Source organism: Tenrec ecaudatus, chromosome 6, assembly GCF_050624435.1.
Source record: "Tenrec ecaudatus isolate mTenEca1 chromosome 6, mTenEca1.hap1, whole genome shotgun sequence".
In the NCBI taxonomy this organism is placed as follows: Eukaryota; Metazoa; Chordata; class Mammalia; order Afrosoricida; family Tenrecidae; genus Tenrec; species Tenrec ecaudatus.
The window spans coordinates 88,987,585-89,259,640 of NC_134535.1; the positions used below are offsets into that span (position 1 = coordinate 88,987,585).

Below are 272,056 nucleotides of genomic sequence, written 5' to 3' on the forward strand. Positions count from 1 at the left end.
GATGCTCACCCTCCCGACATAACTGCTGAAGACAAAGCGGGTGAACAAGCAAATGTGGTGAAGAAAGCTGATGGTGCCCGGTTATCAAAAGATATAGCATCTGGGGTCTTAAAGGCTTGAAGGTAAACAAGCGGCCACCTAGCTCAGAAGCAACAAAGCCCACATGGAAGAACACACCAGCCTGTGTGATCACGTGGTGGTGAAGGGATCAGGCATAAGGCATCATCAGAACAAAAAAAAAATCCTACCATAGTGAATGAAGGGGGAAGTGCAGAGTGGAGACCCAAAGCCCATTTGTCGGCCACTGGAGATTCCCTTGCAGAGGCGTCTAGGGGAGGAGATGCGTCAGGCAGGGTGCGATGTAGCACCCATGAAGAATACAGCTTTCCGCCAGTTCCTAAATGCTTCCTCCCTCCGCCCCCTCCCCAACTACCATGATCCGAATTCTACGTTGCAATTCTGGATAGAGCAGAGGATATACACTGGTGCAAATAGGAGCTGGAGGCTCAGGGAATCCAGGGCGGATGATACCTTCAGGACCTGGGGTGTGAGTGGCTATACTGGGAGGGTAGAGGGTGAGTGGGATTGGAAAGAGGGAACCAATTACAAGGATCTACATGCGACCTCCTCCCTGGGGGACAGACAACAGAAAAGGGGGTGAAGGGAGACATCGGATAGGGCAAGATATGACAAAATAACGATTTATAAATTACCAAGGGCTCATGAGGGAGGGGAGAGTGGGGAGGGGAAAAAATAGGACTTGATGCAAAGGGCTTAAGTGGAGAGCAAATGCTTTGAAAATGATGAGGGCAAAGAATGTACAGATGTGCTTTACACAATTGATGTATGTATGGATTGTGATGAGTTGTATGAGCTCCTAATAAAATGTTTTAAAAAAAGAAATGTATAAAGGTACCGTGATCAAAACACTGTGCTATTAATAAGGATAGATATAGAGATTCCTGGAATCAAATTTGGGCTCTTCGGGGTCAGACCCTCTGAGTTCTTCTCCCACTTCTCCCCATCCATCCCCACGGAAAATAAACAAGAAATCATGGGATTTGGCTTAAAAACAAACAACTCCCCACCCCATCCCATTCGAAGAGTAATCATGTATTTCAAAAAATGCGCTCATAAACTTTAAAAAATATAGTGCAAAGTGATAATGATTTTTTAAGTGGATTTGTTTAAGACCTGAAACATCATAAATCAGCAATATACAAGTACCTAATATGTACAGGATAGTAAAATTGTGCATCAGTTCAAATTTATCCTTTAGGTATTAGGTTGTGTCAGCCTTCAGGATCATTCGTGCCAGTTTTCATGTAAAAATAAGAAGCAATTTCATTTTGAAAGGCTACCCAATTCAGAAAATTCCCCATTACTAGGCAACTACTGCCTTGGAAGAATGTATTTGTTGAAAGGATTAACCTGAAAACTAGTGTTATCTGTCTGTTTACCTGTAAACAAGGTATCTTATTTGCAGCTTTATTGGATGATCACAGTAATTTATTGCTCTCTAAATGGCTAAATGTTTTCCCATCAGTTGAGGGAATCTGACTGTGCAAACAAGCATTCTGGACTTTCTCACTTATTGTGCTTGATGTCCAGATGTTTCAGTCCCCCTTCCTCTGGTGTACTGGGCCATTCCTGGCCCTCATCTGCTCCTTAGCTTTATGCTGGTGCATTTTCCTGCGTGTTCTTAGCTTGAACCTTTTACTCATTCTTGGCACTGGTTAATCTATAACCTCTCCCCAGGTTTTCCCTGAACAAGGCTCCTCTAAACCCATTCTTTAATTTCTGTGCCAAATTTGTATCTACCTTAAAGTCCCTATTCAAAGACAAGTTTCCTTTTCCACAAAGCCTCCTGCCTCTGCTCCCCGCCCACCCCCATAAGTCAAATAAAGTCTCACACATTACTGCCTCCCAAATCCAATGTTTATCATTCTCTCACAGCACTTCTGTTACATTTTATCAAACTAGCCTGCACTTGAGCTTTTGCCCTAACCTCAAAGCAGGGCTATTTCTCCTTATCCTTTGTGTGCAATATCAAAACTCAGTAGGACAAGATCTAGGAAGATATAAACAGGGGGAAATAATCCTAGTAACATCCTAAACATGTCTAGGATGAATGGCTCCTTTTTCCAAACAGGCAGCTAACGATTGTTAGAACTAGAGCTGACTGGGTATATGTTGATTTTAAGCTGCGGTTTCAGATGATTATAACTATTTTAGAGTTGTCCTTTTGTTAAAGGAAACTTCCAGAACGTACTTCTGGCTCTAAAAAGGTTAATTTAAGTAAGTGATGATAAACTAATAAAATATTTAGAAAGTAAACCTGAGGAATTATGAAAAAGCTCTGAAGGGATTTATAGGAAAAATACTAGATAACAACAGTAAATAATGTAGCAAAGAAAGTTTTTTAAATGCTGCATAAAAAGTAAGTCTGTGTTGATGACTGCCATACCATGGGTAGAGAATTGACAGTCATCAGACTTTGGCCAAAATGTCTTGGGTACCCAATGAATGGTGGCCCAGCACTGTTATCTACTTAATATTTTAACGCCTTCCTTGCTGCATTATGATATGTATTGTTTAATCTGTCATTATGACATGTATTATTTAATCATGTATTATTTAACCTGGTTCTGCCATTGTCAATTAATATTATTGAAAGTTTTACCCCATCACCAACCCCCATTGTTTGTGTAAATAGTATCTGGTCACTTCTGAGTTTAACCCGCACAAGTCACTAATTCATGTGTTGCGGTGCACAGCTAGCTTATACTTGTATAACCTCCTTTCCTCAGCCATGTTGTAAATTCTATACCATTGGCTAAATTAACGACGGTATTAATAGAATTTTGTTATGCTCCAGGGAGATTGATAATGTCCTCTAATATAAAATGACAATATGTCTCTAAATTGAACCATAGACATATAAAACAGGCATATAAATGGATTTTGGGCTCACACTTAATTCTAGCCCCAATTAAGCTTGACACTCACCCTTAAGAAGAGATTACTGAAGATATAGGTGCAATGGCAAAGTGCAGGGAAGAAACTAGATGGTGCCCACCTATCAGAAAGAATATCATGTGGGGTGTTAGAGGCCTGTCTTCAAACAAGAAGCCAGTGAGGGATCTACTAAATTCACACGGAAGAAGCACACAAGCCTGAGTGATCCAAGGACTATATTGCATATATCCAAGGATTATCCAAAAATATAATCTGAAGGAGGGAATGGTATTAGAGTTTAAATTGCCAACACTTGGTTTGCAAAAGGTTATGGCTGACGGTGTAAGCCCCAAATTTATGTGCAGCGTCCACACATAGATTACTCCTCCAGTGGATTCCCATATGACTAACCTCGTTGTCAGAGCACTGTGGGGGCAATTATAGTAGATACAGTTAGGTTAGTATGTAATATCTCATTTGATCTCCCTTTTGACCCACATAAAATTTATTTCAGTTAAAAAAAGAGTGAAGGGGAAATGCATACAAATGAAGACTCACATGAATATGAATAGTCATGCTATCATGCAGAGCACACAATAGTGGATTATAGCAGATGTAGCTAGGTTAACATTTAACACGCACATCAATTTATCTCCCTTTTGATTTTAAAGATATTCTATTTTGTTTTAGCATTTTATGCTTTCTTTTCAATTGATGTTTTATTTCTATTTTGTTATTTTTTTCTTTGTTTTTGTATGTTTTTTTGTACAGTAGAACTCTGGACCTTGACGCTAACCCATGTTGAGATGCGATACAGCTGAGTTCTTAATTAATTTTCCCATAGGGCATAACTGAAAATTGATTAATCCGTTCTTACCCTAACCTTGCCACTTTATACAAAACATTAAACAGAAATTTCAAAGTAAATAAGTTCAGAGTTAAATAACATTTTAAATAAGAAACAACACAACATTCAAAAAGTTTTTAACAAATACAGTATGGTCCATACCTTGAGACTGATGAGGATCTGGATCTGTGGACGTGGTGGAGGAGAGGAGGTATGAAGAGAGAGTCCTTGTTTGGAAGGGGAATCCCCTTCCATAAAAATCAACTGGTAGCTACTTTTCAGTAGTTTTTCTCTCCCCTTTTTTCCCTTTTTTTTACCAGGACCTGGCTCACTAGCTCTTAAAAAAAAAAAAAAATCGAATGTGGTCTGCTGTTGGCGTTTCCTTAACTGTTTTCTAAAAAGGGTTTACTAGATTATCATGAATATCAGTAACATAATTAACCAGTTCCTTAAAAACATAAAAGAGTCCTTATGATTCTTTTCAAAAAACTCTTAGGACAGAACAAAAAGGTACAAAAACTAAGACAATTCTAGCAAAACACTTGCATCATAGCCGCAAAAGATTTAAACAACACGTATTAACGCCAACTGACGCCAACTGACCGAAACACCAACGGCTTTTGTTAACAAAAATCACGTGTGGAAAAAAATCACGTGGTGTCGGGTCAGATTTCTGATGTTTTGTTCGATCTCCGATGCAAAATGTTCTCCATTATTTCATGTCAAAATCCGATTCTGTTGAGTAGGGGGGGGGGTGTTCTGCTGTATATAAAATTAGGATGGGTGTGTCTACAGAGCAGGAACTGCTCGAAGGTTTTATGGGATATGGCAGGGGAGGTTGGGCGAAATGGGGAGCTAATAACAAGAACAAGGAAGACGTGTTCTAAAATTGATTGCGGTAATAATTTTATAACTCTTGATACGATTAAACTATTAAATTCTACGATGTGTGTAGATTATGTCCCAATAAAACTGGTTTAAAGAAATAAAATAGCTCGTTATAAGAAGCCTGTTTTTGTGTATAGGAAACCTCCAAGCTAATTAATGTCAGATTTACAGCCAAATAACTCGCCCTTTACTCTCAAGTAAATTTGCCCTCACTTTAGAATAATTAAGGAGTCCAGGTGGCGTAGTGGTTGCACCTTGGGCTACAATCCACAAGGTCAACTGTTTGAAAACACCAGCTGCTCCTGGGACAATGACAGGGCTTTCTGCTCCAGGAAAGAATCCGTTTTAGAAACTCACAGGGGCAGATCTACCCTGTTTTATAGGATTGCTTTAAGATTCCTGTGAGTCAGCATAGATTAGATGAGTCTGGTTTTGGTTTGGCCCAGAATGACTCTGGTAGCCCTAGTGGTGTAATGGTTATTATGCATCTGGCTGTTAACCCTTAGGTCAGTAGTCTGAGCCCACCAGTTGCTCCTCGGGAGAACGATGGGCCTTGCTGCTCTCATAAAGAGTTAAGAGTCTCGGACACACTCAGGAGCAGTTCTAGCTTGTCCTCTAAAGTTGCCATGATTTGGCACGGGCTCAATGGCATTGAGTTTGATATGAACCAATCAAATCTTTCTGCTAACAGCAATTCTTCAGCACGGTCATTTTCACTTGCTGCACATGCAACTTTTCAATAATTGAAAAGACTTGTGAGTTTACAATGAACTTCAGATGTAAGGACACATTAAGAACTGATCTCCCTCAACACAAAAACACGTTGTTCTAATAATCCGGCATTCTGTGATGGTCACCTTCCTGACACAATCATTGAAGACAAAATGGGTGCATAAGCAAATGTGGTGAAGAAAAGGCTTGAAGATAAACAAGTGGCCATCTAGCTGAGAAGCAACCAAGTCCACATGGAAGAAGCACACCAGCCTGTGTGATCATGAGGTGTTGATGGGATCAGGTGTCAGGCATCTGAGACCCAGAACAGAAAATCATGTCCAATGTGAATGGATGTGTGCATGGGGGCAGGGCATGAAGACCCAAAGTCCATCTGTAGACAATTGGACATACCCTCACAGAAGGGTCACAAAGAAGAGATGAGCCAGTCAGGGTACAGTATAGCACCAATGAAACACGCAACCTTGCTCTAGTTCTTTAAGGCTTCCTTCCTCCCCGCCCTCCCCCCATCCCCCGCTATCATGACCTCAATTCTATCTTATAAATCGCTTTAGACCAGGACATGCACACTGCCACAGATAAGAGCCCACAACCCAGGGACTCCAGGATAGATAAACCCCTCAAGGCCAACAATGAGAATAGAGATACCAGGAGGATAAGAGAAAGGTGAGGGTGAAAGGGGGACTGGATCACAAGGATCAACATACACCCCCCTCCCAGGGGGATTAACAACAGAAGGGTGGCAGAGGACAATGTAAGATATTAAAATAATCTATAACTTATCAACGGTTCATGAGGGAGGGTGGGGGGAAAACAAGTTGATATCAAGGGCTCAAAGACAAAGAAAATACTTTAATAATGATGGCAGCATATGTACAAATGTGCTTGACACAATGGATGAATGTATGGATTGTGATGAGAGGTTAAGAGCCCCCAATAAAAGTATTTAAAAACAAAACTGATCTCTTTTGTAACCTGGGATCGCCCTGGTAAGTCTTGGTCTTGAGACCGACTCCATTTGAAAAGAATTCTACTAAAACTCTCTAGTTAGGCTATGTGAATAAATTATTTAACTTATGAATTTGGTCAATGTATGTAACTATCCAAAAATGGGGATAGCATTAGCACTTCCTTTTTTTTTTTTTGGTGAAGACTGAAGCAATTATTGTAAAATGCTCACTGTGCTAAGAGAAAGCCCTCCACGCGAAGCAGTATACTAAAGTCTGGATACGAATGTCCCATCAATAGAATATGACAGCACAGCGCTACAAGAAAGGATGAGCAAGTTCTCCACATGCGGTCATGGGACGACCTGAAGACAGGCAATTCAAGTGACGCACAGCAGTGGGGTGTAGAATGCTGTGTGTAAAGGAGAACAGAGGGTACGAACTTGTTTGGATGTAGTAAACACGGGAGGTGTACTCAGCAAACTGGAATAGCTGCAAACCAACTGGTAGTGGGGATGGGGAAGAGACGTCTCATGGGATATTTAAAACTATTAATTCTTGAATTGACTATTCACAAAAAAAACTTTAAAAAAGGCACTGTGTCTTTTGAATGCAGGTATCTAATTATATTTCAGACTGAAATTCAGTAGTAGTTCAACTTATCAAAGGAAACAGGGTTATGCGTGTTAGCTATTCTCATTCAGACATAACCCATTTCAATTTTCACCAACACTGGTTTTTATCCCAGAAGCATTTGCTCCCTTTCTTCATGAATGAGGCTATATAATAGAACTACAGCTCCACAGGAACCAACGTGGCAGAGGAAGTTAGTGAGTACTGGCTGTGGTGTCATTAAAGTGGTTCTGCCTTTGCCTGCAGCCTCAGAAGAGCAAGCTAAGTCTACTTGCTCACTTGATTGATTCCGAGAGTTGATTCCGACTCATAGCCACCTTGTAAGGGAGTACAATTGGCCTGGCAAGTGTCTGAAGCTGTAAATCTTTACAGGGTCAGAAAGCCTCATCTCTCTCCCAAGGAGCAGTTGGTGAGTTCAAACTGCTGTCCTTGCCCACTATACCATCATGGCTCCTCGTGCAGTGAAAATTCTAAGTGACTCAGCAGGTGTTTTATGTACACTCAGAAAAGCTAAGCCCGCTGACAGCGGTAAGCAAAACCCTCCCTTAGATACCAGGTATTTCTGTAACCTTACTGTTTGGTAAATCAACCCACAGGCAAAATGCTTGCTGCCCTGCCTGGTAGCCGCATCCCTGATTCTCACCAGTTCTCTCTCGGTGTGAAGGGCCATCATGTTTTCACGTGAAGGGGCAATGTCGTTTTGATGTTTATTAAAGTGTGCTGTAGTTAAGCTTGTGTGTCAACTTGGTTGGCTGTCCAAGGTTCTTGGTGGCTTTGCAGTTAACGTCGTGACTGAATTCTAATATAATCATCTCAGCAGGAAATTTGCAGGGAGTAGCCAGTCAATTGACAGGCAGTTTCTTCAGGGGTATGATCTGTTTCCAATAAATGTGGATATTCTCGAAATGCTTGCTTGCTTTTTGCTGGGACTGCATCTCGAATCTGGCTTGTCACCTGACCTCTGGTTCTTTGGCCTTCTTATTGCCCGTTGGTCCTGGGAGACAACAGTCACCTGTCATCTTACCTGCCAACGTTGGATTCATTTCCTTCTGCAGCCTAAAGCCTATACATGGTCTGATCTGTGAATCTGCCAATCTTGAGTTCGCTGCCCCTGCCATCTGACCCAGAGACTCAGAACTTTGTCACCTCTCCAACAGAGTGAGCCGTGTGCTTGAGCCGGACCTCTCTGTACATAGACAGCTATCAGTCTTACAGGGCTTCTGTCTCCACAGAACCCAGCCCAAGACACACAGTGATTAAGATCAGGACAGAAGTCACTTATCCAAAACATTCTCATTTTAAAAATCATTTTATTGTCATTTTATGGTTAAAAAAACATACATGGCATGACTATAAAGTAATGAGACAAATTTTCGTGTGTGGCTGTATTACCGAGTCTCATTAGTATATAGTCACATCCTGTCTCAAGCTTGGAAGAAAAATATGCCTTGGCTATATGATTATCAATTTTGTTACTTAAAATCTGAGTGCCAACAGAGCACTAGGCACAGATAAAACACAGAATTGTACAGTCTCTATGCTTTAGACTATATTATTTACATAGATTTCTCAAAGATAACATTAAAGCATGTATTTACAGAACTTTAGACAAAAATAACAATACTGGAAATCAGCACGTTTCTGTCTAGCAAGGAGCACCTTTTCATGAATGAGAGGGTTATGCAGAACGTATTGTGCTGTGAGCACTTTGATCCCGTTACCCAGCAAGTCCATGTTATTTCATTACATACTTCTATAAAGCTACAAGAGGAAAGACCTAAGTGGGAGTAGGTCAAATACATTTAGAGAACTCTGCTGAGACCAGTGCTCGAGGGCACCGCAGACATATTTACATGTTGTAGCACAGGAGCTAGGGCTAGCATGCAGTGCCATGACGTGAAGAGTGGTGACTATGGAAATCCGTTTTTCTAAACCTGAAGTTTCGTCTCTTTTCTAACAATATAATTATCATCGCAGTTTATTTTGAAATGAAACAGGCACCTTTAAAACAAGCATTGATGTCACACCAAGGCTATTTTAGGAAAAGTCACGAGATTTTTTTTATATAACAGATAGAAAAGTCTCCAAGCGATGCCAACTACCATAAGTCCTCTACACGTGGGAAGCTTGCAGGTCAGAGTGGAGGCATCTGCTCTCTTTGGGGGGGGGTCTGGTCGACAACCCCAGTCTTGGGATTAAACTGCACCACCCCACGAAGTAAATATGACTAAAGCCGGGAGAAGTCTCTCAGCGGCCGCGTAGTGCCAGGGACCCCCTTTAGGGCGATGTTACAATTCCTTTCCCTTTGGGGAGATATTAGAATTTTCTGTGATGCTACTTGAATCGAAAATATTAAGTGAGCCCCTTCTCCTCTAAGAATTCATGCCAAACTCCTGGCTACATTGTGGTTCTGAGAAAAAGTCAAAGAAACACAATGCCCATCAGTCCGAGCTCTCAATTCAATGAGAAAATGTGACTGAGGTCTTCAAGCGACCAATAGTAAAAGGTATTCTGAGATTTAAATGTACAGATCATATGCTATATCTGGGTTTACTCTGCGGTATAACAAATTGAAAATACATACTAGCCAGTCATCTCATACAAATTTGTCAAGTAAAGAAGACCTCTCTTAGCTATCCTCTAATGCTTTATCAATCAACATATAATAAATTGATAGGTGACCGTTGACCTTGCCTTCAGCTGAATTTATGGTTCTATTTTTTTAAAGAATGTCTTAAGCATACTCAGAAACGAAGGACTCAAGAAAATGTTCAGTCTTTTATTTAAAAACTATAAACAGTCACCAAAGTAAATAAAGCCATTCTATAACAGAAACTGTTATGTCTATATTTTTTTACTGCACATCCTAAGGACACAGCAGAAATGGTGGTTGGGAGGCCTTCCACATTTTTGGATGCTAATAGAACAGGCAATAGGCAGTTATAAATGGATACATTTCACACTGGGGAGAAAAGACAATTTAAGGAAGTGAGCAGTTTCTGAGCAGGAATGTGGTACAGTATTAAGAATGGAAGAATAATACAATAAAATTCCACACTATATTAAGATAGAAAAAGTAGTGAAGAAAATATCATACCTGCACATAATGCATATATAACACAGGAGAAAACCTGTATAAAATTCCATGTATTTAAACCAATTTACAAATACAAAAAATTCTGTCCAAGCTCTGAGCTTGCACATGACAAACGTTTACAGTGGATACATGTTAGGGAAAACCAAAAAATACCTTCAAATAGTTTTTCTTCTACAAAAATGACATGAGATATATTATTCCATACTCTTTCAGCCAGCAAAATGAGTTCTACAAGATGTATAATACAAAAAATAAGGGAGGAGAGGGAAACCAAACAAAAACCCAAATAAAAGAAAAAAAGAAAAATCACAGTTCCACAAAACTGTTTTGACTTTACAGCATCAGTACCTTTGCAGAAGTATTTACACAAATTTAAAGAACATTCACCCACTGCGTAGAATATATCACAATTACTTACAATTGACAGGAAAGTCTAGAAAACTTGAGAACCTACCAATAATGCTTCTCGGACACCACAGAATGTACTTCCAGTGGCTGCAGTGGCGTGAAAGGTGTTCAATCTATTCACAAATATTTACAAGATCTATTCAGACTGGTAAATTTTTATGATAATAAATAAGTGAAAATATATTGGCTCAAGTAAGAAAACCAAGCTACTGATTTCTAAACAAAACACACAATCCATAGCTAGATATTGGTAGCCCCCTCTGAGATTAGGGGGTATAGGTGTGCTGAAACTTTTTTTTTTAATTATTCAAACCAGCTTAAACGGTTTTGTAAATATAAAAATGTGCTCCTTTTTGGATATAGATAAAAATATTTAATGCTTCTATTTCATCTGCTCATGTAGGTTTTACAATATTCCATGTATATTCCAATGTGGATGGTACAGAATTCTGATCCTACCAGTCTCCATCAGGACTCATCAGATCTCAGATACATCCTGCAGATACGCTGGTTGACAATCCCACAGCAGTTCCTTTTCTTAAAAAAAATTTTTAAACAGAGAACAAAGGGATTCACTCAGAGATCAGAATACGAAGCTTCCTCTCAGCATCACGGGAGGAGATAAAATAATTCATTCTATGGTCTCTGTTCCATTAAGACTTGGTGCTTGCTTCAGTAACAGTCTGTGAAATGTGTCTGACTTTCTTTGAGTCCCCACTGTGGAAGTGGAATTATTTTTCACTGCAGCATTTCTGAGTCTTTTTCTTGTTCTTTACTCTGAACTGTAAAATTAAGTTCATAAAGGCATTTGGCAAGGGTGGAGGAAGCTTCCATGTTACTAATGGCTAGCACTGATAAGTTGTTTTCGTGTCTCTTTAGCAACCTGGAAAAACAGACAAAACACATACATAAGAAGCTGACCAGTTATGGCCCCAGGTTCTCCAAGGTGGGCGTGACGACTCTTTATTATATATTGTACAAGTTAAAAGCAAAGTAGAAACAATACATGGTTCCACATCGACTGTACCATGACATCTCACTCTGAGAAGAGGAGCAGGGACCTGGGGGGGAAAAATCAGTTTAACCTGTTCAATTTACAAACGAGAAAACCGAGGCACAGGAAGAAGAACAAACTTTCTAAGTAGTGTGACAGTGGGCTGTGTCTTTTCTCCATGGAGCCTGACACTGAGAGTTTGTAGCTCACTCCGACACCTGCTTTCCATCATGTCTCTAGAATATCTACAATGACTCACAAGTGCACAGGACCAAGCAGCTGGAGAAGAACCAAATGGTAGCTTTTATTAAAACATGGCTTGGAACTGACCATCACATTACTCGTTACAAGAAAATTTTTAAATTTTATAAATTATAATTTATAAATTTATAATTTATTTACAATTTTATTTTTATATATAATTTTATTTTATAAATTTATAAATTATAAAATTTTAATTTATAATTTTATAAAATTTTAATTTATAATTTTAAAAGGAAAATATCTACCCCCAAATGAAAATACAGATGTGGTTGTATTTACAAAGATTAGAGATTACACAGGTGAACATCTTCTAAGCAAATAAGTGAACAATGCTGAGGGGTGAGAAGACTCGTGACCATCTGTCAGGTATGGAGGGAGGGACGCAAACAGAGAGATGAGATAAAACAAGTGCAGTGAAATGTTAGATGCTAAAAGCTAGGTTGGTTGGTATATTGGTGTTTATTGCAAACTGACCTGAAGTTTATTGTGTATTTAAAAATTTTGATGTTAAATCATTAGGAGAAAAACAAAACAAACAGCTAGTGTAAGTTTACCCACAGTGACTTAAAAAATTGAGATCTTGGGGGCAGGACGGGGGAGGAAGGGGAGCTAATAATGAAAGTAGAAAAATAAAGAAATGTTCTCAAACAGACTGCGGTGATGACCGTATAACTCTTCTTGATGTGCGTGAACTATTGTGTGATGTGTGAAGTGTATGCCAATGGGGGCTGTTAAAAAAAACCCTGAGATGGATGGGTAGGAGTTTGGGCATCTTTTCATGGTTTTGGCCATCTGGGTCTCATCTTTTATGTAGCTCTCATGTGGAGACATCAGTTTACATATCCCCCCAAATGGCTAAAATACATTAACATGTACTGGCATGTGTTTAGTAGTTAGTACAGTAGTTCTCAACGTGTGGGTCATGACCCATTTGGGGGTTGCCTGATTCATAACAGCAGCAAAATTACAGTTATGAAGTAGCAATGAAAATAACATTATAGGTGGGAGCTGTCACCACAACATGAGGAGCTGTATTAAAGGGAAGGTTGAGAACCATTGGTTTAGTACAACTGAGATTATCACTTAGTGCTTGGGGGTGCATGGTTTTGCATTATACACTAAAGTTACAAAATCCTATGGAACCACAAGTTCTTTTGAAAAGCACAATACAAATATCTACTTATGAGGCCAAAAAACCACGTGTAGCGGGTTCATATGTATTGTGCATAGCCTTAATGCTCATCACAACTAGAAGGGAAAAGTCCAATCGAGTACCCACAACAGAATTCCACACTGCAATGTGAACAACGTTCTGCTACAGGGAACAACATGGATGGATTGCTCACACACAACCATGAACTATAAAACAACCACCCAAGCACAGCAGAATACATACATGTAACTCCACTAATATCAAATTCAAAATCAGGAAAAACTTCCATATAGTGTGACCAGATGGGGACAGCAGAGTCCTGTGGGAAGCTGACTGGGGTGGCCGTTCGAGAGGCACCGGGCCTCCAGGCTCATTGCTGCTGCACCGGGATGGTTAGCTATGTGGTGGTTCGATGTCTGCTAATCCATTGAGCTTTACCTTTTTACTCTGTATACTTTTAATACACGATTGATTAACATGACTTTTATTTTAAAGGTGTAAAAGTAAACTAACATTTCTGTGATTTTATTTCTTGAGAAGTGAAGAGACATTTGAACTTTCAATAAACCTGCCCACAAGCCTTCAGTTTAAAAAAAAACCTAAAAAATATAGTATTTTCTAGACATATAAAGTCAATTTATTCTTTTTTTTCATTTGAATATCATGGAAAGAATTAAACATACTAAACGGAAATCACCTGGATGACTTTAAACTAAGAAACTTTAAAAATATAAATTAATATTCTTTATTTGAAAGTTTAAAAATAAGTACTGTATTACTCACTAGCTAGCAAATGAAATATGCCTGTCAAAATTCCACCTCAAATTTAAAATGTTCCTTATTTTTTTTGACAACTTAAGAAATAAACACTATGCCCCTTTAATGTTCTTAAAGCATAATCATAAATAATGATGTTAAGATGTAAATCAGCTTCAGGCAAACACAGCCATCTGAATTGTAAATTTGTCTCCATTCAAACCACAGACAAATAAAACCCCCAAACCACAAACAATACAGAAAGAAATAAGTTTACTCTTCTGGAGAAATGAAACCAGAAAGGCTTAGGATTTAGAAACATTGACATTTTGTCAGTTAGGGGTAAGAAATCAGGTATTAGGTGAAAGCCTATATACTGGACCAGTGAGATCTTCCCAAGTCCTCCCCACTGGGGGCTCTGGGTGACCTCCTCCACATCCACAGCCCAGCCTCAAAGGGGAAGAATCCAGAATTCTTCTCTAGAAGAACCCAGTTGAAGTCTACAAGAACTGGCATTTGGTATGTTTTTCAGGAGTAACAATAATCACCAATGACAGATCTCGACCAGACACAGTTGGCTTGTACTTATTTAATTCTTAAAATCAAGGATGAAGTCAAAGCCCTAAACATGCTAAGAGAGAACTCATTGAGGGAACTGCAGACCACCTCTAGAACCCCAGCAGCCCTTTCATCAGAGGGACGAGACGGCACTGCCAACCACACCTGAAAATGAAGCCAGAGCTCTTCGAGACCGAAGTAGGGCATCTATAGCGCACACTCACATAGGATTTGAAGACAAAGTGAGGATTTCCATAAAATAGACTTTAAAGGAAAAAAAAAAATTGGTGAGAGAAAAGACTAAAAAAAATTAAAGGGTCAATAGGAGGGACAACATGCAAATAAGACAGATTCAGAAAGCATGGAATAGAGAATGATGGCAGGGAATTAAAAAAGAAATATAACTTAAATAAAGAGAAATCTATCTCCAAATAGAACGGACATCAAATGAAATGAAATGCCCACACAGATGAAAAATAATTAGCAAGGCATGTCCATCATGAAACTTCAAACCCCAAGCCCCTACTACCTCAGAGTACGGACACATACTCCCCTGACACAGAGTTGACTCAGATTCATGGTGTCGCTAAGTGCTGGTGACTAGTAGCAGCCCTAAGCACGAGAGAACGAAGCACAGCGGTTCTTAGGCTTGAGCCCACTGTTGCAGCCACCGTGCCAACCCATCTTGTTGAGGGCCTTCTTCCTTTTCGCTGCCGCTCCACATTACCAAGCATGAAGTCCTTCTCTAAGGACCGGACTCCCTTGGTGACATGCCCAAAGTAAGCTGAGATGGCCCCTTGCCATCCTTGTTTCTAAAGAGCATCCAGGCTGTACTTTGTCCAAGATAAATCTGTTCTTTTGGCAGTCCATGATACTTTTGATATTCTTCGTCAGCCCCATTATTCAAATGCACTGATTCTCCTTAGGTCTTCTTATTCAACGGCCTACTTTCACATGCATATAAAGTAAATGAAAATACCAGGGCTTGCCTTTGGACAGGAACACTTTAAGTCTCAAAGTATCACCCTTGCTTTTCAACACTTTAAAGAGGACTTGTGCCTATTTATCCACTGCAATGCATTGTTTGATCTCTTGAGTCCTGCTTTCGTGAGCACTGAATGGATCCCAGCCAGATGAAATCCTTAACAACTTCAACCCCCCCCCCCACTCCCCCGTTTATCATGTTACCTATTGGTCCAGTAGTGAGGATTCTGGTTTACTTTACATTGAGTCTTAAACCACACTGAGAACTGCAATCCTTGATCTTCATCAGCAAGGGCTTTGAGTCTGCTTCCTGGTCAGCAAGCAAAGCTGCATCATCTGCATAAAAAGCCTTCATCCAATCCTGATGCTGCATTCTTCTCCATATAACCCAACTTGTCTGTTTGCTGATTTTTTATTGTAACTCACAGCATCCCTCCAAGAGTTTCAGAGACTGTAAATCACTATGTGAACAGACAGCCTTTCTCCTGTGGAGGGCTGATCGGTTTGAACTGCTGACTTTGCAGTCAGCAGTTAACACTTAGGCCAGGCAGACTCCTTATTAACAACGATGTCAGGCACATGAAACCTCCCTAAGTTTAAGGCTATAATGTTTTTACAAAGACTGCCAGATCACCCCTGACTTTTTGGTTAACAACTGAGCTTTAAATACTACAATATCATAAGATCCTAAGAGCTTGGGGGTAGGACTGGAAATCACATACTAAGGTATGATAAGAAGTACGGACTTTGGAATGGCCCAACACCAAACGGATGATAGAAAACACTGAAGCAATGCTGACAGGTTTTTAAAGGAAAATTATTTTCCAACCTAGAATACTATATTCAGGTAAACTATCAAGAGCCTAGATAGACTAAAATCATGTTCAGATGTGCAGGGTCTTAGTTAAGAAGCAAATGGGACTCAAGAAAGCATATTCAAAAAACAAGGAGCTGATGCCAGGGGCTTAAGTGGAGAGCAAATGTTTTGAGAATGATGAGGGCAATAAAAAAAAAAAAAGGAGCTGATACCAAGAGCTCAAATAGAAAGAAAATGTTTTTAAAAGGATGATGGCAACATATGTACAAATGTGCTTGATACAATGGATATATGGTTTGTTATAAGAGCTGTAGGAGTCTCCAATAAAATGATTATATATATATATATAGCAAATTCAACATAGAAAGAATTCCTAACAAAATACCAATACATCTGACTTAGAGCAAATAGTCTAGACTGAAACAGGAAGACAAAAAGCTGAAGAAGGGGACTTCAAAGGGGAAGAAAACTAAGAAAAATGAAAAACAAAAACAAACTATATATTATACAGAAAAAAGAACATATACCACTTGGCTCAGTATCTCACAATCTGATAAAACCTGATTTGGAATTTAACCTAAAACTGTAACAACAATAATATAAGGGAAAAAAAAGAGATTTAAGGATATTCAATTCTTTTAAAAATATAATTTGTTATGCTTGACACAATGGATTGTGATGAGTTGTATGAAATGATTTATTTAAAATAAATAAATAAACACCACCATATAATTTGTAAAAAAAAATACTAGGTAAATGATAGTAAAAAAAATACTAGCATGCAGAAATACTAAGGCAAATACCAGAGGAACTCAATTTTTGAAAGGTTCTCTTTGGGGGGTGGATATTCTATTTGGTTATAAACTTGTTAGTACTACATGATTTTTAAAATACCATGTGCAAGGGGGGTTCAAGAGTTCATGGAAAATTCCCTTATTTTTCAATTCCATTTTCCACAGACATGTTGAAGCCCTCATGCATTACAGTGATAAAAGATACTTAACTCAAAAGAAGGCAAAAGGGCAATAATCAGACTGTGAATTTCAAGATAAAAAAAGAAAATCGGTTAACACTCGTGCCGTTTAGGACACGACATTAAAAATAGTAAGAAAATAGGGAAATTTCTACATATGTTCCTATTACCTCGACAGAGTAATGAAAGACAGCTAGATTAGGGATCTAAATGAAAATCAGCTGGCCAAGCCATAACAAAGGGGTTGCAAAGAAACCAGGCACACATCAGACACCTATGGGGACAATCCAAAGCTGTGCATGTGCAGACTATGGTCACCTACGTGCAGGTGAAGGTCAACCTTAACCTTCACAGGGCAACATCACAGGTGTCCCTGACCTTAGGCCAGTGGTTCTTAACCTTCCTAATGCTGCAACCCTTTCATACAGTTCCTCATGTTGTGGTGACCCCCAACCATCAAATTATTTGTTGTTGCTACTTCATAACTGTGATTTTGCTACTGTTATGATATGGGCAACACCTATGAAATGGTTGTTCGACCCCCAAAGGGGTCACGACCCACAGTTTTATCATTGGGAATGGCAATACCCTCAACCACGCCCCTTCAAGCAATGGAGGAGGGAATAAAAGCAGGGCCCAAGGGCAGGCACTCTCTTAGCTCTGCACTCTGGTTCCCAGCTCTCCTCCAGTACTCTTTTCACATGGCTTTTCCCCTGCAGTGGCCATTTTCAGTCGCAAACTTTCCCACAGCCCCAGTCACGCGGCCTTGCTTGCTTTCCAGAGATAGCATGTACTACCTGAGACTGTACTACCCCAAACTTCCCTTTCCCTCATAACAGTTACTTGGATTTACAAAAGTGCTTCCGCCATGTGAATTCTTTCAGCGTTGAGAAGCAAGAACCGAGGTAAACCATCTCAGAAATCCATGTTTGCTTTCCTTATTGCAAATAGAAATTTGTTTTATTAAGCAAAACACACACTAAGGATGAGAAGTATCAGCAGAACTATCTTTTGCAGCTCCAGTTCCTTACCTTTCACACATGTAGGTTTTGTCAGATTTTCTACCAGCATACTTGCTCAAGCTAAAATCCCTACAACTGGAGAGGCTTGTCTTATGGTTTCTGTCTCACCATTGCTGCTCAAACTGAAAAGTTATGAGTCAGCATTTTAATATATATTAAATAAGATAGACATATATATAAATAAGATAGATATATAGACACACACACACAGACACATATGTATACATGAGGGGGTACCCCCACAATGGAAAAAAGCCCAGCTGGAGGGAGCTCTCATAGTAAGCTTTTTTCTCACTACTAGAGGATAGGGCAACTTGCTCTGAGTTGGTGCACCCAGTGGCGTCACCTATGAAGGTTCTCTCTGGTTAAAGTGAATTTTTTGGAAAAGCAGTTTCGCTTGAACCTTGTTTTTTGTGATGGCCAATTTAAGAGAACAGCATGTGGCTGTGAAATTTTGTTTCCTCTTCAGGAAAAAATGCCGAAGAAACTGTTGTCACATTAACATAGTTTACAAGGACAGAGCTATGGGAAAAATTCAAGTGTATGAGTGGTTTTCTCATTTCCAAAAGATGAAATGTCAATTGATGACACACCTCATTTTGAACATCTGCTAACTTCCTGAATGGACGAAAATGTTGACAAAATTCATGCACTGGTGCTCAAAGATTTACAAGGGATCACTGAAGAGATGGGGGAGTTATTTGAACTACCTTGCTGCTCATTTAACAGAAGATTTTGGAATGAGAAGAGATGCTGTGAAATTTGTGCCTCAGGTTCTGACTGATCAGGAAAAAGTGTCGAGCAGAAACATGCTAGGCTTTCACAGAACAGCTCCGAAGTGATCCAAACGTTGTTTCCAAGGTCATTACTGGTGATGAGACATGAAGCTATTAAGACCCCAAAGCAAACATTAACCAAGCCAGTGGAAGACGCCTTCATCACCTTGCCCCTCCTAAAGCTCATCAAGTGAAATCAAAGATCAAGATGATGCTCATTTGTTTTTGTTTTTTTGATGTGAGGGGGATAGTGCGTTTGGAGTTGGTTCCACCAGGTCTGACTGTTAATCAAGCTTTCTATTTAAAACATGTGAAAAGGCTGCACAACAGTGTGCGACAAGGCCTGATTTGTGGCAGACAGGGGACTGGTTTCGCCACCACAACAATGCACCTACTTACACAGCCATCTCAGTGCCCCAGTTTTTGGCAAAAAACAGCATGCCTCTCTTGCCCCAAGCACCTGACTTCGCTCCTTACAGCTTCTTTTTGTTTCCAGGCATGAAGTGGGGCATGAAAGGACAGCAATTTGACAACATAAAAGAGGTGAAGAAAAAAACATGGGAGGTGCTGTCAGCCATGCAAACAGATTAACTTGATAAATGTTTCCAAGAATGGAATCGCAGATTTGACAAGTGTATTAAGTGTAATGAATACTTTGTCGATAGATTGTTTTGTAAAAATATTTAAGTACATAACTTTGAAAAAATATCTGCTGTTTTTTGGGTAGCCCCTCATATTTTTACATATAGAAATCACTCTATTTTAATTTATTAGACCTAGCCAGTTGGTTTAACTGTATATCCCTAAGAAGTTATAAGATTTTCAGAATTCTGACTGTTTTCATTGATTCCAGATCAGAATTTTGGAGAAAATTAATTTGTGCGCCTTTCTTTCCATTTGTTTATTCATCAATTGCTTACTGAGTACCTACTTCATCCCCAACACTATACTAAATAAGCACCGAAGATACCGAGACAAGAAAAATGTATGCAACCCCTCTCTTCACTGAGCTCACAGCTAAGGTGATAGGTAATGTGCAGTCATGGGGTGACAGGGACCTCTTGCACCCTTGGACATGCGCAGGCAGTGAGGATGATGGCAGGAAAAGTTAGCTGGGACACTGGATCCTAGGGTAGAGTACAAAAGTGCAAACAGGAGGTGAGGATTATCTATTAAAAACACTGAGGCTGAAAATAATAACATAATTTATCAAGGGGCCCTATGTGGGTAGACTGGGGAAAGGAGCTGACACCAAGGGCTCAATAGAAAGTAAATGTCGGGGAGGGAGGGGAGAAAAAAAAAGAGGACCTGATGCGGAGGGCTTAAGTGGAGAGCAAATGCTTTGAAAGTGATTAGGGAAAAGAATGTACAGATGTGCTTTATACAATTGATGTATTTATATGTATGGATTGTGATAAGAGTTGTATGAGCCCCTAATAAAATGTTTAAAAAAGAAAGAAAGTAAATGTCTAGAAAATAATGATGGCAACATATGTACAAATGTATATGATACAAACAACTGATGTATGGGTTGTTACAAGAGCTGTAGATCCCTCGATAAAATGTCCAAACAAACCAAGAAGCACTATGGCTACAAGATTAATCAGAAACAGGCTCTGTATATATAAAAATTATTGATTAACAATGCAATCAACTAAGACACACATGTTCTTGGAAGGGAAGAAGATCACAGCATAAGGTAGGCTGTACAAAGAATCTAGAGTGAATCATGGAGGGGAAGCAGGTTTGTAACAGGCAAGAAAGGCTTAGAGTTGTGGATTCTTAGCAGTAGAAGCAGGGACAAAGTTATGGAGGTGTGGCATGAAAGCGCTTAGCAAGAGGGGAAGCTGGATGTGGTTTGTTTGGGTTGACACAGGCTACGGCAGAAAGCGGGGCAAGGAAGGGGAATCCAGCAGGAAGGGCTAGAAGAGACCATGTTAGGAAGGAAGCAGGAAGAAATTAATATCATATTTGGTTACTAAGCCTTTGTATTTCTTTTTTCTCTGCAAAAGTTTGCTTAATTTCTGAGTGGTAAAGTTTTCCATCCGTAAGAAATACTTTTTATACATTAAATATAGTAACTTGCCATAGCAAATCAGTTTGGAAAACCCAATTTTAAGCTTTATTCATGATTAAAGAACAGGAGTTTTAAAACTCAAACACCGCTTAGTTGATACTACTGTTTCCATCCTGGAAAATGAGGTTGGAAGGTCATTGCAATATTATAATTACAAGAATAAAACAAGATAAAATTGTGGGGAAGAGTTAGATTCCAGATAATCAGGAGAGGAGACTTGACAGGAGACCTGCTGACTGTGAGGGTCAGTGAGTGACCAGGCAAAGAAGGCTAAGGCCACATTCCCAAGAGCAGGAGCCTGAGCTGAGTTAGCTCATGATGGAGGAGGACCCAGAAATGCAGACTGTGAAGCAAGGCACTACAATACATCCACACAGCCCTCCCACTGTGTTAACAAAGATCAACAAGCTAGAAACCCTACCACCCAGGAGAGCTACAAAATCTTGTATTTTCTCCCGCTTGATTAAATCCAGTAGAAAGTAACTTAAAATATATCTATTTTAACTTGTTAGTTGAGAGTTAGTATATATATCATTTCATTCCATAGTTCAATCGCATCAAGCAGTACCACACAATCAGCCTCCAAACATTCCCTCTTCTTCCTGGACTCCCCTCCCCCACCATACCCATATTCTACCTGCTATCACTACAGGCTCATCAACCCTGGGTTTCATATGTGGAAAGACATCACACAATAGAAAGTAACTTTAAGACTCCAGGAATTATAACTAATTTAACATATCTATGACTTTGATAGGTAAATAAATGTCAATTAGCAAACTGAATTCCATTTTGATCCTACAAGACTCAAATTAATTTAACACCCTTTCCCCTCCTAGTAAACTCCTTAACTTCTCTCTTTAGCAGAGTCACTTTGTCCTCTGATTTCTGTGGGCAACAAACAAAGTTAACCGAATGTAGCAAGTTTAATGAACATCTTTAGTTGTTTCAACTTCTATTTATTTTTGGCTTTTAAGAGATTACAATGGTTTGATGTTGGCATGAGATATTTACAAAGCTCATGAGAAAACCAATGTGAATAAAATTCAGACATCTAATCTTCTTAACCTGTATGTGAAAACAACACAAAACAAAAATCTAAATCCACATTGGGTCTGGAAAACACAGTACTCACCTGCGACCACATTCTGAATATTTACCAATATTTTTTAATATTAAGGCAGCTGTTAGTCGGATGTGTTTAGTTATTGGTCCCTCTTTTTCATCCTTAAAAAGAGAAGGAAATAAAAGAAAAAGAATAAAGATCTAAGCCATACAGTGCTCAGAACACTACAGAGAAAGCTCTTAAGGCTGGCTTACTGTGAAATCTCGAAAGACAAGGTTTCTTGAACCTCTCCTAAGAGCCATCAGTGCCGCACTGGGATGGTTCACAATGGCCTTTTGTGCTCTCGGAGTTGAGCTGGTACCCCCTACAGTTGGCTGCCTAAAGTGATCAGAGAGAAGATGAGATTGTTAAATGCTGCTGCAGACAGACTTACATTGGGTGCAAAGCGACTAAAAGCCCTCAAAATTTAGTATTAATGTTTGTGCTGTATGTCAGCCTAGGCTAAAGGGCTCTGTGGATATAGCTTAAGCTTGATACCTTTTATTCCCAATGCATGAATTTTAAAGCAAGCCACAGATGCCCCAGTGTGGTCCATCATTAAAGTACTTTGCTGGGTAAATACACAATCAAAATAAATATGACACAATGACAATAAAACATAATGAATTTTCCAACTCTGACTGTAACATGAAGATGGCAAGAAAAAAGAAAAATAATAGCACCTAAGAATGTGTTGGTTGGTATAGATCACCTTGGCAAGGATACCCTATCATAATAGTGACTTTGCTACACAATCTTATTTTTCATTATTTAATTTCAATCAATCCTTTCAATAGAGTCTACACTCATGTACAAAAATGGAGAAAGGAGGGGCTGTAGAAATAAGTTTTATATAAAATCAGATTTCAAACTCGTCCTACCGTCTCTATTTCTGACACTATAGTGTTCAGTATGACTTAGAATATTTTACTTTCCTTTGCTTTTAGAGTAAAATCCAAACTCAGTAACATAAGTACTCTTGTTAAGTTTTTCCTTATTCTTTGGGTCTCAGCTCAGGTATGTCTTCTAGTAAATAGCTTTCATTGTTCTCCTTGATTAGCTTAGATCGGCTCACAACACCTTGTATCTATCATTTTACTACTCATTATGGAGCCTTAAGAATGGTAACAAGAGGCAAGGAGGTGCAGTGGTGAAGTACATACATAGCTGCTAATCAGAAGGTGGGTGGTTCGAACCTCCCAGCCACTCCAAGAAAGCAAAATGTCAACCTGCTTCCATAAAGACTGCAACTCAACTCACTGCCATTGAGTCCTTTTTGACTCTCAACTCAGTGACCCTGTTAGACAGGGTAGAACTGCTCTGGGAGTTTCCAAGACTGTAACTCTTTATGGCAGTAGCAAGCTTTGTCTTTTTCTCAAGGAGTGAGTGGTGGTTTCAAACTGCAGACCTTCCAGTTATCAGCCCCACTCAGAAAATTCTATGCCATCAGGGCTCCTCCATAAAGATTCACCGTCTTGTAAAACTTACTAGCCCAGATGGTGCTGTGGATTAGCAATGGGCTACTGACTCAACATTAATAGGTTTGATGAATCCTGGCTTTAAGAATGGAAAAATGTATCTTGGTTACTGTTATAATTTAATGCCTAGCATGACTGCACATTTTCACTAAATAGTAACAGAACAAAGTATCTAAGTAGCTTCTATGTTTCCATGCTTTTCCTTCTAGAATTTCAGTTGTAGGAGGTTATAGTGTCACCTTGCTTTAGAACTGACTGTGCATGATGGTAGCCTCTCAATAAATGGTGCCAAATTAATTCACTATCAGGATAGTTAAAAGTACTTAGGTTCAGTTAAAATATGAGATCCTATTTAAGTATAATAAAGATCCCTAGGAATCTCCTCCGATCAACTCAAAACCAATTAAATGTATTATAAAAGTATGTCCAGGAAATCATAGGCAAAGGAATAACTAGACTGTAAATGACACTTATGCTCTCATATAGGTCCCTCACGTAACCCTCACAGCCGTAGCTATAAAAACAAATCTCTTTGCCATTCTTCAATACACATTAAGTTAATCTCTCAAAGGGCGAAGCTTTTAGTTTACATACTTATATCATCTGTCATTATTTCCAATGACTTGTCCACAAAGCAGAACCATCAAATGCTAAAGGTACAGGGCATCTTATGTACCCAGCCAATGTGAGAAATGGTGTGGAGAAGTTAAGCAATTTGAAAGGGCTCCCCAGCTGGACTAGGACCTGAGACGCTTCTGTTTCCTGGGGTGCTAATAAGCTCCCGTGTTTTGTGTGTACAACAGGAAGAACACAGATTTTCCTTACTTGGTAGAGGATTTTTGGCTTCCTGCGTGTCCTGGTTCGTCCTGTTTTAACCCCGCCAGCAGGGCATCCTTTGAACAGTGCTTATCCTTTTTGAGAGTCAGAAAAGAACACTCATCAAGCTCTTCACTCCAACCAGAGGACTGACTACGTAAATACTATTAAGAAGTAGTACCTGTAAGTGGGTAATAAACGAGAACCTTTGTCGCTGAAAAGGCTCACAACCTTCCCAAAGACACTGCCCTGGATAGACATCTTTTCCTCCATGTTCAGTTGCTGCGTGGTAGAAAACCTGCGAGGGTGTCTGAAACCACCTGCAGAAACATACACATGGTAAAACATTATCCGACACTTGAATGTATTCCGCCCCACCCCCCCAGTTTTACTGGCACATAATCCACATCATACAATTCGATCTGAACATATTCTTTATAATAGGAAACATGTTCTTCTTAATACAAACTCCAGGCAAATCAATATATATATAAATATAAAACAAAACATTTTCCATTTCAATGACTTTTGCATGTACAAATCCATGGCATCAATGTCCTTCACCACATTGAGCAGTCATCAACAGTATCTGTTTCCAAATTTATTTTATTTATTCTTAATAGAAACTCAGGAGCCCTGGTGGTTACAAGTTGGGCTGCTAACTGCAAGGTCAGCAGTTTGAAACCACCAGCCACTGCTTAGAAGAAAGCTGAGGCTATCTACTTCGGTAAAGACTTACAGTATTAGAAATTCACTCAACCGAGATATTAAGATGTATAAATAGGGAAAATCTTTAGTTGACCTAATTTCAAGCTAAGATTATTTCTAAAATTTTCTCTCTATATATCTAAGTTTAATTATTTAACAGTAAACTTTCGGTTGATGTAAATAAAAAATAAATTTATTTTTGGCTTAATATTCTTCTCTCATAATTCCTTAATTTCAGAGAGTTTGGCTAAGAATATCTTGAAAGTAAATGAAATTCTATCTTAAAGTAAAACATTTCCTTATAAACAAATGCCATAATTTATTGTACTTTAGAAGTTTCTCAAGCGTTATTTAGATTCCTCATTGCCTACAGTCAGACCTTACAGATCCAGTCTAATAATCTAAATGGCTATAAAAGGTAGTGGTGGTTGTTAGCTGCTATCTGGTTGGCCTGACACATACAGAGCCCACACACAACCAAATGGAATTTAAAGCTGCCTAGTTCTGGGCCAATGCCCCATCAAGTTAGTTGCAGATTGAACCACTGTGACCTACAGAGTTCTCAAGGGCTGTTTTTCAACACCAGACTGTCCAGTCTTTCTTCCTAGATTGTCTTAGTATGGACATTTAACCAAAATGAATCCAGTCAGCATCACAGCAATACACAAGCCTCAATCATCTGGACACAGGCTTGTCCCACATAGAGGCGAAGAATTCTACTACTAAATCACTAGTACATCCCATATACTTTGGTAAGCCTGACTTTAGAATCCAGGTAGCAGACTACACTAAACATTCATTCAATAGTTCAAGCACTTGGACAAACAGTATCTTTAAGATTTATTACACAGAACTTGTAAACATATCATTAAAAATATTTTTATTTGGCTGTCATATAAACAAGTCTACACTAAACCAATTTTTAATGTACAGTATATATCCAATATGTAAAAAAATTAATATTTCTTCTGGAGATAATAAACACTCGTTATGTATAATAAAGAATTCATTATAAAAGATAGTGTCTAAAATAATTGTTATGCATTTCATTCACATTCATCCGTATAAGTGCTTACCAAAAAGTTCACTGAGAAACTATGATCATTAAACATATTTTTAGTATTGGAATTTCTAATCATTTTTAGTACTCATGAGGCTGTCATTAATACCAAATATAACCAGAGCTCCATAAATATACACTACTGATTGTCTAAATATACACGGAGGAATTTCTTAGTATGCTTTTAAGACTTTACCAAAATACAATTAAATCATTCATTGAAATTTACATCTTCTATATATACATTGACACACTCAATTCAAATATATTACTTTCTGTCACTAGTAAAAATTATTTCTATTTCTAAACTATTTTGTAATTCATAAATATTATCTATCAACTTATTTGTAATAAAGATAATGGATGATTTACCAACCACAGTGGGGAAAGGCTGCAATTTTTCTTTAAATAAGTATGATTATTTATGTGGTACTGTGTGTGTATATATATATATATATATATATATATATATATATATATATATATATATATATATATATATGAGAGAGTCAGAGATTTTAAGATGACAGAAATTTATAAAAGTACTCCTCACTCTCTCTGCCTATAGACAGACAGCACTAAGCACAGCGTCGTTTGGTCATCCCAAGACTATTTCCCTCTAAAGAAGTAACATTGAGGGTCAGATAAGTCATTCCTCATTTGTGTCACTTCAGTATAAAGTTCTAATATAACTCTGCAGGAAGCTAGTTGTAATGGCTATTTAAAGATAAAAAGCAGTTAAGGTTCCACAATCCATTTAAATTCAGCATGTTATTTTAAAAGTTCAAATAAAATTATAAAGAAATGCAATAAAAGGCAGACACTGAGTTTTCAGAACCTTATTAGAAATATTCCCTGCCTCCCCACTGCAGAACTAATAAACAAATAACTCATTTTAGGAAACAGGTAATATTCAAAAAAGTAACTAAAAATAAAAATCCCCATGTGATTCAGTTACCCAGACCACAAACATTTTGGTATTCCTTTCAGCATTCTCTCTGTGCTTATGTGTTTTAAAATGAAACAGACCGACACATTTTACACACTGCTGCCACTGCTGGCCAATATAACGCTTTTGCACAAACTAAAAGAACACTCTTTCTTATGATAGTTTACTGCCATCTGCTGAAAAAGTGTTAATAAGTTTGCAATTGAAGACCTGTGCAATGTGAACGCACCACCTCTGATGTGCGCGGCCATCCACAGCAGCACCATGCAAACAGCATTTCTCTGAAACTCCCTTTGACCTGCACAAAATCTCCCTTTGACCTGCACAAAACCTGCAGTTGGAGAGTCGATTCTAACCCTTGGTAACCCCACCAGATGGAGTAGAACTGCTTGCTCTATGAGACACTGACAGGAGTAAGGGTTCCTAGAGGGTATGGGAAGTGAGGAGGGCAAGGGCAGGAAGCGGGAAAGGGGAGTTGACAGCACTGATGATCGTCCTAGTGGGTCTCAACCTGTGGGTCGTGACTGCGACCCCTTTGGGGGTCGAACAACCCTTTCGCAAGGGTCGCCTGATTCGTAACAGTAGCAAAATGATAGTTATGAAGTAGCAACGGAAATAATTTTATGGTTGGGGGGATCATACAACATGAGGAACTATATGAAAGGGTCACAGCATTAGGAAGGTTGAGAACCACTGGTCTAGACCTGTCCAATGGGAGTGAAGAACACAATTGTATGGGAAGGGATATATTAGAATGAGTAAGATATGGCAATAAAAATGGTATTCAACAATTTTTTAAAGTTGATTTTAGTCACACACATACAGAAAATTTATTCTATTAGTGCGTCCTTACCTTCCTTTTTCTACTTATATCTTCTATTGTTATTCAAACTTTCCTTCAACTGGATTTCAAAAAGCAACATAGTCACCACTTCCATGGTTAAGTCCTTCACTTATGTACTAGATCCTATTTCTTCGTCGATTATACTCTCTATTTTCCCCTCCTGAATCTTACTTTCAGTGTTCACGGTTGGTCCCCTGCTCATGGCTGCTAAAATAACTGCAGCTAAAGTGCCATGGTTTTTACGACTATAAGTACAGGGCTCTGGTACATGAAGCACCGCTGCTCCCATCTACAGGAATGACTTCTTCCTCTCAGCCTCTCTGCCACCGGCAGTCCAGAGTAGGAGCAACAACAGGCTGGTTTAGCTGGCAAAAGCAGTGGGTAAGAACCAAGTTTGTTTTTTTTTTTAATCTCCAATTTTAAATCTCACATGAGGAACTAGAAGCAAGTTTCCAGATCCTAGCTACTCAAAGTGGATTAAAATACTTTTATCAGACGTGCTTGATGCAATTGATGTATGGATTGTTATAAGAGCTGTAGGAGCCCCAATAAAATGATCTTAAAAAACCAACCAACCAACCAAACAAAAACTTTTATCTGACCTAAAATAAAGCCAAGAACCATTACTTTATTGGGGTAACTTATACTAATATTATTAGTGTATTCTCTTCTATCAAGCAGACCGTCTTAGACTTTATTTATTTATTTTATTTATTTATTTTTTTTAGCCGTCTTAGACTTTATAAGTGCATAAATAAGTGAAGTAAATTAGGCACACTCCTTCGAACACTTCAATAGTTTATTCTTTAAAAAGCTGCGACCTGCTCATAGAGTGTTTTAATACTTTACCATTTAAAAGAATAATTTAAAAATAGGCACATTACAAAAAATAGACACATAACTACAAACTAAATCTGTTCATAAGAGGGCTGAAAATAGCCCTTTGGGGCATAAAAGTTAATTTGGCGTTTTCTTAGTTGCTCAAGTTTTAGATGTTACTTTCTTTTTTTTCACCTAAAAAATGGTACATAATTCACACAGAATATAATTCAATAGTTCAATCCTATGAAGATGCGTTATGCAATCACTACAATCAAGTTGAGAACATTTTCCTCTTTCTTGTATTTACTGTTGTCAGCACCCCATATGCTCTCCACCTCCTCTGCCATGTCCCTAGGTAATGATTAACCCAGTTATTTATTGTCTCTGTAGCTTTACTTGTACTGAATTTCTTGTACAGAAAGTCATACAAAACTAAATCAAGAAAAACAACAAACAAAAATCCCAACAGTAACAAAAGTGGAAAATAATCTCTGTAAAAAAAGAAAGAAAACATTAAAAACTGGAGCAAACTTAAAATGGGCCAAAACAACTACTCCCTCAATGCAAGAACACTTTGTTCTATTAAACTGGCATTCCATGATGCTCACCTTCCCGACACGATCACTGAAAACAAAACAGATACATAAGCAAATGTACTGAAGAAAGCTAATGGTGCCTGGCTATCAAAAAATATAGCATCTGGGGTCTTAAAGGCTTGAAGATTATCAAGCGGCCATCTAGCTGAGAAGCAATAAAGACCACATGGAAGAAGCACACCAGCCTGTGTGATCACAAAGTGTTGATGGGATTAGGTATCAGGCATCAAAGAACAAAACATCATATCATTGTGAATGAGGGGGGAACAGACAACAGAAAAGTGGGTGAAGGGAGACATTGGGCAGTGTAAGACATGACAAAATAATAATAATTTATCAATTATCAAGGTTCCATGGGGGGAAGGGGTGCAGAGAGAGGGAAAAAAAATTAGGAGCTGATACTAAGGGCTTAAGTAGAAAGCAAATGTTTAGAGAATGATGATAGCAACAAATGTACAAATGCGCCTGACACATGGATAGATGTATGGACTGAGCGAAGAGTTGTACGAACACTCAATAAAATGATTTTAAAAAATGGATCAAAAGGGAGATCAAATGATTTAGTGTTACACTTTAAGCTAACCGCACCTGCCACAATCCACTTTACAATACTCTCTGATAGCAAGACTATCCCCATCCCTGGATTATGGTCGGAGGGAACTCACTGGAGGTTTCATCCACGTGGGGACACTGCAAACGGAATCTGGGCTCCCACTGTCACCCACAGCCTTCCTAGGTGCTCAGAATTTAACCTCTGATACGGTTCCTTCCTCTGGATTTGGAGTTGATTATTTATAATGCTTGGGTCACACAGGCTGGTGTGCTTTTTCTGGGTGGACCTGGTTGACACATTATTTTTCTCGAGTGACCAAAAAACATTCCACATTTCTGTTTTACCCCACATCTCTCTTAATAGCCCTCCACCTTCAAAAACTTTTTAACTTACAATACATATCTACTGTCACCAGAAATATTCTCTAGTTTAAGAATAAAACAGTTACTTAAATGTTAATTCTATTCGTTAAAACAAAACAAACAGCACCACACATTTATTTTAGTAGAAAAGGAATTATGGCTGGCTGTACAATAATCTTTAGTTCAATCCTTGACCTGTAATTACTTTATACAGACAATATTCTATAGGAAAAGATATATCAAAGCTATGCACTACTTTAAAATCAAGAGAAAGTTAACAACAAAAATGCTCACATGATGGTAGCAGATTAACCAACTTTTTTGGGGTAGTGGTGGTAGGGAACAAACTCACTTCTAACATTATATACAGATTTAAGAGTCACACACAAAAAAGTGGAGGTGGAACTAACCTTACCATTGTTTGTATATGCCACTGGGTTGATTCAGAGTCATAGTGACATCACCTGACAGAGCAGAGCTATCTTTAGAGGGTTTCTCCACGGGGGTGAATTTTACAGGAGGAGGTCACTAGGTTTGTCCCTTCTCGGAACTGCGGGGTGGGCTAAGGCAGTAAGAGAGTACTTGACCATTGCACCACCACCACTTCTTCATTTTACTGTTAAAAGCAATTGATGTATGGCCTCGATTAGGCCTGAAAATTATAAATGCCAACTCAGAAACAAACTAAAGCAAATAAAATGAAACCCAAATTCACTGCCATCAAGTCAGTTTTTGATTCCCAGTGAGGCTATAGGACACAGCGTTGACAGTGCCATTGCTGACCTTGTGATTATCAGCCCAACTCATAAGCCGTTACTTTATCAGGGCTCCTTGGTAAGTGGGTATACAAAATCAGTACTAGTGTTCTTGGAAGCTAAAACGTGCTGTGGCTATACAGGAATGAGTTCTCCACACTCAGCTTCTCTGCTACTGTCAATCCAGATTCAAAATCACAGGCTAACAGTAAGTCGTTCATTCCTGAATATAGTATATCTATACTTTCCTCTCCTAGAGAGGTGGAGTCAGTTTTGTGTTGAGTTGTTATCTGTAAGGTCAGCAGTTTGAACCCAACAACCACTCTGCAGGAGAAAGATGAGGCTTTCTGTTGCTGTAAAGATGTATAGCCTAAGACACCCACAAGAGCAGTTCTAGCTGCCCAGTAGGGTTGTTATGCTAACTGATTTAATGCCAGTGAATAAAAGGTTTATGGAGCCTCTTCTCCCATGTTTAGTACACACTGGCATCCTATGGGAGGCTGTTGAACTGCACCGGGATCGGAATATCTCATCTCACTCACCCCCCCACCCGCCAGGACCACTTGTAACAAAACCTGTATTATCACCAAAAATATTTCCCCTTCCCATTTTATTAAACATGCCTTCCATATATTGAAACACATGGTTTCAACAAAAAAATTCAAGGCAAAAAATAATTCAGTCTTGAAAGAGTTAATTAGCTTAGTATCTCAGGCAAGAAGGAGTTAACAAATACATAGCCTTTTGTAGAGAATGGCCCATCCTACCTCTTAAAAATTTTCAAATCATGGGAAACACCACACGTTAGAAGGGGGTTTGGGGTGTTTCAGTTGTAGGGCAGCGAAAATTTACCACTGCAAGGATCTTTTTCACTTTCTTCTGTTCTCCTTCCTTTTCTTTAGTTGCAATGATAGAGGACACAACTTCTGTATTTGCTCTTTGACCCTCTAGTATCAACCTCGTTCTTCCAATCTTACTGATTTGTAAAAGAGCATCTATCTATCTATCTATCTATCTATCTATCTATCTATCTATCTATCTATCTATCTATCTGTCATCAAACTCACAGTTGACCCTATAGGACCGGTAGAATTGTCCCTTTGAGTTTCCGGGACTTTAAATCTTTATGGTGACCCACAGCCTCATCTTTCTCCCAAGGAGCAACTGTTAGGCTCAATCCACTGACCTTGAGGTTAGCAGGTCACTGTATAATCCACTATGCCACCAGGGCTTCTATTACACACAGTAAACCATATAAACATATTCTGAGGAAGCCTGTTCAACATGTTCCCCCACTAGGAACAACAGTGTGGATGGCACAAGCTTTGGGCAATGTTTTCATTATCTTGTGCATAGGGTTGCTATGGGTTGGAACTGACTCGATGGCATCAAAGAACACCATATCCCATTAAAATATTAATATTGGACTGTAATCACAGGTATTGATTTGTACAAGATAAGCAGTAACATAACGTTACAATTAATAATAAGGTTTGGGGATAAATTAAGCATATGAATGAATTTGAGACTTCCAATTCTTACTTGGACTCTTTGGACACTACATCATCCTCAACAAAGCTGCCTGTAACTTACAGCACTTCCCTGTTAGGACCTCCGTACTTTCTATGTATCAGGCACATTCACATACACTCTGTTATTTGATTCCCACAGCTTCTCTTGAAGAAGGTAGCGTTATCTCGGTCTTGTTGCCAGTGTCCCACAGTTAGTGTCGGAACTGGGATTTGAAAACAGGAATTTTAACACAGAGCCCCACAGGGGGCCCAAATGGTAACTTGCTTGGTTGGTACTGAAAGGTGGGAAGTTTTGAGTCTACAAGGAGGCACCCCTGAAGAAACTCTTGGCAATCTTCTTTATAAACCTCAGCCCCTGAAAGCTCTACAGAGTACAGTTCTACTCTGACCATGAATCGGAACGGACTTGATGATAATGGTGTAACACTGGAATCTTTTTCCCTCTACTAGATCATATCATATGATTGTTAACTTAGAGAACAAGCACAACATGCTTACATTTATTATGAGGTAAATAATTAGGTAGACCTTTATACACAGCATGCATTCTGTGTAAGTTTTAAACATTATTAATACATATATTTAATGTTGGCAAGTAAATTCCTAAAGCACAGCAAATTTATCACTGGGACATAATTTCTTTTTCTGTGCAGGTTCCAAGGAATAAATAAGGGGAAGTCTGTTCTCAAACATGCTAAATGACACTAAAACAGACGTCACTTGGGCCAGTTCTGGTGGTATTTCAATTTTGACCTTTGATGAGTATCTTTATGTAACTGGAGGCTTTGGTATCCAATGTGCAGAAGAATAGAGGTAAGAGGTTGTGGGGGTGGTAGGGGGAAGCTGCAGCCACCTGAGAATGAAATTAAGACTTATCTTAATAACTTTTTAATTTTTGGCAGTTCAGTAGTTATGGCTCAAGACACATCTCAAACTAATGTGCCAAAAATATGATTACAAATAGTTCCTTGGGTTATGAACAAGATTATGTTCCTAAATGTGTCTTTAAATAGAAATTATAGATAAGGGAGAACAGATGGATGTGGTCCTTACAGAGCCTTTTCAGTGTTTTTAAAGCTGCATGCACAGTGAGTGGAGGTGCTTTCAATGGAAAGTTTGTTGAAAGTAGGGGTAGGGTCCATTGTTTCAAAATGAGGGAAAATCTACACACCACTAAAAGGCAAGGATGGGAGAAAAGGGGGGCTTTCTATTCCCATAAAGTTATAGTCTCAGAAATCCACTGGGGCAGCTCTGTGAGTTGGAATAGACTTGGTGACAATGAGTCTTGAAAGAGTTGTCTATACATTAAATATTTGTAGCTTGGGGGCTGACTGTACATGAAATTAATCCATAGAGTTAAAGACTCTTTATTAAAAATGATAGAATAAATTTAGTAAAATATTAATGCTCAAGAGCATTTACAAAACCTTTTCTAAGTATAAAAACAGAAGATGGTGAAAGTTATTATTTGAGAGTTGAAAATGCAAAATATCAATAAGGTAGATAAGCCAAGAACTGCTGGTGAAAAAATCCAAGGCAGTCAATCTTCATTCAATACACTCAACAAATATTAAGTCTTTTCTGTCCCAGGTATTAATCCTCTCTGATGTGCCAGATAAATATGGAATAACTTTCAGAGAACAAAGTATAAAACCTCTGAATATCTATTCTGATTTGATGATCAAACAAGTTGGACAAAAGAGGCTACAAAATGAAGTTCAATTTTATTTTTCTACGGGCATGTAATCTAAGATGTTGATCAATCTAATTACTTAACAATTTCAATGAACCTATTAATTTATCTAGAAATAAGGAATCACTGCTGAAGGCAATTCATTATAGATTTCCATTCTGATAGCCTAACTCATACATAATACTGGGTTAGTCTTTATAGACACTTCTTTATACACAAATAAAATGTTTTTATGATCAGTTTTTGTTACATATTTGCTCTCCTCATTGAATATTTGAACTACATATTTAACATTTAGGTATTAGAAGAAATTAAGGAATTACCAGGAATCTGGATGATACTTCTGGAGAAAGAAGTAGAAATAGGATATTGAGAATACAAATTCTAGCTACCTAGAATCTTTTATTCATTTGAAATACAAGGGCAATTCAAAAATAGAATGAGAAGATAAAATAATTTTCCCATGAACTTTTTCAAGTCCTTTTGTACATAGTGAGGTTGATGTTTGTCATTTCTTTCTGTTATTTCCCGCTACACAAATTATATTCAAACCTATTTTAATGCAAAAATATTACCCAAGGTTATATGACAGGAAAAATTAAATGTTACAAACCTTTAAAGAAAACTGAAATTGTCTAAGAATCAGTAGGAACTCGGTTGTTTGAACCTCAACATCACTTGCATTTATTTCCAGGTGGCCAAGGGTTATTATTTTTACTAGTACCAAGTAAACATTCCTGGTTCCTGAATAGAACAGATCAGATTACCCACACTGGAAATGTCTGCTTAGAATAAAGTGAGATCCTCATAGTTCCCAGGTTAATCTGTAATGTATAACTCTAAATATAAAAATAATACAGTGTATTTCTTGCAAGTGGAAATGGTTTTCATCTTTTGTGTAGCAGTTTTTAACTAGAGACTTAGGAGGAGTAACGTATCTTAGAACAGTGGCTTTTAAATGCTGGTCAACAGAAGAATCCTATTTTCATAGGTAACACAAAAAGCAGTGATCCTGCAGCTGCTGCCATGGGTCTATTCATAGCAACCCTGCAGGACAGAACAGACACTCCTGAAGGTTTCTGAGAAGCAGACACTCTCATCTTTCCACAGATGAGTGGCTGGTGGGTTTGAACAGCCAAACTTGTGGTTAGCAAGCCCAGTGTTTAACCCATGGTGCCACCAGGACTCCTTTACACTCTATGGTTAAAGGCAAAATGGATGGTATCGTTCAAATTTTGCCACGATCCTAACATCACACATTGTCTGAACACTATAAACACACGAAACATGGTCCCCAAAACACAGGTTAAAGAGGGGATTGGAATTCTTAGTCACCCGTTGTCATGAAGTATTTACCCCAATTACACAAAATAGACTGAAAGCCAATCATGTGATTAATAATGACATAAGGGAAAAGCTAAGAACGATGAGTTCCAGTTTAACATGTCCAACCTTGGAAGGGTCGTATCTGTCCTCACCAAAAAAAGGTGAAGAAATTGAAAATGAACATTTTTTAGCTTCATCTGTAAATGGAGGTCACAGGGCAAATTCAATTAATTGCCCGAAAAAACAAGGAAACAGGCCAATACAAAGGGACAGAAAACCTGGAGCAGATGTAATTGGATCAGGCACCTGTAAGAACACTTACACAGTAGCTGACATATTGCTGTAGGCTGAGCATGGATCTAAACTTCTTTGGGCATACTTTTTACTCTTGTAAAGAGTAACAGTCTTGGACACTCATAGGAACAAAGCTACTCTGTCTAGTGAGTCAGCATCGAATGGATGGCAGTGAGTGTGGTATTGGCTGGGCGTACTGCTGGTGTGCAGGGACATACTTTTCTAAGTTCTATCACCAAGGAGCCCTAACAGGTCATTAAAGTAAACATCAGAAAAACAACAAAAAAATCCTGTATCAGTCAGGAAGGGGAAAAAAAATGACCATTTTGAAATAACCAGAGCTTTCTGTTCTTAAATATGGTTTGCCTCAAGGGAAATTGCATTACCACAACTTTATCAGATTTGGACCCACCCCAAATCCCACTATCATGGAGTTAATTTCAATTCATAATGATCCTATTTTGGACAGAGTAGATCTACCCTCTGTGGGTTACTAAGAACTATGAATCTCTATGGGAGTAGAAAGCCTCTTTCTTTCAAAAAGAAAAAAAAAAGCCCCCCTTTTCCCAAAGTGAATGGTAGGTTCAAAATACTAACTTTCTGTTAGTAGCCCAATGCCCCACCCACCATGCCACCAGAACTCCAAGATGATTAGCCCTGAGTTAGTGCAGAGCCTGGATTTCATCCTGAACTGGAACCACATTCACTTTCTGACTGCCAAGCTGCCAAAGTGAAGTCCTAGGAGACAGGAAAGGACTGGCGTCCTGAATATTGAAAACATAGGTACATAGACAAAGGATAGGTGAAGGACGAACACATAGGGTAGACAAAAGGAAGTTCCCCTCAAGAACAAGATACACAACAGGAGAGAGCCATCTCCTTTGTCCTCCCCAATTCTGGCCTGATGGATAACAAAAGACCCCTCTTGAATGTATTTATCATAAAACATTTGACAAAGGTTTTGAAGAAGTTACTGTTTATGTTCATCTCATCACCAAACCACTACCTACTCAGTATTAAAAGAACAAATTTTGTATGGCTTTTCAGACTCAGTCAGACATAGTCTTGATAATGTGTCAGTCAATTGCCCACCTTTTTCCTGAGAAGCATATGCGAAATAACAACCTCACTATTACAATTTTGTGATGATTTCCCCCAGGACAGCTTTAAGCAAAGGGGAAGTAGGGAACCTGAGTCACCTTTCAGAGCCCTGGTGCACTGTGGAGTAAATGTTAGAATTGCTAATTAATGCACGGTTGACAGTTCAAACCCATCAGTTGTTTCAAAGGAGAAAGTTGAGGCAGAGTACACTCAGCAAAGATTTTAAAGTCTGGAAGACCCTATATAAGGAATCAATGAGTATGAATTGACTTGATGACAACAAGTTTTGGGTCTTTTCACCTCCAAGTTTCATAAGAGGTGGAAGGAAAAAAGGCTAAGAAACTTATGAAAATCATAACCCAAGGAAATCAGGCCCACCCTAACAAGTAAGTGCTATTTAAAATTATGGAAAGCTTTCCCTCACTACCACATCCATCAGGCACTAGTATAAAACTGGGTCACAACTGCGGGAACCACAAAGGAGACTTAATTAACAAGGAGTTTCTAGGGAAGCTCAAAAGCGACAGGAAATCAAAAACGAAAAGGGGCATACACACAAAATACCAAGACACAACACATTCAAATCACATGAGAAGGAACGGGAACCCCTTACCTCTACATACCCACATTGAACACAAAACACAGCGGAACTACTTGACAGTAAACACAAAACCTCACACTTAAAAGTAAACAACATGCAAAAATAATTGGGTAAGATAACCAGAGAGATGGATAGCTAAGAAAGAAACTGCTAAAAATAACAACAAAACACTATAACAAAAATGATCGCCTTTGAGCGGCTCTTCAGAAGACTGGATACAGCTGAGGAAAGAGTGAGTTAGTGGTAAAAGGTATGTCAACAGAATCATTCCAAATGAAAAAGCAAACAGAAACAGAGTGTTAAAGAAGGAAAGAAAACCCAAACCACGGCACAAGGGAAAAGGCAAGACATAAATAATGGAAACAGTGGGAGGAAACAGCTAAATGAGCAGGATAACTATTTAAATTACTAATGGCGGAGAATTTTCTAAATGTAATGGCAGTCACCAAACCACAGATCCAGGAAGCTCAGCGAACACAATGTAGGATAAGTATAAAATAAAAACCTGCATGTAAACCTATCATATTCCAATTGTAGAAAATCAAAAAACAAAGAAATTTAAAGGAGTAGAGGTAGGGGGTGGAGAAAAACAAAATATTATCTCGAATGACTCTTTAGAAACAATGCAATAAAAATGTGGAATGAAATGTTTAGTGTCAAGAGAAAAAAGAACCAGCAATCTAGCTATTTTTACCTAGGAAAATGATTCTTCGAAAGTAAGGGAGCTCTTGCTCTTTGCTTCCTTCTAGCTTGGATTCTGTGTCTGCCTCAAGGGGCAGCTCCACATGGGCCTGAGATCCTGGGAGCACCTTGCTTCGCTCCAACCAACCTTGGACTCACCCGACTCTGTACCCACCGATCTGTGATCTTCCTGTTTTCAGTTTCCCCTTTCTGTGTCATTGGCCTTAAGCTCCATGGGTCTAAAGTGGGCTCTGGCTAGCCTTGACCCATGGATTTGAGATGGACTGGGCTGGGATGCATATATGAGCGTCACTGGCTTTCTTTCTCTGAACCCAATCTGAGGCAATATGGTACTAAAGGAGTGGGGGTCCCCTAAGGATGGAGGGTGGCTGTCATCTGGGAGTTGTATTTTTCTTTTCCTTTGGTTAGCCAGACGAGGTCAGGTAAGTTATCAAGAAAAGGCATGGGAAGTCTTTTGATTCTGAGTTTTCCTTGGTTATTCTGAACTGAAAGGAATATTAAATTGCAGGCTCAGGGACAAAAAGTCTCTTCTGCACTTCCCCAGGGAAAAAGCCAGGATGACAGAGGTGGATACACCCAGCCACGGGCCTAAGGCCATAATATGCGTATGAATGGCATAGTATAAGAGAATTTTGAACTTGAATGTTTTAAAAATAAATTTGCTTAGTATACGGCTCTATTGGGAATACTGATTCTTCTACCTACTGCTATTGACATAAGGTGTGATACAAATGAACACTGGTTGTTTGGAAAAGGGGGTTTTCTTTTGATAATGAAGTCATACCAGGGTAGGGCGAGTCCTAAATTGAATCACTTTTAAGTGGTATCGTATGAAAAGAGAATAGACAAGAAAGACCTACACCATGTGAGCATCTGGCTACAAGCAAAGGAATGTCAAGGATTGCCACCAGTTAACAGAAACTAGAGGGAAGTCATACAAAAAAAAAAAAAAAAAGGAGTAGATCTTAATTTGAACTTTTGCCCTCCAGACCATAAGAAAAAAATACATTTCTGTTCTAGAAAGTCACCCCCACAGCCCCATGTCAAAGGAATGGAAAGGAGCACTACACCAAACTAATACAAAAATAGGCAAAGGACCCGAATAAGCATGTCCCCCACAAAGGGGATATACAAATGACCAATAAGCACAAAGAATGATGCCACCTCATTAGAGAGATGGAGATGAAAATCATAATGAGCTATCACTTCAACCTCAGTCGTACGGCTCACATCAGAAAAACAGAATATGGATAACTTCACTGGTGATGGATTTAAAATGATGCAGGCGCTATGGAAACCAGCTCTGCACTTCCTCACAGAGTTTACCCGAGCTGCCACATGACTCAGCAGTTCTACTGTACGTGTATACCCCGAAAAAACTGACAAGAGGCTCACAAGCAGACAAACACACACCAATGTTAACCGTGACATGAAGCACAATAACCAAAACTAGACACAACCCAAATGTTGAACAGGTACATGGAAAAAGAAAATGTGACACAAAAGGGTAAGTGAAAAGTATGGAAACTAGGGGTCTGATTCATACATTCACATGTGTAATCCAAGCATAATGCATTTAAGCATGCTTCTGCAATCAGTGGGTGGCTGCAGACAAATTCCCTCAGTCTCACACTTGTTTTGGCTTCATTAGGGGATGCCTTCAAATTGTGTGTGTGTGTGTGTGTGTGTGTGTGTGTGTATACCATGGAAAAAAGACTATTTTGAGGTCAGGGCTAATACCAAGTTTTTGAGCAAGATTCAAGTGGATATCTTCACAAATCACTGAAGCTTACTGTTTTTAGAATGGCAGGAAAGGCTATCAACATCAAACAATTGAAGAAATTGGTGATGAAAAAGACCACAGAATTACCACTGATGTGAGAGATATTGAAGTTGGGATCACACGTGGTTTGGTATGTTTCATTTAGGGGAGCATCTAGCCTTGGCGAGGTTTGGGCTGGATAGGTGACAGAAGGATGAACTGTCAGCTAGCTCAAAGACCCAATCTTTCCCCCAGTCTTTTTAGCAGAATTGAAGGCCACGAAGCATGATTTTTGGATCTAGTTATAACTAGGTGAGAGTTCTAGATTTACCACTGCAAGTCAGAGAGCAAGGGCCAATCAAAATAGGGCTTCGGAAAGGAACTGTGGGGTAAGTTCAATTCAAGTCAGAGGTTAGCTTAAAAGGCTATGATGACTGCTTTTGGGTATTCCAAAACGGGTCAGCCTGTTAACTTTTTCAAATTACACAGGAAACACGTGGGCTTGCTATGAAGCAGATTATTTAAAAATGACAAGGGTATTAGTAAGAAAAAAAGCCGGGAAGTTACATCAAGGAATCCCCCCCGCCCCACACACACACAACAATGCACCTGCTCATCTTTTGAGGGTGCACAGAAGTTGTCCTACCATAAATTTAACTGGGAAACCTTACCCAATCCATCCTACAGTTCTCATCTCGTTCATTCAGACTTCTTTTTTAAAAATCATTTTATTGGGGGCTCATACAACTTTTATCATAATCCATACATCCAACCATTGTACCAAGCACATTTGTACATTTGTTGCCATCGTCATTCTCAAAACATTTGCATTCTACTTGAGCCCTTGGTATCAGCTCATTTTCCCCCTCCCTTCCCAACCCCCCTCCCTCATGAACCCTTGATAATTTATAAATTAATATTATTTTGTCATATCTTACACTGTCCAATGTCTCACTTTACCCACTTTTCTATTGTCCATCCTCCCAGGGAGGAGGTTATAAGTAGATCCTTGTAATCGGTTCCCCCTTTCTCACCACTGGTCCTGAAGGGATCTTCTGTCCTGGATTCCTTGTGTTTCCAGTTCCTGTCTGCAAGAGTGTACATCCTCTATTCAGACTTCTTTCCTTCCCCTGAACTCACTTTTTTAAAAGGTAGGAGGATGAGGAGGAACATAGTCATGATGGAAAACATTTCTTTGGTCCAACTTTCCAGGCCTGTTCCTCACTGTCGCAATTGGCAATTTTCTTCAAGCTGTTTCATACCCCCCACCCCCAATGATTACTGTACATTCAAAAAATTTATCAGGATGATCCCTTTGAAATTTCTAAAAACAATGGCCATAATCTGCTGAGCTGACCCCTCTGCCTTGAACTGAACTGGCCCAGCAGGTTCCTCAAAATCCACTGTTTTGATTGACCTTTGCTCTCTGGGTTGCATTGGAAAATAAAAAATTCTTCACCAGTTATAACCAGTTCTAAAAAATGTCAGCTTCATGGGCTTTGATTCTGCTAAAAAGACTGAGGGAAAGAAAGATCAGGTCTTTGAGCTCGCTGACCTTAGTTCATCCTTCTGTCACCTATCCAGTCCAAACCTCGCCAAGGCTAGATGCTCACCTAAAATGAAAGATGCCGAACCACGTGTGATCCCAACTTCAATATCCCTCACATCAGTGTTAATTCTTGGTCTTTTCCAACACCAATTTCTTCATTCTTTGACGCTGACGGCCTTTCCTGCCTTATTCACTTGAGTTCTTCCTGACCTTCCGTAAAATACATGATCCATCTAAAGACTTGTTTTACATGGGGCTACATTCTGGGAAACTTGTTTCAAAGCTTCAATGATTTGAGAAGATATCCACTTGAGTTTTGTTGAAAATTTAGCCCTGACCTAAAAAGGTTTTTTCCATGGCACAAAGTTTTCGGGTTATTTTGGAAGGCATCCTAATGAAGCTAAGACAAGTGTGCTACTGAGGGAACTTGTCTGCAGTCACCACTAATTAAATCCACGTTGGGGGACTAACCTTGTGCCATGTATGAACTAGAGCCATCGTTGTAACACATACACACACACACAAGTAATTATTTTTCACTATCCTCGTTTATGAGCAGTGCACAAATGAAGAATAGCACGTTAAGAGGGCACTGAGAAATCACTTCTCACCTTAAAACTAAATATTTGGTAACACACTATCTTTGTAAGTCTGTGGGTAAACAAACATGCACTTTCAAATATTGTTAGCAGAAATAAAGTGGTTTAACCCCCCCCCCCCAAAAGTACAAAATGGCAAACTCTTGTGGAGAAAATGAGCGGTCTGTAGCAGGGTATAACCCACAATACTTTGATCCATCAGTTCTGCTGCTAGAGATGCATCTCAAAGATCCAATGCAAACCATTTCCATTGGACTGATTTAGCTTCACAGCAACCCTATCTAGGGTTTTTGAGATTACAGATCTCTAGGGGAGCAGACAGCTGCATTTTTTCCTGAGGAACAGCTGGTGGTTTTGAACCACCAACCTTTGGGGTTAGAAGTGCAACACTTATCCTGCAGCACCACCAGAGCTCCTTATCTTAAAGGTACACTGGCAACAATACAAAATGGCTGTCTATTAACAAAGCAATTCAATTCAGCACTATTTTAAAGATGAAACACAAAACAATTTTAATGGCTTTCAATAGAGAAATGGTTGGCTACACAGTATTGTATCTATATCAAGGGTAGGGAACTTCTTTTCTGCCAAGGGACATTTGGATATTCAAACATTATTTTCAGGCCAAGATAGTGCAGCATGTAATTAAGTAACCCTAATGTGTTTGTTGGTGGGAAAAGTTTACCTCTGGTGAGGTGTGAGAGTGGTTATTAATGATTTCCAGGGCTTACAGGCCTGCAGATTAGACATTCCCCACCCTTGGTCTATACTGTTCATTCTTTCTCCCTTGTCAGGAAAAAATAAAATAAAATAAATTACTCAGAGCCACCTGGAAATAAAAAAAACCTTTGTATGTTAGTGCATAAGCCAGGGAAAGGAGTAGTTATCTGCTTTTACAGTCCCCCTGGTCCTGGTGCCCCCACCTCAGCAAACACTGATCTATACAATGGTGAACATGAATGAGAAATGTTGCTATAGAGTACTTGATAGTGCTGCCAGGAACATTATATTGTTAAATTTTAAAAAGCACAGGAGGAAATATCATCTGTATAGCATGTGTATTAGGATCCCATGGCTCTTATACTAAATTACCACAGATTTGGTGGCTAAAAGAGAACTATCTTACAGTTCTGGCGATTAGAAGTATAAAATGTGCTTCACGGGGTCAGAATCATAGTGAGCCTTGGTTCAGGGTCACTATCACAGGAGGTCTTAGGAGAAATGTTTCCTTGCATTTCCAGATTTGTTCCCCTGGCCTCTCCTTCCGTCTTCAAAGCCAGCAGTATAAAATCTCAGATTCCTCTGCTTCCATTATCATATTGCCTTCTTTCTATTTCTAACCTACTGTCTCCCTCTTATGAGGGCCCTGTGGTTTACATCAAGGAACCCTGATGGCACAGTGGGGCTGCTAACCATAAGGTCAAGCTCACTAGTCACTCTGTGGGAGAAAAATGAAGCTTTTTGCCCCTGTAAAAATCCACAGGTTGTCCACTCAAGTACTTCCTCAATGCAAGAACACTTACTTCTATTAACCTGGCACTGGATGATGTTCACCTTCCTGACATGATCGCTGAAGAGAAAATGGGTGGATAAGCAAAAGTGGTGAAGAAAGCAGATGTTTCCCGGCAATCAAAAGATAAAGCATCTCTGGTCTTAAAGGCTTGAAGATAAACAAGTGGTCATCTAGCTATGAAAGAACAAAGCCCATATGGAAGAAGCACAGGAGCCTGTGTGATCATGAGGTGTCTAAGGGATCAGGTATCAGGCATCAAAGAACAAGAAATCAAATCGTTGTGATTGAGGTGGAGTGCAGACTGGGGACCCAAAACCCATCTGTAGGCAAATGGACATACCCTTACAGAAGGGTACTGGGGTGGAGACGAGCCAGTCAGGGTGCAGTGTAGCAATGAAGAAACATACAACTTTCCTCTAGTTACTAAATGCTTGCCCCTCCCTCCCGCTTCCCCTCTCCACCCCCACACACACTATCATGATCCCAATTCTACCTTACAATTCTGGCTAGACCAGAGGATGTACACTGGTACAGATAGGAACTGGAAACACAGGGAATCCAAGACAGATGATCCCTTCTGGACCAATGGTGAGAGTGGCGATACCAGGAGAGTGGAGGGAGGGTAAGGTGTAAAGGAGAAACCAATTACAAGGATCTACATATAACCTCCTCCCTGGGGGATAGACAACAGAAAAGTAGGTGAAGGGAGATGTTGGATAGTGTAAGATATGACATAATAATAATTTATAAATTATCACGGGTTCATGAGGAAGGGAGGAGCGGGGAGGGAAGGGAAAAAATGAGGAGTTGATACCAAAGGCTCAAGTAGAAAGCAAATGTTTTGAGAATGATGATGGCAACAAATGTACAAATGTGCTGAACACAATGGATGGATGGATGAATTGTGATTAAAGTTGTACAAGCCCCCAATAAAATGAATTAAAAAAAAATTCACAGGCTGAGAAAACTGCAGGAACATGTCTACTTTGTTCTATAGGGTAGCTATGAGTTGGCATCAACTCAATGTCAGTGAGTTTTTGGTGTGGATGTTATATCAGGTTCACTCAAACAATCTATGATCATCTTCCCATTTCATAGTATTTGTGAAATCCTGTTTGTCACAAGAGGGGAGCCTCAAAAAGGTAATGGAATTTTTCTACGAACTCTTTGAAGCCCGTGTATGTGTGCAGTGAGTCCAAAATCTATAGGCAGGAAACTGGAGAATTCTGCAGGTTTGCATCCCAAGAACCACAAACACGTAATGGGAAGATGCAAAGTAGAGAGAGAAACTGAGTTCTGTCATAGTACCAATTTATAGTCTGAAAGCAGAACACTCCCCAAGGAAAGGTCCCCTTAAAATGCCATTGTTTACATTGTGAAATGGATTTTATTACATCATGGAAGAGCAATTAATCTGTCCAAACTACTGGGAACCAAGGCAATGACAAATTGACACATACAATTAGCCATTACAGTAATATTCACAGGTTACTGAGATTAGGACATGGGAATTTAGGGACCATTATTCAGTCTACCACAATATACTTTTCTTCTCCTGTTTAAAAAAGTAGAGGACACAATGATGGAGCCCTGGTGGCAGAGTGGGTTATGTACAGGCTGCAGTGAACGAGCCACTCTGACGGAGCATGAGGAGGCTTTCTACTTCTGCAAAGATGAACACTCTTAGAAACCCACAGGGGCAGTTCTACTCCGTCCTATAGGGTCATTCTGACTTAGAACCGACTTAGTGGCAGTGAGTTTCAGAGAATATAAATAGATATACAACTTCCTTATATTTTAAAAAGCAAAATAAATAAAGGTTATTTATAGAAGGCAAAAAGGAAAACAGAGGGACAGTGAGAGAAATAAAATTCTTTTGACTATACCTTGTGTTGCATATGCTAACTTCAGAATTTTGAAATTATTTTATATAATTATAAATTAAAAAGCAATCTGTATAAGGTAAAAGAAAACAAAAGAACTTCTAGTGTGTATCCAATTGATGATATAACCACAGTAACTATTCTAACTGAATTTAGAACACATGATTTGTAACCATACAGCCCTTTGTGGGATAGACCTTAAAAGCAAATGAAGAGCTCAAGGGGCTATGAGAGGTAGGTAGGGTGGGGTAGGAGGGAGGGAAGAAAAGAGGAGCTGATCCCAAGGGCTCAATAGAAAGTAAATGTCTAGAAAAGAACGATGGCAGCATATGTACAAATATGTCCGATGCCATTGATGTATGAATTGTAACAAGCGTGGTAAAAGCCCCCAATAAAATGATCTTAAAAAAAAAAAGCAAAATGAAGAGCACAAACTTTACAACTATTTTAAGTAATCATGCTGTTGGAGACAGGATCATTTTAGCATATCAAATAAGGTCTATGAATACTGATACTAAATCAATGGGAAAAGGGAATTTTGGCATGGAAGAAGATACAGATATGCTACTCATGAAGCAGAGACTTTCTACGTGCTAGGTGGTACTCCGTTGGTTTTAATGCACAGGGATTCCACGGGACAGAGCAGAATTGTTTATAGGATTCTCTAGATTATAATCTTTACGAAAGCAGATTGCCTGATCTTTCTCTGGTGGAGTAGCTGGGTGGGTTGATGTGAACACCTAATCTTTTGGTTAGCTGCTCAGTACTTTATCGTTTGTGCCAACAAGGCTCCTTTGTATGACTTTGTAGAATATTAAAGGTTCATTTATTTTATTTTTATATTTGAATTCAAAGTATCAGCATGAACTAATGATGCACTTTTATCTTTACAACATCCTTTCTTCCAAAGAGAGATTGTTTTCCTAATCTGTCCACTAAAAAGGCCTAGAAACAATAGCCAGCTTAAAAGGAATAGGCATTCCTGGTTCCAAACAAAACACAATTTCCAATGAAAAGAAACCAAGAGTCCTTGGAGAAATAGCTGATACCAAGTGGGGAACAGAAAATGTATAAGATAAAAAAGAAAGAAAACTAAAATATGTAAGATAAGCTCAAAACATTCTGTCATTAGAGAATCAAGGAATGCTAACACAGTTATAAGGACCACAATAAAAAGAATTAGAAAACCAACTTGAATAGGCTTCCACTGGCCAAAGATGGGACAGAGTGGAAATTGTGGGACATGTAATAATAAAATCAATTAAATTACCTAGATGCGTTTAAATTCATAATGATACTCAAAACCAAATCTCACGGTTAGTTACCTTTGGGGAATGTTAGTGAACACTATATTATTTTGGGAAGAACAACATGCATCTATGTTGTCTTTTCTCTACAGACAAATGATTCTTTGGGGGAAACAAATAGTCAATGATGAGGGACATATTTACATGGTAATTTAATGACTTTTTCTGTCCACTTTCCTAAGATGGGGAGGGATTCTCTGTGTTTCTACCACCTACAACATAAAACCGCCTAAAGGAAATACAAAAAGCATTTGCAAAATCAAATAGAATTTATTAGTGAAGTTGTAATCTAAAAATGATGGTTTCAAAAGTGACAAGTCCCAAGAAGCTTTGTTGAATCTAATTCAGAAAAGATTTACAAAAAGAAGGCACAACATCAAATTTTGTAATACTGATTCTACTAGCAAGCTGGGAAAAGGTGTTGTATATTTAGGCTCAGTAACTCAGCAAATAGTTCTCGTGGTATATTCTACACACTTAAAGCTGTCAGGCTCAAATTTTCGAGTTCATGAGCAAGCTTAGTGGACTATCTGTACCGAATTAGGACCTATTTGCTAGTGGAGGAAAAAGAAAAACCAAGCAAACATACTGAAAACAAATGGAAAGAGAAAAATTGGTATCAGCAAAAGCAATGTCAAATAAACTATAATATAAATGACCAAAAAAAAAATCACACCTTGATTAAAAAGAGACATCAAATTAAATGGATGTAGGATATAATGGGATAAGACAACCTAAAGCACTGTTTAAAAAAATATAACTTTCAACTATGATTCAGTAAAGCTGTTCATAGATATAACTGGAAATAATCCAGACTTACTCTGACTAGATATAGTTTGTATATTTGAAAAAAGCAACAAAAAATATTATTTGTCAGGTAAAAATGTGGCCATCTAGCTCAGAAGCAACAAAGCCCACATGAAAGAAGCACACCAGCCTGTGTGATCACGAGGTGTTGAAGGGATCAGGTATCAAAGAACAAGAAATCAAATCCTTGTGATTGAGGGAGAGTGCAGATTGGGGACCCAAGACCATCTGTAGGCAACTGGACATCCCCTTATAGAAGGGTTGGGGGAAGGAGACGATCCAGTCAGGGTGCAGCGTAGCAATGATGAAACAAACATACAACTTTCCTCTAGTTCCTAAATGCTTCCTCCCCACCAACTCCCCACTATCATGATACCAAATCTACCTTATAAACCTGACTAAACCAAAGGATGTACACTGGTACAGATAGGAACTGGAAACACAGGGAATCCAGGGTGGATGAGCTCTTCAGGGCCAGTGGTCAGAGTGGCGATACCAGGAGGGTGGAGTGAAGGTGAGGTGGAAAGGGGGAACTGATTACAAGGATCAACATATAACCTCCTCCCTGGGGGACGGACAACAGAAAAGTGGGTGAAGGGAGACTTGGACAGTGTAAGATATGACAAAATAATAATAATTTATAAATTATCAAACATTCATAAGGGAGGGAGGGGGCAGGGAGGCAGCAGAAAAAAGAGGAGTTGATACCAAGGGCTCAAGTAGAAAGCAAATGTTTTGAGAATGATGATGGCAACAAATGTGCTTAGCACATTTGCCCCCAATAAAATGAGCCCTCAGTAAAATGATTAAAACCCCTCTCCATTATCTGTCAAGATTCAATAAAAATGATTTCATGACCTTTTTACTGGTTAGGAACTTTACATACTATTAACAATCTGTAAACTACATGAATAGCCATAATCCTTATAAAATCTGCATAATAAACTTACATTAGAATATAAAGTTCAAAATATATCTTAAAGGATGTGGTAATTTTTGCTGGTTAAGAAGAGTGAGATGAAATACTTGACTTCTAACATATTGCAGATGGATCCTGAGTTTACTAGTGTTTGGTGTGCCAACTTGTAAGGACGGATCGCTGATTTCTACGTGCTGTCTTCAGACGCCATCTGCTTGGATATATTTTAACTACTTCATCTATTTAGGTGTTTACATCAGTAGTGAAAGTATCAAACTTGATTGTCTTCCTATTCTTTTTGTTTGTTTAGCATTTTAGTGCATTTTGGTTAAATCAAATAGTTACTATTTTCATCTTCAATTTCTGCCTACTTTTAGAGATGGCCTCATTCAGAAAACAGAAGGAAACGAACGAATCTGAAATACTTTGGGAAGTTTTTGACGATGATTATTCAGCTGTTCCTGGTGAAAATGAAGATGCGATGACTGTGTGAGTGAATGTTTTGATGGTTCTGAGGAAGCTTCCAGTGACTGTGACGTTATTAGACCTGTAAAGAACCATACAGTGGCAGTGCCTCTGTTTTTGTGAATGATTCGTTTTGTAATGTTAGTAACGATTGGTGTGAAATTGACATTCCACCACTTTTGGAAGTGTTTGAAGGTCATCCTGGGGTTATTACATTTCCAACTCAACGTGACTCTGTAGCCAGATGTTTGGATTGTTTTGCGACGAGCTGTGCACTTATCACGGTCAGACCTCAGTGAATGTAAATCATCATCTACATCGCTCAGTGGTCTCCCGTTACACAAAAAGACACGAAGAAACTCTTAGCCCTAATTCTTCTAATGGGAAAAACAAGATTGGTCAACAGGTAGCTGGAAAGATTATTGATCAAAATACCCCAATATTTTCGCAGACTATGAGTTGTAATAGATTTGAACAAACACGGACATTCTAGCACTTTAATGATAACACGAAATGGACAATAGCTCTGGAAGGCTCTTTAAAATTCAACCTGTGCTGGATTATTTCCTTAATAAATTCAGGACACTTTACAGACCAAAGCAACAGTTGCCTTTGGGCGAGGGTATGATTCCGTGGAGAGGATGCCTGAGGTTTCGAGCGTACAACCCAGCAGAGATGACAAAGTCTAGTTTACTTGTTAGGATGGTGTGCGAGAGTGACACAGGCTTTATCTGCAATATGGAAATTTATACTGGTGAAGGGAAGAAATTGGAAGAAACCGTTCTCTCAGTTCTTGGCCCTTATGTGGCACCATATCTACCAGGAAAATTACTGTAACAGTACCTCTACTGCATATTTACTACTGAAAAACAAAACTAGAGTCTGTGGTACTATTAAAGTGAACAGAGGTTTACTGCGAACTCTAAAAGCCAAAGCATCAAGAATGAAGAAAGGCGACAGTTTTCTGTAGAAAAGGTGACGTTCTTCTCCTAATATGGAAAGACAAGCGAGATGTCAGAATGATAGCAACAATTCATGACGCTTGTGTCTCAAATACAGGAAAGAACAATAGAAAATTGATATATTGAAACCCGTGTATACATCAATATAATGCCCACATAAAGGGAGTTGATCATGCAGATCAGTACCTCTCACATTATCCTATCTAAGGAAAAAAATGAAATGGACAGAAAAAGTCCTTTACCTCATAAACTGTGGACTTTTCGATTGTTATTGAATTTACAATGCCCCGAATCCAGAGAAAAAAATGAAGTACAAGCAGTTTCTCCTTTCAGTGGCAAAACAATGGTGATGAAAATGAAGGCTCTTCAGAACCAGAGAGAGCTATGTCCAGCCCAGTCCCCAGTAGAGCAGGGAGAGAAGCACTACGTAAAGACCCACCAGAAAGGCTGTCAGGTGACATGAAGCAGCATGAACCTGTGTTCATTTCAAGCAATGGAAAAAAGAAATTTCCTACCAGAGCCTGTAGAGTTTGCGATGCCCACGGAAAAAGAAGTGAAACCAGGTATATTTGCAAATTTTGTAAGGTACTGCTTCACAGAGAAAAATGTTACATAAAGTACCATACATTAAAAAAGTACTAGGAACCCTTGTTTATATATAGGTCCTACACTAACTACAATATATGAAATAATTGTAACTGTGTAGGATAAGGTCTCCACAACTAATCAAACCACAGGGCTAGGAGATCATTTTTGCACAGTGTTTCAGGGATAATAGTTGCACACTGTATTTGTTTCTCAATGTAGTTGTAGAGTATACTTGCAGAGTACAGTAACAATAGTACATTGTATCAGAAAGGAACATATCAACAAATGAACACTGGGGAACAACGAATGTATTTTTTGTTTGATATACTGGATATATTTTTTACTGTTTTTCAAAGTAATATGGATTATGTTGATTATTTTTACAAGAAGTTTATAATTTCATGAAGATTACAGTTCATAAAAGTAATAATGTTCCGCATACGTTGCAAAATATTGTTTCATAATGTGAGACGTTTTATATTAAAAAACTGAAAGTTATAAATAATTATGATAAAAAGTTGATGAGATGTAAACCCCTTTTTATGGATTAATGCAAAAAAACAAACCAAAAAAACCCCCAAAAACCCAACAGCAGAAAAATAACCCGGCCACTTGGGTAAAAAATATCCGGTGTTTAATGTGCTAAGAAATGAGGGGTATGATGTCTAATTAAGATAAGCATCTTAGTGCCCGGCTATCAAAAGAGATAGTGTCTGGGGTCTTAAAGGCTTGAAGGTGAACAAGCGGCCATCTAGCTCAGAAGCAACAAAGCCCACATGGAAGAGGCACACCAGCCTGTGCGATCACGAGATGTCAAAGGGACCAGGTATCAGGCATCATCATCATCCAAAAAAAAAATCTTACCATAGTGAATGAAGGGGTAAGTGCAGAATGGAGACCCAAAGCCCATTTGTTGGCCACTGGAGATCCCCTCACAGAGGGGTCTAGAGGAGAGTCATTCAGGGTGAGACATAGCACCGATGAAGAATACAGCTTTCCTCCAGTTCCTAAAAGCTTCCTTACCCCACCCCACCATGATTCGAATTCTACCTTGCAAGTCTGGATAGAGCAGAGGTTGTACACTGGTGCAGATAGGAGCTGGAGGCACAGGAAATCCAGGGTGGATGATACCTTCAGGATCAGGGGTGTGAGGGGCGATACTGGGAGGGTAGAAGGTGAGTGGGTTGGAAAGAGGAAACCGATTACAAGGATCTACATGTGACCTCCTCCCTGGGGGACGGACAACAGAAAAGGGGGTGAAGGGAGACGCCAGATAGGGCAAGATATGACAAAATAATAATTTATAAATTATCAAGGGCTCATGAGGGAGGGGGGAGCGAGGGGAAAAAAGAGGACTTGATGCAAAGGGCTTAAGTGAATGCTTTGAAAATGATTAGGGCAAAGAATGTACAGATGTGCTTTATACAATTGATGTATGTATATGTATGGGTTGTGATAAGAGTTGTATGAGCCCCTAATAAAATGTTAAAAAAAAAAAAAAAGAAAAATTGAAAAAAATAAGCATCTTACTCCTGGAGCCCTGAAATGTTGATTCAGCAGTCTTAAAAGAGTCTTTAAAGGAACAAAGATTTTTATTTTAAGCAAGATAATTCTAGTTTCCGTACAAGCCTAAGAAAGCCTTGCTTCCATGCAGTTCTAGTCACTATTTATCTTAGTTATTAATGTATGAGATGACATGGCTTTGAAATAATTTTAAAGGAGTATCTACTCCATAACTCCAGTTACGAAAGTCATTTTCTTCCTAAGAGATTGTGACCTCTAACTTTCGACTACAGAATATCCTCTAGCTGCCACCAAGTTTAAGTCATTTTAAAAATGCTACTACACCTTTTTCTCCTTCATAGTCAAATATAAAACGAAATTCTTACACGATTTTCTTATATTAAAAACTATTGCTGTAACACAATTCTAAATCACTTACCATAAAACTATGCTCTACCATTCTTATAAATTTCTTAACGTAAGTGCCAGAGAGTCTATATAAACATCAGTCTTAATATCATTTTCTAAAAGGTAGTGGCTTAATAAAATTTTTCATAAAACTATATGGGTGACAATCATCTCTAAACAAAGAAGCACACCAAAATAAAAGTAACATTTATGTATATAAAATAAAGCTGCCATTTACTTTTTACAAGACTGCCACAGACACATGAAGTTTTGCCCAGGCTTTCTCATGGGATCTCCAAGCTGACTGGATCCACTGAATGGAGAAGGCTGAGAGTTGCTGGGCTGGTGGCCCTGCACTTGCACGGCTGCTGACGGTGCCATAGGAGTGTTCTGTGAAAAAGTATAACGCAGTTTGTGAAATGACACTGAAAAAGTTTTATTTTATAGGACAGTCTTATAATCTGCTTACAAGGATAAATACATATATAATTTACCATTCTGAAGAAAAGTCTATTTCAACTTGATTATCCTTAAAAATTATTTTAAAAGGTAACTCTATTCAAAGATATTTTAATGAGTCTGTTTCTTTTATTAAATGTGAAAAGAACACAATAACATTGCTGTTATTATAAAATATAAATGACCAAAAATTGAGATTTTTGATGATTAATATCAGTAACAAAATTATAGATTAGATGAGAAATATAAATGTACACATTGATTTATGTAAGTGTATTTTCACAAGATCCAAATCAATGACAAATCATTATTTCTTTGTATGTTCCTTTTAAACTTTTAAAGAATATAAAATATGGTAAAAGCTGACAGAATTTCAGCTTATAGTTAAAAATTATACACCTACATATTTATAATATTGCAAATATTAACAAATTTGCCATACAGGATGACTTTAAAATAGTTCACTTATAAGTCTTGGTCGGTAATGCTAATAAAAGTTTTCTAATTATAAGTGTAAATCTTTTAAATATAAGCTAGTTTTCCTTCTATATTAATTTCACCCCATTCTCTCTACACCCCAATAAATAATTATACTATAACTTAAACAAAATTTTAGACAACTCATTTTATTTTTGACATACTACAATGGCAAAAATAATCTTGAATTTCCTACAGACATAGTAGCACAACATTTTCAAACACTCTTTAAAGATGCTATATTATACATAGTCATTTATAAGACAATATTTATTGGAAAAGTGTTTCAGATGAAAAATCAATCACTTCAAAGAAATTCATTCCAAACACCAAAATATAAGGTTATAACATGTAAGTAAAACAAAGAAAAATAAAGTGCTTCCGAGAAAAGGTTCTCATAAAAAAATGTGAAGTCATAAGAAAACCTTAAGTTTTAAGCTTTGGGGGAAAAAGAAATTTCTTTTTGCATATTAGAGAAACTGGTGGCTTGCTAGCTTGATAAATCAGGACCCACATTTTTCTTGTCTTTCAACCAACTTTGTATTTTGGATAATTTATTTAATCTGTCTGATTCTAATTCCTCAGCTATGCCCTAAACCAACTAAAAACCCACTTCCCTCAAGTTGATTCTGACCCACAGCGACACTGTACAGAGAGGCTATGAATCTCTATGGGAGCAGATAGCCATCATTTTCTCCTGTGGAGTGGCTGGTGGGTTTGAACTGTGGGCCTTGAGGCTAGCAGTCCAAAACTTATTCCTCAGTGACAGAGAGTATAATTAATAAAATCTAGCCAGTAAGAGTGGTAAAAAGACCAGGAAACATACACACACTTAACTGTTACTATTACTATGCAAATCAAGACATGCAGAAAGAAAGGCACCACAGTTTGAAAGTAAAACGGTCGATTCAGTGTGGTGACAGAGCTAGACTGCCTTTCAATACAAGCTAATACTGGAAACATAGAGCTGGCAATCACTACCTTTTGTAAAAATTCTGATGCTGAGAAACTAGGTCTGTGTGCATGTGTGGGCGGGAGAAATAGAAAAGGAATGACAGAATCAGGGTATCATAAACATCAGTCAAAAAAAAGCACCAGTCAAAATTTTCTTTAAAATATAAATATTAAATTTAAAAAAATCAGGAAAATTTTAACAACTGGCAATTATCCAAGAGGACCAGCTCCAACCGCAACAAAACTAGGAAGCAAACATCCCAGAGTAAATTTTGTCAGTGGCATCATATTCACTCAGAGTGAACTTCCGGATTCCTTACAGCATCCTAACAAAAGTGGGTATCTTATCTATTATTTTCATTATATATTAAGCTTAAAAAAGTGTTAATAACTTTTATCCCCTTGTTATAGATTTTCTCATTGTAAACTCTTAACTAGTGTCACATAAGATACAATAAGAATATCAACAAATATTTTAAGCCAAATATAATGAAGGATGTGGCACAGATGAACGGTTAACACAAGCTGTTAAATGATATTGCTACTGAGTTTCTAGTTCACACATGCAATTCCAAACATAATGTGCTTAAAGATATCTCTGTGCTACGTTGACAAGTGCAGACAAACTCTCAGTAATACACACACACACACACACACCTCTAATTAAAAGAAATGTCTTTAAGAAGATCTGCGGTCTCAGTTATAGTTACAGTCAAGGTGGAAAGGTCAGCTCAGAAGGTAACTGATTTTGGGGGAAGCCAAAGGAGTAATCTTGATAGATTTTCTCCAAGGACACAGGTCGATCACGGGCTTATTATGAAGTTTGAAGGAAATTGAAAACTACGGTGCTTGAGAAAAATGTCAGGAAAGTTGCTCTGAGGAATTTTCTTCCATCACAACAATGCACTTGCTTATTCTTCAAGAATAACAAGGGCTGTCCTATGAGAATTTTGCTGGAAAGCATTAGCCCCATCAATTCTAGTCTGAATCTTGGTCCCTTCAGCCTTCATTTGGTCATACAAACTCAAAAACAAAACAAAACAAACCTTGAAAAGGAATGTGATTGGAATCCAGGATGCTAAAACTGTTATTTTGACATGCTGTAAATTGAAGAGTACAAAATTCCTTGGGAAAGAATTATAGAAATATTAACACTGCTTTCAGAAGCATTTGCGACCCACAGGCCGAGAACCGTTGATTTATACCTAGAAGGAGGATATGTTGAAAATCAATAGTTTCACATTTTGCTATTTTTGTTTAATGATTTCTATGATTTTATATGAATATGTTTTACTTAACCCATGTGTTTGTGTATATATGTATTCCCTAATTAGAAAAAACATACATACTGAATACCTTATTGGTGAGGTAAAGTAATGTTTGAAATTTGCTTTAAATATTATGGGGAAAAATGGTATTGGGGATTTAGTGACATTAGACAAAATGGTGATTGATTTAAGCTACATGTATAAATGGGGGAAGGGTTATTCTTCTTTTCTGTGTGCTTGAAATTTTCTAAAATGTAAAACAAGCAAACAAACAAAAAAAAAACCCTCAACCAAACAGGAAAAATCCCTCAAAAGTGTAGCAAGTATGAAATTTCTTAGGTATGAAATTTTCGTTGGCTCCTTCCTACATTATTTTTAAAATTATTTCTTTCCCCCAAATAACTTTTATTTACTAGAAAGTCCTCTAACATTAGCCCAAGTTACACCCAAGTACAAGAGTATGCTTCAAAATTATGCATGTTTTAAATAGCTAGGTATATTACTATCCTAATATACCGAGGAAGAAATAATTGTTTACAAAAAAAAGAAATAATTGTTTACATTATACTTTCAAAATACCTCTATCACATAATCAGAAATGTAATACTACACAAATGATGTGATACAAATGCTGTGAGTAAAAAAATAATGTAAACTTAACTAAAATTGCTAATTACCATATCAGTTTCACGTCTAACAAAGGAATAATAATAATAATAAAATTGCAATCCTGCTTTCCTTTATTGTCTCTCAAGAGTTAGCTGTAGTTGAAAATATTCAAAACACTTGACAGTAATTTTTGATATAAGACTTAAGATTTGGCTTTGAAAATAATGAGGGCAAAGAATGTACAGATGTGCTTTACACAACTGATTTATGTATGGATTGTGATAAGAGTCCCTAATAAAATGTTAAAAAAAAGAATAAAGAAGTAAACAACAACAACAACAACAACAACAAGAGACTTAGGATTTGGTGCTTTAACTTTAGAATAAAATATAAATACTTCAATCTGAGGTATAAAAGCTACATACATGATTTATTAGACTAAAATTAAGTACTTTATACTATGTGGTAATGAAAAGCTGCGTTCAATTCTAGTTACACATTTTGAAAAGAACTTAGTACATCAGAACTGAGATGATGAATACACTGGACACTGAAACACCTACAGATGAACTGAAAGAACTGGGAAAAGTGCAGTCTAAAGAGTGAGGAAAGATACCCTCAAACTTTAGTAATGAGTGCAAAAAATGATTAGATTGATGTTAAATGTGACACAAAAGAGATTGCATTTACTCTGCAGGTCTTTAGAGTACAGTTAAGATAGTAATAAAAAAATCAGTGGAAAAGAGATCTTTTTGAGTGTGAACACGCAAAGTCACTTCAACTTAAAAAACAAAACCCCGAAGGTACCTATCTGTAACTCCAATATTGCTTTATTTTTTAAAACTATCAATTTTTCCTTTTATTAAGTACACAACTAATCAATACTTATCAAAACTTGTCTTTTAAGAGACACTGACATATAAACAAACATGGTTGAGAGTAATATCTTTAAAAGTTTATATTATAGGTCTACTTGAGTAGCAGTGCTTAATAAAAAACGCTAACTTGAAAAGTTATTCTTAATGGTGCTACCTAAAATGATTTTGACTGAATACTGCCCCCTTGAGGCTACAATTGTCATCAAGTAAACTCTTGATTCATGACTTGCGCTGTGCTTGCCCACCTTTATACCTGTGTGTGTGTGTGTGTGTGCTTGCGCATGTGTGTGCATATACAACTGTCCTTCAAAAGGTTTCAATGTCAGATTTTTCTGAAGTAGAACGGCAGGCAGACCATTATCCTTAAATGTCTTTGGGTGGACTCACACAGCCAACCTTTTAGTTAATTAGCAGCTAAGTACATTCTCTATATGCACTACTCAGGAACTCCTATATATAAAGACATTTTAAAAACCCAGGCAAAAATGGCAATGGTTTTCACTTAGGTACTTTTAAACACCCAAAAGCTCAGCCTCAAATACAAATTTATGAAGCCATGCTCAAAAAGTTTGCGATGTTTCAATTAACAATTCCATTTTCCCACAAACTTCATGAAGCCCTCTAGTAAACGAGGGCAAAATATACCTGATCTACTAGTTTTGTTTTTTTAAAATCATTTTATTGGGGGCTTGAACAACTCTTAACACAATCCATACATCCATCGTGTCAAGCACATCTGTACCTTTGTTGCCATCATCACTCTTAAAACATGTGCTTTCTACTTGAGCCCTTGGTATCAGCTCAGTTTTTCCCCTCCCTTCCTGCTTCCCACCTCCCTCCTGAACCCTAGATAATTTATAAATTATATTATTTGGTCATACCTTGCACTTTCCGATGTCTCCCTTCACCCACTTTTCTGTTGTCTGTCCTCCTGGGAGGAGGTTACATGTAGATCCTTGTAATCGGTTCCCCCTTTCTACCCCATCTTCCCTCCCACCCCTTCCTGTATCACTAGTCTCACCAATGGTCCTGAAGGGAATCATCTGTCCTGTATTCCCTGTGTTTCCAGTTCTTATCTGTACCAGTATATATCCTCTGGTCTAGCTGGATTTGTAAGGTAGAATTGGGATCATGATAGTGGGGGTGGGTGGGAGGGGTAAACATTGAAGAATTAGAGGAAAGTCATGTTTCATCATTGCTACACTGCACCCTGATTGGCTCATCTCCTCCGCGTGACCCTTCTGTAAGGGGATGTCCAGTTGTCTACAAATGGGCTTTGGCTCCCCAGTCCGCACAGCACCTCATTTTCAATGATATGATTTTTTGTTCTTTGATGCCTGAGCCCTTCAACACTTCGTGATCACATGTGGGCTTTGTTGCTTCTGAGCTAGATGACCGTTTACCTTCATGCCTTTAAGATTCCAGATGCTATATCTTTTGATAGCTGGGCACCATCAGCTTTCTTCACCACATTTGCTTATGCATCCATTTGTCTTCAGCGATCGTGTCGGAAGGTAAGCATCATGGAATGCCAGGTTAATACAACAAAGTGTTCTTGCATTGAGGGAGTACTTGAGTGGAGGCCAATGTTCATCTGCGACCTTAATACTAAACCTATAAATATATGCATAGATCTATTTCCCCATCTTCATAAATATATTTACATATGTACATGCCTGTAATTAGGCCTCTATAAATGCCCTTTGCCTCCTAGCTCTTTCCTCCTGTCCCACTATCATGCTCAGTCTTCATTTGGCTTTCAGTAATTCATCTAGGTTACATTGCCCTTGATCAAGCCCTACCAGGCCTCGTACACTCTCCTCAGCGTTGATTTTGGATCACTTGTTCCCTTATCTTTGGGTTTGTTAACACCATTTCCTTTCCCCAACCTCTCCCTCTCGACGTCCCCCGGGAACCGTTGGTCCTGTGATTTTCTCCTCCAGATTGCTTATCCAGTCATCTTATATAGATAGACCTGTTTTACTAGCTCTTAAACAAGGACATTCAAATCTCTTTAGTAAAAATATGTATGGGATACTTGTTTTTATTTTTTTGGCTATCAGGTTTGCTCATTTATGTTTTAATGGCATCCTTTACGTATAAATGATATGTATGTAAGGCGATGCACTGAAAATATAAAGTGCTATGCCATTACAAATCAAACAATATTTCAAGTCATAAAATGCTAAGGTAACTAAAATTTTCGACAAATTTATGTGTTCATTCATTCATTGATTTAACATATATTCTACTGAATAGTGGCACTAATTTAGGTGCTCAGGTATAATAGTGAACAAACTCCACTTCCACCAAACCAATTCTGACTCCTAACAATCCTATTTAGAATTTCCTAGGTTATAAGTCTTTATGGGAACAGGCAGCTTAATTTCATCTTTTTCCTGCTTAGTAGTTAGTGGGTTTGAACTGTAGACTGGGTGGGAAAATGTTAGTAGTGGGAAAATGGAGAAAAAAAGGTAGTGGCATTTTCTCACAAAATTTTTATACATATTATATATGTATGTTAATGTACTGTCACTCTTACTTGACCTTGAGTTTTCCTATAGGCGAGAGAATGATTTATAAACCTTATGTCCCTTCAACCAAACTCACTGCCACAGACAAGATTCTGAGTTTAGCATAATACCTGGTGTGTAATGGTTGATAAATACTTCTATAATGGAATGAATTACTGAAATACAAAAGATGAAATAAATCAGTTATTTTTCGAAATTGTAAAACAAATTACATTTCCTGTTTCAAGCTTTCTATGACTGGTACTACATATAGTTGCTTCTTATATACTTATAGAAATGATAAAACTATAGTCCATTTCCATAAAATTTAAATACTTATTTTATATATTGCAGTGGCACTAAAGAGAACATATTGTATCAACTGTAAGCTGCTTCTTTTATGTAGCTCTAAATAATGTTAAGATGTGTCTTAATTTTGGAGATGTTAAATGTGTGGGAAACAGACCCATCACAACTTGAGGTATGTGTGGAGCTAATTATATTTTATGAATTAAAAAATTATTTAATTTTGCCATAAAAAATTTTTAATCGAGGTGTTATTTTACCTAAGTGTCAACAAAATTCTAACACTGCAAAGTAGAAAGAGAATTCAGAAACTAAAGACAGGAGGAATGGGGGGTGAGTTCCAGAGGAGAACACACTGGGCCTCGGGATAAGGAAGCTACAATAACACAGGGCAAGAAATGGAAAATAGTTTACTTATGTTTGCATTTCCAGAGAACTTAACTATGTATCAGACACTGATAAGTGCTTTGCATAGCAATTCTGATTCTCATTTCCATGGCTATCACGCATGCTACCTTTTTCATAACAATATCTAATTGAACAAGGATTCATGAGGTTGGGAGGAGGGGATGTTTATACCAAGGGCTCAAGTAGAAAATGTTTTGGAAATGATGATGGCAACATATGTACAGATATGCTGGATAAAATTGATGTATGGCATGTTATAAGAGTCCCAAATAAAATGATTTAAAAAAATAGAGAAGGGAAATGTATGTCAGTAAATACAAATAAATACTGACTGCATAAAAAATTTTTTCCTACCTCCCAATCACATATTAGAAAACAATAATGTGGCTCTTTCAATAAACTACATTATAGGGGAAAATACAAAGATATTTAGTATAGTTTTCAGATTATGAATAAAATATATTCGTTTATGGCTAGATAATGAGTATGTGTCTAATGTGCTCACACGTAAGCAGCTGCTGCATTCATGTCCTAAAATTGTCTAAGTAATACTCACATCCAGTAACAGGAAAGGTAAAATTATATATAGAAGGACTTCCTAGTACTTATTAAAAAATCTTTTAGAATAGTATTGGGGGAAATGTTAAGTGGTTCAAGAGTATGAGGTTTGGTTTCTGACACACCCGTATTTCCAAGCTGGCACTATGTCATTAATTGATGACATTGGACGACGTACTTGGCATATTGAATCATCTTATCTCAAATAGTATAACATTTCTACAAAGCACAGTTGCTACTAAGGATTAAATGAAAAAATGCTTGTAGTGCAACTTCCCCAAACAGATCTTAATGTTAGCACATATTAGGGGGTTCAAAAAGTTCGTGGGAAAATTCCAGTATCCTTTATTTCATTTTCCCATTAACTTTTGGAAGCCCCCTTGTGTTACTCTATTATATACTCTTTGGTACTGAGGTATTAATACTGTATGGAATCTGACAAGGAAACTAAAAATAGAAAAAACTGAGGGCGATGAAACACCACCATACTAACGGAGTCTTTATTTTGGCTTAGCTGATGATAACAAACAGGATTATAAAGGGCTCTAAGATGTCAGAGTCAGGAAAATAAGATGAATTGGGAAGTTATTATATATAAGAAAGCAATCTTAAAATTCACCATACTGAGTACCTAGAATGTGTTAACATTGCATAATGTAAACTTAGATGTGCCCCAAAGAGTTCCCAAGGCTTTATGAAATCGCTACCAAGCTCACAGGCAAACCTTTCTCCCTTGGATTGACTGGTAGGTTTGAACCGCTGATGAGACTGCTGACAGCAGAGCAGGTCTTAACCATTGCACCAAAGGGCTCTTTTCCACAATAATTCAGTATTATTACCACCCAATTTATCAATTAAAATTCTTATTATACCCCACAAAACCTCGCCCCCCAAACCCTTCCTTATAGCCAGACTTTCTCCACTTACAGGAGGAAAGATAAATAGTAACAAAGGAACTATTCTGAAGCTCGGGCCTCTTCTTTTTGTTCTTCCCTCTTTCAAACCCAGCTACCTCCACTCCCCCACTCCCACTCCCATCTGCTGTCATCACTGTAAGAAAGAGAAGCAATCCAGGCCAGAAATGGGTAGCAGTTGGCAATGGTCTCAGAAGGGATATGGGTCGGCTCTGGTGGTAATTAGATTAGAGAGAGGATAAAGAGAAGTGATCCAGAAAATAGGTGAGAGGCTACTAGACAACTGTTCACTGAGTCTCAGTGTAATTGGAAATAACATATTACAATCACCCTTAAATTCTTTATAGACTGATTGTTCCAATTCAGCAGCACTGATCCTAACCTAAGAAGCACTTTCATTTACTAAGGCATGCACAGATAAGATAATAGGAAATAAAAAAGGGAACAGCAAAAACATGCGAATACAAAAGAGAAAAACAGAAATATGAACAGCAGAATGGCTGAAAAACACACAAGTACACACACACACACCAGTACTTTTTAAGAAACGAAATTAATTCATATGTAAATATAACAAGAACACCCTTAGGGGATCCATCCTTTAGATGAAAGTCGTGTTAAAGGGGCCACACAAACATACTCATGTCAAAGGCAAATACAGAGTCAAATACAAAAATCCTCTTTGGGCATATTCTCTAGAACATTCAAAAAGAGACGAGGATATATTTTTAAAGTTTTGAAAGATGTTTGGTTAAAAGAGTAAGTGCTTCTTCATTTTGGGTACAGTGTGTTACTGATATGGGTCTAGGACATTTGAAAGACTCTTTAAATTATGTGCTAAAGTTAAGAACTACAAAAACCAGGGCTGGGGAGTAAAAAAAAAAAAGGGGGGGGGGAGCACAGCATGAGGATATAGACGAGCTGATGGTGAGACAGGGAGAAACATCAGAATTTTTCCAAAAGTGATGGCAGAGCTGACTTACCTGGGGAGCATTCGGTACGTACGTTGGTGGATGGGGATGCTGCTTTTGCTGGACAGCACTTTCTATCGCTACTTTAGCTACAGTGCTTGGATCTGCTCCGGCCGGCACAGCGACCATTGTTGCACTACAGCCAGCGTTGTTGGGGTCGCTGATAGTAACAATTCTCACCCCTACTTTATTTGGAATCCCTGTGACTGTTTCCCTATCAGTGTCCTCTGCTGGCCTCTTCACGGTTCTGCATTCTGCTGTGCCGTTGGTAGACCGAACTTCTGATGACAGGGCAGGAGACTGGGATACTCTTGATCCTGAGTGGGGAACTGCAATGACTTGATGCCCCTGTATAACAGAGGTTGTAGAATGTGGTGAGACAACTACACTTGGGCGTTGCTGAGGCACATCTGAATTCAAACTTGAAGCTAGAGGTCCATTAGGCAAATCAGTACCACTAAATTGCTGTGTTGCCACACTTGAAGCCTCCTGTACACTGCACACAGATGGCGAACCACCCAAAGTTAATATAGGTCCATTAGAAAATCTTTCTAGTTGATCACCTTTGGCAGTATCTTGCTGAGTGGCATCTAAAGTCCCTTGTGGTTCCACTGGAGATATCTCACCATTTCCTACATGATTGGAAGTTTTGTGATTCGGAATGTTTTTGCTTAAGTGAGAACCATCTCCTTTATCAAAATCACAGATTCCATTAACTAGGGATTTTTTCAAATCACTTTTGATGTCCTGCATGTCCATTTGTTCTGAATTTTGTTTTCCAGATGCTCCATTCTCACCTAATTCTAATGATGGCCCATTACTGATGAGCGAGCACTGATTAGCTTCACTTTGAATTTTCCCTGAGTTTGAAGGAGGTAGACTTGAGTCACTGTACTTTCTCCCATTTAAAAGACTTCCCACCTGCATTTCATTTTCTTTTGTGTCCCCATTGCTGGTGTTCATGGCTCCTCGTCGGCAGGACGGGTTCTCCATGACTTCAATTTTCCGTTCATGAACATGTAAACCTGTAGCTTCCTTTGCTTCCTCCTCCTTTTGGCAAATTATTTTATCACCTTTGAATGGGGGAGTAGCAGTAGTACATGGTGATTGTCCAGCTGGAGATGCTTGAGTGGCTGGAAGCGGTTGTACCTGAAGTCCAACTCCTGCCTGTGTTCCGCTCATGGTGATTCCTGCTGGAGCAATGAGCTGCGTTGCATTTCCCTGACTCACAGTTGCAGTTGCAAAACTTGTATTTGGCACAACTGTTATGGTTACCTGGTTGCCAGAAGTTCCTTGGAAAATGGTTGCTGGACTATTTGAGATCAGTGGGCCTGGCAATATCTGTAAGTTCGAGATGGGCATGGTTTGTACTCCTCCTGCCGGTGGCAATGCACTTTGGACCAACTGAACATTTTGCTGTCCAACCAATAGTTGCTGAGCTGGAGTTTGCCCCTGTACTCCAAAGCCTGTGGCTTGGTTATTGGCCACTTGATAGACCACTTGAGGGCTGGGAGCTCTTGCGTTATTAGGGGGAGGAATCTGTGGAGCTGGGAGAATAAGCTTCCCACCCGGTGTTGAAGGACCACGCTTTGGAAGCAGCAATTGTTTTATTAAACTTGATTCACCAGAAGGAGGCTGACTAACTCCTGTGTTCGTTTGCTGTGGCTGTTGAACTTGAACTTTTACCTGTTGTGGTGGGGGTGCTGGTGAATGCTGCTGCTGTTGCTGCCTTTTCACAGATAGCATTTGACTGACTGTAGGGGGTGGCCCTTGTGATTGAGCGGTGGAAGCTGAAGATGACATGACTGTAGGAACTTGGTTATTTGTAGCTGGGATAGGTGATGGCGAGGAGGATGGAGTTATGGTTGGTTGTCCAGTTAGCTGAACCGCCTGACCAGCTGGAAGAGTTGCCGGATTAGCAAGAACAATTTGGTGAATGGCTGGTGCATAAGTCTGACCTTGTTGAGCTGGCTGGCTTACTATGACAACACTTTGTTGGGTTGGCTGCTGTGGTTGCTGAATAGGCTGCTGTACTACCGTCGATGGTACTTGCTGAGAAGGGACAGGTTTTGGTGCAATGTTCTGAAACCCTACCCTTGAGGGCTGAGGACTTGGGACACCAGCAATGGTAACCATTTGTCCTGTCGCTACCTGAAAATTCTGTACTGAAGTTGCTGAAACAATATTGGATGCAGACGTTGTTACATACTGTGGAGGTGCTATGATAACAGTGTCCTGTGGCTGGCTACCAGCTGATGCCTGTTGAGATGAAGTTTGCACAGGTTGGGGTGATGTGGTGATTAACTGCTGACCCTGTGAAACTGAAGAAGTACATGCTGGTATATTCTGTACTCTGCCAAATATATGACTCTGTGGTACAGCTTGTTGAATTACTGTAACAGGAGTGCCTGAAGGTATCTGTCCTGGAACCACGGTGTGTAATGGAGACTGTTGTGGAATTACAGGTGAATGGTGAAGCAATGTCTGAGAATTCACAACAGTAACAGGCTGTGGCCCTGTACTATGATTCTGAACCACAGAGCCTTGAGCAGCTCCTCCTCCAACAGCAATACTAACAGGTACTGTTGACGGGGGTATAGAATTCTGGATTACTGCAGCCTTAACAACTTCACAAGGAATTGGAGCTTTATTTTGAATGACAGTCACTGGAGCACTTTGCTGCTGGTGGGTAAGAACGGAAGGATTTGGTGGAATTCTTGAAACAGTCTGCGCCACAGTATGAACACCCTGTACTGGAAAAGACATTTGTGTTGCAGTCAAATTTGAAGATTGGTTGGTAACCGGAGTCCTCTGGAAAGGATTTCCTACAGTTTGTGGTCCATGAGGGAGTCCTGAAAATATGAAGGAAAAGTCAAAATTTCTAAATGATACACAAGAGCTACAAGTAAAAATTAAGTATTTTATTTAATAAAAGACACAGTAATTTTTGGAAATGAACACTGAGTAGCTCTGAATTATATCAATATTATAAAAAAGAGACCACGTAAGAAAAGGCAACTAGAGACATAAAAATTTATACACTGAAACACATAAAAATAATTTTTTCATTTACTTTTTAATTATTAAATTAGTAATAACCACACACACACACACACACACACACACACACACACACACACACACAAATACCTGCAGGTGAAGGAGCTGGAGAAACCTCAGAAAGAGAATCAAGCCGAACAACAGGAGTAGAAGCTGGCTGCTGCTGATAGTACATTTGAATGGGAAGTGGTATAGCCCTCCGCTTTACCCCTACTACGTGAATATGCGCTTGCCCATTGTTACTGGGATCCTCCACTCTCTTCACCGTGTGATTTGGAAAGACCGTTCTGTTAAGCACACATATGCTCAATTAGTTTTGATAACTAGCATAGTACCAAAATACAATGACTTCTAACACAATGTTTATATGCACAGCAGTAGCATATTATCTGATACTTACCTATGAACCATTATGATTCTTACATTCTTTGAGGCCATAAAGCCAGAAAATACATTATGGATTAATATTCTCATTTAAAAGAAATCTTTACTTATTAACAGTGTTTTATTAGACTTGAGTCATCAAAACAAAACAGCAGTATGTATATAATACACACCCTCTAAACCTTAGAAAATATAAAAAACCTTAATATTTGAATCTACAATGTTAGCATAGCATATTATTCATGACTTAAAAAAATTAATGATTTAAAATGGGGGGGGTCATGTCATGCATAGCAGGTAAGAAAAAAAATTTTATTTATTTTTTTAATCATTTTATTGGGGGCTCATACAACTCTTATCACAATCCATACATACACTAATTGTATAAAGCACATTTGTATATTCATTACCCTCATCATTCTCAAAACATTTGCTTTCCACTTAAGCCCCTGCCATCAGCTCATCATTTTTCCCTCCCTTGCCACTCCCTACTCCCTCATGAACCCTTGAAAATTTATAAAGTATTATTTTGTCATTTTGTCTTACACTGTCTCCTTTCTTTTTTTTATAAACTTCATAAAGTTCAAGTACAAAAGCCAGTTGTAATTTCTGAAATTCTCTTTTATATAAACCTCCTCTACCACTGTACAACCTAACCATATAAAATACCAACTAGTTGGAGATCTTTAAAATGGTAGATAAGTATTTGCTATTTCCCCTAAAGAGCAAGTGTTCCAAGTGATATAAATACATTAAATTCAAATTGAAGAACTATGTACCTTACCTAAGACATTTATAAAATCCAGTTGATGTTAGGATCCCACCACGGGCTAATTTACTACAAGTTGAGAGGTATTCAGAATACATTTCTGCTCGAGAGACAGAACAATCTGGATTTACTTCAAAATGAGCATTGAGCCTAAAATGCAGAGAAAAATAAAAGGCATTAATACCACAAGAGAGAATGTAACTAAAGGTACCAAAACCATTCAAGAAATTGTATTATAAATGGAAAATTATATTTAGTAATCAAATTTCACATTATGAGCAAAAATACATACTAATAGACTTAAAAAGAGGTTAATGACTAAATCTTTCTAATTTTATTTTCATATAAAAACATCATTACAACAAATACAAAACACTTTTCACATCTTAGTGAATGTGAAGTTGGTCTGCTTACAACAACTGTTCTGTAACAAATAGTTTTATTTAGTGATCATCTACTCGGGTTCCTTTCTAGTAATAATCCTGAAATTTTTTGATTACGAGCTACAAAACTCCGAAAAACCAAATTTGCCATCAAGTCAACGCCCACTCATAGTGACTCTATAGGACAGGTAGAACTGTGAGTTTCTGAGACTGTAACTGCTTGTGTGTGTAGATAAGCTCCATCTTTATTCTGAGGAATGGCTAGTGGTTTTGAACTGCTCACCTTGCAGATCAAAGTCCAATGTGGAACCACTATACCACCAGGGCTCCTATGAGCTAAAAGAAGGCTTCAAAAAGTTCTCTGGCTGGCAGAATTGAAAGATAATGGTAGCCTCCAGTGTTTCTACTGCAGATTAGCAAAATGGTGGTAGGGGAGTGGTCAACTAGGTTAAATTTTCATGGCTCTCTCCTTAGAAAAAAAAACTTACCTGACCTTGTCGACCAAAACAATGACATTTATCACGCCACACATTCCCAAGTCCCAACTCAGAACATCTTTACTTTCTAACCCATTATAAGCTAATTCAAACCTGTTATTTATTTTTCTTTTTAAAACATTACAATATTTATTGTTTTTTTTCCCTCCCTTGAGAATTAGCTGTGCCACCACAGGATTATAACGGAGTCAATAAATACGTAGCCTCGTCAACACTAACTTGTCCCTTTTCTTGGTGCTGCTGAGGGACCACTTGTTTCTGCAGAGGTCCGAGGAAAAGGTCTTTGAGAGGTGTGCGAGTTCCTTTTGTATATCGATAAAAGCTCTATTTACTCTCTTAATGTTTTCATCATTCACAATGTTTATCTTCCTAAGATTCGTACTAACTGGCTTTGCTTTGGTTTTAGACTTGAAGCTTTTTTTTTAATGTTTGCATCCAGACTAGGACCAACTCCACAGGAGGAGTCGCTCCACTCTCGAAGGTGCAAAATGCTGCCCAGAGGTTGTGCGACCACAACACTATAACAGTGCGTGGAGCCAGGCCTCACTGGCCAGCGCTTGCTCTTCCAACAGTGTAACACTGTCCCAGGCATTGGGTTAGCCTGGACAGCTGACAACCGCTGGGGGACTTGAAGTTTTTTTGGCTCGCTATGTGAAAGACATTCCTGGCCTTGTGCCCTCTTAGTTTGTTCTTGGCCATTGCCCAAGCTTATTGATCTCTCGTCCGACAGCTCAAAACCCGTGCTGTTATTTTTTTCTTACAGTAACTTCCATGTATAAGTTAGTTTACCCCTACAAGACTACTTCCAGAACTCACTATACATAACAGGCTACTATACATGTTTCTTTTAAAATGAGTCAAATAATAATTATGATAAAATAATTGTAAAGTAACTCTATTTTCACCCTCAGATGAACTAGGTGAAATGTACAACTGAAAATTTTAAGGTCAAATCTGTACCTCAAAATATGTACATTATTTTTAGTGTTTGTGATACATTTCCCAACTTTCATAATCCTTTCTGTAAGATTTTGAAAAAGTCTACATATAAAAACATCATTTTAGTTTCAATGTTTGAGATAAGACACCTTTCAATACTACTGGAAAAGATTCACCAACTCAAGGTGTAAAAAACTGAAGAAAAAACCCACAAATATTAAATGGAACATAAAAACTATTAACCTCACTTAGGCAAAGTAGGAGAGTCCAGAGAAAACTGTCTTAGGAATAAAAGATATGAAAGCACCAAAAACATGGAACACAGGACAACAAGCACATAAAATGGGAGACCAATAATATTCAAGGATGAGAAGAAAGGAACCAAGGGAGGGATTTTAAAACTCGGTGCATTATTGAACAGCGATGTAATACTTATATCTGTTAACGTTTCCATCTTTTCCAAGGGAATTAAAGTTGTACTTAAACAATATTAGGGCAACTATTCATAGGAAAATAAAGCCTAAAAAGTTGATCGGACTAATCAACTTTCTCAAGAATCTAGTTTCAAGTTAGACAAGTAACTGTCCTATCATTCGATTCAATCAGTTTACTACCCATAAAAAGGTAAAACTGACTACCAATGAGCAAGAAGTTTTGGTTTTGGTATGGAAGATGAGATATTTAGTAACAAATGTTAGTTTTCTTTTCTTAAACTCAGTCCAATATAATTCTAACCACATACAACCTTTAGAAAAACAAATTTTATAATCTGATAAATCTTAATGTCTATAGAGTCAAAGGTAACTTTTAACATATAACATAACATTTAATCTGAAAGGTATAATTTGATAAAATTCAAGTCAAAATCTAATTGAACTCTGGTGAGTATTTTTCTGGTTAGTATTTTCCTTTCAAGCTATTGCATCACACAAGTGACGTGATTTAACACTGTCCTTTTGGGTATAAGGAGTAATATTCTACACTAACAAAAAAGAATTCTTCCCAAGGGCAAAGCCTTAATAAAAATAAAGCACTTACCACTGACAAGCAAACTTCTCACTATCTATTTCCACTATTCCTGGAGGTGGACCAACATGCTGTGCTACAACTGCTCTGGAAGCTAAGGAAAAAAATACATTAGCTACATCATTTTAAAAAATGTAGTCACTATCTACCATATTCAATTCCTGGATACTGAACAAATTAATAGTCACCAAGAATACCTTTTAAATAGTTATATAAACTTGAGGAAGAAGACTGGTAAGCAATGAAGCATATAAGGGTAGAAAGCACTGTTTGAGATGCCTTAAATACACTTGTTTTCACATCATTCTAATAATACTGATGACTGTGGTAAAAATAAACGGGAGTCAAGACACCAAATTAAATATTTTAAATACATGATCTTATTACCGATATCTTCTGGAGGTTAGTACAGATGAAGAAACTGATATTTCATATGATTAAAATAATCATTCAGTTCATTCAGCTCAACACATCAACAAAACATCTCAGTATTGTTATAGAATCTCTTAATTACAGAAATTTTGACTTTACTTCTTAATATCAAAATCTAAGTTCATTATTAACTCTCTAAGTGGCATGCACACATATTTGGCATGAACACATGTCTAGGATAAAATAAGCAAAAGTTACAAAATTCCTTAGTCAAGAAAATGTTAAAGAAAAAGAAAATGTTTCAATAGATTATTCTTAATGGGGGAAAGAAACAAGATTTATTGCAATAATAGTCATTAAGTATATATACATATTTTTTGTCCTGGAAGAGGAAAAAAGGTTTGTAAAAAAGTACTTGCTATTAAGCTTACTACATGTATAATTTCAAAACTGTTACTAACATAGCTATTTGATGACATATATAAATGAAGTAAATTACCTATCTCCTAGAAAGTTAAATAGATTTGTAGAAAAATGAATTTATCTTTTCTTTTCTGCTATGCTACACACAGGTATTAATGAAAGTATAAAAGTACAAAATATACAAAACATTCTTGGTCATTTTATAATAAAGAAGAATCATATATTTATAAAAGTATGTTATCTTTCTTTTCACCATTGAATCAGCATTATTTATTAGCTTCAAAACATAGACCTACCTATTTTTCCTTAGATGACATTTTAACAAAATGTCTCAGAACCCTCAGGTAGTAAAAATGCATTTCTGAAATACTGGTAACTCAATGAATGACTGTGATGAAACTAGATGAAACTGTGAATGACTTGAAGCACTCATGATCTTTAATTAGGTACCCAGGCTTTTATCGAACTAGCTAATAACAGCCATTTAATGAACATTTACACTACAGTATGCAGTTTACATTTACATTATTTGTTTTAGTCTTACTTATAAAGTACTGTATATACTGGAGTATAAGCTGACCCAAATATTAGCCGAGGCACCTAATTTTACCACAAAAACTGCATAAAAATGTGTTGAAAAACCCAGCTTATACATGAGTATAAACGGTATAAATTAAATTATCCCCATTTTACAGTTGAGAAAAAAATGTACAGATTAATTTTAAGAGATTAAGTTCCTGATTTGTTCACAGAAGAACATTTGGTGGGGCTAGCAAAGCTGAATGCAACTGAAAAATATTCTTTAAGGGAGAACATAATTATTATAACCAAAGCCGGTTTCTGCTGGCAACTCAGGATTATCTTTTCTTCTCTTTCTAAACATTTACTACATAAAATAAGGCCTTTCTCAGGTCTGACTCTATTTAGAGGCCATGTTCCCTTTTATCATCACTTAGGTTATGAAAACATATTCATGTCAATTAATCAATTTTCTAAAACATTAGAAATTGAGAAAGTATAGAAACTGAATAAAGCAAAATAAGAAAGCAACTGGATTAATACAAACGTGAATCACTAATTTATATAAAAATACAAACTGGGAAGGGTATCTGAAGATATGTTAAAATATACATAGTCAGTTTTAAGAATAAATTCCAACATATTCAAATTTGGTATGTATTAGTTCCTAAAACTTCTTTGCATCAGCACATTATCTCTACTCTCACCCATCCTTTAAAGTATTGCAGAATTATAGCTTGATGTACAATTCAAGAGCCAGACAGGCTGACTCCAGGGTTATAATACCAGAAAACCAAATTCACTGCCATGGAGTCAATTTTGATTCATAGCAACCTCATGAGACATAGAACTGCACGTGTTGAGTTTCCGAGGTGTTGACTCTTTACAGGAGTAGAAAGGCTCATCTTTATCTAGTGGAGGATCTGCTGGTTTTGAACTGCTGACTTTTCAGTTGGCAATCCCAACTCGTAACCCACTATACGCCACCAGGACTCCTAGGGTTACAATGCTTACTATAGCTGTGTAATCAATAGTGAGATACTTAACTTACCATCTGTATATAAAACGGCAAAGAGTAACGGTAACTGACCTCATTTTTATGAGGATGAGGGAAAAAGTTATATGAATCAGTTAAAACAATGGCGCATAGTAAGTACTATACTTATTTTTACTATTACTATTGTTATTTTAAAAATCATTTTATTTGGTGCTCATATAACTCCTATCACAATCCATACATACGTCTATTGTGTTAAGCACATTTGTATATTTGTTGCCCTCATCATTCTCAAAATATTTGTTCTCCACTTAAGTCCTTGGTATCAGCTCCTCATTTCCCCCCTCCCTCCCCACTCGCCCCTCCTTCATGAACCCTTGATAATTTATAAATTATTATTCTGTCATGTCTTACACTGTCCGACGTCTCCCTTTACCCACTTTTCTGTTGTCCATCCCCCAGGGAGGAGGTTATATGTAGATCCTTGTAATCGGTTTCCCCTTTCCATCCCACCTTCCCTCCACCCGCCGGTATCAGCACTGGTCCTGAAGGGGTGTATTTCTCTAGGTTAAAAACCAGAACAAGATGTCAAAGAGGACAAGAAACATTACGGCTCACAAGCATCTTTTAACAAAAATAGTATGGCAAGGCTTCCTATCTATTCCAGTGTTTTATATACTACTATTAAGAAGCCAGAATGGTGGCTTAGTGGTTCCATGTTGGGCTGCTAACTGTAAGGGCAGCAGCTTGAAACCACCAGCCGCTCAGCAGGAGAACAACAAGGCTTCCTAATTCTATACAGTTCCAGCCTCACCAACTCAGGGGCTCATCTAACCTGTCTTTTAGGGGCACTATGAATTGGCATTGATTGATAGTGAGTTTTTTTGTTAAGGGCAAAACATGATATTGAAAATGAAATATTCTTGTCACTTGTGTGTTCTAAATTTAGATATGGTGGTGACTATTTCATTTAAAGTCCAAATCTCCTCTATCACTCAACAACTGTCAAAGAATGCATTACTTTTGAGCAGGACTTCAAACCTGTTCAGTCCAGTTCAATCATGGTCAATGAAATGACACTGGAACAGGAAAAACTAAGGATCAAAGTCTTTATAGAAACTCAGAAAACAAGAGTAACATAGGTCTTATATAGCAACCAATTCTACTGACTTAGCTAAAAAACAGCAATGCCCCAAACAAAAATGGTTCGATTCACACAGCTTTGAATGTGTTTTACAATGTCATGGGTCAGGTTCCTGTTCTTAATATCCCATTCCAGGGCTACAAACTATGATTTTTCACGATCTAGTTAGCACTCCAAACAATAAAAAATTTTAAATTCAGGTGTGTTCTAGTTTTGCTTCATCAGCCATGATTGAACCAATTCAAACCAGATCAGAGCCAAGACCCGGAGGCAGCCTTGGGTTGAGCATATCCGATAAAAATTTCCCTGTTCTTATTAAATGTGGAACATGGCGATATTTTATTGCAGTCACATAGAAATACATGGCAATGTTAACTAGCACTAGTTATGTGCTAGAACTTTACACCAGCACTGAAAGAGGTAATCGCAGTGCCAAGGTTTTGACTAAATGTATTCAAAGTATACGATCAACATACTTCGTCAGAAAGTACTGTAGTGTTCTTAATATGGTCTATATTTCAGTTTTCCTAACTTATGGTCCTCAAGCGTAGTCCTCCGACAAGCAGTGTCAAAATCTTATGGGACCTTTTTTTAACTGCAAATTCTCAGGCCCTTCCTGAATCAGACTCTAGTGATGGAGTAATCAGAATGTATTTTAATAAGCTCACCACAGGTGATTCCAATGCACCTTAATGTTTGAGAATCAATGTGCTAATGCTTTCTGAATTAATTAGGTAAAACAAGGTCCCTACACTTAAAAGAGTAACAAGTGTACTTTATGGTCGTCTTGTTAAATTCTTTTTACATATTTTGCACAAATGAAAATGTCTTTAGTGACTGGTGTCAATTCTTTGATTCCAATTAAAAAAATGAAGAATTTAATCAAGTTGTCAGCTGAACATTAAAAATAACGATGGGACAAAAAACAATGATAGACCCTAATTTTTGGAATAAGTTCCACCATCATCTATTTATGCATACTAGATTTTTAAAAATGTTTCACAAAAAAAGAGCCAAATTAATTCTGTACCAATTTCATTCTAATAATAAATATTCATCCAAAAATACATTAGATGGATAGTTTGCAGAGAACTAGGGGGAAGTGTCCCATCTATCTCATTAAGAGATGCGGTTCTGATAATTTTACTACATACTTAAGATTATTTATAAAATTTTGTAATGTTTTTATTAAAGTTTGTAATGATGTTTTAAGCACTTTGAACTTTACAGAGTAATTGGGAATTGAAAAACATTAAAATGTCTATTTTTTCATAAAAGATAGGGTGATGAGTAAGACTTTCAAGGATAAAATGTATTACATTACAGTAAAGTTCTACAAGAATATCAGAGTTCAAGTTTAAAGAGGGAAACTGTAAAATGTCTAAAGTTAAGAACTTAGGTATCTTTGAAATGGATGAAAACTAGGTAAGTAAAAATAGTACTGCTACAAATTACATCTTTTTTTAAACAAAAACGTCAAAATGTGAAATTACTGTTTCTGGCCACATCCACCATCCACACCTATGCACTCTGAAGGCAATGCTTCCCTCTAAGTCAGAGGTTCTCAACCTGTGGGTCGTGACCCCTTGGGGAGGGGGAGATGGAATGACTCACAGCAGTCGACTAAGACCATGGGAAAACACATAAATATTTCACAATATATAATTACATATTTTTTGTGATTAATCACTATGCTTTAATTATGTTCAATTAAAAAAAACACATCCTGCATATCAGTTATATACATTACAATTCATAACTAGCAAAATCAACAGTTATGAATTAGCAATGAAAATAATGTTATGGTTGGTGGTCACCACAACATGAGGAGCTGTATGAAAGGGTGGGACATTAGGAAGGGTGAGAACCCCTGCTCTAAGTCTTTTCTGAAACATTAGGTGCTCTTGAATTTAATCACATAAAAATGGCACTTTGGGTATCTTTGAGGGGTTTAAATTGTGTCCTTTCAATGTCCTTTGAGTTTGGGAAACAAAAGGCGGTCTGAAGGGGAAAATCAAGGCCGATGTGGTAAAGTTTCCCAACAAAGTTCCCATAGGATAGCCTTTGACAGGACGAATGAGCAAGTTCAGTGCTATGATGGAGAAAATATCCTCAGCACAATTTTTTCTGGTCTTTTCTCAATAATGTAGTCCTCAATTTTTGAAAAAACAAACAAAACAAAACAAAACAAAAACGTCTTCACAAGAATCCACAGAGATCTACTTGTGGTAAACAAATTTATTTTGGAATCCCAAAAACTCGTCCCAAAGGATCTTGTCACAAGCCACTGTTTTGACTACAATTTTTTTTAAGGCACCCACACCATGACTAAGACTGTTACTGAGAACTTATCAGTAGCCATCCACTGATCACAGAGTCGTATTTGAACATATTTTATTTTTACTAAATCCATGCATATATGAAATGGACCCTAGTAGCAATAATTAAAAAAAAACATTTTATTAGGGGCTCATACAACTCTTATCACAATCCATACATACATCAGTTGTGTAAAGCACATCTGTACATTCTTTGCCCTCATCATTTTCAAAGCATTTGCTCTCTAAGCAATAATTTTTTACTTATCCTTATTGAACATCAAGATTCTGTTGTATACAAAAAGGATTATAATGGTTTTATTTTATAATACTAAATTTAATACAAATTTAAAAAGTCCTTAGCAATTATTTAAAGTATGAGTGAATTTGGATCTCAGCCCTCATAAGTATTAATCAGTACATAAATCTTCAGAGTGTAGAGTTAAATGAACCAAAAGTTTGAAGACAATTCTGTAATAAAGCAGCATTAAATTATGGGTGTGGAGGGACAAACTATGTAGGACAATTGATTAAACAAGTAAAATATTTAATCCAGAGTAAGTGATAATGTGTGTATCAGCTCAAATCTGAATTCTTTTTAGTCTTTAAGAAGCCTAACCCCAGTTCTGTAAAACACACGTAAGCCACAATATCTCAATGTTTAATTTTGTTCGTTTGTTAAATGAGGATCACCTCTCGGGCTGGGGTTGTGTGAAGGTCAACATCACTGGAAAGGTCCAGTAACTAATCAAAATCAGTTTAGACTCTATTTTTGAAAATAGCTCAATAAAATCAAGTGCCTTTACTGATAATTTATCAATTACTTACATCTTCTTAATTTCCTTATGGCCCTCCATTAATTTAATTTTCATTTTTTTCTTTGTGACTAGCAATATATCCTCTTCATTACCCATTTAACTGGCAGTATACATGGTTCCATTTCTTGTCAGGATTGAGAAACAACAACATCCAACTGTAGATTCCTCAACATGCATTAAATGCTGTTATCTATTGTCTGTGCATGAATGCTCAGTAAGTAGACTGACAGTCAAAATGACCTATTTCCCCCATGCCTTGTTTGTCCAAGGAGGCCTGGTGGCACAATGGCTACGTGCTGAGCAGCTAACTGAAGGATCAATGGTGTGAATACCCCAGCTACTCTGTGGGAGAAAAGACCTGGATATCTGCTTCTTTAACCAATATTGTCTCGGAGAGTCTCTGTCCAAAGGATCACTTGGAATCAGAACTGACTTTACAGTACACAATTATTTGTCCAGTTTGCTACTTAAATTTATGTAAGAGGAATACACATGACACACTTCTCCTGCATGTTTCAGAAAGACATAATGAAATAAGGGTTAATGTTACATATTTTATATAACTAGAAATCTTAGTACTATAAAGTAGGGTAGAAAAGAGATTGAGACTGTGATAAGACTATGTAGCAAAGAGATGATTAGAGTCTCAACCTAGTCATAAGCACTTTCAATTGAGGCCACTAGAGGATTTAGGAGTAATCAGTATAAACTGGTGATTTGATGGATGTGATAGTTAAAGATAAAGAGAAATTTTGCTTGGACACAATTCAAGAGAATGAGATAGATTTCAATGTATTACTACATTGAAAGGACTTATCAGGTAAAGAGATGTTTGAAATACAGAACCAAGAAGATGGAATAATTAATATTTAGAGAAGATTCAGAAGAAGTAGCATTTCTTCCAAAGGCAGGAGGAAGCTGAGAAAGAAATTAAAATGTACTAAGTTTGTAAGTGAAGGGGTAAGAAGGTGATGCTGTTTATACCAGATGGCCTCCAGACTGCAGAGTGAGAGGGAGGTCAGCTGAAAAAATGAGCATAGTTCATTCAAGGAGCGAGAGGTGTCTTGGGAAGTAGGAGGCAGGACATATACTATAAATGTTGGATTGGGTTTTTCTCAGGACTAAAGAAGGTGAGAAAGCACTCTACAAAGAGTCTGAGAGTGCTAAAATATGAGATGATGACTACAATTAGCCAGGAGAAAAGAGACTCACAGTCTGAAGAGAAAGCTAGTTATTTGACAGCCCTGCATTATAATTAAAGAGATTTGAGTTAACAGAAGAAGTCAGCCAAAGATCCCTAGGAGGATGCACATGCGCAGGTATACATGTTTGCATGTATTTCCATGTGTTCAAGTGTCCCTGCTCCTACTTCACTTTTAAGTCATTAAAAATGGTTTTAAGAGTTAAGTGTATAACCTATAAGGGAGAAGCCCTCCAAAAAACCAAAAACCCTGGCATTTTTTCAAAGCTATGTTATTTATATATATATATATTTAAAAATAACACTGCTATTCTCCATTATACTTACTACCATTTGTCAAATATGTGACTCCGTTTCTGTAAACATTTTTCAAATTCATCTGTTCAGATGGCTGACGGCACCTTCGTTTGTTTTTTCCCCCCACCTCTTCTATGTCATCAAATCGCTGTCCTTTCAAGTTCTTCTTCATTTGCAGAAACAAGAAGAAGTCACACGGTACGAGGTCAGGTGAGTAAGGTGCATGGGTCAAGAGACATGCTATGTTCTGCCACAAACTGGTGCCCTGGGAAGGCTGCGTGAGCAGGTGCACTGGCATAGTTGCAAAACCAGTCCTCTGTCTGCCACAAAGCAGACCTTTTTGTCGCACGCTGTTATGCAATCTTTTCAGAACTTCTAAATAGAAAGCTTCATCAGTCTGACCTGGTGGAACGAGCTCCAAATACACTATCCACCTCACATCAAAAAACCAAATGGGTATCACCTTGATCTTTGATTTCACTTGATGAGAAATTCTTGGGCGGGGTGACAATGACTTCTTCCACTAGCTTGACTGATGTTTGCTTTGGGGGTTGTAAAAATAGCACCATGTCTCCTCACCAGTAACAACCTTGGGAAAAAAGTCTGGGTTGCTTCAGAGCTGTTATTTCAAAGCATGGCCGGTGTTGACTACACGCTCTTTTTCCTGGTCAGTTATTTCACAGTGACCAGGCTCATTCCCAAATTGTCCATTAAATTCGCTGAACCCAGCTCCAAGATAGTCCAGATAACTTCTCCCTCTCTTCAATGGTCATCGGTCTTTGAGCACAAGTGCATGCATTTTGTTGACATCGTCCATCTAGGAAGTTGACAGACGTCCCAAGCAAGGTCTGTCAACAATCGACATTTCACCTTTATTGAAATGAGAAAACCACTTGTACACTAGAGTTTTCCCATAGCGCTGTCCTTGTAAACTGTGTTCAACATCACAGTAGTTTCTGTGGCATTTTTCTGAGCATGAAACAAAATTTCACAGCCACATGCTGTTCTCTTAAATCGGCCATCACAAAAACAGAGACAAACTGCTTTTATGAAAAAAATTCACTGTGACCAGAGAGAACTTTCTCAAGCAAAGTCACGGGGTGCAACAACAGAGCAAGCTGCTCGATGCTTGCATAATGGGGGAAAGTGCATATTATGAAAGTTCTACTCATCGGAGCCTTTTCCCTTTTTTGGGGAGGAGGGGGTACCCCCTTCCTATGTTCTAATGACTACCTGGGAGAATTATAAGGCAATCAATCTATGATTATCCTATTCCTGGTAGGTCAATTTGTTATGACCAAAATCACATATAATGCGCACTGGATATTTCTAATTGCACTTATAATTATGATAGTCCCTAATACTCTTCCTCAAATCATTCTCAACATGATTTTTCAATTACCCCATTCTTCTTCTGTGTTCATCTGAATTGTGCTCCTATAGTGTGCAAATATTAAAGATATTAGAGTACACACCTAAACTCTCCTTTACTTACTGTGTCAACTATTGACACCGTGCCCTATATTGCATCACAGTTTAGTATAGCTATATATATTTAGTACCGAATTTACACACCAATAACCATATTAAAAAAGATTATGTGAAGACACGAACCTGGGGCAGATGCTACATGGGTCTGAGTTTGAACTTGTTCTACAGCTTGTGGCCTAATATCAGATAAAACTTGATGGCTGGAACTTGGATGTTCGACGAGTTTCACTGCAGCCAGGGCATCAGGACCGAACATGTGGATATCCATAGAAACCAGACACACTAACATGTCTAAAATAAGTAAAAAGCCAATATTTACTAGTTAATATTATTATAAAACAATGTCAAATTCATTGTGTTGTACAGACCAGTGGTTCTCAACTGCTAGTCCATAAATCATGCACATTAGAATTATCTGTGGATTTTAAAAATACATTTTAAATGTCAATCTTTAAAAACTGATCTAGCAAATCTGCAGTGGAGACTAGGCATTGGTATATGAATATATATGTGTTTCCCAAGTGATTCTGATGTGTAGTCAGATTTAAGAACAACGGTGTATACGGAAAATGATATTTTAATTTTTCAATAATATTTTTCAAGTTAAATCTTATTAATGTTGACTATAGTTTTACAACTAAGAAAAAAATCATTTTAGTCAACTGAGTAAAATGTTGACATGATATGAGTAATAGCTTTAGAACTGACGACCTACTCCAGAATTAAGTTCACTAATTTTAACATATTAGCACTAGAAACAACTTCCAAGACGAGCAGGAAGGAAGCCTGTTTCACTCAGCTCTAGGTGCTTAGACGCAGATGATCATCGGAAACAGTAAGACCTGCTTCCCAGAAAGGCGGACATAGCAAGTCTGTCGAATTTAAATCTGGAATACAGCAAACTAAAAATAAGGAGAAGGAATAGGGATTACCCAGTCACATAATCCTCTGTAAGACAGTCTCTATCTGATAAACTAATGTGGACTAGTTAATAACTACTCCTCAAAAATAATTGGTAAACTCCAAATATCAACTGTGATTTTAAAAATATCACCATATTAACTATCTTCACCCAATAAAGAAAATAATTTAAATATTTCTGTGAATCAATCTTACCTATGCTCTTTTCTACTTTGGCGATTTTTGTGCAAGCAACATCCCCCATTTCTGTGAGCATATATAGCACCTCGAGTGCTGAGATCACGAGCAGCACATCAGGTAAAGTGAGATGACAAATGATCTCTCTGTATGAGTCTTGATCCACGTATTCACAAATTAGAACACCATTATCTTCTGCTTTGCAAAGATTTCCCAAAATTTCCATTCCTGAAAAGCATATGCACACACATTGCTTTCTAATAAATGACTAAAAGTTTGGACACTTTAGACAATGAGAAGCTAACTGAACACTCACCCCTCATCTTTAAAAACCTATCCCTGGACATTAGGCATTTCGTAACAGTATGGAACATCAGATGAGTAGTTTTGAAATCAACAGGGTCCAATAAAAGCTGGGGAAAAAGAAAGGCAACATTGGTGAGATAGGGTTCTTCTAGTGCTGTACATTCCAAATTTAATGAACATGAACATAAAAAAAATATAAAACTTCAAACCACTTCAGAAAAAACAACTTTTTCTAAATAATGTATCTGTGCTTACAATATGTGAAAATATATAACAAAATGGCAACTATGATAATGCCACAGCCTACCATTTTTAAGTAAACATGCTTACCTCAGCTGCAATATTTCCTAATGTATCAAGGCCCAACTGCCTTAGAGAAATAAAATGACTATGTGCAGAAAGTAACAGGAAACGAAGACAAGTTCGATTAGCTGCCAAGAGCTTAACATTGCCCTCTTCAAACGAAAGATTTCGCAGAATCACAGCAATCTGAAGTACCCGCTGTCCTTCAATATCGTTAATGCCCAGCTTTCGAGGTGGATGAAATAAAGATTCCCAAATCCATTCTCCTGATGTACCTTCTGCATGTAAAAAATATGGTTTACACAATTTAGAATTTGTTACTAATATCGATATTCTAAGATTATTTAGTAATTTTGCACTCAGTGACTTACCATGAGATTTATTTCTATCAGAAATGAGGTCACGTACTTCATTATCATCAACAATGTCTTTCCAAAACTGTAATGATAAATTATTATACTGAATTATGACTTTTTGAAATAATAATATTATTACATTAAAAGTGATCACGCCTAAAAGTGTAACATTTCTGCTTTTTTTTTTTTTACTTCATGTGGGTCTTGTTACATTCCAGGGACTTTTACATAAATGTTCTAATTTTCTCTGGATTGTAACACTTTTTGGGGTTATTAATCATTTTATTGGGGGCCCGTACAACTCTTTTATCAGAATCCATCCATCTATCCATCCATTGTGTCAAGCATATTTGTACATATGTTGCCATCATCATTCTCAAAATATTGGCTTTCTGCTTGAGCCCTTGGTATCAGCTCCTCATTTTTTACCCTCCCCCCCTCCTTCCTGAACCCTTGATAATTTACAAATTATTATTATTTTGTCATATCTTACACTGTCTGACGTCTCTCTTCACCCACTTTTCTGCTGTCCATCCCCCAGGAAGGAGGTTATATGTAGATCCTTGTATAGATTGTAATACTTATATATGAAAGGTGTCTTTTTAGGTTAGGGGTTCTAAACCTGGACTCCTAGAATAATTCTAAACCTGGACTCCTTGAATAATTCTAAACCTGGACTCCTAGAATTTTTGAGTTTGTGAAAGAAATTAGAGCACCTATCTGTGAAAATGTTTAGAAGCTGTTTTTAAATGCCTTTAGGCTCGTTAACCTTAGCATTTCCTTCAACTCTAAATATTTAGGCTGCAAACAACAGCAATGTTAGCATTGTCTATGACATGGCCACCAATAAGAATTACAGATAGTTTTAGATATACCACTTTACAGTACAAATAGATAGAAATGGTGTTTATGCTCACCAGTAGTTAAAAATTTATGAGTCATGAGAAAACTACACGAACACAACAGTATTACTGCTTACAGACACTCCTGCAACATAGATGGTCACCTAGCAAGTAAATCTACATCTAGTAAGCATCCAAACAGCAAGAGGGGAAGCAGTATGCCACCAAATTAATAACCTAGGTAACTGCTTTCCAGTATTCTCTAACTACAAAGTATTTTCATTAATATGTGGGACACGAGTAAATATTTACCCCACTGTTATGTGTAATTTCCCAAGCTAATACATTTATCCAACTATTTCCAAACAATTTATCTATCACTTTATCTTGTGATATCTCACTTTTTATTGCTAAAATTTTTGATACATGTATTTCAAGATTCATCTTAAGAAGCTTTATTTAAAAAAAAAAAAGAACAAGTAACAAGAGGATCATAGAAAAGCGATTATACACGGACATGGGGTTTTTCGACAGTTCCTACATAATCCATGAGGTAGAAAGTACTAATTGATTAAAGTAGTATAGATTCAAATTATACTCTGTAAACAATGAAAGAACAGTGAAAGAGAATTATCAAATTAACGAAAAATCAAAATAGACCCACTGTTGTTGAGTTTCACTCAGTGACCTGAGAGGACGGATTGGAACTGCCTCACGGGGTTTCTAAAGCTGTAAACCTTTACAGAGGCAGACAACCGTCTTTCCTTGACAGAGAGGCTGGTGGGTTGGATTCACCACTCCTGTGGTTAGCAGAAGGGTGCTTTCACCACTACACCAATGGAACTCCAAGGAAATCAGCCGAGGAGAAAAATAATCCAGTGGTAATGCTTGTACAAATCAGTTCAGAAATTGTAAAGAAAATAGAAGAAAAAATAAAGATGAGGATCATATTGAAAACAAATCAAAACATGTGAGACAGAAAAAATGAAAAGTAAATTAAATCGTGTACTAATTAAAAAAACAAGAGTTTGTCTCACTGGGAAAAAAACAAGTCCAAACATACTCTGTTTTAAAAAACTCATAAAAAAGATAAGGATAGAAAGGTTGAAAGTACGGCAGAAACCATACAAAATTTCTCGGCAAATGAAAATGATATGGGACCAAAAAAATAAATTTTAAGACAAAATATGGGACATTTCTATCACAACTCAATGGACTAGACAGATACAATTATATGTTGTATAAATGAACTAACAGTCACAAAATAGGGAAAAGTCAGTGTTATGGAAATATAGTGAGAACTGGTATATAGTCAAGTACAAGCTGATCCGAATATCATCAGCTGAAACACCTAATTTTACTACAAAAACCGCATTAAAAATGTTCTGGGAAACCTTGGCTTATACACGAGTATATATGGTAACTATCAAACGGGGAGATTTTAAATACCTCTGTTATATTAAAAGACCAAGGAAATAACTGTATGAGTAATAATTTATAAAATATGAGCCTCATGATGATTGGTGTTGACCTAAGCAACCAAGGAAAAATATCTGCATCCAATAACCACAATATATGTTCCTTTAAAAACACTTAAGAAGTGATTATAAAAGTGGGCTAGTGCAGGGTTACAAATATATGATCAAACCACTTCAAAAAGTTAAGATTTCAGAGTTTATTCTCTGAAGATAGTAAAATCAATAAAAAGTAAACTAGAAAATCTCCATTCAAGGAGGCATAATTAAAATCTCTTCTAAAATATCGGTCAAGGAGAGAAATCATAATGACAAGTAAGGGTTTTTTAAATGGAGATATAAGAAAAACTTGACTTATTAAAATTGATAGCTAAAATTGTCCTTAGAGGGAATTTCATAAGCTTAAACATAAGACTACATATACTAGAAAAAATTACAATAAAAGTCAGTGGCCTAAACCCCAGCTTAAAAAGATAGAAAAGGTAGAGCTAATTCAAGTCAAAGAATACAGAAATAATGATAAAGAGGTAACAGCAATGGGAGGAAAAAAGCCCACACACAAAAGGGAAGATCATCTCATCCTTTTTAACATGAGATTTCTTCAGGTAATTAGCCATGATACTAAAAAACCTGCTACTCCCATTGTGATTCAATATGTAAAATAAATTTTGTACGATATTTCTTACCATGAATTTTCTAGATTAAAAGAAATTGTCTGTCTAACATTTAATTACAGGATTTGCCATTTAGTGGGTGATAGGAGAACAGGACACAAGATATTAAGTAATTTTAAATTATTAAAAAAAGTAATTTTGTGGAAAATATAAATTATTTGTTTACTCCATCAGCGTGAGAAATTTGAACATCAAATACCTTGAATGAAATATAGAAACAGAAGATTGATAACCTTTGAGATTTGGCTTAAAAAAATTTCTCTTGAATTCTTAACTAATTTCCCCCCCAACCCTTATAAATTTGGTTTTCCTACCTAGAACTGAGGAAATTCTCAATGAAGAGTTCTAGGTACGAAAACCAAATTTATAAGGGTTGGGAAAAGAAATTGTTTAAGAATTATTTGAGGCCAAGTTTCCTTTCAAATGATTAACAAAAACAATGCAGAAATATCTGTTTTATTTTCACAATACTGGTTTTTCCTAATCCAAACTACAAAATTCCCACAGAAGTGTCTGCTGAAATTTGCAATCAACATTATAAATAAAGGGGGATTAGTCGGCCATAAAGGAGGATTAGAGAGTTACAGCACCAACAACTTCAGATAGAGATGATTCAGGTATAAATAAAAATATATTTAAATTAAAACCACAAAAGATCAAATCGGGATAATGTAAAAATAATGAAAAGAACATTTTGAAATTAAAATGGTCACATTTTAAAAATTTAATGAACAGATGAGTAGCATATTAGGCAGAGTAAGCTGAAACTGCTGATAAAGAGATGAAATATATGCAAGGCAAGTTAGGAGAAATGGACATGAAAGTTCAAACTTTGAAATTCCACAAGTAAAGAAAATCTATGCCTGATCACAGGGTGGTGAAGCACCAAAGGCAAATGAAAGATGATAAATCAATTTTATATTACCTAAAAAGGAAGGCGGAAAACAACAAATGACAATTTTTAAAAGTTACAACAGAATTCAATAAATGGAATGAGTGCAAAAACAAAAATAACCCCCAATCTCAGAATTTTTCCCTGAACAAATTTTCACTTAAAGAAAAAGTAAAGAAGAATGTGTTCTACACAAATTAAGAACATAAACCCAGGAAAGCGAATTTTGAGAATGATGATGGCAATAAGGGTGCTTTACATAATTGATCTATGTGTGGATTGTGATAAGAGTTGTATGAGCCCCAATAAAATGATTTAAAAAAAAAAGAACATAAACTCAGAAGGAAGATGGGCTATTTAAAAAAGAATGGGGACATTGGTTTTAAAAATTAAAAGGCAGGCTTGCCTAGATTTTATATTATATGAAGGTACAAAAACAGTGACCATAATTAATACTATTTATTATCAACAAGCTGGGAATAAAAATGAGATAAAAATTAATATTTTCTCAAGCTGAAAAAATACAAGCATAGATTAAAATCTCAGTAAGAAAATTTCCAATTTTTGACTGAAAATCTTGGGCTTTAAAGCCAAACAGGGGAAAATACATGAAATAAAATAGTTTAGAAATAAACCACATCCACATAGTCTATTTCCCAACAGAAATGTATCCATTTTTACCAAAATACACATACAGAAAGCTTCCTAGCAGAATTGTTTTCCTAATTAGTAATTATCAACTCCTTATAATTTTTTGTATTTAAAAATAAAGTGGAAAGATGACGTCTAAGTTCTACATATGTGATAGTCACTAGGAATAGAACTCAGTGGGCCGTAAAAGCCTACAGATACTCATACTTTAACAACACGTCTCATTGGACCAAAGTTCTCCCTGTTCCTGATATGGTGTATTGCCGGCAGTTGTTAACTATAAAGTGACACCTCCTGAGGCTGACTGCTCCCGTAGCCAACATACTGCCTGTTGATGCATACAGAAAGACTTCCAGCGCTGACTGTAAATTCAGAGCTTGTTCTGGGAATGCCCACTCCTCCCTGTCTGTGCACAGCAGAAAGGCTGCAGTATTCCCAGATAAATTCACTAATACCTATGTTTAAGGCTTTAGGATCTCTATATAAAGGGTTAAGTGGGCCCTCTTGGAGTGAGGAAGGTGACCATGAATGGAAGATTACAATCAGTCCTATCTATAAGCTCTGCGGTAGTTATATAATCATTTGTCAATTTGAGAGGATTAAGAATGAAAGGGTAAAGTCTAGCCCAGGGATGCTCACATTTATTCAGCACGTGAGCTACTTAGAAAATGATCAAGTCAAAATGATCTATTAACTACAATAATGCAAAACATAAATTTATTTCATTCATTCATAAGTGCATTGAGAATTCTTTATATGTGCAATGTATGTTTACGTACCTTGCATAACTGCATGAGTCCATATTGCATAACACAACACCATTAACTATGTACATTTTTTGTCATTTACTCTGAGGACTTGCACTGAATGGAATGAGCCAGGGATGCAAAGTCCGGACAGCAGCTGCTGACAGCCAGCCTCAGGCACACTTCCAAATGACCATCCGTCATGGTAGAACGGTATTTGGACTCACTGATCTTTATGTGGGAAAAGGCTGACTCACATAAATCAGTAGAGTCGAATAGTGCAGTCAAGAAGGTCGCACATGTTCTCATGTTTGGGTAATTTCCCTCTGCGAGTAAGTTCCAGAACTGTTCATGCGCTCGGATTGTAGTGTTCAAAATCTCCCATTTCGTATGAAAGTGATATGTTTTTGACCTTATTTGGTTCAGCCCCCCCACTCATTTTAATACCCTTTCTTATGTTTGGGAGAAAAAAACCACGGTATAAAAATTGGCAGTAACTTAGCTTGTCAGGTTTGCTGCACTTAGTGTAGTTGTTTGCACATACGTTTGACACCTAAGATTGCATCTGATTGGCTGCGCTGTATATCAATTAAGTGATGGGATTGATGATAGGTTTACCTCTATTTTTTAAATGCCATGCGACCTACCCACACTACATTTGCAATTGACTAGTAGATTGCGATTGACGTATTGAGCACCCTTGGGCTAGCCTGTTAATCAGGTCAGAGACAACGAGGCCTGTGTGGGCATGGCTTTCTCCTGAGGATTCTGGGAACTTGGGTATTCCTCCTTGGAGGTGGGAGACACCCTCTTCTCTATGCTCCCTACCTGGGAGTCATTGCAGCTGACAAGACCCATGGGGCTACGCTAGTGCCCTGAACTCGATGAGCCACGTGGAGACCCCGGCCAGCGCTGAGATGCGTATAATGGCACTGGATCCACAAGCCTTCCCACCCACTGGCCTGTGATCTTCCTGCATTCGGCATCACTGCATCTGTTTCCTGAGTCTCAAGAGGCCTTTATAGATTGGTATCGGACATATGGGCTAATATTGGGCTTATGGACTTGATCTAGACTGAGCTGGGATGTTTTCTTAATGTACAATCATGCTTTATATAAAGCTCTTTCTTATTCACATGAGTATCTATGAATTTTGTTTCTCTTGTCTACCCAGACTAACACAAGCTCACAAGTAGTTCATTAGTTGTGGGTTCTACAATTGAAAATAAGGTCATGAAAACAGAGTTCACATACAGCAGTAACAGGAGTGATAACCAATGAAAACGACACCTCTTACCACTCCTTAGCCACACATACCTAGTATGTTTTTGTTCTCTTTGGGAGTTACTGAAAGAAACCTCAGTCTAGATTTTAAAAACAGAGGAATGGGTAAGTAAGGCCTTAAAGTCTCTACCTACCTAAGAATTTCTTGCACAAAGAAATATTGCCGCAAACACTGATTAACACCAGGGAAAACTGAGAAAGAAAACACCCTGAAAAATACTAATGCCTACGATTCCACTAAAAAATTACCGGATCCCCATCAAGCAACCAACATCCTCATTATGAAACTTTTTCAAAAGTGGACACACACACTTGCGCGCACTATTTGAAGAATGGCAGAAAATTCCTTAACCTTAATAAAGATCAAGAATTTAAAAATCCAAAATGAACTCTGAACAATGATGAGAAAACTGTGCACACTCCATTTTGTATCATACCCACTAGGACACAGTGGTGAGTGCCTAAAAATAGACTAGCATACAACCATCCATTAACAAATATAACAATACAGTATCTCAAAGACAACAAGCAATTTCAGTTCACATGAAGAAACCACAGTGGCTCAAACAAGTGATCAAAATACAAAACCGTAAAACTTTTCTGATAAAGAACTGACACCAGGAATACCTAATGAGGAATTCCAAATAATGATATTTATGTACTTTCAATAGCTTAAGAGAAATATCAAGAGAGTTGTCAATCACAGTTGCTGAAGGCAAATGGGTGCATAAACAAATGTGGTGAAGAAAGCTGATGGTACCTGGCTATTAGAAGATATAGCATCTGAGATCTTGAAGACTTGAAGTTAAACAAACGGATATCTAGCAGTGAGGAAACAAAGCCCACATGGGAGAAGCACACCAGCATGTGTGATCACGAGGTGTCAACCGGATCAGTTATCAGGCATCAGACCCAGAGCAATCATATCCATGTGAACAAGAGGGGTGGGAACGGAGACCCAAAAACCCATCTGCAGACAACTGGACATCCCCTTACAGGAGGGTCACAAGGAAGGGATGAGTCAGTCAGGATACAGTATAGCACGGAGAAAACACACAACATTCCTCTAGTTCTTTAATGCTTCCTTCCCCCCACTATCATGACCCCAGTTCTACCTTACAGATCCAGCTAGAGCTCTTGGCACGTGGAATCCAGGACAGATAAACCCTTCAAGAACAATAATGGGAGTAGCAATACCATGAGGGTAGGGGTTCAAGAAGGGGGAACTGTTTGCAATGACCGATGTATAACACACACACACCCTTCCCCCGGCGATGAACAACAGAAATGTGGGTGAAGGGAGACAGCGGATGGTGTAAGATATGAAAATAATAATAATTTATAATTTATCAAAGGTTCATAGGGGTGGGAGGGCTGAGGAGGGAGGGGAAAAAAGAGGAGTTGATAACCAAGGCTCAAGTAGAAAGAAAATGTTTTGAATATGATGGCAATATATGTATAAATGTGCTTGATACAATTGATGTATGGACTGCTATAACAGCTTTAAGAACCTCCAATAAAATGATTTAAAAAAAAGATGCTGATGAAGCTAAAACATTAAAAAACAATTTTTAGAATTTATAAAAATAAAAGAAAAACCCAATACATTAAAAAGAAAAGCTGTATAATAATAGCAAATAGAAATCCAGAAGATCAATTTTAAAAGTTAAGGAATAGATAAGGCATAGAAAAGGTAAATGGAAGATTAAGCGAGATCATAGGCAAATTTTAATACTTCTTTGCTAAAGGAACAATCATATATATAAAAGAAAGCATAGGAAATATATATAAGAAAGCCTACTTGTGATTGGAATTCCAGAATGTGAAGAGACCCCAAAAAGTAGAGAAATAACTGCAGATTTGTTGGAATACAACGTCTGAAATACTATGAAAGTCAAGAAATGCATTCAAGAAGGGGAACAAACCCTACATAGTATACTCTTGTGATAGTTAGGTTTTCTGTGCCAACTGGGCAGAATTTAATCAGGTTGCACCTTGATTGGAGGGCTACCAAAATACATACTTTCTATGGTGGCATCCTCTCTTCTTTCCTAGTGATGGGACCAGTGTGCTGCTGCTGCCTGAGCTAGTTCTTTGCCTCAACCATGTGCAACACTACCTGTGGGCTGAGCCAACCCTGTTGATCCTGTCACTAAAGCTCAAAGCTCCTTCAAGACTTGCTTTGCCAAGCTGCATTGCTTGAGCTCGAAGCTGGTGGATCCTGTCTCCATGTATTGCTGAGTTTGAGATCCCATAGGGGCCTGCTTCTCTGTGCTACCATGCTACTGACTATTGCTGCCCCTACCCTGTTGCTTGCTGCCTGTGGGGCTGAACTCTGCCCGCCTTGCCTGAGGGAAGGCTCCGCTGTCTTGCTTCCTTGACCTGATACCTTCAGTCCTCATATGTTGAAGGACCTTCAGTATATTAACTGCTCCATGAAAGTTTGAGTTGAACTGAGCTCTGTGTACTGCTGTGTGGACTAATTAGCCATTATATTCCTTCTCACTTTATAAACCTATCCTTTAATGTGTATATATATATATATATATATATATATATATATATATATATATATATATATATATATATATATATATAAAAGCATAAGTTCCCTGGTTCTGTTTCTCTAGAGAACCCAGGGCCCCCACCCCAAAAATCAGCAAGAAAAATCATAATCACACTTTCCAAAACCAAAGAGAAGGAAAGAATTCTGAAAGTAGCTCAGTGAAAATGAAGTTACCTATAAAGGAGATCAATAAGACTAAGCTCTGAATTCTGGAAAGAAACCAGGTAGGCAAGACAGCAATAGGATGAAGTATAAAAAACTGAAAGAAAAAGAAAAAAAATTACAAACCAAAATCATATACCCAACAAAACTGAGCCACAAATAGGACTGCAAAATCAGGACATTTCCAGATAAACAGAAATTAAAAAGATTTAATTTAAATTAACCAACTTTATAAAAACTACTAAAGAATTTTTTTATGAAGGATCAACAATGGCAGACAACTAAGATGAACAAAATTAGATGTCAGCAAACCTACATGACTGAAACCAAATATGTAAATTTATAGTCATATAAATAAACAGAGGGAAAATGTAGTATACATCTAGAATTTCCAAATGGAGAGGAAGTCAAGTAGACTTCAACATAGACTTTTAAATTTGGGAAGAAAATAAGTGATACGAAAATCAATAAACTTTCTCATAAAAATGAAAAAGATTTATTGAACACTGAAACAATAATGAAGAAAATGATAAGACACACATACAAAATGAGTAAGTACAGAATATTATATCACAACGAAACTATTGTTCCACGTGCAAATATACATGCACACAAAAGTGACAGTAATAAAATCATACCTATCAATAATTGCACTAAATATAAAAGGATTACAATAGCAGAATGGGTAAGAAAATATGACTAACCAGTATGCTGGCTACAAGATATACTCTTTATACCCAAAGAAAAATAGACTAAATATCAAAAGCTGTCAAAAAAAATAACAGATCCACCTTGGTGATATGGGTTAGGCACTCAGCTCTTAACCACAGGGTCCATAGTTCAAACTCATCAGTCACTGAGCACAGAAGGTGATCCTATCTGGTTCCCATAAAGATTTATTATCTCAAAAACCCTATCCACGGTTACTATGAGTTGGAATCAGCTCAATGGTACTGAATTTGATTTGGTTATGACAACTAAGTAAAGTGGAGTGGCAACTTTAATTTTTGATTAAATAGAATCTAGGGCAAAGACAAGCCTAAGAAATAGGGAAGGAAACATATACAATGATTGTAGGGTCAATAGAACAAAAGGCCACAGCCATTGTAAGTATCCATGCACCCAGGGAAAGAGCCACCAAATACATAATTAAAAAACTAAGTAACTCTACAAAGAAAAATTAAAGATTGAAAAAAAATTTAATACGCCACTTACAATGTAAAACAGAAGTCAATATAAATTCAACAAAGACATTGAAGAACAAAGACATTGAAGAACTAAACACAATTTACCAGTTTTATCTCATATACATATACAGAATACTCCACCCCAACAACAGTGCAACATTCATTCCATCAAGCAAATGCACAATACACATTCCTTTCCAGTGCACAGGAACATTTTCCACAATAGAATATTGGTTAGGTGACAAAGCAAGCCTCAATACATCTTTAAACATCTAAACACAACAAAGTCTTTTCTCTCAGCTTACAATACTACAAAAATAAAAATCAATAAAAGATCAAGGGGAAAATAAAATAAATGGAAATAAAATAACACCATCCTAAAAAACTACTGGATATGAGATTTTTAAAAAAGAAAAAAAATCCTTGATTCAACTGAGAATGAAAGCACGATGCACCAAACCTATGAGACCCAGCAAAAACCAGTTCTCATAGGGCAATTTATAGCAATAAATTGCATACAAGAAAAAAAGAACCAAAATTAATATACCTCAATCCAGCATCACTAACAATTCAAACAGGAAGAGCAAAATAGTCTACAGTCACCAGAAGAAAAGAAATAATAAATTTAGAGCAGAAACAAATAAAACAGAAAAAAATTTAAAAATTAGAATCCTCAAAACAAGAAGTTAGTTCTTTGAAAGGATTTATAAAACTAATGAACCACTGGTAATTCTAACAAAGGGAAAGAAAGCAACAGATATAAATAACTTAAATAAAATTGGTAAAATCCTAACAAATTTAACTCATACAAAATAATAAATAATATGAAGAAATATAAATTAAAAAAAATTAACAAATTAAAAAACCTTTAAGAAATAGAAAATTTTCTAGAAACACTACTACCTATTTAACTTGCATAAACTAGGGTAGAAAACTTGAAAAGACCCACAATAAAGGAAATAATAGATCGGGTCATTAAGAAGCTACTAACATTCAGAGAAGAGTTGACACCAATTTTACTCAAACCATTCCCAAAGGTAAGAAAGAATGGAATATCCCCAAATTCATTTTATTAAGTAAATCATTCTCAAACCAAGTAGAGAAACCACTTAAAATTATATAGCAACATCCCACACAAACATAAAAATTCACAACAAAATCCTAGCTAATCCAATAACAACAAAAACAACCCCCCCCCCGCCCACTATGACCAAGCAGGTTTAAACAACATATGCAAGAATGAATGGTTCAACACTGCAAAAACAATCGATGTATCCCACGACATAAATAAAACAAAGAAGGATGTGATTATATCAAGCCACACAGAAATGACACTTATTAAATACAACACGCATTCTTCATAAAAATTCGCAACAAAATGGTAATATATGGGAAATTCCTTAACCTAATATTATATATACATATAAATGTTGGCTACTGTTGGCTCTTGAATATATAATATATACCATATATACTCATGTATAAGCAGAGTTTTCCAGCACTTTATTTTTTGTTGCAGTTTTTGTGGTAAAATTAGGTGCCTTGGCTTATATTCTAGTATATATGGTATAAAATATATACTCAAGAGCCAACATTAGCCCCAATGGGGTAATTCCCCTTTTAAGAGTAGTTAGATGCCTTTATTACCACTTCTATTCAATACTGTGCGAGAAGTTTCAGCGAGAGTTACAAGGCAAGAAACTAAAGGCAACCCCATAGGCAGTGAAAATGATCTGTCTCCAGTTGAAATGATGCTATACACAGAAAATTCTAAAAACTAAGCAAGAAAATTACTGGAACTAATGGAAAGATTCAGCAAAGTGGCAGGACACAAGATCAATATACAAAAATCAGCCAGATTCCTTTACATTAACAGACTTGTAATTTACAAAGAAGAAATACTTGGGAATAAATCTTACCAGAAAAACAAAATATTTATACAAAGAAACTGTAAAACGTAAGGCAAAATGCCCAAAGAGACCTTCATTCATTGAATAATATAACATGTTTTTGAGATAAGATTTAAGTTGCTTTGAAATATGGTAACTCAAGTATTTATTCCTATTGCAAATGTGCATCCTAAGAAATCAATGCATAACAATAAAAACTTTATCTAATTCCATTGGATATTCTAAAAAAAGCTTACTTAACATAATCCAAATTTGTTTTTAGTTAAGCTATAAATACAGATGGCATCATATAAAACAAATAACTATTGCTACTTTAACCCTTGGCTACATGTAACTCAGTGTTTCAAGATTATATGTTCATGTAAATTACCTTAACAAAATCTCTATCAGTCTTCTCCTTCCATTCTTCTCCAAATACAGAAGAAAAGGATCCTAAAGCTTAAAAAATCAATAGTACATTCAGTTAAGTGGAATTTATTTTTTCATTTAGATATCTAATACTTGGCAGGCTTGGAAAAAGAGTAAAATTGTTTTTTAAGATACTTTGTTCACTGACAGTTTTTTGTTTATAATAGTGAATTATAAAAATTCATGGTTAGCTTCTGAAAAATATTTCTAATTACATAAGTTAAAAAGCTTTTATGTCCCAAGGCCACAACTCCTTTTATAATAGTTTTGCAGACAATAAAGAATTCTATCAAATAATTATTTTAGTGGTTGCACTACAAGTTTTCAAGATTTTTTTCATTTAAAATCTTCATATTAATTTCAGACATAATTGTATAATTTGTACCTCAAATTATATACAGCAAGGCATTATTAGGAAAATTTCCATAAAACAAAACCCATAAAAAAGCCCTAGGTTGATACCTTGTTTTGTGTTTCTGTGTGTGTGTTATGTGTAGTGTTGTTTTAAGAGGAAAAGTCAAAGCATACATTTTTAAAAGCTTCTTCTTAATAACACTCTACATTCCCACAGTTGTGGTCTACATCTTCAATAAAACAGGCTGAGGCAGATAGTCAAGCTATTGGCTTCCTCTTTTATGTTGCAAGTTCTCTTATGGGGTAAACAGTATGATACCAATATCCAAACTGTAAATATGTGTCCCATTTCAAAAAATTAATTATTTCATTGTCTATTAAGTTAAAAAATAACAAGTACTGTTCTAGGGAAACATAAAACAATACTGTGGCATTTGTTAACAACAAAGCTAGTTTTTATGAATGTCGATCTTGAATAAAATTATGACTCCTTATTGGGCATGTTAGAGGAGCCCTGTTAGCACCATAGTAGAAGTGCTGGATTACCAACAAAAGGTGGGCCACTCAAATTCACTAGCCATTCTGTGTGGTAGCTTATTTCTGTAAATGTTTATAGCCTTGGAAACCCCATAGGGCAGTTTCACTCAGTGCTTTCAATTAAGTGCTAGGACTGCTAACTACAAGGTGGGCAATTGAAACCAACCAGGCTCCCCTGGGAGAAAGATGAGGCTACCTGCTCCCATAAAGAAACCCTATACAGGGTCACTAAGGGTGGCTATCAGCTCAATGGCAGTGGGGCACAGGGCTGCTATGAGTCACTGACTCCATGGCAGAGGGCAGTGAGATTAGACATGTGACAAACATAACAAATGGATATATCTTCTGTAGCAAAGTTTTTTTGCGTTTTTATGGTCTTAATACCCCTTTTAGTACAGAGCTTTCATTTTTATAATATCAAATAAAAAATTTGTAATTTAGGTTGAAATGAGAAATAGCACTAAAAACGATTTTAAGGATAAAAACAAATATTTATACAAGAATTGCATTATTAATTAATTTCAATATTAAGGTTATGAGGACATTTTATAAAAATAAGTACGAAAATTTTAACAAATAAATTACTATAGTGGCCTAAAGAATCAAAACTACAGGTAAGTAGTAGCTTAGTCAGAAACATGAAACTACATACCACTATAGAAGATATAACGGTTTGTTTCTTTAAATTAGATAAAAAACTTTTTAAGAGAAATTTCATAAGGAAAATATAGATGGGAATATGAAATTTTTGATTACATGGAACTTTTTGTTATACTACAGACGCAAAATGTATGAACATTACAGTTTCAAAAAGAAGTGGCACCTGAATGAACTATTGAATTATATATTAACTATATGCCAATAAAACTTCGGAGTGGGGGGTGGGGGATAAGGGGTACAAAAGGTACCTATGTTTGTCTCTCAAAAGTCAGTGTCCTAAAAATCCATCAAAAATATCAATCAAGTCAAAAATATCTATAACCCTAAAATGATAAGGGAATTATTTCATAATGAAAGACCATTAAGTTCCTATGTGTTCTGGAACTTAATTCTAAGACTGGTGGAATGAAAGAAACATGTCCAAAACAGCCTTTACTTTTTGTTTTAAATTGTTACACTGAATAATTTTGTAGGCTTTTATAAACACATCAAAAACATAAAACTTAGATTATTTCTATTAAAATGCTTAACTTAAATTGTTCATATGTAGTCCTTATTCAATGATTAATTGATCAGATTTCACACAAAAATTACTGTGGGTTAGATAGATACAGCTTCCAAAATTTTAGCTTTATGTTTTTAAAAAAGGTTTCTAACACTGTTATATTAAATTCTGAAAGTTATATTTTAAACATGAAAATAATATACTGGATATAAAAAATACTAAAAATGAGATAAAAATTCACAGTTAAAAAAAATAATAAAATAAAATCTCAAAGTTACAAGAAAAGTCGACAATTGTCTTAGTTCCTCTGCTTATACAAGCAGAAATAATTTCAGACAAGGTTAAGAAACTTAATTTTCACTTTTAACTTCAAAATTAACTTCTGACAAATAAGCATATATCAAATTGTAAGAAATCCTACTTAAAAGAGATCCAAATAAAACAATGTTTTAAAAGCATACTACTTGAACCCAAATCAGAGAAAATGAACCTATATGCCCAAGGGTAAAAATTCATGATTTTTAATGATAAGGAATTCTGCCACTGACTACTGTGCTATCGTTTCTTGTCCTGTAAAATAATACCAAGGTTTTAATATCTTATCCTTTACTAGGATATACTTTTTGGCAAACTACACATATTAAAAAAGATTATCAAATCTCTGATTAGCCTTATTTAATTTATTTGGGGCTACAGTATTTTGTTTTAGTTAAAAAAATACAATTTTACCACATTCTACCAGACATAAACTTTGTAAAAATAATTTCTCCCAGACCATAATTTTTTCAGAATTATCTAACAACCTTTGTTCTAAAATTAAGAAACATAAACATCCCAAGAAAAACCCAAGTTTTAAAAAAATTTAAGACTAATTAAAATATATTATGTAAATAAAGTTAAAAACATCCATTATCTTAAACAATGCATTTCATATTAGAAAAATAAAGAATAATTATTCATTTAATATTAAAACTACTTTTCCTTTTGAAAGCCTATTTTGGAAGCATAATTACAAGTATTAAATGTGTACATCTACTAAATAACACACCACTCATCTTTCAGTGCCTCATACTGTGGTAGCTCTAGTGTTGTCATGATACCTTATCAGAAGGTAGGCTACTGGCATTTCAAATACAAGCAAGATCCTTAATTGTGGACAGGTTCCAACAGAGTTTCTAGACCAAGACAGACTAGGACGAAAGGCTGATGATGTGCTTGTGAAAATGAACCAATTAAAACCCTATGACTCATGACAGAACACTTTCTCATATAATGGTAAACATGATCCCCTTAGGTTGGAGGGTACTTGAAAACACATTGGTCCCAACAACGGACTGCAACTTATCAACAATTTATTCTAGTGTATATGAGATCACCATGAGTTAGAACCAAAGTGCCAACAATGCTTAGGTCATACCACCATCACATAATACAATTACCTTAAGAGAATAAGCATCCAATATATTATACAACTTAAAACTTACTGTCATCAAACACCCCGGCATTAGCAAGTAATAAAGTGATGATTTTAGGGTCTTTTTCAAGTTGCATGACGTGCTTGCTTTCATTTGATAGGAGAGTGCATACATTAATAGCAAAGTCCACTTCATTTGGGAGTCCAGATAACAGTGAAAGCACCAATTTATTGTAATCATTTGGCGAATTGAAGTCCATAGATAGCCCATAACTTTGACGCAGATAATCTAACAAAGATAAAAACAAAAAACCTTAAATATGATCAAGGATTAGATATCATTAGGTATAATAGCTTCAGAATACACTAAACATTTTATTTTCTTTGAAAATATAAAAGGACTAGAAATTGTGAATTCAACTTTTTAAACTTAAAGCTTACTTTTTCTCAATATTAATTTTTTTGTAATACTAAGATACAAAAAAGGATTATATATATTTGTATATAATTATATTATGTAATTATAATGTATAATTATACTATTACTTTAATTTACCTAAGCTTCACATTTTTAGGTGTCCCTTGGTGATAGAAATGCTTAAGCACTTTACTGTACTAACATAAAGGTTGCCGATTCAAACCCACACAGAGGTGCTTTGACAGGAAGGGGTCTTGAAATGCCACAACCTTGAAAACCCATAAAGCACAGTCTGACATACATGGGCCACTATGAGTAGGGACAGGCTTGATGACAACTGGTTCAGTGGTTGGCTGGCTGTTTTGGGGCATATTTTTTCACGCATGTACTTCTGATTTTTATATAAGCCAAGGAGGGGGAGATTCATGAGGCTTTCTACTCCCATAAAGAGTTAGTCTTTGAAACTCACGGGGGCAGTTTTATCCTGTCCTTATAGTGTCACTGTGAGTCGGCCGGCATTGACTCCATGGCAGTGAACTTGGTTTTATGTACAAGCCAAGGAGAATGGTTCACCCAAATGTTTAACTTTTATCATTTTAAAAGACTTGTTATTTATCTTGTGTACCAAATTATAGGATTATTTCTTACTGAGGGACATCTAAATTTTTAATAATTTCCACATACAGATCTGTGTGCAGCAGATATACTTAAATTTATCTCTAGGCTAATTAAATACCTAGACATGAGATTGCTGAGTATATGCTTAACTTTGTAAGAAACTGCCGTTTCTCAAGGTGGCTGGAATATTTTGCATTTCCACCAGCACTGTATGCAATACCTATTGCTCCACAAATGTACCAATTGCTAGTTTTCTTCCTAAAAAACTTTTGCTAACCCAAACAACTAAGATTTTCTGTAGAATTAATTTAAAACACAAAATTTTCAAGGTGGATTTACTGAACAAAGATAATATGTCATCATAACATTCTTATACATCCATATAAGAACATGTTATGATTCTAGAAATACAGTATCTTAATTGGAGCAGTTTAGGTCATGGCAGCTGTGTCCTCTGACAATTACAAGTTCATTTTTTCAAGTAAGAAAAGATATAGCTAGAAAAGAAGCTTAAAAAGCACCTAGATGAAGTATTTAAAAATCTTTCAGAAATGTCTGAATAAATATGATTTTTAAAGACCCACTAAAGGCAATGCAAGTAAAGATCTAGTGCTACAACATGGCACAGCTGAAAGTTACATAAGTCAAGAATGTAATATCCTGAAGATACACAAAAAGACATCTATTCTAAAAAATATTCTATGAATAGTTCCAATAATTGATAAAATGTCACAATGCAGGTATAAATGATATAATTCAGACTTCACAATATATAAGCCTAAACAAGAATATATTGGTAGTTTGAGGTTTTCTATAAATAACAAAGTTTCTCAGAAAAAAAAAAAAGGACTACAGCTTTCAAATCCGAACCAAGTTCACTGCCATAGAGGCTATTCTGACGCCTAGCAGTCCTATGGGACTGAGGAGAACTACCTCTGTGGGTTTCTGAGACTAATGTTTTATGGAAATAGCCCCATTTTTCTCCTGCAGAAACAACTGCTTTCCAACTGCTGACCTTGTGAGTAAGCAGCCCAAACAAGCGTGTAACTCCGACGTTACCAGGGACCCTTAATATCTGTCACTTGATCTTTAGATCTTTACTTGCATTATAATTAGTAGTTTTTTTAAAAACACAGTGTTACCTGAGTGACTTTCTCAAAACAGCTTCAATTCTAAAACAAAATAACCCACATATAAATATAATAACTATGAGAAGCCCTTTTAACTATGTCAGGTTAATAAAGATGACAAAGATAATGAAGGAGAAATGTTTATATGATTGTAAAACCTTCCCCTCTCTAGGAAGAGATGCTCATATAGTGAGTGACAAGCTTATCCTTGGAATTAATTTCAACATCTTTGATTCAAAGTTCAATTTTATTCTCTATCCCTCATGGAATTGTGGTTCTTCTGGGCTGCAATACCCAAGGTCAGCAGTTCAACACCACTAGTGCTCCATGGGTGAAAAGACAGCACTTTCTACTCGTGTAATTGAGTTCCAGTCTCGGAAACTCACAAAGGCAGTTCCACTCTATCCTGTGCGTCAACTTCGACTTCATGGCAGTGCGTTCGGTTTTTTAATCCCCCATGCCCCACGAGGAGCACCATGGGGTGCGGTGGTTTCAAATCGGGTTGCTAACTGCAGACAGTAGTTCGAAATCACCTGATGCTCCGTGGGAAGTTTTCCGTTCCCATTACAAGTTAAAGTTCTATCCTGTCCTGTCAGGTCCCGAGGAGAGGGAATCACTGCGATGGCAGTTCACTTCTAAATCCCCTATACAAGCAGAGCACAGCTGAGAAGCTGGAGGTACCAGTAATTACCTCTTTTTTTTCTGTTTAAGAAGAGGGGTCTTTGTCCCTAGGGTGTTTATTATCATTTATTAATTCATTAACTTCTTTCTTTCCACCGATATTGACAGTGATTATTGTATGTAAGACTATCTTGACTGCAACCACAAATTCTGTGTCTTAATTTCAACGAGTTACCATTTAATGTTGTCTTTCATAACTTTTCTTTTTCAACAGTTTTATCGGCATATAACTCACATATCATATAAATCAGTAGTTTGATAACATCAAGAGAAGCTATACAATCATCAAGCCAAGTGTAGAACATCCTCATTCTTGTTTAATAACTAGCTTCCCATTTTCCACCAACCTCCCCTGCCATACCAACCAACAAACCATTAATCCAGTCCCTGTCTCTATAGATTTACTGATTCTGGATTTCAGAAACAAACAAACAAACAAACAAAAAAACCATTTTAAAACTAATAAGAATAACAAAGTAAAACAGATAATAATTTCAATAGAAGAGAAAGCAGAATTAGAAACTAGAACATATTTAAATGGATTGTAAGGGAGATAAAATGCTAGGGTGCAAAATTTTAACCTAAGGACATCTGCAACAGCCCACTCTCCAATACATTCTGCATGTTGGCAAGGGTAGTCACGTGCATGGCCCATCGTCAGAGGGGATTCCCCAAGGTCCTGATCCCATGTACATTTCCCCTTCATCATAAAAAAAGCCAAAATCTGAAACAGGTTTAAGATGGGTCAAAAGGCAGATCAAACTTTCATAACTTTTCTACCGAAGATGCGGCAAAAAAATATTTTTAATGTAAGAGAAGATGAAAAGGAACGTCCTTAGTAATAATTCTGCATAACTGACTGTATCCATACCAATGCCTAGGGAAATAAAAATGAGAAGAAAACCTAATTCCAAAGGATTAGGTATTTATAGTAAAGAAGAGCAGTAAAAGTCATGCAAAGAAATAACAGAAAACCCACCACATATTAATGCCAATGTTGATTACCGTATATACTCGTGTATAAGCCAAGTTTCTTTAGCACATTTTAAATGCAATTTTTATGGTAAAATTAGGTGCCTTAGCTGATATTCAGGCTGGCTTATATTGAGTATATATGGTCATTCTAAACCTCAAAGTAAAATCTGTTCAATAATTTTTACCATTTAAGTCACTAAGTAAAAGGAGTCAATACCTTCAAATGAAAATTCAGGTCTACATTCTATTATTACAATTACAAATGGAATTGTACTTTATACCCTATTTCCTAACTCTACTGCCAAATGAAATGCATTACTTTAAAAAATAATGCTTTAAAATTGTTTTTCTTAATATCAGTAATATAAGCTTCTCTGAATAAATATATAATACAAGCCTATAAGTGAATAAGGCTATATTAACAAAGACACAATACAATTAAGAAAAACTTACTAGTAGGTAATTCAATTTTGGTGTTTCTTTAATATATACACAACACATTCATACACATACCTACACACAAAACAATGAAATAACCACAGAAAAACACCTCCAAATCAATAAACACTATTTACTGTGGTCTGATGTATCCCCAGAGACCTTAGTTTCTTCCTTACTTTGTCTCCATACTACCCATTAGAAAGGCAATATTATCGAACCAAGTCAAGCACTCTATCATTTCCTTAGCAGGTGTAGTCTTTTCAGTATGTTTACATTCAATTTTTGAAATGTCATAATACTTCATGCCACCTTTCTGAAACTTGGGAGATCAAAAAACAAAAATAAATATTTTAACTCAGTCCAAATATAGTCAGGTTATAGTTTGGGGAGCTGTAGTAACAGGCACCACTCTCCACGGCAAAGGATGAATGAATAGCTGTCACTAATATTGTAACACAGGAATGACATAGTTACAAATGTAAAAATGGTCTTAAAGATACAGTATCAGATTTAATGAGGGATACCGTTAATTAGATGATCATGAGTTCACTTGAAAACAAAAAAGTACTCTACTATGCCACTTCAAGGTATTTTATCACCATTAACTATTAGCAAGCTTTTCTACATGGTAACAATATGGTCTCCTTTAACTTTTACTTTAACTTTTACTTTGCAATAACGACTCCGCATGAGGAATTAAGGTACACTTGTTTTACAGAACACTCGCTCTATCCAAAAAAGCACTAAAAGAAATCTCTTCAAGTAGACATCACAGATTATAAGAGGAAATTGTTTTTTACATTGACTGGAGAATGGAAATTAGGTAATGCTAAAATAAAGCCAATAGAAAATATTGGTAATACTGGCATATAAGCAGCTTAAAAAATAAGTAGAATAATAACTTAAAAAATAATATAACTTACGCAGTCTCTTTTCCCCTTAATTAAGGCCTAATGTTGGTAACTGAAGGCACAGAAATGCTATTCAGAGCTCTCCTCCTAGTCATCACAATCCTCCATCTCCCAGAGGCAGTAAGCACTAGACCCCCAGCGACCATACACTCAAGAACCTTGTGAGCAGACTTTCAATCTCATTATTTCCCATTTCACCCCAGCTTCTCACTGCCATGGAGCCAAGTCTAACTCAGAGTGACAGTATAGGGCAGGGTAGACTGTAACTGTTGTGGGGCTAAGTAGAAAGCTTCATCTTGCTCCTTTGCATCAACTGGTGGTTTTTAACTGCTGACCTTGGGGTTAGCAACCCTATGTGTAATCCACTATTCCACCAGAGCTCCAGCTGCCAATTTAACGCCAACTCATGCCACACAACTCACGTGTCCGAGTAGAACCACTCCACAAGCGTTTCAGGGCTGTGTGACTTTTAGAAAGCAGAAGACCAGGCCTGTCTTCTGAGATTCCTGTTTTCTGGTGGGTTCATGTTGCCAACCTTCTAGCCAGTATTCAAGAGCTTAATCATTTGCTCCACTCAAAGAGTTCATGATAGGAAAACAGCACAGTATTTACAGAGAATTTTAAGGAATTTACATCCTATAAAGTCCAGTACTTCAGACAAGCTATCAGGAGAGACCAGATGCTGCAAAGGGATATCATGTTTGGTAAAACAGAGGGGCAGTGGAAAAGAGGAAGACCCTCAATGAGATGAACTGATTCAGTGGCTGCAACTGCACGGATGGCACAGGATTTGTTCTGTTGTACACAAGGTCACTATGGCTTAGAAGTGACTTGATGTCACTGAACAATAAATTCCAGTACATACAATATGGCTACCCTTATCTTCTTTAATCCTGACAAGATGTACCTATTTCCATTTTAGTGACTATTTCAGTTAAACGGATTCCTAGTTGAAGCAGTAAGGGAAAAAAAACCCCAACTATTTGCAATATAGGGTTATGTAACTGAAAATTCCAGCAACTGAAGGCTTAAGCATCTGTGCTAGACATCTAGGTCCCTACTGCCAACTAAATGTTGACCTTTGACAGTTGCATTACCTCAAAGCCTTCAGTGTTCTTCTTGTACAAAGGAAATGTCTAACTCATTGAATGTTTATTTTCCTAATTCAAACTGTGGACCTACATTTTATTAAGTTCAAACGATATTTACCTGACACACTGTGTTGCTGGTAATTGTAGGAAGATGGAATTGCACCAATAGGAAGCTGGGGCTTAGGATTGCCTGGTGGTACCTCATCATCATCTTCCCCAAAATGATGAACTTTCTCGTACTTTTCTAGATAACTGAAATAGAAAAAACAGCACAGCAAAGGTTTAAAAATAGATTTACTCCTCCTTAGTTTTTTAACTTCATGATACATCTGTTCTTTCTTTAACAGATCCTCTAAATAAAATAACAAACAAAATCTAATAAAATAAAACCCAAAACAGTAATTTCTGGGCTAATACTATAGGTAAACTAAACGTAATTCTTCCCAAAATGTTTTTGTATTTTCAGAAAAGATCATATCACTACTCAAATAAAAATATAAGAAAAGTAGGGAATAGCAAAGGACAACTCCATATAGGTGAATGACAGTGCATCTACTGATTATTTTTTTGAACAATTTCGGCATGATCGTTGTAAATACCAGTTTAAATGAAATGATTCTCTAACCCAGTGGTTCTCAGCCTTCCTAATGCTGTGACCCTTTAATATAGCTCATGTTGTGGTGACCCCCAACCATAAAATTATTTTCGATGCTACTTCATAACTGTAATTTTGCTATAGCTATGAATTGTAATGTAAATATCTGATATGCAGGATGTATTTTCATCATCACAAACTAAACATAATTAAATCATAGTGATTAATCACAAAACAAGATATAATTATATACTGTGATATATTTATGCGTTTTCCATGGTCTTAGGCAACCCCTGTGAAAGGGTCATTCGACTCTCAAAGGGGTTGAGATCTACATGTTGAGAACTGCTGCTCTAACCTCTGGCCTCCCCAATCTCAGTCACCAGAGATAAAGGGCATATTCTATTTTTTATGCATATTTGTAAATAAAAATAGGCTAAAAAGTAAAACCAGATACCGTTCTCTAAGTTGCATGTTTATTCAATAACATATTTAGAAATTTAACCCTGCCATTACTTTCTGCACTCATTTCTCTTTAATAACTGCAATAGTATTTGAGCCTATTGATACCTGGCGATATAATTAGCCAGAGCTCTATAGTGGTATATTCAGGCTGTTTTCTCAGTTATATTTTTTGCTATTACAAATCATGTTGTAAGTAAACTTAATCTGGTTCACATTTGATTATTTTCTCAATAGAGACTTGGAAAAAGTCTGTTCATTTTTAACAGTAAGTAATATGCCCAAAGTCACCATGAATCCAGATGTCACCCAGGAAAGTGTTTCTTGCTCAAACTAAGCTCAGAGGGAGAATTTAGAAAGGCTAGAAAGGGACATTTCAATGATTTTCCAGGCTTATGGATGTGAGTTTTACTGTCTTGTAAAAGTACAGTGGGAACTGAAGAATGATCATGTGATCACATTGTCAGAGTTTTTGTGTCCCTCCAATGTAACACCATTACTGGTGATTGTTTTTTTCTTTTTTACAGGTGATTTTTAAATGGGGAACTAATTTGTCAAATCAGGTTTTAGTTCAACACTGTAATCAAACACATACTTGTTACGGAACTTACAATAAAATAGTTGAACTGACTGATGTGCTGACTTGCAATTCACCTTTTAGGATATTATTCTAGAGAGCTACTGCTCTGTACTTAAGTGGTTACTATGCCCTCTACAAGCTACTTTGGAAACATAATTGCAGCCATGGTTCCATCTCCCTATTCACCAACCCTGCCCACTTTGCTTTTTTAAGTACTGATAGCTGCAACAGGAGGTAGAATGGCCAATGATCATATAAGATAATCCCAGAAGTATTTTATTATTTTAGTAGCAACCTTAACTTTGAAGGTGGAATGAATGGGAGCTATAATTTTACAAATATAAAAACCAATGATATGGAAAATCATTATCATTCTTCATTTTCCCATTGTAGCTTTTTACACGACAAAATAACTCACGTCCTTAAACCTGGGAAATCATTAAATTTTCCTTTTCCATGACCACCAAGTTCTCCCTATGAGCTTAGTTTGAGCAAGAAATGCTTTCCTAGGTGGCACTTTGATAGCTAATGAATTCAACACATTCCTTTACTGTTATAGGCGCATAATACTAAAGCAGAGACATATGCACAGATGTAGCCTTTGAGCATTGAAGAGGGTACACAGCTGCACACATTTCAACCTGATGCTGATGATATTCCCAGATGGAATTTACAGCCAGACAAACATGGTTAAAAAGAAGGCTGTCCCTCTCCAATGCTACATACCGACAATGGACACCAATGGATAAATGAATCCAGTCTGTACTTTTTGATAATTAATAGATATACAATAGAAAACAGAGTATATATAAACTGAGACACAAAAAGCAAGCTAGACAAACAGCTGCTCTAAAATGTTTTGTGACATCTTTTTGCCAACAAAGGATAATATACGTCACTTGTGTTGATTTTAGACAGGGCAGTCTTTCAGAATAAATTAAACTCAATGTGAAATGGTTATAAAAACAGATGAAAGAGAAATAATTTTTAAACAATCTTCTCTAAATAGAATCCAAGTTATCACAATTATAATATCAAGATTCTTATAATTAAACAATATGTTTAACATGTTTCTTTATAAATGTGCTGTCCATAATTGAGCATAGTATGCTTTATATTACAGTTCTGGGAGAAAATGACATTACTAGTAAATAAAGACCATACATAATCTTCCTTTCAGAAGATCCCAAATGGAATATAAGTAGTTATGTGATGAACTGACAACACAAGTAATATAACAATAACAAAAGAACCCACAAACTCACTTCCATGGAGTCAATTGCGACTCAGGATGACACTACAGAATGGAGTAGAACTGCCTCTTTAGGTTTCCAAGGCTGTAAACCTTTATGGAAACCGAAAGCCTCATCTTTTTCCTGAGGAGAAACTGGAGGGTTTGAACTGCTGACCTGTGTTTAGCAGTCCAACACATAACTCATTACACCAGGAGTCCTCAAACATTTTAAACAGGGGCCCAGTTCACTGGAGGGCTGGACTATAGTTTTAAAAAAAACTATGAACAAATTTCTATGCACACTGCACATATCTTATTCTGAAGTAAAAAAACAAACGGGGCAAAAACACCTGGCGGGCTGGATAAATGTCCTTGGCGGGCCACATGTGGCCCGCGGACCGTAGTTTGAGGACCCCTGCATTACACCACCAGGATTCCCATAAGCACTAAAATAAACAGAACATATTTTCACTCCGTTAAAAACCCTGATCATTCTACTTTTAAAAGATTTTTGAAAACAACTTCTGGCTTCTTGTGCTATACTAACTCTGTTTCTCCAAACATTTCCTCTGGACAATTCCAATGCAGAAAAATATATAGTTTAGATTAATTAAGATTTTTGAAATGTTTATTTCCTGCCTGAGGGTCAGTACTAGTTCTCACTGGCATCATTCAATATTTTCAAGGGAGAACTAACCTTCCTTAGTTCAACTAAGGAAGAACCCAATTCTGGTCTCGTCTTTCTCAATAAATCAGCACAAAGTCTCTTTTGGGGAGATGATTAAAGCTGGAAATCTAAGATGTATAAACAGATGGGAGAGGGCACCTAAAATAACAAAGTTACACTTTAGTGTTTTAGTTTGGTGATCTAATTCTCTATCATGACCTTGAGCTAACACACTGAGAGGCTGTTCACTCATAAAACTATAAAAGCACATTTCTTTGTCTTCTTCTCAAAGTCAATGACACTTTGTTAACATATTAACAATTAACATATTAATCAAACAAGTATTTATTGAGCTCTCACTATAGTCTGCTTGCTAAACAACATATGTAATAGAATAATGGCTAAATGTTGGGATTCAGCTGGCAATAGCTCTCATTAGGCAACCAGAGAAAAATAGGTTCCATAATTCAGCACTAGAACCAGATTCAGGAAGTGTGAGTTACATTTTCTTTTTCAATTTAGCATAAATTATTTTATGGTGGACTCTTTTAAGCTATGGGTGCCGATGAGGCAAATATGAAAAATTGACTTAGAATACCATGGGGATACCATTATCTGTTAACTTCATTTTTCTGTGAAGTTTTTGACGCTCTTCATACAGAAACTATATTAAAGTGCATTGTTCTACTGAAAAGCTTAAGTGTAACTAACACAAACATGGAAAAAGACATCAATCAAAAGAAACCCAAAACACCTCACTGTTTTCAAGTCAGTTCCAACTCATGGTCACCCTCTATCTATAGGACAGGGTAGAACCGACCCTGTAGGTTCCTGCAACTGCACTTCCTTCAGGGAGTGGAAGGCCTCATCTGTACACCACCCAATCAAAAAAGTACAACATCATATGAGCACTATAATGAATGCATAAGAATTTAACATATACATGCTATAGTTTTTACAGATTAAGTACACAAAATTCAGTAACGTTACATAAGGCTGGTGAATATCACCAACTGATTTGTTGAACTCATTTTAGAGATCATACAGACCCACTTTTTTGAACCTTAATACAATTCAAAAAAATATTTTTGGGAACTATACTAAACACTAGGAAAATTAAAAGTAACTTTTCAATAAGTAAAACTTCAAATCCATTTGCAAGAGTAGATTAGCAAAATACTATCTATTAATAAATAGCAATAATTGATAAATAGCAACTTGTGGCTATTTGTTTCATGTACACATCAATAGGTCTTCAGAAGCCTCTCATTTTGAGGTAATTCACAGGATATCATATAATTTAATCTATAAATATTTCACATAATACTTGTAAATTTAAAACACCATTAATAATAACTGCTAATCATGAAAACCCTTAATCACTCTTAGATCAAAGACAACATTCAAATACGAATGTCAAAAATCTTTTGAAATGCTACAGGAAAAGATAACAATTCAAAGAGTCATAAGCCCATAGTAAAAATAGAAGGTATCTGAATCAGCTGGAAATTTTCTGAAAGTCTGCATCATTAAAAGCAACTTTAAAAAAATCCACAATTTATGAGGAGAGAAAGGGGGAACTGATCACAATGATCTACATATAATCCCCTCCCTGAGGGACAGAGAACAGAAAAGTGGGTGAAGGGAAACACTGGCCAGTGTAAACATGAAAAAAATAATAACAACTTATAAATTATCAAGGGTTCGTGAGGGAGGGAGGGGGAAAATGAGGAGCTGATTACCAGGGACTCAAGTAGGAAGCAAATGTTCTGAAAATGATGATGGCACCAAATGCACAAATGTGCTGGACAGAATGGATATGTGTATGTATTAAAAGCTGTATAAGCCCTCAATAAAATTATTTAAAAAAATGAATAAACAAAATCAGATTACTATAAAAAATCCATTTGGATTTTGTTAGTCACTAAGGATCTGTACAATTTGAAGGTGTTTCTAATGAGATCTAGACAATGACAACTATTACCAGAGAATATATGAAAAGTTGGGTTGAACTAGGCTGTTTTCCAAGAAAGCAATACATATCCAAGAGAGCTTCAAAACATTTGTGGAAAAATTCCATTATCCTTTAAATCCATTTTCCACACTCTTTTGTGAAGGCCTTTTATACTTCAACTTGTAAATTTTTGCAAAAGGACCCTCCAGACACAACGGCTAAAGTCAACAAAGGGAAGCAATATTTACCGGTTTCATTATGTGATAGGTAGGTCCCACACCTGTATGAAATTTCTTTGCCAAGATTGTACACATGCAAGCAGGGGCACGCATACATACACTTAAAAAGAGTACAAACTGGTATTAAAGGGTTGATTTGACAAAATAGAAGCTGATATCAGTAAAGTGGAGGGCAAAGTTGAGAAATTTGTACATAGATAAGAACTAAGAAAAACAATGCACGAAGGAGTCCTACTGGCTCAATGGTTAAGTGCTTGGTGACCCACAAAAGGTTGGCAGTTCGAACCTAACAAGCTGCTAAATGGGAAAAAGATTCAGACACCTGCACACACAAAGTTGACAATCTAGAAAACTCTGTGGAACAATCCTACTGTTAGCTGAGGTCACTATGAGTTGCAATTGACATTCTGCATACAACACTAACAACATACACAATATCATAACTAGAAAATTGATACGGACACAGTTGGTGCACAAAAATAAAGGATGTATTCTAAACACAGCACAAGCATAGCAAGGAAAAAAAGATAATGTTCCTGAAACCAGAATAAATGCAAGACTTAACAATAGAATATACAGTGGGTTTCAAAATATATGGAAAAATGAAACTTGTCCATAGTTTTTGTATTGCCCCTCGCATTTAGATGAAGAACTAGATATTTATTTAGCTTAAAGTTAAATGTGAACATCAAAAAGCTCCTTGGAGCCGTAGTGTCAGGGAGCAAAATTAACCAGGTAACAATAAGGATGCAGTAGGGAAGCAAGATGGGAGAAGTGGTAGGAGCTGCACACTATCATCCCCCAACAAAAACACCCAAAAGAAAAGAAAAACCCAAAGAAGACTTGCAAAATTATCTTAGTTATAAATATAGAAACCAGTCAAAGGGTCACAACAACTAAACCAACATTGATTTGTGAAAAAGTTGACATGTCAATGGCAGATATTTGATTTTCTACTCATTTGCACGTGACACCTCTGCTGGCTCCATGCGGCAATCACAAAGCAGCAGTGGTCTATACCCCCAAAGAATGGGAGAGCTCGGTCTCCTGGTTCTAGACTAACCACAGATGTTCCTTGCATATTACTCCATGCATCTTTTCTAATCTGTGAGAGTTGCCTGAAAGACTAACCACTGAACCCACTGCCATTGAGTCATTTTCAACTCCGTAATCCTATACACAGTGATTCAAGGCGGCTGCAGAAGTAGATACCTACCTGTACCTTATCCGGAAACGTACGTGTTAGGCCAAATACACTTGGGAGCCTATACTATTCAAGGCTCTCTCAGAGCTTACAAAAGATTAAAGCACTGACACTGAGTCGATTCTGACTCTCATGGCTATGAGAGGCTAAACAACTTTTTGAGGCTATATAACTTCAAGTTTCTCCTGTGGAGCAGCTGGTAGGTTTTAATTGCAAATTTTGTGGTTAGCAGCCCAACCTTTGCCAACACTGCTACAAAGGACTATAGGGCTGTAGAACACAACCTAACGCTGCAAACACCTATAGTTCCCAGAGGCTAATTAGTGTGATTAAGGCATAAAAACAAAAGCTAATGCCAGCGATCTGGTGCCATGGAGACACTCACGTGTTACAGAGGCCTTCTTGCGAGGGTTTTCTTACCTAAGACTCTGCCACTGAGTCGATTCCAATTCATCACAATCCTTTTTCTTGGCTCCCCTTCTGCATCTCTTCCTGCTTGGTCTCCTGCTTTCTAGGCTACACTTTAACCACTGGTGTTGCTTAAGAGTACCAACCATGCCTAACTCCATTCCTGTTTCCTTGTACAACAATCAAGGCAATCCAGTGGACACCAGCTCAATGACCCCTAAGGGCCTAAAACGGCTTCATACTGTTTCGAGACTATAAATATTTATAGGAGCACACAGTTCGCACAGAGCAATTAGTGATTTTGAATCACCAACACTGTGGTTAACAGTTCAATGCCTAATCCACAGTGCCACTGAAGTTTTTAGCCCCACCCAAAGAATATTTAAAAAACTAAAGTTGTTGCCATGGCGTTGACGCTAACTCACACTGACCTTTTTTTTCCTCATCTTTATTAATATAGTATTTATTTGTCTTCCCTCTGTCAAACCCTGAGCCAATTTCTTTCCCCGGGCTGCCTGGGGAGGTGCAGGGAAAGCAGACATATAGGGCAGACGAGGCGCGGGACAGAGAACTCTGGGAGGTGAAGCAGGCTCCTTCACATGGCGAAGAGGATGAGGAAGGCCACCATCAGGCAGAAAAGCCCCATGGCCTCCGAGAGGGCGAAGTCCAGGATGGCGTGAAAGAGCTGCTGCTTCAGAGAAGGGTTCCTGGCATAACCAATGATGAGGCTCCCAAACACAGTCTCAATGCCAGCTCCAGAGCCAGCCATTCCAACTGTGGCAGCCCCGGCCCCAATGAACTTGGCGGCTGTGTCAATGTCCCTGGAGACGGAGCTGGTTTGGAAGCTGTGACTAGGGATGCCTGAGGTCAGGGGACGTGGGGCTGTCCAGCTGCTGAAGCGCTCGTCTGTCAGTGTCTCAGGCGTTTCTGCACCAAAACAGACAGTGGTCGGCTAAGCAGCTGGGAGGTGCTCCTGAGCAGGGAAGGGGTGGAGACGAATTTGGCGCAGGCGTACATTTTTAGGGGGTGAGGCGCAGTAGCAGGTGAGCTGCTCCTAGTGCAGAGAAGACAGAGAGGCCACACTGACCTTTCTGAAACAGCAACATGAGTTGCCCCATAAGAGTTGCAAGGCAGGCTGTCACATCTTCTTCCTGTTAGGTGGCTAATGGGTTCAAACTGCTGATCCTTTAATTAGGAGCCAAATACTTAACTAGTGCACTCACAAATCTTACAAAAAAAAAAAAAATCAATGCCATCAGGTTGGTTCTGACTTATAGTGACCCTTTAAGGCAGGGTAGAACTTCTCTGGGTTTCTGAAACTTTAAATCCTTTATGGTAGTAGACAGGCTTGTCTTTCTACCACAGAGCAGCTGGTGAGTTCAAACTGCTCACCGTGTGGTTAGTTCAGTGCCTAGTCTATTAAGCCACCAGAGCGACCTCAAAGAATCGTAGGCATCTGAATACTAGTAGGGGAGGCCAGGGAGAGTGTTTGTTCAGAAAGGTAAGGTGTTCAAAAGCACTCAAGTGTATCTCACTGTACAATAAGAATGTCACATGCATGCCAAGGGCAAATCTCAGGTACAGAGTGACCTGAAAAGACCCTACATTTCCACGTTAGGGCAGAGTGCTAAGTCGAAGTGTGGAAAGAGGCCTGGCAAAGAGCAGATTAACAAAGACAGATCTTTTAGATTTCTTCTTTTCTTTTGGAGTCCAAGAAAACTTGTGTCAAAATATTATGTGAACACAGAGCTCACAGTCCACACATACAAGAAGACTCAAACAACAACCACCCTCACTGCCATCAAGTCAATTCTAACTCATGGTGATCCTATGTAACTTAAACTTAGTTTTCAAGACATTAAATCTTCGCAGGCATGGAGAGCCTCATCTTTCTTCTGTGGAGCCAGAAGAAAGATTTGAGCCCAGGTGGTGTAATGATTCCGAGTTGGGCTTCTAATGTCAAAGTCAGCAGTTGGAAACCAATAGCCAAGTGTGCAGGAGAGAAAGACTTTCTACTCTCATCAAGAAGAACAGTCTCCATGCTCTGGCTGTTCTGAGCAGGGATATCGTCCTCAAGGCTTGGTGGACAAGGATGTTCTCCACTCTCTCTTCCTCCCCCTTCATTTGTTCCTATGTGTTCGGATCAAACATGTCTCTCTCCTTGAGCTATAGCTTTAGTGCTGTCCTCTGAAGTAAATTCTTGTGGGGGGAGGGGCGGCTGTCCACTTAGTTGGGATTGGGGCAGCCCCTCAGATCTCTCTACTGGTTGGTTCCCTGCTTCATGGAAGTATGCTGCACTCGCATCTTGCAGCACCAGGTTGAAGTCTGGTCCCTCCTCTTTCCCTCTGGAGATATAAACAATACACTCCCCTTGGGTGGGTTAGTGACCTGTTCCCCTGCTACCCTACTAGACACGACATCCTCATTGACCCAAAGTCCTACAGGGGATAACATTGGAGACACAGTGTGGGAATTGCGCCCGATCTGACCCAACCACCCCAAGGAAAACACTAAGGGTGTGCAACAGAACAACAAAGGAAGCAGAGTAAGGAAGTCCCAAGAGAGCACCAAAAATAGACTTTGGGGCCAGGGCATGGCACCCTATCAGATTAGACCAGAAAACACTCCTAAAGGTCAATAAACAGACCTTGAACTATATGCAGGCTTTTCTTTTATTGTCACTGGTTTTTTGTTGTTTTGTTCTGTCTTGTTTTTGTGCATATCATTATCTCTGCAGGTCGATCCATATAGGATAGGCTGGATAAACAATCTGGAGGAGAAAACAACAGGACCGACGGTTCTGGGGGGACATGGGAGAGGGGGAGGTGCGGAAAGGAAATGGTTTTAACAAACCCAGGAACAAGGGAACAACAGTGATCCCAAAATCAGTGGCAAGGAGGGTGTGAGAGACCTGGTAGGGCTTGATCACGTGTAATGCAACTGAGAGGACTTACTGAAACTCAAATCAAGGCTAAGCATGATTGTCAAGAGGAAAGTCAAAGGAAATAGAAGAACTAGGAGGCAAAGGGCATTTGTAGAGGTCTAAATACAGGCATGTGCATATGTAAATATATTTATATATGAGGAAGGGGAAATAGATTTATGTGCATATATTTATAGGTTTAGTATTAAGGTCACAGATGGATATTGGGCCTCCACTCAAGTATCTCTCAATGCAAGAACACTTTGTTCTATTAAAGTGGCATTCCATGATGATCACCTTCCTGACCGGATTGCTGAAGACAAAGTGGGTGCATACGCGAATGTGTTGAAGAAAGCTGAATGGCACCTGGCTATCAAAAGATATAGAATCTGGGATCTTAAAGGCTTGAAGATAAACAAGTGGCCATCTAGTTCAGAAAGCCCACATGGAAGAAGCACATCAGCCTGTGGGATCACAAGGTGTCAAAGGGATCAGGTATCTGGCATCAAAGAATACAAAATCATATCATTGTGAATGAGGGGCAGTACAGAGTAGGGACCCAAAATCCATCTGTAGACAACTAGACATCCCCTTACAGAAGAGCCAGAGGGAGGAAATGAGCCAGTCACAGTGCAGTATAGCAATGATGAAACATATAATTTTCCTCTAGTTCTTAAATGCTTCATCATTCTCTAATATCATGATCTTAATTCTACCTTACAAATTCAGCTAGAGGATGTACACTGGGAACTAGAAACACAGAGAATCCAGGACAGATGAACCCATCAGGACCAGTAGTTTGAGTGGAGATACTAGGAGGGTAGAGGGAGGGTGGGGTAGAAAGGGGGAACCGATTACAAGGATCTACATATAACCCCCTCCCTGGGAGACGAACACCAGAAAAGTAGGTGAAGGGAAACGTTGGACACTGTAAGACATGACAAAAATAATAATAATTGATAAATTATCAAGGGTTCATGAGAGAAAAGGGAGTGGGGAGGGAGGGGGAAAACGAGGAGCTGAAACCAAGGGCTCAAGTAGAAAGCAAATGATTTAAGAGTGATGATGGCAACAAATGTGCAGATGTACATGACACAATGGATGTGTGTATGGATTGCGATGTTGTATGCAGCCCCAATAAAATGATTAAAAAAAAGAATTACAGTCTCAGACACCCACAGGGGCAGTTTTGCTCTGTTCTATAGGGTCACCATGTGTCACAACTGACTTGATGAAAGTGAGTTTGAGTTTCTGTTTTGATGCCATTAGGTCTTATCAAACTGGTGAAAAATTTAGGGAACTAAGTAAACAAACGGATGATTATAGCTGTCAGCACCTCAAAGCCACCCTGCTCTCCTAAAAAAAAAGAAGCAAAAGCACTCAAATAAGTACAGCTATACTTCAGATCTATTACAGGTTGGGTTCCAGACCGCACTAAAATAAAGCAAGTGTCAATGAAGTGAATCACACAAGTATTTTGGCTTCCCAGTTAGCTGCTAGCAACGCACGCAATGGAGTTGCCTGGGAAGGTTCTGTCTGGTCAGTTAGTTTTTTTTCCCCCCCTTAAAAGCACTTTCTCTTGAACCTCATATTTTGGTGATGGCTGATTTAAGAGAACAGCTTGCTGCTGTGAAATTTTGTTTCCTGTTTGGGAAAAATGCTGCAGAAACTGTTGTGATGTTGAATACAGATTACAAGGACAGCTGTATTGGGAAACTCAAGTGTATGAGTGGTTTTCTCATTTCAAAAATATGAAATTTTATTGAGGACAAATCTCATTTGGGACACCTGTCAAGTTCCCTAACAAACTCGTAGTGCATTTGGAGTTCATTCCAGCAGGTCAGACTGCTAATCAAGCTTCCTATTTAGAGGTTCTTAAAAGATTGTATAATTGTGTGCATCAAGAATGGTCTGATTTGTGGTTTTGCCACCACAACAATGTACCTGTTCAGGCAGCCCTATCAGTGCACGAGTTTTTGGCAACCCCCCCCCCCAAAAAAAACAAAACAGCAAGCCTCTCTTGCTCACACACCTGACCTCGGCTCAGTGCGACTTCCTTTTGTTTTCATAAATGAAGAAGGACATGAAAGGGCAACAATTTGATGATGTAGAAGAGGTGAAGCAAAAAACAAGGGAGGTGCTATTAGCCACCCAAACCGATGAGTTTAAAAAAATGTTTCCAAGAATGGAATTGTAGATTTGACAAGTGTACTAAGTGTAATGGAGAGTACTTTGTGAAGGTGATATGGTTGTGTTGTAAAAAAATCTAAATACATAGCTTGAGAAAAAAAATTTCATTTTTTGTGGGGGTACCTACCCCCTTGTAAATATGTTTACATTATTTTGTCATCTACTAAATGTTCAACAGCATTGTGAAGGTGTTTGAAATACTGTGGGAATTACCAAAATGTGACACAGGGACATGAAATGAACACATACTGTTTCAAAAGATGGCAGCAATGAACTTACTAAATGCAGAGTGAACCACAGCAATATGAAGCAGTATAAAATGAACTGTATCTGTACTCTGCTGATAGATGAATCAAATTAACGAACAGCTATGCAGCAATATAGTTAACTAGTGATGTGTACAGAACACAGATTTCCCTCGCCATCCGAAATAAGAGAATAGCTATAAAATGTTCTTTAAGTCATAATGAATAAAAATTTACTATTAAATTACACGGGAAAAGTTTTTTAGCATTCCCAGTTCAAAGAAATGGCTAAAATTATATATAGTAACATAAAGCACAAACTACATGGAATGAAAATGATCGATACTTTAATGAATACTAAATAATACCTTTACTTTTCACCTTTTTTGGGTGGGGAGGGAGCAAAAATTCTCCAGGGAGGGAAGAAGAGAAGGAGGGAAGAAGAGAAGGAGGGAGGCTGTGTGTGTGTGTGTATGTGTGTGTGTGTGTGTGTGTGTGTGTGTGTGTGTCTAGAGCCAGTGTCCTGGCCCCATATGCAGGACCCTCAGGAGAACTGTCTGGAGCTTATCTCAGAGGTAAAAAAACAATCCCATACCCACATCAAACATCCCCAGACTAGGAGCTCTGGTGGTGCAGTGTATTAAACATTGAGCGCTGACCTAAAGTCAAGAGTTTGAGCCTACCAGTTGGTCCAAAGCAGAAAGGTTAAATAGTATGCTTCCTTACAGCCTTTTCTTTCCCCCAACAGCTTTACCACCTTGGAAATCCTATGAAGCATATCCTGTCTTATAGGGTCTTCATAAATAGGAATTAGTTTGATGGCTGGTGGTTTGGTTTGGACGTTAGGACTTTCCTACAAGCAAAGTGTCCTAAAGTGAACTTTTGAAAATCATGATATACCTGTATTAGTCATAATAAAAACAATTATAAGAGAATGTATTAAATCCAAGGTTGCGGCACCAAAAAAAGAGAATTGTAAATGGCGCCTGTTAATTCCAACAGGAAATTTAAAAATATAAAACTATAAAAATAATTTTGAAAAAATATCCCTGTTAAAGTTCAAGAATTTCCCCACAAATATGAGAAAATAACTAAGAAGGATTAACTCTATTCTGTGCATTATCTATGAAGGAAGAGGGAACAAATACAGATTTTCAGTTAATATTACAGGAAATATTTTTGAGTTGTCAAATTTTTTTCAACTGATTAAGAACAAAATTAAAAACAGAATTACCATCGGGAAATAAAAACATTGTTGTACGTTATTTGTAAAGAAAAAGAGAAAAATAAAGATACCCTATGACACAGCAATTCTCATCTCAGGTGTGTACACATAAGAAATAGCTGGAAATAATCCAAATATTTATCAAAGGCAATGTTGATTAAACAATATTGTGGTATACTTTTTTCAATAAAATGTTACATGGTAATACAATGTACAAACTAACATGAATCCATATGAATGTTATCAATAACACAATATCAATTTTTAAAAAATAATATATACATGGTTTTAATTATAAGAAAAAACTTTAAATTATATATTTTAGCATTAGCCAAGTATAACTCAAACCCTAAAGAAAAATGAGTTAATTATCACTTAGAATTTAAATTAGGGACTAGTTAGGGACAAGCAATAAAGAGAAAGACAAGGTACTTCAAATAATATATTAACAATGTTATATATCTGTGTGTGTTGGTGTGGTTAAAGTTAAATATGCTGTTTTTTACTGTGTGTAATGCATTTCATAATTAAGCATATTTTTAATATTAGAGAAACAATAGTATAATTGCAAACTTTCAAAGAACTGATATTTTCATTGCTACCTAAAATGCTTCCAATGAAAGGAAATTAAGGAAGCTCTCTGAAAATTGGTATTTAACAATTTTCATTTTAAAAAATGGAAAAGGAAGCAACTATATATGCATGTACTGGGGGAAAACAGATCATGAAATTTGACTAATTTTTTGAAGCCCCTCATATAAAACACATATCCTAAAACATTTTGAGGATTATATTCTAGAAATCCAAGGGCAGTTAAATTGAGAAAATGCATTAACATTAATATCACCTACAGTTCAAAGAATAAAACCTGTATTATCAAAATAAAGGATGTTGCATTCATACTGCCTTTAAAAACAACAAAGAGAGGAACTTAATGAATAATTCCAGAATACAGCTGCTTTTGGATCTTTGATTTAACCTCCTTTTTGGGAAACTCAGAATCTCCAACCCATGGGGCTTTCTCAGCACATTAGATCCCAAACAGGAGCCATGGCTCTTATACCTGTAAAAGAGGGCCCCTCAAAGTAAAGTGCTCACAGAAGATAGTCCAATAGAGAGAATGGTTAAATTTGCAGATGGACACTGACTTCTGATGACTGTATTTGTATAGTTAAAATGAAATACTATTTTAAACCAACTGAATTATTTCGCAAAAAGATGAGGTTTAAACAACTAAAATCAGTATGAGTAACCCTCTCCCGCCGCAAAAAAGCACACACATCTAAATTGAAACATCTAACTTAAGTTTAGTGTAACCAACTGACATAAAAATAATGGGAATGCCATCAGATAAGAAGGAAATAGGTCAAGAGGCTTCAAAATTCCTAGAAAGATCTAACTATGGACTTTAAATTAATGCTGACGATGAAACCCACAGTAGGCTAAATAACACTATACATTTCATGTTAACTGATAATCTGTATAATGCTTAAAACCAAGTTTCAAGAATATAAAGAAAATCTTTACATTTTTCCAACAATATTTTTGAGTCATGCAATCTTAAAATATTGATAATAAGTATTATTTCTATTAAGTATATTATTAAGCATTCAGAAGTATACTTTTTCAAATGTAATTTCAAGATTGCTGGAGAAATATTTCTTCATTCTTTCAGGTTAAAAATGGCTAAATTAATATGTGGAAATGATGGCAACACAAATACATTGTCCCTATCACCAAATATTGTGGGGAAATCATTATAAAAACACGATTGGAAAGTTGAAGAAACAAAGATTAGGACAAATTATACTGTGTGGGAATTATTCTATATAACTGTATTCAAGTACAGATGTTTCCAACTTGTCTGTGCTTATGGTACTTACTAAATTTTCTTTTCAAAGATTAAATTCATGAAGAACTACTTTTTGGTGAGTCATTAAAGGAAAGCTGTACCAGACAAGATATATTCTCATAAGCAATGACATTTTTAGGAAAACTTCTTTTTTGGTTGGAAAATATGTTAATTTTCACTTACAGCTGCAATAAAGAACAGCTGCATTAACTGAATGAGAAGAGAGGACATGACTGAGAAAAATTATTCACTGGCAAGTTAATACAGCCCCCCAAAATAAAAATAAAAAAGGTTGAAGTCAGAAGTGTCGAAAGTGCTAAAAGTTTACTTAAGTCAACAATTATATTAAAACAAGACCCCTGAATACAATATTCACATATAATTCAGTGGCCATGAAAATTGCTATTTTAGCAAAACAACTTGAAAGTGTGAATAACTGAGAAGATTTACAGATTTTACTTTTCCAAAAGTGCAAGAGTTACAAATATGCTGATTTTTCTTCGATAACATGAGATAACATACATTATTCTCAAAATTAAAATCCATTGCCATAGAACTGATTCCAACTCATTCAGGCCTTATAGGACAAAATAGAACTGCCCCTCTGGGTTTCCAAGGATTAACTCAGCGCTTCACAACCTGTGGGTCATGACCCCTTTGGGAGTCAAATGATTTATAACAGTAGCAAAATTAATTATGAAGTAGCAATGAAAATTTTATGGTTGGGGGAGATGGTCAGCACCACATAAAGAACTGTATTAAAGGGTCATAGTATTAGGAAGGTTGAGAACCACTGGATTAAATTGTTACAGGAGTAGAAAACCTCATCTGTCTACCATGAGCAGCTGGTGGTTTTGAACTGCTGGCCTCTTAGTAGTTCAACACACAACCCAGTACACAAGAAGGCTCACGAGCAGTATCTCAATTAGCAAATAATTTCAAAAACAAAACAAATGCTAGTCTGTCGTTTAAGGCAAAGGTGAAGTTTTAACAGTGAAGGGAATAAAAGGATACAAAAAGGATTTCCGTCAAATATACTTATGTTACAAAAATTAATGTGTGTGCCACACACTCAAATTTTTTTATTTCCACTGATGTAGTAAATAAGTTTTCTAACCAATTAAAAAACTTCAAGTTTCCCTTTAAAATCAAGTTTTATATTGACATGTCTTTTACTTTTGAAAAAAGAATGTTTTGAGAGTGATGATGGCAACAAATGTATAAATGTGCTTGACACAATGGATGTATGTATGGATTGTGATAAGAATTGTATGAGCCCCCCCAAAATGATTTTAAAAAGTCATGTTATTGGGGGATCTTATAACATTCCATATATCAACTATATCAAGCATATTACATGCATTTTCATAATGTTTCATAACATCACATACACAGTCTGGGTATTTTAGACAAATAAATAGACAGAAACTCATGTACAAGAGTTTTATATAAAGGGTAAGTGCACATCAAGAAAGCATCCAAACCCAGTACTGCCCAAGCCCACAAGTCCAACACCAATCAACAAAGTCCTCTTCCATGTCACAAAACACACGCTATGATGCTGACTGTAGTAAGAAAACTGAATCAGTGAACGTGTAAGCATCTCAGCACTGGCAGAGGTCTCCACCACACGACTGCTCCAGCACCCAGGGCTGCATTGGGGTAGGTCCATCTGGCTTCTCCTTGGGGATGTCTTGCAGGAAGTGAGCCTTGCCAGCTGAAGCAGGGAACTGGCTAAGGCAGCTACACCCTAGTCTGACCATCAGAAAGCAAGAGACCCGAGAAGTAGAAAGGCAAGGCTCACTGAGTCATTTATCCCTCTGCCCTTCAATTAACCCTACATGTGTTCATCAGCCAGGTTAGCACAAAAAACTTTAACTATCCCATACACATACACAAAGTGTAAAGTACTCAGTAAAGTACTGTGAAGAACATTTTTCAATTTCGGTTTGTCTGATCTTTCCTCATAATTTGATACAGATAACCCATTTCTGGAAAGAATATCACAAAAGTGAATTTGCATCCTCAGTGTATACACACATAAGTAGGCACTGTGTTATGTCCCATGACTGGTAGTCATAACTGTGACTACTGTTCAGTTGGGTTTATTTGGTTAATCCACTGTAAAGTTACTCTATTCTTTTTTTTGTAATCAATAACTAATTTATGAGGGATAACTAAAGGCTAGATAAATACATTGCTCAAACTTGAACTTTCACTCAGTATTTTTAGCATTGCTGAATCAAGGAACCCTGGTGGCACAGAGTTTTTAAACATTTGGTTTCTAACCAGCCCCTCTATGGGAGAAAGAGGTGGCAATCTGCTACTGTAAGGACTGTAGCTTTGTAAACCCGATGATTTTGCCTGGTTCTAAAGGGTAGACATGGAACGTTGGTGGTGTAGTGGTTATGCCTTGGGCTGCTAACTGCAAGATCACCAGTTCAAAACCAGCAGCGGCTTCCATGGGAGAGAGATAAGGCTTTCTACTGCCATAAACCACAGCCTGGGAAACCCACAAAATGTCAGGCAAACAAAAACGCAGAGAAATGCGGATACAGGTGCTTGTTCGTCTTCAAAAAGTTTTATTGACATATAATTAATTCAAATACACATATTCAGTAGTTCAGTCATATTAAAAAGCTGTACACTCCTCAGTACAATCAATTGTCGGTCATTTTTCCCTCGCACTGATTGTTAGCTCTTCATTCTCCACCCCACTCTCCCAACCTCCCATTGCCATGACCCTAGGAAACTAAAAATAATCCAGTTACTATTCTATAGATTTACCTATCATGGATTTCATATACAGAAAAACATACAAAAGCAACAACACAAACAAAACCAATACAGAAGAAAGCATGCAAACAAACAAAAACAAAACCAGACCCAACAACAAAAACCCTATGGAGCAGGTCTACTCTTCCTTGCATATCACCACACTCTCATAGTAAGGTTATCTGGGGTAAGAGAGTTTTAAATAAAGGAAGAAGAAATGGAGAGGGGGAACCAGGAAGCTCAAGGAATAAGAATAAGAGAATAAGGGAATGAAGAAGAGGAGATGAAGAAGGGAAAGAGCAAGGGGAAGGAAGAAAAGAAAAACTGAGGAGGAAGAAGAGGCAGATACCTACATGTTATACTGGATTATAGGCCAAAACACATGGGATATATTTGAGACCCTAAAGGATCCATATCCCATGGGCTATCTGCTTTTGCTGGATTGTTCCAGTGTCCTGCAGGAAGTGTATTGCCCAAGATGGGAAACAGCTTTAAAAGCTGGCTAGCTGGAAAAGTAGTGACCATATGAAGAGAGAAGTAGATAGGATGTGAATGTACAAGAAGTAGAAATTATCCTTCACAGGATGATGTGATTCTGATAATGGCACATGGCAATACAAGATAGTAGCTTGTCCTATTTTAAAAATAATATCTGCAGTTATTTCTGAATTATTACTAAAACATTCATTTACTCTCGCAAAAGTAATCTTAGAGCTCTTATAGGTTTGTGAATCCAGGGAGGATATAATGGTGCCCCTCCTCCCCCCAAAAGGATGAAGCAAAGATGAAAATAATTTGTTTTAAGAGAAATGGACAGGAAGGAGGAGACATGGAATGTCACTTGTGGTGAATAGTTCAGTTCTCTGGGAAGCAGAAAGAAGAGGGGATAAATATTATACTAAATCATTCAAGCTAAAATAGCTAATTAGGCAGAGTACTAAGGAATATACCTTTTCAAATTCAGTTTTTTCACAAAATGTATACATGAATTTGCTTCTGAATAGCTATACTTCATTTACTAAGCTAAGGCAGTGAAAATGAACATTCTGGACAAATGAGGAAAAAAGATCTTCTAACCTCAGGGGAACTGGGTTTGTTCCAACGCATTAAAATACAGAGGCAATGCCCTCTGCCAGGAGAACGTACATCGATGCCAGGAGCACACACTCAGTGTGCTCTCCCTGGTACTGCAATTCACCTGAATCCTCCCCTAGACCTGAGAAGTGATTTCAAAGTGTTTCTGAGACTGAACAAATGCAAGTCTACCACTTTGAAATCACTTTTTATCTGTATTCTCCCTAGTCTTACTTCACCAACTGATACATTTATCTAAGCCTCCATAAGTGGATTCTTTGAAACAATTTTCAGAAAATGCATGAAATACACAAATAGAGCAAAGGACACTATTTTAGGTAATTTATGAACAATTTCTTCCTAGTTTCAAATTATTTAAAAGTAATTAAATACACTAAAATGAAAGGCATAGCTTTTCCTCAACCTGGTAATTATTTTATTATCTTTGGCTAATATAACTGTTGAAGTATAATTCAAGCTTAAAGAAATTACTAGTGAGGTGACTTTTTTGTTGTTGACCTCAAGCACTTTGCTGTATGTTTATTCCATCTACTTTTGTGTTAAGTATCTTTGTCCATTTATCTTTGAGGAAATTTACTTATTGATTAAAAGATAATTTTATTGGGCTCTTACAACTCTAAACAATCCATACATCAATTGTACTGAGCATTTGTACATATGCTGCCATCATTCTTTTCTAGACATTTACTTTCTATTGAACCCTTGGTCTTCCCCTCCCCTCTCTTCCCCTCCCCCCTCATGACCCCTTGATAAATTATAAATTATTATTTTCATATCTTACAACAACCACTGTCTCCCTTCTGGGGGAATTTATTTTTCTGATCAATTTACATGAGTGAAACACATAGTAATATTAATAAAGTCAAATAAAATCCTCCTCCTATATACATCTGAGAAGCACTAGCTTAATTATGGTTCACTAAGCACGTTTAGGCATTAGTCATTAAAAATAAGAATATCACCTTTGGGCTTATATGGGAATCTACAGTCTATTGTAATGTCAAAGATTTCTGTTAATTTCTCAGTGCATTTACATTTATAAAGTCTATAATTAAGAAATTATATTAGAAATCCTTATAGAATTTAAGCATCTAGAATGATCTGAGAGAGGACAGCCAGAATTTCCTGAATCACACTTAGAAATTACTGAGATTATTCTTTTGAATTTAGAAAATAACTAGTATATATTTTTAGAAGAATATGCCCTGAGGGCCCAGTGATTAAAACACTCAGTTGCTAACTGAAATGTCTGTGGTAGTGGCTTCAGTAAAGGTTACAGCTTTGGAAACTACACGGCAGCTCCACTATATCCAACAGAGTTGATATGGGGTTCAGGGTAAGTCAGAAGAACCTCTCCTGCAACATAAAGAATCTTTTACAACCTAAGAAAAACAGATGGTAGGCTTTTGTTTTGTACTTATTAAAAAATATTCTGAATGACAGCATTCTAACAGACAAGATGGCTTTCATAAAGATCTTTAGATGAAAACAAATAATTATTTTCAAGCATGTTATTTTAGTTCAAATTGACTCCTCTCATAAAGAGCTTACCTAAGAAGCTTAACCTGGCAGTCAATTGCTGGAATGCTACTTGTCTAACATCACTTACATTGATGCTCATTAAGCTACCTAGCAATCTAGAAACTGTAGGACAAAAAGCTTTTGGACCATTTTGATCAAGCCATCCTTCTTATTTTTAATCATTTGTTCCTGTCAGGGCAGAGGAAAGGAAATCAGACAGAAGAATCCTTTCATACCTGAAAACACAGTTTGTAAAAAGTAAACGTAAACCAGTCTAATTTAAGAATTTATCCACTTCTCCCATTCCAACATCATTCCACTGTGTTCTGAGATACCTCTTCAGAACACTTACCAGCTCTACAGAGCAGGTACTCTCTTAAGAACATGAAACAGTTTAACTTTGATTATTAACATAAACAATACTATCGGATAATAAATCAGAACAAATTAGAATAAAAGGAAAATAGGCATCCAGACTAAAAAGCAATGAAAATTAGTCTTAACTTTTCTATAAAAATTATGTTAAGAGGTAATGCAAAATTATAGTAAGAAAGTTGTTCCTTGAATTCAGGGTTCCTAACTGAGGGCAGTCTCTCATCCCTAGTGTAGTTTGGTCATTTGTGTTTACTACAATGTTTGGTGACTAGTAGGAAGGAGTCAGGATATGACACATGCTACAATACCCAAAGAATTACACCATCAGAAATGTCAACAGTGCTTCCACTGAGTTGTACTGCTCTAATTCAATCTTATTTAACTGTGAAAGTAAAAGTAAGAATTACAAATAACTGGAAATTTCCCAGTGAATATCTGACTCTTGAGCACCCTTTTATAAACAAAGAAAATATAGACTCAGAAGTAGAGATTCCACTTCATCCCTTCAGGACCAGTGGTGAGAGGGTGATACTGGAGGGTGGAGGGAAGGTGGGGTAGAAAGGGGGAACCAATTATAAGGATCTACATATAACCTCCTCTCTAGGGGATGGACAACAGAAAAGTGGGTGAAGGGAGGGAGATGTCAGACAGTGTAAGATATGACAAAAAATAATAATTTATAAATTATCATGGGTTTATGAGGGAGGGGGAGTGGGGAGGGAGTGCAAAAATGAGCTGGTACCAAGGGCTTAAGTGGAGAGCAAATGCTTTGAGAATGATGAGGTCAGCGAATGTACAAATGTGCTTTACACAATGGATGTATGTATAGATGTATATATATGGTTGTGATAAGAGTTGCATGAGCCCCGATAAAATGATTTTAAAAATCCTAACAGTCAAATCATATAATCTATAAAAATGATAACTATACATTCTTTTATACAAGATTTAACAAGATATCAGTACCGAGTACCTAGAAGCATCCTTATTCACTCAATTTAACCACCAAACAAACAGAAAAGAAGAGAAAACAAGACAACCCACAAAGAATGAAGGTTAGAAGTGTGCAGTAGCGACTGCAGTTACCCGTCTGGTTATTTCTGATCAAGTCAATGTAACTCATAGCAACCCCAAGGGAGGAGCAGAAATGCTCCACAGAGTTTGCACAGCTCTAACTTTTCAAACGCAAATCTCCAGGCTGCTCTCCCAAGACATGTTAGAAATGCCAACCTTTTGATATATTTGAGTTTTTAACTATTTTATAGCCCTTGGTCCCTAGGTAGCATAAATGGCTTGCACTTTATTACAAAGGTTGGTGAGCTAACCCAACCCCCATTGGAGCTGAGGAAGAGCAGCATGGCCACCGTTCACAAATTATTATAGGCATGATAACCTTATGTAATGCAGAAGATCATCGTGAGTTTGGATTAACTCAACAACAAGCAACTGTTTTGGAAAATAGTAAAGACTATTAAAAGTTGAATTATTTGCGTTAAATTAGCTTTGGTGGTCAGTCTGGCGATTATTATAGAATTTCTGCCATAAATTTCATATTCATTTCCAAACAACTGATTGTAAATAAAGTTATCAAATAAAACTCATTTACAATTCATTGCTACTTGCAATTGTAGAGGTAATTATTCACAATGATGACTAGACATTTCTATGTATAATTCTTGAATGTGAAGGATTAAACTATTTACCATATATTATTTAGCTTACTTAAATTAACACTGTAAACTTTAAGAATATACTACGAATTTTTTTTTGGGGGGGGGATAGCTATGTTCAGTATATGTTACTGTCAACTCCAATTTGACCTTATGTATTACAAAGTAGAACTGCTCCATGGGGTTTTCTTGATTACTGTCCTACAGAGATTCTCAAGACTTTCTTTTTTAACCCCAATGGCTAGATTTTAACTGCAGACCTTTAAGTTACTGTCAAATGTCTGCCAAGGAAGATGAGAACACCAGATCCAGCGCTGTGAGAAAGGCACGAACATGCTGGACTCCGGGCTCTGAGGAAAATGAGATAACATTGTGTCCTGGATTCCTGAATGATGGCACAGGAGACAATAATGGACTTCTATTTCCTCTTCCTAGATTTAAACACCATGGCTCCCAAGAGTATCCTTAGCATACAAGGAAGTCACCAGGTTCTTCCCAACCCACACCTCATCCTTTTCCAACTCATAGCTTATCCCATACCCTTTTCCCTTCTCCCTAGGACTGGTGACTCTGCAGTTCAAAATAAGTCATTCTTGAGGACCAAGAGGCTGCATGCTCCCTAAAGATTTATAGCCTCTGAAACCCTTGCAGTGGTTCCAACCTTCCTAATGCCACGGCCCTTTCATACAGTTCTTCATGTTGTGGTGACCCCCGCAAACATAAATTATTTTCATTGCCACTTCATAACTGTAATTTTGCTACTGTTATGAATCGGGCAACCCCGGTGAAAGGATCATTTAATCCCCAAACGGGTCGTGACGCACAGGTTGAGAACCACTGCTATATAAGGTTACCCTGAGTTAAAATTGACTGCTACCTTGGTGACTACATGCACAACCCAACCAAACAGTTCTGTACCATCTATTATGGATCATACTTGTAATTCTTAGCTTTCACTCGCTGATTTTCAATCACATATCACCAGGCCTTTCTCTCTACTCTTAGTCTTCAAGCTCAGCTGAGAATCCCTCAATGCCATATTAACATAAATGTTTCCACTGAGGGACAGGTGGTAGCTACACTAGTGCATTGGCTGGGAAGCATTCCTACGGCTACTATATAGACTATTCTTGTCTATATGGCCATGGGTTGGGAGATATTTCACTCTTTCCTTTGTACTCTTGTACTTTCTCAGTTCTGAACTGCCTGTCCATTCCTAGAATTTGGTATTTTAGTCCAGCCCCATGGATATTTTCACAACTCCCAAGTCTCTTCTCTTTCCCAAGAAACTGAGTAGGATTTCCATTCTCATTACCCACTCTTATCTTGCTTCCACTTCCTCTCTAAGGAAGATGGATAGACATTCATCCCCGTCCCACCCTGACCCCCCCCCCCAGCCCTGTACATTCTGACCTACCCTGTCTCTCCTCTCTAACACTTATCCTTAGTCATAAGGTTCTTTCCAACACTTATTTAAAACTAGTATATTTATCCCTATCCTTTGATCTCTTAATTTGGGTGAACTTTGGTTCCTTCCTGAGAACTTACAATCTCCAATTTCTATTTTGGATCTGGAGGGTTGGGGGGGAGGGGTAGGCTGAGGAGATGATAGGTTTATTCCCACCTTACATGCCACAAATTAGGTAAATTGGTGGCACTGCTAGGTAAGCTTTGGTTTCCTAATCACCAGGTTGGCTGTTCAAACCCACCCACCCCACGCCATTCTCCAGGAAAAAGATTTATAGCCTTGGAAACTTAGAAAAGGATTATTACTACTAGATGGTATGGGTTTTGGTATGGAATTCTTAAATCATTAGAAAATACTGCACTCTATTGGAAAACTGGGTAATTGCATTGTTAAATTAATAAATCAATTTTTAAAATTAAACTACAGTTTAGTAAAATTACTAAAATACATACATGCTTTGTTGTCATTGCTATTTGTCTATGTATTAGTTTTTTTAAATGTAAGATGATGGAAACAAAAGCCCACTGCTATCAAGTCTATCTGGACTCAGAGTGCCATCAAGTTCAGATCAGAACCACAGCAACCTTTTATGAATAACAGAATGAAACACTGCCTGACCTGTGCCAGTCTAACAATTGTTCCTATGATTGAGCCCATTGATGCAGCCATAATGTCGATCCATCTTGTCGAGGGCTTTACTCTCTTTCACTGCCCCTCTAGCAAACATGACGTCCTTCTCCCTGGACTGGTCTCTCCTGAAAACACGCCCAATGTACTTAAGAGGAAGTCTTGCCATCCGTGCCTCTACGGAGCACTCTGGCCATACACCTTCCATGACAGAAATTACCTATTGGTCCAGTTGTAAAGATTTTGGTCTTCTTAACATTGAGTTGTAATCCACACTAAAGGCTCTAATCTTTGATCTTCACCAGCCTTCAAGTCCCCCTCACTTTCAGAAAGAAATGTTGTGTCCTCTGCATACTGCAGTTGTTAATAAGCCTTCAACCCAATACCGCATTCTTCTTCATATAAGCCAACTTCTCCATTTGCTCAGAATACAGACTGAGTAATTATGGAGAGAGGGTATAACCCTGATGCTCACCTTTCCTGTGTTTAAACCAGGCAGTAATTTTTTTCTGTTCGAGCAAGTGACTCTTGATCCATGTACAAGTGCTGCATGAGCACAATGAAGTGTTCTGGAATTCCCATTCTTCTCAAGGTTATCCATAGTTCATTATGATCCACACAGTCGAATGCCTTTGCATAGTCAAAATAACAGAAGTAGACATCTCTTTTAGGTATTCTCTGCTGTCAGTCAAGAGTCATCTGACATCAGCAATGTTCCATGTCCAATTCTGCCTCTGGCATCTCCCTGTCAATGTATGCCTACAACTGTTGTTGGATGATCTTCAGCAAATTTTATTGGCATGTGAGTGATATTATTCCATAGTTGGTTTTAAAAAAATCATTTTATTTGGGCTTCTTACAGCTCTTATATTCCATATATCAGTTATATCAAGCATATGTATTGCACATATGTTGCCATCATCATTTTACTTTCTATTTGAGTTCTTGGTATCAGCTCCACCCATCCTCGTGATTATTTTATAGTTTGAGCATTCTGTTTGGTCACCTTCTTTGAGAATGGGTACAAATATGGATTTCTCCCACTCAGTTGACAAACTAGCTGTCTTCCAAATTTTCTGTTATAGACTAATAAGTGTGTCCAGTGCTTCTCCAGCTTGCTGAAACATTTCAATTGGTATTCCATCAATTTCTAAGACCTTATTTTTGGATAATGCTTTCACAGTGCATCTTCACCTTCTTGCTTCAGCACCATTTTCTTGCTCATATGCTACCTCCTGAAATAGTAGAATGCCGACTAGTTCCTTTTGGTACAGTGACTCTGCATTCTTTCCATCTTCTTTTGATGTTTCCTGCATCATTCAATATTTTGCCCACAGAATCTTTCAAGATTGTAATTCAAAGCTTGAATTTTTTTCTCAAGTTCTTTCAATTTCAGATATGCTGAATGTGTTCTTCCCTGTTAGTTTTCTAATTCTCGGCCTTTGTATATTTCATTATAATATTTGGCTTTTACTTCTGCAGCTCCCCTTTGAAATATGCTATTCAGCTCTTTGACTTCATCATTTCTCCCATTCGTTATAGCTGATCTACGAGTCTCTTTTGACATCCACTTTGATCTTTCCATTCTTGTTAATGACTTCAGATTTCTTTAGGAATGATGGTCCTCCCACAACTTATCAGGTCTGTCATTAGTGTTCAATACATCAAATCTGTTCTTGAGATGTTCTGGAAATCCAGGTGGGATAGATTCAGGGTCATATTTTGGTTCTGGTTGACTTTATAGCATAAGCAAACTGTCCCATGCAGTTCTTTCAATTGCAAAGTGGCTGGTAGGCTTGAACTGATGATCTTTGGGTTAAAAGCCCAATAACATTTACTACTTCATCAGAAAGTATGTTGTTTAACTGAAGTTTTAAAATGTTTCCAAAGAAATTTTTCTGTCCAAAAAAAAAAAGTTTTGAAATGGTGATCAAGACAAAATAACAATCTGTGGATTATCAAGGGCTCATGAGGGTGGGGGGAGCGGGAAGGGAGGGGGAAAAAGAGAGGACCTGATGCAGAGGGCTTAAGTGGAGAGCAAATGCTTTGAGAGTGATTAGGGCAAAGAATGTACGGATGTGCTTTATAGAACTGATGTATGTATATGTGTGGATTGTGGTAAGAGTTGTATAAGCCCCTAATAAAATGTAAAAAAAGAAAAGGAAAAAAAAGGAAATGATTAGGGCAAAGAATGTACAGATGTGCTTTATACAATTGATGTATGTATATGCATGGATTGTGATAAGAGTTGTATGAGTCCCTAATAAAATGTTTAAAACCAAAAAAAGAAAAAAGAGCAGTTCCTTTAAACCCAAGCTCCTATACAAGTGCCAGTAAAGGAGAAATCCATAAACTTGCATCTCTTATTGCCCCAGAGCATCACAGAGTGAGAGAATAGTAAACACTGATTAGGCTATGAACTGAGAAAAGTAAGAAATCCACAGTGGCATACTCAGTGTTTGGGGCTTTATTTGCCCTAGGAGCACTATAGAAAAGGTGGTAGAGATTGCTTAACAGACTAAAAAGTCTAAGGAGAAAGAAAGAAAATAACAACTGTGGTTTTGATCATGAACCTGAAGAAATTCATTTTAGGAGTTTAAGTGAACCAGAAGTAAAGGAGCTTTGCAGAGACAGCCAGCTAATTCTTCAGTCATCTGGGGAACTCGGAAAATTTTAAACCCTGAAATGGGATTAAGGTGATCCTAAACTGCTAATGCCCCCAGATTTCACAAGCACTCTCCAAAATAAACTCTGGAGGAAATCAGTATGACGTCAGTACTCTGATTATCAATGATTTTCAATTACTATCCAGTACAAGGGGGCTTAAAAAAGTCATAGAAAATTTGAATTGAAAAATACTGAAAGGTTTCTGAAACTTTTGAAACCCCATCATAAACAATTAGGAGCAATTAGTAATATTAGGAGGCAACAGGCATAAGAGTCAACAAAATCTTTTTAAAAATTAGACCTCAAAGTGCTCTAAATACTGAAATTTTCAAGTAAAAGGCTAAGACTAAATGCTTCCTCCCCACCCACTATCATGATCCCAATTCTACCTTACAAATCTGGCTAGCCCAGAGGACACACACTGGTACAGATAGGAACTGGAAACACAGGGAATCCAGGACAGATGATCCCTTCAGGAACAGTGGCGAGAGTGGTAATACGGGAAGGGTGGAGGGAAGATGGGGTAGAGAGGGGGAACCGATTATAAGGGTCTAAATATAACCTCCTCCTAAGGGGATGGACAACAGAAAAGTGGGTGAAGGGAGATGTCAGGGAGTGTATGATATGACAAAATAATAATTTATAAATTATCAAAAGTTCATGAGGGAGTAGGGAGCAGGGAGGGAGGGGTAAATATGAGGAGCTAATGCCAGGGGCTTACGTGGAGAGCAAATGTTTTGAGAATGATGAGGGTAATGACTGTACAAATGTGTTTTATACAATTGATATATGTACAGATTGTGATAAGAGTTGTATGAGCCCCAATAAAATGATTTTTTAAAGGGCTAAATCCCAGGTTGCAATTAAAAAGGGAACCAAACTTCATACCTATTAATAATTTATAATGTCAAAAATTAAAGGAAAAAAGAAATTATTTAAGACAGACAAAAATAGGACTACTTTTCTTCAAAGCATCACAATGTAAAAAATTATTTGAGTCTTCATTAGAAATAATGGAAGCCAGAAACAATACAAGGAGGTTTTTGCTGTGTTGTATGAAAAAATAAGTACAAACTTAAAATTAAACACCCAGAGAAACAAAGCATTAGAAAATGTAAACATTTTCTGATAACTGGAAACTAATTTATTTTTAAAAAGTGGACCTAGGGAACTGATTACAAGGATCTCCATATAACCTCCTCCCTGGGGAACGAACAACAGAAAAGTGGGTGAAGGGAGACGTCGGGCAGTATAAGATATGATAAAATAATAATTTAGAAATTATCAAGGGTTCATGAGGGAGGGGAGGAAGGGGAAGGAGGGAAAAAAATGAGGAGCTGATTCCAAGAGCCCAAGCTGAAAGCAAATGTTTTGAGAATGAGGACAACGAATGTATAAGTGTGCTTTACACAACTGACGTATGTAAGGATTGTGATAAGTTGTATGAGCCCCCAATAAAATGATTTAAAAATAATTATAATAAAATAGTGGACCTAAACTTGAGAAGATATTAAAATGATGTCTCCCACTCCTCCCATAAAAGAGAAATAGTTCAAAATACAAGCATGGAAAAGCTGAAAGAAATGAACCACAGAAATTTTAAATCTATAAATAAATAAAAAATATGGAGCATATAATAGAGTGAGGAGTCCTACTAGCATAATAGATTATAAAGGGTGGGCTCCTAATCCCAAGGTTTGGTGGTCAAAACCACCAGTTCCTCCTCAGGAGAAAGATGATTCTGTTGTTCCTATGAAGACTGATAATCTAGGAAACTTTAAGAATCAGATCTACTCTGTCCTATAGGGTAGCCCTGAATTGGAATCAACTTGCTGGCAGTAGGTTGGGTTCTATAGCATAATGTTTTATCTGATACTTAAATACAGAAATAATAAAATTTACTAAACATATAGCACATGTAGTACATAAGTTAAGAGTTTTACAATTAGATCTCTTCCAAGTCCTTTTGTTTTATGCTTTGAGTTAAATCAGGTAGTGACTGACACACTTTTTATATAAACATTATTTTGCATTTATACAGTTTTATATTAATTTAATAATTACATATTATGATGACAGTTCACTTTTTTGATATACTACTTTTGACTGCTACATATTAGCATTCCTTTTCCTTATTCTTTTGAAATCAAGAAACAAAAAAGATAAAACTACATAGAATCTTAGGTATAGAAACAGAATGACAACATTCTTTCACAACGGAGACAAAAGCAAAATTCTTTCTTCTTCCTTATTATTGCCCAACAATATATCTGCTAAAAGTGTATAATAAAAGAAAATGTACAAGCACATCGTAAGAGAAGAATATTTTAATTTTCAAGTAAAAACAGTGTTCTCAAGAAAAAGTTTATCAACAAAACATAAACTATGTTTCAATATTAAAATTCTTAGGAATTTGTTCAAAAACTTCCCATTTTTAAAACTATAAAAAAAAATTTAAGTTGTTTCATTCTAAAAGGCCTTTTGTATTAACAGAATAGTATGACTCCCTACATCACTGACAGAGATACAAAGGTAAGGAATCACACGTACTCACTCTAGAGCGGAGTTGTGGCAAAACTGAACACCGACTCACATGGTGATAAAACTATTCTATTTTAATACACTTTTAATTCTTACATAAAAAATAAAATCTCAGTTTGATGGTAGTTTTTCTTCGGCATCTCTTAGTAACTTTAATCATAGTAGTACACCAAGTGATTGAGTTCATTGTTAAATTTTCTATTGATGTTTTAAAGTTCCTTTCTTTTTATAGCAGGTATTATTAGTATTTGATGTGGTAATATATTATGCTTACTTTGAATAACTACTGATGTACTAAAAGATCTAACTTAACGGAAAAATATTAAGAAAACAAGAGTAAAAGTGATACACTAAAGCCGAGACCAAATCTTCCACAATAGCAAAAGTCCCATGTTTAACTGGACACGTCACCAGAACAAAGCATACATTTCCCAGGCTACTCATATCTTGGATAACTTACCAACTAAATGAAGTGACCCACAGCAGCTTTCCTTAAAGTCGCCGGCGCGCGCGCGCACACACACACACGTTTCTTTCTGCATGCTTTCCTCTTTCCTGATGTCTACAAAACAGATGGCTGAAACTAAAGCAGCCATATAGGTGTGTAAAGTGACCTTGGCAATGGAGACCATGCCTGCCAGAGTAACAAGATAAAAGGGGCCACTTCTTAAAAAGAACTACTGCGTTAATCCCCACCCTGCCACCCTAGTTTAAGACTTCAAGAGGAAGACGAAATAAATAACCAAAAAAAGAAAACCACAACTGTATGTTTTTTAGGTAACTGTTATTTTAGGGTTCTGCAATTCAAGCCTGTACCTGCAGTTTATTTTTTTTGTCGAAGTGGCAAGTCAATGATGAAGGTTAGAAAATAAGGAAATCAGTAATGCATTTGAGTGCCCAGAATGGATCACAATCAATGCCTGAATTTTACTAAGTGATTAACAAGTCACTAGCAGTTTGGAGAGGGAAAAACTGTTTGGTATATGCCAGGGGTTTTTAAAAGTTGATGGGAAAATTACATTATCTTTTAAATTTCTTTTTTTCCATAATTTCTGAAGCCCCCTCATATCTTCTAAAAATGTAAAAGTGAAATTACTATTATACAGAAAGCCTATTACATTTCATTTCCTTGAAGGTTGAACACATGCAAAAGGACTGCTAGCATTTAGCTGATTTTGACTATAGTAAGAGTTTAAAAATTACTATTTACTTGGCTAAATTATGCATTTTCATTATTTCTATTGTGTTTTATCATATCCCCTATTCACAAAATTAGATGGCTGTCTGAAAATTGGTTCATTGAAGTGTAAAAATGTTGATGAAAACAGTATCAAACCCTACCACTCAGATTAAGATAATTAAAGTTGATAGTGAATAGGATTGCAGTGTGATAAAGAACGTAAATATTGTTGAAATAAGCAAATCTGTGAATGTGAAGATTTCACACATATCAGGCAAGAAATGAAAAAACAGAAGGCACAATCATATTTTATAATGGATCATATTGACTATTATCCATATGTTTCTAGTACTCACTGTGTGGTCAAAATTAAGACTTTAAAAAATGGTGCTGAAAAGTCACTGACTTCTAAGGTGTTTTCAAGAATACACAGTGTGTGCTGTGAAAAGCCACTGAATCTTAGCAGAGTACCCTCTTTCCCCCAAGGCTTTCCAAATGGAAATTGGCAAATTTTATCCCAAAAGTTGAGAAAGAGATCAAGATTAAAAAGGTACTCTTAAGTTATACATCACTAGGAACACACACATTATTTACTCAGCTAAAGTAGTCCCAGGTCAGTAGTATCTCTGAATCTCAGCAGTAAACAACACCTATCTTTCCCTAAAAATTTGTGGGTTTTGTGAATAGTAAGAAAAAATAGCAACAATAAATAACATCATGACCAAACATCACCAAATGTACATGGAAATAAACCACTACAAGTAGTAAACAGCATGGCAACAACTAATACAGATGTCAACATTTTCCCACATAAGAATCATCATTATAAATTACAAAGTAACTATGTATAAAGTATTAAAATAAAATATGGGAACAGAAAAATTGAGCTAGCAACAAAATATATTAGACACTATTGTTTTATGTCTAACACATGCCAGTAGTCTTAAAAGACTAAAATAAATGACCATGAGGTAGTTACATAATCTTTTGTCAACTTGCAAAGGGGGTGGAGTTCAGCGTGTCAATCAAGTTACAGCTTGATGATCTCATTTGGAGGTGTGAAGGAGATAAATAGCTCACTGTAGGCCAGATACACACACAGAGCTGCACTGCTAAGAGCCAGAGCCCTTGAGTTGGAGGAACCACGTGGAGACCCATGCCAGCACTAAGATGCTTCCACCACCACTGGATCCACAAGACTTTCCACCCCCTGGCCTGTGAACCTCCTGCATTTGGCATCATTGCATGGTTGTGTGAGTCTAAGGAAGAATTTATGGACTTGTATCGACATATGGGGTAATATCAGACTTATGGACTTGATCTGGACTGGGGTAGGATGTTTTCTTAATGTATAATTGCTCTTTGACATAAAGTTCTCTCTTACACACGAATGTGTATGAATTTGTTTCTCTTGTCAACCTAGAATAACAAAACCAAAATCATAGTATTTGAAGAGACAATGACTAAAATTTCCAGAACTGGTGAATAAATACAAATTCATTGATACAGGAAGAAAACAAATGCCCAGCAGGCTAAGTAAAAACAAATGTAAGTCAACCACATTATAATGAAACTCTTCAAAACCTTTTAAAAAAGACAACTCTTAAAAGCAGGTTAGTAAAAAGGCAGGTCCCCTACAGAGGAATAGCAATTAAACTGAAGCTGGTATCACCAATAACCGAAGACAGAAGAATAGTATCATAAAAGTTCTGTCAGGGAAAAAGCTGAAATTAGAGAATTGTAGAGCCAGAGTTTGAACCTAAGTTGCTTATTTATAAATGCTAAAAGCTTATCCACATTTTGAACTTATAAAGAGCATGCAAAAGCACTGCTTAAGAGAGCAAATGAACAGAAGAGTCACATATATATATAATATATATATATTTAAAGACACATTTTTGAAGCATGTTTAACAGATTAAGTTTACTGATGAAAAAGGTTTTTTTCTTTTTTTGTCATAACTGGTTACAATAGCTTGCTCAGCTTAGATGATGACAAAAGGAAAATGTTCACCAAAACTACAATGAGATTACCATATTCTCAACATGATGTCTAAGAATACAAACAAACAAAATCTCAAAAACAACAAATGTGAGGATGTGGGAAATTGGAAGCCTTTACTTATTGCCAATAGCAATATTATATTCAACAGTTTGGCAACTGCTCAAAAAAATAAAAACTAACAAATAACCCACCAATTACGTTTCTAGGTATAAAATCAAAAGGTTTTAAAATTTAAGTACAGACTCGAAAGGAGACCAATGTTCATTGCAGCACTACTCACAATAGTCAAAAGGTAAACAACCTAAATGCCAATCACAGATGAATGGATAAGCAAAATGTTGTACCATACATACAATGGAATACTGCCATAGGAGAAATGAAGTCTTTACACACACTATGTATGGATAGAGCTTGAAGATAGTATACTGAACATAAGCCAATCACAAAAAAACCCAAATATTCTATAACCTCACATTTACATAAAAAGACCAGAAAAGGAAAACGTGACTCCAACAGGAATAAGTGGTTTTAGGGGGCAGAAAGGTAGAGGAAAAGGGTGATAGAAAAATTGCACGGAGAGTAGGGTTTCAGAGCCAATTATTTTAATTGCTGTCAGTAAGAATACAATTAGAATAATGAACTGGCACAAGCTACACATTTACAGTAACACTGGAAAGGAAGAGAGTAACTATTAATGGGTATCTGAACACCTGTAGGATTTGGTTCCTTGGCTTGAAGGCTTAGGGTCATACTTTCTTAGGACATCTTGGTTAATTGGCCTATTAACATGTTTAACGCTTTTGTTTTATTTCTTAGTTCAGTTGCATAAAAACATTAGTCATTTATGGCACATTTGGTCTCCTATCAGAGTCAGGAAAAAGAGCAGGATAGAGATTGGCTAATTGCCTCTATGAATAACTACTTTCTTTGCCATGAGACCAGAAGAATTAGAAGGTACCTAGCTATCACTACTGAACACTTCATATATGATGTTAGAGCAGAATTCTGATCAAAAGGTGGGGGAAATACAGAACACAATTTCCAATCTCATGGATCCTTGACTTTCTGAATCAAGGCTGGATGAAGCTCTGAAACATGCCCTGAGATAATCTGTAAATCTTTAAACCACAATAGCCTCTGAAGTCTTCAAGCAGAATAATAGTTTTCCTTAACTAGTATAGAAGGTTTGCCTAGAACATTTTGCTCTTTTACCCTGTATCGACTTGGAATCAAACTGACAATAGAAACTGAAAATATTATACAGAAACCTTGGAGGGTAGTGAGTTTATGTTAATGAGGAAGGAACAGCTCAGAAAAAAATTAAGAATGATTACACAATTAGAAGAACATGCCCAATGTCACTAAATTTTACATGTCAAACTTATTGCCATTGAGTCAATTCCAACTCATTGAGACCTTCTAAGACAGAGTAGAACTTCTGTGGGTTTATGACATGGTATCTCTTTACTGGAGTAGAAAGCCTCATCTTTTTCCCACAAAGAGCCTAGTGGTTTTGAACGCTGCCTTTGTGGTTAGCAGCCTGTGTTAGCTTGGTTGACTAGAGAAACAACTCCAGACACTTATGTGTTTAAGAGCTTTATATATACGAGTAATTTGTATACTGAGAAAATATCCGAGACCAGTCCAGATCAAGTCCGTAAGCCTATATTAGCCCATATGTCCAGTACCAGTCTATAAATTCTTCTTCAGATTCACGCAACACACACACAATGATGTCGAATGCAGAAAGATCACAGGCCAGTGGGTGGAAAGTCTTGTGGATCCAGGGGCAGTGGAAGCATTTCAATGCTGGTACAGTTCTCCAGGTGTCTCCTCCTCCAGCTCTTTGTCTCAACAGCAGCAAAGACAAAACAGAGAGAGAGTATGTCTGGCCTCCAGTGAGCTATTTATCTCCATCACTCCTCCAAATGAGGTCATCAAGCTGCGACCTGATTGACAGGAGATTCCACCCCTTTGCTCAAGGTGACAAGATTATGTAACTGCCACATAGCCCAACTCATAGATACATGTTTTACTGTATTTTCAACCAAAATGAAATAAAATTTAAAGGGAAAAAGAAAATGAAACTGCTTTATTTGCTGTCAATTTGATTCGGACTCCTGGTAACCCCATGTGTGTGGAGAACCATTTAAGGTTTCCAACACTGCCCTCTTAAAAGTTTGCAGTTTAACTTTGTAGTTACAGCAAACTATGATGTAAGAAACAAAACCTGTTGTGGGGAAACCTTCAGCTTGGGGAGGGTCACAAAATGAAAGGACATTCCTTTGGAGTTTTTTTATGGTGTATTATAAACATCCTTATCTTTGAGAGTGAAAAAGAATAAGAGGTCTCCTATTAAATATACATATCACTAAGAGTTTTGTCTGATCTTTTCTGGAAACTTTTATAAAGGTAAGCAACTGTTAGCTGATGGCTTCTAGTATCACAAGAGTAAACCATTTTAACAGAGAGGGGAAAAGAGCTACTTATAAGCAAGAATTTTGGTATTTGTCCAAGAGTAGTATTGTGACAGAAGGAAATTTCTAGGAGATGATATGAAACATGAATCAATAAAATTTTTCTTCTTTCCAGGAATTACTGGAAAGAATTCCGAGCATTAATAAATCTGGTAGAGATTGGATACAGAAAAGTGAAATCAATAATTAGCTAATTTTAGAATATGTTTAGAATTAGTTAATGCTTGATTTCATGAGTGTTACTAATGATACCACTTTTGATAGTAGGTATAGGTATCATATGTCTGTATCAGTGGTTCTCAACCTCCCTAATGTCGTAACCCTTTAATACAGTTCCCTCATTTGGTGACCCCCAATCATAAAATTATTTTTGTTGCTACTTCATAACTGTACTTTTGCTACTGTTATGAATCGTAATGTAAATATGATATGTACAATGTATTTTCATTGTTACAAATTGAACATAAAGCATAGTGATTAATCACAAAACAACAACATGTAGTTATATACTGTGAAATATTTCTTTCTTTTTTTTAAGAATTAAAATTTTTTTTATTAAGCTCGCATCAGCCAGCCGGGTTCATTTCAGTTCCTTCACTGCCAGACCTGGGGGCAGAGATTGCTTCAGCTTCTGGGGTCTTCTCCTTGTTGGTGATGACCATGGTATAGAGGTAGCTGCTGCATCACACTTTGAACTTCACGTTAACCTTGTTCTTCTTGATCTTAACGGACTTGGCGTCCTTTCAGCGGGCCGTGATCTCTTGATCTCTTCAATTTTCTGAGGCATGGTGACGAGGTGCGGACCGGTACTGGCCGGGACTCAAGGCAAGCAGCAAGAAGCGAAGAGGGCAGTAGAGTGAACTATTTATTTCTAATGGCAAATAAATGAAACTCTGTCTTGCAGCATGGTGTAGCATGGGTAACAGCCTTCACGCCGGGTACTCGTATGTGGGCTTATCTGCATGTGCACAGACCTGCCTGGAGATGGAGAGAGAGGAGTGGTGTTTCGGTTCCTAAGACCATGTGTTTTCTGATGGTCTTAGGCGACCGCTGTGAAAGGGTCGTTCGACCCCCAAAGGGGTTGCGATGGGTACCCAGGTTGAGAACTGCTGATCTATATCTTTATATCTGATCAGTTATTCTTTCCTTTTTAATTATACCACCTAGTATCAAAGAATTCTTAAGGAAATTATTGCTACTTTCTAAGGAAATCAGCTGTCACTGAAGCTGAGACTTCCAAAGGAACCAAGGATGCACTACGCATTTTCACAAATGTTGACACTGAAGCCAATGCCGTCTTTTTCCTCATGCCAAATAAGTACAGCTTAAAATCAAATAAAGATGATGATAAAATTAGCTTTGTTAATTTATAAAATGCTGAATAAACTGAAATATTAAAATACAATATAATGTAATATAGTCTATGGACAACAGAATGAAATACCACTTAGTCCTACACCATACTCACAATTGTTCATATGTATAGCCACTGTTGCAGCCACTGTATGTCAATCCAACTTGTTGAGGGCCTTTTTTTCTCCACCCCTTTACCTTACCAGATATGATGTCCTTTCCAGGCTGCTTTCTCCTGATAATACATCCAAGTATGTGAAACAAGTCACGCTAACCTTGCCTCTAAGGAGCATTCTGGCTCTGTATTTCTTCCAAGACAGATTTGTTTGTTTCTTGGGGGCAGTCACAGTAGCTTCAATATTCTTGTCAGTACCACAATTCAAATGCATATTTGTCAATGTCCAAATTTTGCACACATATGTGATGGAAGTACTTAGTAGACTTTGTATTCTATTTTATAGGTCTTAATGAAGAAAAGGAAGTTTGGAGGTGTAACAGTTAAGCACTTGGCTGCTAACTCAAAGGGCAGCAGTTTGAACCCACTCAGCAGCCACACGTTATAAAGACCTGGTGATCTGCTTCCATATGGATTCCAGGCAAAGCAAACCCCAGGAGGGCGATTCTACTTTGGAGCAAGAATTGACTCAGCAACAACCAATATCAGAGAAAGACCAATTTCACATAAAATGATTCTACTATTTCATGATTGTCCCAAATGACAATATTTCATTTTATTCAAACTACAGTTCTTTCCCCGCTGGCACATGTTTTATAAACACAAGAGGGTGTCAAAATGTTCATGGGAAATGGAATGAAAGGATAATAAAATTTTCCACAAACTTTTAAACTTTTTGAAGCCCCATTTTACATGTTAAAAAGTAATCACAATAATTTTCAGCACTGTTAAAAATATTACCAAGAAAACAAAAGGAATAAGTAAAAAAAAATTTTCATACCACTTACATTCTGAAGTTTCACTATTTATTAACATATTTATTAAAGAGTTCCACTATTAAAATATACTGGGGTCATAAGAAAAATACTTAAATATTGTAGATGTGTAGCAATGAAGTCAAGCATACATTTGAATCCCAATTCATATTCAGGATGTATGAATAATTTAATTTCCTTCATCCTGAGTTTCCTGATATGCAAAAAAGAGATACTATCTACCAAACACTGTTGCTGTAAAGGAGACTCTGTGTTGAGTTTGGCAAACGGTTGTGTGTATGTAGTTGCTAACATTATGTAAATCTTTTAGAGCTTAACCCATGGTACCACCAGGGGCTCTTGTATCTATCAATACCAAAAACCAAACCCAGATTCACTTCTATGGAGTCGATGTCAAGTCATAGCGACCCTACAGGACAAGGTAGCGTTGCCGCTATAAGTTTCTGAAACTGTAACTGTTTAAAGGAGTAGAAAGCCCCATATTTCTCCTGCAGAGCTAGCAGGTGGTTTCTAACTGTTGAACTTGCAGTTAGCATCCCAATGTATAATCACTATGCCACCAGGGCTCCTTATCTATATTGCTCCCATAATTCTGGCCTTCCTTCGCAGAACACGCATTCAAAAGTATAACTGTAGGCTACAAATGTGAAAATAAAAGTCTGTTAGTGAAATGTAGCTCCTTCCCAAAACCCAATCAGGATTTCCTTGGTCCAGTGTTTAGTGCCAGAGAAGGAAGAATAATAGCAAAATAAACATACTTGTAACTTTTCCAATCTTAACCAAATTTTACTTACAGAATCTACTCCAATTTTATCCCTGATTCACAGACTCAACCAGGAAACTACTAAGCTCTTAAATGCTATCTGCTCCATGTCCCTTTCCCCTTGTCCCAACTAATAAGCACTTCTATACAAATACCTTCTTTCTCCACACCTGTATGAATTCAATGAGATTTAACAATCTGAGAAGTGCTATCCTTATTAACGATTGTCTAATACTAATTATATCCTTCCAGCTCTTATAGGGTAATATTGGTTTCAAATATCATATTGCCATATACTGTAATATTTTGGTTTAAAAACAATGTTCATCATACGTATAAGGGCAATGCATACAAGTCTTTTGAGATGGTATTTAAATTCAGATGGGATATACTCATGGGATTTGGTTCTCATAAATTTGTTTCAATTTTCTTCAGCTTCAACCTGAACTTGCATGAGTAATTGATGGTCTGTTCTATAGTTGCCTGCTGGCCTTGTATGGGATAGGGAGATTAAGGTTCTCCATCATTTCTTACCAGAGATGGAGTCATTTAAAAACCACATACTGTTTAAAATATATTACAATCTTAACTATGAATTGAATAGCAACAGTGTTTAAGTATTATCCTTATAAAGTCCTCTTACAGTGACTCAGAACTGACAGTATCTTCCACAAAACTAAGCAATATTTGGCACCTAATTATTTTTTTTTCAAGTGCTTTTTATTTTCATGGTCCTCTTTCTCCCAACTACAAGGGGGGTTCAAAAATTTTATGGAAAACTGGGAGAAAATAGTGGAAGTTTTCCATGAACTTTTTAAAAGCTCTCTGTGTCCACGCACTATAGTAGCATATCACATATTATTTTATTTTTGTATTTTAATATTTCTGTCTTAAAGATAGTAAAACACAGTCCTAAGTAATAGGGAAGGCTCCCTGGTAGCACCGTGGGTCAAGCACTGGGTTGCTATTGGCAAGGTCGGCAGTTCAAACCCACCTGCCACTTCATGGGATAAAGATGAAACTATCAGTTTTTATAATGATTCACAATTTCAGAAATCCTATGTAGGGCTCATTATGAGTAGAGCTGATTTGATGGCAGTGAGTTCTCATAGCGACCTAACAGGACAGAGTAGAACTACCCCTGTAGGTTCTGAGGTTCTGAAACTCTATAAGAATAGAAAACCTCATCTTTCTCCCTTGAACAATTGGTAGTACCTGCTGTGAGCAACAGAATGTATTACTGTGTGACAGTAAGTTAAAAAAAAAGTATTGCTACAAAAGCATAGAAACCTTAAAAAACAAAAATGTCAAAATATGAAGCTTCTCAATATATCCTCCACCTAGGTCTATACACTTATATATCCTCTTAGGACTATACACTCCTGAAAGTGATGTTTCCGTTTCTCTAGCCTGGTCCTTAAGAATTGTTTCCTTCAGTTTATACTATGCCAAAACAGCAGTTTCAGCATCCTCCAGGGACTCAAATAATGCTGCTTGAGTTTTGGCAACAGAAACCAAAGGGGCAGGATTAGGGCAGTGGCATCGATAGGTAAGGTTTACCAAATAAATCTTCCTAGGACGGCCCTTGATACCCCTTGAAGGACGAGCAGGTAGGTGTCTTTTGTGATGGAAAAAATTTCTCGGCACAACTATCCTAGCCTTTTTCTCACCAATGCTGGCTTTAGTTTCTGCCTGGTCCCTTTGGGGGGGGGGGGGGGAATCTACCCAGATTACTCCTTTGGGATCCCAGAAAACAATCGCTATCATCTTCTAAACTGACCTCTATGCCTGGAATTTAACAAACCCAGATCTCCTTAGAAGTCACTGTTATGATTGGGATCCTCAATTTTAAAGTAACTAATAAGGCTGGGAAAGTATATGACTGAGAAAATTTGTCTGCAGCCATCAGAGACAGGTTTAAATACCTTTCGCTGGAAAGAAACCTGCACACATTAATCCACAGGAATATTAGTGGCAACTTCGAAAACTTGCCCTTGTACGTATGCTCTCTGAAACATCATTCCTGTTCTTTCATTGCTACATAGATAGGTAAAATAATTTCCCCTTACTCCACCCAAAGAGGCAGATTCCCCTATTATAGGTTATTTTCTGCTAACCAACTTGAACTGAATTCTCTCAGTGGAATTGATGATGACACTACTAGTAAATACCAACCATGCGGTGTATATTACTAAACTCATTAGAAAAGAAGTTAAATAATTTTACCGGGGTCACAGCTGGGTAAGCAATAGAATTAAAATTGGAATTTGTTTAATTTTAGAGCACTGTCTCCACCTCTACTCTAGAAGAAGAAAAAAAATTCATGAAAACCAGAAGGCATGCTTCTTAATAGCCTTAAACACTGGTAAGGTTTTCCTTTCTTAAATCCATTATAAATTAATGATTTGCTCACAACTAGATTAATTTATTATAATGGAAGGCTCAAAGTCAGCTTCTTAAATAGTTTTATGACATTGCAAACCATACCTCGTTTAGTCAGTTTCTCCACCTCAAAAAGTGAATGACATTACTGAGAATACCAAACCAAACACCAACCAAACCCACTGCCACCAAGTTGGTTCCAAATAATAGAAACCTACACAGGGTTTCCAAGGCTGTACAACTGTACAGAGCATGCCGCCTGCTCTCTTCCCCAAGGAATGGCTGCTGAGTTGAAATGGCTAATCTTGTTAGCAGTTCAACTCATAAACTAGGGTTCTTTCATGTGAGAATTAAATGATAAAGGCAGGAATTTCATTACCCTCATTCCCAACAGTTTCTTTCTATATGAGTAGAGAATTCTATCACCAACAAAACTATCAAATATAAATACTCAAATATATGATACATAAATTTATAAAGAATTATTCAAAGCCTAAATGATCCATATGTTAAATGGACTTGTATTCATATATATCAATACAGATTAATCTAGATTATATAAGAGAATGAAAATATGATAGATAAAAATAAAACAAATATGACAGTGACTCAAAATGTAGTGCGTTAAGTAAATATATACAGTGATGACCCACTGCCATGAAGTCCATTCTGACTCAGAGTGACCCTATAGGGCAGTGGAGAAATGCCCCAAAAGAATTTTCAAGGCTGTAAATCTTTATGAGAACATACTACCAAATCTTTGTCCTTGGCAGTGGCTGATACACTGGCATCAACAACCCTTCAGTTAGCACCCTACTGCTTAACCACTGCACCACCAGGGCTCCGGCACTGATCCCACTGCACAATGACTAGATGCTACTCCTCTTAGGAGTTTACAGAGGACAAGCAATTTTTAGAAAATTGTTCATTGTTAACATTATTCAGCATTCATTTTTAGCCTAAGGTTAACCTAATCACTTTACATGTGCTAACTACGGTAATTGACTTTTAACAATACTATAAGTAACTGACTCTATTAAAGTAAGCAAAAACAATAGCTTACTTAAATGCTGATCTTTATTTAAAGCAGAAATATCTTATTACACATCTTCACTGTTGTGTGACAGAATTATATTAATGTCATAAGAGATAGGGATATCAGAGAACAAGGCAGGTACAGTCACAAAACTAAGATGAAGTTTCAACATAAACTTTTAATTTTCTTATTTTAGTTACTTCAAGAATTTTGGCAAATTAAAAAGTAATCAGAATTTGCATGGCATTTTTTTTGTCTATCAGCTGCCTTCACGTTGATTCTCCAACATGACACCACCGTGCCTTTCAGAGTAGAGCTGTGGCTATAAAGGGTTTCCATGACTGGATCGTTCAGAAATGCATTGGCAGGTCTTTTCTTCTGAGGAGCCTCTGAGTGCGGTAAACCCCACCAACCTGTTAGTGGCCAAGTGCTTAACCATTTGTGCCACCTAAGGTCACTTTTTCCTCAAAGTTGCTAATTACCCTTGAGTGAATTCTGATAAGCACCACTACAACTGTTTTTCAAACTTTCCTTACAATGGTCCTTTACCAGTTGTTGAGAAAACATAGATTTTGCACCCCTGTTGCCAGCTTACGCTATCTCTACATCAGTGTCTTAATTTTAATTTCACATTGGAATCACCAGGCTTTTTAAAAAATAGCCAATTCCCAGACTCTCGCCCAGATCAAAGAAATGAGGATATCTGGGGGTGGAACCAGGGCATCCATGCTTCTTTGTTTAAAAATTCCAAGCGTCTCTGATATACAGTTAGTTTTTAAAACACTGTTCCAGCTTTCTTCTTTCTCTCTCTCATACTCACTCAGATTCCTATGTTAAAGTTTCACAGCCTGCGCTTCATCTATAACATAGCATGTCCTTTTCAGCAGCAGCATAATATTCTATCCAATGGGTATATATGTTATTACAACACTCATTTTTTTTAATGGCTATTTAGGTTGTTTCAAGTTTTTTTGGTTTTGATTGTAAACCATTATAAACATAGTGTCAACTATGTGCCAGATATTATTCTAAATAAGACAGCAAAATACCTATGAAACAGAGGTGTTAAGACATTTTAACTGAGTTACTTTAAATTTATAGATTGACTAAAATAATCATAATTTAAAATGAGGCATCTCAAATAGGAATGGGTCATTCAAACATTCATTTATTCACGCTAGCTTGTGTTCTTTAATAGTTTAAGGTTTTCTCATATAGGTTGTACACACTTATTCTGTTTATTCTAAGGCATTAAAATCTATTTTCACCCAAAATTTAATTGAAATTTTAATTAAAATTGTGGGTACCATCTAAACAAAATATTTTAATTTTGCATATTAATTTTTTGCAGGACATTTTATAGAAATCTTTCATTAGCCCCTATGACTTCTCAATTGCCTCTTTGGTTTTCTACTTTACCTATGAGTACTGGTAATTCTCTCTCCCTTTCTTATATTCTCCCACTCCCCAACCCCCAGCTTTCAATCTTATCATTATTTCAATCTTATCTATTAGGCAATATAGTCTAGTAGTTGAGCACATAGACTCTAGCAACTACAATGAATTTTGTTCAAGTCTTAGTTCTGCTACTTGTTAATTTATGCAGAAAGGGCATCAAGAGGTTTATGGGGAAAAAGAATTAAGAGAGAATGGAATAAACCCCCCCCACACACGCCGAAAACAAACACACATACACACACACACAAGAAAGTAGACAACAGATGGTGTAAGAAAAGAAAATAATAATAATTTATCAAGGAGTCACAAGGATGAGAGGCTGGGGGTGGGGGGCAAGATGAGCTGATACCAAAGGTTCAAGTAAAAATAAAATGTTTCTTAAATGATGATGACAACATATGTACAAATATGTCTGATACAATTGATGTTTGAATTGTTAAAAGAGCTGTCAGAGGCCCCAATAAAATGATTTATAAAAAGTAAAGTATTGGGGAACAAGGATGTCACTTTGAGGACTAGGGTTCGCTTGACCCCAGCCATAATATTAAAAAAGGAAAAAAGAGGATGGAGTATTTCCATAAACCTTATGAAGCTCCCTTATATAACAGCAATTTATTTACCCCCAAGTAATTGTCAATTACTTTATATTTAAGTTCAATGTTCCCATTAAAACAGTCGTTTTTATTTTAGTTATTTAGATTTGAAAGTATAAATTTTTACTTTGAAGGCTAATTTTAAAAATTATACCCAAATATATGATTCCTAAATCTGTATAGTTATTTTCTATCTTGCAGTCTAGATTAGATTTTGATGTTTTACTTCTCAAAAGAAGCCTCACCTGGCTGTATCAATTCACTCACAAATGTTTCCTGATCACTTAGCTTCTGAGAGCTCTTTACCAGGTACCTAGTACATTAAAAATATGTATACTAGATAACATTTTCTTACAAAATGGCATGTAAGGTTAAAGTTAACAACCTTATTATTCAGTGTTTACATCCTAGCAATTCATAATGCTCTGCCTTCTTTATAAATTATATTCTATATGAAATAAAATTTTACCCTAATACTTTTATTTATTTTGATATTAGCATATTGAATCTACAGTAGAACCTTGGTACTCTACTGCATAGTAGTTGACGGGAAATATAGAGAAAATTTTGCATCAGGGCTTGAACAAAACATCGGAATCTGACCTGACGCCTGTGATTTTTGTAAACAAAAGCAGCTCGTGACTCATTCACTCCGTTAGTTGGCATTCTTAGTATGTGTTGTTTAAATCTCTCGTGGCTGTGTTCAAAGTGTTTTTGCTACAATTTTCTTAGTTTTGTGGCTTTTGTACTATTTTAGATTAAAAACATGGGTCCTCAAAATTCTTTTTTGAAAAGATTTAATTATCATGATAAGGAACTGGTTAACCGTGTTATCAATATTGATAATAGAGTAAACCTTTTAAGAAAACAGCTAAGGAAATGTCAACAGCAAATCACCTTTAACAGATTTTTTTTAGGTAAAGCCAGCTAGGTCCTAGTGAAAAAAGGCAAAGAAGGGGAAAAAAACTCCTGAAAAGCAGCTACCAGTTGGTTTTATGGAAGGGGATTCCCTTTCTAAACAATGACTCTCTCTCCATCCCTCCTCTCCACATCCCTGTCTACAGATCCAGATCCTCATCAATCTCAAGGTATGGGGCCATACTGTAGCTGTTAAAAAACCTTTTAATGTTGTGTTTCTTATTTAAATTATTATTATTTAACTGTAAACTTACTTTGAAATTTCTGTGTAATGTTTTATATAAAAAAGCAAGGTTAAGGTAAAAACTTGGTGGTCGAGAACGGATTAATCTGTTTTCAGTTATTTCTTATGGGAAAAATTGATTTGGAACTTGACTCCACTGCATCTCAACGCTCCTTCTAGAACGGATTAACGTCAAAGTCCGGGGTTCTACTGTAACTTAATTCCAGGATTAAACCAAATTTACTGCTATCGAGTCAATTATGACTCATAGTATGATCCTATAGGACAAAAACAATGTTTATATAGTTATTTTATACAAAGATATGAATGGTTTCATTTTTAAAGTAAAGCATTTGAAATAATAATCCAACCTAAAATAAGCGATGATTGATTACTTTTGCTTATTAGGTTTTCTTTCTATTACAATTTGCAGGTGGACCACCATTGTTGCTCAAGTGCAGTAGTGTATTAACAAGTTCTGTATGGAGTCCTAGTGGCTCAGTGAGTTTTGCATTGAGCTAACTGCAAGGTCAGTGGTTCAAACACATCAGTGAACAAGAGAAAACTGAGCCTGTCTGCTACCATAAAGATTTAAAGCCTCAGAATCTGGAAGGGGCCATTCTACTAGGCCCTAATGGTTGTTATGAGTTGGAATTGTCTTGAAGACAGTGAATTTAATTTGCGGCAATATTTAACATTTCTCTACAGCACTGGCTCTCAATCAGAGTCAATTTTGCCTTCCTTTTGGCAATATGAAGAGCTTTGTTTGCTTTTACAAGATGGGATGCTACTGGCACCTAGTAGGTGGAGACAAGGGATAATACTATACATCCTAAAATACACGACAACTCTTGCAACGAAGTATTTTTCTGCCCCATATGGGAATAGTGTGACAGTTGAGAAACTACTGTATAGTCGTCATGTGTTCCATTTCCAAAAGGAGTGTTGGTTACAATTAAACACAAAAAAGACCGAGTGTAAAGGTGTTTTACTGTTTCTTTTTGAGGCTATATATTAAAGATTCTAAACAAACTATGAACTTTGGCTACATAATATTGGAAATCAAGCCAAAAGATCTCTGTGAGTTAAAAATTTTCAAAAGAGGGTAAATTCAAAAGACAGTAAATTAAACATTGATCATTCCTTATTGGTGACTATTTTTCCTTTTGAAAGTTTAATTGACATAAAATCCACATACCATACAGTTCCATAGTCAAATCACTTTTAAAGAGTTGTATATACATCATCACAATCAGTTCTAGTATAACCTCCCCTACCCAATAAACCATTCAATCAGTTATTGTCTCTGCATCCACTCCATTTGTGCTTTATAAACTGGGAAACCTAACAGAAACAATAAAAAGACAAAATGCCTCATTTAAATGGCTGCTTTTTTTTAATACAAAGCTTTAAGATCCCAGACACTATACCAATGGCTAGCTAGATACCATCTGCTTTCTTCACCACACTTTGCTGTAGCACCCATAATCTCCAAACCAAGGACCCAAAAAAAACTTCAAACCACAATGAAGAGACAACTAACCAATCACAAAATGAGCAAAGGACTTTGATCAAATCTTAGTATACTTTTTCTAAAGTTCAATGAATCGGTTTTAAAGTATAATAGTACATGACAATATTTGATAATATGCCATTTAATCAATAAATAGTAATAATCTTTAAACAAACTAATAGTATCCAATGTTGACAGGTATCTTATAAACTACTGGTTGATTTAAATTGGATCAATACTTCTGGACTGCAATTTGGCACTACACATTAACAATTTTAAAAACAATTAGATACTTTAACTCAGCCACTCCCCTCTCCAAGGAATCTAAAAGTTAAAAATTAGACATGGATAAAGACTTGCAAATGTATATAGGCATATATTTATAAGCAGGAGATTCACTGCATAATTTATAATAAAAAATAGAAAAAAACATTTCTGTCAAGTCTATCCTACACACAGTAACCCTGCAAGACAGGTAGAACTGCCTCATACAGGTAAGTCTTTATGGAAACAGACACATTTTTCTCCTAAAGAGAAACTAGTGGATTTGAACTAGAAACCTTTAGGTCAGATGTCACCACTGTGCCACTAGTGTTTCTTATACATGTACATAATATTTAAAAAATGGCTTAACATAAATGTTTAACAAATGGACAAAGTTAAATTAAAATATAGCCTACACATATGCAATTAATCAGATTATTCCTACAGGTAAAGAAAAGACATGGGAAATGATTAGGGCAAAAAAAAAAGACATGGGAAGTGCTGCTAGGTTAAAAAAATATTATAAAGCAGGTATGAGTGATTCCAATTTTGAATATATATATATATTTAAAGACTGGGAGAAAGTACACCATATAATGAATCAATCATGTATGGTTTATATTTTTCTAGATACTTTTCAAAAATGCCCAGGTTTTCTATAATTAATAGTTACCTAATAATGAGAGAAGAGGCCAGAGTATATATGATTGAATGTTATTTGAATTTTAATCTTCAAATATAATACACTTACATAAAATGAAGTAATCCAATACATTTAAAAATTAATTTAAATAAGTGTATTAAATAAAAATCCTTACAAGACTGATCTTCTTACTAAATTGAAACAAATACATTATATAGTAAATTATCTATTCTAAAGTACCAAAACTCTATGTGTGTGTATATATAAACACAGACGCATATATAACTACAAAGAACACAAAGATCAATTTAGATCCTGTAAATCTTTTATTACTGCTACTTTCTGTCTTTTTCTTTCTACATACATGCTAGTATAAAAAGTATCACTAATCAGTAACAAATGCTAATTTATTAACATTCTATTTATTTACAAAAGTAAGAATAGCAAATGAACAATGTATCAATTTATCCTTACCAATTTATCTAATTCTGGCATCTACCCATATGGTGAATCTACAAGGTGTAGCTTCTCTGAAAACAACATCAAAACAAGAATAATCTGGGATTTTTTTTAATACTATTTCTTAATCTTTTCATTATTTCCATGAACTTTTTGAAGTGTGTGTGTGGTATGTTACAGTACAGAAATTTAGAATACAACTTAACACTTTTCCCTTTATGTAATCAGTGTTCAGGATACTCCTTGCTTCATAGCCATTACTATCACCCTAATTTCCATTTTGAAAAGTTACTATGGGAGCATGTGCTTTTTAATTCTTTGATTAGATTCCTAAAAAACTCTGATTAGTTCAGCAACTCTTCAGTATCCAACATTCATACTTCCACATTGCAGGATTTTTAATTAAATCTCTTGAAGGGCTTATGTTATGTGATTTATATAAATACATATCTTTATCCCTGGAGATACTATTTCTCAAAACTGCCTTAAGAATCTTTGTTTAAACTCTTGTATGTGTTATTTTATTTTAGTCAATAACATGACAATTTATCTTCTCACAAGTAACGAAAGATTTGAAATATGGTAAGAACAAAAGGACAATACACAAACAAGTGCAATACATGAACTTAAAACCAGCCCGATTCTGGGAAGATAGTTTTCAAACTTTAAGAAGCAGAATCACCTGGCTGTGGTAAAACAGATTCCTAAGCCAGACACCCCTGTGTTTTTGACTCACTCATCCTGGGACGGGCCTGAGAATTTGCATTTATATCAAGTTCCCAGATAGTGCTGTTGCTGCTAGTCCAAGAACCACACATAAGAAAATAACCGCTGAAGACTATCAGAAACACACACACACACTCTCTCTCTCTCTCTCTCTCTATATATATATATATATATATAAATTATAAATATATTTACACATACACTGTGCAAAAAACTAGTCAGTTTTGTCAAAATTTTTCTAATTAGAAGTATAATGCATATCTAAATATATATAAGCATATACTCTTTTGCACTGGAAACACATGAAGTTCAGGGTGGAAGATCCCTTCAGGAACAGTGGTGTGAGTGGCAATACTGGGAGGGCAGAGAGAGGGTGGGTTGGAAAGGGGGAACCAACTACAAGGATCTACATGTGATCTCCTCCCTGGGGGACAGACAACAGAAAAGCGAGTGAAGGGAGATGTCGGACAGGGCGCAAGACATGACAAAATAATAATTTATAAATTATCAAGGGCACATGAGGGAGAGGAGAGCGGGGAGGGAGGGGGGAAAAGAGGAGCTGATGCCAGGGGCTTAAGTGGAGAGCAAATGTTTTGAGAATAATGAGGGCAATGAATGTACAAATGTGCTTTACCCAATTGATGTATGTATGGATTGTGATAAAGAGTTGTATGAACCCCTAATAAAATGATTTAAAAAACCAAAAACATACTCTCTTGCCTACAAATGTCATTAATTTGTTTAAAATACAAAACGAAAAAAACATCCTACACTTCCATTAAGCAAATTCTAACTCAAGGTAACCCTTTAGGATAAAGTGGAACTGTCCCTTTGGGTTTCCGAGACCTTAAATCTGTATGAGAGCAGACAGCATCACTTTCCTCCCTGGAGCAGCTGATGAGTTCAAACTGCTGACCTTTTCGTTAGTGATTCAGTGAGTAGCCCACTACAACACCATTAGCTTGTTACTGGAAGTAAATTTCTAGAGAAAAACAGTACCATTTAGATTATCACCACTGTGTAACAACAGAAGTTTTTAACATTTAAAAGCAATGTATTAAACTTTTTTTCACAAAATAACCTCATCACCTTCAAAGTACTCTCCATTACACGAATACTTTTGTCAAATCTTCAAATTCATTCTTGGAAACATTTTTCAAGCTCATGTGTTTGGATAGCTGATAGCACCCCCTCTCAAGTTTTTCTTCACGTGGTGGCAAAAACAGTCCCCAGTCTGCCCAAGTCAGGCCCTTTTTGGGTCTGTTATGCAATCTTTCAGGATCTCTAACTAGAAAGCTTTATTAACAGCCTGACCTGGAGAAATGCACTATGAGTAGACGTTGTCATCCGTGTGGAAAGTCGATGGAGGTCCAGAAAGAGGTTTGACATCAACTGACATGTCACCTTTTTGAAACAAAAACCACTCGCACACTTGAGTTTTTCCCATAGCGCCGTCCTTGTGAGCAGTGTTCAACATGACAAGTTTCTGCAGCATTTTCCCCCAAGAAACAAAAATTCACAGCTGCACACTGTTCTCTTAAATCAGTCATCACAAAAAACGAGAGTCAAGTGAAAGTTTTACCAAAGAATTCACTGCGACACCACTGAGTGCGCTTACTCAGAGTGCACTGCTTGAAGCTCACCTAGTGGGAAAAATGCGTACTATGAAAGCTCAGCTCCGCTCTGCCCAGAGCCAATTCCTGGTTTTTTGGTGGGATACCCTCTCACAGAGTTCCAATAAGGCAGAGCTTCCTAACGCTTCATAATTCCTCCCTCTTTTCCATGAAACCCTTAATGTTCAGAGGTTGAAGTTAAATGAAAGGAAGCTCCTAAAGAAGTAGTTTACAAAGTTAGCACTCCCTTTTCATATGGATTCGATTCTATTGGATGTAATATGGGTGCCCTAAACCAAAATCCAAGAAAAAGCAATGAAGGCTCTGAGGTAAAACACGTCATCGTCAAGTCTACATTTTGGTAATGGGCCTGGAATGGAGGGTAATATCTTCAAAGGGTTGTTCTGAATTTTCTGAGAGGGAAGACACGCAAAACCTCTTCTGAGCTAGATATTCTGGTAACCCAGTCCAAAAGAGCATCTTAGGTCAACCTAATACTGAAAAAAAGCATCATTTGCCCACCAACCTTCAAGAGTCACTGCTCATGGGGCAGTCACCCTCATGAACCCTTAATAATTTATTAAAAATTTCCCCCCATGTCTTACACTGACTAATATCTTCCTCCACTCACTTTTGTGTAGTCAGTCCCCCTGAGAGGGGGTTATATGTATATCATTGTGATTGGTTTCCCTTTCTCCCACCTTCCCCTTCTCCTCCTGCTGTCCCTAATCTTATTTATTGGCCCTGAGGGGTTTATCTGTCCTGGATTTCCTGTGTTTCCAGCTCTTTATCTGTATCACTGTAAATTCTCTGGTCTAGCCGGACTTGTAAAGTGAAATTGGGGTCATGATAGTTGGGGGGCAGAAGCATGAAAGAACTAGAGGAGAGTTGTATTTCATCAGTGCTATACTGTACCCTAACTAGCTCCTCTCTTCCTTGTGACTCTCCTGTATGGGGATTTCCAATTGTTTACAGATGGGCTTTGGGTCTCCACTTTGTACTCCCCGTCAGTCATATTGATATGATTTTTTGTTCTGGCTCTTTGATGCCTGATACCTAATCCCATCGACACCTTGTAGTCACACAGGCTTGTTTCATGTGGGCTTTGTTGCTTCTAAGCTTGTTTACCTTCAAGACGTTAATACCCCAGACGCTAGCTACATCTTTTAGTAGTCGGGCACCATCAGCTTTCTTCATCATATTTGCTTATTCAGGGATGCATTTGGCCTTCAGAGATGCATCGTGTTGGTAAGGTGAGCATCACAGAATGGCAGATTATTAGTACAAAGTATTCTTGCGTTGAGTGAGTACTTGAGTAGAGGCCCAATGTCTGTCTGCTAGAAAGGCAAAAAATTTAAAGGCTGATCTTATGTTGGTGATTAAGTGAAACGAATACTCATACTTTCCTGACAGAACTGTAAAATGATACAAGCCCCTTGAAAAATTTTACAAATTCTTAAAAAGTTAAACATGTACCAGCCATATATACTATCCAGTCATTTCCTCCTATTAAGAAAAATGAAAGTAAAGGCCCAATTGAAAGATGTGTTTATAAGTGTTCACAGTGTTTTTATTTGTAATTAATGAAAACTAAAAATAATTCAATTATTTATAAAAAGATTAATGGATAATATATGGCAAAGTTGTCAATTTTCACTTTCTACATATTCAGTTTATTGCACAGTGATTATATCTCAAAGCAGTTTTAAAAAGCTTCCTGTAAAAATAATTAAAAACACAAGCTATGACTAATAATGAGAATAACGATACCAGGAGGATAAGGGGAAGGTAGGGGGAGAAAGAGGGAACCAATCACAATGATCTACATATAACACCCTCCCAGGGGGACAAACTACAGAAAAGTGGATGAAGGGTGTCATCGGTAAGTGTAAAACATGGGAAAAAATATTTACAAATTATCAAAGGTTCATGAGAGAGGGGAAAATGAGCTGATACCAAGGACTCGAGTAGGAAAAAAATGTTTTGAAAATGATGATGGCAACAAATTAAAAAATGTGCTTGATACAATCGATGGATTGTGATGAGCTCCCCCCAAAATGATTAAAACACACACAAGCTATAGCTTGTGAAAAAATATTTCTAAACCATGAAGGGATTCAAAAGTTTGCAGAAAGTGAAATTACAAAATAATGAAAATTTTTCACAAATTCAAATATAATGGAATTTCCTGCTGAACTTTTTGAAGGACTAAATAGCCGCTCTTTGTGGTTAAGCTCCAAGAACTAAATTACTAGTTCAGTTTTATGTGAAAATGAAGGATGACTATATCATTATATAAGCGTTGAATTTTATCATTACATAATAGCCAGATAACTGATCATCAGAGCCCAGCCAATTTGAACCCTTTTCTTACCCAGTAGAGCATTACTCTCACCTGGATTTTGTCATTGCCCCAAATGGGTTCGTAATGCGCAAAATTTCATATAGTTATTTCACTACTCTTTTAAATGGGAAGTGTCAGCTAATGAGATAGTTGATAAGTGAAGAAAAGATATAATTAGAAAACAATCAAGTGAAAAACACTCTTAAAAAAAAGTTCTACCTCATTAGTCACTGTTTGCCAGGGAGTCCATTCCAATCCATAGAAACCCTACAGAACAGGGCAGAAATGCTCCATAGGGTTTTCTAGACTATAATCTCCACAGAAACAGACTGATAGGTCTTTTCTCCCACACGGTGGTTGGTAGGTTCAGATGACTGTAGATCTTTTGGTTAGTGGACAATATTGTCTTAATTAGTGTTCACTGTTTTACCTCTCTAATATCCACTGCAATAGCTACATACACCTCCCAGACAAAATTCATGATTGAGGGGTTTAATTAAGGAAATCAACAAGCTTTAGTAATGCCAGTGAAAAATGCTCAGGGTTGAGTTGTTTATTAAGACGTGTTACAAAGTTCTGTCAAGTCTGCTAATAAACACCCAAAGGGCAAAACACTGCTATCAGCCTCAACCTGAGGGCATTCAGCTTAAGCTCCAAGGATCAGCAAACCCAACTCCCTGAATTATGTGCCCAAAGGCACACTCCATAATTAATCCTCAGCTTGAAGGGACTCCGTTCTATCACTCTGTCCTTGCTCTGGCTCCTCGTTCTGCTGGTGCTCCTCTAATGTTGTAGCTGTCTTCTGAATCCACGGAAGGTCACTGAACAGGGATCTTAGGTTCAGAAAGTAGTCTCCATTCCAGGCTCTTGCTGGTAATAAGATCCCTCCTCCTGCATCTTGGAGGGTTCAGTTTATACACAGCAGCATTGCACTCCAGGGAATCCAATTTCAAGTTACTCACAGGTGATTCTCGTGAGTCTCTACCCCACTCTTGCCCCCAGTTTCTTACAGCCCCATGCAGGGAAAAGTCATTGGGTGGGAGTTAGAGACTTTGGCTAAAAGAGCCACATTACATAATCCACTGCCTCGAGAGTCACTGACCTACTAGGGAAATATAAACAACAACAACAAAAGACTAGAGATTGCTATACACCTTTCAGAATGGCTAAAATGAAAACAAAACTGACAGTACCAAGTGTATACAAGAATAAGGGCAACAGGTATGGTAACATCTGGAGCTAAATACAAAAGTACAACATGTTCTAGGAATTCCAGTCCTAGTTACTTACCCAAGTAAAAATTTTCATATAAAAACTTTGTGAGCACTTAACAGTAATTATTTTTTGCTATAACACTGAAATTTATGTCAATGATATTTGAAAGGGTCACCCAAAGTGAACATATTTCAGAGCTTCCAGACTAAGAACAGACTGTGAAAATGGGATGGGCTGTCCACTTCAGAGGCATTAACCACTGAATACTATAGATGGTGCGGTCATTACATAATTTCGTGGTTAACTTGAAGTGTAGGGATGGAGTCTAGCCTGTGAATCAGGTCACAGCCTACTGATGCCTCCTTGTAGGTGTGACCTCCTCATAAGTAGGGTCCTGGGAACCCTCACCCCTCTCTACCTTCACCTTCACGTCGTCTAGCCACACTGAGACCTGCGCCAGTCCTGTGATGCTTCCACTGCCATTTGATCCATAAGACTTTTCACCCACCGGCCAGCCTGTGATCTTCCTACATTTTGCATCATCAATAGTGGCTGCCTAAGTCGAAGAGGGATGTATGGATATTATCGGACTTATGGAGTTGATCTGTACTGGGCTGAAATGTTTTCCTGATAGATAACTACTTCTTAATATTAAGCTCTCTTACACATATCAGTGTCACTGGATTTGTTTCCCTAGCCTAACACAAGATGGCATCAACACACTGTCAGTTACTAAAAGCAAATGAACAGAAGCAGAACACGTAAGAGACGGTGCCAGAAGATGAGCCCCTCGAGTCAGAAGGCACTCAAAATATGACTCGGCATCAACTGCCTTCTCAAAGTAGAGTCAACCACAATGGCATGGACAGAGTAAAACCTACAGGACTTTCCTTTGCTGATAGGGAACAACTCAAAATGAGAAGCAACAGTGGCAGAAATTTATCAATAATTAGAACTTGGAATGTAAGGTGTGACTCTAGGAAAATTAAGTTAAAATGAAATAGAACACATAAAGCTCAATATTCTAGGGGTACTGAGCTGAAATGGACTGGTATTGCCATTTTGAATCAGAAAATCACATGGTGTACTATGCTGAGAATGACACATTCAAGATAAATGGCATTACATTCCTCATCAAAAGGGACATTTCAAGATCTATCATGAAGTACAAAGGTTGTCTGTGAACCAAGCACAAAAGGACAAGTACAACGTGAGTCTGCTGAAGTAAGCTTAAAAATATATATATATCAAAGGGGTATAGGGAAAAAGTTACTGTATACAAACATTCCTGGGGTGAGGACCACATAGTATGGCAGGGGCCAAACTAAAAAAGGAGGGGGGTGGGTGGGAAGGAAAACAAATAAAAAAGAAAAGGGGAGCAGGGGCACAGGGCACTAACCCACTCAAGGGGAAAGTAATGACCAGACTTCAACCCAGTGCTCTAAGATATGAATGCAACATGCCGGCATGGAGTAGGGAACCAGTGGAGTGGTCTGAGGGGCTGGCCCCAATCCCAACTACGTGGACATCTGCCTCCCTCATCCTGAAGAATTTATTTCACAGGACAGCACTGGATCAGCAGCTCTGGGAGAAGGGCATGTCTGATCAGAACACAAGGGAGCAAATACAGGGGTAAGAAGAGAGAGTGGAGCACATCCTGGTCCACCAAGACTTGAGGATGATATTCCCACTCAGAGCAGCAAATCCACAGAAAACAACACATAGCCGGCCCCACTATGAGACACAACCATCTCTCACTGACCCATAGGCCTACAGGGGCAACACTGAAGACACAGTGTGGGAATTCCGCCCAATCTGATCCTACCACACCAGGCAAGACACAAAGGGCATGGACCAGAACAGCAAGGGGAACAGAACAACGAAGTCCCCAAGGAATACCAAAAATATACTTTGGGGCCAGGGCTTGGTGCCCCATCAGACTTGACAAGAAAACATTCCTAAAGGCCAACAAACAGTCCTTGAACTAACCTCAAGCTTTTCTTTTTTGTTGTTGTTGTGTTTTTTGTTGTTGACTGTTTTGTCATTGGCTTTTTGTTGTTGTTGTTTTCTTTTCTATGGTTGCTTGGTTTTGCTCTGTCTTTTTTTGTGCATGTTATTATTTCTGCAGGTCTGTCTAAATAAGATAGGCTGGATGACCAATCTGAAGGAGAAAACAACGGGACCAAAAGTTCTGGGGGGACATGGGAGAGGTGGAGGTGGAGGAAAAGGAAGTGGTGTTAACAAACCCAGGGACAGGGGAACAACAAGTGATCTAAATCGGTGGTGAGGAGGGTACAGAAGGTCTGGTAGGGCATGACCAAGGATTAATGTAACTTAGAGGAATTACTGAAACCCAAATGAAGGCTGAGCATGCTAGTGGGACAGAGGAAAGTAAAAGGAAATAAAGGGAAGGATTAGGAGGCAAAGGACATTTATAGAGGTCTAAATAAAGGCATGTTCATATATTCATATAAGAGGATATGGAAATAGAGCTATGTGCATATATTTATAGGTTTAGTATTAAGGTAGCAGATGGACATTCACTCAAGTACTCCCTCAATGCAAGAACACTTTCTTCTATTAAACTGGCATCCCATGATGCTCACCTTCTCGACAGGATCGCTGAAGGCAAAGCGGGTGCATAATCAAATGTGGTGAAGAAAGCTGATGGTGGCCAGATATCAAAAGATATAGTGTCTGGGGTCTTAAAGGCTAGCCCACAAGGAAGAAGCACACCAGCCTGTGTGATCACGAGGTGTCGAAGGGATCAGGTATCAGATATCAAGGAACAAAAAATCTTATCATTATGAATCAGGAGGAGTGCAGATTGGGGACCCAAAGCCCATCGGTGGGCAACTGGATATCCACTTACAGAAAGGTCGAAAGGAGGAGATGAGCCAGCCAGACGAGTCAGCAATGATGAAACAAACAACTTTCCTCTAGTTCCTAAATGCTTCCTCCCCCTCTACCCCCTCCCCACTATCATGATCCCAACTCTACCTTACAAATCTAGCTGGACCAGATGCAAAGTGGTACAGATAGGAACTGGAAACACAGGGAATCCAGGGCCGATGATCCCTTCAGGACCAGGGGTGGGAGTTGCGATGCCGGGAGGGTGGAGGGAGGGTGAGGTAGAATTAGGGAACCAATTACAAGGATCTACATATAACCTCCTCCCTGGAGGACGCACAACAGAAAAGTGGGTGAAGGGAGACATTGGACAGTGTAAGATATGACAAAATAATTTATAAATTATCAAGGGCTCATGAGGGAGGGGGAAGCGGGGAGGGAGAAGTAAAAATGAGCTGATGCCAGGGGCTTAAATGGAGAGTAAATGTTTTGAGAATGATGAGGGCAATGAATGTATAAAAGTGCTTTACACAACTGACATACGTATGGATTGTGATGAGTTGTATGAGCCCTTAATAATTTTTTTAAAAGTTGTCTGTGAGAGGGTAGTGTCTATCCTCTAAGAGGAAATCAAATCAATACAGCTACTATTCAAGTATATACACTAACCACTATTGCTAGTGGTGAAGAAACGGAAGAATTTCCCAAAATCTTCACTTTGAAATTGATCAAACATTCAACCAAGACTCATTGATAATTGGGGAACTGGAATGAATGCAAAAGCTGAAAACAATGGGGAAGGAACCAAACCCAACCTACTGTAGTTGAGTCCATGCTGACTCACATTGACACCATTGGACCAGTCTTCTAAGTGTAAGTAACTCTTTATGGAGCAGAAAGCCCATCTTTCTCCTGCAGAGCAGCTGGTGGTTTCAAACTGCTAATCTTGAAATTAGTGACACAAGGGTGGCTCCTTAAAAAGAAGGGACCAAAACTCCAAAACCAAACCCACTGCCATCTCAGTTAATGTCAACTCATAGTGACCCTGCAGGGCAGGGTAGAACTGCCAGTGGGACTGTCCAAAACTGTAACGTTTTACTGGAGTAGAAAGCCCCATTTTTCTCCAATAGAATAGCTGGAGGTTTTGAACTGCTAACCTAGAGATTGCAGCCCAACACATAACCACCGTGCCACTGGGAACAGTAGTTGTTAAATATGGTCTAGGTCAGTGGTTCTCAACCTTCTTAATGCTGTAACCCTTTAATGCAGTTCCTCATGTTCTGGTGACCCCCAACCATAAAATTATTTTTGTTGCTACTTCATAACTGTAATTTTGCTACTGTTATGAACCGGGTGACCCCTGTGATAAAGTTGTTCAACCCCCCAAAGAGTTGCGACCCACAGTTTGAGAAACGCTGGTCTAGGTGACATAAAGAGTTGGAGATCTCACAACAGAACTTTGGAAGATCAGCAACTTCTTCAACGCAAATACCTTTTAAACAGCACATCCTACAGACACAAGATACAGAAATCAAAATGAATATATCTGTGGGAAGAGACGATGCAGAAACTTAATTATCAGCAGCTGAAACCAGGCTAGGGGCTGACTATGGAACAGACCATCAATTGCTTATATGGAAGTTCAGGCTGAAGCTGAAGAAAATGAAAACTAGTCCAGGAGTGCCAAAATACGACCTGGACTGTATCCCACCTGCATTTTGAGAACAGCTCAAGAAGAGATTTGACACCTTGGACATTAAAGATAGAAGACCTGGTGAGCTGTTAGACTTCATCAAGAACATTATCCATAAAGCAAGCAAAAGTCATTAAAACGACAGGAAAAAAAGAAAAGATCAAAGCAGATGTCAGAAAAGACTCTGAAATTTGCTCTTAATAGTAGAGCAACTAGGGCAAATGGAAGAAATGATGAAGTTTAAGAGATGAATCAAAAATTTCAAAAAGTAGCTCGAGAAGGAAAGTAAAATGTAACGAAACGTGAAAAGGTCTAGACTTAAAACAGCAAAAAGGAAGATTCTACGGGCAACAGAAATATGCAGGAGGCATCAAAAGAAGAATGCAGCCAACATGCCCAAAGAACTAGTGGACACTCAGCCATCTCAGGAGGTAACATGTAAGCCAGGACCAAAGGCAGCGAATGGAGTGCCCAAGTTGTATGGAAAGAATCAGGCAAAAACAAGACTCTGGGAATTGACGGAATACCAACGGAAATGTCTCAAGAAGTGGATGAAGCAATGGAAGCACTTATTTGTTTATGCCATAAAACTTGGAAGACAACTAGTTTGCCAACTGATTGGAAGAGATTCTTATTTGTACCCATTACAAAGAAAGGTGACCTAACAAAATGCTTTAACTATAGAACAGCATCACTGATATCACACGCAAGTAAAATTTTGCTTAAGATCATCTAACAGTTGCACTAGTACATTGACAGAGAGTTGCCAGAGATTCAAGCCCAATTCAGAAGAGGAAGTCAGATGAATCTTGGCTGAAAGCAGACAGTACCAGAAAAATGTTTACTTGTGTTTTACTGACTATGCAAAGGTGTTTGACTTTGTGGATCATAACAAATTATGGTTAGTCTTGAGGAAAATAGAAATTGAAGAATACTTTATTGTGCTCTTTTGGAACCTGTACATGGATCAAGAAAGAGAATAAGGCAAAACTGCAAGGTTTAAAATCAGAAAAGATGTCTGTTGGGGTTAAATCCTCTCATCATACTTATTCAATCTGTATGCTGAGCAAATCATCAGGGAAGCAGGACTACATGAAAAAAAGTGAGGTCATATGCAGGGAACAAAATGTTGCTTGCTGTAAGTTTGAAAGGCTTGAAGCACGTGCTGATTGAAGATCATGGATTGCAGCATTCACAGTATGGATTACAACTCAATGTAAAGACAACCAAAAGTCTGGATCAATAGGCAACATCATTAAAAAAATGGAGACAAGGTTGAAGTTGTTAAGCATTTCATCCTGCTGGGATCCACAATCAATGATCATGGAAGCAGTAGTCAAGATATCAAAGGACGCATTGTAAATCTGCTGCAGCATGCCTCTTTAATGTGTTGGAAAAGCAAGGTTGGTACTTTGAGAACTAAGTAGTGCATTTTCAATTGCCTCCTGTGTTTGTTGAAGTTGGACAATGAATAAGGTATAATAAAGGAAAATAGCTGCATTGAACTATGGTGTTGGGGAAGAATACTTACAAGTACCACACACTGCCAAAAGAACAAACCAATAGGTACGTCTTGAAAGAAACAGCCCAGAATACTCAAGAGGCAAGGATGGCGAGACTTTGTCTGAAGTACTTTGGACTTATCATCATGAAAGACCAGTCGCTGGAGAAGGAAATTCTACTTGGTAAACTGGAGGGGCAGTTAAAAAGAGGAAGACCCTCGAGGAGATGGATCGACACAGTGACTGCATCAATGGGGTGAAACATAAAAACCACTGTGAGAATGGTGTAGGGCCTAGTGCTATTTCCTTCTGTTGTACGTAGAGTATGTATTAGCTGGAACCAACTAGAAGGAACTTAACAACAATAATAACTATATATCCATACAATAGATTATGATTTGGCAAAAAAAACAATAACAACAAACAAGCCCAAAGAAACAAAAACACTACTGATACAGAAACATGCATGAATCTCAAATGCACTGTTTTAAGTGAAAGGAGCATGGTTGAATGGGCAGCACATTGTATTGTTTCTGTTAAATAATGTTTTAAAAAAGACAAATCTTTAAGACATAAAACAGATAAGTGGTAACCAGAGCAAATGGTTGTGGATATGCTTCCTAAAAGGAAAACAACAGGAGCGACTGTTCCGGGGTAACATGGGAGGGAGGGGAAAGGAAGCGGGTGTTAACACCAGACACAAGGGAACAACAAGTGACCCAAAATCTATGGCAAGGAGCATGTAAGAGGCCTGGTAGGGCTTGATCAAGGGCAATGTAACCGAGAGAAATTACTGAAACCTAAATGAAGGCTGAGCATGCTAGTGGGACAGAGGAAAGTAAAAGGAAATAAAGGGAAAGGGCATTTATAGAAGTCTAAATACAAGCATATACATATGTAAATATATTTATATGTGAGGATGGGGAAATAGATCTATGTGCATATATTTATAGGTTTAGTATTAAGGTAGCAGATGGACATTGGGCTTCAACTCAAGTACTCCAATGCTAGAACACTTTGTTCTATTAAACTGGCATTCCATGATGCTCACTTTCCTGACATGATTGCAGAAGACAAAGCAGTGCATAAGCATATGTGGTGAAGAAAGCTGATGGAGTCTGGATATCAAAAGACATAGCGCCTGGGATCTTACAGGCTTGAAGATACACAAGTGGCCATCTAGCTGAGAAGCAACAAAGCCCACGTGGAAGCAGCACACCAGCTTGTGTGATCACGAGGTGTCGATGGGATCAAGTATCAGCATCAAAGAACAAAAAAAATCATATGATTGTGAATGAAGGGGAGTGCGGAGTGGAGACCCAAAGCCCATCTGTAGACAACTGGACATCCCCTTTACAGAAGGGTCATGGGGAGGAGACGAGCCAGTCAGGGTGCAGTATAGCATTCATGAAATGTATATACAACTTTCCTCTAGTTCTGTAATGCTTTCTCCCCCCCACTATCATGATCTCAATTCTACCTTAAATATCTGGGTAGAGTATAGCCTGCATAGTGGTGCAGATCAGATCAGAGCTGGAAACACAGGGAATCCAGGACAGATGAACCCCTCAGGACCAATAATGAGAGTAGCAATGCCAGGAGAGTAAGGGGAAGGTGGGGAACCGATCACAAGGATCTACATATAACCCCCTCCCTGGGAGACGGACAACTGAAAAGTGGGTGAGGGGAGACATCAGACAGTGTAAGACATGACAAAATAATAATTTATAAATTATCAAAGGTTCATGAGGGAGGGGGCAGAGAGGGAGGGGGAAAATGAGGAGCTGATACCAAGGGCTCAAGTAGAAAGCAAATGTTTAGAGAATGAGGATGGCAACAATTGTACAAATGTGCTTGACACAATGAATGGATGGATGGATGGATTGTGACAAGAGTTGTACGAGCCCCCAATAAAACGATTTTAAAAAGAGAAAAAAGAAAAAAGGAAGCACAGGGATATTTTTGAAGTTTGATGGAATCTTTCTATATCTTCATTGTGATAATTATATACACTGTTTACAGTTTTCACAACTATACAATGAAAAGCATGAACTTTACTGTATATAAATTATAACTGAATGATTTTTCACCTTTTTTTCTATTTTCACATAAGTGCAAATCACACAGTAAACAACTTTTCCTTGAGTCTATTTGTAATTTTATATAAATATTAAATATACAATGGCTGCACCAGTGAATTGAAACACAGTGATTGTAAAAATGGCACAAGGCTAGGCAGTACATGCTCTGATTTACACAGGATCACTATGATTCAGAACTGACTGGATGATACCTAATAAAAACAATAAATATTGAATACTTTTGAGAATTAAATAAATTACATATAGTAATCCCCAAATATATCTTTAAACAAACAACAGGAGCCACAAGTAGGAGAAATGCCAAAAACCGTTTAGCTCAGAGTACACCCAACTAAATTCACCCTCTACATTCACCAGCATCTCAGAATTATAAAGTACACTCAAATACTTATTCACATAGTTTGGTTCCAAAGATGAAGTTATTATGTGAAAACCAGCATTATGCAAAATGGAGGATCATTGCATCATCAGCAATGTTCCTTACAACTGCATTCAAAAGTACTCGTTTGAATAAACCACTAAAAAGTATAGACAACCTGATTTTACTTTGTTTCGTTCTCTCTCTCTCTACACACACACACACACACACGCACACACGCGCACACACACACACCAGCGTGCCTCAAAAATGTGTGGAAAAATTCCATTATCTTTAAATTTAATTTGTAAAGAATTTCTTGAAGCCACTATCTATCATGTATACATCAAAATGTACAAGCATATTCATATATGTGTGTGTTTATATGATACTATCATCTTTGATCAAGATTGAAGTTTCAAAATACTGTGTACGGTGTGATTTCTGTGGAAGCATACTGTAATATCTTGATGGCTTATTATATAATCAGGCTTTATGAATTCTTTGTGAAAGTTCAAAGTCTACATTTCCCAGCCTCCCTTGTATGACCAGGTTCTGTTAAAAAAAAGAAAAGAAAAGGCTGAAAGAGTCTTAGTTCCTAACTACACAGAGCTACTGAGCTGCTGGACTACTGATGTTTGGGCTGCTATCTGAGAGAAAAACAAACTTATTCCATGTTTGACCATGCTCTTTTCATCTTTTAAACGGCAATGAAACCATTGTCCTAATACAGTTTTTATCCTATAGAATATTAGAAAGCATGTGACTAAATCTATCCTGGTTTAATAAAATGTCCTCAATGTTTATCTTCTATGTTAATAATTTTCTAATACAAAAGTTTGTGGAAAATTGCAATAAAAAGGTAATGGAATTTTTCTAAACGTTGTCCCCTATACATGCCCAATTATTTATCTTTTACAGTTTTTTCTCTCAAGAACAGCATATGTAGTATGAAGAAAGACATTATATGTGTTTTCTGTTTACTTGGATTTCAAAGAAAAATCTTTATGCTGCCTCGAAGGGTCATTTTGACAGTTTAAAGTTACTTGTAAGGAATTCATAAATGATAGTAAGAATGACCGTTTTACCTTTGTACATAATAGAATTAATTAAAAAATAGTGCAGACAACTTAAAATATTGGATAGCCTGGCTAATGGATAAAGCTATCCTGGCTATGCCACTGGTTCAAGAATGAAAGATAATCCAACCGTTTTCTGGGCTAATTGAAATGGTTTTTCAAATTGAGGGCACATGACAAAAGTCAGATGAATTTACACTAAAGTGTTAAAGCTAATCCTAATAATTCTCCATATGAAACTTTTGCTAATTCACTAATCAGGGTTCAAAAGAACCTTCAAACTTAAAAGATTCCTCACAAGGAAATTACTCTCTGCCTTAGTAAACATTAAAAATTAGTTTGACTCTCCTACTGCATTTTGTCAAGTCCCTTAAAATTTGGCTTCTTTTTTTTTCTTGGCCAAATCATTCGGGACCTGGAGAACACTTACCTCACTAAGGTAAGCATTTTCAAGACAATCTCAGATGGGCCCATTTTACCTGGCAGCAGTTTGTTTTCTGAGAGCAATGTTTCCTATATTGCTACAGCCCTGTGAATGTATGAGTCATGTAGATTGGGGTTGGTGAGACTAGGGATAACAAAGGATGGAACAATGTGTTGTGTTTTGAAATTTGGAAAGCCAGATGACACATTGTACATATATTAAGTTTGAGATGGGATGGGGGTGAGAAGAGCCATATGCCATTCATGCCGGCAGTGCAGTTGAAAAGAGATTTTGCTATTTCATTAGGAATTAAAACCCCTTTCCCTTGCCATAATGATGTGGAGATAAGAATGGATTGAGTTTTCCTCCTAAATACAGGCTGGTTCATCACTGTATGGTTGAATCTTCTACAAACATATTTCCGAACATGCTTTGAATATCATGGTGAGAGTTCTGTATTTTATCCATTTTCTAACCTTCTCCACCTTTACAGGCAAAAGCAAATCCATGCCTTGGATATTAAGGTAGAGAAGCTTATGAAAAATTAATCACTTTATTCCAAATGCTGATTATCATTTGAGAGAATACCAGTCCTCTCTTTATTTGTAATGGGAAAGATGTTCAGTTATATGTTTCTTCACACATTCATTGGAGTTAGGTGCAGGCAAGCTCTACTAGCCCTAACCTTGATGAGGAACTGGGCAGAGCAAGTGGTTTGCAGTTCACAGAGAATGAAAATGTTGGCGGGGCAGTACATCTTCCTCCTGTGAGTAATACATACAATGGAATACTATGCATCTCTAAATAATAATGAAATTGTCAAACACATCAGGACAAGGATGGGCTTGGAAATTATTCTGAGCAAAATTAGTTAATCACATAAAGACAAATATTTCATCAGACCAGTTATAAAAAAGGTTTTCATACCAAAAGAAACATGGTTGAGGGAGGGGGTTATTTGTTTTGTTTTAAGATTACAGTCAAGAAGTCCCTTATGGTACAATTATAGTCTTTAACACAATGGTTCACCATGAGTCAGGAGCCAATATACCAGCATCTAACAGATATTTGGTGACCACATTTCAAAAAACACAAACTGTAGAGTTGTCCAAATCAAACCAAATCCATTTAATGCCCAAGCAAGCAAGGTTCTAGTCTTATCAGGAAAATAATTTTAACAAGACTTGATGCTGAGCACATCCTACATATCTACAGGTGTGTTTTATACTTCTTTTCCTTAACTGCACCGACTAGTCATACAAACTTACATCCAGGCATACCCAAGGTTATATGCATACATGCATATATGATCAGTTCTGCCTGTTTTATCATGTGTATACATGAGAGGGCTTCAAAGAATCTCGTGGAAAAAAATTGCATTACCTTTCAATTTCATTTTTCCAAACTGTCTGAGCCTATTCAAATAGTCAACCTCTACTAACCTGCCCTAAGGGGCCCTGGTGGTGCTGTGGATTTGGCACTGAGCTGCTAACCACAAAGTTCACCATTGAAACCCACCAGTTGCTCCACATGAGTCAGACGCAGCTGTCTGCTTCCATAAAGATTCAGTCTCAGGAACCCTAAGGAACAGTTTACTCTGAGCCCAAACTGACCCCGTGGCAATGGGTTTGTTTTCGATTTTATTGACAGTCCTGAGTGGCAAAGCACAATGTCAGCAATTCATAATCACTAGCCACCCTATAGGAAGGAGAAAGATGAGGCTGTAAAGATTTACAATCTCAAAAACTCTATGTATCAGTTCTACTCTACCTTCTAGAGCAGTGGTTCTCAGCCTTCCTCATGCTGCCACGACCCTTTCATACAGCTCCTCATGTCCTGGTGACCCCAACCATCAAGTTATCCTTGTTTCTACTCATCACTGTCATTTTGCTACTGTTATGAATCAGGTGACCCCTGTGAAAAGATCATTCCACCCCCAAAGGGGTCGCGACTCACAGGTTGTGAACTGGCTGCCATAGTCACTAAAAGTCACAACTGACTTGAAGGCAGTAGTAGTTAGCCTGTATACTCTGTCTCATTCAGTTTCAAAAGGATAGAAGAGAAAAAGTTGGTGTATTACTTAATAAAGTGAAATGCTGAATTCTAGAGTTTGTAGAAATAAAAGTGAGCTTAGTGATAGAGTTCTAAAAAGCTCCTTCCAGCAGAGACAAAAGATAAACTGAGTTAATTCATCTATATCCAAAATTTTACCACATGACCATTTCTAGTAATGGCTGGTCTACATTCAAGTAAATAAAAGTGCAGCAACAGTTCTTTTTTTAAAAGAATCATTTTATTAGGGTCTCATACAACTCTTATCACAATCCATACATACATCAATTGTGTAAAGCACATTTGTACATTCGTTACCCTCATCATTCTCAAAACATTTGCTCTCCACCTAGGCCCCTGGCATCAGCTCATTTTCCCCCTCCCTCCTGGTTCCCACCCCCTCAGGAACCCTTGAGAATTTATAAATTATTATTTTGTCATATCTTACACTGTCCAACATCTCCCTTCACCCAGTTTTCTAATGTCCGTCCCCCAGGGAGGAGGTTATATGTAGATCCTTGTAATCGGTTCCCCCTTTCCAACCCACCATCCCTCCACCCTCCCAGTATTGCCACTCACACCACTGGTCCCTGAAGGGATCATCGGCCCTGGATTCCCTGTGTTTCCAGTTCCTATCTGTACCAGTGTCCATCCTCTGGTCTAGTCAGATTTGTAAGGTAGAATTGGGATCATGATAGTGGGGGAGGGGGAGGGTAGGAGGAAGCATTTAGGAAGTAGAGGAAAGTTGTGTGTTTCGTCATGTAGCAACAGTTCTTTATCAGATTCCCAACAACTGGCATTCTCTATCAACCCGCTCTTCTGTAAAATGACAGCTTGACAACTGGCATTTATAATGACAACCCTGAAGATACAAACAAGATGCTGAATAAAGTACATTTATGACCCCCTTATCTATTACTTTGTGAGTAGTCATTTCAATAAAATAATACCCCATTCTCTGATCAAATGAGGAAGAAGTTTTCCACTACGGCCACTACTTCACTTCGTAAATCTTAAATCTAGCCCCCCCCCACACACACAGACATCTTAAGCCCCAATATCATTTTCACCATGAGATTGTTCTATTAAAAAACAAAAGATTAAACAAAACAAACCCAAAAGACAAACCCTCTCATCATCTCATAATATTTAGGACAAAGGTCATACACCTTGACCTGATTTTCAAAATCCTTCCCTCTTTGACACTACTCTCGTGTCTACATCTTATTTTCTACCAACCATAAACCTAAAACCCCTGAAGCAGCATGCCCCAATGTACATAACTTTGTTTCCTCTTTTCTCATAACTTTTAAGTAGATATCTCATATCTAAAAAGTTCTCTATATTTTCCCCTCTATTTGAATCCAACAGACTTTCACTGCCAAAAACTCCTCTGTATCTTCATACCAAGAAATTGCCTCTATTTCTTTCAATAACCCTTTCAAGCATTCAGGCATACTTTCAATACCATATAGTAAGCAACCCAGTCCCTGTGCAACACAAGTAGTTAAAGAATGGACTACTAAAGAAAGCTTGGTGGTTCAAACGGATCCAGAGGCTTCTTGGAAGACAGACCTGGTGATGGGCTTATGAAGGTCACAGCCTTGAAAACCTGCACAGAAGTTCTATCCTGCACACTCAGAATTGCCAAGAGCAGGACCTGAATTGCCAGTGACTAACAGCAAACATGCAGTAATAAGCACTCTTAAATGTTGAGGTTATAAAGACACATAAACTCATACTCCCGCCTCTGTGGGTTCCCAGTACTCTTGAGAGACAGTATAGGATAGAGAGAGGCATAAACAGTGGAGAGTAGGAGGAGAAGAGCTTTACACCTAGCTCTTTAAGGAGATAAGAAAAGGCTTTTCAGAAAGGTAACATTTCTGTCAAGTTTCAAAAGATGTGTAGGAATATGTCAGGAGAAAACGGAAAAGGAATTCCAGGCAACGAAAGCACATGGACAGGCAGAGAGGCAAGAAAAATTTGGCATGTTTAGAAAACTATAAATAGATCAGCATGACTGAGGTTCACAGTACATTAACTAATTCTACTAACACATATTGACTGGCCATTCACCAAGCCTTAGAACTAATAAAAAAAAGTCATGATACCTGTCCTCAAAAAATATGCGAGACAACAGAAGATGAGCAAGTTAAAGTAATGAAGGACCTTGCCTTACTAAGAAATCTAAACTTTCTTCTTTAGCAACAGAGCCAAACACACTGCTGTGATGGAAATTAGCCCTTATTTTTTGCCTGACACTAACTACAAGTATGCATTGTATAACATCTATTAGGGAAACAGCCAACAGCATGGAAGTTCGCAGGGCAAGAGGGAGGGGCTTGCTTGCAAGGGCACCAGGAGGCTGGGGCACTCCTGAGAGTGGGGGAAGGGCAGAAGGCCACAGCTGTCCTTGATTCTCTCTCAGAACAGCAGGCCACAGGTCTATATGCCTGCTGGGCTAAGCTGCTGACTAAGCAATGTAGCTGGGGCCAGGGGGTGGGGAGGGAAGGTTCTGATGCTAGTCCTGGGTGGCAAGAAGAGACAATTGCAGGTGCAAGTTTGCATATGATGGATACAAAAGGAGCTTCAAAAAGTTTGTAAGAAATAGTAGAATTTTTTAAGCCCTCTGGTATATATAGCAAATATGTATATATGTAATACAGTGTTTGTATAATGTCCAAAACACATTATTTGTTTTTCACAGAACATATTGTGAACATTAAGTGATGATGCATACCTGAAAATATAATTTCATGTGTATAAAATAACTGAGGGATAAAAACAAAACAATTAAGCTAGTATTTATTCATTTGAATGCTTACTGTCATTTTACAAGTGACCTTGTTAAAGCTGCATGTTTACTTCAATATTGTTAGTTAAAAATAAATTTTTAGCAATTCTCTTAAAAAACTATTTAGAATACAGCCTGGGTATCAAGTGAAATTTGTCAAAAGTCATAACGTTCAGTATACAAAGTTATGTAGAAACTTAAGTTGTCTCCTACAGGTACACTACCTTGAATGTGTCCAATCCTGAAACCTAAGTTGAGTGAAGCCTGGTTAATACTTTAAGGAGAGAAATCTAAGATATAGATTACCTTTTAAATCAATTTTAAAATGTTAGAAAAATTAAAAGAATTAGCATTTGTAAATTACTTATTACATGCCAGGCACATTATACACTTGATATGTGCCAACTTTAAATTACCTGTCATAACAACTCCATTAGGTGTATACTTTACTATCTGCTTTTATAGATGAAACTGCGGTATAATTTGTCCAGGTTAACGAATCTAATAAAGTAGAGAAGCTCAGATTTGAACCCACACTGTCTGACTTCAGAGCCAACTCTGGACATATTATGCTCAATCTTGCTGTTACTAGACATCATCGTGTGTGTGTGTGGGGGGGCTTTTAATGAACGTATTTAATAAAACTTAATTTGTAGCGTGACTCAAAGTAACAGTAAGTTTTTTCAAAACAACGAAAGTCACTGACATAAGGGTGTGGACTCCCCGCAAGGTGGCTGCTTTAAAAGCAGCAGTCATTTAATTTGTGCCATGTTTGCTTCAGAAAAATCAGCCTTTAATATTTTATAGTCACATCTGCTGGGTGTCTTTCTAACTAAAGTGTAAGTCACTGTACTTAACACAATTAATTCAAATAGAGCAAACATCACTGAACACTTATTATGAACCAGACACTGTTGGGCACTCAATGTAGAAATGAAAGACCACACTTCCTCTTCTACTCTTTTATAGGAATCAACATTTTCGTAGGAAAGATGGATGGGGAACTTTAGGGTGGATAGTTTTAAGGTTCAATCAATGATGAAAAGTAAGAGTAAATATACCAAGATGCTGATCAAAGCCAAACATGCTGCCACCGAGTTGGTTCCAATTCACAGCGATCCTAGATGCTAACAGTGCTTAATATCGTTCCCTCATTATCCTAAGATTAACACTGTTCAACTATTCTTCCCCTTCTTTGTATAAACTGTTTACAATGAGCATAATCAACAAAAATAAAGTTTAAATTGGAAAGAAAGTATAAAAAGGTTTATTAAATCTTTCAGAGATTTTTAATTTGAAACTTTAAGGGATTTCTATACGACTACTTTTTATCACATCAAGAACTATTGGCCTGGTTGGTATCAAGTACCTCTATCTTTCACCTGGATTATTTTATTAACAGAAGGAAACCCTGGTGGCGTAGTGGTTACAAGTTGGGCTGCAATCTGAAAGGCCAACAGGTTAAAATCACCAGCCACTCCAACAGAGAAGGTCAAGACTCTCGACTCCCATAAAGAGTTTATGTCTCAGAAACTCACAGGGGGCAATCTACCCTGTCCTATACACAGGGTCGCTGTGAGTTGGCGTTGACTGGATGACAGTGAGTTTGTTTGTTTTATAATTTATACACAGCAAAATCAAAACAGAGGTCTCCAAATAATGGCGCAATGGTGCTCAAAACCCTCTGATAACTTCTATAAAAGGAAGAAACTGAAAAATTTGGGAGTAGCTCTAATCATCTCCTCCTTGTCACCTCTTCCATCACTAATGATAGCCCACTGGCTTCTTTGTTTCATGAACACACCTGCCATGCTTCTTGCCATTCACTCTCATACTACATGTTCACCTGCTTTGCAATCCTTCTTCGAAGTTTTAGAAAAGTCTTCATGCAAAGACTTTTCTGTCCATTCTGCCTAAATATCACACAAAGACTTTTCTGTCCATTCTATCTAAATAGGTAATACTCCCCTCCCATCTTGAAACAATATTCTTCTATTGGCGTCTTTTTCTCCTTGAACTACATTATTTATTTAATACACTGTTTTACTTGTTTATTACATGAGGGAGATAAGGTTTCAAAAATGTAGAAATTCCAGAAATATTTAATTTCATTTTTCCACAGACTTCTTGAAGTCCACTTGTATGTCTAATGCATAGAATAATGTCTAGTACACAGTAGGTAATCAATCACTATTCAATGACTAAAGGGCCATAAGATTGTTCATAGACTTTCCTGGTCTCTGAAAACAGAGACCGGAATCAAATTTGGACCCCACGATTTTGCAGCTGTGTGACCCTGGAAAATTAATTAGCCTCCTTTAATCTTAATTTCTTCATTTGTGAAGTGGTGATGATGGCATCAATCTTTCAGAATGGTTTTAAATATCAGAATAATTCAGGATAAGCACAGAAACTGGCAAAGACCAAATAAACGTTCAATGTTTGCAATTATAAAGCTAACGAGCATTTCTAAATCCCTAAATTCCTCTAATTTATCATACCATTTCAGAAAAATAACTGGAAAATCCTTGGATCATCACATAATTTAAAACAAAAGCAACATTACTATGGGCCAAATGTTAGCCTAGGCAAGATTCTATTCTTTGTCTCGGGTTATGAAAGAGATGGAGCATTAGCAATATCTGTTTGTACCTTTAGAAAATTTTTGTTTTTTTGGTAAGTGCTATATAAAATTGTGTAAGACACTACATTTATCACCAGATTAAATTATATTCATTCTTGGTGCTTGTTTCATAAAACTCAGACCAGAATAGCTTAGTGTAGGGTCAAATCAGTGGAATATTATATCATTAATTCGAAGATTACTTTTATAACTTTTCAATTCTTTTAGCATTTCCCAAATTAGATTTCCCATGTACTGAGAGGCCCACCATGTCCACCTGAAATTTATATGTGGCAGTGGCAGAGGCTCCTGCAATATATTAGATGTTCAATTAAGGGCTTCAAAAGTATATAAACAAACAATAAAGTCTTTGGAGCCAATCATTTATTGTATAATAAGAAAATAGATGCAGTGAATTATAGTTTGTAAAACCAAATTCTAAACCTGACACCAATACTTATTAGCAATGGTACTTAAATGGCTTTTTTCTATAAAACAAGATAACTATTTTATAGTTTATTTTTGAAAATCCAGCAAAGTTAGTATTTGTAGAAATAAGGTACTGTAAACTGTACAATAGGGCATAAAGTTTATTTTTTAAAATGAATGGATTTAAAAAGTCATAATCTCACAAATCCAATTATTTTCATGTTTTGTTTACTTCCCTCAAATCTTTGTGTTCACATTCCTCAAAAAATAAAGGTGCAATCCTGCTCATATGGGTAAATTCAGGATAGCATGTCTTTTCTAGAGCCAGAGGCCCAGGTTCAACACTAAATCCTGAACTTACTAGTTATGCGATCTTGACAAGATTCTTAAAAATCTTAGTCCTGTTTTCTCATGAGATGGTAAGAGTGGATATATCAATTGGAGGTGTAAATATGAAATGTTAATGTAAACCACTAACTACAATGGTTAGCCCATGACAAATTCAGGAAACGCTAACTAAAATAAAAACCAAAACTTGATCCTCTGCTTTTAAAAATACGTATACACCAAAAGTACACTACTACTTAAAGAATCATAAAAGGGGTCATTTATGAAGACTCTAGGATACTTTACATGATTGGTTCTTTAAATTAATTTCGCTACCATCCTTTTGTCTTGATATTTTATAATGTATAATAGAATCCCATCTATTGCTTCATACTTCCAGTAGAGGTCTCCATCTAAAAAACAATGCATCAGGCTGAAACTAAACTAGTATCTCTGGGTTATTAAAAAATAAACAGCTAAAAAAGGAGAATTAGTGGTCACTTCATCAAATATGCAAATATTAATTTTCAAACCAAAGTATATAAAATAAGGCACGTCTGTCACAGTGACTTTCCCCAGGTGACTGTTACATGTTTTACAACAGGTTCTCCAGTCACACTACTCACTTGTCTTAAACACATACATCTTTTGGATAAAAGGGAGAAGAGACAAGATTGAAGGTGACAAATTATAAACCAAAAGCAAATTTATCACCTCTACCGACCCATACCTCACAGATGGTATAATAAGTCAGTGGAATTATCTTAATGTAAAAGTGAAGGTCACATTCTAAAGTAGCTAAGAAATCTCTGACAATCTTCTAAATGTACTACTCCTTTACAAACAGACCAGAATGGCTACTGCAATAAAGGCAGTTCTCAATTGGCTTTTCCTTTTCCTTTCCATCATTCAGTGACAATTATCCCAGGCGAGTCAATTAGCTTTATGTGGGCCTGAGTTGCGCTCTCAGAAAAATAATACTTAACCTACAAGAAAACAAGGAACTAGATCACCTTCCTAAAATTCTTCCTAATCCTAAGAATGACGATGGTAAGAATTAATAATTTAGTACCCATATCCAATTGCACAATTGCAGCTAGCTACACACTTTTGATTCCTATCTTAAGAAATCTGCATTTCCAGGAAGGTGGAACAAATGATAAAGCACTCCACTGCTAACTGTAAGATTTGTGGTTTGAGTCCATCCAAAGGCATCTTGGGCAAAAGGCCTGGTTATCTACTCTGTAAAGGTCATAGCCATTAAAACCCTACGTGCAGTTCTATTCTGACATGCCGGTGAGTACAAGTATATCTGGTTAATTATTTTTAAAAAATCAGTAAGTAAAACTAATAAAAGTAGTAAAATGCTTCTGTAAGGTAGGAAGTCTCAAATAAATGTTTTTAAAAATCAGTAATTTTTCATAATCAATTAGAAGATATAATGAGAGAGAAAACCAGATAAACAGCCACAAAAATAATATACTTGAGAATAACTTAATAAGAAATGTTTAAAATCTATATAAGGAAAATCTATATAAAAGTCTTTTGGACTTTTAACAGACACAAAGATTTGAACAGATGAAGACACATCCTTTGTTCTTGAACAGAACAACTCACTATCATTAAAGTACCAGTTCTCAGAAGATCTTTTAGAAATTTAATACAATTCCCATGAAGAGACCAAGAAGCATTTTTCAACGGAAACACAAATTGATACTAACTTCCATACCAAAAAACATAAAAGAATACTCTTAAAACAAACCCTTATTTTAAGCAAAAGAACTAGAAGATGGGAAGGATGGTACCAAATATTGAACAAGCTATAAAGCCTCAATCATTAAGTTGTAGGTAGATACCATTTTTACCTCTCACCATTGGTAAGCCTTTAAAAAACATTACAGCAGAGCTGTGGAAAACGTACACTTTCACATTTCACACATTGCTGGTGGGAAAGCTCAATGGTTCTCTCCTAGACAGGGGCTTGGGCAATACTCAACAAAACTACATAAAAACCATAACGAAACACCTAGAGAGAATGAGTCAATGGGCATGGAAGTTCAAGACCACAGGTGCATAGGACAGGTAGGTCCACTGGAACACACAAAAAAACAATGCTCTACTATCCTATACTTTGGTGAGTAGCAACTATGGTCTTAAATCTTATAAGTGGCCATCTAAAATGGCAATTAGTCTCTCCTCACCTGGAGCTATTAAGAGTGAAAAAAATAATCCAGGATATAGGGCAAATAACTAATGAACCACACGACTGGTTTGTTTGTTTGCTTCATAGACTCTTTGAACCCCCAAGGCTATGGACAGCCTTCAAGTGAACCTACTCCAGGACATCAACTTTAAGACAAACAAGACAGGTCTACCCTTGAACAATTCATTCCTCAGGATCAATCAACCAAAGGAGACCTCCACAGCGGTAACAATCGGGAAGGCAGAAAGGAGCTGGAAAGGACAAATGAAATGAGGACCTCAAAGAGGAAGTGGGAAGATACTATTACATTATGGGAATTGTAACCAATGTCACAAATCAAAAGGCATATACACTGTTGAATAGAATATCCATTTGCTCTGTAAACTTTCACTCAAACTACAATAAAAGAAAATGTCTTTTATTTTTTTAAACATTTTATTAGGGATTCATACAACTCTTATCACAATCCATACACATACATCAATTGTGTACAGCACATCGTACATTCTTGGCCCTCATCATTTTCAAAGCATTTGCTCTCCACTTAAGCCCTTTGCATCAAGTCCTCTTTTTTTTCCCGCCGCCCACCCCGCTCCCCACTCCCTCAGGAGCCCTTGATAATTTATAAATCATTATTTTGTCATATCTTGCCCTGTCCGGTATCTCCCTTCACCCCCTTTTCTGTTGTCCATCCCCCAGGGAGGAGGTCACATGTAGATCCTTGTAATCAGTTCCATCTTTCCAACCCACTCACCCTCTACCCTCCCAGTATCGCCCCTCACACCCCTGGTCCTGAAGGTATTATCCGCCCTGGATTCCCTGTGCCTCCTCCAGCTCTTATCTGCACCAGTGTACATCCTCTGCTCTATCCAGACTTGCAAGGTAGAATTCGGATCATGGTAGTTGGGGGGGGGGGGGGAGAGGAAGCACTTAGGAACTGGAGGAAAGCTGTATTCTTCATCCGTGTTACATCACATCCTGACTGACTCATCTCCTCCCCTAGACCCCTCTGCGAGGGGATCTCCAGCGGCTGACAAATGGGCTTTGGGTCTCCACTCTGCACTTCCCCCTTCATTCACTATGGTAAGATTTTTTTTTCTGATGATGCCTTATCCCTGATTTATACCTGATCCCTTTGACACCTCGTGATCGCACAGGCTGGTGTGCTTGTTCCATGTGGGCTTTGTTGCTTCTGAGCTAGATGGCGGCTTGTTTACCTTCAAGCCTTTAAGACCCCACACACTATCTCTTTTGATAGCCGGGCACCATCAGCTTTCGTCACTACATTTGAATATGCACACACTTTGTCTTCAGTGATCGTGTTGGGAAGGTGAGCATCTTGGAATGCCAGGTGAAGAGAACAAAGTGCTCTTGCATTGACGGAGTGCTTGAGTAGAGACCCAATGTCCATCAGCTGCCTTAATACTAAACCTATAAATAAATATATGCACATAGATCTATTTCCCCATCCTCATATATAAATATATTTACAGATGTACATGCCTATATTTAAACCTCTATAAATGTCCTTTGCCTCCTAGTTCCTTCCTCTATTTCCTTTTACTTTCCTCTTGCCCCACTATCATGTTCAGCCTTCATTTGGGTTTCAGTAATTCCTGTTACACTGCCCTTGAGGAAGCCCTACTAGGCCTCCTACACCCTTCTTGCCATCAATTTTGGATAATTTGTTGTTCCCTTGTCCCTCGTGTTAACACCCACTTCCTTTCCCCCACCTCCCCCTCTCCTACGTTCCCCCCCACCATTGGTCCCATTGTTTTCTCCTCCATATTGCTTATTCTGCCTATCTAGATAGACCTGTAGAAATAATAAGCACAAGAACAAGACAGAGCAAAACAAAGCAACAAAAGAAAACAAAACAAGCAAAAAAACTGACAAAAAAAGAGAAAAGCCTGTAAATGGTTCAAAGTCTGTTTGTTGACCTGCAGGAGTATTTTCTGGTCATGTCTGACGGGGTTCCACACCCTGACCCCTCAGTCTACTTTTGGCATTCCCTAGGGACTTCATTGCTCTGTTCCCCTTGCTCTTCTGTTGCACACCCTTAGTGTTTCGCCTCAGTGTGGTGGGGTCAGATCGGGTGCGATTCCCGCAGTGTGTCTCCAGTGCAACTACATTTTTAAAAACCAACATTTATACATCACCTTAGTAATTTACTCTGAAGGGGTTATCTTCAACAATTTGAGATAAGTTTGTATAAGGTTAATTAGGATTGTATAAAATTAATGATTATAACATTATGTACAGTTGTCCCAGTGGTGGGATTCAGCCAGTTCACACAGAACCAATAGCCAATTGACTGTTGAGTTCAGTGAGCTGGTTGTTAAAATGGCACTTGTAATCAAAGTTCTCTCTAAGCCTAATTTCCACTCCTTACTCTTTTTTAACATTAATCTATGCAACAGCATATTCTAAGTGTCCGTAGTAACGCTCACTCTTACCCATACGTACAAAAAATTAGGTGGAACTATGCTTAAACTTGTTATACTTTGGATGAAATACATTTTTATTCCCTGGCATTTGTTACCTCAGTAAACAAACGTAACTTAAAAGAGAAAAAGTGTCAGCCAGAGGGTAACAGGATGTCACTCATTTCAGCTTTGTGTTACAACCAAATTCCCACAAAATATGAGTGAATTATGCAATTCCTGAAAGTGTTCAAAAACCTAAAAATGTCAGAACAATTGCTGTAAGTTCAGCAGAAGTGGAATGGGGTTTTTCAAAGATGTACATATGTGCAGAGAAGAGAAATGGCCTGTTTCTAATCTATCAAACACAATGACTATTGTCTACTTGGCCTAAGGAATGGGATCCTACAGTGAAAAGATGATTAAGGATCAATCACATAGCCGATGATAATCTGATAAAAGCAAAGAACATTACAAGGGAGGATGTGTATCAAATAGCGATAAAGATATACCTTAAATAACAGCTTTATTACTTTGTAGGGTTTTATTTAGTAATTTTACTAATATTTTAAAAAGCTTTTTAATAACAATCTAATTTTGTGTATATCTTCTACTGATTGGGCTTATTAAAGGCTTTTTTATACTTAAAATCATCATTAGGGCAGCGAATCAGTTGTTAAATGATTTGAATCACTGGGAATACTCTACGTGCCATTTCATAGGGGACTAGATGAATAAACTAGGTTACATAATGCAATGATAGAATACTATACAGCTGCAAACAAAGATGGGAAACATCTCTGTGAACTGATTTTCAAAATACATTGTTAACTGAAAAAAAAATCAAAGAAAACAATGCACTTTCTTTAAGAAACAGAAGCACACACATGCGGGGAGGGGGAACCAGACAATTTCAGCAACAATGTGCATAACAATTATGTGTATAAAATAAAAATCTAATAAACAAGAATAAAATTCCATTCCCATAGAAAGGGAAAGGAATGATAATTTAAAAATAATCATCTTATACCCATCATAGTAATAAATAATTCAGGCAACAATCATTAATAAACAGTAAAACTATTGGATAAAAATTTGAGGATGAACAAGGTATCTACACAGTCTTGAAATATATCCTTACATGTTACTTATTAATTATAATAGAAAAATACTAAGAAATTTTATAGGGAGAAATATGGAAGATACCATCTGAATAAATGTTAACATTAGCGATAATGGGACCAACTGACATCATGCACCAAAAATGCCTACCCTAAATCTAATCCTGAGAAAACCTTAGATATATTCAAACTCTACAGTACATCTAGCCTAGACTGTTCTATATAATATCATGTCATGAACGAAACAGGAAAGCTCAGAACCAGAAATATGACAAATACATACAAGATACATGATTCTATTGGGTCGAGGGTGGCAGGAGGGTCTAAGATTGCCATAAGACATCTTTGAGACACTGTCAAAATTTAAAGAATGCATACTAGATAATACAATTGTATTCGTATTAAGCTTTGTAAAATTTGATAGTTGTACTATGGTCATATAAGAGACTGTCCGATTCTGAGGTGATATATAACTATATTTAGGAGTAAAGGGATATGGTATCTGTAACTTCTTAATGTTTCAACAATAGTAATAAGTGTGTGTACATACATCTATACATGCTGTACACATGCCAACACACATATAAGGAAATCTATAAAAGTGACAAAATATTAAATATTAACTTATAGATGAAGTATATATAAGAATTCATAGATTGGCAGATAGCAATAAAAAAGGTAACAGTTTTTTAAAGATGTCAGTAAAGAAAACATGGTAAGTTCTCTCTAAACTAGGCTTTCTCAAAACACCTAGATTTTTTACTCTTGCATTGAAGGAATATATTGGCAATGTTGGGCTTCCTGGGAAAAAAAAAACTACACAGAAATTCAGAAGTTTAACTTTTTAATGATGCTAACTCACCAAGATTATATTAAACCAGCCCTTTCCCACTCTTGAAAGACCAACTGCTTGGAAGTACAGTCTGCTAAAGTCCTAACTACTATTTATGAAGTACTCAGTGGTCTAGCCAATGCTCAAGCAGATTGAAAATTCACTTATCTACAAACCATTAATGGAAAGTGTAATGGACCTGAGCATTACCAATTATCAAAAGTCTGCCCATTTCTAAAGAACTACCAGTTGGGTATTTTCTGCATAGGGCTCTAACTTCCAGTTTTCTCTTTGCTCCAATTTAACAGAAGAATGTTCTCCTTTGTGCTTATATTGACATTTTATTTATTTAAAATTAATCACTGGGTTATGAGAGGGGCAGAAATAAAATGAAATGTACCCTGGAACATTTCATCATGAAATATGTTTGGCCACAGGAAATCTAAGACCAGGAGGGGAAGGGAAAGGGGAAGGGAAAGGTGGGGGAAGAAAAGAGGGAACTGATTGATCACAATGATCTACATATAACCCTCTCCCAGGACGGACAACAGAAAAGTGAGTGAAGGGAAACACTGGCCAGTGTAAGATATGAAAAAAAAATATATATATATATATATATATATATATATATATATATAGATCAAGGGATCATGAGGAAGGAAAGGTGGGGGAGGGGAGAAAATGAGCTAATACCAGGGGCTCAAGTGGAAGGGGAGGTGATGATGACAGCAAAATGTGTACAAATGTGCTTGACACAATGGATGTATATGTATGGATTGTGATAAGAGCTGTACGAGCTCCCAATAAAATGATTTTAAAATAACAATACATAAAATAGACCTATGTTTGATGTAATAAAATAATCTTTATACACAGAGCAATTGGACATTAATGTACCAAGTACAGTAGTAAGGACTCAGAAGATAAGGCCAGATGATAAACTTGCTATATTTGGCTATATGATGTGTATCCAAACAATTGCTGACTATACTATTATTATAGCATAATATATCATTCTGATTATATTATTCTAATTCTGCTTTATAAAAAGTAACATATTTTGGCCACATTGTATAGTAATGAAAAATCTCACCAACAGAAACAAAAGGTAAGTATACCTGGAACATGGATTATCTCTGAAGTCATTTAGCAACTATAGATAATTAAAGTTCTGTGTAAAACAATGCGTTATCCCAAAGGAAGGAAATGGAGAGGTAGAGGTGGGACCATATGGTTTAAAAATATGTAGAATTTCTTTCCTGAGTGGCAATTATGGTTGACATTTAAGACTGGGAACTAGATATAACGTACAGGCTTTCTTTCTCCCCCCCCACCCCCACCCCACTACCACAAATTATGCAGTCGAGTTTCCCCTGCATTTGGGGAAATCGCAGGGGTCAGCACACCCACAGTGCAATGGCTGAGCCTCGCCCTGGAAAACCCCCTTCCTTATGGCGTCTCCCCTGCCAGGTAAGTATATTCAGCCTATCTTTTAGAAATAGCTCATGTCCTTAAGAAGAAAAAAAGTCTGAGTAGTACAAACTGCTTTTCCCTGTCATTTATTTTTTCTAAATTAAGATAACAGCTATTAGTTCTAAAATTTGAAATAGAAAAAACAAAACCTCACATGTGATAATCTCTGGAAATTGAAGGAAAAGTGCATTGAGCAAAAGAAGCTATTGTAATTTTTTAAAAATGCATGGAACTCTCTTAAGTACCAATGGGATAGACAAGACCTCAAAGAGAGCATAAAGATCCAATATTTTAATCAGTTTGCTGGGGGAGATTATCATAAAATCCAACATAGAAAATAAAATGTATATATATTTTAAAGTCTCTAATTAGGGATGACTGAAGAAAAACTTACTTCAACTTTTAAAAATCCAAATCATATAAACACAGAATGAGTTAGAATTTACCACTTGTTCTTCCTTAACTGAATTTTCTCTAGAGCCCATAGACAAAGTCTCTACTAAGAAGTGACAGGTGCAGTTTGAGCAGGTGCCCCTAGACCAGATGTCTCCTAGAGGTTTTGTTCTGTGTGTAGTCCATGCCAGTCCAGTGATACCAAGTTAAGCCAGTTATTATCAGCAACTAAATTGGTTTCATTACAGTACTTAGGTCAGCTGTTCTCCAACTTTAGCGTACTTTAAGAATCACCTGGGTACTCTTCTTTAAACTAAGCTTCGTACTATGAGAGGGCTTCAAAAAGGTCATGGAAAAATTCCATCCTCTTTTAATTCCCTTTCGCCATGAACTTTTTCAAGGCCTCTCCTATTTAATACCCCAAACATTGATCAGCCTTAGCATCATTCAAAGGGGCAAATAGACATTATATGCCTCATGAGAAACAGTACAATGTTGCCTATTAGCTATGCTTTAAAAAAATTGAACCCAAATGTTACCAACACTTACATCTATCAATTTTCAGGAAGCACAGAGGATATAACAAGGTAATGGACAGTGTTGTAGTTGTCCCTCAAGTCCATTCTAAGAACGCCATCAATCAAATACAGAACTTAGGACACTTTGGTAGATAAATGACCTTTTACTTCAACAAATCAATAGCAAGGTGGGGAAAAAGAAAAGAGAACTATTAAGAAACTAACAAGATGGAACAGCCAAAATAGCAACAACATCGGATCCCCCCATGACGCCACCACAAAATTGTTTCCGTAGAACAGGTTAACATGGACTTAGACTAGCGGTTTACCTCAACCGGTGGGTCGCGACCCCTTTGGGGGTTGAATTACCCTTAACAGGGGTCGCCTGATCCATAACAGTAGCAAAATGACAGTGCTGAAGCAGCAACGAAAATAACTTTATGGTTGGGGGGTAGTCACCACAACATCAGGAACTGTATTAAAGGGTCGCGGCATTAGGAAGGTGGAGAACCACTACTCTAGAGATTCACCGTGCACAATCATCTCCGAAGAAGTCTTGCAATCAGGTACCCTACGTTTAGTTTTACCATTCAAAATCATTTGGCTTTTTCTCAAGGGCACATACTGACATTTTGGGGAAATGAGCATTTCATTAGGCCTGCACTGGGACTCTCCTTGGATTCTGAGTATTGATAGTGAGGATGAGTGCTGGCCAATCAAAGACACAAAGAAAATCAAACCTTTCTTCTCCATTCACCCCTGTCCCACATGGTCTGTAGTTCTCAATCAGACAAACCTCAGTATATACCATTAAATCCTAGGAAGGCCTATAGATACCACTCTGCAAAATGTCCAGCAAGTAGTCATCATAAAACAAGTTAAAGCTAAGTAATTTTCCTGTTTCACAATGACAACAAATAAAAAATTCGGTTTTTCCCTTTCTTTCCCAAATTTTCACATTTCACCTAGGAATATAAAAGATTCATCATATGATATATTTTTCTATCAAAGAGCTAATATCACTATCAGCTATGAAAATGTTAAATATACAACAGAGAAAAAAATTTAATGTAAAAAGACATTTAAACATATTCGTGAGTTAGAAGCAGTCTTTAGTTTGTATCCTTAGTGATATATATAATTATCTATCTTGGGAAAAGTTAAAGTTATTTCTATACTAAGTTAATTCTATTTGGAGACAAATTTAAGCAGTTTAGTATCAGTACCAACACATGGTTACTAGCACACAACACTATCCTAGCTAAGCTTTAATGAGTCTTTCTGTTTTCCCCACTTTCTATTCCTCCAGTCAACAAACTCTGCATTCCCTTTAAAATGTAACAGAATATCAGAAGACATCAAAATCAGGTTTTGCTCCAAAGGAAAGGCTACAATTTATAAGATTATGCATACAAAACAGATATGAAGAGTTTACTCAGATATATTTGCTTCTAGTCTCCACACTTTATTTCCCCTTCTTGAACAAGGAGTACAATTTATCAGTGCTATTTAATGATTCACAATTCAATGTCTTAACTTATTTATTTGTTGTTTTGTTTTTTTAAAATAATTTTATTAGGGGCTCATACAACTCTTATCACAAACCGTACACACATCAATTGTGTCCAGCACATTCGTACATATGTTGCCAACATCATTCTCAAAACACCTGCTTTCTACTTGAGCCCTTGCTATCAGCTCATTTTCCCCCTCTCTCCCTGCTCCCCCCTCCTCCCTGAACCCTTGATAATTTGTAAATTATTATTATTTTGTCATATATCTTACACTGTCCTACGTCTCCCTCACCCACTTCTCCGCTGTCCGTCCCCCAGGGAGGAGGTTATATGTAGTCCTTGTAATCTGTTCCCTATTTCTCCCTCACCTTCCCTCCACCCTCCAGATATCACCACTCTCACCACTGGTCCTGAGGGGTTCATCTCTCCTGGAGTCCATTTTATTTCCAGTTCCTTTCTGTGCCAGTGTACATCCTCCGGTCCAGCCGGATGCATAAGGTAGAGTTGGGATCATGATAGTGGGGAGGAGGAAACATTCAAGAACTAGAGGAAAATTGTATATTTCATCGTTGCTACACTGCACCGTCTCCTTACAATTTCTGAACATTAGTTTCAAGTAAATCAAAAAGGCTTACTTTTAAAATAACATATCAATAAGTTATTTTTAAAGTATCAGTATATTCATTCCATATAAATGATTCATATAAATTCCCTCTACTGGTTACATATTAAAGGACAGTTCAAATCCACCCAACCAGATGCAGCAAGGACAAAACACCTGGCAACCCATTCTAAAAGATCCCAGCTCATGAGCAGTCCTACTCTGAAACACACAGAGCAGTGTGAGTGGGAATCAACGCCAAGACAACTGCTAAGTTTCTATGTTGTTTTTTCATCCACCAAGAAAAAATAAATAAATTTACAATGCAGTTGAAAATTTACAACAGTGGGTGGCAATGCTACTATAAGATTTCTATCCTAAAGGTTACTGACGTGTAGTACAAGCCCTCACCCCCGACGCACATACTCTCACGCCAACTCCATGTGGAACAGGATAAGATCACTGTGACAACGGTTTTCATTAGCTAAATTTTGCCAGACCTTTCTTTCTAGACTTATGCTAGAAGCTCCACTTCAGCATCACAGCAACTCACAAACCTGCTCTGACAGATGAGCAGCAGCTGACTGCACTTGAGGTACATTGATTGGCCTACCACAGGGAAGCTAAGAATTTTACCACTAGTCATCATTGCCCTCAGCCTAAAGGTCAGTACATTAAAAACAAAAGACAAAAAGCAAAAAATACCACAGTGCCCAAATACAAGTAATAAGTTGCATTATGAAATAAAATGTTAGATGTTCATTTCACCTCCATTTCCCTAAACCGTCATACCAAATCTTCAAATTAACTGAAGTATTAATAAATTGCTCTCCTACTTTAGCCTTAAAATAGTAAAACAATAAAACAAAACAAAAAACACTCACTGTGTAAACATGGAACACACTGGGCACAGGGTATGCTTGGGCTCAAATAAAAACTAACAAGTTGACATGTCAGGGAGGCATTTTTTTTTCCTGGTTTAATTAAAGAATGCCCGTAAAGCTTTCATTATTGTTTGCACAATAATTTCTCCATCTACAAATTGTGGTAAATTACAACTTATCCTTTTAAACTTAGAGGAATATTCTATTAATAAACATTTGTAGAACATTGATCTATATGTATATATAAGCCAAGAAAGAAACTAAATGAAAATATGATATAGACATCAGAGATAACTAATATTCCATTTTTAAATAGAGTACATATCAGCTGGCACTTACCGTTTGAAATTAAATTCCAATGTTAAATAATCATATGGATTAATATTAGACTTTTAAAAATGCCTGTAAACAATGAGTAAACTCATGTTTTCACACAATCAGCTAACTTTTGGCAGACCACTGAACACTCTACATTTAATGACCCAGCCTGTGTTTATACCAAAACAAACATAAAATGTTTGAACATATACATGGCCAGCATTTTATGAAGAAGTATTATTAAATGCTAAGTGAAGAGCCATTCATCCAATTATAGTAAAATTACAGGAGGATGTTAGCAAATATTAGACTTGTAGGATCAATGAGAACTAACATATATTCACAACCATAATCACAGTTTTACAATAGGTCAAACGAAAAAGCGACTAACATTTAAAACATAAAGGATTCCATCTGTGACTTACAAATACTGCCTTACGTGATCATCAGAACCTATGATACTAAACTGGATGAGGCAAAGAGGTAACTTACAAAGTCACTTGATGATTATTTCTTACAAAGAAGAGACATTCTGGTTAAGCAACACAATTGCTGGTTGAGGTTGGCATCCTGTGTGCAAGTTAAGATTTTTCAGCAGGAGGTGTAAAACCCAGCACAACACATGCTCTCTTTGCAACATGACACCACTAGGGAAAACTTCTCTCAAGACTGGTAGTACCCAATTTTCGACCAGTATATTCCTTTGTATTTCCTTACAAGCCATGCAAATCTTCACATGGTTTTATTTTCCAAAACAAATGCTTCAACTTTTTTTCCTAGTAACCTAGCTACAACTGTACAAAAACAAACCTGGAGAGTGACATATGGGGAAAAACAAGTTTGGCTAAGGACATAGTTCAAAGAACAGCTTCCAATAAGAGCCTAATGCCCAAACTGATCTGAGGATAATGCAAATAGTTGCAAACAGCTTTAACATTATACAGCCAACAGAGTAACTATTACTACAATCAACGCATGCTAATGTCTCAAGATAAAACCTGTATGTGCCAAACAATATTCATGATTTACTAGTGTAAAAAACTGAAAATCTAGACACTAAGTGGATCATTTGAAGACCTTTGGTCTGCATGAATGTAAATTCTTCCAGAAAAAAATATCTATCTTATTAACCATATATACCATCTATAAAACCCTTTTAGATAGCAAAGTTTAATCAATTAATCAATCTAGTATCAGCAACAAAATGGTTCAAACGTCCATCGGGGGAGGAGGGGGATGGTGCCATTTCTTTGGCAGCACTCCTCTCAAGAGTGTAACTAACTGTACAATGGACGCGCACAGTGGATGCCACCATAGACACACAAACCTATTCATTTGTACCTCTCCCCCACATGGCTGCTAACTCAAGGGCTTTGGAGATTCATTTTGTTTTGGTTTACAGTCAGCCCTCTATTTAAAAACAAACCCAGACACACATGCCATCACAGAATAAATAGATAGCAATAAACCATGCTTAAAATTTCTGGACCTCTAACTCAGTAACTACTCCACAAAGTTTTGTGAACTCTTCAGCTTCAAGTCTGAAGCCAATCTAAGCGAGCCAATAGAAAGTGCACCTGTGGGGTTACTGCATTTCCTATTTCAGAATGCTGAACACAACACAGAATAACTATGCATTTTGAGCAACAATAAATGCAAAATTCAAATTATGTAGAAGCCACATTATAAGAGAAGGCCATGCAATAACAGCAGTCTTACAAAGCAAACAAGCCCAAAGAATGTTATTTTAGTTTTAAATGACCATCACAGAGTAAGGGCTCTACATGAGTAGATAAACATTAAATATAAATGGAGTCCTTATAATAAATGACAATGTTGGAGGTTGGGTGGGGGTGGAGCCAACATACAAAATCACAAAAGAAAGTATCTAAAAAATACCACATACCAATTGAGAAATTTATTTAGTCAAATAAGCAGTCAAAAAAAGGAGCAAAGGGAAATCTAAAGCACATTTCAAGTAACCTGTTTTCACGTATCCCCAATTTTCCTAAGGATAAAATATTTTCCGATGAAAAATGGTTTGAACATCACTTTCCATCACCTAAGGCACTCATGTTATGTAGAACTAATATAAAAACTTCTCAGCAACATAGTATACTAGAAAAGATTTCCCCCTTTTTTTTTAATTCTCAAAGTCATCAAAAGGTAAAGGAGCTTCCAAAACAAAGGGCGCAAAAATTCCCCAAGGGATACAAAGTTTCATTAACTATCTTGAACTCTCTTACAAAGCATCACTTTCCTACCCCACTATGGATATATCAACCAGCCAATAACAATGTCACAAAAGAATGTTTACCAAGATGGGGCCGGGTGTCACTTGTAAACATTTTGCGTGAACAATGTAAACAATCTAAAAATAGGTGGGGTAAACGTCCACCTTTTCTCCAATCCCACTTTATTGATACCTGTTTCTGAGATGGAAATGAACTGAGTTCACCTGTATTGTGTGCAAGGTCTTTTTGCTTTTGTTTTGGTTTGGTTGGTTTGTGCCAAACACCAGGCTCTCCCAAAATCTCATTAAGTCCCTTATTTCCAAAGAATGTGGAAGAGTCACTATACTACTCACCGCAAGTAATACTGTTTTAAAGCAAAGGCAGCGTTAGAACAACTTCTGGGAAAGTTGAACTCTTCAACAATCTCTCCCCACTGATTCTTCTCAGAAACCTGTTAAAAAAAAAAAAGCACAGGCACACTTGTCTGAAAGTGCACAGTCCAAGAAAACCCTCCCCTAACGACGAAATAAATACCCATTCTACAGAGGACTGCAGAAACCGTGGGCATGGGGGTATTTCGGGTCGGTTCCTAGGAGTTGCTGGGCAGGAGCTGCTATAAATACAGAGCCCTGTATTTAATAGCACTTGTTTTGTTTGGGGGGGGGTTGGGGGGAGCTGGGGTCAGTGGTGGTGAGGGGATCAGTGGGTTTGTTTTGTTTTTGAAGCCCGGACAATAACCAATCCTAAGTCCCTCTGTCGCCCCCTTTTAAATCTCAACGCGGTCCGTTTACACTTAAAAAAAAAAGAAGGAAGAAAAGAAAAAGTTCAAAAGGATCAATACTGTTCCGGACAGCGACGTCGGCGGGGCCGGGGGCCCGGGGCCGGGGCCGCCCGCGATCCCTCTCCCAGATCTATCCATCTCCATAGGCCCTCTTTTGAGGCCTACAGCTGCTGCCTAGCCTTGAAGCCTAAGATGGCTATTTGGAGACAGGTCCCGGTTTCTTTTGTTAGCGGCAGAAACCGGGGGCGACGGGGCCGCGGCGGAGCCCCCGGCTGCCGGGCCCGTGTCGCGGCCGATTATCGATGTGAAACCTGCCCGCGCTAATTTTGAGTTGCACGAAAACTGCTCTCCGAGTCTGTGTGTGTCTCTGTGTCTCCGCCTGTGCTAGAGCGGCAGCGGCGGCGGCGGCGGCGGCGGGGCTGGCTCGCGGGCTGGCGGGCGGGCGGGCGCGGAGCGGGGCGGGCTCCGGCGGGCTGGCGGGCGCCCCGCACGCCCGCACTCCCCGCCGCGGCGCGCCGACCCCGCCGGGCCGGCCGGGCAGCGGGCAGGACGCGAGCCGCCGCCGGGCCGCCCGCCCGCCCGAGCCCCGCGCCCGCCGCGCGCACGCGAGCCACCAGGCCAAAAACAGCCCCGCCGCCGTCCGCCTCCGTGCCACGGGCTGGGGGCGAAGAGGACGCCTTTGGCCCCCGCAGGCCCCCCCCCGGCCCCGGGCGCCCACCCGGGGGTCAAAGGAGACTTTTGGGAGGAGGTCGGCGAGAGGGAAATACAAATTAAAACTTCCACTCACCTTCGCGAATCCGCCTAAAGTAGTGACTCTGGTGTAGAGCCCGTGAAGATCCAGCTCCTTCCCACCCACCGCGGGGATTTTTTTAAAAGGCGACCTGCGGGAGAGAGAAAGCCCCGCACTTGTCAGCCGGGACCCCGCGCCGGCCCGGGCGGGAGAGCCCCGTTCGCCCCGGCTCGCCCCGCCGCTGCCCCCCCGGGTCTGCTCTCACCCTCTGCTGTGGTGGAACTGCCGCAGCTCGTCCAGGAACGCGAGTCCCTTTCTCCGCTCATCCGGAGGCGCCTTCCCCGTCGAGTTTGCCATTCTTTTTTCAATGGAGGTTTTTTAAAAACCCGGATCGGCGTTTTAGAAGCGCCCCCCGCTCCCTGCGCTTCCTACCAGAGCCCGGAGCCCATTCCTCGGCCGGCGGCGGCGGGGCTCAGTCATGGGCCGGCGGTGGCGGCGGCGGCGGCGGCGGCGGCGGCGCAGGGAGGGAGGGAGGGAGGGGGAGGAGGAGGAGGTGGAGGGGAGGGAGGGAGCGGGAGGCCAGGGGGAGAGGAGGGAAGGAAGGAAGGGAATTTCTGAAAAAGTTTAAAAAAATCGGAGCGAAACTAGAGGGGCAGGCGACTGCCGGATCCGCGCGAAGCCGCGGGGCGAGCGCGGCCCCCGCCCCCACCCCTTCCTTCCCTCCCTCCCCGCGGCCCGGCTCTCGCCCGCCTCTCAGCGCCGCCGGCTCTGGCGGCTCGGCGCAGGGACGCGATTCAACATGGTGCTGCAGCCGCGGGCGGGCGAGGGCGAGGGCGAGGGCGAGGCGAGCGCACGGTGAGGGGCTGGGGCGGCTGGAGGCCCCGGAGTTTCGGTGGCGGCGGCGGCGGCGGCGGTGGCGGCGGCGGCGGGGCTGGGGCAGGCGGGGCTGGGGGTGGGGAGGGGGAGGTCTGTGTGGTGGTTTGTGGAAAGCGGGGTGACAGCGTGTATTCGGGCCGCGGCTCCGCGGGGCCTTCGCACACATTCACGCGCGGCCTGGGCCGCGGCGGCCGGGGCGTCCCCAGGCAGCAGGCACCGGCGGCGGCCGAGCCGCTGCGCGCCGCCCGCCGGCTTCCCTCCCCGCCGGCCTCCCTCTCTGCCGCCGCCAGCGCCGCCGCCACAGCCGGGCAGCCAGCGCCACACAGCGACCCCCGAGGGCCGGCCTCGGCACTGCGCCTGGCTCCTCACCGCCCCGGCAGCTCCTCGCGGGGAACAATAGGCTCGGCTCGCCGGGCTTAGGGCTCATCTGCAATGTGCCGCACTTTTCGCACGCACACAAAGCCGGCGGAAAGGGGGGCGGCGCGGGGAAACGGCCACTACCGGTTGTTCCAGGGTTAGGGGTGGAGGCGATGTTCGCGTCCCCCGCCAGGCTGCTGGACGGGCCCCTGGAAACCCGCGCCCGCTCCACCGCGCCGGCTGCGGGCGCCCGGCTCCGAGCGACGGTTCCTTACCCCACACCACAGGCGCGGACGGGAATCAAGTCGATTTGTTACTTTTGAATCGGCTTGTCGCGGCCTCGCGTCAATATTTTGAGGCCCGGTCAGCATATTTTCCAGGAATATCCTGAAAGTAACTTTAGCCAACTGAAATACAGTGGGAGCTGCCCTAGTTCTGTGGAAATCGAGTCACGCTTGGTTCATTTGGCCCCCGGTTCGTCTCACGTGTCAAACCAGGCTACTCTCACAAGGACACAAGTAGTAAACGGGAGTGCCGTCTTCCCAATGAACGCTGATATTTTTCCAGTCAAGGACCTTAAATATGTGTTTAAACGGCGAATGGAGCATGTCTTTTCTTGCCTTCTGTCATTTTCAGTACGAGCCTTTGAAAAATATTTTGGACGGTTAAAAATAAACACTTTAAATCATGCCACCGATACTACCCCCAAGTTTCCGTTGACGGGGTGTTCCGAGCCAGCTCTTTGCTGCATGCACATGTTAGGCTCCCTGGGACGTGGAGACTGGTCTGCCTATTTCAGGCTGACCGCTGAGGGCAGAGCCCCGGGCTGACCCTGAATCTGCATGCCTCCTTTCAGGTGGTGGTTCCAAGGCGACCATTTATTTGGTGGTGGTGAAATTATGTAATACAGGGCAGTGTGTTTCCGGTGCTCACTCTAGGAAATGGATGTATTTCCCAAGTAAAGTTTGCTGCTTAAATCGGGTCGGAATGAGGCTGCGGCGAGGAAGTTCTTCACACCCGAGGGCCAGCGGCTGGCGGAAGCCGGCGGGGGGCGGAGACCCGGCCGGCGAAGGTCGGGCCGCGGGGCCGGGGACGGACGGAGTGGGCGGGGGAAAGGGGGCCGCCGAGGCTGGCCTCTGGCTTAGGGGTGGTGGAGAAGTGGGCCGCGGAGCTGCGTGGCCTTGGCTGTGCGGATTCCCTAAACGCCGCACTTGCGCACAACCCCTTACGTAACTGTCAGCGCCGGGGATTCCCTAGAGGGGGTCATTCTATTCAACCATTACACACACCCCGGACTCGCCGCCGCCGCCGCCGCCTCACAAAATGGCGGCGCCCATAGAGGAGACAGCGGCCGCCTCCTCGGCCCCATTTTGTGGGAGGCGAGAGATCTGTCAACATGGAATACCTCCGCTGAGGCTGCGTGCGAGTTTGGACTTCTGGCTCCAGAGATCGAGTGGAGGAGCTCGGGACGCGTCAGCAACTTTGAGCACCTCGACGCTTTTTTATTTATGTTTTTGTTTTCCTGCTTTTCTTGGAGAGGAGCCCGAAGCCGCCGGGGTCCATGGAACTGACCGGAGAAGGGAAGCGGCGGCCGCCTGCGCGGAGGACTGGCGTCGCGGCGGCTCTGGATGGCTTGGGCCGTTGGTCCGGCCGCCGAGGACGGTCCCCGGCCACCCTGCCCGACCGAGCGGGGCCGGGGTGCCGGTTGCTCACCGAGACTTTCCGGGAGCTTTGAGTGCCAGAGACCGCGCCCCACCGGTGTTCCCAGTCCGGGTTTGGGGCCTCGGGAGCCGGAGGCCTCGTCCGGGCGCTGGCGGTTGCGGCGGGCGGTCCGGGCAGCCGGTGTTCGAGGCCGGGCGCGGCGCCGGGATGGTGCTAACGGGGCTGGAGTGGGCATGGAGGCGCGCACATTGTCATTTAAGCCGCCCCGATCTGGATCTAGGGATTTAGGCTAACGTCTCCGGGAGACGGTCGAAGTCTAGGAAGAATGTGCCTGCCGTGGACTAGCCTCGTTGTCTCCATTTCCAATTCAAGGACAGCTAAAGGGATGGTGACATTGTATATTTTTCACTTTTCAAGGGGATGTTGGCACTGTTAGCCACTAACTGCTGTGTGTGTATGCACACATGCCTATACCATAGTGTTTTTAAAGAAAATTTCAGCGCCAAGTATCAAAGGCTAAAAGCTTAGAGTGATGCTGATGTTTTAATGCCTTTTTTAAAAGGTGTGGTATGAGATAGACAATTGAGTTCTTAAAAAATCCTTTTCTGCAGAAAAGGTTGTCATCTTCAAAATGGAGTCCGAAAGTATATGATAGATAGAATATACTCTAGTCAAAGTAAAAACAAACATAAAACTTAATGTTTATCAGAATACTCTAAGCTATTAAAGTATTAAAACGAGCTCCTAAAGGTGTTTGCTCGTATGAGAAACGTCCAGATTTGAAGGGATGCATCTCATGAAACTTAGATAGACAGTACACGGACAATTGATTTTCACTGGTGGCTTCCGATTGCAGCAAACATCTGTGGTTGCTTGACTCTAGTGAAGGTGGTGGAAGTTTTTTGGTTTTGTTAGTTTTGACTCCTGTTTCCTCTCGTGTATAACTGCAGTATTTTGCAGGCTGCTGCTCAAATCACTGAGTTCCATGCCCCATCCCCTACCACACCCGGTTGGGTACTCTTGAGAGGGGATCCTCAAGGTACAGTTTCTGTCCTATTCCTACCTATGTCCTGTATATTTAATAAATTTGAATATGACCATCAGCCTGTATCTCCTATAGGAACAATCTGTCTTGGCATCCTCGTAGCCAGTTTTTAAAAAAAATAAGATTGCACTAATAGGAAGACACTTCTTGGTACCAAATTGCATTTCCTATAGTGGGCAGCATAGAGCAAGTGGAACCTGGAAAAGAAATGAGATGAGCTGTTTAACAAAAATAGGTATTTTCTAGCATAAGATTTTTTTAAAAAGGAAAATGTAGTTCAATGAATTTCATAAGAAAAGTAAAAACTGTGGTTCCTAGTTTCAAGAACTCAAAAAAAAAATCACACTCCCTTCCATGGAGGAGCATTCAAGCATTAGTGGGACCGATTCCTATACAATGTTACCAAGCATCAAAACTCACCCTGAGGTGTCACCAGATCGTTCCTATCACAGCGACCCGATGTACAACAGATATGGTGACCGAACCTCTGTGATGGTTTTACTAGTAACTGAAACAGTAATACGCACATCCATCATAGTCATCGGTTTCTGTTATATCAGTCTTGGGCATTAATCAAGGAAGTTGTTAAGTTTAGAATAGTACCATTTGACTCAAGCAACCTATGGAACCAAACACAACCCATAGCCATCTTCAGTTACTCTATGGCTTAATGCTTAGGTGAGCAAAGCTGCTGAGGTAAAGTTCGTGTCTTGAAAAGCACTGCTGGGAAAATGGGAGCCTGCTCTCACGGCTTGCTTCTGGACCTGTGTATTCTGCTCTACTTTCTTATGGGGTTGACTTGGCTTGCTTGAAATTTTCCTTAAAATATCAGATCACAGATGAGGCCTTTCCATTCCTTGTGTGACTTTGGTTTTGGTAATTAGCTTTGAAAGGGAGGAAATAGCTTGCTTCTGCCCAAAATTAGTTTTATTGTAATGTAGATACTCTAAATTTGCAGTAGGCAGGCTTCTGAATGGTCTGACCCAAGAGTCATAAGCTTTTGAAAATTGCATTTTATGAGTTGTCCCCCCCCCCCATAGATCACCATTGAATAGATCACTAGTCTTTTAATATTTGGAGGAAATTTTGCTTTTCAGTAGGTTATATATTATACATATTTTATAATACACCTACTGGAGTTAATTTTTTTAATAATTGATCATTTTTAATGAGAAAACTTTGAAAATAAGACTTAGTCACTGAAAAATTATACTTGACCTGATCAACGTAGTACATTTTGGAGAGACATTCCCAAATATGCTTTAAATATGAAGTTGGCCACATTAGTTATTTAGGTCATTTACCTAATCTTGCTTTTTTCCCAATTGTTATGAGTTTAAGCTGCTACATTTATGCATTTCTGTACCATCTAATTTGATCACAGCAAAGAAAGGTAATCTCTAAACTAGTGCTGATTATATAGTATTTTAGTACTTTGTTTATAGTATTTTAAAACTTCCTGACTTGGAGAACATAAATACTAAACCAAGAGATTATGTTTTTCCATGTGAATTACTGAATCATTGAAAAAAATATTTATTGAATGCCTGGAGGGAGATGACCCTCTAGGGAGTTATATACCAACTTTAGATTTTTTTTTAATTTCTAGCTTTAAAAAGCTATAATGAAATATTAAAGAGTAGAGGAGTCTTAATTTTTATCATTACTACAGAGTTAATTTCTAATTTGTATGTAGAATATGGCAATATTATATTAGTTTCAGATCAAGACTACCAGAAGTACGCTCAAAATGCTGTAAGAATGTTAGTAAGCTGTAAGAATGTTAGTAAGCATTTAAGTAACATCTTTGAAAACACAGGTCTGCAAAAAATATAACTACAATAGTAACCTTTTTAATTATGAGAAAGGCAAAGAAATGTTCAATGAATATTTTTAAAATGGAGTAAAGAAACTTAATGAAGTTTGATTTTTCTGTTTCAATTTTTTGGTACATTGACTTCTGATATTGCACTCTGCTATTAATTTAAAAACTAAACCCCAAAGACAAATTAATTCTATAGTTAATGCAGATTTAATTCTTGACTAGCTGTAAGGTTAGGGAATTGGCGGTCTTGTTGGCAAAACAATAAAATAGGAATTAGCTGAAATGTAAAATTGTATAATTAGGTTTCATAAAAGTGTATACTGTTTTCCTCCATAACTAGACAAGTCATCTAGTACCATTGACAAAACAATTTATTTAGCTTTTACTTTTCTCCAAAAATGTCACAAACTATTCACAGATGGAAATTCAACCAGGACCATTGTATTATATTTTTAAGCAAAGAACATTGCCCATTGTTTAGGATTGCACCCACCCCAACCTGTGCTGCTCCTTCTCAGGGTTCATTTCCTCTCCATGTTTTTTCCTATTATGTACTGGGGTTTATTACTGTACAATCTTAACCAAAAGTTTAGTCAAAACTGGTTTTTAACGGTGCCATGATTCTTTAGCATTGGTTTGAAACATGTAAAGCTCTATTGGAATTATACTGGAGTAATCTTGGTGTGATATACCCAAATATAAACAGATTCCGAATAGCCAATATCAATATTCTGCTGTTAACCAGTGCCTCAAGGTATTTTAAAAAGGCAAATTTAGAGCATCTTTAGAGTGATTTTCAAACATTCAGTAGCCTGAATACAGAGGAATTCCTAATTTATTTTTCTAACATGTATTAATTTTAAGACCATATAAAGACTCATTTCCTCCTTATTGCAGTCAGGATTAATCTGTTTAAATGATGTTCCTCCTGCTCCTCTGGAAATGGAAAAAGGGGCCCTCTGCTGAGGGTCTGCAGGAACTTGTCCCCTCCCCACTGAGCTCCATCTGTCCTTTGCGCTGCTGTCTGCTGACAGTCACGCTCCTTTGCTCAATAGGTTCCTGCCCCGTTAAAAGTGGAGGCCACCAAAAATCATAGTAATACCATGACTGTGCTACCCCGGGTGGGTTTGTGCCCACTGTAGGACCCTTGTTCCTTATCCTTGTTCTCAATATCCATGTCCAAAGTGACTTTTAAAATAATTGTAGTTAGTTCCTGTCCAGTCAGCTTAGACTCACGATGACGTTTGCGGTGCTGGGCATCTTCATAATCTTTGGTATGCCCGGGCCCATTTGAATGAAGAGTCAACTTGTGACTTACTTATAGCATTGAAAGGATCCACAAAATTGGATACAGTGTGTTATATACACTGGCATCTTTCTAGAGACATTGTCTTAAGAATCTTGAGTTCCTTAAAGGGTTCCATGATAACCAAAAAGTTAAAGCCAAGTAAAACATTTTGGGTGATGTCTTCAAGTGTGTGTGTGTGTGTGTGTGTGTGTGTGTGTGTGTGTGTGTGTGTGTGTGTGTGTGTGTGTCTGTGTCCTCTTGAGAAAAGACATTTTGTAATTTGTAAACCTATAATTACAACAAGCAAGAAAAGAGCTATTTTTAAAGAACTACTATAGAGTTTTGGGTAGGGGCTCTCACAGATATTCTAACAATCCATAAATCAATTATATCAAGAAAACTTGTACATATGTTGCCATCATTACTTATAATAGATAATGGTCCCTTGTGTGTAAATTTTAAAAATGTACCTAAAAAGTTTTAAAGAAAAGCATTTACTTGATTTTTCTGGGTTTCCTCACTTAAAAATATATGCATGAGGGATTAGGTCAATTCAAAATAGGCGCCACATACAATTCTTCAACTAACTGGTGACAAATGGTTAAGCTCTCCTGCGGTAGCTGAAAGGTTTTCCACTCAAACCCCGCCATAAACAGGCCTGGCAGTCGTCCAAAAGGTCCCCCATATCCTTAAGAACCCTGATAGAGCAGTTCCACCACCAAACCCTACCAACCCCCCCCCCCCCCCACACACACACACACACACACACACGAGGTTGCCAAGGGTCAGAAGCAACTCCACAGCAGGGAATAACAAAACAACATACCTGAATTTATTATACCTTTACACAGAGGTGTGGTTAGTTGCTACCAATCTTTTGCACACAGTGTGTGCTTTGTGTTTATCAATGATGTGGCCAGGTCGGGCCGCCGTCTTGCCTCTCCTTAGTCTGAATGGCTCTGCTGCTGTTTGCTGGGGTCTCTGAGAACTGACCAAGGATTAGGCCCAGATTTTACTCTTATAAGATTGTCAACAAGGCCTCTTTAACCCACATCAGGTTCTTGTACCTGGTCCAGGGCTCCAATGTGTGATAACTAGAAATTAGCCTGAATTGGAGTTAACTGTTAATCTAAGGAAGTGATTCACTGAAGGTTTCTAATACATTTTAAAATATACTCATTCTTTTAAAATTTTTCAGTGAAAAATGGAACTTTAGGGTTAAAGTTTGCTATTATTAAGGGTACTGTTTTAGATTATAATTCAGCATAACTATTAAAAAAAACCTGCTAAACTACCTCAATCCTAATCTATACCTACACTAAATTACTTAATGGATAGTTAGGTAATAATGATTTCTGGGAAGTTCTGCTTTAATTTTTAAAAATAGAATTCCTTAAAGGCATTATTGTTAAAGAAGAATTTTGTTTTTGGAAGAAAGGGGGTTAGCATCCCATCATGTACATTTATGTTTACATTAAGATTTCCCCCCCTTTGGCTTACTCCCTACTGAACCCAAAAGAAAGGGCAGGGCATATTTGAGAGAAAATGTGTATTTTACTCAGGCTCCAATAAAAAGCCTGATGCACTGGATTTAAGCTATACGTGGAGCTCATTTTTAAATTGTAACCATTTACATGAAGCCTCCTGGCTTGCAAATCAGTACTCTTTAAACTAAACATTCTTTCTGCCCTGCTAATAAAATCCAATTTACAGCATCACAGTTAGTTCCTGAGCAAATATGCATAAAACCATAAATTTGTCTGAATCATTTATAATTTAAGGAGATGTGTATAAAAGTTTAAACAGAAATCATTGATCAGGAAAAGTAACAGAAAACAAGCAAAATAAAAACAGAATTATGCTAGAGTAGGCCAAAAGGTCTTTCTTTGTAGGATATTGGGAAAACTGAGCTCAAACATGATGCCGGGGACTCAGGCAATACTTTATTTTAAATTAGAATGCACAAGCTGCTTTATCACTTTTTTCCAGTATGAACTACTCGCTCCGTATCTTGGTAAGAAAAATTGACATCAGGTTTTTAAGGCTATAACTTATATAGCACTCTGCTACCTTTAGGCTAACATTTTTTAAACTGGTAACTCCCTAAAAAGGTTGCTAACCCCACACAAGTGGGTCCCAGTCTGGTGAAACTGGATTAAAAAATAGTTTTTAGACAGTACTTGAGTTGCTAGCAATACAGGGGCAGCGTGCCTTGCCAATGAGAGCACAAGACCCATCCTTTGCTGGCCAAGATGAAATCTGAGCCATGCGACCCCATAGGGCCTTAGTGTAATGACCATCCTCTCAGAGTGACTTAAAGAGAAATGATCCTACTGTTCCCTTATTTTGATCTTTCTGAGATAGTGTGTAATCTCATTTGATGGGAATGTTACTTCTCTAAACATTGTGCTTCACAAAATTATGACTATTCGCTTGGTGGGAAGAATTGGGAACTACAAAAATCAAATGATGTGTAGTGATCATGAGTACGCTTGAGCTCCGCAAATACAATGAATACCTTCCAAGCCATCAGACGGGCTTTCTTAGAGCCATCCAGGTGAAGCTGGAGGTTTTCCCTAGTAGGAAAGTGGCCTTACCCTTGCCAAGTAGCATTTTTAGTAAGCTCCGTTCCCATCAACACAGCACAGGAATGCAGGGAACCCAGTTGCTACACAAATTCCGTCATGTTAATTAAGCCAGTGCCTCACCCTTCATGTTACAGAGGTGGTAGCTTCCTCCTGCCTGGCCATTGCAACCTGGACTATTACCCAGGCAAAAAGCACCAGTATCACAGGGGGGTCCTTTTTTATGTTTCAACTGACCTAGCATGTTAGGAATGCATGTTTGTTGCATGTTCTGGGTCTTTATAGCAGTACTATAAGAGCCAGAGGCAGAGTTCCATTATTGTTAATGTACTTCATTTAATCCATCTTTGGTGGCACATGTGAGTAAGTAAGAAGTATTGCCACTAGGGCTCCTGCTCAGGTTGATTGCAAACACGATGTGTTTCAACATGTCTGTGATCCATGGATGGCTGCAGACAAGCTCTCTCAGTCATTCATACTTGAGTTATTAGTCTCATGAAAGTGCCTTAAAAATAAAGCCCAATCAAAACTGGCTTCCAAGGGGATCTTCTGGATCAGTCCAATTCAAAGAAGAGAGATCAGTACAGAAGGTTGAGGCAACTGTTTATTGAGATCACAAAGAGATGATCTTCAGAGATCTTCTCAAAGGACACAGGATAACTATAGGGGTTTCTTCAGAAGACGTTTCAAGAAAATGGCACATGTGAGGGGAAAAACCAGGAACGTTGTGGTGAGGAGTTTTTTATTATCACGACAATGCACCACATTCTTCAAGGGTAGTGAGGGCCCCCAGAGGATTTTGTTGGGCAACCTTACCCATGACAGCCCTGATCTTGTCTCCTAAGTCTCTGTGTTCCTCAAACTCGGCATTTCAAAGGAACATGACTTGATCCCTTCGAAGATGCCCAAACTGCTATTTTGAGAGGTTGTCAACTGGAGAGTGCAGAACTCGCGGGAGGTGGAAACGGGGTGGTGTGCTGGAGAAATGAGACGCCATGTTCAGGATTGTATAGACCTAGATGGTGATATCAAGAATCAATAGCTTAACAGAGTCTGTATTTTTTTTGCTGCTATAAGTCCTATGATTTTATAGCAGTACTTTTGGACTAACCCCCACATATTTCACTGAAAACAATCGAGACTGGCCAGCCGAATCAGTAGGTTCCAGAAGAGCAGTGTGGCCAGTGGTCTCCCTCGCAGTGCTGACGATCATTCGTCAGTCTGATGAGAGAGAGATGAACAGGCCTGCTCGTTTCCCAGCCCCACTTAGGTGTATTGAGTGATAGTTCACAAATTAGGATTTATTTTTCCAAGAAGCAATTAAATAAGTCCCTTGCAGAATGGTTCTAACTGGAGTATTCTAACTGAAAGGTTTGAGCCCGCCAGTGCTCTGCCAGGGAAAGATGTGGTAGTCTACTTTCATAAATATTACAGCCTTGGAATCCCAATGGTGCAATTTTACTCTGTCCTATAGGGTTATATGAGTAAAAATTGTTTCACGGGCCATAGTGTCTGGGCCTAGTTCAGAAGTGGCAAAGGCCTAACCTCAAGAAGGCATAAAAGTTAAAGTTGGCCAGAACTTTTTTTTTAAATCATTTTATTGGGGCTCATACAACTCTTATCACAATCCATACATACAAACAATTGAGTAAAGCACCCTTATACATTCGTTGTTCTCATCATTCTCGAAATTCGCCTTCCACTTGGGTTCCTGGAATCAGCTCATTTTCCTTTTTTCCCCTCCCCCCCCTCCCTGCTCCCCCCTCCTTCATGAACCCTTAATAATTTATAAATTATTATTTTATCTTATCTTACACTGCCCGGCGTCTCCCTTCACCTACTTTCCTGTTGCCCATCCCCCAGAGAGATTATATGTAGATCCCCGAGATCGGTTCCCCCTTTGTAACCTCCCTTTCCTCCGGGTATCGCCACTCTCACCGTTGGTCCTGAGGGATTCATCTGTCCTAGATTCCCTGTGTTTCCAGATCCCAACTGTACTGCTGTGCATCCTCTGGGTTGGCCAGAACTTAATGACAACATAGTTAAGAACCATTACGTCTTCCCTGATAAGAGGCAAGCTCAGTGCTGTTGTCTGGAGATTTTAGCTGTTTTCATCATGGCCTTACTTGGAACAGGTGTAGAAGTCGTTGGACGCTGAAATGTGGAGTTGAATTTTCCTAACTAGAAGGCAAGGGTTAGGACAGGAGATCCACCAGCTGTCTCACTGCTGTCAGATACTCCCTATAAGCTGCCACTATTCTGGCAATTCAAGTGGGAAGAATATAAGAAACTTGGACACTGGATACTGTATCTAGAAGTATGCAAAGATTAATAACAAGTTGTTGAAAAAGTAAATATGGACATCTTAAACATAAAGCATAGAAGCAAGACAGAAGGCCTGAACACTTGACAAATAGTCAAGTGGAGTTCAGGCAATGCCCAAAACTTACGAAGACAAGCTGAGGAAGTGAGAATGGGATGGTAAGTACTTAGAAATCTTGTCTGTCATTAATCTTTATGCATAAAATAAATCTAGTCTGGTTGCTGAAATTTCCTTTAAAGTTGGCTGTGTGCCCGTGCATGTTAGTCTAGTTTCTCAAGACTCCCATTTAAATGTTATCCTGTCCCCCACTTTCTTCCGGATAGAGGGCAGTAAAGGGTTTGGAAAATCTCAGGACCTCATAAATGTCCCTTTACAATCTGTCTTGTGCAATATATTCCTTGGTCATTATCAATAGGCAAGACAGTATCCAAAACTTTCAATGAAGACTTGTCAACAGTCATATCAGCTCTTGAATATAGATGTTTCTACCTTGCCTGCAAATGTATACATAATCACTAAAACAACTAGCAGGAGGTTACTTATTTTTTATTGTGCTTATTTAGTTAACAGTCTTCAAGAAGAGCAACATCAGAATGAGTTAGTACAGGAAACCAGATGGTTAATAAAGAGAAAAGCAAAGATGTCTCTGAACAAGAAATTGCTACAGACTTAGCATAGTAAGAATAATATTTTGTAATAGTCACAGCAGAAAAATCTATACAGACCAGTAAATATTCAAGCTCCTCTAAGAGTGATGAACTTCTGTGTTTGGGTTTCATGGGTGTATAGTTAAAGACTAGCAAAAACGTGCCGAGTCTGGGGACCCGGGACCTTAGTCTCGGGCATCACTATCAATTGGCATAACAATCCACAAAGACAATGATCTGCATCTTTGGCGAGACATGAACAGGGCTCTAAAACGTGTGAGGGACCCGCTAATGGCAGCTCTTGGTTTCTCCCCATGTGGATCAAAGCAGAGTGAAGGAAGTTAAAGACAAGGAAAACACGCCCCGCCTCTAAACACCCTCAAATCAGAAGAAGTAGATGGTGTGTGGTGCCACTACTGACCACTCGGAAAGCAAGCACACCAGAAGACCCTGACAGCGGGAGAGCAATGTGGAACAAAACTCAAAACAAAACCCCAGACTGCCTATATGGAGAACAGTTTCTATTTTCCTCTGAGCTACCTGTTCCTTCTTTAATACTGTACACTATTTGGATGTGTTTGGTGATAGCAAACACATTTTATACAAGATTAGACATTTGCAGCTCTTGAAATAATTTATACAAGATTAGACATTTGCAGCTCTTGAAATAAGTTTCTTTAAGAAATCCCAGAGAATTAGAGGTGTACATCCTCCATATATTTGGAATAAAAGGGATGTGCCAATGTGTTTGTTTTTCTCCCTCTCACCTGAACAAGTAAATTTACAAAGAAAACTTTGAAATCAGAATGTTGTTTTAAGTACTACCAGGGCAACAAATAATGAATTAGGACTAAATAGAAGACTTTTAAAATTATGTTCTTATCACAGGATCTAGCTACAGAATCTCTATAAGTCAGACTTGACTCAATGGCAGTGAGCTTGAGTATCAACATTCTTGATTCCAGATGTCTGACAAGATCACTTTGTTAGAGATAATATTTACAAGGCAGTTTTATAATAATAGAAATTAGAATTTTGTCTGCATTTTATAGGGAAATTGTTTCCCTTTTAATCCTACAAAAAAAATTTAAACCAACCATTATAAGTCCCTAAATATTAGGATTCCATTAGCTAGCATTAAGGTATAAACATAAAATTCAGGCACCAACTGAAAATTCAAAAAAGAGCATAAATAAAATTTTAGTGAAAGGAAGAATATGAAGTATGTAATGTTTCACCCTTACATTCCAAAAGGCTTCAAAAAGTGTTTGGGAAAATTCCATTATCTTTGAATTCTACTTTTCCACAAACTTCTGAAGCCCCCCTCATATAATTAAGAACTAAATAAAATCTATAAAAATTAGGTTTCTTTGAAGCGGTCTGAATCATCAATTGTCATATAAAATCAAATGGTTTTAACGTTATGTGGATGTTTTTAGTATTCCTGAAACCATGTACAGGTGTGTATTTTAATGCCCTAAGAAATATGAGGAGGCTTAAAAATTGTGGAAAATGGAATTAAAAGATAACAAAAACAAAACAAAAAAAAAGATAACAAAAATTTCCCTCAGAATTCTTGAAGCCACTTCAGAGATAGAAAACAGTTGATTCTTGAACAATGGGGCGTAAGGGCTCCAACCTGCCTATTCAGAAATCCACATATAATTTACAGCAGACCCTAGACCCCCACTGTTTAAACTCTGCTGTTGGGGTGAGCACAAGAGTTTGGTGTATATGCACAAAATGCTTGGAGAGACCTGCAACACTTGAGCTCACTGCATTAAAAACCAAACTTGTTGCCATCAAATTGATTCTGGCTCATAGGGATCCTAGAGCACAAGACAGAATTGCTCAGTAGGGTTTCTCAGACTGGAAATCTGCATGACAGCAGACACCTTCAACTTTGTCTCCATGAAGCAGCTGGTGGGTTTGAACCAACAGCCTTTCTGTTAGTCTGTTAGCAGCCCAATGTTTAACCCACTACACTGCCAAGGTTCTTTCATTTCAATAGCATCAAGGTGGTGGGGGTAAGGGGTGGGAATCCTGTAAGGTGGCCCAAGCACTTTAAACCATGCTGTTCAAGAGTTAAATATATAGTATGCCATGATCGTTTTATTGTTGTTGTTGGTGTGTGTGTGTGTGTGTGTGTGTGTGTGTGTGTGTGATCACATAATCTTGGAAAATTCTGAGCTAAACAAAGTGTATTAGGCTGGGTTGACTAGAAAAACAAATCCAGTGACACTCATATGTTTAAGAAAGAGCTCTATATCAAGAAGTAATTACATATTAAGAAAGCATCCCAGCCCAGTCCAACTTAGTCCATAAGTCCAATCCTAGTTCATAAGTCCCTCTTCAGACTCACACAGCCACATGCAACGGTGCAGAAAGCAGGAAGATCACAGGCTGGTGGGCATAGTCTTGCTGATTTGAGGTCAGTGGAAACATGACAGGGCTCTGGAAGCTCTCAGGGTACCCAGCGACAGTAAGGTGAAGGTGGGAGAAAGAGAAAGGGAGTCCACTCTCCCAGGGTCCTACTTTTGAGAAGTCTATATTATTCCCTAGGAGACAGCATCAGGCTTTGACCTGATTGACAAGTTTAACTCCCACCCTAGCCAAGACTCTAGCAGACATAAAATCATCTAACTAACATACAGAGTTAAAGTTCTTTACTGGAAGACTTATCAGAGCCTTCCATATGCTCCAAGATTATGTTCTGTGTATATCCTATTTTCGTCTTGCTTTTCAAATGCACTTGCCCAGGAAATCTCTTCTCCGAAATCTGGTAGAATTCTGATAGAGATACTGGGGAATGCTGTCCTAAATATTGTTAAAAAACTGAACCAATGTGTCGAAACAATTAACAGATGCAAATCCTTTACTAGAACATGAGCACCTTTGGGGAAAATTCAAAAAGGACAAACTCACTTCCATTGAGTCAATTTTAACTCATAGCAAACCTATAAGACAGAGCACAGCTACCTCTGTGAGTTTCTAAGGTTTTAAATCTTTATGGAAACAAATGGCCTCATGTTTCTTCCTCAGAGCAGCTGGTGGTTTTGAACTGCTGACCTTGTGGTTAGCAGCCCAACATGTAGCCACTATGTGGTTCCTTTTCAAGACTGAAGACAAACACTAAAATTGTAAGCCAGCCACTTCATGCCTTTATCTCCAGCCATTTGACAAATCCAATTTCTAAATTGCCCATTCTTAGGAGGAACCCTGGTGGCTTAGTGGTTACACATTGGGCTCCTAACCCCAAGGTCAGCAGTTCGAAAGAACCCACCACTCTGTGGGACAAAAAGGAGACTTGCTATTCCCAATAAAAGTTACAGTCTTAGAAACTCCAATGGGGAAGTTCTACTCTGTCCTAGGATCATTATGAGTTGGCATCGACACTATGGCAGTGAGTATTCATTTTTAAAATTTTTTATCAGCTCAGTACTCTGAGGAGATAAGCATGTTCTTTGGTGTGAAGCACTTTCATGCCAGTCGGAAACTTGAGTGCCTGCATCCATAATCAAGCCAGCAAGTAATGAGCACCAGCTCACAGGTAGACCTAACTTTCTAAGAGATCTGTTCATTAACCAGGAAGCATTGAAAAATGTTAGGGAGAGAGATCATGAAACTCACTTGCTCCTTCAATTCATTTCACTCTGACATCCATCTGGGGAGTGGAAAATTTTAAAATATATTCTACTTGTTCTTCACTCCTACCTCCCAAGAAGGCAATATAACCACTTATATTCCCACTCCTTGTTTGTGCCCATGGCCTTTCCCATCATGTGATCCCTGATCCAGTCCATGTTGCCTCCCACTGTAGAACTCCCGCTGGTTTCCCATGGATGTCCTGCCTGATTTGCTAGAGTGCCCTTGTGGTTCTTTAGGAGTCACTAGATGTGCTAAAGAGCATTCTATACATTGACGGGGGTGGAGGGCGCTCCAAAACGTTCCTGCACAACTGGCATTTAAAGATAATAAAAAACCTCCATGAACTTTTTGAAGCTGTCTTTGTATATCAAAACAAAGGCACTCTATGCTATGGTGCCTCCCAGACCTTTTTGGTGAATCTCAGTTACCAATTGTGATGCATGCTGATAGGGAGTGTATCGAAGTTTGACACCTTATTAAGAGACATGAGTAGATTGTGGATCTAATGTTAAAATTTATAAGCCATACTCATATCAGAAGCAGAAACAAAAATTGTAAATATCTGACCAAGATTGCTGACTTAAAAGGTGGAAGACAGGAAAAAAATACTCATATCCAATTACCATTCCATTTAAAGATAGACTTTGGAGATGCCAGGCAACACAGCTTTTCTTATACATCTTAGAGAACCTTTGTTTAATAGCTCATGTGGTGTTTATATTTTGACAATTTAGGTAATCTTTTGCAGAATTTCATAGTGTAGGAGAGAACATACCACAAGAGCTACTGTATACAGAAAAGTGTTATGAGTGGCAATGCCAAGATTTCCTGCCCTGAAGGTCTTTTAAAATAGAAGGTATTTATGGGGTGGCTTAAGTGAATTAGTCTTACCTTTTAAACTATGAGAGATCTTTAATATCCCTTAGAACCAGGTATTTTGTTGATCTTACCTTTTCCTGTTTCCATCCAAATTCACATTGATGAAAGTCTGCCAGACAATGTGCTCAGAAGGAAGCTGAGAAGGTGCAGGGCTTTCCTTAAGGGTTTGGAGGTCACGAGTGATAGAAGGGGGCAGACGCAGATAAGTGAAGAATTCTGATACAATATGGTATTCAAGGAGTATGTGCAGACACTGACTTTGCTGGGAGTAGTCTGTCTGGAGAGAAAGCATAGGGGATAGTTGAGTGGCTCTTACACGATAAGAAAGAATGCTAATACTCGTGGGGCAGAAGGGAGGACTAAGATATGCTAGCTCAGAAAGATTTCAACAAAGGCTCAGAGGCATGCTTTGGGTTGGTGCTGGTCCAGTGTTAATGAGTCCAATTCGCAGGGGTGGGTTATGAAAATGAACAGAGACCGGAAAGCTACACGGGGCCAGTCTAGGAAAGACATCGATGATGTTATTTAGACATTTTTGTTTTCCTGAAAACCGATTATCTTTTTGTCGTTTGCCATTCCAATAACAGATGAACATATATCCAGAGATATGTACAATTCCTGGGCCCTCCCTAGCTGTGTCTCCCACCATTAATTCTGTTCCATTTAAGGATATGGGAGTAGAGGAAAGGCAATTCCATTATAGGCAATTGAAGATAGTAGACACAGATTTTACTTTTTTTTTTTTTTAACACATTTTAACTTATTGTGTGCAACAGATGAAGAGGTTTGTCTTGACACGGGTTGAGAACAGGTGAAGATTAGTAGTAAACAGTCAGTCACTGTCATGTAGTAAATGAATGTAAGAAGCAACAAATCACTCTTACAACAGATCCAAAAAGTCCAGTTGCCACTGAATGAGTGAATGCTGACTCATGGCTCCCCTATGTGTATGAGTGGAACAGTGCTCGAGAGTTCTCTGTGGCAAGTGTTTTTTGAGTGAATCATATTAAGTAGGACTTTCTTCCAAGACACCTTTGGGTGGACTCAGCCTTCCGACCTTTTGATTAGCAGTTCAGAATATAGTATGCAGTTTGTCCCATCAGGAACTCCAATTCTAACAATACTGCTTCCTTACACCCCTTCCGGGCACGGATTTACTACCACCCACTCTCTGTCTCTGTCTCTTTCTCACCCACATACGCACTCCCCTTCTCTCACGTCACCTATCTGCTGCTGGGGCTACCGCCCATCACCATTCTTTCCTAAAACAGGGCGCCTTCTTGTAGGGCTTTGCCTGGAGACCACGCCTCTTTGAAATAGCTGATGCAATGTATACCCCTTTTAAAAAATTAAGTATGTCTGAACAGATGTCCAACACCTTCATCATGTGCCTCATTGCCATCCTCTCCAGGCCTTCGCTCCATCTCTGACTTGAAAAGGCGGAGCACATCTTTGAGTGTATGCTGCGCACATTCCTTGGTAATGAAAAACAAGTGTAGGGGATATAATGCTTGGTTGGCAATAAACGGTGTCCTCCAGCCTCCTGCCAGGTCCTGGAGCCTCCTGCCATGCGCGGACCTGGCCGGCAAGATCCTGGCCATCCAGGAGGTGAGCATGCTACCATGAAAAAACAACAAGTGTAGGCCCCTTTGCATCAAATGGGCTACATCAGCATGTTTCTTACATACACGCATACCCTGTCATTAGCATGTTCTTCTCCATAGAGAAGAACACGGATGCATTCATTTTTTCTTCCTCATGCAGAAGCCTGCTTATTGCTTGGATTCTTTTCGTTTCCCTTGAAGTGGCTTATTCGAGCTCCGTGTTTCTTTCAAAGGTACAATGCCTGGGGTTGCCTGCAGGCAGTCCTTGGACAGGTACACCATGCTTTGGGACAAGAGTAGAATGAAGCTTTCTGTTTTACTTCTTATATTATTTTACACGCTAAACAATTTAGCTGATACTTCGATTTTAATATCACATTGATCTAGTGGTTTTCCACAGTGATTTAAAATAGGCAGCTGACACTTCACAGAGCTTAGAGATTAGCTAATCCTTTGTGCTAATTTTATAAATGAGAAAACTAAGATAAAAAGAAGTTAATGTGTTTATAACTGATAACAGTAAGTTAGATCTCGGAGTCTTTTGATTCTGTGTCAGTGTAGTACGATGTCTTTTCTTTTGCTCTTAGTAATTTTGCATGATATAATATTCATTTGTCTTGTGGAAAATTAGAATGTAGATTGTCTTAATGACCCTTTGGCCCCTCCCCTTCTCCCTTACTATTATTAGTTTGGTGTTTGTTCTATTAGTACTTTCTTTTGCATTTGAGATATATACATATCACAAAATGTCGACTCTCCTCATATGTGACCATATATGTATGTATATTTACAAAATACATATACATGTATGTATACATGTACACACATATAGTCTTATAGAAAGGGGATTCAAAAAGGTTGTGGGAAACTGGACATGAAAGTTAATAGAATTTTTCCATGAACCTTGGAAACTCACATACACACACACACATACACACACACACGACTAAATGATATGCTTTTTTACCCCTGATTAGTAAATTTCTTAACATACCTAGTCATTGTATAAGCATAGTGGAAACATTTTTTTAAATGTGTACCTTATACTATACACATGGAAGTCGCTCTGTCATGTATCTGTTTTCCCCTTTGGCCTCACTGGATGTTTGTCCATTTAGTCATTCAATAAACATGAAGAGTGCAAGAAGCTTACATTAAGCTTACACGAGTAAAAAAAACAAGTCTAAGGATAATTAATATCAAATAACAAGTGCCATTAGAGAAATATTACATTAAATTACCCAGAAGAGCTGAATGGCACAGGAAAACAATTTAAATACATTATTTCAAGCTCTTCTACCACTTGTCTGTCGGTTTGTCATATTGTGGTGGCTTATGTGTTGCTGGGACGTGGGAAGTGATGTCATGGTATTTCAAAGGCCAGCAGGGCCACCCAGGAAGTTTCAGTGGAGGTTCCAGACTATGAAGAAGGAATCAGTTACACATTGCAAAGTCAGTAGCTGCTGCAACTCTTATGCATAGCATTGAACATTGCCAGATACTGAAGGTCTAGTGAATAGAAGCAGAACATTGTGAAGAAGACTAACATCCTCACAACTGGATCAATAGGTAACATCCTCATAAATGGAAAAAATATTGAAGTTGCCAAGGATTTTGCCTTGCATGGTTTCATAATCAATCTTCATGGAGGCAGCAGTCAAGAAATCAAACAATGCACTGCATTGGACAAGTCTGCTGCACAAGACCTCTCTAGAGTGTTGAAACAAGCAAGAAGATTACTGTGAGGAGTAAGGTGCGTCTGACCCCAGCTATGGTATTTCTTTTGCCTCATGTGCATGTGAAAGTTGGACATAGAATAAAGAAGACTGAAGAAGAATTGATGCATTAGAATTGTGGTGCTGGCAAAGAATATGAAAAGTCCCCTGGACTGCCAAAAGAACAAACAAATCTGTCTTGGAAGTAGTATGGCCAGAGTGCTCCATAAGGGCAAGGAAGGGAAGAGTTCATCTTACATACTTCAGATATGTTGTCAGGAGAGACCAGTTCCTGGAGAAGGACATCATGCCTGGTAAATTAGAGATGCAGCAAAAAAAGAAGGCCCACAGGAAACGGATTGACACAGTGGCTGCAACAATGGGTTCAGGCATAAGAACAATTGTGAGGGTGACACAGGACCAGGCAGTGTTTCATTCTGTTGTGTTATGGGTTGGAACTGACTTGACGACACCTATCCACAACAATATAAACCTCTTTGATATCATCAAGTACAGTGTGTGTTGAGTTTAAGACTGCTTTGAAGAAAAAAAAAAGACTGTTTTGACACTACTTCACTTGACCTACCTTCAAGTATTAAACCATTACACCTGAAATCACTACCATCTTTGGCAAACTTCAGTTAGCTCTAGACATAGCTTGAAATTAACATGTCAGTTTATTATAATTTTAATCAACTGCAAAGGCACATTGAATGCATTTCAGAAATGTCAACAAGTGTTACCATGATTTTTTTAATTATAAGAAAGAAGATTTGTCTTGGATTTGGCCAGGCATATACAGTGGTGAGAAATGTTTTGATGTTCACTGATTTGTAGCTACCTTTAACCACCTCCTGATGCAATCATGACTTCTGGCTATCAGTGCCTAGAAAGTTCTGGATCCATATAACTTCTCTATAAAGAATAGATTCCAGACTCAAATCCAATTATCTACACAGAATGTCTGCTCTCCCTGTGGCCAATACATTATTGCAAGGCATTTCATTCAATCACTCTGAACTGAGTCTAAAAAATTGAAATTACTTACCTTTTTGGGTTTTTCTTTTTAAAATCATTTCATTGGGGGCTCATACAACTCTTATCACAATCCATACATGTATACATTGTATCAAGCACATTTACATTTGTTGCCATCATCATTTTCAAAACATTTGCTTTCTACTTGAGCCCTTGGTATCAGCTCCTCATTTGCACCCTTCCCTCCCAGCCCCCCTATCTCATGAACCCTTGATAATTTATAAATCATTATTATTTTGTCATGTCTCATACTGTCCAGCATCTCCTTTCACCCATTCTTTCTGTTGTCCGTCCCCTAGGGAGTGGGTTATATGCAGATCCTTGTGATTGGTTCCCCTTTTTTACCCCACCTTCCCCTTCTCCTCCGGGTATTGCTACTCTCATCACTACTTTGCCCACTGGATTTATCTGTCCTGGATTCCCTGTGTTTCCAGCTCCTATCTGTACCAGTGTACATCCTCTGGTCTAGCAAGATTTGTAAGGTAGAATTAGGATCGTGATAGTTGGGGAAATTACCTTGAAATGAAATGAATGTGTGTTGAGACCTTGTACTATAAAATAACTATTTTTACGTGATCCTTTATTACAGTGATAGTGAAATTCTCTAAAACATTTAAACTGCTTCTTTCATAAAGTGAGATTTATATTTCTTTCAATATAGTCACACCTTAGCATCTAAATGCTCTATTTTGCAATTAATACCATTTATAATATTTCCAGCACTAGAAATATGTAAATATACAAGAATTGTCTGAAATTGGCATTCTGGGTCTCTACCAACCCAATACTAGTTTACTTTCGAAGACTGAATGAGCTGTTACCTGTTTCTAACCCCATTTTTCTTTCAAATAGAGAAAATATATTTCTGTTGAATGTGATAAGTGAAATGACTTTGGAAATGCCATGTACAAGGGAGATATAAATGTGAAGTGATAGCTTCTCAAAGAGATTCTAGAACATTGCCTGCTCAGAAAGAATATTCAGCCTCTTTGGACATAGGGATGATAAATATTTTTGTTAAAGTAAAAGCAAGTGTTGGTCTTTATGATTCTTTGAAAGGAAATGTCTTAGGTAGGTTCTTTAGAGAAACAAAACCAGGACACTTATGATTTATATATATTTATCTATCTTTTTGGATTGGCTTATACCATGAGAAGGAATATAACAGCCAATTAAGCCACATAGCAGTATAGCGGGATCTGTTCAACTCACTTTAGTGGAACAGTTAATACACTGCAGGTCCTTTAACTCACCCAGGCTGCTGGTCCAAGGTCAAGGAAGCAGACTGCAGAGTCTGCCCTCAGGCAAGACAGGCAAAGTCACCCACAGGCAGCTGGCAACAGGGTGGGGCAACAATAATCAATAGCTTGGGAGCTTATTGAAACAGGCCCCATGGGGTCCTGATGGGGTTTCGAGATGTATACAGGGCTACACAGTCCACCAGCCTCATACTGAAGCCATGACCCAGCCGAGTGGTGAAGCAGGTCTCAATGGAACCTTAGCAAGGTGACGTGATCCACGGGTTGGCTCGTCCTCACAGTAGTGCAGCCCACTACTGAGGCAAAGGACTAGCTGAGGCAGCAGAGCTCTGGTCTGATTACCAGGGAGAAAGAGAGATAGGTTGCTAGCAGCACAGAGTATCTCAGTTGCCCTCCAATCAGTCTCTGACCTGATTAAATTCCACCCACATGCTCCTATAAAGACTAGTTGGCACCAGCAAGGTGACATGATCCACGGGTTGGCTCGTCCCACAGTAGTGCAGCCCACTACTGAGGCAAAGGACTAGCTGAGGCAGCAGAGCTCTGATCTGATTACCAGGGAGAAAGAGAGACAGGTTGCTAGCAGCACAAAGTATCTCAGTTGCCCTCCAATCAGTCTCCAACCTGATTAAATTCCACCCACATGTTCCTATAAAGGCCTAGTCGGCACAATAAAACTATCACAGAAAAGTACAACAGAACACATGGAGTGTTTGCGTGCTGTTCAATGTATTGACTCCATGATGACAGGCAAATCATTGCTGTCGGGTGGATCTGAAGCCTGTGGAGACATCAGAAGCTCTTAGGGCTTTGCATTCTTGTGCTAGGAACCAGAGTACAGCTCAAAAAGAGTCTAAGTCACAAGGTCTCACACTGATGCTAAAGAGACAAAGAGTGGCACACCATTTTGCAGATAGAGCATGTAAAATCCAGTTATAATTATTTTCTGCAAATTCTGGTTTTGTGTGCATGGGTCTTAAATTTTTAATCCTAGTTGCAATTATAGAATTGCTGCTGTGTAGTATTGGATATTATTCTGCTAGGTTAGGACACATTTCAGGGCATAAAGGTAATACAAATAATAATATTGTAAATGAGAAAATGAAGATTGCTGGGGAAACATGAAAAGATACTAGTCTGGTTTATTGAGGGAATAGACAGGGAACAGCAATGAAGGGTTAATGAGTTGGCCAATAGACTTAAATGAGGCAAAGGAAAGAAATAAAATTAGACAGGTGCTAGTGAAGGTGTGCTTCACAGATTTGTTGACAGTTTTAAAGAAATTATTGATGTGATCCATGTAAGACACCTTTTTAAAAGTGCGTGTGTGAGAGAGAAAGCACGCGAGAGAAGCAGCAGAAGCAGAAGAAATTGGAAGCAAGAATACAGTGATAAAAGGCAGGTACATTCTTTACTCAAACAGGGCTTACAGTCTGGGGAATTTTAACAAGAGCAAATAAAGTCTCTCAATTCTTTATCTGTCTTCTCTTTATTCTCAAAAGTCTTTGTAAAGAAATATATGTCAGAATAGTGGTAAGCAGAGAACAATGGGAGTTAAGCTTCCTATGGACGGAGTCAAGGAAAACAACTGATTATTAGCTTTGGGGGTACCTGAGGCTTTCATGACATATGGAATATATAAGTCCTCACCTACATTTCCCACTTCTGGGGTTTAGTGGGAAACTGTTACCCCACTTGTAATGTGTGCTGCCATCTGGTGGAGGACGGTACAATTGTGTAACTCAAGAAACAGACTATCCCAGCACCCTCAGCACCAGAGAGACCCCTTGGGACATGTGTTTCACTAATTGTATCAAAATCCATATTAACTCAAATTTTAAAATTTCATTCAACATGCCCCCATTACTAAAAACACATGGTTTCAACAAGAATTTTTTAAAAGAAACTATCTTGGCTCTGAAAGGGTTAAATTGAATCCATTTCAATTCAACAAACACCTGCTGAGCATCTTCTAGAGCTGGGCTAGATTTTGAGGAATGAAAGTCGAGTAAGACACAACTCTCACTGACAGCGAGGGGAAAAAAACAAAATTTGTAACTATGAAACTACTCTTCAGTATGCCACCTGTAACTCTTTTTCAGTGGTCCCCGCCTTAAAGTTCCTAGATGCTGCATAAGGTTTCTTGGCTGCTAACCAAAGGTTGAAGGCTCGGATCCATGCAGAGGCAGCTCAGAACAAAGGCATGGCGATCTGATTCTAATGATTTAGTCATTGGAAACCCTATGAAGCACACAAGCACAGTTGGAATCAACTTGGTGATAACTGATATGCATTAGACAATCCTCCCCCAAACTCCCTCCAAACTCATTGTCATCCAATGGACACTGACTCATAGTGACCCTATAAGTAGACAGTCCTAGCTAATACAAAGCCCTTTCTTATGCTAAAGTAAAATCTACCTCTATTCCTATGTATTGCTCCCAGTTTTGTCCTCTGAGCTCTTTGCTCATTCATTTGACCCTAAACTTTATTGAGGAGCTACCCTACCAGACACATAGGACATGATCCTGGATTGCAAAAATTTTGAAATGTTACAGCATTGAGAAAGTTACACTCAGTTTTCTCATTTGGGAACCAAGGGAAACCAATTAGTAACAATTTCATAGGATTATTGTAAGGATTAAATGAGCTAATGCATTAAGGGCACTTAATATCTGGCCTAGTATACTGCTGTCAACAAATACTAGCTGTTATCGATACTAAGGATTAAAGAGGGATGCAGATAAGTAAACTAGTGGGTGCAAGAATGATATCATTGCTGTAACAGAAGGGAACACAGAGAGTTATGGCACCTCAACAGCTGGACAGCTAATTGTGCTTGAGGAGGCGAAGGAAACACCTTACAAGTAGAGAATGCTATGAAACTCAGTGTGGAAGGACGAAATGGGTGCAGGTCGGGGGGGGGGGGACAAGAGGGGAAGACGTCACCTAACTCAGAGAAAGAGGTTGTAAAAGCATGGTGTTTTCCAGGGAATCCAGGACAGATGAACACCTCAGGACCAGTTCTGCAAGTGGCAATATCAGGAGGGTGGGATAGAAAGGGGGAACAGATTACAAGGATCCACATATAATCTCCCTGGGGGATAGACAACAGAAAAGTGGGTGAAGGGAGACGTCAGACAGTGTAAGATATGACAAAATAATAATTTACAAATTATCAAGGGTTCATGAGGGAGGGCAAAAAATGAGGAGCTGATACCAAGGGCTCAAGTAGAGAGCAAATGTTTTGAGAATGATGATGACAACTAATGTACAAATGTGCTTGACACAATGGATGGATGGATGGATGGATTGTGATAAGAGTTGTATGAACCCCCAATAAAATGATTTAATTTTTTTAAAATCATGGTGTTTTCAAAGTACTGTAGTTGTTTAGATTTATTTTTAGGGAAGCTAGGATATGAATGGCCTTTAATGCCATACTAATTAAGGATATGTCATGAAGGAAATGGGGAACTATTGAAAGGAATCCGGACAATTAAATTTTAAACTTGGAAAGAGTTCTCTGACAGTAGTGCAGACCAACAGGGCAAAAGAGAAGACCAAAACAGGAGAGCGTGAGAGAGAGCAAGCGAGAGAGAGCGAGAGCGAGAGAGAGCGAGAGAGAGCGAGAGAGAGAGAGAGAGAGAGAGCAAGAGAGAGAGAGTTACCATTGAAAAAGAGTCCTAAATTGGAGCATTGATTTTGAAGACCAGTGGATTTAGGGTCTAATGACCAATTAGATGTAGGAGGAAAGGCAGAGGGAGGGTCAAGGATAATTGTTAAATGCCTGCCTAGACTAAGCGAGGGACAGGTAATAGTATTTGTTCATGGAAAAAAGGTGGCTGGCAGAGCAGATACATTGTAGACATGCCAAATTTAAGGAAGGCCTCATCTATTGTTTTTGAGTCAATTTTGATTTATGATTATTCCACTTTTTAAAAATAATTTTATTGGGGTCTCTTACAGCTCTTATCACAATCCATCCATCCATCCACCCATTGTGACAAGTACATTTGTACATATGTTGCCATCATCATTTTAAAAACATTTTCTTTTTTCTTGAGCCCTTGGTATCAGCTCATCTCCCCCCCCCACCGTCCCTCCCTCATGAATCCTTGATAATTTATTAAAAAATTTTTTCATGTCTTACACTGACCGCTGTTCTCCCTTCACCCACTTTTCTGTTGTCCATCCCCCTGGGAAATGGTTACATGTCGGTCGTGATTGGTTACCCCTTTCTCCCCCCACCTTCCCCTTCCCCTCTGGTATCACTACTCTCATTATTGGTCCTGAGGGGTTTATCTGTCCTGGATTCCCTGTGTTTCCAGCTCTTATCTGTACCCGTGTATGTGCTCTGGTCTAGCTGGATTTGTAAGGTAAAATTGAGGTCATGATAGTGGTTGGGAGGAAGCATGAAAGAACTAGAGGAAAGTTGTATGGTTCATTGGTGCTATACTGCACCCTGACTGGCTTGTCTCTTCCTTGTGACCCTACTGTAATGGGATGTCCAATTAGCTACAGATGGGCTTTGCGTCTCCACTCCACACTCCCCTTCATTCACATTGACATGATTGTTTGTTCTGGAAGATGACTCCACTTTCATAGAGTCGACTGCTCCGTAGGGTTTTCTTGGTTTTAATCATTACAGAATCAGACCACAGGCCTTTCTTCCATGGCACTATTGTGTGGGTTTGAGCACACAAATCATTTGTGCCACCAAAGGACTTTTTCTTTTCTGTTTCATTTCCCAAAGGACTTTTAAGGAAGTAAAAAAAAACCCCAAACTCACTGCCATTGAGTTGATGCCAACTTGTAGCAACTCTAGAGGATGGCCCCTGTGAATTTCCAAGACTGTTTACCAGAGTAGGAAGCCTGTCTTTTTCCATAGAGAGGCCAGTGGTCCAGATTAGGAGATTAGACCTGTTTTACACGGCAGATTTGGGATTTGTCAGCAGTGGTTGGGTGCAGTCCCCGTGTCTGTGGTGGGTAGAGGGAGGAGGGAGGAGGCCAACATTAAGGGATTACCAGAATAGGGCATCTCATGGTGATGACTGAGAAAGAATGTCCAAGGCATGTTAAAGGAAAAGCCCCTTACCACCAGAGGAGTTGCAAAAGAAGTCTGTAGTCACAGGTGCTGAAAAGGGATCAGAGACAATGTTTCTCTGAGTTTAGCAACCAGAAAGTCAGTGAGTAAGAGCTGTGTCTGAGCAGTGAAGGAACCGGAGTCTAAATTGCAAGAAATTATGGAATACCTGGGAAGTGAATAAGGAAGATCGGTCGGCAGTCTCCTCTTTTCAGAAGCTGAGAAGAGTAGTGGACGCTAGAAAGGCTACAGGCAGGTCTGGTTTGTTTAAAGATAAAAGAGAGTTGACTTCCTTTCTGGGCTGACAAGAGAGAGCCTGGAGACAGGGAGAGAGTAGAAGATGCAGAGTGTAGACAAGTGGCAACAGCATCCAGGAGGAGGTGACATCTTGTGGAGGATATCTTAAAAGGGAAGAGCCATGCCTCTTCTAGTATCTGAAAGTGGGCGCTGGCTAGACGTGATTCTTGTTTGATGCCCTTTCTGAGATCAAGTCAACAGAGTGGTGGGATGGGGGGCAGCTAGTTGATTTCAAAAGTTCCATCGTGAAAAAGGGAAGCATGGAAATAGGGATTAAGGGAAACAGCAGATTTACCCTTTGGGATACTGTGCTCTGTCAGGGTCCCACTTCAGTAAAGGGGACTGGCATGGGCTCCGTGGGATCTGCCGCGGACAGTGGGAGGTTGACTGTGAAGTCTCCTTTCAAGAGTTACTTTTTTTCCTGTGGAGTGTTAGATTGTTATTCGTGTACCAGGGAATGCACGAGCTTTCTCCACACACCCCACCCTCCACACTAACTCTTTCATATTGAAAGAACATTCAAGATGCTCAAAATCCAAATTTCTTGAAAGAACCAAAATTTATTCAAAAGCCAGGTTCAGAGGAAAATTTGAGCCAATGATGATCATGGTTGAAAAGAATGACGTATTCATAAAAGTCAAGAATTCAGAAATTGTTGTTCAAACTTAACTGGAAAATTCCGTTACTATTTTTAGTGTAGTGACAAAACCATGCAAGAATTGAAAAAATGAAAGCCAAATTGATGCTTAAAACTATATGCTGAATGTTGAATGCATATGGTATGGTCTTAAATAACTGAAGCCAAACTCACGCCATCGAGTCAATTCCGACTCATACCCACAACGCTATGTGTTTATTCCCAACCACTTGTTACTTAGATGGAAATAAAACTCAGTTACAGGCTCTGAAGGCATTGAATTACTCCTGCTTTGATCCAGGAGATCAAACCCACTGCTGCAGAGTTGATTCCAACATAGCGACACATACAGAGTTTCTGAGACGAAATCTCTACAGGAATAGATAGCCTGACCTTCAGACCTTGTGTCACGTGTGAACCACAGTGCCACCAGGACTCACTCACTGCCGTTGGTCAATGCTGATATAGTGACCCTATAGGACAGGGTCAAACTGTCCCCCTGGGTGTTTCCAAGACAGTAACTATGGGAGTAGAAAATCTCATCTTTCTCCAGCAGGGCAGCTGGTGTTTTGGAACTGCTGACCTTGAGGTTAGCAGCCCAATCCACAAAATCCTTTAACTAGATCAGCTGAACACCCTACCAAGTTATGTTGTTCTCACCTAGCACTCCTATTTTGTGTGCTATCAGAGGTTTATAGTGCAGAATGCAGTGTAAAACCTCTTACTAAGACCTGTGGTTGAGGTTTCTCTAAGTAGGGTGACTTCTCCTTGATGGACCCACTTTACACCTGCTGGTTCTGTATAATGTCTAAGCTCCCCTTTCACTCTACAAATGTTGCACCTACAATAGGATCAGGCTGTTGTTCTCTTAATTATGCTATTCCCCTTTATAAGATACTTTGTGAGAAATGTTCCACTTGGTTCATAGGGATCAGACGTATCTGGGCCGCTTCTGAACAGTTTTTCTTTTTTAATTATACGCACAGTAACTCTGAACTGCTCGAGTCCCCCCTGTTTCAGTTAGCCATTTGAAGAAAACTGAGGACTATATTTGCCACGTGTCTCATAACAAAGGTACATAGCAAATGAACTCAGTGTTGAACATTTTTGTTTCAATTCTTCATTTTATTTTCTTGTTCCGTTCCTCCTCTCACCTGTTTCTAATTTACATATGGAATTTTATGTAGCCTCCTCAATGATCTTAAATTCTCTCTGCTCAAAAGCAGTGAATAAAGATGCACAGATCAAAGACGGTCCTTCGGAAACTTATCTGATCTTCCTGAGTGACTGAACAGCAACTCTTTTTCAACCTTGCCTGTTTAATGGTTCCTGTTTGTTGCCTGCTTCTTTCATCCATGATAACTTTTGCAGGGATTGTCAAATTTCTTCCCAAGAAGAGTACATTATTAAGGGCATGAAGAAGTTATATTTCCAATTTGATTGCTTACCAGCCTGCCACCTTAAAACAAAACACAATTGATAACATTTTTCAAATGGTTTTATCTTCTATGATTCCAGAGCTTGAATAGGGAGGCAGTATATATAATCAGTCAAACCCCAGTGCAAACTCGATCTCTGTCACTTACTATGTGTCTTTGGGGAAATCATGCATCCCAGCCAGGTCTCGGGTCTTTCACCTGTAGCTTAGAGGTGATAGTGCCCGAAATCTGGAAGTAAATGAGGCAACACAGATAAACCACCTGGCATGGAGTTCGACACAGTCCACATTCGCTATAATGATTGTTGTTATTTGACAGTTTAAAAAGCACAAACATGAGGATTCTGCACTTACTAAGGGCTCTGCCTTTTCCTTTTCTTTCATTCTTTTTTAACAAGGAAAATTTTTGAAAATTAAAAGATTTATGATTTTTTTACTGGTAGTTTATAACATGCTAGGTCTTTTTTTGAAAACGGTTCTTCCACAGCCAAACGCCTAGACAGTTGGTAAACTACAATACACAAACATAGCTTAAAATGTACAGTAGGGAAAATAAGGGAAACCCACACAATTTCCACACACCCAACAAAAATAAGCACCAAGGTTATGTTGGAAAGGTAAATTAATAATGACTCATGACTACTTTTTGACATATCAAAACAGGAACCTAGAGTCTCAGTTACTTGGTACTTAGAAATCTAGAAAACTAGGACCAGGTCCATACAAATTAATGCTGCTTCTGACCATCTCTCCACCCACCTCCCCTGAGTAAAACTGAGGCATGTGAAAGGGTTGTGCTCTCACTGAATATGTGACTTGGAGAAAATCATCTGTGGTAATATGAGAAAATAAGAAAATATGTCTCTCTTTGCCATAGCTTCAAGAGAACATCAGTGAAAATAATTACCCAAACCAAGCTTATTGCCTTGAGTCTGTTCCTACCGATGGCGACCCTATAGGACAGGGTAGAACTGCCTCCGTGGGTTTCCTAGGCTGTAACTCTTTCCGGGAGTAGAAATCTCTTTCTCCCTTGACGCAGCTGGTGGTTTTGAACTGCTGACCTTGCAGTTAGCAGCCCAATGCATAACCACTATGCAACCAGGACTCTATATATTTAAAAAATAGAATGTATAAATTGTTGAAATGTATACATTTCTCCTGGTCAGAACCGAAAATTAAAATAATCTCACAGCCTCATGTTTCTACCTAGCAGAAGTAATTGGCAACCTTTTCAGAAGGAAAGCTTTCATCAAGCCCTTGGGGTTTTTCCGCAAAGTAAATTTACCCAAATATGAGTTCACAAAGAATTACTCAAGCACACATGGAAACACACAAGGAGTAAGAAAGAGCAAACATTATATATATATATATATATATATACATACATATATTCAAACCATTGCATTGTATGGTACATGAATATGTCAATAAAACTTCTAAAAATTAAAAAAGAAAGAAAGAGCAAACAATGGATGTAGGCCTGTAAAGACTAAATATATTAGACATGGAAGCAGTAGAATATAAAATAGCGAAATATAAATGTTTAAAGAAGTAAAAGATACAATTGAAACATGACTAAGGAGCAAGAAACTATCGATATAATACCAGGCAGATTTTAAAAGGAGCCAATTTGAACTTCTAGAAAGAAAAATATCTTTGCAATTTAAAAAACATTAGGTCAGCAGATTAGGCATAGCTGAAGAGAGAATTAACACAATGGAAGACCAATCTAAAGATATTACCAAACATGAGTCAGAATTTTAAGCAAATAGAAAATAGAAAGGTAAAATGAGATAGAATGAGAGAACAGAGAAATGAAACATGAAAAAATATAATTGTCATATGTTTTCGAGAATGATGGAAAATAGAATTTCTCAGATTCAAGAGGCAGAAGTAGGATAACCCGTCCCACCCCAGAAATCCACATTTAACAAGTAATAGTGAGACTCTATTATTCCAAAAGCAGAATGTATTACTAGCAAGCCTGAAGGGGGTGGGGTGGACAATGACCTTCAATAGACTGCAGACTTCTCAACATCAGCACTAGAAGCCAAAGCACAATGAAATGGTGACTTCAAAGTGGTAGTGGAAGATAACTTACAACTTGGAATGGCATACCTAGGAAAACAATCTTTTTGGAATGCAAACGATATGTTTCCAGATAAGCAAAACCGGATTTTACTAGTGTAGTCACTAGTTAAGAGAATGATGAAAGGATACACTTTAGGTAGAAGGAAGCGGGGAGGGGGAGGGGAGGCAAGTGCCAGGAATATCCGGGTGCAAAAACGACTTACATGGGTAAGTAAAAAGGCATTGCTACAAAACCATAGAAACCTTTTTATAAACAGAAATGTAAAAATTTAAAGATATTTTGCTTGACAGATCCTCTATGTAGGACTATACACTTCCGAAGGCAGTGGTTCCTTTGTCGTAATCCTTCTTGGGAGCATTCCCTGTTCTTCGATGTTTAAAGCACGAGTTTGGGCATCCTTGAGGGACTCAGGTGGGTTCCTTTCCCATGTTCTTTTTCTTGTAGGAACAAAAGGAAATATAGAGGGGCAAGATCAGGGTGGTAGGGTGGGTCGGACTCGGTTTACTAGGGAAATTCTCGTAAGGTAGCTCTTGCTACCCTTGAAGAATGAACAGTGAAACTTCTTACAAGCCCCATAATTGTCCTCTGCCCCTTGAGAATATTACTCCTTAGAAATCTTCAAAAACAGTCACCATCACCTTCTCAGCTGACCTCTTTGCTTGGATTGAGCTGACCTAGCCAGTGTTTTGATTAGACTTTTTATTCTAAGCCACTCTACCAAGACTAACACAAGTGTACTACTGAGAGAACTTGTCTGCAGCCATTCACAGATCACAGAGATGTGGTTAGAAATGCTTTGTTTAGAAACACATGTACATGTGAATTGGAAACCTTGTAGCAATACTTTTAAACTTAGCCTTGTGCATTCACAAATTTTAAGAACCCTCTTGACTCTGATGGTGTAGTGAATACGCATTAGGCTGCTAATCACAAGGTCACTAGTTCAAAACTACTAGCAGCTCTACAGGAGAAACATGAGGCTTTCTACTCCTGTAAAGGGTTATAGTCTCAGAAACCCACAGAGGCAGTCCTCCCCTGTCTTATAGGGTCACTGTGTGTCCACATTGACTTAGGGCAGTGTTACTGGGTTTTGAGTTTAGTTGGCTCACTAGTTAAGTATTTGACTGCTAACCCCCCCAAAAAGTTTTGCAGTTCTAGCACATCCACTCGACAGGGAGACCTGATGATATGTTCCTTAAAGATTACCCCCAAGAAAATCCTATGGGGTGTTCTATTTGTCACAAGGTTTGCTACAGTCAAAATTGACTAACGTCCAACACCACCACATACACACATTTAAATACTCCATGTAAAATATAGCAAAACGAACAAATACAAATAGAAGTCACAAATTGTTTACTGTTCAATTTTCTAACTTTAGAACTATCAAATAAGCATAACAGCTACATGATAAAACACACGAACAAAACAAAGCAAATGTAGGTATTTGCTGACATGTCTCTTAATGCATGGTAGTGTGATAAAGAAAAGAATTACATTGTTAAAAATTATTAAAGAATTAAATTGTTTAAAAATCGTTCTTGTTGAGGAGCTGACGGAAGCAATAATAAAGTTGTAACTAAATTATTTAATTAAGTTGTAAAAGTAGCTAGAAAGTTGGGAACTATTGTAAAAACCAGGGTGACCCGGAAAAGAAGCTACTACTACACAGGATGCATGCTGCCCACAACAGTGTTTCTGGGCACACCTCCTTTCGGCGGCGATGGTGCCTTTCGAAATCCCTTCTGTGTGTCTGCTGTTGGTAGTTGCCATCCAGGTGATGCCAACTCGTAGCAACCCCATATGTGCAGAGTAGACCTGCTCCTTACAGCTTTCAAGGCTGAGACCTAGGAAGAGATTGACAAGCCCAGTACTTGAGGCCCCTCTGGATGAATCCCACCCTGCAACCTTTCTGCTCATTGTTGAGTACTGAACTGTTGCCACCACCCACATAAAGACCAACAAAAATGGTCAAGACTCAGAGAACAGAACCAGAACCAATTTCTGTAACTGTCTGTCTCTATCTATCTATCTATCTATCTATCTATCTATCATCAACCAACATTGACTCACCAAGCTGTAGGAGTTGTCATGTTTAAAAATTTGTAGGATAGGCCAGCATGTTGGAAACTCAGAGAAGAATTAACGTTGCAGCCAAAATATGTTGGCAGGCGACTGGCTCAAAATTCAGGTATAATTTTTTTATTATAATCTTGAGGTAGAATCCCTTTTCTCCTACATATTGAAGTTTGAGCTCCTAGCATCTTCAATTGATTGGACAAGCTCCATAGACTTTATCGTGGATAACTTCTTTACTTGAAGTCGGTGGGTTGTAACCATTAATCACAACTACAAAATTCTTTTGCAGCAATGTCTAGACTAGTATTTGACCAAACTGGCCACCACAGCATAGCCAAATTGACATTTAAAATTAACCCATCACACTAAGTCAAATGGATATTCTAGTTCAACCATCACTCAGAAATAGTATACATTATAATATTTCAGGAAAATGATTTCAAATGTGTCTTAATATATTTACAAGGTGGTTTTAAGATTTCATTTTAAAAGCATGACACTCCATTGGGGATAAAGAGTTACTGTGCTATGAACAAAGCATTTAACCATCTCTTCTTAAAATGTTTAGATAAGCCTTTTTCATAGATGAATCTGGTTTTGTTTTTTTGTTGTTGTTTTTTTGATTACTCAGCCAGAACTTTAATTGGCACTTTGTAAAATTCCCTGCTGGGTGTCTGTTCTCAAAAGACTGTAGAATGTAATAGGAATCTAAAATTGTGACTAATTTTTATTATTGAAGTTATATTCATATCTCTGTAGGAGGGGAAACACATATATGCAATGATAATTTCATATTTCGTGTGGAATTGCTCTGTCATTTAAATGTTATTCCTGGAGAAATTTCATGGTGACAGTGTATATAAAATGCCTCAGACTGCCTGTCACATTATATCATCAGAAAAAATTATTTAATAGCAGAAGCAATGAAGACTCTAGGACAGTGGTTCTCAACCTTCCTAATGCTGCAACCCTTTAATACAGTTCCTCGTGTTGTGTGACCTCCCAACCATAAAGTTATTTTCATTGCTACTTCATAATTGTAATTTTGCTACTGTTATGAATCGGGTGACCCCTGTGAAAGGGTCATTTGACTCCCGAAGGGGTCGCGACCTGCAGGTTGAGAAACACTGCAGAGGGTAAGGTTTCAATACCCCAGAAACAACAGTAAGAGATGAAGAAATTTAATAAGCAAGATATTGACAGTAGACAGAAAAAATAAAAGAGGTGTGTAGGTCCTGTACTATAGGGCAGCAGTGTTCAAGAATTGAAATGGATATTCTTATAAATTCTAGTTCCTGAACTTGGCTATAGCTATTATTGGGGCCCTGGTAAAAGGGATAGCAAAGTCAACTAATTAAAAAAAAAACCCACTGCTTTCAAGTTGATTTCCACTCTGCAGAGCTGAGTAGAACTCTTCCACTGTTTCAAAAGATGCAAATCTTTCTGGGAGCAGGGATCCTCATCATTCCCCTGCGGAGAGGCCGGCAGGTTTGAACCATCAAGTTGTGGCCAGCAGCTTAATGCTTAAGCCGCCATGTCGCAAAGCACCAACATGAACATAGTCAATAGGAAAAATATATCATCTCATTGCACAAAGGTGTTCTTCAATAGAAAAGTGGAGACACAAGTCAGTTCTGAATGAAGACCAGGCTAAGAAAGCAGAAAGTGTACATCTCACAGTGTAATAACTCGTGCTACCATAACACAAAGGGGTGGCTTTAAGGAACAGAGATTTATTTCTTGTAGTTCAAGAGGGTAGAAATCTAAATTCAGAAACAGCTCTCAGGAGCTCCCAACATGTAACCCACTATGCCACCAGGGCCCCAAACAAAAGAGTGTAATCAATATTTGTCACAATTACTTTGGTAGAAGCCCTGGTGGTCTAGTGGGTCACTTGTTGACCAACTTACCTGCAAGGTCACCCGTTTGAAACCACCAGCTGTTCTTTGGGAGAAATATGACACTTTCTACTTACTTATGTAAAGAGTTACAGGGGCAATTTTACCTTATCCAATAGGGTAGCCGTGACTCAGAATACTTAGATGGCAGTGAGGCTTCTTTCTGTTTTGTTTCCTGCTTACTCTGGAAGAAGCCAGGATGGCTTTTGTTTCCTGATTACTCTGGAAGAAGCCAGGTTAAGCACTGGACTATTAACTGAAAGGTCCGTGGTTCAAATGCAACCTGTGAAGATTTATAGTCTTGGCAACCTTAAGGAGCAGTTCTCCTCTGTCCCACAGGGTCACTTTAAGTCAGAATCCACTGTGATGGCAGTGGGTTTGGTGTTGGGCACTGCTTTAGAAAAGTCATCCTCGCGTTGTTATGCCTGACTTTTCCACTCTTAAATGACAATGGAAGGAACCCCAGGGGTGCAGTGGTTAAGCACTGGCTGCTAACAGAGGGGCCAGCAGTGTGAGCCCAGCAGGGGCTCCAGGTAATGAGAGAGCTGGCAATCCGCTCCCTTCAATAGCAAAGCCTTGGAAACTAGCCGATGGGGCAGTTGCACTGTGTCCTCTTGGGTCACAGTGAGTTGGAGCAGACTCAGCACCACGCAACAAGTGAAAAATGACAGCCGAGGCAATCTCCTAAAGAACCAAGTGTGGACAGCTAACGTTAGTGTTTGAAGTTTGAAAAGCCCTCTTAATACATCTCTCACCTGAATGAAACAAAGCACCCTATGTGTAGTGTTTTGTTTGCCATTTTTTCTTTTAAAAAGAGAAGCTAAAGGGAGTGAGAAAAGACAAATGAGAATACTTCATCAAATTTGCAGTGTGCCTGAACAAAGTAGATTCTCCCCGAAGGATCACCAAGGGTTTGAAACAAAAGAACTCACACAATTTCAGACACGTGTGCCTTGGAAATGGCATAGCTAGTTGTAACTCCGGGCAGATGAAGAAAATTGAAATAATATCATTGTTGAATGATGTCATTCACATGTTCCTTCTGATGTTTCTGAAGCAGTTCTGTGGCAGATTGTTCAGCGACTGCCATTTCCTCTAGCGTGCTACAGAATGAAACCACTGACAGGTCTAAGGGCACCTGGCTCCTGTTTCTCATCCATTCTGTGCATAACACTACCATCAAAAAGCTCTATTTTAAGAATCTCTTTTGAAGACTTTAAAGGCCAGCAATACCTTTGAAAGAGTAAAGAGCCTTTTGCCAAGCAAAGCTTTAATGTTTCTCAACCATTTCCAATTATGTTCATTACAGGTGCCAAAAATGATAACTTTCCATGGTGCATGAGACAAACATCGGTGGCTTATAGAGGAAACTTCCCTCACCCAGTTGCCCCAGGACAGAGGGGATCAATCTCTGAGAACACCTGTAATCCACTCAGTTACCAGGGTCGGGATGGTTGCCTCTGGCGTGGCTATGGTACTTGACAAAGAAAGAAGCTCCACACACCATTAAGTCATCTTTGTTGTTGTTGTTGTTGTTGTTGCTTTAGCATCATAGCCTTAGCGAATGGTCCTCAAAGCCCTTTTGCCTGCTGCTGGGAAAGGCAGTGAGCTCTTTCAAATATTTTTGTCATGAAATTTGAGTATACGAAATTCTTCTCCGGAGATTATCTGACTTTGCCAAGAATACATCTTGAAGAGCTTGATTGAATTACAGACTGACAAATGTTTGACGTGGACACTTATTTTCTGAAAGAAAATGAAAGTCGACTCTAAGAACAATAATGACAGGGATGTCCATTCATGACTTCCGAGATGGATGACTGAGGTAAATGTGTGGATGTTGCTTAACATTGTGGTAGAACATATTTGAGGGAAAGAGTCATGGTAGTGCAATGGTTAAGTGGTAGGCTGCTAATTACACAGTTAGCAGTCTGGAAGGGAGATCACAGGACCAGGTGTGTAACTACATCTGCAATACTCTGCTTCTCACGCAATCTGCATGGTAGAAAGGCTATTCATGTTCCTCATCTCTGGCCACAGGGGATTCGCCCAGGGGGTTAATTCATGGGAGCACCCTGCAAAGGGATTCAGAGCCCTCGTTGTTGTTCAACACCCTCTGCAAACCAGGTGCTCTGACACCAGTCACCTCCAGATTCTGATTTTATTATTTGCAATCCTTGGATCACAGAGGCTGGCATGCATCTTCCATGGGGACTTAGTTGATGCCTCATTTAGGTGGTTGCTTGTTTTAAGCAAGCCTTTAAGACTCCTGATGCCCTTCTTTCGGATAGCCAGGAACCATCTGGTTTCTTTCCCGCACTTCGCTATAGCACCTGTGTCTTCAGTGGTCTCTTCATGAAGGCAAGTAGGTAGTAGGGCCATTCCTAAGAACAATTGTTCTTAAATTAGGGCTACAATTAAGAACAAGCTCAAAATCCATTCATGTATCTATGGTTTATATAGATTCCTAATTTACCTTAGACACATCATTATTTTCTTGGAGAACATTATAAATCATCCCATAGGGCATTAGGTAATAAAATTGATAGTATTAATAATTTAGACTATAAAATACTGCTGTGAAAAGTATACAAGTATAGGATAGCTTTGTAGACTATAATTCATGGATTGTTGACTTGTACAGATTGAAATCTGAAGTGACAGCACACTTGTTTGATAACTTTATTGTTACTTTTGTAAGCATTGAATTTGGACCAAGTAAAATAAAATCCTTGAGAACTTTAATCCAGTTCATTTTTTTAAATCATTTTATTGGGGGCTCATACAACTCTTATCACAATCTATACATACATCCATTGTGTCAGCACATTTGTACATCTGTTGTCCTCATTATTGTAAAAATATTTGCTTTCTACCTGAGCCCTTGGTATCAGCTCTTCATTTTCCCCCTCCATCCCCCTCCTCCCTCATGATCGCTTGATAATTGATATTATTATTATTTTGTCATGTCTTACACTGTCCGACATCTCCTTTCACCCACTTTACTGTTGTCCATCCCCCAGGGAGGAGGTTATATGTAGATCCTTATCATCAGTTTCCCCTTTTTACCCCATCCTCCCTCTACCCTCCAGGTATCGCCACTCTCACCACTGGTCCTGAAGGGATCATCTGTCCTGGATTCCCTGTGTTTCCAGTTCCTGTCTGTACCAATGTACATCCTCTGGTCTAGCTGGATTTGTAAGGTAGAATTGGGATCATGATAGTTGGGGGTGGGGGGTGGAGGAAGCATTTAAGAACTAGAGGAAAGTTGTATGTTTCATCTTTGCTACACTGTACCCTGACTGGTTTGTCTCTTCCCCATGACCTCAGTTCAGTTCTTCATTTTTTTTTCCTTTTTCAATTTTTTTAATAAATCATTTTATTGGGGGCTCATACAGCTTTTGTAACAATCCATACATCAGTTATATCAAGCACTTTGTATATATGTTGCCATCATCATTTCCATTTCTTTCTACTTGAGCCCTTGGTATTAGCTTTTCTTTTTTCCGCCCCCTCCCCCAGTCTGTGAGCCCTTGATAATTTATAAATTATTTTAATGTTCATATTTTACACCATCTGCTATTTCCCTTCACTCACAATTCTGTTGTTCATCCCTCTGAGGGGGGTGACTTGTACTTCAATCACTGCCTCGGTTCCCCCTTTCTCCCAATTCTCCTCCCGCCTTCCCCCCTACCCTCATGGTATTGCTACTCATTATTGATCCTGAAGAGTTTATCTGTCTTGGATTCTGTTGAATCCAGTGTACCAGTGTACATGCTCTGGTCTGGCCAGATTGGTAAGATAGAACTGGTGTCATGATAGTGGTGGGAGAGGAAGCATTAAAGAACTAGAGAAATGTTGTGTGGTTCCTTGGTGCTATACTGCACCCTGACTAGCTCCTCCCTTCATTGTGGAGGAGGATGTCCAATTGTCTACAGGTGGACTTTGGGTCTCCATTCTCCACCCCTTGTTTGCATCAAAATGGCTGTTTGTTTTGGGTTTTCTGCTGCCTGATACTTGATCCCATTGACACCTGGTCATCACATGGGTTGATGTGCTTCTTCCATGTGAGCTGTGTTGCTTCCCTGCTAGATGGCTGCTGTTTAACTTCAAGCCTTTAAGACTCCTGATGCTATAGCTAATCGCAGGGCACCATCCGCTTTCTTCCCCACATTAGCTTATGCACCTATTTTGTCTTCAGTGTCGGAAAGGTGAGCATCAGAGAATGCCAGGTTATTAGAAAAAAAGTGTTCTCCCGTTGAGGGAGGACTTGTGTAGGGCCCAATGAACATCTGCTACCTTAATACTTAACCTATAAATATATGCACATAGACCTATATCCCTATTGTTATATATTAATATATTTACATATGTACATGCCTATGTTTATATCTCTATAAACTTCTTTTGCCTCCTAGTTCTTTCCCCTGCCTGTTTCCTTTTACTTTCCTCCTGTCCCGTTATCATGTTCAACCTTCATTCGGCTCTCTGTACTTCCTCTATGATTTATTGCACTTGATCAAACACCACCAGGCATTCTATTCTCTCCTTACCATTGATTTTAGATCTCTGGTTGTTCCCTTGTCCCTGGGTTTGTTGGCTCCACCCTTATTTTCCCCCACCTTCTCCTCTCCCCTGTCCCCCAGGAACTCTTGGTTCATTGTATTCTCCTTGGGATTGTTTATGTTGCCTATCTTATATAGATAGGCATGAAAACAAAGAAAGAAAAAGAAGAGAAGAAGTAAAAATAGCCTATGAATATTTAGTTCCAGGTCTGTCTGTTGACCCTTATGAAAGTTTTATGATCAGGTCTGATGTAATGTCAAGCGCTGTCCTCCCAGTCTGAAGTCTGTTTTCAGAATTTTTCAGGGACTTTGTTGCTTTGCTCCCCATGCTGCCCTGTTGTTCTCCCTTCATGTTACACCCTGGTGTGTGTGTGGGGGGGTGTTTGTGCGGGGGGGGGGGGGCAGACCAGGCACAATTCCTACACTGTGTCTCCAGTGCTGCCCCTGCTGATGGAGTGCAGCTGAAAGTAAAGAGAAGAAGATCCAAAAATCTGCTAATGATTGGAACTTGGAATGTGCAAAGAATGAACCTAAGAAAATTGGATGTGTTAAAAAATTAAATAGAATTCACGAAAATCAATATCCTAGACATTTGTGAGCTGAAATGGACTGGTAGTGGCCATTTTGAATCAGAAAATCATATGATTTACTCTACTGGGAATAACACAACCAAGAAGAATGGCGTAGCATTTGTTGTCAGAAAAGATCTTGCTAAGTCCATCATGAAATATAAATGTTGTTTGAGATAGAATTATATATATCCAACTTCAAGGAAATCCAGTCAATGCAAATATTACTCAACCTTATGCACCAGCCACGGAAGCTAGTGATGAAGAAGTTGAAGAATTCTATCAAAGACTTCAATTGGAAATTGCTCCATCAGCTATCAAGATGCATTGATAGTTATTGTTGATTGGAATGCAAAAGTTGGAAACAAAGATGGAGGAACAGTAGTTGGAAAATATCGACTTGGTGATAGAAATTAAGCTGGGGATCACATGATAGAATTTTGTAAAACAATGACATGTTCATATCAAATATCTTTTTATCAGCAACACAAAAAGCATATGGATGCACCCAGACAGAATATACAGAAATCAAACTGACTACATCTGTAGGAAGATACTACAGAGCTCAATAAAAGCAGCTAAAACCTGACCGGGGTCAACCCATATATAAGTTCAGAATGAAGCTGTAAGACTTAAAACAAGTCCACAAGAGCCAAAATATGACCTTGAGTCTATCCCAGCTGAATTTTGGAAACATCTCAAAAACAGATTTTATGCATTGAACACTAATGACAGATGACATCAAGATCATCATTCATGAAGAAAGCTAAAGGTCATTAAAAAGATAGGAAAGAGAGAAAAGATCAACGTGGATTTCAGAAGAGACTCAAATTTGCTATTAATCATAGAATAGCTAAACCAAATGGAAGAAAGGATGAGTCAAGGAGCTGAATAGAAATTTTCCAAGGGGAGCTCGCGAAGACAAAGCCAAATACTACAACAAAATGTGCAAAGACCTAGAATTAGAAAACCCAAAGGGAAGAACACCCTCAGCATATCTGAAACTGAGGGAACTCAAGAAAAAAATTCAAGCCCTGAATTGTTATTTTGAAAGATTCTATAGGTAAAATATTGAATAATGCAGGAAACCTCAAGAGAAGATGGAAAATATACCGAGAGTCACTGAACCAAAGAAGTAGCTGACAGGCCACCATTTCAGGAGGTAACACATGAGCAAGAGAAAAACTTCAAACTGCCTTGAAGACATTAGCCAAAAACAGAGCAATTGAAAAAGCATTGGCATCACTCACTCGTCTATGCCAGAAATTTAGAAGACAGCTACCTAGCCAACTGACTGGCAGAGATCCATATTTATTCCCATTCCAAAGAAAGACAATCCAAAAGAATGCTCAAACTATAGAATGATATAATTGGTGTTGCACAAAAGTAAAATTTTGTTGTTGATCACTCAACAACAATTGCCACTGTACCCTGACTAGGAACTGCCACAAATTCAGGCCAGATTCAGAAGAGGACATGGAACAAGTGATATTATTGCTGATAACAGACGGATCTTGGCTCAAACCTGAGAATACAAGAAAGATGCTCTTTTTTTCATTGACCATGCAACAGGATGCAATTCTGTGGGCCATAAAAACCTGAATAACCTTGAGAGCAATGGGAATTCAGGAGCCCTTCATTGTGCTCACTCGGAACTTGTACGTGGATCAAGAAGCAGTTGTACGAACAGAACAAGGGAATACTGCATGGTTTAAAATCAGGAAAGGTGTGTATCAGGGTTATATCCTCTCACCATATTTGTTTAATCTATGTGCTGAGCAAATCATCAGAGAAACTGGATTATATGAAGAAGAGTGTAGCATCAGGATTGGAGGAAGGCCGATGACACAACCTTGCATGCTGAAGTGAGGGGGAATTGAAATACTTTCTGATGAAGATCAAAGATTGTAGCCTTCAGTATGAATTACAACTCAATGTAAGGAAGACCAAAATCCTCACAACCGGACTAACAGGTAACATCATGATAAATGGGGAAAAGTTGGAAGTTGTGAAGGATTTTGCTTTGCTTGGATCCACAATCAATGCTCACGGAAGCAGCAGTCAAGAGATCAAAGGATTTACTGTATTAGGTAATTGTGCTGCACAAAACCTTTTTAGAGTTTTGAAGAGTAAGGATGTTATGTTGAGGACTAAGGTGCGCCTGACCCAAGCCAGGGCATTTTCCATTGCATCATCTCCATTGGAAAGTTGGACTCTGAATAAGGAGGACTGTAGAAGCATAGATGCATTTGAAATTATTGCACTGGGGAAGAATATTGAAAGTACCATGGAGTGCTAAGAGGACAAACTAATTTGTATTGGGAGAAGTAAGGTGAGAGTGCTCCTTAGAGGCAAGGATGGCAAGACTTCATCTTACTTATTTTGGATATATTATCAGGGAGACCAGTCCCTGAAGGACATCATGCTTGGTACAGTGGAAGGGTAGAAAAACAGAGGAAATCCCTCAATGAGCTGGATTGACAGTGGCTGTACCAATGGGCTCAGACATAGGAACAATTGTGAGGGTGGTGCAGGGGCTGTGCAGTATTTTGTTCTGTTGTGCATACGGTCAGAGCTGACCTAGTGGCATCTAATAACAACAACAAATTGTTGAAAACTGTGAGTAAGCACTTTATCATCATTGACCCTGTAGGAACATTAGTGTTCTTTCTCTACTAAACCTGGCTATCTGTGCAACACAGACCATGTCAGGATCTGTGCTGAATGCGTTATATTAACCTTCTCACTTAATCCTTAAAGCTTGTCTATGAGACAGGTGCTGTTATCTCCATTTTACAGACGAGGACCTGGGAACTAAAGATGATTCAGTATTTTACCCAATATTACGCACTAATTAAATATTCTTAAGAAGTGTACTTAATCTCAGCGGGGAGGGTGGGGAAAAAAAGAGGACCTGGTGCAAAGGGCTTAAGTGGAGAGCAAATGAGAAAATGCTTCGAAAATGATGAGGGCAGTGAATGTACAGATGTGCTTTATACCATTGATGTATGTATATGTATGGATTGTGATAAGAGTTGTATGAACCCCTATAACTCATCACAATCCATACATACATCAATGGTGTAAAGTACATCTGTACATTCACTGCCCTCATCATTCTCAAAATATTTGCTCTCCACCTAAGCCCCTGGCATCAACTCCTCATTATTCCCCTCCCTCCCTGCTCCCTCATGAACCCTTGATAATTTATAAACTCATCTCCCCTCACCCACCTTTCCATTGTCCGTCCCCCAGAGAGGAGGTTATATGTAGATCCTTGTAATCGGTTCCCCCTTTCCAATCCAATATCCCTTCACCCTCCCAGTATTGCCACTCACAACACTGGTCCTAAAGGGATCATCTGCCCTGGATTCCCTGTGTTTCCAGTTCCCATCTGTACCGGTGTACATCCTCTGGTCTAGCCATATTTGTAAGGTAGAACTGGGATCATGATGGGAGGGGGGAGGGGCAGGGAGGAAGCATTCAAGAATTAGAGGAAAGTTGTATTTTTCATTGTTGCTACATCACACCCTGACTGGCTCGTCTCCTCCCCGAGACCCTCTGTAAGGGGATGTCCAATGGCCTGTAAATGGGCTTTGGGTCTCCACTCCACACTCCATACCTCATTCACAATGATATGATTTTTTGTTCTTTGATACCTGATCCCTTCGGCACCTCATGATTGCACAGGCTGGTGTGTTCTTCCATGTGGGCTTTGTTCCTTCTGAGCTAGATGGCCACTTGTTTACCCTCAAGCTTTTAAGACCCCAGATGCTGTATCTTTTGATAGCTGGGTACCATCAGCTTTCTTCACCACATTTGCTTATTCACCCGCTTTGTCTTCAGCGATTGTGTCAGGAAGGTGAGCATAATAGAATGCCAATTTAATAGAAAAAAGTGTTCTTGCATTGAGGGAGTACTTGAGTGGAGGCCCAATGTCCTTCTGCTACCTTAATACTAAACCTATAAACATATGCACATAGATCTATTTCCCCAACCTCATATATAAATATATTTACATATGTACATGCCTTTGTTTAGATCTCTATAAATGCCCTTTGCTTCCTACCTCTTTCCTCTATGTCCTTTGACTTTCATCTTCTCCCACTATCATGCTCAGTCATCATTTGGGTTTCAGTAATTCCTCTTGGCTACATTATCCTTGATCAAGCATACCAGGCCTCCTACACCCTCCTCCCCATTGATTTTGGATCACTTGTTGTTCCCTTGTCCCTGGGTTTGTTAACACCACTACCTTTTCCCCCACCTTCCCCTCTCTCATGACCCCTGGGAACTATTGGTCCTGCTGTTTTCTCCTCCCGATTATTCATTCAGCCTATCTTATTTAGACAGACCTGCGGAGATAATAACAGACCTGGGGAGATAATGTTATTATCTCCTCTTTATTTTTAAAGATGAATTTTTTAGCATTGCCTCCTGTTTTAATGTTTGCAGCTTTTAGTAAAAAGGGGACCAATATTTGATTTCATGCTCACCCTTATTTTTCATTTAAACAGGATACAGTTCAGATATATCAGCATTACAGTAAATGGCGTCATAACTTTAAAGCATCAATGCCAAGCAATGTTGTTTCCAAAATTCAAGTTTTCTAGATGTCAATATTATATTAATAATGTTATTGCTTATTATTTTTCTTTTGGAAATAATAAATATAAAAGTCTCACAATAACGTGCTTCCAGTTTATTCTTCCTGGCTTTTATGTTATTGCTGTGCATATTTTGGTAACATGTGTAATACACTTCTACATGCTGAAGCAATCCTCTCACTGCCATGGAGTTGATTCTGACTCAACAGGGAAAGTAGCACTGCCTAGGTGGGTTTTCAAAACGAACTCTTTACAGGAGTAGAAAGCCCTGTACTTCTCTCTCAGAGTGGCTGCTGGTTTCAAATGACCGATCTGTGGTTGGCAGCTCAATGTGTAAGCCACTATGACCCTGGGACTGCTGTCTACAGGTCTGCATATAAGTCACAAAATGTTGTATTATTTTTGTTTAAACTGAGTTTTCTACATGAAACTTCACAGATAAAACTAAATAAGTGCTCAGTAAATTTAATGTTTTAATTCACTCTTACATTGGCACTTTAATGTTTAGAGTGTGTATTATATGACTTACCTCCCTGTTCAGATTACAATTAGCACTTTGTTTAAACACAATTAAATAAAAAAACAACAAAGATAATCAAAATTTCTAGAAGACATTTTTAATAAAAAGTCACTTCCTATCTATTGAGTGGTGGTGCTGGTGAAGAACATTGAACGCACCATGGACTGCTATAGGACAAACCAATCTATCCTGCAAAAATGAAGTCCCGAGTTCTCCCGAAAGGCAAGGATGGCAGGACATGCTTTGGACATGTTGTCGGGAGATGCCCGTCCCCGGAGAAGGACATCATGCTTGGTAAAGTAGAAGGGGTGGGCTGGGGTGGTGGTGGTGAAACAGGGAGGCCCTCTACAAGATGGACTGACACAGTGGATGCAACACCGGGTTCAATCATAAGAACAGTAGTGAGGATGGCCCAGACTGGCAGGGCTGTATTCTGTACATAGAGTCTCTATGACTCAGACCTACCTGACGACACCTAACAACAACAACATGGATTGTTGTCATTGCATGCCATCCAGTCGCTTCCTCCCCACAGCGACCTATCAGGACGGACTAGAACTGCCATCTTTATGGAAACAGATCGCCCCTCCTTTTCCAGAGGACTGACTGGTGGGTTCCAATCCTCAATTCCTCCGTTAGGGCCCAGGTCTCTTTTCAAATGTGTTAAAGATGATTTTTTGAAAAGTTAATTTCAGCACACACTCCCAACCGGAACCGTCAGACCCTCTACTCCTTTATCATGCTCTGTTAAATACATCTCTAGTTCCTCCCTTACCATTTGTTTCACATCGGAAGGTTTCCTCCAAAGTAACTATGTCTGGAGATGTTGCAGGGATTCTTTGCACTAAAGACAACCTCCAAACCCACTCCACTGAGACATTGTTCCCTTCATCTTTTCCAGTGGACGCCAGAGAAATTGAGGGGAAATCACTGGAAAATGGCCACGCAGTGGCACAGTCATCACAGACTAGGAATTCCAAACGTGCTGCTCTGTCTCTCCTTCCATTCATAGGCGTTTCCCTTATGTTAAATATGAAATAGGTGACGCCCATGTTGGACTCGGGAGGTGTGCACAGGGCTGGAGGAAAGGTATGTGATGAAAAGGCGGGTTCTTTCCCATCTATTTTTGCTCGGTGCCACTATGGGTCGGTGATGAGTCAGTTCCGCCTCATGACGACCCTGCAGAGAACAGAGGCACGTGCCGCCCAGTGCTGCGCCATCCTCACAATGTCGCTGTGCGTATCTGAGGACCTAAAAGTGGAAACATTAAACTTTGTGGGGATATAAAGAGTTCTTACATTCCCAGCTGATTTCTCTTGACGTGGAGGGTCTAGCCTGCACATCTGAGAAAGGGGTCTACGAGGGGTATTTCTCCCAGCAAAACCCAGAACTAATTCCCAGTCATTCTAAAGGGGAACATATGGTCTTGTTCTTTATCATCTCCACAGGATCCCTGCACAATGCTGTACACAGAGTCGGAGCTTAGTAAGTGTTTGTTAAATACGTATATCAGCAAGTCTCTAACAGATGCTGCCATTGTCTGGCGTGTTTCTTTTTATTTGTTTATTGATTGACTTTGCCGTATTTGAAATTACATTTTCAAAAGGTTAAACTAACAACAAGTTCTTCTTGGGGCTCTAAAAGATATATGCATCGCAACTGTATTTGTATTTTATGCAGTAGTACATAAAGCAGACTGCTGTAAAGATCTATCGCTCCTCAAGTAGAAAGAAAACGTTTTGAATATGATCATGACAACATATGTAAAAATGTGCTTGACACAATGGATGTATCATGGACTGTGATAAGAGCTGTACAAGCCCCCAATAAAATGATTTAAAAAAACAAAAAAGATCTATCGCTCACCTTCATCCTGCGAACAAAATACTTTCAGCAAGTATTTAGATTGGGATTAGCTGTTTCAGGACGCTAGGTGGTGTAAATCCCTAGGTGCTAAGACTACTAGGCAAAAAATTGTTGGTTTAAATCCATCTGGTGCCTCTGAAGAAAGGCCTGGAGATCTAATCCCCAAATGTTGCAGTCATGAGGACCCTCTGGAGCACACTTCTGGCTGCCTCACACTGGGGTAGCCATGATTCAGGACCAACTACAGGACAGTTAGTTTGGAAACTCATTCCGTGTTCTTTGCTTGTTTCTTTACTCTTGCTTGATTCCATAGGTAAATACAAACATTTATAATTTAAATAACTCATCTTACTGTGCTGCTTGAAGAGTCATAAATAAACCAACCCAACCCAAGTCAACCCCCTCAGCCCACTGCCATCGAGTAGATTCCGACGCATTGTCACCTGATCTCGGTTTCCGAGGCTATGCATATTTATAGGAGCCAACAGCCTGCATGTTTCTCTAGAACAGTGGTTCTCAACCCTTCTCATGCCGCCACCCTTTCATACAGTTCCTCATGTTGTGGTGACTCCCCAACCATAATATTATTTTCATTGCTACTTTATAACTATAATTTTGCTACTGTTATGAATCGGGTAACCCCTGTGAAAAGGTCGTTGGACTCCCAAAGGGGTCTCAACCCACAGGTTGAGAACTGCTACTCTAGGACGTCTGGTAGGTTGGAACTGCTGACCTGCTGGTTAGCAGTCCAATATTTAACAGTCAAAAAAAATCACCAGGGCTCAATAGAGTTCTAAATAGATATCCAATATAGACTAGACTTGACAGCTGCACTGAGATTAACGATGGAGTTGACATCATTCTGGCCTCCTCCTAGGTTTTCTTCTCTTTGAATGAGTTGTGTTTTTTTTTTAATTTGTTATGACTTCTCTACCCCTTTGGAGACTTCATGATATTTTATTCTTTTGAAAGACAGTAACTTATGGGTTTCATTGATCATACTCAGGACTAGAGAATGGCCTTTCCCCCTCTCCTTTCTTGGTCTGGCTGTTGTGGACATGGGGACCTAGTGTATTTACAAGGCTGCCCCACAGCCCTTCAGGATGAGTAGTACAAAGGGGTTGGTTATGTAGACTGCGATGTGAATGAGGGGTGCCCCTTGTTAAGTGCAGCCCTCCTAGAAGCAGACTCCAAGGAGAGCATTTGAGAACAAGCATTTCTTTTGAGAAGTAGGGAAAAGCAATAGGCTAGTTAAGTGGGGGAAGTGAGGCAAGGCTGGAAAGACAGCTAACAAAGCTGTTTTATTAAGCTAAATACTTCCAGTGAGTAGCTAGTGCCTAACTCTAGGGGAAAACATTCAAAATACGCATACCTGTCTCGAAATGAGCCCAGGCAGGGTGAGAAGGAGTGGGATTTTTAATATGCCAACCCCAAGAGGGGCTAGAGGTTGAAGGTGATTGGGGTGGGCGCAGGTGTGTTGATTCTTGGGCACCTTGGCCAGCTGAGAGCATGGTCTAGAGCATTTGGGGATGCTGATTTGGGAGAGAGATGGAGGGCAGGAGCTCCAGGGGCTGAGATTCAGAAGGGAGAGTGGAAGTCAGCTGGAGCAGAAGGGACAGCAGAGCGGGGGTGTAAGCTACACCCCCCTACAGTTGTGTAGCAGCCCTTAGAGTCGCAAGGTGTGCCTGCTCTGTATATTTATCTTTATTTAATCTGGTATTTTAATTCCACATCATTGATCTAATTTTTCCTTTTTATTCTTTCATGTCTTCTAGGCAAGTTGTTAAACATTGTATTTATTTTTATGGTGGCCAGGGCGTCTTCAGTATTCACGCATGACTTGATAAATGTTACATTATACAATAAAGATCTGCATGGACCCAATGCATTATGAGCTATCATCCTGAGATTTGACGTGTACTACAGGTTTTAGGCTTCTATTAATCTCTCTCTCACTTCCTCCACAGAAATCTTACATATATTTTTTGAACCCAACCCTATTTAATTCTCTAGAGTATAAACCTGGGTTCCATGACCCTACATTTCCTAGGCATTCCTCCCCGTGCCACCAATAGTTATTAAAAATGTAATACGTGCTCATAATAAAAATAATATAAAATAAACCTGAATAGAAGACTGTAGCCATTACCCTCACTACAACTCCCCATCACTACTCCTTGGAGACAGCCATGTTTATTTAATATAGCTTGTGTTAGGAGAAACAATGAGGTGGAAAGGGCAAATTCTGGAGCCAGACTTCCCAGTTGCATTGATTAATATTTGTGTGACCTTGCACAATGTAATTTACCTGCTGGTGTCCATTGTAACACACACAGGGATAATACGTTTCTATACATGCCAGGCATGTTTTGAGAATTTGTGGAGATAACACAAGTGAAGCTTTTCAGAGAGAGACTATTATGTAGTTAGTGTGGTATAAATGTTAGCTATTGTTATGTCTGTTTCCCACACAGATGGGGGTGGAGTGAATGCTTTAACAGCTTCAATAGAATTAAATGATAATGGACTCTTCCCCATAAGCTTCTTCTTCAAGAAGAAGAAACCCCCTCATACATTCAAGTGAATCATCTTTTAATTTCACCTAATGGGACCACATAATACAGACAGTTCCAATGCTTGCCTCTCACTCACTAACTATATAAGGAGGATTCAAAAAGTCTGTAGAAAAATGGGATAAAAAGATCATGAAAACTATATGAATTTTTGTATATACAAGTATAGTTTAAATATTTAGGTTGAAGCAGGAATGGTTTCTGTGGACCTCACAAAGTGTGTCTAAGTTATGCCTTTGTTCTTTTTAACAAGTGCATAGTGTTCCAGGCCTCTAATAATAAATTGCTTCATAATTTTACAATGTTTGTCATTTAAAAAATACTTTTTTGTGTGGGTTGGGGGAGGGTTTCCAGATGAGAGCAGCTCTCCATTCAATAATTCCTACATATTTTGCTTGATTTTATTGATTGTGCTGCTCACAATGTCACATTACCTACTCCACTTTCTCCCTGTGTTTCCTGTTTCCAGTCCTTCTTCTCTCCTGACTCTTCTGAGCCTTTTCCTCGGGGAGCTGATGTCCTGATGATCCGAAATGATTGATTATTCTCAGGTGAGCATACCTGTTCTCTGTAGAGACCTGTCTATTGTTTGGTTAAAAATTGAGCCACGGGGTGAGTTCACGTCCAGACCTGAAGTGAAGTGTGACTAAGGGCCATAGTCTTGAAGGTTCCACCAGTCTCTTTCTTACTAGTGAGCCTGCTCTCTTTTATGGTTATGAGTTTTGTCCCACATTTTTCTCCCACTCTGTTCAGGAACTTCTAATGTGATCCCTTTCTGAGGATTTTGTAGTGGTAGCAGGGCACCAGCTAGTTCTTCTGGTTTCAGCACCCAGAGAGTGTTGCTTGCATGGTCCATTACTCCATTGGATTAATTATCCCATGCATCTTCTGTTTTCATCACTAGTCTTCTCTGGATAAGGAGTGACCAATAGTTCCTCCTTTGGTGTTTTCTTATGGGCTTTTAAGACCCTGACCACTACTCATTAAAAATGGGATGTAGAGTATTGCTTTTGTGAATTATGTTATGTCAATTAGCCTTGTTGTTCCCCAGACTGTGGTCGTGAGCCCCCTGGCTCAGTGACTCATTCCCTCAAGGTGTTAGGTTATGTCTCAGAAGTTTTCATAACTTTGCCTCTTGTGTCCTTCACCACGTTCATGGATGTGGTAGTTACATAATCTCTGGTCAACTAGCAAAGGGGTGGAGTGTAGACTGTCAACCAGGTCGCAGTTTGATGACCTCATTTGGAGGTGTGACAGAGAAAAATAACTCACTGGAGGCCAGACGCACATTCTCTCTGACTGCTTTGTATTCCTGCTAACAAGCCACATGGAGCTACACTGATGGAGGAGTCACATGGAGACCCACGTCAGTGCTGAGATACTTCCACCACCACTGGATCCATAAGACTTTCCTCCCACTGGCCTGTGATCTACTTGCATTCAGCATCATTGCGTCTAAAGAGGAATTTATGGACTAGTATTGACATATGGGATAATATTGGATTTATGGACTTGATCTAGAGTGGGCTGAGATGTTTTCTAAATGTACAATTACTCTATGATATAAAACCATCTCTTACACATATATGAGTGTCTATGAATTTATTTCTCTAGTCCACCCAGACTAACACAAAGGATCTACTTACAGCAATATTTATGTACCAGTACCCTATCATTGATCACCATAATTGCAAAATTGTATATACAGTAGTATTTTGGGGGTTGCCTTTACCTCTTGCACTCCTCCCAGTCTCTTTCCCTCTATCATTTTTTTTTTTGTTGCTGGTCTCCTTCTATTGTCTCCCCTTTGACCAAGTTAACCCCTAAATGTCCTCTCTCTACCCAGTAACTTCCTCTTCCTTTTCCTCCCACCCTTGGTACATATCAGGGAATGCTTCTTTTCGGGTGAAACCTATTATTTACTTTTTATAATTGTCATTTTATTGAGGAAATTATAATAATACCTAAATGAATTAAAAAATAGGACCCCCCCCCCCGACAGGTAGATTTTCTGATGGTCAGAATTTAGCATACATTTGCAAATTTTTCACTACAGAGGCTCATAAACCTCTGCACTATGAAGGCTATTGCTTTATAGATACTTCTTCAGGTTCTAACATATATAGAATTAGGTTTGTTTGTAAGTGATAGAAATCCAAAAGAACAAGGTCTCTAAACAAGACTGGTGTTTATCTTCTAAGTAAAGGGCACCTCTAGAGCTGTCTGTATAAAGGAGAGCTGGTGATGCACTGGTTAAGCACTCAGCTGCTAACTGAAAGGTTGGACTTCATGGTTTGAAGCCCCCCCGTGACTCCACAGGATAAAGACTTGTCAATTTGCTTCTTTAAGGCTCATATCCTAGAAAATCCTACGGCACAGTTCTACTCTGTCATGTGTCATCACTATGATTGGACGTCACCCAGGAGCTGTAGAGGGCACATGTGAGGCCCCCAGAGACAGTCTAACTCCAGCCGTCAGGTCCGTACTCCAGCCAGCAGGTAGGAGGAATGGAGATGAGGAGGTGCAGGGGTACACTGACTGCTTTTTGTCGAAAAAGTCTTGCAAACTGTCACATCACAATTCTGCTCTCCTTCTACTAGCCAGACGTAGTGAGAGGGTTACATGTGGCTGCAAGAAATGCGGGCAAATCAAGTTGTTATAAGTTACTTTAATTAAAAATAAAAAATATAAGTTTAATGTCATTTTGTTTGGGGATTATCTTGAAGATGCTATAAAATGGTGTACAGTGATAACCTGTTTGTGTGTGCACAATTTCGTATTTTATGCAGGTTTTGTATTCTTGAAGATGCAGTGTAATACCCCAATTGGAATACACATAAAAGCTGGAAAACTTCCTCTGAGTCTATGAATCCATTTCAGTGATATTGATCTTGCAGCCAAGTCCTGAGTATTTTTTTCCTATATTATTGCCCAGATATTCAAGGATTTTCAAAAGTTAAAGGTGTGCTTCTGGCTTTGATGTGTTTCAGTATGATTTCTGATACTTTGCAGTGCACCTTCTCTGAGGCAACACTGACTGCGGCAGAGTTTGCTCTTCAGAGAAATAGGTCACATTTAACTTTTTTTTTTTTTGCGTGAACTTCCAAGTTTTGTTCAAGCACTTATACAAAATATTCCAAACAAGTGATTTTTAATCCTCATTTCTTTCCTTTCTTCATCCTGGTTAATCTGGAAGTACCATGATTCATAGCTTTCTTTGCTGTTAGCAACTATTGCAACCCATCACACGGATGTTTGTTCTTCAAATATTTTGTATGTGTGTGTGTGTGTGTGTGTGCATTTGTGAAATATCCCAAATATCTTCTGGAAAAAGGCACGTTGGAGGTGACAGTAATACTACTTTTATTTCTTTGACTATCTCATTAATTTTGATTCTAAAGTTATTGCGGGTTTCAAGCACTAGCCTCAACACTGGATGGCATTGTCTAGGCTATGGAACACACTTTTGCTCTTAAAATAATGGCGACTATTAAAAAGGAAAATGGTCCCCAAACTCATCCTGCTCCAGTGCATGTAAGAGGGATGCCCATAGCACATGGCATATCCAGCTCGGCATTCTTATTGAGTTGTTACGTGACAAAAGCCTGGACAACATTTGACATTTGATTCCTTCATAGCTCTACAAATATGCGGGCCTAATCGGCAGTTCTCAATAAGTTTAGAAAATCAGATTGATGTTTTTAAAAATTCACTCTAAAGTGGGAGTTTATTAATTTATTCGTTGGCTTATTTCAAGTTTGCATTAAGTGGTGCCACACACCACCTTATGTCTTGGAGACTAATGTGCTAAAGCAGAAATACGCACATGAAGTATCTATCTAATCACCACGTTCTTGTTGTCAAGGTGTCTTGTTTTTATTTGGTCATTTTTTAAAGGGAGCCCTGCTGGTGTAGTGGGCTATGAATTCAGCTGCTGACTACAAGTCAGTTGTTTGAACTTACCAACCCCTTCAGGGGAGGAAAATGAGGTTGTCTAGTCTGGTAAAAATGTAGTCTCAGAAACCCAGAGGGGCAGCTCTACTCTGCTCTCTAGAACCACTAAGAGGTACAATGCACTCAGGGGCAATGGGTTGTTGTTTTCCTTTAAAATGCTGGAGATTGGGATGTGGGTGAGTGGGGAATGCAGATAAAACAAAATTAGCCATGTTTCGTTCTTTATTGAAGTGATGGACATATTAAAGATTTCTTTATTTTTTGCATCTTTAAAAACTTTTCATCAGAACATGTTTTAAGTAAATGAAAAATCCAATTTTTGAAAACATGAAGTTATGAACAATTGGATAAATCTCCCAAAGTCTCCATTTTTCTATTAAAAGAGAGGAAGGGGAGAAGAAAGGAAGGAAGGAAGGATGCATGACAGGGAGGGAAGGAGGAGAAAAGAAAAAGCAGTAGGGGCAATGTAGTAGCTTTGTTGGTCAGAGACATCTTTCGAAGGGGAGGTATTATTTATGAAGTTAACCATGTGTACGACATCCAGAATCATAAGGACTCTAATAGACACAGCACAGCCCACTACTAGGAACCTCTGGATTTAATGTCTGGAACTCACCGCATAGCTTTCCCTCTAGACGTAGAGAATTAATTATTTCTTCTGTTTAAAGTCAACTCCCATTCCTGGGTTATTGATCACATCAATTGCAACTCACCTGAGACATCAATTATTCCCTCCCTCCTGTGAGGGAAAGTCAAAAAGGATTGCCACAAATTGACAGAAGTATTTAGTAAACAAAATTAAAATATTGAGATGTGAAGCTAGTCTTTCTGTAATTTTCCGTCCAATAGGTCTACACACTTCTGAAGGTAGTTTTGCCATATCTCTAGCCCTTCCCAGAAGAATTCTGGACTCTTCAATTTACATTATGCTAAAATGGCTGTTTTGATATCTGCAAGGGAATCACATTGTGCTTTTTCCCCATCTTCTCTGAGTTTGGAAAACCAAAAGAATTTGGAAGGGGCACGATCAGGGCAGTAGGTAGATGAGGTAAGTTTCCCCACAAAGTTCTCATAGGACAGCCCTTGCCACCTCTTGAAGAATGAAGTTCCTTGACAACGCTTTCCGGACGTTTTCTTTCTCCCCAATAGAGTTTTATTTTCGGTGGAGTTTTCTTAAGCTCTGGCTACAATTCTTATATTTTGTTACTTCAAATCCTTAGTGGCTTCAAGCTTGCTTAGAAGACTGATTTGGTAGCTATCACAACAGTGGTAGTTCTACGAGTTTCCTCCGTTAACGTCTGGAATTCTGCCACACTTCCTTCATTCTTGGAGGTTGACTATTTTCCCTTTCGTGGCTCATCTCTGCAGTCTTCTTGACCTTTGGAACACTCAGTCTACCGGAAAACCCGTTGTTTCAGGTGGGACAACGTTCTCGGAAACTTGGTGCAAAGCTTCAAAGATTTAGGAGACTGTTCACTTGAGTTTTGTTTAAAATTAGATATCAAGCCTGACCTCAAAATTGGTTCCAGCAGACCTCCCAGGATCGCATCTGGAGACTAGCTAGTCTTCTGCCAGCTTTGGACAGGAGGGAAACCAAGCCGGTCAGAGACCCATTCCATTCGCAGTTTTCTCAGTAGCTGGTGACTGGAAGAGACTCGGCGACAGTGTTCAGGTCCTGGGCAGGGAGGCCTTGACCCAGGTCTGCCTCTTTCTTGAAGGCATCATGGCTGCCCCAGACCCCTGGTGAAGACTAAAATTGTCAAAAAGAGGACCAAGAAGTTCATCCGTCACCAATCCGACCGCTATGTCAAGACTAAGCACAACTGGCGCGAGCCCAGAGGCATTGACTACAGGGTTTGGAGAAGATTCAAGGGCCAGATCTTGATGCCCGACAGTGGTTACGGGAGCCACAAGACAGCCACGCACATGCTGCCCAGTGGCTTCCGCAAGTTTCTGGTCCACACCGTCAAAGAGCTGGAAGTGCTGCTGATATCTTACTGTGCACAGATCGCTCCCCACGTTTCCTCCATCGTAGAAAGAGCAGCCCACTGGCCATCAGAATCAACAATCCCAACGCCAGGCTCCACAGTGAAGAAAATGAACAGTTGGCCCATTTGTGAGCTTTATTTGTGCTAAATAAAACCATAAATGAAAAAAAATGGGGACCCGCCATGGAACCTTTAAAAACATTAAGGCACCCTAATGAGACTAAGCCATGTGTGTTACTGAGAGAACTTGTCTGCAGCCATTAGGGACCAGAACATAGTGTTGAGTATATTTTGCTTGAATAAACCCGTACATGTATGTACAGGAACCCTACAGCAATATTTTTGGGCTCAGCATAACTGAATTGCTTGTAGCTAACACAGCACCAGCCTCTTTCTCTTTCCTTCCCTAAGCAGTTCCTTCAAAGTTACCCTATGTGCTCTGCTCTCTAATGTCCTCCCCTTTGTCTGATTGTGAGGGGACAATCGTACCCGGCAGTGAAAAAGACCAACAACCATCTAAATGACTAATCCATTGGGCAGTTTTAAATCCTCATCTTATTCAGTCTATCTACTTGTGTTCTTAATATATTTGATACGATAACTATGGTAGGCCCAATAATGTCCCTCGAAGATGTCCATTTCTTAATTCCTGTTGTTGTTTTGTGCGCTGTGTCACCTGTGATCCACCTTGGTTCTGTTGGCCCGAGTTCAAGGCCATTTTAAGGTTTCCTAAGCTGTCATCTTTACAGGAGCACATCACTAGGTCTTTGCTCCCAGGAAGCACCTGGTGGATTTAAACCACCAACTTTTCAGTTAGCAGCTAAGTGCTTAGCCAGTGCACTGGTGCCTAGAACCTGTGGATAGGTTTGTTTACCCGCCAAAGAGAAAGTATTGCTGCAGATGGAATTAAGGTTACTAACCAACTCTATAAAGCCCAGGTGGCAGAGTGGGTCAAGAGGCTGCTTACTGCAAGGTTAGATGTTCGAACCCATCATCCGCTCCACGGGGAAAAGATGAGGCTGTCTGCTCTCAGAAACATTATGGAGCAAGTCTCTGCTCTGCAGGGTCTCTGTGAGTCAGGATCAATTAGATGACAGTGATAATTCAACTACTAGAGAAGGTATCCTGAACTACCCAAGACTGCCCTCCCCTTTAGAACCCAGTGCAAGCCCAAAGATCCTTAAGAGTGGAAAAGGGAGCAGTAGAAAGTCAGAGAAGAAAGTGTGCCAATGGAAGGACGGTCAAAGGGATGTAATGTGAGAAGGACGTGACCCCATTATTGCTGGCTTTGAAGATAAAATACAGGGTCACAAGCCCAGAAATGTGGACAACTTCTAGAAGCTGAGGAAGGGCAAGGGAACACAATTTCCCCTAGAAGCTTCAGAAAGCTCTGCTGACAACTCAATGTTAGACCAGCGAGATGCATATGGGACTTCTAAGCCATGGACTAAGACCATAAAATGATAGATTTGTGTTATTTTAAACCACAAGGTTTAGGATGATTAGTTCTTACAGTCATAGAAAAGTCATACAATACAAATTCTGATCATTCTGCTTGGTCTCCTTTCCCGGTTCTTTCTATGGTCCCCTAATGGTTAGTGTTCCCCAGAGCTCTGTTTTCAGCAGCCATGCTCGTCATAAATATTTGAAATATTCTCCCCGCTGTGGATCTGGCCACTATCTATACTCTTATGGTCAAAACTCTAATTCCATCTCACAAAATCTTGAATTTTAGACACGTGTATCCAACAGCCTCTAAGACAGTAGTTCGCAACCTGTGGGTTGCGACCCCTATGGCGGTCGAATGACACTTTCATAGGGGTCACCTGATTCATAACAGTAGCAAAGTCACAGTGATGAAGTAGCAATGAAAATAAGTTTTTGGTTGGGGGGTGGTCACCACAACATGAGGACCTGTCTGAAAGGGTCGCGGCACGAGGAAGGTTGAGAACCGCTGCTCTAAGATCTGCATGCCTGCAGGAGACTTGACAAGTTAAGCTTTTTGTAAATGCCCTTCCAACAACACAATTCATCCCTCCTACATTTGCTGCGGCAGTTACTGCATATAACCCAAGCCAGAAACTCAGAAGTCATTATTTAATCTTTCCTTCTGGTCATCCTAAAAGCCCAACAGTAAATAAGTCCTATTGATTCTGCCCCTTTGATACTGCTCCACACCATGTCCCTGTTTCTATTCCCACTAGACTCCTCTGCTGCAGTGCTTGCCTGGTTCTCATTACTTCTCTGAACTTCAGCAACAGCATTCTGACTTTTTTACCCAGCCTGGATCTCATCGTTCACCCCTCCCCAATAATTTCCCATATAGCTACCAGAGGTTCTTTTCAAAACACAAATATAATCATGCTACTTACCTGCTTAAAATTCTTAAGTGTCTAATCATTTCCTCAAATGTGAAACAAGACAAAAAAATATCTGGCCTCAATCCAGAGCTCCAGTCATATAAAAGTACTTGCAGTTTCCTGACCAATCATACTATTTAATCCTGAGGGTTTTGCCATGTTATTCTGGCTGCTTGGAAATGTTCCTCCCCTTGGCCGCCTCCTATCAGCTCCAGCATGAGCTCCTCTGGGAGGTCTTCCCTACCTTGTAGAGCCAAACACATTCTCTTTTGTTCTATACATTTCCATGAAAGTCCGTCTCACTCACTATTGTATTTATTTTTTTGTCTACCTTCCGCATTAAACCATTAGCTCTCTGTAAACCGGAAGCAGATTTTATTCACGATTTAATTACTAGCCAAGGAGCTTCGGTGAAGCAATGATTAAGCACTTGACTGCTAATAGAAAAGTTGGCAATTCGATTCCGCCAATAGCTCTATGGAAGAAAAGGCCCGGAGACTGCTCCGGCAGAGATTACAGTCTGGGACCCATTAAGAGGCAGTTCAACTGTGCTCTATAGGATGATGATGAATGAGCATGGCCTTGTCAGCACACACAGCAATACGTTCCTAGCATCTACCACCAAGCCCAGACACGTGAGGCATTTAGTGATTGTTGAACGAGAGGAAGAGTTCTTGAGAGTAGAATCAGAGAGGTGAGGGGCTCTAGGAGAACACCCTGGTTATGGTGCCAGGAGAACATTGTGGAGGGAGATAGAGCTGTGAACTTGAGTCCCAGAATACTTTGACTGTGATCAAATTTGGGGGAAAAAAAGTACGTCTTGTGTCTTGTCCAGTGTCTGGTATACAGTACATGATTTAGAAATATATACCAAGCCAGTGATTGAATGTATAAAAGGATGGAGGAGAAATGACAAGGGATGGGGTTAATTGGAAGGAAGAATGCAATGTAGATATCATTACAAAGAGCAATGTCAAGAGTGTAAGCAGGGTGGGACTGTAGCAATTTAGACCAGGTGGCTATTATGGGAAAGGATACACAGGCAGTGAAGAATAGAAGTTGACAACAGGGACATGTAGGGGACAGACTTGGCAGGCAAGATATCCAGTGAGGTGTCTCCGTGGTCCGGAGGTTGATGAAGGTTTAGACCATCAAGGATCATCAAGAGGATTTAGGAAATGGTTCCTTATAGAAAGGAATGGTTCCTTATAGAAAGCACGCAGTCTGTGTGATCCCAGGATGGTAGATAATATAATCCAAATCTAAAGGAGGGAATAGCACCAGAGTTTAAATTGTGAGCCCCTGGTTTGCAGAAGGTTGCGGTTGGCAGTGGAAGCTCAAATCTCTTTACTGCATTCACACATGGACTCAGCCTCCAGTGAGCCCCCTCCCATCATAGTTGAGGGCTGTGACTAGCCCTGTTATCACACAGAGAGCATTTTAAAGTTGATTGTGGAAAACGTAGTTAGGTGAAAATGTAATATCTCATAATTTGATCCCTCTTTAGATACAGTGTAAAGTTATTTCAGTTTCTAAAAACCGACGGGGATATACATGTGGACCAGACCCCTGGGGAATTCCCTCTGACCATGGCCCAGGGATGTGCATAGCCTTGCTAACATGCAGAGTGCTTTGGAAGGTGGGAGTGTGGCAGATACAGTGAGGTTAAAATTTAGCACACTATCAGTTGATTTTCCTTATGATCCATTTAAGTTTGTTCTAGTTTTTAATATTTTCTGCTTTCTTTTTTATTCAGTTTTTTGTTTTACTTGTTTGGTTTTTAAATTTTTTTCTGTATATGAAATCCAAGATTGGTAAATCTATTGAGGCAGTAACTGGATTAATGGTTCCTTGGGGATAGGGCAAGGGAGAAGGGGGGAAGTGGGGAGCTAATAACCATGAGTACAAGAATGAAGGAAATGTTCTTACACAGGTTGTGGTGATGATTGTACAACTGTTCTCGGTGTGACTGAACTACGGAATTTTATGATATGCAAATTAGATGCCAATGAAATTGTTGGAGAGGAATAAAAGAAAGGAAAGACCGGAAGAAATGAAGACTCAATCCAAGATTTTGAACATCTAGATAAATGAGCAAATGAAGCAGAACAGCTGGCTTTAGAAAAAAGGACATGTTTAGCCTGACCAAGAGTTTTATAAGATCGAGACAGTGTTGGAAGGCAGAGTGACCATTTTAGAAATTTTAAGCTATATTAAGCTAAACAGATTTTTCTTAAAACTTTGTAAAAGTTGTTTAGCATAATCTATAGTTTATACTTCACCATGGTTTTCTCTAATGCAATCAAAACGCATTATCAGTAGAAAGAATTTGGGCAACACATAAAGAAAAACAATTACCTGTGATCTTATGATGCAGCAGCCCTAACAGTCAAAGTAACAATTTGAGTCTATACACTTTAGATAATTTTGGGATGTATTCATATGCTGTTCTTTTTCTTTCTTTTTCTTTTTTTAACCAGGGGAGAGCGCGAACGCAGTCCCCCACTAACACTAATTATGCAGTGGAGTTTCCCCCATTTGGGGAAATCTCAGGGATCAGCGTACCCAGAGTGCAATGGGTGAGCCTCACCCTGAGAAAACCACCTTCGTGATCATGTTATCTCCCCTGCCAGGTAAGTATGCTGTTATTTTTCTATGGAAAGTTTCATTCGTATTTTTCACTGTCAGTAAATACTATGTGACAGGTGGCTTATTTGAAAAGGTGGTTTACATTTTGATATACATTTCCTTGTTGCAAAATAATTAAAACCGTACAGAATTATTATTACAGGACCTTTCCATTCTGCTTCCTTCCTTTAATCCTACCACTTCCTCTCTTCTAAAAGAATCACTGTCAACACTTTTTTGTATTTATTTCCAGAAAATTTTTGTACGCAGCCACATTCGCACATTATTTTTTATGTGCACATGTGTACAGAGATAGTTAAACAACACACAGAAATTATCACAATGGCAGCACAGAGTACTCCATGTTATGAATGTATTCGAACTTATTTAAAACTCTATTGCTAGACATTTAGCATGTTAAAAAATAGAAGCTTTTTGTATTAATTCCAAAAGTAGTGGGCATTCTTCTGTTTTATTGTTATATGTTATGTATTTTAAAAACCTCACTGGTGTTGAGTTCATTTAGGCTCATAGTGACCCTACATAGGATTTGCAAGGCTATAAATATTTCTGGGAACAGACAATCTCATCTTTCTCCCTTTGAAGGGCTTTATGACTTGGAGCCATTAACTTTGTGGGACCCAACAGCACATTATGAGCTCCTTCTGGTTCAGATAAATATCCCTTGTCAGGGTAAAGGTAGCCTTTTCTATACCAATTTACTAGTTTTTCCCCCTTCAATGATGAATAGTTGGAAAATTCTGGAAAATAGTTTTTTGGCTTCTATTATAATGGTGTTACTTCTTTGACCTATTAATGTGATGAATCCTTTTAATATGCTATTAGAACATTCTCCTTGCATTAATTAACCCTTTTAAAATATTAACCCTTGTTGAGGAATATAGATTTTCTTTTCATAATGAACTCCTGAATTTCATTTGCTCCTATTTAGGATCTTCACTCTTATATTCATCTGTTGATATTTTTAACTTGACCAAGATGTTTAAGGGATGTCATTGGAAATATCACAGGCTTGAAAATAGACACACACCCAGTGGCCTAGGAATCTGGGATGTCTTCCACATAGCTCTCATGATAAGCAACTGCTTTGGTTTCTATTAAAAGTAGGGGAAAGGGCTTCTAACCCACCCTGTCCTAATGGATTCTACCCCTCCCCCAAGCCCCTAATGGAAGGGCAGGTGACACTCCCTTGCATCCCTTTGTCCAATTCCAGCCAGCCAGGAATCTATCAGAGGATGTGTTTGTTCTCATTTCTCTTTCTTTAAGGTCGTCAACTGGGAGCTGGCTCCCTCGACAACCCTCTGGGAGCAGCAGAATACAAATAGATTATGATGAAATTAAATTGCAAGTCATTGGTTTGTCTTGGGTTCTGGCTTGCTTTTCAGGTGCCAATATGAGATGATTCTTATAAGTAGTTTGGTTATAAAATCAGAATTTAATAGAGATAGATTGTTAAAAAAATACTTTTTGAAGATGCCTGGATAACATGCTCTACGATTAGCTGAAAGGTTGGTGGTTCAAGCCCACCCAGAGGGGCCTCAGGGGAGAGGTGTGAAGGTCAGCCTCCCAAAGTTCCAGGCTTGAAGCCCCGAGGGACCACTTCTACTCTGCACACACGAGGGGCCCAAGAGTCAGAACTGGCTCAATTGCAACGAACAACAACAGCAGCATACATTTTAATGCCTATGAGAAATAACAATTTTAGAAAAATCCCGTTCTCAACCCATAGGACTGACAGAGCCAGAGGAGTGTTAGTCTGTGAGGGAATTATGGTATTTGACTGGGGAAATTACATTCTGTTGATACACCCGAAGGTTTTTCAAGAGGATGTGGCCAGGGCAGATTCAGTGTGTGACACTCGTTTGGAAGCAGCCGTAACACTCCCATTGCTGGGATACAGAGAAGTGGTCGTCTTCACTTCTCCACCTCGAACGAGAATCGTGGCTCTCTTGATTACTCAGTAGGTGACTGACATGTCATTTAATTTTTCCTCAAATGGGGTTTGTTGTGAAGAGTAAATAAATTCACATAGGCAAAATACCTGGAATATTGCCTGGCACACAATACGCCCTCAATAAATGTTTCCCAGTCTAGATGCCATCGAATCAATTCCAACTCTGACTCATGGTTGTGCCACACGTGTCAGAATAGAACTGTGCATGACGGTGTTTTCAATTGCCCTCCGAGTTTTCAGTTGCCCTCTGAGTTTTTCTTCCAAAGCACCTCTGGGTCGATTTAAACGTCCAGCCTTTAGAGAGCCATCACATATGTTAAATGTTTGCACTATTGTGAATTATCTCTGAGCTGGGCAGCCTCTGATAAAGCTCCCAATGACCTCCGACTTCCAGGCTCCAAGTCCTTCGTAATCGAACCTCTCCACTGAGTGCGGGAAGGAACTTAACAGCCCTTTGAAGTGATCGAACTATATTATAATAGACTGTGACTTCCATTCTGCTGGACATTCTTTCCCATCTTTCATTGCTTTGCAAACTGTCATGCTAAGGGTCATGTGGCATGGAATTAAGGGTGGGTTCTGTCCCACAGCCTGCAAGGAATTACATCTTATCAATAAGCGTAGTAGTGAAAATGGGGGTGGGTACTTCCCTATTTGTGTGCAGGAATGACTATTCATAGACTATGTTAGTCTGGGTACTTTAGAGAAACAAATCCACAGAAACTCATATCTATAAGAGAGAGTGTTATATAAAGGGTAAGTGCACATCAAGAAAACATCCCAACCCAGTGCTGCCCAAGCCCACAAGTCCAACATTAACCCATATGCCCGACACCAATCCACAAAGTCCTCCTCCATCTCACAAAACACACACAATGATGCCAACTGCAGGAGGAAAGCTGAGTCAGTGAGTGTGTAAGCATCTCAGCGCTGGCAGGTGGCTCCACACGGCTGCTCCAGCACCCAGGGCTGCATCAGGGTAGGTCCATGCGGCTTCTCCTTGGGGATGTCTTGCAGGAGGTGAGCCTTGCCAGCTAAAGCAGAGAACTGGCTAAGGCAGCTACACCCTGGTCCGACCATCACAAAGCAAGAGACCTGAGAACTAGAAAGGCCAGGCTCACCGAGAAATTTATCCCTCCATCCTTCAATTAACCCCACATGTGTTTATCGGCCAGGTTGGCAAAATAAACCTTAACTATCTCACAGATTATCCATTGATCAGAGCTGTGAAAGAAACTGCAACAGAGGATGTGGCTTAGCTATGCCCAAATTCCTCTGACCCACAAAAACTGTGACATTGATATTTTGAACCTCTATGTTTTGAGGTAATCTGTTATATAGCAATAGCTAATAATGGCTGTTCTATTACTAGAGGTACAACATAGTGTTAATGGCGCAGATCCTGGGACCAGACAGTCCGAGTTTTAACCTCAGCTCTGCCACTTACCCTTTGACCCTGTTCAAGTTATTTCATCGCTTTCTGTCACATTTTCTCATTTGTAAAATGGGGATCTTAATAAAGTAAAACATGAATTAGTACATGTAAAGCCTATCACATAATAAACACATCTGTTAGATACTGTTAGTATTTTATGAAGAAGAAACCGATGAATAGACTTAATTATTGCTAGTATTCACCAACAGCATTGATATTCTATTAAAAACTTTTGCAAACCACAAATGCCTTCAGTGAGGAAATGAGAGAGAAACAGAAAGAATCATGGTTTGTATTTTATTTCATAAACAGAAACTAGAAGTCCTTTTTAAGTAAATCTTTGGAAGGTTAAGGAATTACTTTACTTCTTCAAAAATAGAAGTGAAATTCCACCCCACATTGTCGTCCACTCCCCATGCTACATGGTCACTTTAGATGGATTTCAGCATGCAGGAGTGCCCGCCCTTAGTTTACACCCACAGTCTTTAAGGCGGCGGGTCCAGCACAGCAGCCCTACAATCAAATGTTGAGTCAAACAAGAGTTCGAGAAGTCATTAAGTTCTAGCAATCTGAGAAAGAACTGGGAAGAGGCAAGGTACAAAGAAACAATATCAGTGGGTAAGAAATTAAACCTTGAGTAAATGCAAGATCAGACAAAAGCAAGTTTAAGAAGAAAGATATCATTTATTGAAGGAAGGAATTGATGTCTCTAAAGAACTCTAAAGAACAAAAATTGTACATTACTAGTATATTACTAGTCCGGGTAGACTAGAAACAAATCCAGAGACACTCATATGTGTGTAAAAGAGAACTTTATATCAAAGAGCAATTGTACATTAAGAAAACATCCCAGCCCAGCCTAGATCAAGTCCTTATTAAGTTCAATATTAGCCCATATGTCTGTTACCAGTCTATAAATTCCTCTTCAGATTCAACACAACACATGAAATGACACCTAATACCGGAAGATCACAGGCCAGTGGGTGGAAAGTCTTGTGAATCCAGTGGTGGTGGAAGCATCTCAGCATTGGTGTGGGTCTCTATGTGGCTCCTCCAGCTCCAAGACTCTGGCTGCCATCAACATTGCTCCATGTGGCTTGTCAGCAGGAGGACAGAGCAGATAGTCAAAGCAGAGAGCTTGTCTTCCCTCCAGTGAGCTATTTATCTCCTAGCGCCTCCAAATGAGGTCATCATGCTGTTCCTTGATTGACAGGCTAGACTCCACCTCTTTGCAACTTGATAGGAGATTATGTAACTCCCACATGGCATTTGTGTAAAGCTTCAGAGTTTACTAAGAGTTTCCACACACATTATGGTATCAGATTCTTTAAAACCTGGTGAGGCAGGGCAAGCCTGTTCTCATTTTAAGGTGGGGCAATGGAAGCTCACGAGGGTTTAAGCTATTTACTCGAGGTCATGTAGTCATTAGGTGGGATGAGACTCAAATTTTCTTTTTGTTCTGTGTGATGAGACGTCTGGCCTGCCATAGAAGTTGGATTGTTTTCATAAATTTCCATGTCATTTAGGACATACCATTCTTGGCTAGGAATATATCCTAAACGATAAGGATATGGTAGACACCCGGGTAAGTGAACTGGGATTTTGAATTCCAAGTTCCAAGTTATTTCATTGATTGTAGCTTGTAAATCCTGTTTCTCTCCACACTATTCAAGTCCAGCAGCTATTATGTGACACTATCCCAAATGCCCTGCAATCTTTTGATAAAAATGGAATGTGATCCTTGGGTTTTGTGTCAACTTGGCTGGGCTAGGATTCTCAGTGGTTTTGTAGTACAGGCTTGGTAATCCTCTATAATGTGACCTAATAATATAATATACTCACCTCCATAATGGGATCTTCTATGAGCAGCCAATTAGTTGTATGAATAGAATGAGATACAACACCCTTACTGGGGTTACAACCTTGATCCAATCAATTGAGAGACTTCTCTTCAGGATTCTGGCAAGTTTCTAGTATAAGTGGACCCTGTGGAAAAGCTATTTTGCTTTTTGTTAGTACTGGGTCCTGGAATGGGTCATTGAAATCTGGTTCTTTGGACTTGAGTCAATGGTCTGTCAGGTTGCCTGCTGATCCTGGGAGTTGTCAGGAACATGTTGGCAGAGTTAATGTGTTAGGTCGCGGCTTGACAAAGATAAAGGCTTACCAAGGCTGGTCTCCTTATTTATTTCTTTCTCCCAGGTGACTGGACCAGCATGCTGCTGCTTGAGCTTGTCCTTTGCCTCATGCATATGCTGCACTACCTGTGGGCTGAGCCAACCCATGAATCCTTTCACCTTGCCATGCATCCCTAGAGCTTAAGACTCCATCAAGACCTGCTCCACCATGCTGCTGGTCAATTATGTCACCATGCATGCATTGCTAGAGCTTGAGACCCTATTAGGACCTACTTCACTATGCAACCAGGCTACTGGCTGTTGCTGCCCCATCCTGCCATCTGCTGCCTGCCGGAGGCCTCTGTTTGCCTGAGGGCAGATTCTGCTTTCTGCTTCCTTGACCTTGACAAGCAGGAGTGTAAGTTGAAGGATGTTCAGTATATTAACTATTCATGAAAGTGAGTTGAACTGAGTCCTCTGTACTGCTGTGTGGACTAATTAGCTGAATATATGTATGCATGTGTGTATATATATATTCATAAGTGTCCTGGTTTTGTTTCTCTAGATAATCCTGCCTAATACAATAAGAAAAGTCTTATTTAATTTCTATGGAAACTTAGAAAATGATCATTCTCTATTTTAAAACTACTTCATGCTAACTACCGATGACATTTGCACATTATTTTACAGTATGACTTTGGAAAGTAGTTCAGTACAGAAACTTTTGGTGTAATGAGAAAAAAAATGCCTTAAATAATGCTTTTTAAAAAACTGTACCCATCTTTTTTTTTACAGGATTTTTAGTCTAAGTTTAAATTTATTCTTCAGAAAAAAATAGTATGTCAGGGGGTACCCCCCCCGAATTTATTTTCAAGGCTATATATTTAATCCCACCCCCTTTTACAAAACAACCTTATCACCTTCAAAGGACTCTCCATTACACTTAATACATCTGTCAAATCTGTAATTCAATTTTTTTGTTTTGTTTCTTTAGTAATTCAATTTTTGGAGACATTTTTTCAAACTCATCTGTGTGGATGGTTGACAGCACCTCCCTCAATTTTTTCTTCACTTCCTCTACTTCGTCAAATCACTGTCTTTTCATGCCCTTCTTTGTTTGTGGAAATGAAAAGAAGTCACACAGAGGAGGTCAGGTGAGTAAGGTGCATGGGGCAAGAGAGGCATGCTGGGTTTTGGTTTTTTTTTGCCCAAAACTGGTGCACGGAGATGGCTGTGTGAGCAGGTACATTGTTATAGTGGTAAAACCAGTCCCCTGTCTGCCACAAATCAGGTCTTTTTTGTTGCACACTGTTACACTTACACTATATTTTCAGAACTTCTAAATAGAAAGCTCGATTAACAGTCTGGCCTTGTGGAACAAACTCTAAATGCCCTACAAGTTGACATTTTCATCTGTTCAGGAAGTTGATGAAGATCCAGAATGAGGTTTGCCATCAATCGACATTTCACCTTTTTTTAAATGAGAAAACCAAGCATACACAAGGGTTTTTCCCCATAGTGCTTTTCTTCTTTTTTTAAATCATTTTATTTGGGGCTCATACATCAATTGTATAAAGCACATCTGTACATTCATTGCCATCACCATTCCCAAAACATTTGCTCTCCACTTATGCCCTGGGCATCAGCTCCTAATTTCCCCCCCTTTTTATCCCCTACCCCCTCCCTCATGAACCCTTTAAAATTTTATGTTATTATTTTGTCATATCTTACACTGTCCAACATCTCCCCTCACCACCCCTCCATTGTCCATCCCCCAGGGAAGAGGTCATATGCAGATCCTTGTAATTGGTTCCCCCTTTCCACCCCACCCGCCTTCCACCCTCCTGGTATTGCCACTCTCACCACAGGTCCTGAAGGGATCATCCATCCTGAATTCCCTGTGTTCCCAGTTCCTATCTGTACCAGTGTACATCCTCTGGTCTAGCCAGATTTGTAAGGTAGAATTGGGCTCATGATAGTGGAGTGGGGGATAAGCATTTAAGAACTAGAGGAAAGTTGTATGTTTCATAGTTGCTACACTGCACCCTGACTGGTTCATCTCCACCCCGTGACCCTTTTGTAAGGGGGTGTCCAGTTGCCCACAGATGGGCTTTGGGTCCCCACTCCACACTCCCTCACAATGATAGGATTTTTTGTTCTTTGATGCCTGATACCTGATCCCTTTGATACCTCATGATCACACAGGCTGGTGTGCTTCCTCCATGTGGGCTTTGTTGCTTCTCAGCTAGATGGCCGCTTGTTTACCTTGAAGCCTTTAAGACCCCAGACGCTATATCTTTTGATAGCCAGGCACCATCAGCTTTCTTCACCACATATGGTTATGCACCCACGTGTCTTTAGCGATCATATTGGGGAGGTGAGCACACAATGATTTGATTTTTTTGTTCTTTGATGCCTGATAACTGATCCCTTCGACACCTTATGATCACATAGCGCTGTTCTTGTAAGCTGTGTTCAACATCACAACAGCTTCTTCAGCATTTTTCCAAAGCAGGAAACAAAATTTCACAGCCGCACACTGTTCTCTTAAATTGGTCAACACAAAAAATGAGGTTCTAGTGAAACTGCTTTCATGAAAAAATTCACTGTGACCACAGAGAACCTTCCCAGCACTAACTCAGAGCAAGTCGCTGGATGCTCTAGAGGGAAATATGCTAGAGGGAAAAATGTGTACTACTAAAGCTCCTCTCCACCCAGGACAATTTCATATTTTTTTGTACTCCCTCATTATGTTAGTTTAATCTCTTTCTGCAAATGTTATACATCAATCTTTATAAATGATACATTATTATTAGGTATATACAATGTGCTTGGAACCCAGTGTGTTCACTAGATATCATCCCCAAGAAAGAAACAAAATTTCCCCTCCCTTCTAAAACTTGGGGCCTTCATAGTATAACCAGTTGGGTGCCTCTCACTGGGTATCCCATGTAGATGTATCATTCTCTGGAGTAGCCTCAGGATTCCAGACCATTTCATTACTCACCTGATCCACTGAGTGCCATGTACTATGTTAGGTGCTCTGGGGAATATGGAACCTTAGTATGAGAGAGGACATAAAAATAATATGTCCTGAGCAATGCACTGAACACCTATTTGCTGCCCTCATGGAGTTTGCATTATGATGAGGAAAACATCTAACAAGTAAGGTAATTAAGTAAAGTATATTATCTAGGAAGGTTGAGAACCACTGAAGTGAGAAGAAAATGGAGAGATGGAAGGGAGCCTCACTACGGTGACTGTCAGGCCCACTTTGGAAGTGCCACACGGTATTCCCAACACCTCCTTGTCTTCTGATCTTTGTGCATGCACCACCTTGACTTTTAATATTCAAGAGACCTTGTTAATGCTTCATAGATTTTCTTGTGTGCCTTGTCTTCCTACCACCAAGAAGGTGCTTTGTGACTCTTGGTGAATAGCATGCTAAAGATACTCTCCTTATCTCCATGTTCCTTTGAAAACTGCTAGTACAAAAGACAATGATAATTTGAACATTTTAAAGCCTCTGCTATAGCAAGGATATTATTTCTGCATAATACTGTCACCATTTTTATTAAAAATATGAATGAATGGAAAGAGACTTTCATTATGAGACTAAAAAACAACAGATGTTCTCCTGTCTACAGTTACCCAAACCTTTGCAAATCTTAATTTAACAAATACCTATAGATAAATAAATAAACATATCTTTTTTCTGAATATTCTCATTTTTAAAACATGAATTCTCTGTGGAGCTATTCAACTCACATAAGCATTAGTTCATTTGCTATAGAACATGAATCATCACCAATGACATAAATAGGTGACTTTTGGGAATAAAAATAAGACATCTGACCTTATAGCTCAGTTTATGAATATGCTAATTAACATTAACCTGCTCAGTGTTGTGGCTTTTGTTCCAGCAGTTCTTTAAGAACTTTGAGATGGCAGTGTGCCAGGTAATTCTCTATGTCTCAAAAGCAGGGCATAGTTGTAATAATATTTGAGTAATAAAAACAACAGCCGATGAGCAGTGGAAGGAAGAAGTTAGGAGGGGTCCAGTCAGTATTCCTCTGTGTCTACATGTTTATTTTTCAATTAAACCAAAGAGAAAAAGCGACCAGGATTTTGTGCAGCGTGTTACTTAAGTTTTAATTATATAAACAAATGTTGAAAATATTTTAAAGGATTGAAATATTAGCTTTGCATTATTGTAAACAGTAACAGTGTCAACACTGCATATACTTAACTGAAATTAAATTATGGAATTTGCTAACCAAAGTGAATATTAAAGTGACTGAAATGAAATCTACACCAAATAAACCATGCATTGATATTGAAGTCAATAGTAGGTGATTCCACAGGGTTCCACACTTACTTTCCTTCTCTGCTCTGTGCCCTGGGGAAATACTTTACCTCAACCAGTGTGATGAGATTGGAGCATGGGTCTCAAGAACTTGTGATTTCTTAAAGATAATGCTCTTCACAGAAAATTACTTTTATTCCCTAACAGATTGCATGGCATCATTTGAGATCAGTGTTTTCAAGAAAGAGGCAGCAGGAACCCCACTGGACATATCTGTGACCCCACTTTGGTGGAATTGTGCGTAGGACACTACACAGATGCAAAGGAACTCAAGTAGGTTCTCCATATAAGAAGTTAACTCTGCCAAAGATGGGGGCCAGGCTCCATTTTCCCCTGCTGACTACTATTTCTGAGCTGATCTCCAACAGTCAGCTAGCCCGCGGACCTCAGGAAGCTTGCACCATGCTACCAAGAAGAACATTCATTCAGATTGGCCTCCTAACATCCATAGATTGGGCTGTTCAATGGCTCCAACTTTACATAAGCAAAATGATACGTAAACGATCTCGCCATTGTCTGGCCTCTGTTAAAGCATGCTGTGGTAGATATCAACTAATCAGGTTTTTTCTTGTAAGTTCCTGCATTTGAGCTCCGGAAAACTCCCCTCACTGGAGTCCATGATGAATCTCAAGCAGTGCTGCAGACTCCGGCTCACTTTGTCCCTGGACTCAGCTCTGCTCCTTCTCTCAGAAACTCCAGATTGCTCTTTGACACAGTAGCCTGAGCCTGCGGTGTAAGTGGATGCAATCCTCAAGAGTGAGGGGAGAAGAGAGAAGGTGGGGTGGGGGAAGAGGGAGGGAGGGAGAGAGGGACGGAAGGAGAGAGAGAGAGAGAGAGAGAGAGAGAGAGAGAGAGAGAGAGAGAGAGAGAGAGAGAGAGAGAGAGAGAGAGAGAAATTCTTGAGATGGCAGCTATCCTAGAAGGCATTGATGTGACTACATCTGTGGGACCAGGCTGCTTGGGGGTAAGACAGGACCAGGACCAGGTATATTCATTAGGTTTTTAACTTCTGTATTAGTTTTCTATGACCACTTTAATCGACACCATAAGCTCATGGCTGAAAACAATACAAATTTCTTCTCTTACAGTTCTGGGAGGCCAGCTTCCAAAATGAGTCTTCTTGAGCTATGACTCAAGGGTTACCAGGGCTGTTTCTCTGTGGAGGCTCTCAAGCAGAATCTATTCCTGGCTGCTTCTAGCCTCTAGAAGCTGCTGGCATTCCTTGCTTTTGACAGCATCACACCAAGCTATCTCTGCTACGATGGTCACATTGCTTTCTGTCTCTGATCTCCCTCTTACAAGGATGCCTGTGCCTACATTGGCCCCACCTGAGTAATCCAGGAACATTTCCCATATCAACAGCCTTAATCTAATCATATCTGCAAAGGCCCTTTTGCCACAAAAGGTAACATTCCCAGGTTTAGGGGATTAGGACACAAATGTCTCGATGAGTCCTTGTTCAGTCTCTCAAAGCTTGTAAAATGTTTCAGTAACTTCTGAAGATCATTTTAACCCTTTCCTTTTCTTGAGAAGTTTTATTATTTAAACATAAAGGAGGGTTAATTCTAGTAAACAAGAATCTTTGGTTTTGTGAACAGGTAAAGAAGCAATCTCTATCTCTGAACTCTACCTACTGTGTTTGCATCATGCGGAACTTCTAAATGGATAGGATGAGGCACATGTCCAAGCTAAGTGTCTCAGATAGCAAAGTTGAGGAGATATTAAGACATTATCCCTTGGTCAAATAGGTCCCCTAGGAAGAAGCGTGACCATTTATTAGCACAAAGAACATTATGCTGGTCTCATACTGATTAAGTATGTTTTGAAGGGCAACTTGTATTCATTACCTCCTTGGATATGAAAGTGATAGGGTCTCTAGAGTCCTAGCTCACTAAAAATCTCTTGCATCATGTTGAGGCAGGTGGTCGGGGAGCAGGAGGTGTGGGTCATGATCACTAACTGTCACTATTTATGCGATGGTCACTTCAAGTCCTTTGGGAAGGCAGAACTAGAAGTGCCTAAGTTTGACTAGGGGAAAAGCCTGTGACAGATAATGGAGAAAAGAAGAAAGAGCACCGGAGGAGAAACTGTGGGGGCCCAGTGGGTAAGGAAGGTGCTTGGGTAAGAGCTAGCTTCAGGCTGCCCCGAAAGCTTCGGGAGCTGAGAAAGTCTTGAGCAGGCTAGTGACAGGGAGCCCCAGGGTAGAGGCTGTCGGCTGGAGATCCATGCTGGGCAGGAATGGCTTCATTCTAGTACTTTCCGTGTGTCTGGTCCCTGGTTGAAGCAGCCCAGGAAAGCATGGCCTCAGTGCAAACGTCACGACAGGTCTGGAGGGTGTGGCAGTTGCTTAGCTAACTGCACTCCTTATGGAAGGTGATCTTTTGAGAAAAAAAAATGTGAACGGCAAATACCTATTGGCAGCACCCTCCTTACTGAGAACCACAGTGGCCTCCCCACCTGCATGTGGGCAAAAGCCCAGACTGGCCGATCTCATCCGCCTCATTTCATGTTCCGCCTTTTATTCCACACTGCAAACGCGGAGCTTCCTTCAGCTTCTCAAACCTTCTTTCCTTTCATCTAGACTGGTTCTCCTGCCTGGCAATCTCTTTCCTCTTGTCCTCGTTTAGACAACTCATCCTTTCCCCCTGTTTCTGCAGAAACGTCCTTCTTTCTGGAAAATAGTTGCAACTCTGTTTACTCGTCCTCCGTTCTTCAACCCAGCTATCCATCCCTTGATGTGCACAGGGTCAAACCAAACCCAACCCAAGGTTCGCTCTCAGATGTTGCTTCTTTTAAACATTTCTGATGTTCATCTGGTGCAGGCCACTATAAACTATTACATTTGTTTCTTTATACAATTTAACTTTGTAGTATAAAAAGTGAAGAGTCTTACTGATATCCCCCACTTTTTTCTTTTCCATACATTTAATAACTTTTTGCTCTACACAAGGAGTAAATATAAATACTACTTCAGAACCTACTTTCTCCTCTGTTCTTTCTTTTTTATATTCTATTATCACTTTCTGCATATTAACAAGGTATCTATTATTTTCTTTCTATTCTATAGCTATTACCTCATATACTCACATTTTCTACATTTTCCATATAATTAACTGTTCAAGTGGAAAACCAATACACTGATTTCACAACTACCAATATGTAAATATTACGCATTGGAGAACCAAGAGTGTGATTGGATCCATGCCTTGAGAAATATTCGTGTAACTCAGTCTATCCTTTTAGGATGAGACTATTTCACACATTTTCTTTCAGTCTAAAAATTGCTCAAGATTAGATGTGCTTTCAATTGTCTTTCTTATTTTCTTGTTGACAAGAGAAGTATAAGCTATTACTTTACCATTGAGAACTTCTTCGAGAACGGGTGGTCACTGGGCTTTGGTTGGGATCTCTTGCCTTGAGGTTGCCCAATGACTTGTGGACTTGAACTATTTTATACTCACTATTTTAATATACTCCTTGTTATATTATGACATGTATTAATCTGGTAGACCTGGTCCTGCAATTGTGAATGAATATTATTGAAAGTTTTGCCCTTCAGTAATCTCCATTGTTTGTGTAAATAGTGTCCAATTACGTAAGGGTTTAATCTGTACAAGTCAGCGATTTATGTAATGTGGTCTGAAGCCAGCCTATATTTTTTATAATGTCCTTTGCTTGACTCTGTTTTAAATTCTAGAGCATTGGGCTAAATGAATGAAACTATCAATAGAATGACCTTATGCCCCAGGAGGGATGATTGGTAATATTCTCAATGATGTCTATAAGATAAACCAGAGACATAGATAAACTATAGTTATATGAATGGATTTCGAGCTTGCACCTAATACTATCTCCAATCTAGGAACAATTAGTTCTGATGACATAGCTGTGGTTGATGCTCGCTCCCTTGAAGAGATCACTGAAGATATGGGTGCTATAGCAAAGTGTAGCAAAGAAACTAGATGGTGGTGCTCAGCTATCAGAAAGAACAGCATCTGGGGCCTTCAAGGTTTGCCTTCAAACAAGCAGTCATCTAAGTGAAGCGCCCACTAAGTTCACTTGGAAGAAGCACATCAGCCTTTGTGTTCCAAGGACTATAAATAATAAAACCCAAATCGCCAAGAGGGAATGGCATCAGAGTTTCTATTGTGAACACTGGTTTACAGACAGTTGTGACTGACAGTGGAAGCCGTAAATCCATTTGCAGGGTCCCCACACGGATGGAGTTTGGGTGAATCCCGCTGAACCATGGTTGAGGTATGTGAGTAACTGTTATCAGACAGCATTGTGAAGAAGACGTGGTTATGTTAAAATGTCATACCACATGATCTCCCTTTTCACCCAGTTTAAAGTTATTTCAGTTAAAAAGAGGGGGGGGGGGACAGATAGATTAAGCCTCTGGTGAATCCCCTCTGGCCATAGACCAGGGATATGAACAGCTTTGTTATCATGCACAGTTCATTGAAAAGTGGGTTATTGCAGATGCAGTTAGGTTTTGGCCCCTTTTACATTTGCTCTAGTTTTTAATGTTTTCTCCTTTTCAGTGGAGGTTTTTCTTTGTTCTTGCTGTTAGTTTTTGGTGTGTGTGTGTCTGCATTTCTGTACATGAAATCCAGGATAGGTCTATCTATAGAGACAGTAACTGGATGGATCGTTTCTTGGGGGTATGGCAGGGGATCTTGGGGGAAATGTGGAGCTGATAATAATGAGTACAAGACAGAAGAAAATGTTCTAAAATTGATTGTGGTGAAGATTGTGCAACTCTTTTTAATATGATTAAACTATTGAATTGTATGGTATGTGAATTATATTCCAATAAAACTGCTAAAAAAAAACCCCAAATAACCCAAAAAGATCTTCTTTTGTTGACATTCTTCATGCAACATCCTAATTTTGTATTTCAGTTTCACCAAGAAAGGAAATCTCTTATTCTATTAGGAGTGAGAAAAAATAAGCTTTATTAAGAGATAATACAGCTCAAGCTGGGGAATGTTAAGTGGGCAAGTGGGGTACATTCATAGAGAACAAAGGAATGGTAGGAATTAATGTTTTATTATAGTAAGATCTGTAGACGAAGTACTTTGAAATTAAGAGTCAGCCACTTGCCTAGGAAGGAGTGAGTTACCACCGAGGTGAGTGGTACCAGCTGGTGATTATACAGGATTGCAGTCATGAATGTATTTTCCCCCAGGAACAAATTGTTTACCTCCTGACACATTCTTCCCATGAACAAATGGTTTACTTCTTTCTAGGGATTCAAGGTGGCCCCGTTTTTTTATTGTCTGACCTGTGTTGCCTTAGTGACACGTTTCTATTTACGTGCCTTCCCCCTGTACCCCCCCTCTCCCCCGCTTTTGATCAAACTTTCACTGGGGCATACTTATGACATGTAGGTTTTATGGGGTTATCTTAATGGACAAAGCCATTTTTTTCAGCCAGAGAAATATTTGTCAGTCAGGATTGAAAGATAAAGGTTAAGATGAAACATACAGAGGGAGACAGAAGGAAGACAACTTAACAATGTGCTCATTGGCGAAAGTCTATGAAACTAGCATGATTTTCTGTGATCTGCCAAATAAGTTGGAGTGCAGGATTTCCCATGAAATGAGTTTAGCTAAACCAAAATAGCATTTTATAATTACAATAAGATAAATGAATAGGAATATGAGGATTCCAAAATAAAGTAGCATTATTTTTCTACAACCGACATCAACAGGAAAACCAGTTACTTACAGTATCAAAGGAAGGAGCAGGATCATTAAGGCAAGAGACTAAACTTCACGATGATCAATACAGAGTTTAGTATTAGCACTATTGCCAATAATATAGATAAAATAATTTCCAATAATTGTATGGCAATCTAATTTTATTATGACACAGGTAGATGTTTGGGCTGCAGTGAGATTATCAAGGAGCATTCTATTTTGGAGTACTATGTTTACCAGACCATGGCTATTTCTGAATTTATCTCTTAAGGTCCCTGGGCAATGTCATTTAGGCTAGATTGTATGTATATGGTTAATCTTTCAACATATGCCATGACATCTTTCAAGTCCCACAGGAGCTGCAAATACTGTTGCTAATTAATCAAAACAGTGAAACACTGTTGGAGACCGTGGAGTTCTTAATATGGATACATTAGCTGGTAAAGGGAGTTCAGTTAAAATATATCCTGAGTCTAACTCAGGCCCACAGGGCATTTTCCTATTCAGTGTGCAGGAACCAGGTTGGTTCCACATAGCCAGAAAGGGCCTTTAGGAAATGCCTAATAAATACCCAAGTGTTACAATTAGTCACTGGTGAACCAGTCACTATCTTATATGGTTATAAGTGATGCACATTCAGATACCAGAAGTCATTGCATGGGTCCATTGACAGCTGGTTTCTTTATATGGGTGGAGTTGAATTGTCCTTAGCTCCTAGGAAAGCAAGCTGACTTAGCCTTCCCACTAGGGGAGTTAAACAGATGAATCTGCCCTAAAGTTGTTGATATGGACTTACAAAACAAAGAATACGGTTTCTGGGTCTTGGGAATTTGTTAGGTCACTTCTTGAGTGGCTTTATTTAGTAAAGTAAGGGTTATGTTAAGAATAAAGGTTAAGATAGGGTTTCATGTTGACCTGAAAATTTCTAATAGTATTGAACTATTTCTCAGTTGCTTTTGTATCTGTAGATCAAGAGCAAGGCATTCAGATCCTTCACTGGGAGACCCACCAGGGAGGGCCAGCCTGGCTTGACATGGGAAGGGCACCACGTAACCACAATTCCACCTTTTACAGCGATGAGTGGAAGCCTCTGTTGAATCCAGGAAAACATGAGTAGACGCATGACTACAACAGACAGCAAACCCACGTCAAACCTATTGCCAACAAGCTGATTTCAACTCACATCGAACTTACAGTACAGAGGGGAACTGTCCCTTATGTTTGTAGCAGAGGAAAATAGATAAATAGGTACCTGTTCAGGCCTGGCCCAGGGTCTTGGGTCAACTGTCTGCTTAGTATGTCATTTGCTTCTGGCCAGTGGGGTATTTAAATATAGTCACTTCTCCAGTGGCTATATTCAAAACATATATTAAAACAACAATGAGGTGTTTTAGCTTTTTTTTTAAACTCTGACAAATGAATCCAAAGTTTTATTCTCTCTCATATCACTACATAAGAATTGGTGAGAGGACTAAGCATAGTCCCTTTCAATAATAATCTAATAATGCTTTTATTTGGTATCTTTTTCAATGTAAAATTTTCTCTTGGGGTGATGCTAAGCACACCCTACGAAGCCTAGTGTCTGTTTGTTAAAGGCTTATCTCACCTGTGAGAGATAAGCTGTAGCACCGTGGATGAAAGTCAGGCACTACATCTGTGATAGAGGTTG

The 272,056-nt window shown here is 38.6% G+C and overlaps 1 protein-coding gene, 4 non-coding genes and 1 pseudogene across 5 annotated transcripts; 1 reads left to right on the forward strand and 5 right to left on the reverse strand.

Moving 5' to 3' along the window:
* Positions 1 to 9,769: 9,769 nt before the first annotated feature.
* Positions 9,770 to 193,804, reverse strand: ARID2 (AT-rich interaction domain 2). Its single transcript, XM_075551842.1, has 21 exons — positions 193,150 to 193,804; positions 192,942 to 193,035; positions 191,727 to 191,824; positions 104,113 to 104,246; positions 97,800 to 98,018; positions 94,222 to 94,289; positions 81,478 to 81,544; positions 81,134 to 81,384; positions 80,814 to 80,910; positions 80,516 to 80,725; positions 79,523 to 79,690; positions 69,832 to 69,913; positions 66,990 to 67,124; positions 65,912 to 66,108; positions 62,774 to 65,613; positions 52,685 to 52,836; positions 24,465 to 24,603; positions 24,293 to 24,378; positions 22,205 to 22,328; positions 22,020 to 22,111; positions 9,770 to 11,393 (listed from the first exon to the last, which is right to left on the reverse strand). The coding sequence occupies exons 1-21, from the start codon at positions 193,239 to 193,241 to the stop codon at positions 11,249 to 11,251; spliced, it is 5,490 nt and encodes a 1,829-aa protein (XP_075407957.1). The 5' UTR covers positions 193,242 to 193,804; the 3' UTR covers positions 9,770 to 11,248.
* On the reverse strand, positions 68,279 to 68,478 carry LOC142452114 (small nucleolar RNA SNORA74). Its single transcript, XR_012785164.1, has one exon. It is a non-coding gene; the product is annotated as a small nucleolar RNA SNORA74 (small nucleolar RNA).
* Positions 111,802 to 156,267, reverse strand: LOC142450562 (ATP synthase F(0) complex subunit C2, mitochondrial pseudogene; annotated as a pseudogene).
* On the reverse strand, positions 184,749 to 184,916 carry LOC142451936 (U1 spliceosomal RNA). The gene has a single exon (XR_012785038.1). It is a non-coding gene; the product is annotated as a U1 spliceosomal RNA (small nuclear RNA).
* A 55,543-nt stretch (positions 193,805 to 249,347) lies between the features above and the next one.
* LOC142452196 (small nucleolar RNA SNORA7) lies at positions 249,348 to 249,483 on the forward strand. The gene has a single exon (XR_012785227.1). It is a non-coding gene; the product is annotated as a small nucleolar RNA SNORA7 (small nucleolar RNA).
* A 5,158-nt stretch (positions 249,484 to 254,641) lies between these two features.
* On the reverse strand, positions 254,642 to 254,805 carry LOC142452282 (U1 spliceosomal RNA). Its single transcript, XR_012785301.1, has one exon. It is a non-coding gene; the product is annotated as a U1 spliceosomal RNA (small nuclear RNA).
* Positions 254,806 to 272,056: the final 17,251 nt, after the last annotated feature.

Coding starts and splice junctions, on each gene's coding strand:
- ARID2 (XM_075551842.1), bottom strand. CDS start 193,241: ATGGCAAACTCGACGGGGAAGGCGCCTCCGGATGAGCGGAGAAAGGGA. Junction 191,825..192,941: donor CTTTAGGCGGATTCGCGAAG/GTGAGTGGAAGT, acceptor TTTTTTTAACAG/GTTTCTGAGAAGAATCAGTG. Junction 67,125..69,831: donor GAGAAGTTTGCTTGTCAGTG/GTAAGTGCTTTA, acceptor TCTGCATTTTAG/GCTCAATGCTCATTTTGAAG.